The sequence below is a fragment of the Jaculus jaculus genome, chromosome 7 (assembly GCF_020740685.1).
Source record: "Jaculus jaculus isolate mJacJac1 chromosome 7, mJacJac1.mat.Y.cur, whole genome shotgun sequence".
Lineage (NCBI taxonomy): Eukaryota > Metazoa > Chordata > Mammalia > Rodentia > Dipodidae > Jaculus > Jaculus jaculus.
In genome coordinates this window covers 80206693-80495050 of record NC_059108.1, presented here as the reverse complement: position 1 = coordinate 80495050, position 288358 = coordinate 80206693, and the positions used below count along the sequence as shown (strand labels likewise).

Here is a 288358-nt window from a genome sequence, read left to right as displayed (position 1 = left end):
TTCCATGCCACCTGAGTCAAAATGGCTATCATCGTGAAAACACCTGACAACAAATGCTGGAGAGGCTATGGGGAAAAAGAAACCCTATTGTTGTTGGGAGTGTAGGCTGGTATAGCCACTATGGAAATCAGTAGGGAAGTTTTTCAAAAAGCTAAAAGTAGAACTACCATATGACCCAGCTATAATACCACCTGTGGGCATATATCCAAAGGACTGTGTTTCCTCTTTGTTCAGTTCCATATCCCGCTTATTGGTTGGGTTGTTTTATTTCTTGATAGGTTTTTGAGTGTAGTCTAGATATCACTCCATTGTTAAATGTAAAGCTAGCAAAGATTGTACTATATCCCATTTTGTAAGCTCATTTAATTAGCTATTTCCTTTCCTGTTTAGATGGTTTTTAATGTCATGAAGTCCCATTTGTCAATTGTTGGCTTCAGCAAAAAAAGCAGAGATGGGGCTGGTGAGATGGATCAGTGGTTAAAGGCACTTGCTTGCAAAGCATGAAGGCCTGGGTTCAGTTTTTCAGTACCCATATAAATGCAAATGCCCAAAGTGGTACATGAATCTGGAATTCGTGTACAGTGGCAGGAGGCCCTGGCACACACATACTCTTTCTCTCTTTGTCTGTCTCTCAAATAAATACATAAAAATATTTCTTTTAAAAAGAAGAGATAAAAGAGAAGAGAGAGGACAAGAAGAGAGCATAACAGAGATGGACTACTAAATTAACACTGGATATTAGATGTGGAGGAATAAATGTGAAGGGGAGAGCTAGATGGATCTATAGAGTAGGAATGCAGTCTGGCCTGCTTACTGGTTTCACTCTCAAGTCTTTTGGCATTTCTTCTGGTGTTCCCAGATGCCAGTCATACCCCTGGGTAGTCCTTTGAGAGGGTCACAGATGCTGATCGCACCTCTGTGTGGTTGTTAATGCAGTGCCCAGGTATTCTGGCATGGTGTCAGAATAAATCTGGGACACTGCTTTGAGTTTCCTGAGGGCCCTGGGTTGCCAAGGTGCTGACTGGAGGTCTTTGGAAAATGGCACCCCACACCTGCTCCTGAGAAGGTCTTGCCTCTGTCTCCTTTCTTCTTCCAGTGCTGTGGCTGCACATGTTTTGTCTGGCTCCCCGTCTTTAAAATGTCAGTTACTGAAAGCACAGTGCAGGTTTTCTGAGCAGTTCATTTTAAGCCATGGGAGGGGAGAGCTTCCCTAATTGAGTTAATCCTTCTGGGCCGAACTTGATATTCTTGCTTGCTTTGTAATGTGTCCTATTTTACTTTGCTATTAAAACTAGAAATGAGGCCAGACATGATGGCACATACCTTTAATTACAGCTCTTGGGAGGCAAAGGGAGGAAGATCTCCATGTGTTTGAGGCCAGCCTGAGACTACACAGCGAATTCCAGGTCAGCCTAGGCTAGAGCGAGACCCTACTGAAAAAAAACAAAACAAAACAAAACAAAAAACCAAAAAACTAGAAATATCTGGGCATTGCCTACCTCTTCTGAACTTTCCCCAGTTTATTCCCTGGACATTCTAGCAGACCCTGCTTGTATGCCATCCACCATCTTAGACATTAATTACAAGTTTTTTTTTAATTGGCACTCAATATGACCTAATTTCATTCTAGAATGCCATTACTACTTAGAATTGTCACATGTTAAAAAAACAGAAAAAGCAAAACAATAAGAGATCTATTTGAAAGATGGTAACAGAGACCACTGGCTGCAAAATTCATGTCTTCCTTCTTCTATGGTAGTGAGATTACAGTCACCTGATGAACTAGAAACTTTCACAAATAGAAATTATTCCTCCACACTCTATTCTCTGGGCTGAATGCAAGTGAAAACAAGACTGCTGGAAAATCACAATGGAAGGTGCATGGAATCCTGAAGCAGTGTGTGGGGAAAAACACTGTTGTGAACTCTCATGTAAACAAGAAAAAAATTCTGCTGTTGTCAAACCACAGAGTATGTGTGATTATTTAATTCAGTAGTTTATTTAGCTAACCTGTCTTAAGCTTTAATCTCACACACTGTAATAATTTTTATATGCTTAAAGCCCCTATGTCTTTCATCTGTCTTCTAGGTGAAACAGTATAGACATAAAGACATTTATCCATTATTTCTATAAATACTTACTGACCATTAGGAAAATTTGTTGAAAACAATCTATGAAATCATTATTTGGAGAGGGCATTAATTCATTCAATAAATATTTATCTCGTGCTTTAATTTTATTTATTTACTTATTTTGAGGGAGAAAGAGAGAAGCAGATAAAGGATGGGCACACCAGGGCCTCGAGCCATTGCAAACCAACTCCCGATGCGTGCACCACCTTGTGCATCTGGCTAACGTGGGTCCTGGGAAATTGATCCTGGGTCCTTAGGCTTCACAGGCAAGTGCCTGAACAGCTGCGTCCTCTCTCCAGCCCTGTCTTATGCTTTTACTCTAAGAGCTTACAGTTTAGTATATGAAATAGACAATGAAATTTGATGATGTAAATTGCTACTGTGTTTATTACTTTGAGAATATTATTGAATTAGGAAAGCGTGTCATAGGATTTTCCCTAGTCAGTAAGTAGGTGAACACATGTCAGAAGTGATGACTACAGAGTGAGTGCCAGGTCAGCGTGGGCTAGAGTGAGATACTACCTTGAAAATCAACAACAACAAAAACGTAGAATGAAAGGAAAACGAACAGCAAAATAATAGACTTAAGCCAAACTACATCAATAACTGTATTAAAAATAAACCTACTAAGCACTGATGTAAAATACAGAAGCAATAATATTGTGTGTGCATGTGTGTCCATGTTCGTGTGTGTGTGTGTGTGCACGTGTCTAGGCTGGAAATAAACTTTACTCACTGCATAATAGGCACAAAGGTCCTGAGTCAGATGTAGGGGGTCTGAGGAATGTGAGGGTAGAAGGGAGACCATTTTGAATGGAGATGAGAGGCAAAGGCCTAGGATTGAACCTGGGTGCTCTATATTCAAATTCAAAGTCAAGGAAGCTGAGAGAACATATTAGATGGACTTGGTTACTACACAATGCATACATATATCAGAACATAACGTACCCACAGATTCTCATAAATGTGATTTGTCAATTAAATTAAGTTAAATAAACAACAAAAAAGCCAAGGAGGCTGAAGCCACAGAGATGACAGAAGCGGGCAGAGGGGAATCTTAGCTTAGGCTGCTATAACAAAATCCAGAAGGTGAAGTGGCTTAAGCATTTTAGTTCTGGATGCTGGTGCCCACAGACTCAGTTCTTGGTGAGGTCCATGTCCTGGCTCACAGACAGCCTTGTGAAAACAGGAAATGAAGAGGTTTCTTTCTCATAAAGGCAACAATCTTGTCATGGGCCTCCACCCTCAAAACCTCACTTAAATGTCATTACTCTCCCGAAGCAGCACCTAACATGCTCACAGCAGTAAGGGCTCAACATAGAAATTTGGCCTCTGTCAGTGGCATAAATGGTGAAGATTTTCTCCCATTCTGTGGGTAGTCTGTTGGCTCTGTTTACAGTGTGGTTGCCTATACAAAAATTTTTTAGCTTCATGAGATCTGACTAGTTGAGTGATTGTTTAATTTCCTGGGGTCTTATTCAGGAAGTCTTTCCCCACTCTCATATTGTGGAGAGTTCCCCCTATTTTTTCATCCAGTACTTTGAGAGTTTCAGGTCTTACACCGAGGTCTTTAATCCATCTGGAGTTGATTTTTGTGCATGATGAGAGAGTCTAGTCTCATTTGTCTACATGTAGCTGTCCAATTTTTCCAGAACCATTTGTTGAAGATGCTATCTTTTCTCCAGTGTACATTGCTGGCACCTTTTTCAAAAATCAAGACACTGTAGTTATTTGAACTAAGGACTGGGTCTTTAATTCTGTTCCATTGGTCTGTCTGTTTCTTCGTTTAATATTTTGCTTTTATTTATTTCTTTGACAGAGAAAGAGGTAAGAGAGATCGAGATACTGAGAGAATAAGTATGCCAGGGCTTTCAGCCACTGCCAATAAACTTCAGACACTTGCGCCCCCTAGTGCATCTGGCTAACGTGGGTCCTGGGGAATTGAACCTGGGTCCTTTGGCTTTGCAGGCAAATGCCTTAACCACTAAGCCATCCCTCCAGCCCCTGTCTGTTTGTTTTTATACCAGTACCATGATGTTTTTGTTACTATGGCTTTGTCATGTAGCTTTATTGGGTATGGTGATATCTCCAGAGGTGCTTCTTTTGCTGCGGATACTTCTGAATATCCAAGGCTTTCTGCCATTACTTAGGAATTTGACAGAGACATATACATTCATCCCATTAAGTATGAAAAATCCAGGCAAAGGTGAATGAAGAGTGTATCTTAGGGAATAAATAATAGTGAAAGTGCTTGAGATCGAAGGTTAGAATGGCTGGCATCTTAATTTAGTCAGTCTACGTCAACTACTGAATCAAGTAAATGCAAATATTTCATGACTTCAATATAGCAAAGTTAATTCTTCTTCTTCTCTTTCTTTTTTTTTGAGGTATGGTCTCACTCTAGCCCAGACTGACCTGGAATTCACTATGTAGTCTCAGGGTAGCCTCAAAGTCACAGTGATTCTCTTACTTCAGTCTCTCAAGTGCTGGGATTAAAGGCTTGTGCCACCATGTCCTATTTAGGTTTTTTATTTTTTTTTTGAGGCAAGATCTCACTCTAGTCCAGGTTGACTTGGAACTTACTGTAGCTCAGGCTGGCCTCAAATTCACTACAATTCTCCTACCTCAGCTTCCCAAGTGCTGGGAAAGATGTGAGCCACCATACTCAGTTTAATGTGAAGGTTTTAAACAATGAGTCCTTCAATCCACCATCATGGTGTTTTTTTCCCCATCAGTTTAGATATTCTTGTTTTGTTTGTTTTTTTTTTTTTTGAGAGAGAGGGAGAGAGAGAATTGCCATGCCAGGGTCTATTCCACTGCAATTGAACTCCAGATGCTTGTGCCAGTTAGTGAGCATGTGTGATCTTACACTTGCTTCACCTTTGTGCATCTAACTTAAGTGGGATCTGGAGAGTTGAACATGGATCCTTAGGCTTTGCAGGCAAGTGCCTTAACTGCCAAGCCATATCTCCAGCCCAGGATATTCTTTGCTTTTTTAAATATTTATTTGCAAGTAGAGAAAAAGAGAAAAAATGGGTGCACCAGGCCTCCTGCCACTGCAAACAAACTACAGGCACATGTGCCCCTTTGTGCATCTGGCTTATATTGGTACTGGTGATTTGAACCTGGACCTTCAGGCTTTACAAGCAAACACCTTTAACTGCTGAGCCATCTTGCCAGCCCTAGATATTGTATACTATGCCCCTTGTCAATTGCAAATGAGTCAATCTTGCTTTTACAAATCAGTCTTGGGTCTGGGCAGATGGCTCAGTGGGTAAATTGCTTGTCATGTAAGCATGAGCATGAGAGTTCAGACGCCCAGAACCTACATAGAAAGCTGGAAGCTGTAATGCACACTTGTAATTTCTGTGCCTCCTAAGGTATAGGCAGAGGGAGATAGGAGAATGGCCAGACAGCCTGGCAAATGCAGAGGGAAACAAGAGACCCTGCCTTAAAACAAGGTGGAAGATAAGAACCATCATATGCGGTTGTCTTCTGATCTTCACTTAGGAACTGCGGCACATGCATGCCCACACCCACATACATAAATATGCATACAAACACAATCAATATTATTGCCTCTGCTTTTTTCACACCTTTTAAAAAAAATTCTAGGGCTGGAGAGATGGCTTAGCGGTTAAACGCTTGCCTGTGAAGCCTAAGGACCCCGGTTTGAGGCTCGGTTCCCCAGGTCCCACGTTAGCCAGATGCACAAGGGGGTGCACGCGTCTGGAGTTTTTTTGCAGAGGCTGGAAGCCCTGGCGCGCCCATTCTCTCTTTCTCCCTCTATCTGTCTTTCTCTCTGTGCCTGTCACTCTCAAATAAATAAATAAATAATTTTAAAAATTCTTTAAAAAAATTCTAAATTTGTTTGTTGGATTAGTTTGCAGGACATGGACTGGGCAGTTGAATAATAGCTGTGTGCAGACTTAAGATTCTGAGAGCCCAATAACTGCTCAGTCCCTGAGGCTCAGTAGTTTCAACCTGATACTGATGGATTCCTGGGGAACCACTGGTCTTCAGTCCACACTGGAAGACCCAAGAAGCTGGGTTCCAAGGTCTACACAGGGTACTATTCACAGGGTCAATGTTGCATCAGCAAGGAGCATTGGTGGGCAGGCAGCAGCTTGTTCTCCCCACTTTTTATTCTTTTATATACATTATAACAGGTTATACTCTTTTATCCCTTGGACCCTGCTCCCATTACCCTGGGGCCCTCCTCAGTGGGGTCATAGTATTGACTTGGGGTCATGAAGGCCTTAGTCAGTCCCTATTGCATATTGGGGGAACAATGCCTGAGATTTCTACCTACTCTGTGGCCCTTAAAATCATTTTGCCCCCCTTCCTCAATATTATCTGAGCCATGGCAAGCCTGTAAACAGTCTGATTTAGTGTTGAGTTCTCTGTAGCCTCTGGATTTCTGCTTTGATGGGTTTTTAATATACTTTATTTATTTATTTATTTGAGAGAGGAAGGGAAAGAGAAGGGGCATACCAGGGCATCTAGCCACTGTAAACGAGCTCTAGATGCATGCACCCCCTTGTGCATCTGGCTTACGTGGGTCCTGAAGAATTGAACCAGGATCCTTTGGCTTTGCAGGCATACACCTTAACCACTAAGTCATCTCTTCAGCCCTTTAATGGGTTTTAATTGATTGCTGTGTCTATCACCATCACCCTGGGGCTGGTTGTCAGGCTAGTGATAAGAGCAGTATTCACATCACCATTTCCTTTGCAATTTTTACTGGGCCCTGGCAGATGTGGTAGAGGTGGCATATTTCATGGCAGGCAGTCACTGTCTTCCTGTCTTTTTAATAAATCTTGGTTCTTCTCCATTTTTTTCTGCCTTCTGTAAACTAAAGCAGATTCTCCAATTAAGAGTAGGCCTCTGCTTTTTATCTTGAGTGCTTAGTATGTTTATATTTAATTCAGTTATTGATGTAGTTTAGCTTAAGTCTATCATTTTGTCATTTGTTTTCCTTTTGTTCGATCTTTTAATTTGTGTTTTCATTCTCATGTTCTAAGTTAAGTTGTTTAACAATACCATTTGATCCCTTGCTGCTGGTTAATTGGGTTCTTTATGTTTTTCCATGGGTGTGCTGTGCTTTACAAGTGCATCTGATGTATCCCAGTCAGCCTTCAAATCATACTGTACCACTTTATATGTAATTTACCTCACAACTGCGCACTTCTATAAGATGTATGAATATTCAAATGCCTTCTTGTTATTTTGCCATAAAAATTATTTGCAACTTCTGATCATGGTGTTTTTCACCTGTATTCCCAGTACTCAGGAGGCTTAGGCAGGAGGATCACCAGCTTGAAGCCAGCCTGGCTATATCAAGAGACCTTGTATCAACAACAACAAAATCAGAAGTGAACATTCATGTAGGTGAGGTTGAGAAATGAACATCCCAGCATCTGAAATAACTTCTATATCATGCTCCCTTTTCTTTTTTCTTTTCTTTTCTCTCTCTCTCTTTCTTTCCTTCCTTCCTTCCTTCCTTCCTTCCTTCCTTCCTTCCTTCCTTCCTCCCTCCCTCCCTCCCTCCCTCCCTCCCTCCCTCCCTCCCTTCTTCCTTCCTTTCTTTCTTTCTTTCTTTCTTTCTTTCTTTCTTTCTTTCTTTCTTTCTTTCTTTCTTTCTTTCTTTCTTTCTTTCTTTTCAAGATAGGGTCTTACTCTAGCCCAGGCTGACCTGGAATTCATTATGTAGTCTCAGGCTGGCCTTGAACTCACAGTGATTCTCCTACCTCTAACAGAGGCAAAAAGAATGGGTACACCAGGCCTCTAGCTACTGTAAACAATCTCGAGACTAATGTACCACCTTGTGCTTCTGGATTTATGTGTGTGCTGGGGAATCAAACCCAGGCTGTCAGGCTTTGCAAACAAGAACCTTTAACCACTGAGTAATCTCTTTAGCACCCTCTCCCCTGGCAAAGTTTCTTTAAAAAGTTTATTTGTTTATTTATGTTTTTGTTTCTTGAGGTAGGGTCTCACTCTAGCCAGGGCTGACCTGGAATTTACTATGTAGTCTCAGGGTGGCCTTGAACTTATGGTGATCCTCCTACCTCTGCCTCCCAAGTGCTGGGATTAAAAGCGTGTGCCACCACACCCAGACTTAAGTTTATTTTTAATGTTTGAGGTAGTGTCACTATGTAGCACAGGCTGGCTTCCAACCTGCGATCACCTTTGTCAGCCTCCTGATCGCTGGGGTCACAGGCATGTACTGCCATGCTGGCACCTGCCCCGATATTTCTAGTGGATAAGAAAATTCGATCAGCCCTGTGATGGACCAGTGGTTTGCCCTTCATGTCCTCGCTCCCTGTTGTATTCTAATATTAAATCTTTGGCAAGAGTGTATTTTAATAACTGCACCTAACTTCTCTATGTTCTGTTTGAGAGACTTCTATATGAATAAAGTTGTCCTTTGAAATTAAAAAAAAAAAAAGAAAATTCGATCAATGAGCTTTGCTTCAGAATGTGATAGAATTCCATGGCATGGACACGAATATCTTCCTTTGGCGTTGAGTGACTTGATAGCATGCCCTCTATGCTCAGGTTCTGTAATTCCCCTGCTGGTTTCTGCTGTCTAATATAACAGCTGCCAGGATTAAAGCATGAGTCACAGGGTGTAATACTCTTCCCAGCATGCTCTGGCTGCTCAGAGTAAATGTAAGGTCTGTATGCAATGTGTCCCTCATTTTAAAAATTTTTTTTGTTCATTTTTTATTTATTTATTTGAAAGTGACAGAGAGAGAGGGAGAGAAAGAAACAGATAGAGAGGGAATGAGCGTGCCAGGGCTTCCAGCCACTGCAAACGAACTCCAGATGCATGCGCCCTCTTGTGCATGTGGCTAACGTGGGTGCTGGGGAAACGAGCCTCGAACCGGGGTCCTTAGGCTTCACAGGCAAGCGCTTAACTGCTAAGCCATCTCTCCATCCCATGTCCCTCATTTTATTCTTGCTTTCACTCCTCTCTGGCCACCCATCTTACTGATAGCAGTTTCTGAGCCCTTGCAGCCAGTCCTGTCTGCTGCTTCTGTCCCTCTCTCTGGAGCACTGCTCTGTGTCTTGCTCTTTCCTCTACCTCAGGTTGTCATTCTCTTACATTTTGGGTAAAACCTTACCCAACAGCCCCATATAAAATCTGGACCTTGGGCTGGAGAGATGTCTTAGCCAGCTAGAGTGACATTTTCTTGAAGCCTGGCAGTTTGTTTGCAATGGCGAGAGCCCCTGTCTCAAGGACGGTAGAAACCAGATACCCCAAAGTTGTCTGTCATCTAACCTGCATATGCTCACTGTGGAATACACGCTCCCCCATATACACAAATAAATAAGCAAATAAATAAACAATTAAAAGGAAAAGAACAGGGACTGGAAAATGGCTTACTGGTTAAAGGCACTTGCTTGCGAAATCTGCCAGCCTGGGTTCAATTCCCCAATACCCATACAAAGCCAGATGCACAAAGTGGTGCATGCATCTGGAGTTCATTTGCAATGGCAAGAGGCCCTGGTGCTCCTATACTATCTCATTTTTTGTCTCTCTTTCTCTCCCTTTGCAAATAAATAAATAAAACATTTTTTTAAAAAAAGAAAAGGAGGTCTGGGGAGATGGCTCAGTAGTTAAAGGTGATTGTTTACACAGCATGATAGCTCAGGTTTGACTCCCCAGTACCCATGTAAAGCCAGATGCATAAATAGCACATGTGTCTGGAGTTTGAGGCCCTGGTGTGCCCATTCATTCTCTTATATTCTCTTTCTTTCTCTCTCTCTCACACACACACACACAAATAAATAATTTTTTTTAAAAAAATGAACAGAAATATTCTACATGAATATCATGGCCATCTCATTTCTTATAGTTTAAAAATATTAATATATGGGCTGGAAAGATGACTTAGTGGTTAAGGTGCTTGCCTGTGAAGCCTAAGGATACTAGTTTGATTTCCCACTTTGTTGGGCAATGAAAGGCCCAGGCGTGAGGCCTAGTGGAACTTCCTGAGCCTACCTAAAGTTTGGTGACCTGTCTCTGGCCAGCTAGGACTCAGCAAGATGCCTAATGGCTTCTTGCCTACCACCTCCATATGGAAGTTGAAAATTATCATTTCCATAGTTACAGTTTACTATTGGCCATTACCTTCCCCTCCCCCCATCCTAGAATCCCTGCCTTTGTCCCCAATATATAGGCAGCTGCTCAGAGCAATAAAGTGAGTTCCTGCATCGACAAGACTCCCAACTCAGTGTGGTTTTTCTCTGGTGGCCAGGAGAGGTTTCTGAGTCATCGTAGGCTCATCTTCCTTCTCAACCCCTAGGGAGTAACCAGCAGGTCTTGTCCTTCCCTCAGCACTACCTGCCTGGGAAGGAGCCTGGCATCTGGCTCCCAACATGGGGCTCTGGGAACCTGGCAGACTAATGCCCCTGCGAAAGGCAGTCATTGAGGAGGTAATTGATGTACATGTGCAGGTGAGCGTACCCTCATGAGTTATGAGGCAGTCTTCATATTTACTGCACTAGACTTTGCTTCTATAACCTGTACTTACTTGTCGACATCTCATTGTTCTCTTTCTCTTTCCTTTCACTTTCACAGTCAAGCTGCATCTGCAACTTTTGTACATGTTTACCTATCTTTTGGATCCTTGTGGTTGTATTATACTCATGTGTATATGTGTTGCTATTGCCCTAGTTTTATGGACATTTCTCTCTCAATTTTATAATAAGGGACAGTCTACCTCTAAATCCAATCCTGCCCTAGAATCTCTCAGGGCACTCCTAAAGAGTAGAGGGCTTAATTTGACTGATAATAAGGCTCAACAGACCTGGGATTGCCTTCTCAAGTTGGTGCCATGGCTGCCGGAAGGAAATCTCTTTGATTGGGACACGTGGGATAGGGTAGAGGCCTTTGTTTGTCAGGCACATGTGAAGAAGGGTCAAATAACCCCCACCCTCAGGAGTCCTCCCTATGATCTCGGCTCTCAAGGACTGCTTCCCTCCAAGACCTACCAAACATAAACAAAAGACAGAAGGAAAAGATAGTATACAGCCTGATCTGGCTACTCCTCCTGGAGATATAGCTTTAAGAACCCCAAAAGAGGATACATCTTTATACTCCTCACTCGATCCCTTTGAGAGTGCTCCTTGGCCTTCTGAGGGACCTCCTCCACCTCCTCCATTGACTAACCCTTTCTGGACCCCCTCAGCCCCTCTTCATATTTGACCACCAAGCCACTAAAAAATAATGCTACTTTTAAATTTCCCATCAATCTAAATCCTGGGGGAAATTGCCCTGCTGCCTGGTATCTGTGGGAAGCTCAGGACCTTAAGGAGCTTAAAAAGGCGGTCTCAGAGGATGGGCCCAACTCTCCTTGGGCTGAGACCATATTACAGGGACTTGCACATCAACCTTGTACAACCCAAGATTGGAAAAATCTAGTCAGGGCTGTCTTGTTGGGTCCCCTATACCTTAAGTGGTGTGCCTATTTTAGAGATGAGTGCCATGCACAGGCAGAACAAAACCAAAATCAACAGCCCCCTGTGCCAATAACTTTTGGGATGCTCTCTGGTATTTCTGATCAATATGCTACAGGCACTCAACAGGCAGTTATACCTGATCTGTATAGGGACCAGGTCAGGGCACTGGGCTTGGTGGCATGGAAAAAGCTTGATGAGGGACCCTCTGAAACCCCCCTTATGAGTATTACTCTAAAACCATCTGAGGACTTGGCTACATTTATGGATAGGGTGGAAAAAAGTCTCCATAGAAAATTTCCCCCAGGGGCATTACGGGATCAGTTTATTCAAATGTTGGTCTGGGAAGGGATGATGGCCGATCACCGCCTCGCCTGTGTGGGTCTCAAGGACAACTCCATGAGTAGATGGATTGTAGCCACCAAGGACGTTGGCACTATCTTCTCCCATCAGGCTAGGGCCATGGCTGCTGCTCTTCAGGAAAATAAACAGAGATTTGGCTAATATGATTTGCACATTACAGTTAAATCCTAAAAACTCAACATGTTTCAGGTGCAGGGACGTGGGCCATTTTAAAAAGGAGTGCCCCAACAAGACAAAGCCTCCCCCACCCTCTGGGGGGATGACCAATGCCCTTCGCACCCACTACCCTAAACGTAATAAGGGGGTTCATTAGGCTAGGGACTGTCAGTCGAAGTTTAACATACAGGGAAAGCCTTTAAACTTCTTCTGGGGCTCTCCCCAGCCCTGTTAAATAAGGGGAAAGAGTCTATCAAAGCCCATTGTACCGTCCCCCTGGTCTGCAGCTTGAAACCCAAAATTATTTTAAATATTGGCAATAAAAAATTCAAACTTACCCAGGCATGGTGGTGCATGCCTTTAATCCCAGCACTTGGGAGGCAGAGGTAGGAGGATCGCCATGAGTTCAAGGCCACCCTGAGACTACAGAGTTAATTCCAGGTCAGCCTGGACCAGGGTGAGACCCTACCTCAAAAAAAAAAAAAATCAAACTTTTCATTGACACTGGAGCAGACTGAACAGTCCTGAGAAAGGAGGAAGTGCCCCCCTCCTGGCAGCTTGTTCCTGGCCCTCCCATACTGGGAGTTGGAGGGCAGTCCACCTCCTGGGAGATTGCCACGTGGCTCCCTTGGACTGACCCAGGTGGGGACAAGGGAAAAGTCCGCCCTCTCATGGTGACTGGGCTCACTGCTAACTTACTGGGGCAAGACATCCTTGGAGATGCTGAGGCTTTCATCACTACTGACCATAAGGCCTTTTATAATGATTTGTTAAATAAAAAAAAAATATCAACAACAGTTTGAGGAAGGGAGGGAATGTCATCCCAATTACTCCAATGAACACACCCAATTCTAAGAGCCACTGCCCAGCCCCCCCCCCCATTTAAAACCCAGTGGAGACCGGGAGACCCTATATGGGTTGAGCAGTGGCCTCTCCCTTCTTCTATGTTACACCAACTCCACATACTTATTGATCAACAGTTGGAGGCCAGACATATCTGTCCCTGGAACTCTCCTGTCTTTGTCATAAAAAAGCCTAATGGGTCCTGGAGATTTTTACATGATTTAAGAAAGATCAATGAACACATGTTCCCCTTTGGAATCCGCCAGAGGGGACTTCCATGGATCCCACTTATTCCCAATATATGCCATATTACTATCATTGACATTAAAGATTGCTTCTTCTCTATCCCTCTCCATCCAGGAGACATGGAAAAATTTGCATTCTCTGTACCCGCTGTTAATTTTTTGTGGCCCAGATAGGAGATTTACCTCAGGGCATGGCTAATAGCCCACCCATTTGTCAATATTATCTGTCATCCATTTTCTCTTCTCTTATCTCCCCAATACTCTGTTTTATATTTACATGAATGATATTATTCTTGGGTACCTAGATTCCTCCACACTCCAGGACCTTACCCACCAATGTCTAACTATCCTTCATACTCACAGCTTTAAAGTAGCTCCTGAAAAAGTTCAAACTGTGCCTCCCTTTAAGGTCTTGGGCTCAATCCTTACCCTAGATACAGTTTCACCTGTTAAACCACAACTTTATATTCAGGATTCTTACACCTTGCCTCAACTCCAGAAGCTCTTGGGAGACATTAATTGGATGAGGCCTTGGATACCCATAACTACTGAAGAGCTTTCCCTTTTGTTTGACCTCCTAAAAGATCTTAACTTCTCCTCTCAGGTAATTTTGTCCCCTTGTCATCAACAAATTTTTCATAAGGTACAACAGGCTATAAATACTGTGACCTTAAAGAGGTTCAATCCTGATTTGCCCATCTCCTTCTACATTTTCTCTGGGGAAACATGCACTGCACTGTTGGCCCAGGAAGGTGAGCCCATCCAATGGGTCCACCTCTCAATCGGTGGGGTCCCCAGAGTTTATTCTATAACCAACCAGGTTGATGATTGCATTATCAAGGGCAGAGACACCTCTGTCCAGTTGTTTGGCACAGAACCTCACCTTATTGTCACTCCCTTTAAGATAACTGATTTCACCTGGCTTCAGAGAAATAATAACCAGAGTTTCTATGGCTCTCGAGGGGTTTCTAGGTAAAATTGATTGCCATTATGGCCCCCACAAATGGATGAGTTCTTTCTCCAGGTTAGAATGGAAGCCCCCCAGGCTTTTTCTGTCTCAACCTAACCCTGACTTTCTTACTGTGTTTACCAATGGAGGACACCTGAGGGCTTCCCTAGTCGTTTACTCTCCCTTAAAACAGGAAAGGAGCCTATCCCCATAAAGTCAGTCTCCCATGAGGTTGAGGGGTCAGCACAGTTCAAAAATCTATTTGCTGTCATTCTAGCTTTGGACACTATTAAAGAGCTGTTTAACTTATTTTCTGACAGCCTTTATGTTGTAAATTTATTACCCAACCTGATTGAGGCCTATATTAGACTGGTCTCCAACCCTATATCTCCTTTGATGATTCAAGCCTGTTCCCTACTCAAACAAAGAATTAACCCAATTTTTCTTTAACATCTCAGGGGTCATCAAAAATTACCAGGATTTCTCTCTCGAGTAAACAATTTGGCTGATAAAATGGCTTTTATGCCTCAGTGTAATACTATTACAGAAGCTACACGCTTCCACTTATTGACCCATGTCAACTGGAGAGGGCCCAAGCACAGGTTTCCCCAGGTACCAGTCAACAACCTTAAAAAAATTGTCCAGACTTGTAAGTCCTGTCAGCCTTATCTCCAAGTACCCCCTTCAAACTACAGGAAGCAATCCTCAAGGGCTCCACCCTAATCATCTTTGGCAAATTGATGTTACACACTATTCTCCATTTGGAAAGGTTAAATATATTTTTCTTTCAGTCGATACCTTCTCCTGCACCTGCTGGGCATCAGCACATACCAGGGAAAAATCTAAACATGCCATTAGTCATATGCTTCAATGTTTTGCCACTCTTGGGCTGCCTGATCAAATTAAAACAGATGGACTTCCGGTTAAGATGGCTGCGTAGGTACCATGACAAAGCAGCCTGGGGGGGAAAAAGACCAAAAAAACTCAGCAAAATATGCAGTTACTAAAAAGTGAGGTGTGTAGGAAATTGAAGCGGCAGCGGAGAAGTAGAAGAGATCCAGAGCATCCAGAGCCTGCACAGGCTGGCAAAAAGCGGCTCCGTCAGCTCTGCCAACTGCAGCAGTGGCGGCGCACGAGAAAGCCGCCAGCCTCGACTTCAGCCGCAGGAAAAGCCAGGTGCAGGAGCTTCCCCTCACACCGGTGATCTCTGCAACTCAGGAAACATGAAGGGAGAGCGGCAGTGAGCAGCAGAGGAGCAGACCATGAGGTAGAAGAACACGTGGAGCAGCGAGCGAACCAGAACAGCTGCGGCTTCCTTCCCTCCCCCACTGCCTGAGCCTAGCTCCGGCGAACAGAGCAGGGGTCCCGGGACCTGGCCACGCCAACTTGAGCCGACAGTGGGACCCAAGCAGGAGCAGAGTTCAGCAGCAACATCAGTGGCTCCGGCACCAGTAACAGCAGCCCCAGCAGAAGCAGTTCCAGTCGTAGCAGCAGCGGCAGACCCAGCAGCAGCAGACCCAGGAGCAGCAGCAGCGGCAGACCCAGCAGCAGCAGCTTCTGTGGGAGCAGCGGCAGTGGACACAGCAGCAGCAGCTTCAGCAGCAGTGGTGGCTCCAGCAGTGGCAGCTACAGCAGCAGCAGAGGCAGCAGCAGTGGTGGGTCCAGCACCAGCAGCTTCAGCAGCAGCAGCTACAGACCCAGCAGCGGCAGCTTGAGCAGCAGTTCCAGCAGCAGGGGTGCTGATCTGCAGGGCCACACTTGCCAGGCTCGGTTTGCCCCGCAGAAAAGCCCGTGCCCAGCTCCAGAAATCAGAACAGCAGCCCGACGACCCAGGCAGCAACTTTACTGAGACCAAAATCATCCAAGGTAACTGGAATTGCACCAGGGAAGGGTCTCACTTGGTCACAAGTTGACTTGGATCCCTCAACAGACCAGAAATCTTAACCTCTTTGTTGATAGAGGATCTGGTCGTTATAATAACTACTCTTGCATACATACTCGGGGCTGTTTTTGATTGAATGTATACATTGTTTAGTTAAGCTTTAGGATCTACCTGTATTTTATTCCGCTCAGCCTGCTTGAATACTCCTATAGCAGGGAAACTCAACCCCTAAGAACATCTTTGTAGATACTCTGAGAGTCTTAAGAGCCACACCTAACACCTTAAGCTCCTACCCTGAAAATATATTACATCAAATCAATTGATACAGCTAAGAATACCCAGCTAGCTAGAAAATCCAAGCATTAACTTAATCCAAGATACAAAATTATATACATTATAACACAAGAAACACTAAAAAGCAAGACAATATAAATCCACCTAAAAGTATTAATGCATGAGAAATGTCCTCCAGTGAGAACGAGTTAGAGGAAATGCCTGAGAAAGAGCTCAAAAGAATGATTGTAAATATGTTCAAAGAGGTCAAAGAACAAATCAAAAGAAACAAAGAAGAAATCAAAGAGGAAATAAAGGAATCAAGGAAGATGCAGGACACCAATTTCATGAAATAAAGAAGGCAATACAAGACATAAATAAGGAAATAGAAATAATAAAGAAAAACCAGTCAGAATTACTAGCAATGAAGAACACAGTTAACGAAATAAAAAACTCTGTAGAAAATCTCACCAGTAGGATGGATGAGGGAGAGGACAGAATATCTAAGCTAGAATACCAGGTGGCAGATCTAATACAGTCCAACAAAGAGAAAGACAAACTTATAGAAAAGTATGAGTGGGAATTTCAAGATATTCGGGACACTATGAAAAGAACCAATATAAGAATTCAGGGCATAGTAGAAGGAGAAGAAATCCACTCCAAAGGCATAATAGGCATCTTCAACAAAATCATAGAAGAAAATTTCCCCCAAATTGGGAAAGAGGTGCCAATACAGATACAGGAAGCCTTTAGAACCCCAGCCAGACAAAACTCGGAAAGAACCTCTCCTCGCCATATTATAATCAAACTTCCAAACACACACACCAAAGAAAAAATATTGAAAGTAGTTAGAGAGAAAAATCAAGTTACCTACAAAAGCAAGCCCATCAGGATTACAGCAGATTATCCAACACAAACTTTTAAAGCCAGAAGGGCTTGGAGTGATATAGTCCAAGTTCTGAAAGATAACAACTGTCAACCAAAGTTACTTTATCCTGCAAAGTTATCCATTCAAATAGACGGAGAAATAAGGACATTCCATGACAAAAGCAGATTAAAGGAGTATTTGAAGACAAAACCAGCTCTACAGAAAATACTTGATAGAGTCCTCCATGCTGAAGAAAAGGAAAAGCAGACATATAAGGAACCTAGAAAAAACAAGCAATACTCAAATACTAGTTAACTGAAGAGAGCACAGGTAGAACCGGAACCACACACATACATACACACACACACACACACACACACAAAATGGCAAACATAAATACACACCTTTCAATAATATCTCTTAATATCAATGGCCTCAATGCCCCAACGAAAAGACATAGGTTTGCAGACTGGGTTAAAAAGCAGGATCCTACAATTTGTTGTCTCCAAGAAACTCACCTTTCTACAAAGGATAGACATTATCTTAGGGTGAAAGGTTGGAAGACAGTGTTTCAAGCAAATGGGCCTAGAAAACAAGCAGGGGTTGCTATCCTAACATCTGACAAGGTAGACTTTAGTCCAACGTTAGTCAAGAAAGATAAGGAAGGTCACTTTATATTGATTAAGGGCACACTCCAACAGGAGGACATTACAATCCTAAACATATATGCACCTAACATGGGGGCTCCCAAATTCGTCAAACAAACACTATTAGAACTAAGGTCACAGATAACACCAAACACAGTGGTAGTGGGTGACTTTAACACCCCACTCTCATCAATTGACAGGTCATCCCAGGAAAAAATAAACAGAGAAGCAACTGGACTAAATGAGGTCATAGAAGGAATGGACTTAGCAGATATATACAGGACATTTCATCCAAAGGCCGCATAATATACATTCTTTTCAGCAGCACATGGAACATTCTCTAAAATAGACCATATATTAGGACACAAAGCAAATCTTAACACATTTAGGAAAATTGAAACAATTCCTTGCATTCTATCTGACCACAATGGAATTAAACTACAAATCAGTAGCAAGAAAGGCTATAGAGCATGCACAAAATCATGGAAACTAAACAATACACTACTAAATGATGAGTGGGTCAATGAAAAAATCAAAAAGGAAATCAAAAAATTTATAGAGTCAAATGATAATGAGAACACAACATACCAAAATCTCTGGGACACAATGAAGGCAGTTCTAAGAGGTAAATTTATAGCCTTAAGTGCCTATATTAAGAAATTAGAAAGGTCGCAAGTAAATGACCTAATGCTTCACTGTAAAGCCTTGGAAAAAGAAGAACAAGGCAAACCAAAAATCAGTAGACATGAAGAAATAATAAAGATTAGGGCAGAAATTAATGAAATAGAAACAAAAAGAACAATCCAAAGAATTAATGAAACAAAGAGTTGGTTCTTTGAAAGGATAAACAAGATTGATAAACCCTTAGCAATACTGACCAAAAGAAAGAGAGAAGAGACACAAATTAATAAAATCAGAGATGAACAAGGTAACATCACAACAGATTCCAGAGAAATTCAAAAAATCATAAGGACATACTATAAAAGCATATACTCCAAAAAGTATGAAAATCTGAAAGAAATGGATGATTTCCTTGATCTATATGACCTACCTAAATTAAATCAAGATGAGATTAATCACTTAAATAGACCTATAACAAACATGGAGATCCAAACACTTATCAATAATTTCCCAAATTAAAACAGATAATGGCCCCTGCTTCATAAGATTTTATCCTGACCTGGAAAATCTCACATTCCACAGGCATCCCATACAACCCCTGGGGCCAGGCTATTGTTGAAAGATATAATCAGACTCTCAAGTCTCAATTACAAAAACAAAAGGGGGAATCCTTACCCCCACATGACCAACTAAAAAAAGCATTATTTACCCTAAGAATTTTAAACTTTTCTACAATTATCCCCTTTTCAAAAACATTGGTCCTCACCTGTTACCTACAGTTCTATCTGGGTAAGATGGAGGGACCCATTGACTGGGGCCTGGAGAGGGCCTGATCCTCTCTTCACAGCAGGGAGAGGGTTTGGATGTGTCTTCCCTCAAGATGAAAGAAGACCCATTTGGGTACCAGCAAGAGACCTAAAATATTTGTCCCAACAAGGGGACACTGACAATCACTCCTCTAGGGAGTGTCCCACCCCTGAGGACTCTTCCTAAAATGGTCCTTCACCCTGCTAAACTAAATAACTCCCTCCCTTGCAGAGGATTGCTGGCTTTGCCTCCAATCTGGGCCTCTCAGCTGCTTGCAGTACAGTTGCCCATATGACCTTAAAAAACTGCTCAGCCACATTCCCCATCCCCGTCCAGCTTTTCCCAATGTTCCCTCTGGGCATTTGGGCTCCACCTTCCTCTAATAATTCCATTATAGATATGGGATACATTCATCCTTCCTTCTGTAGTTTTAACACAACTGAGCCCAGTGCTCAACACTGCCCACCTTCTGGAATGGTTTATGTTTGTGGCGGCGAGATGGCCTATGACTTTCTGCCCACCAATTGGACGGGCTTTGTGCCCCAGCCACCATAATCCCAGATGTAGATATCATTCCTGGAAGCTAGATTCCCTGGCTGAGGTAGTCCTACAAAACAGAAGAGGACTAGACCTACTAATGGCCGAAAAGGGAGGGTATATGTTTGTTTTTACAGGAAAAATTCTGCTTTTACACCAATAAATCGGGAATCATCCAGGACAAGGTTAAGAGGCTCCAGGGAGACTTGGAGAGGAGGCAGAGAGACCTCCAGGACAACCTGCTGCTGACGGCTTACATGACTTCTTACCCTACCTTCTCCCTCTACCTGGACCCTTCCCCCTTCTTCTCTTTCTCCTTCTCCTCACTGTTGGGCCTTGTGTAATTAATAATTCAGTTACATTCAGAGATTTTGTCTTTGCAAAATAATCATCTTACTTTTAATGCAGTTAAAGCTGCTGATGACTTAATATATGCTCTTAAGTTTGCCTTACCTAGATGAAATTCTCTCACTTCTTGGACACAATTTATTCACCAGTGGCTAGAGGCAATAAAACTTCATCAGGTTGAGATACATTACCACAGGCTGGCAACTCAGGAATTAAGCTCCTCAAACAACCCACTGCCAGCTCCTCTGCCCTCCATGTGACCAATGACGGGTAAGATCCCCAGAGGGGGACAACCTAAGACAGGCCATGGAGTGGGTTTTCAGCAAGCTAAACACCCAGTACCCAATGATGGGTAAGATCCCCAGAGGAGGACAACCTAAGACAGGAGCCATGGTGACACAAAAACAAAAGAGGGAGATGTTGGGCTCTGAAAGGCCCCGCCGTGAGGCCTAGCAGAACTTCCTGAGCCTAGCTAAAGTTTGGTGACCTGTCTCTGGCCAGCTAGGACTCAGCAAGATGCCTAATGGCTTCTTGCCTACCACCTCCATGTGGAAGTTGAAAATTATCATTTCAATAGTTACAGTTTACTATTGGCCATTACCTTCCCCTCCCCCCATCCTAGAATCCCTGCCCTTACCTCTCCCCCCCATTCTAGAATCCCCACCTTTGTCCCCAACATTATATAGGCAGCTGCTCAGAGCAATAAAGTGAGTTCCTGCATCGACAAGACTCCCGACCCAGTGTGGTTTTTCTCCGGTGGCCAGGAGAGGTTTCTGAGTCATCGTAGGCTCATCTTCCTTCTCAACCCCTAGGGAGGAACCAGCAGGTCTGGTCCTTCCCTCAGCACTACCTGCCTGGGAAGGAGCCTGGCACCACTTACCATGTAAGCCAGATTCACAAGATACCACATGCATCTGGAGTTTGTTTGCAGTGGCTGGAGGCCCTGGCGTGCCCATTCCCTTTATCTATCTACCTTTTTCTCTCTCTTTCCCTTCCTCTCCTTCATAAATAAATAAATAAAATATTTTAAAATTATTTATTTGTAAGCAGAGAGAGACAAATAAAAGAGAGAGAGAGAGCAGAGAAGAGAATGAGTATGCTAGGACATGTAGCTGCTGCAAATAAACTTCAGATGCATGCACCACCTTGTGCATCTGGCTTTATGTAGGTACTGGGGAATTGAACCCAGGTCATTACACTTTGCATGCAAATGCCTTAACTGCTGAGCCATCTCTGCAGCCTCTGGGAGTCTTTTTTTTTTTTTTAAAGAAACTTTACCAGCTTTAATACCCTGAAAAGCTTCCCCTAGGTTTTCTTCTTGTAGCGTTAAAATTTCAGGTCTTTAATTAATTTTGAGTTTTTTTTTTTTAATTTAATTTATTAGTTTTCTTTTCAGCAAATACAGGCAGTTTGGTACCATTTTTTAGGCTCATCCATGATCTACCTTCTCCCAATGGCCCCTCCTTGTTGATGTAAATGGGTCATACATTGTGGAGTTAGCCCACAGTTATTGGCATGATAAATATCTCTGCATATCATGACCCAACATATGACTCTGACATTCTTTCCTCCCCCTCTTCCGCAAAATTTCCCTGAGCCATGTTGGGTTCATTTTTGGTCTGCTTCAGTGCTGAGGTGTTGGGGCCTCTGAGGCTCTGGCTCTCTGATTTGGTAGGAGTTGATTTTTCTCTGTGTTGGTCTCCTTCCCCTTTGTGCTGGTATCTGGTTCATCAGGAAAACAGCACGCTTGCTTGTTTTGCCAATTTTCCTTAGTTTCAGTCAGGCGCCTTTTGAGGTATGATGGGGCAGCTATACTTTGCCTCTATCTGAAAAAGAGAAGCAGATTCTCCAACAGAGAGTAAGTTAGCACACGGAAAACTGAGATAATACTTTTTTTTTTTTAATAGAGAATGTAATAGGTATAGGCCCTCTTGTACCCCATGATTGATGGTAGCTTGATATTGGAGAGTGGGCTTATGCTTGGATATAGTTCTGACTTGTTTCCCAGCTCCAGCTATGGTTCTCGTACCATTGAGGGGATCAGTCAGCCAAATCAAGAGCAGTTGGTTCCCCACCAGGGCTGTGTGCCACTGTTGCACTTGTGTGGGCATCACACCAGGTTATTTGTTGCTAATTAGGTTAGACCATGAGTTGCTTGGACAGATATTGGTCATTTCCCCCAGTTGCCCATGTAGCACCTTCTGGTACTAGACACGCTAACTGTCTGGGGACTGACTCTCTCCTGGCTTCCAGCCATGCCATTCCATTTTACGTGTCAGCTGCATATGGAGTCTTCAGCAATAGAGTCTTACCACTGACCTTCGGTGGGTCATCAAGTACTCTGACAGAAGTCTGTCATTGTTTTAGGAAACTTTGTTGATCAAAAGCTCATTGTGGATGATAGCCCCATGCTGGTAGTGGGGGTTACAGGTCAGTGCCTACTAAGAAAATGAGGAAAAACATAACTAATATACAAGAGTTAGAGGCGGGTGAGGGGGAGAGGGAGGGAAGATGTAGAAGATTTATTTTTGTAAGTGGTGAGACATTAAGGATCTAGTTTTATTTCTCTGCATGTAGATGAATTTTTATTTCTGTACTATTTTATATCAGGTGTGTGTGTGTGTTTTCAATTGAAAAATGAAACAAACAGTTTTCCTTCAGCTAGGGATACCCACAAGGAAAAAAAAAAGCAGGAATCATTCCACATGAAGTACCCTATAAAGGGGCAATTTTGGAAAATTTCATATGGAAGATGAGCACAATTATATGATACCACACAGAAGTTGTAGTGTGAGACAGGATTCTACAATAAAATTCTGAATTTTTAGTACAACTATTCAATGATAAAAGGAAATTATCTTTTCTAGAGAGCTCCTTGATTTTAACAATATGAATTAAAACTGAAAGGAAGGGAATGTGTCACAAGTAAAAAATGTTGAAGTCACAGGACTACATAGAGGATGTAGGAAGAGTTGTGCCACCGTGTGCCAGGTGTAAGGACATCTGTGAACGCTTAAGGATAGTAAATAACTATGACTCATCGAGCACATACTCTGTAGTCTAAGTCATGCTTCACATCACTTTTTTTGTTGGATTTTTATGACACCTCAAGAAGTAGGCACCACTGACAAGAGAGAGAAGTCCAGACAGCCTATGTAACTTGTCTGAGGAAGAAGGCTGACCATATTTTTTTTTAAAAAAATATGGGGCTGGAGGAATGGCTTAGCAGTTAAGGAGTTTGCCTGCAAAGTCAAAAGACCCTGGTTTGATTCCCCAGGATCCACATTAGCCAGATGCACAAGGGGGCACACATGTCTGGAGTTTGTTTACAGTGGCTGGAGGCCCTGAAGCCCTGGCATGCCCATTCTCTCCCTCTCCCTCTTTCTCTGTCAAATAAATAAGTAAATAAATAAATAAAAATGTTAAAAATATTTTATGTTATTTATTAGAGAGAGAGAGAAAGAGGACAATAGAGAATGGGTATTCCAGGGCCTCTAACCACTGCAAACAGACTGCAGACACATGCACTACCTTGTGCATCAAGCCTTTACATGGGTACTTTGGCATCAAATCTGTGTCCTTAGGCTTCACAGGAAAGTGCCTTAACCACTCAGCCATCTCTCCAGCCCTATGACTGTACTTTTTAGTTATTGCATTATTTTTCTTGTGGCAGTCAGAATATGAAAGTGGATCAAAGCTGTGGTTCTAAAATAGCAAAAAATAAAAATAAAAAAATAAAAAAACCAAACAATAGCAGTGCTAACAGAAAGGTTTCCTACTAATGTTTTAAACTACACAGAATAAGGGAGCTTTGTTGTTGTCAGGGAGGGGAACATGGAACTGTTGTGGTCTGGGGCTTTATTCATCTGACTATGAAGGATATGGTGGGCTCACTGAATTCAGAAGTTGGTCAGACCATACTAGGCGTACACTCTAAAATTCACTAAACTAAAATACTAAAAAATGACCCATTAGTAGTAGCATTTTAAAAATCAAATATTTCTCTTCCGCTTATTCATTTGACTTAATTACTCCTTTAATTTTAATTTAGTTTATTTAAGAGAAAGGAAAATAGGCAGGTAGAGAGAGAAAGAGGGAAAATGGGCACATCAGGGCCTCTAGCAACTGCAAATGAACTCCAGATGCATGTGCCTCCTTGTGTATATGGTTTACATGGGTCCTGGAGAATTGAACTTGGGTCTTTTGGCTTTGCAGGCAAGCACTTTAATCACTAAGCCATCTCTACACCCCTCATTAATTTTTTTTTTTTTTGAGATAGGGTCTCACTCTAGTCCAGGCTGACCTGGAATTCACTATGTAGTCTCAGGGTGGCCTCGAACTCAAAGCAGTCCTTCTACCTCTGCCTCCCAAGTGCTTGTTTAATTTTTTAAGAAGCAATTTACAAGCATTTGTAGTCTTCTGCAAACATTATATATACACATCATTTTATATTTTCTTTTCCCACATGCAGTACATTATCATCTCTCTTTGCATCTATGAGGTGTGTGTGTGTGTGTGTGTGCATGCATATGTAGGTGCTGATATGGTGCTACTCACCTGTGGTGGTCAGAGGAGAACATTAGGTGTCCCCTTCCATCCCTTACCTTCCTGTGTTTTTCCTTGAGATAGAACTTGCCTGCCAATCTTGAATTCCAGTGATTTTCTGGTCTCTGCTCCCCAAGGATTAGGATAACAGGCATGTGGAGCAATAAATTTTATGTGGGTTCTGGAGATTTGAGTACTTCATCAGGAAGAACACTTAGCCACAGAGCCATCTCTCCAGCCTACATAGTCATCTTAATGATCAGTTTTAGGGTCTGAATAACTTTCTCTTGTGTTGATGCACTGTAATCTATTATACCAACTCGTTGAATACTTAGCCTGTTTGTATTTTCTCCATTATGTGACAATGTCATTTTGATTGGTTGGGACTCTAACATTCTGTGTTTGATATATCATGGTAATCCCAAATTATCTCAAGACTGGTTTTAGAATGTTTTAGGGCCAGTGGAAAGAAAATAAATGATGACCATTTATACATTTCTTCCTCATTAGCCAAGTTTTCAATGACTTGTACCAAGCTTTAGTAAAAGGAATCTGGGATCAATGACAAATATACCAAAAGTGGATTTAACTCATCACACAGCACTGTCCATGGTGGAAGAGGCAAACATAAATTCTTTAGAATTTATTTGAAGAACTGCAGCAGTAATGCAGGGAGCAAGGGATCCAGGAGGAAAGATTGTGATGTCTTGAACTGCTCTAAGTACCTCAGTGTAGTCATATACAGCAAAATCTATATTCCACTTCACCTCTGGAGCAGATGCAGCATGACAACAGTGTTTCTAAAAGCCATGATCTCTCTCATCCATCTGAGGACCTTCATTATTTTCTTCAGGGTCATCTTAGCACTCAGCATCTTTGTGAAGCTTTCCTTCTATCTCAGAACAGAATATCATGCTATACTCTCCTCACTCTTCTCCTAACATTTACAACATTAAGAATGACCTGTCATTAAGAACGAACTAGAGCTTCTGGGTAAGATGTCAGCATAGGAACCATGCCAAACCAGCCTAGGGAGGGATTTAAGCATAACCACAACAAAATACACCCTTCTTCTGAAAAGTGAAGAATAGGTTATTCTTAGACACAGTGCAGAAGCAAGAGAAACCAAGATCCACCAGAAAGGAGGAAAATGGCCAGAATCCCTCTAAGGCACTTGCAGCCCACCAATTGCGGCCCATACACCCGTGTGGCACCACCCCGCCAGGCACACCAATCAGTGGCAGCAGCAGCAGCAGCAGAGACCAAACGAGGATTTTTCAACTTCATCAGCCTTCTTGCAAAGTTAATAAATCTGAAGGAAAGACAGCTGAGATCAACTAAGGAGCTACTGAAAGGGCAGAACTGTGTGAGCAACTCCAGGAGTCTGCACTCTCCCATCCCCCAACCATCAGAACTGCGAACCTTCAGCATTCAGCCCCCAGTGGTAGCACAGCCAGAATGGCTAATCAGAACTCCAGCTCCACAGCACAACACGGAGGGATTGGAAGCCACCCCAAAAGGTAATGAGGCTGACTAACAACAAACAAACAAAAACAAGCATTGGAAGAGCTAATCTCTCTTTCCATACCAGGGCAGGTTATGGGTTATATATTCTTGGTTGGCTTTGCCATTTTCAAATAAGCTGTATTTGGGGTTGAATATTGTTGCCTTTGATCCTTTCATATTTACAGGGCCTTTGTCTTTTTGTCATTATTGGGGGCTGGGTCTGATTCAGATCCAGGCTGACCTAGAACCCAATTCAGAACAAATATCTCTACCTCCCAGATGACAAGATTAAGGGTGTAGAACAACACACATCCTTAGGAATTTGGGCTTTATAAGACTATCTGTTTGTTCTAATCCCCACAATTACATACTCTGTGCTGGTTTTTATTGAATGTGTATATTGGTCAGTTGAAGTTTAGAATTTACCAGTAAATTGTTCCACCCAGTCTACTAGAATACTTGCTTAGCAAGCAAAATCAACACCTAGGATTACTTCTGCAGCTGGGCTGGGGTATAAGAGCTACACCTGGCACCTTAAACTCATATCCTGAAAGTATATGAAGGTGGATTGCCACATCTAAGAACACTGCAGATAAGTAAGAAACCCAAGCATCAAATCAATTCAGGATGCAAAAGTTGCTACATTATAATACAAGAAACACAAAGAATCAAGAAAATACAGTCCCACCAAAAATTATGAATCCGTCAGAAATGATCACCAATGAGCCTGTTTTATTTATTTATTTTTGGTTTTTCAAGACTGTTTTAGATGAAATGCCTGACAAAGATTTTTTTTTAAAGTGATTGTATCTATACTCCAACAAATCAAAGAAGAAATGAAAGGAATCAAAGAAGAAAACAAGGAAACTAAAGAAGAAAACAAACTCCTGAAAGAGAACACAAGAAACCAGCTTAATGAAATAAAGGGGTCATTACAAGACATTAGTAAGAAATAGAAATATTGAAAGAAAAAAACAAAACAGGCTGAAAACCTAGCTCTGAAGAACACAGTCATTCAAAAAAAAAAAACAAAAACAAAAACAAAAAACCCCACAAAAACCTCCATGGAAAGTCTCATCAGTAGAATGAATGAAGGAGAGAACAGACAGAGTATCTAAACTATAAGACCAGGTGGCAGACCTAATACAGTCCAAGAAAGAGAAATATAAACTAATAGGAAAGTACAAATGGGAATTTCAAGATATCTAGGACACTATGAAAACATTAAATGTAAGAATTCAGGGAATAATAGAAGGAGAAGAATTTCAATCCAGAGGCTTAGTAGACATTTTCAAAAAAATTAAAGAAGAAAAATTTTCTCTGAATTGGGAAAGAAATGGCAAAGCAGATACAAGAAACTTTCAGAATACCAAACCAACATAACCTGGAAAGAACCTCTCCTCACCATGTTATAATTAAACTACTAAACACGCAAACCAAAGAAAATATATTGAAAGCAGTTAGAGAAAAAAAGCAAGTCACCTACAAAGGGAAGCCCATCAGGATGACAGCAGATTACTCAACACAAACTTTAAAATGACGTATTTCAAGTTCTGAAAGATAACAACTGTCAACCAAGATTAATTTATCCTGAAAAGCTATCTATCCAAATTGATGAAGAAATAAGAACATTCCACAACAAAAACAGGCTAAGGGAATTTATGACAACTAAACCAGCTCTACAGAAAATACTTGAAGGAATTCTTCATGCTGAAGAGAAAGCGAAACACACACAGGAGGAAATAGGAAAAAATAAACCACACTCAAATAACAGTTAAAATAAGCAAGTAAAGAGAAATCAGGAAACACTACAAAAGAAGAAAAAAGGCTAGAATAAATACATACCTTTCAATAATAACTCTTAATATCAGTGGCCTCAATGCACCAACCAAAAGACACAGGCTTGCAGACTGGATTAAAAGGCAGGATCCTGCCATTTATTGCCTTCAGAAAATTCATCACTCAATAAAAGATAGACACTGTCTTAGGGTGAAGGGATGGAAATTGGTATTTCAAGCAAAGGGGCCTAGGAAACAAACAGGTGTTGCTATCCTAATATCTGACAGGACAGACTTCAAGCCAACATTAGTGAGGAAAGATAAAGAAGGTCATTTTATACTGGTTAAAGGAACACTTCAACAGGAGGACATTACAATCCAAACATATATGCACCTAATATGGGAGCTCCCAGTTTCATCAAACAAACAATATTAGACTTAAGGTCACAGATAATAGCAAACACAATTGTAGTGAGTAACTTCAATACCCCACTCTCATCAAATGACAGGTCATCCCAGCAAAAAATAAATGGAGAGACATCTGGATTAAATGATGTCATGGAACAAATGAACCTAACAGATATCTACAGAACATTCTTTTCAAATGTCACAGAATATACATTTTTCTTGGCAGCACATGGAACACTATCTAGAGTAGACCGTATATTAGGACACAAAGCAAATCGCAACAAATACAGGAAAATTAAAATAATCTCTTGTATTTTATCTGACCACAATGGGAGTAAACTGCAAATCAGCAACAAGAAAAACTACAGAGCATACAGAAATTCATGGAGACTAAATAGAACACTATTAAATGATTAGTGGGTCATTGAAGAAATCAAAAAGGAAATCAATAAATTCATAGAATCAAATGATGATGATAGTACAATATACCAAAACTTTCAGGACACAATGAAGGCAGTCCTCAGAGGAAAATTTATAACTCTAAGTGCCTATATTAAGAAATTAGAGGGCTGGAGAGATGGCTTAGTGGTTAAGCGCTTGCCTGTCAAGCCTAAGGACCCCGGTTCGAGGCTCAGTTCCCCAGGTCCCACGTTAGCCAGATGCACAAGGGGGCGCACGCGTCTGGAGTTCATTTGCAGAGGCTGGAAGCCCTGGCGCGCCCATTCTCTCTCTCTCCCTCTATCTGTCTTTCTCTCTATGTCTGTCGCTCTCAAATAAGTAAAATAAAAAATGAACAAAAAAAAATTTAAAAAAAAGAAATTAGAGTGTTCACAAGTAAACAATTTAATGCTTCACCTTAAGGCCTTAGAAAAAGAAGAACAAGGCAAACCAAAAATCAGTAGACAGGAAGAAATAATAAAGATTAGGGCAGAAATTAATGTAATAGAAACCACAAAAACAATCCAAAGAATCAATGAAATGAAGAGTTGGTTCTTTGAAAGGATAAACAAGATTGATAAACCCTTAGCAAATCTGACCAGAAGAGAAGAGACAAAAATTAATAAAATTTTAGAGATGAAAAAGGAACCATTACAATAGTTACCAAAAAAATCATAAAATTATAAGGACATACTTTAAGAATATATATGCCTCTAAGTTTGAAAATCTGAAAGAAATGGATGATTTCCTTGATTCATATGTCTCAGCAAAATTAAATCAAGATGAGATAAACCATTTAAATATGTGTAAGCAGAAGAACAGATTACAGGGAGGGGAAAGGCCTAAGTGAGGTTAGGGGAAGATATTCTGAACAAGACATATGAAAACCTACTTTCTTGAATAATGGCACATCCAAAAACCATAGTTTGTTACCAGAAAATTTGCAGTGCCAGGGATGGGAACCCTTCCAGTGAGTTGTTGGCCAGGGAGGTCCCTGTTGCCTCCAAAACATTACAGGATATTGCTAAGGCCCTTGGTTTCCCTTGAGAAAGAGATGGTAAGACCCTATGGGTGAAGATTTCACATGCCTGAGTGGCAAAGTCACTGAGAAATCAAGCTGGTGCTGAGCAGCAAATCTTCTCCCTGTAGACCAGCCAACTGAAAGCTGGAAAGAGCTGCACTGTATGCAGCCTTATGGGAAACAGAAGTCATCAACAGTTAAAGTAGTGGACACTGGAAGCCTCAAGTTTGGCCAGATAGGTCAAATGACCAAATTAGTGCAATAGTGGCATGTCTGCTCTGAGGAAAACCAACTGCTCTTTAATTGGACTGAAGGCCCACCCTATGGGAGGGAATACTTGCCTGGTATTGAAAACCTAATCAAAAGCCTAGGGCAGGGGAGGTCATGAGCCTTAGGGGTGTAAAGCCTGCTCTTGTCTGGATAAATGCATATATTATTGTCACCAAATTGCCTTCGAAGCACTACACTTAATGTTCATATTCATATATTAATGCTACTCTCACTTCTGGTTAAAGAAGCTTCTTTGTGGGTTCCTGGGTTCTTGCTCCAGGGCCGGCCACAGTTCCCCCAAAGGTGTCCCAGGAAACCATGGATACCAAGGTTGTGCACGTGTGATGAGAGAAAGAATCACTCACTCCCAGGAGTCAGTTCCAGTGAACAGTTCTCTGTTTATTTTCAGGGAAAGTGGATTTATAAGCCTCTGAGGTAGGAAAAGGACCCTAAGGGGATTGGTGGATTTAAAGATTGCTAGTCTATGGGAACATTCATTGCAGCATATAGGCAATGGTGGGTCAGGTGATCTAGGGTCTCAGAGGGATGGGCTGTGTGAATGTGTGGCTGATAAGCAGTTTCCTAGTCAACTGTCCAAAGGCCACAGAGTTATGGGCAAAGCCCAAGTCTTATCTGAAAGTCCAGGTATCCCATGATTGGAGAGGGAATGACCTTACTTACTGCAGATCTCGGGGTCTGGAAGTTTGTCTGGGAGTCCAGGCTCACTGCGACCCCTAACAATGGGAGGAGGATCCTGGATCACTGCAACCCCCAAGGATGGGGGAGGAGCTCCCCTGCCAGTCTGGTCCCTGAGATATGACTGGCGGTCAAGCTGCTGCTTGAACCCTCCATAGCTTGGGGCCTTCTTGTCAGACAGTTCAGGTTTGCTTTAACCAAGAGCCCTGACAATCTGACAACTTTTCAGATGGCAGGGACCACTGGAATGACCCAAAAAGCAAGATAGTGCTGAGAAGAAGGAAAGGAGGAGTGTCCAGCACTAAAACATCTCTATCACACCCTCCAAGGCTTGGGGTCCATTGTGGAAGAGGAGGAGGAAAAATGTAAGAGCCAAAGGAAGGGTACCACTCCTTACATGCAACTGTCCAGATAGAAATTGGCCTTGATATCCATGATCTCACAGTGCCTAGAAATACCTACACAAGACCCTCATAATAGGAAAAAAGATGATGACTTCAAATTAAAAGAGAGACTAAGCCGGGTGTGGTGGTGCATGCCTGTAATCCCAGCACTTAGGAGGCAGAGGTAGGAGGATTGTTATGAGTTTGAGGCCACCCTGAGACTAAAGAGTGAATTCCAGGTCAGCCTGGGCTAGAGTGAGACCCTACCTTGAAAAACCAAAAATAAATAAATAAATAAATAAAAATAAATAAAATAAAATAAAATAAAAAGACTAATGGTGAAAGGGTGGGAATATGATGGAGAGCAGAGTTATGAAGGGGAAAGTAGGGGAGGGAAATATCATGGTTTGTTGTCTGTAAGTATAGAAGTTGTCAATAGAAACATGTATTTAAAAAAATAAAAGGCTGGGCATGGTGGTGCACGCCTTTAATCCCAGCACTCAGGTGGCAGAGGTAGGAGGATTGTTGAGAGTGAGTCCACCCTGAGACAACATAGTGAATTCCAGGTCAGCCTGGACCAGAGTGAGACCGTACCTTGAAAAACAAAAACAAACAAACAAACAAAAAAAGAATGAACTATGGTTTTCTTGGGGTCTGGAAGAACATTGTCTTGATTATCATCCTAACATCACCTACCATATTATCTGGACCTGGACCTGGTCATTTTCTTTACATCCAATAACTGCTTGTTGAATACCTAACAGAGTGAACAGTAAAAGCAGTTGGTTTTGGTTTTCTTTTTCTTTTCTTTATTTGCAAACAGAAAGAGGGGGAGGGAAGATGAGGGAAAGAGGGAGAGAGAGACAGAGAGACAGAGAGAAAGAGAGAGAATGGGCATGGCAGGATCTCTTGTCACTGCAAACAAACTCCAGATGCTTGTGCCACTTTGGTTATCTGGCTTTACATGGTACTGGGGAACTGAACCCAGACCATCAGGTTTTGCAAGAAAGTACCTTCAACCATAGCCATCTTTCAGCCTGAGAGTTGGTTTTCTCTGTTGTACTTTATTCAACTGCATAAATGTCAAGGGAGGTAGGAAAAGGCCAAATCTTAGTTTATAACACACACACACACACACACACACTTTAAGAGAAAGTTAGAGTGATTTGAACTGTGTGTGTCTTCTATGGAGGAGGTCCTCAAGGAAGGAGGATGCCAGGAGTGGGTATGGGTGAGCCATCCTAAGATATCAGACACCAGTCCTTTTGTACAGGTCCACATCAACACCTAAACAAGCCTGGTCTTCCAGAGGTACAGAGCACTCTTTCATAGCCTATTATTTTCTACACATGAGAGTATCTCCACTTTATGAAGCAGTGGTTCATTTCCCACAGCTTCTATACCTTTGTTAAGCAGAAAACCATGTTTATTCATCATACCCCTCACAGAGCCAAGCTGTTTGAAGTAGTTGATCTTCAGAAAGTAATAAGAGATGTAAGGGAAGGATGTAAGGTCTGTGCATCAATAGGAAGGAAGTCTCAGGCACACAGGGAAGTTCCTAGACTTACTGCCAGCTTTCTTCTTTTATTCACTTTTCATTTAAATTTCTAAATCTGGCATCATGTCCAGACATCTATTCTTATACTAAGAGGCAGGCTTGCCCCATTTCTGCCTCCCCAGATTTATTTCAGAATCAAGTCCCTTTCTCCTTGCTTAGAGGCTTTAGTCAACATCTTTTTTTCCCAAATGCACTTTAAATTTTCTACTCTAATATTATGCAAAAAAAAATTACCCAGAATAAAACAAAACAAAAATAAATAGCCCAGTCATTGTCACTTTAGCATTTTATCTTTAAATCTTAACCAGAAATTACTGATTGACCATCATGATTGCAAGGCCAAACTACAAACTTGTATCTGAGGTGTCGAGATCTCTAATTAGAAATTTCTTAGTAAGGTGCTTCCTAGGGCACGTGTTCTTAGAATGACATCTTATTATTGTGGAATCAAAGGTTAGAATGCTTACCAGTAGTTAATAATTTGGTGACAGCTACACTTCTGAGGCTCAAACTTATGTCACATACCTTCGCAAGTTGTTAATGGTACAATGCACAGGTGTACCAGAGTCATCAAAGAAGTCGGTGAAATTGTCTCCTAAACTTAACTAGATTTTCTTTTTTTCTAAAATATTTTATTTTTATTTATTTGACAGAGAAAGAGGGAGAGAGAGAGAGAAAATGTCCAGCCACTGCACATGAACTCCAGACGCTTGTGCATCTGGCTAACGTTGGGTCCTGGGGCATCAAACCTGGGTCCTTTGGCTTTGCAGGTAAATGCCTTAACTGCTAAGCCATACCCCCAGCCCTGGATTTTCTTAAACACACATTTTGTTAACTGGGCATGATGGCGCATGCCTTTAATCCCAGCACTCAGGAGGCAGAGGTAGGAAGATCTCTGTGAATTCAAGGCTACCCTGAGGCTACATAGTGAATCTCAGGTCAGTCTGAGCTAGAGTGAGAACATACTTCTAAAAACCCAAAAAAGAAATTATTTATGTATTTGGAGAGAGAGAGAGGAGCACAGACAATGTGCGTTCCAGGGCCTCCAACCACTGCATACGAACTCAAGGTGCATATGCCACTTTGTGCATCTGGTGAGTACTGGGGAACCAAACTTGGGTCATTAGGCTTTGCAGGCACGCACCTTAACTGCTGAACCATCTCTGCAACCCTTGACTGGATTTTTATTTTGTATGTGTGTTTGTGCATAGAGAGTGTGTGGCATCGTGTGTGTGGTGTGTGTTCAGAGAGTAGAATAGTGGTGACCAGAAGCTGGAGGATTGAGAAATAGGGTAATGTTGGTCAAAGTACATAGAATTTCAGTGAGACAGGAGTAAGTTTAAGCATGATGACTACAGTTAACAGTATATTGTGTATTGTATTTTTATTTTTAATTTTTTCATTTTTTAAACAATTTATTTCTTTGCAAGTGTGGGGGAGGGGAGGAAAATGGGCCCACCAGGGCCTCCAGCCTTTGCAAATGAGCTCCAGATGCATGCTCCACTTTTTGTATCTGTTTCATGTGGAGAGTGGGGAAATGAATCCAGGTCATTAGGCTCTGGAGGCAAGCACTTTAACTGTTGAGCCATCTCTCCAGTCCTATATTGTGTGTTTCAAAATTTGCTAAGCAGGTAGGTTTCACAATGATAAGATTGTGAAGTAAAACTATGTTAAGCTGCCTGACTCAGCCACACCACAGCGTGTATGTGGTCTGTACCCTGTGGCTCCAAAGGAATTGTCAAGGGCAAGGAGGTTGCCCATTCCACAGGGCTGTAGTGAGATGGCAAACAGCTTTCTCTGGTTGTGTGAGGATGGCATAGAGGAACTCCTCAAGGTGGACCCTGAGGAACTGACTAATGCGGAGCCACTAGCCATGGGGCAGGGCCACACAATTGAACAAAGGAAAGCAAGAAAGTGCAAGAGAAGAAAAAGAATGCCAAGACAGTCACAATGAAAGCTTAGCAGAAGCTTCTTTTGCAGCACCCATCCTCCAACAAGCTCCTTAAAAGGCTTGGGTAACATGGACTCAGATACTCAAGCATTTTTGCTAATAGAATGTTCAAGGTGCATCACAGCTGCTAGTCAGTTTATGGTGAAAGAATGAGTAAACCAGCAACTCATGTGGGCACAGTTCTGGAAAGCAGGTCCTTGAGAATAGCTCCAGGCAAGTCCTTCATGAGGGATCCAGAAGGCCTTGTAATCAGAGGAGATGACAGCTCCATGCATGCTGCCCTTAAAGCCTTCCAGGGGTAAAGATGCCAGGTGGGAGGCAGTGACGTTTCTGTCCTTGGTCCTGCGTAGGCTCAGGCTGATGTCTGTTTGTCTAGATCTGTGTTAGGAAACACTATGGTAGCCACACAACGGCAAAAATCTCCGAGAAACACATTTTGTAGAACATGTTCCTGTCACACATGCATGCAGTATGTATGCATGCATATTTCTTGTCAGTTAAAGAATCCATTCATGTCAAAGAGTAAGTCATGTAGACTTTACTGAAGATTTCAAAATTTCAAGAAGAGGTTTTACACCGTGGACTCCCAAGTTAAAGCTAATCGTCCATCAGACACCTGTGTTTCATTGTCTTTTTGTGGCCATGCCACCACTGGGCATGCTTTTCGGATCTTCTGATAAGTCCTAAGTATCCCTATTGTTGCTTTTATTTCTTCAGTTTCCCCAGGCATTTCAAATTCTGCTTTTTCCCGTTATAAAACAGAGTATTTGACATTAAGGTTACTTTCCACTTGTAGTTCCTACTTCAAGTTTACAGAATGAAGCACTCATTTAGAAACATGGCCTGGTGGTATAGCTCAGTGTTAGAGTGCTTACCTAGCATGCATAAGGCCCTGGGTTTGGCTCACAAACTAAAAACAGTACACATAAGTAAAATTAAAAAAAAAAAAACACTCCTTCATTATATGATATGCCCTCTTTTATAAGAAGACAGGACTATAATTGAAAGAAACAATTGCTATAACATCTGGAATTCTGATGATAAAATTTTAGAACATGTATAGAACAGAATGGCCAGGATGCAAGGGGCTATAAACCACATTGTTCTCCGCATGTGTTTCTATGCAACAGCATCCTAAAGCACCCTGGACTGACTTAACAGTCTATTATTTTCTCTTCACTTTTGAGTTGGTGTGCCCGGCCAGGTGCTCTGACCTGGTGATCTCTCAGGCAGTAGACGTGGATGGCAGCTGGGACAGGAACCACTGAAGGGTTTTACTCGGTTGGACATTCAAGCCCATGGTTGGTATGATCTTCCTGCCTGTATTTCTCCAGAGGAGCAGTCTGCACTTTCCAACTGTGGGTTCACACCAAAGGGAATATGCCTAATGTACATGTTCTTAGGCAGAATCTGCAGGCTTTTCATAACCTAGCCTTGATATCATTTATTTTCATTGTGTCCTGTTGGCCAAGACAAGTGGTTAAAGTAAGCCCAAGTTTCAAGAGAAGATAAGTTTAGACTCTATCTTTTGAGACGAGGCACAATATGCATGTACAAGTAGAAAAGGAATTGATGATATCATCTTTGACTTTTGTCCGAGGTCTAATCTCTTGCTGCCATAATTCACAATACCCTAGGTGCAAAATTACAATTTTCTCCCAAGGTCCCCAGGTGTCCTTTGATTTCAGTATTGAGTTAAAGTCTATAACCTTGCCATTTCATCAGTACAGGTAAGGTCTTGAGTGTGGGTCTTTGCTTGTCTTGGTCTCTCTTTCAGATAAGGTCTCACAATATAGCTCAGACTGCCTTCAGTGCATAGTTCTCCTGCTTCAACCTTCTAAATGCTGGAAACCGGTGCACATCACCATGTTGGATAGAATGTGATTTCTCCTAATATGAATTCCTTGAGATAGACAAGATTAGCTGTTCTTTGCATGCCTGAGATGCAATGGCAATACAGAGATACATGATTTCAAGAAGCCTTCCTGCAAAAAAGGAGCGAGTGACACATAATGTACTCTAAGCAATCCTGAAGCCAGTGGAAGCACTAACAGCTATTGAATTTTTTTAAATTTACTTATTGAGAGAGAGAGAGAGAAAGAGAGAGAGAGAGAAAATGGGCATGCCATGGCCTCTAATCACTGTAAACAAACTCCAGACACACTGTCATGGCTTCCGTAGGTTCTGGAGAATTGAACCTAGGTCTTTAGGCTTTGCAGGCAAGTACCTTAACCACTAAGCAATTTCTCCAACCTGATACCAGCTATTTTTTAAGTGGGCCCAATCTTGCTCTTAGTTCTTGACTCTGCATTCTAAATCATCCATTTTCAGAAGGAATGACTCATGTTTGTAATTGAGCAGTTTTCTCCTCATAGGAGTTTCAGGTCTAAATACTTGTTTGTTTGTTTTTTTTCCATTTCATGTGGCATAAATGGAATCTGGCGGCACCAAGTCTTCATTCATCTTCCATTCTCTACTTACTAATTTCCATCAGCATAAAAACAAGCAGTATTATGCAGCTAGCAAGCCAAGACTCCAAGGATCCCATCTTTCATTTTATATGTCAGGAGAAGCAGTATGGCACTGTGCTATGAGCATAACTTGTGCCAGCCTCTTTATGCTCAGCTTTTCTCCCCACTTCCCAGTGGCTGTCTTTTCGGTCCTGGACAAGTTCTGTTGTCAGGACAGTAGTGCCAGCCACGTGCTAACATTTAAGTAGATATTAAGCGAGACTATAGATTTCATTCTTTTTTTTTTTTTAATTTTTTTATTTGAGAGCGACAGAGACAGAGAGAAAGCTAGATAGAGGGAGAGAGAGAGAATGGGCGCGCCAGGGCTTCCAGCCTCTGCAAACGAACTCCAGACGCGTGCGCCCCCTTGTGCATCTGGCTAACGTGGGACCTGGGGAACCGAGCCTCGAACCGGGCTCTTTAGGCGTCACAGGCAAGTGCTTAACCGCTAAGCCATCTCTCCAGCCCCTAGATTTCATTCTTTTGTTTTGTTTTTTTGAGGTAGGGTCTCACTCTAGCCCAGGCTGACCTGGAATTCACTATGGAGTCTCAGGGTGGCCTTGAACTCATGGCAATCCTCCTACCTCTGCCTCCTGAGTGCTGGGATTAAAGGCATGCGCCACCACACCCGGCTAGGTTTCATTCTTTATTTGGAGAAGTTAATCAGGTATAGCTGGCTATGACCACATAGGGTGGCACAGATGTGAGACTATTCCTTTATGTTGCTGATTGAAAAAAGGCCTACTGGACTCCATGCATCTATAACAGGCAAATTTCTTTTTTTCATTCTAGCCTATCATCATATCCCCGTGTTCACAGCATAGCTCCATGCCGTGGGCTTGGTGTTTGCTGCCAGCTTATTTATTGCTTGTCTCTTCTATCTGCAAGCTTTGTGGGAGCAGCCTCTGCTTCACTGTTGTAACCTAGTCCCTAAAACAGTGCTCAGAGCTTCTGAGTTCAAAGATACTAATTTAGTGGTGGCTGATGGGACATGAAAGAGCTTTGGGCTAGTCGGGAATGGTGGGATACACCTTTAATCCCAGCACTCGGAAGGCAGAGGTAGGAGGATTGCTGTGAGTTTAAGGTCAGCTTGGAATTATAAAGCAAGGTCAACCTGGGCTAGAGTGAGACCCTACCTCAAAACAACAACAACAAAACAAAAACTGCTTTGGGCTGAGAGGAGGGATGGTGACTTAAACACAGTGTGCTCCTTTCTCACTTCTCCATTAGGACATAATGAGGAATATGGTGTTAGGGATATGTTGAGGAAATTAACCATCTTGGGACCAAGGGACGGAGTCTTTGTCTTTTTACTTATTTGGTTGTTTGCTTTTTCTTGTGACAGTATTTTATTATTTAGTCCAGATTATGCTTAAACTCCCAATCCTCGTCAATGGGCATGTGCCACCACATGCCAGCTGTGGAGTATTATAAACAAGCTCAAGGCCTGCTTAGAATATCTGAACATTTGCAACTTAGAGAACACATGTGAGCCTGGTTGAGGAGTTACCGACTACTTGGACTTCACGCTGGGAAGTGGGCTGTTTCACGCCCTTGAGAGTGTCTGTGGCAGCACTGCTTATGACAGCAGACAGCTGGAAACAACTGTGTTCATCAGTGTGGGCATCAGTGCATTATATGGTACAGTTCTACAGTAAGGCGTTGTGGAACGGCAAAATGACGAAGCCATATCTTCATTTTAAAAGATTTTAATTTTATTTATTTCTTACAGTCAGAGGGAGAGAGAGACAGAGTGAGAATGGGCATGCCAGGGCTTCCAGCCACTGCAGACAAACTCCAGACACATGCGCCACTATGTGCATCTGGCTCATGTGTCACCTGGAGAATTGAACCTGGATCCTTAGGCTTCACAGGCATGTGCGTTAACTGCATCTCTCCAGTCCATATCTTCATTTTATTAGTTTGGACTACAGATCAAATGTATAACAATGAATTAGAAAGCTACCATATAAATAAGCCTGATAGAAGCATTTGTTTTAAATTTAAATTTAAAATTTAAAAGCTAAAGTAATGCCTATTTTACATTTATAAATGAAGTTTTAAGAACAATAAGGGTTCAGGACAGTAGACTTCAACATCATTTACAAAGTGTTATTTCCTTAGAAAAATTGGAATTCAACATGACAACATATTAACATTTTATTTATTTTATACCTTACTAACATTTTAAAAGTCTACAGATGTTACCCTTTGTGGTTTGCTATATGTTTGTAGCATTTTATAATAAAAGGGAAGTAAATTGTACCTATATCAAGTGGTGACATGTCACATACATTCAACAGTATTTCTTTGTTTAACTCTTATTTTAAACATTTTTTTTTTCTTTTTGAGATAGTGTCACACTCTAATTCAGGCTGACCTGGAATTCACTGTGTAATCTCAGAATGGCTTCAAATTCATGGTTATCCTCCTACCTCTGCCTCCTGAGTGCTGGGATTAAAGGTGTGCTCCACCATGTCCAGCTTAAATTTTTTATTGACAACTTCCATATATGTAGATAATATATAATGATCATAGTTCCCTTCCACCACCCTGAATACACCACCCTCCATGGATTCCCTTCTTCTTTCCAACAAGTCTCTCTTCTATTTTGATGTCATAATTTTTTCCCTCCTATTTTAGAAGTCTTATGTAGGTAGCATCAGTCACTGTGAGGCCATGAATGCCATGGCAACATTGTGCATGGAAGCACTTCTCCCCTTTCTTTGGCTCTTACATTCTTTCCTTCCTTTCATTTGCTCTTTGTTTCTTCCTTCCTTCCTTCCTTCCTTCCTTCCTTCCTTCCTTCCTTCCTTCCTTCCTTCCTTCCTTCCTTCCTTCCTTCCTTCCTTCCTTCCTTTCTGTCTTTCTTTCTTTCTGAGGCAAGCCCAACAAACTGGTCTTTTTTTCTATGTGAGAGAGCGAAATGGGGGTGAGGTGGAGAAGAGTTTGCCAGGGCTTCCAGCCACTATAATCTAACTCCAGGCATATGCTCCCTCTTGTGCACATGTGCGACATTGTGTGCTTGCATTACTGTGTGTCTGGCTTATGTGGGACCCGGAGAGTCAAACATGAGTCCTTAGGCTTTGCAGGAAAATACCTTAACTGCTAAGCAATTTCTCCAGCCTGCTTGCTTGCCTGCTTGCTTTCTTTCTTTCTTTCTTTCTTTCTTTCTTTCTTTCTTTCTTTCTTTCTTTCTTTTTTTCTTCCTTCCTTCTTTCCTTCCTTTTTTTCTTTCTTTCTTCCTCTCTCTCTCTCTCTCTTTCTTTCTGTTTTGAGTTTTTGAGGTAGAGTCTCACTCTAGGCCAAGCTGACCTGGAATTCACTGTGTAGTCTCTGGGTGGCCTAGAACTCATGGTGATTCTCCTACCTCTGTCTCCTGAGTGCTGGGATTAAAGGCATGCACCACTACACCCAGCTGGCTCTTACATTCTTTATGCCACCTCTTTCACAATGGACCCTGAGCCTTGGAGGGTATGATAGATGTCTTATTTAGTGCTGAACATTCCACTGTTACTTCTTCTTAGCACTTGGGTGATTTTCTACTCACTATCGTGCTTACCACCATCTAAAAAGAGAAGCTTCTCTAACCAAAAGTCAGAGTAGCATTAATATATGGGCATAAACATAAGTATTTAGAGAGCAATTTGATGGGCATTATATATCCATTTAGCTCAACAACAGTAGTAGTTTCTCTCCTAGGGCTTATACCCTCTCACTTCATAGGCATTTGATTTGGTTTTCAGTACCAATTAGGAGTTCCCTCCCATGGAGCAGGCCTCAAGTCCAATCATAGAACAGTTGGTTTTTTCCATAACAGACAGGGCACCATTGTAGCAGCTGTCACATTTTGCCTGGCCAGCCATTAAGCTTGCAGGGTCTACTCCTGATTAAGACTGTAAATGATTTTTCTCCCCTAACAGGCTGATCAGCTCTTTCTAGTATCCTGACTGCTAGTCAACAGTGGGTAGGCTCCCAGCTCAATTCCAGCTTGATTTCTCAGTTACTTGTAGCCTAACCATATGGAATCTTCACCAACAGGGTCTTACAATCTAGTTCCAGTGGACAAGCAAGAGCCCTGGCAATAGCCTATAATGTTTTGGGGACATCAGGGGCCTCCCTGGCCAACAGCTTGTTGGAATGTATTCTATTCCTGGCACTGAAATTACACATTATCCACCTCCACAAAATACTCTATCCAAACTCTCTTTTTAAACTGCTGAGCCATCTCTTCAGCCCCCAATCTCTCTCCTTTTAAAGATACACATCAGTGGCTAGCAAAGGAATAGGCTTGTATATGATTTATTCATAATATCTTAAATTTTGATCAACCCTTCTCCCACCCCTCCTTTTCTCTCTTCTCTCTCCTTACCCCACTTAGACCATTTCACCCATAGTATTCTGCCCCTCTACTTAAATATCTACTATACTCTCCCCTTAAGCCCTAGCCTTTACTTTGTCCCTTATAACCTCTTTCAAGCTTCCTGGTGTCTACTACTGATTTTACTCCAACTGACATACAAATCTTAACAGTATTTGTTGAGAAACTACTGTGTGTGTCATTGTGCTGGGTGCTGAGGATTCCAGTGAGATCACGTAGGCAGTCAACCTTACTCCCAAGGAATTGCTGTGCTCTCTTAGACCGAATAATACAACAATCTTACATTTCACAGTAAAGCCATGGAGTGAGCGCATAATTATATATCAAAATTGGGAGTAGAATTAAGTCCTTCAGAAGCTTAGAAATTGAGGGAGGGGGAGATGGAGATGACCAACTGGTGGAGCAGTAATTTGAAGGGTGAATTTAGCAGACTGAGGGAACTTAAGTATGTTTCAGATTGGGAAAGTAGTCTAAGCAAGGAATCCTGTAGAAATGTTTATTTTTCATTTTTGAGGGGAAAAATTGAATAGATTGGGACTTAAGAATATTACTGTCACATCTACAAATACAGAGAGAAACATGGACAGCTGTGAGGGAACCACATAATATGGTTGTCTTAATCTTTTGAAAATGAGGCTGGCTGCGATGTGCACAGCAGACTGGAACTGAAGAAGACCAGGAATAAGCAAGGCAGCCCAAGTGTGGCCTTTTCAGTCTAGCAACCACGAGTCTTCCAGTGAGCTGGAGGTGGTGGAGCTGGAAAAGAGAGCTAATATTTTCCTTCAGAATGCAGCTATTGCCATATTTCACAAAGGCACAGAGAATGAGAATAATTTGTCTAAAGGTCTCCTAGTTATTAAGTACCAGGGTCTACAATCAAATCAAGGTTTCTTTTTTTCCAGGTTGTGGGTTGAGATTTTGAAACAATGGACAAAAAAGACTCGAGGAGCAATTGGGTTCAGAAGATGAAAGAGAAAAGGCTGAAAGAACAATGAGGTTTTGATCATCACCAAGTGCTTGATGGAAATGGAAATTGCAAGGGTAAGCTGGCTTGGTGGAGAACAGAATGCGTTCAGTGTGGAAGATGGAAACTTTGAGCTGACGGGCCATCCTAGCGCAGATGGTTTGTAGACTGTTGGCGCTCCAGTGGTTTAAGTGCTCCAATCTAACATGTTGAAAGTCATAATCACAGAGGAGCAATTAAATACCAAAGGAAGTTGTTCCCAGAAAGAATAAGTGGAAGTAAAGAAAAGAGTAGTGTCACGAAGAATGCCCACACTTGGGACTTTGCACTTGGTGAAATAAAACTGCCAAGGGAAGTAATAGAGGAGGAGCAATCAGAGTAGAAAATGAGGCCATATGTTTATTTGGTTTGTTTTGTGACACTGAAATGAAACCTGTAGGATGTATTAGTTACTTTAATAGCACTTTGACCAAAATACCCAAGTGAACAACTTAAGGGAGGATTTATTTTGGTTCACTGTTTCAAAGGGCTTAATGGTTGCTTGGTCCCACATTTTGGACAGGATGCCATGGTGGAGGGAGCTGATGGTGGAGAGGCAGCCATTCTCATCATAGCAGAAAGGAAGGGGAGAGAGAGACAGAGAGATATAATCTTCTAAGCCCTGCCACTGGTAACTTTCTTTTGCTAGCTAGGCTCTACCTCACAAACATCCTACAACCTTCCAAAAGAGTACTGCCAACTGGGTGACAAACATCAACACATGGGAGAAGGGGCTGGAGAGATGGCTTAGCAGTTAAGGCGCTTGCCTGCAAAGCCAAAGCACTCAGGTTCTATTCCCTAGTACCCACATAAAGCCAGATGTACAAAGTGACTCATGCATCTGCAGTTCAGTTGCAATGGCTAGAGGCCCTGGTGTGCCCATTTCCCCCTATCTCTGCTTGCAGATAAATAAATGAAATTTTTAAAAATAGGGGAATATTTCATATTCAAATGATAATATACAAAGAAGGCAGTGTGTGGCTGAATATGTCCAATGCAAAGAGAAAGGCAAGTGGCTCTTGTTGGATGCAATGTCCTGTGACTGTAGCCAAAAATAAGTGGGATTAAGAAGAGACCTAGGGTGTTGGCTTCAGCATCATGTCTACTAAAACTGGAATGGTACAGAAGAGATCAATATGGCCCCAGTGCAAGGATGACATGCAAGTTTGTGTAACATTCCATTTAGGTGGGGCCCATGCTCATCGCTACAACACATGTTGGAGCAAACACACCCTTTCTTAAATTGCCCAGCTTCTGGAGGAAACACCAACAGGGAGACTCCTATTCAGCAGCTTGCAGACAAACACAGTGGCTGCTTATTCCTCTTATCATCTTTGTCACTACCTTCCTGATATATATATTACGATGGATTTCTGAATTTTAAAGTTGTGAAAACTCACTCTCCTGGCTACAACCGAAGTGTTTTCTGAGCAAAAATGCTAATGTTTTGCTTTCCAAGACTCTCACAGTTCTATGCGCCACATGTTTCTGTTCACTGGGACTACTCACTCCAGCTGCTGTGACAGTGGCGAAGGTGGGAGCCACTGGAGATGACTCATAGGGTAACATTGGAACCAGAACCCTTGGGACCCCACTAGTGAATCAAGTAAAGGTTCAGGTGGAGAGTGACAGAATTTCATTCACTAAGATGCTGGCTACATGGGAACTGCTGAGAGTAACAGTGAACACCCTATAGGAGCTGGTACCAAGTTTACTGTTGCAGTCAGGTCCACATTGCTGGCAGAAATCACCCGACTAAGAGCAGCTTATGGGGGAAAAGGGTTTATTTTTGCTTACAGACATGAGGGGGAAGCTCCGTGATGGCAGGGAAAACGATGGCATGAGTAAAAGGTGGACATATAACCTCCTGGCCAATATCAGGAGGCCAATAGCAACAGGAGAGTGGGCCAAACACTGCTAAGGAGACACTTGCTGTAATACTCATAAGCCTGCCCCCAACAATACACTGCCTCCAGGAGGCCTTAATTCCCAAATCTCCATCATCTGGGAACCTAGCATTCAGAACACCAAAGTTTATGGGGGACACCTAAATCAAATCACAGCATTCTGCCCCTGACCCCATAAACTGACAACTATACATGATATAAAATACAATGCATTCATCCAACTTTAAAAGTCCCCATAATTTTTCTCAAGCCCAGTGATGTTCAAACATTCCCATAATCCAAGGTCTTTTAACTGAGCCATAATTCCAAAAAATCCTCCAAAAACCAATAATAGCACAGAATAGACATTCACACTGCAAAAGATGACATTGTTCATAGCAAAGCAATAGTCAACCAATACAACATTTAAAACAACTAGGACAAACATCAAACTCTGTAGCTCCAAGTCCAGCAACTCTAATTATGAAAAATCTCCAAGTCTGATCATTCTAACCAGCAACAAGTCTCTGCAGTTCCAATTCCACCCTCCAGCTAGGCTACTCACAGTCCTAGAAAACTTCATCCAGGACCGGCAGCTTTCCTTAGCAACTGTCTGGTGGTTTCAGCATCTCCACTGGGTCTCCACTGCAACCCATAATCCACCCTCACAGCTCCATTGGGTCTCCATGCAGGTATCCAGAAAACTTGCTTCACACTGCCCACTGCTGTTTCCAAAACACAAAACCATGTTGCAAATTCAATGACCATCTCTTTCCTCCATTTCTTTTTCTTTTTAAATATTTTATTTATATTTATTTATTTATTTGAGAAATAAAGAAAGAGGGAGAGAGAGAGAGAGAGAGAGGGAGAGAGAGAGAGAGAGAGAGAGAGAGAGGGAGAAAATGGGGCATGCCAGGGCCTCCAGTCATTGCAAATGAACTCCAGACGCATGCGCCCCCTTGTGCATCTGGCTAATGTGGGCTCTAGAGAATAGAACCTGGGTCCGTTGGCTTTGCAGGAGAACACCTTAACTACTAAACCATCCCTCCAGCCCTCTTTCCTCCATTTCTTATACACCATAATACCAGGTAGGGTGTCAATTTGTTAATCCAGGGGGGAATAAAGCAGACTTTGAAGAATAGGACACTCCTTTAGCATTCAGGTCCCTTCAAAAGACTGCATTCTTCCTGTTGTTCCAATGCAAGTCAGATGACCCAATCTCAGTGGTAGTAATCTATCATACAATTGCAGATGAATGGGCAGAAGTTTTGGCCCAAGTATTTCAGTTTTTCTGTGCCATATCCCTCTGCTCACACTAATCCATTTCTACACAATGCAACCCTGCACAACTTCTCAGGACACAGCCATAATAGCAAGCCTCTCACACAAACTGCTTCTAGCCCAGTCCAGACAAAGCTCTATCTAACCCTCATAAGCCAAACCACACAGTCCATAGTTCTTACTGCATTCAGGTCTTTCAACTCTGACCAGAATAGTCCATCAAGCTGTACTTACAGCATTACAAGGCATCTCTTAGGCCAAAGTTTCAAATTCAGATACATTCCTCCTGAAAATCAGCTCCAAAAGGTCAAAGCTACACAGTCAGGTTTCTAGCAGCAATCCCACTCATCTGGTCCTAATTTTAGTGTTGCAGTCAGGTTTACGTTGCTGGCAGAAATCACCAGACCAAGAGCAGCTTTCAAAAAAAAAAAAAATTTTTTTTTTTGACTTACAGACTTGAGGGGAAGCTCCATGATGGCAGGGGAAAACCATAGTATGAGCAGAGGGTGGGCATCACCCCCTGGCCAACATAAGGTGGACAATAGCAACACGAGAGTGTGCCAAGCACTGGTAAGGCGACACAGGCTATCATACCCATAAGCCCGCCCCACAATACATTGCCTCCAGGAGGCATTAATTCTCTAGTCTCCATCAGCTGGGAATCTAACATTCAGAACACCTAAGTTTATGGGGGGCACCTGAATCAAACCACCACAGCTGGGGAACTGAGCTGTGGGCATGAATTGGAAGCTCTGGTCTACTCACTGTGTGTGCACCCTCCCTAAAAACTATTTAAAAAAATAGGAAGCAAGGTATGGTGGTACACACCTTTAATTCCAGCACTCAGGATGCAGATGTAGGAGGATCACTATGAGTTCAAGGCCAGTTTGAGACTACATAGTGAATTTCAGGTCAGCCTGGGCTAGAGCAAGATCCTTCCTCGATAAAACAAAAAAACAAAACAAAACAAAAAAGGTTTGAGGGGAAAAAAAGAGATAAATTATACAGGCTCAACTAACAACAAATATATTCTGCTTCAAAATCTGTTTTGATTTTCTAAAATAAATAGTTCTAAGGAAGGCACTAAAATTAAGAGATTTCAGTGCCAAAAATTATCAAATACTTTTACCAACTCACCACAAAATATTATTCTTTATCCATAGTATGTTTCTATTAGCTCTGAAATTATATTTATTACTAATTTTTTTCCTATGAACTGTTCTCTTAATTTTGAAAATACTGGCTTTGTGGTCAATTTTCTTTATTTGTGTGATCTTCAGGGGGTAGATATTTTTAAGTTCTGGAGAAAGCCTTATACAGATCAAAATAACACTATGATAATGCTAACGAAACCACTAGGATAAAAAATATTGCCTCAGAAAGTACTCTGTGTCACCAAACAGTCTCTAAGGGGAAAAAACAAGTGCTACCACGTATGAAGAATTTTAAAAGGCTCTAGTTCTTTCTCCTCCTGATGCACAGTTTGAGTACATGAAGAAGTGCACACACAATATGCACATATACCAGTCAGGCACCCACGCAAGAGACTATCACTCAGCTGGGGAGACGGCCAATGTCCAGCACTAAAGGAGCTTCTGCCCCCAGGCCTCATCGCACGCCAGTTGTCCTTGCTAGAAAAACTGATATTTTCATTTTAAAATAATTCCCACTTTCTTTAAAAAGTTGTACCGTCAAATCCCTGAACAATATAGCTTAGTTTTCAGTTTTAAAATTTTTGTTTCCAGCTGTTATTAATGTTTGTTTGTGGGCTGGTTTTCACCAGTTTTGCTAAGGTATATTTTGGAGTTGCTTGCACTATGAATCTTTGGTTGGTTTTTAAACAATATTTGTGTATGTGTGTGAGAGAGAGAGAGAGACAGAGAGAGAGAGAGAAGAGTGAGTGAGAGAGAGAAATTGAGAATGGGCATGCTAGGGCTGCCTGCCACTGCAAAAAAAAAAAAAAATCTCCATATGCACACGCTATTTTGTGCATCTTGTTTTATGTGGGTACTGAGGAACTGAACTTGGGCCATCAGGCTTTGCAAGCAAGTGCCTTTAACCATAGCCATCTCTCCAGCCCTTCAGTAGGTTTTGAAACCTCTGAGCCATCATCTCCTATACTGTATGAGTCTTCTGCTCTTGTTCTAAATACTAATGATGCTATTATAATTCTATCATACCTTGATGCTGTTTCCTACATATGCCTTACACTGTTTTGTGTGTCTACAATTCCTATTTCTCCATTGCTATTCTGGATTTTTTTCCTCACCTATTTTCACTGTACTACTTTTCAGCTTTATCTAATCTGCTGTTAACCCCACCCACTGATTTCTTAATTTCAGATAATGCACTTCTTTTCTTAGCTCTGGACTTCCTAGGATTCTTTCAAAGTCCTTTTCTAATTTACTGAAATCCTCCATCTTCTCATCTTATTTCTTCAACATATTAGTTATAGTGATTTAAAAGCCCATATCTGATAAATTCAGTAACTGGACCACTGAAACGTATGTTTCTACTTGCTCTTTGTTTTTCCTCTAGGATCTTGGTCAGTTTTTTTTTTCATTATATGTATGAGCAAAGATGGCATAATGGGACTTCAAACTGCTCCACATTTTTACTGAAAAGAGAGCTTCATTAGTTTGTGCCAGTGTTGCCAGGCTCCAAGTAAGCTTTTAAATCTTCTGTGTTTCTGACAAGTAGGGAGAGCATTGAGTGTCATCAGATACTAGGAACTTCCTTATTGTGCGATGCCTGATTGTGTCCTTTGGCCATTTTCCATTGCGTGTCTGGTATTTTCTTGTTGTTTTGAAATATCAGATATATGTTTGTATATGTCCTTCCATGAAGTGACTCTTTATTCTCTTTATAGTGTCTTTTTGTGAATAAAAAAGAAACATTTTAGTGTCATTGAATTTATTGGTCTTTGCTTTTACACTTAATTTTGTTATGTCTTAAAAAATATGACATTCTTTTAAAATTTATTTATTTATTTTTATTTATTTTGGAGAGAGAGAAAGGGGCACACACAGAGAGAGAGAGAGAGAGAGAGAGAGATTGAGAGAATAGGCACTCAGGGCCTTCAGCCACTGTAAGTGAACTCCATATGCATGTGCCACCTTGTGCATCTGACTTATGTGGGTACTGGGGAATGGAACCTGGGTCCTTTGGCTTCACAGGTAAATGCCTTAACTGCTGAACAATCTCTCCAGCCCTGTATTCTTTTTTTTTTTTTTTTTTTTGTGAGCTAGGGTTTCACTCTAGCCCAAGTTGACCTGGCATTCATTCTGTAGTCCCAGGCTGGCCTAGAACTCACAGTGATCCTCCTACCTCTGCCTCCCAGTGCTAGGATTAAAGGCGTGTGCCACCACTTCTGGGGGCATTCTTTTGAAGAACTTCCATACTAATTTCCACAGTGGTTGCACAACTGATATTCCCACCAACAGTGTGTAAGAGTTTCCAGCTCCAGTCCTTGTTGGTTGTGGTTATTTCGTTGGCCTGCCCGCCCATGTTCATTGCAGCACTATGTGTCTATCCACAGATGAATGGAGAAAGGAAATGTGATACACATACTCACACACAATCGAGTGTCTTTATTCAGCCATAGAGAATAATTCATGCAATTTGATAAATAAAATAAGTCAGATACAGACAAATATCTCATGATTTCTCTAATGTGGAACCTAAAAAAAAGACAACATGAAAATTGAAGGGGAACTATCAGAGAAGGGGGAGTGTATTAGTATTTGACCGCTTTAGCACAATTTATTAAAAACTCATCTCAGAGTGAGTGTCATCTCTGTCTGTCACAGATCCTTATGTTATATTTATGGATATATCTATATAAGTTACTTGTCTCATTACTGTGACAAAACACCTGGCAAAAGCACCTTAAGGAAGGAAGGGTGTAATCTGGATCAAAGTGGGAGGGTGCAGTCCAGCATGGAGGGAGGGCAGCTGCAAGAGCAGCTTTAGCTGTGGCGGCAGTGAGGACGCAGAGACGAACGCTAGTGCCCAGCTCACTTTCTCCTTAACAAAGTCAGTTATTTATTTATTTGCAAGGAAACAGAGAGAGAGAGAGAGAGAGAGAGAGAGAGAGAGAGAGAGAGAGGGAGAAAACAGGTATGCCAGGGCCTCTAGCCTCTGCAAATCAATTCCAGATACATGACCACTTTGAGCATCTGGCTTTATGTGAGTACTGGGGAATCAAACCCAGTTTGTTAGGCTTTGCAGGCAAGTGTCTTAGCTGCTAAGGCATCTCTCCAGCCCTCACGCTGTCTTTTTATGGGCTGTTGCTGCTCACATTCAGGCCAAGTCTTCACTCGTCATTATGCCTCTCTTCAAATGCTGTCACAGAGGCACAGATGTCACAGAGGTTTGTGTGTCTACATCCAGACAAGTTGACAACGAAAGTCAAACAAGACCCTGTATGTGATGGTTAAGTTTGTGTCAACTTGATTTGTTTAGGAATCCACAGACATTGCTCATAAGTGGGTCTCTGAGGTTGCTCCTAGGAAGAATTAACTAAAGGAGGAATCCTTCCCCGGGTGAGCCTTTCCCCCAGAGTGGGAAGGGGGAGGCTTTATCTAAAGAAACTCTGGGAAGAAAAGTATTCTTCTCCCCTCCCACCTGGCTGCTGCTTACTGTTTGCTGTTTGCTGCTTTCCAGTGTGGACTGAAGAGCAGTGACTCTCCAGGCCGCCTCCAGGTCTTCAGTGCCGGATTGGGACTGCTGAGGCATCCAGCCTCGTGGACTGAGCAGCTACCAGGGTCCTTGACTCTCAGGCCTGTAATCTGCTATTGTTGGACTGTCCTAAACTAATCCAATAAATTCCCTTTTAATACAATTCATTCTATTGGTTCTGTTCCTCTAGAGAACCCTGACTAATATACTGTTCTTAGGACATTATCATAGTATGCATATCACTAAGAATTTAGAAAATAAATCTTAATGTCTGATAGGCCAAGTTCACGTATGTTTTCCTGAGTATATTGGACATTCCTAACTGTTTTTATTTCCTCATAAATTTTAGAGTTATCTTTCCAGGTACCACCAAAATGATAAAAGCAAAGCAATACCCAGACCAAAACTGTCTTGTACTTTACTGGCATCATATTGAATTGTTGCTTTACAATTGAGTTCATAGCTGACTGCTATAGATTTTTCCACTCTATGGGTTTCCTTTACTATCTTACAATAAGTTTTCATAGCTTTCCCCATAGGTGTCTTATATGTATCTGGTTAAACTTATTCAGAAGTATTCTTATTGGTATTTTCATATAGTTTTTACTGTTCCTACTGCTATTTTTCTCCTTTAATCTCAATAATGAATTACATTAGTTGATTTTCTAAAGCCAAACCAATCTTAGATTCCTAAATCAATTTTCTAAAGCTAAGTTAATTTAGAATTCAATATCTCAATAACTTGATTTTCATGAATTCAGTTTGCTAAGGATTTGTCCAGTTTTTCTGTATTTTTTCCCATAAGAAGATGAGGTTGTTATTTTTTAAAATATCTTCTTCAATAGAGTGTGATGTGAAGGTTATATCAGGTTCATAAAATGAGTTGGGGAGCATCCTTTTTGTCTGTACTTTGGGATGATATGTTGATTATTTATTTTCTAAATATTTGGCAAACATCTTGTTATAGCCATCTAGGCCTATAAATATTTTTGTGAAAAGATTTTTTTTTTTTGAGACAGAGTTATTTTTGTAGCCCAGGTTAGCCTCAAGCTTACAACCTGCTGCTTTAGTGTCCTAAGTGATGTGATTATAGGCAAGTACCATGATTCCCAGCTTGTGAAAAAATTTTTGATTCATTCCTTTTAAAAAAATTATTTGGGCTAAGATCCTATTGCTGAAGACACCATATGCTGCTGACACAGAGCATGGAGAGACCTGGCTAGAATTCAGAAGAAAGCCAATCCCCAGACAGTTAGTCTGTCCAGTGCTGGAAAGTGCTACATGAGCTACTGGGGGAAAATAGCCAACAACAGTCTGAGCAACCAAAGGTCCAAGCTAGTCAGAAGCAAACACCCTGACAGGCTGTACACACCAGTGCAATAGTGGTACACAGCTTCAGTGGGTAACCAATAGCTTTCTGACTGGCCAAGAGATCTGCTCAGTGTAAAGGAACACATATCTGGAATTGGGAACCAGATCAGAATCCTATGGAGACAAAGATGTTCTCCAGTGTTAAGTACTCACTAAAGAAGGGGGGTTACATATAGCAAATTCTCCCTAAATTAATAATGCTTATCCCACTTAAACTATGCAGACTTCACTCTCTGTTGGAGAATCTGTTCTTTTTCAGAAGGCAGCGAGACCAGAGCAGATAAACTACCTCTTGCACTTCAGCCGAGCCACAGCTGAATCCACAGAAAAATGGGGAGATGAACAAGAATACTGCTTCCATGCTGTTCCTGATAATCAGTGCCAGAGTGAAGGAGACAGACTCTGAGGATTCTCAACACCAAATCAGAGATTCAGAAGCTCCTAAGAGCTCATCACTAAAGTAGACTTAAAACTTACCCACCAAGGCTCAGGGAATTTTTTGGAAGAGGGTGCAGAAAAATTGTGAGAGCCACAGGTAGAGACAACATGCCTAGAGGAAGTCCCTCCCCCCAAAATAACTGACTCCTCTTCCCACAACACATAAAGTGGGGAATACCTGCAACCCCAATGAGGAGCATCCACAATGGAATGGGGGCAGAGATGAGGGAAAAGAAGGTACCAATACATGATGTATCCATACAAAACATGGTGTTAATGATAACAATGATTTTTTGAAAAGAAAAAAAATTGTGTGTGGTGATTTTAATGCATATGTCCCTGTGGCCTCAAGTGTTTGTGGTTGTTTCCTACTTAGTGGCCAGCTGGCAGGGCCTTTGGGAGGTGGAGCCTTGCTACAGCAGGTGTGTCTTTGGGGGCATGCCTTAGGGTAGATCAGTTTTGTCTACTGGGTGTTTAAAGCCAGCTCACCCTTGCTGCTTTTTATCCTCTGTTGCAGATGTGAAGTAAGTCAGCTTCCCCTGCCATTGGAATCATGCTGTGACCAGTGCAGCCATGGCCTATCAAGGCAACTTGGGGATTAGAAAGAAAGGAAGGAAGAAAAAAAGAGAGAGACAAAGAAAGAAAGACAGACAGACACAGGTAATAGAGTAAAACAACTAGGATTGGGTGGTCTGTAGGCTCTGCTGGAGACACTGAAGCGCTGCTGAATCAGTGTTGGTTTATTTTATACACAACCATAAAAGTTTCAGCAAGTATTTTCTTTTATCAAATATTGAAAACTGTGGGAATGGGGGCCAAGGTCAGGCAATGCTGTGAGGCAGCTGTGGTATGTTTTTCTGCATGCACTCTTTTTGCCCAAGCCGTCACAAACAATCTCAGAGGAGAAAATAAGGAGGGGCTGGGCCTTGCTCCAAGTCAGCTGGCTACTCTGCCAACTTCAGCTGAAGACAGACAGCTGTGCCTGGGTCAAAGGTTCCTCTGATTGTGATTCTGCCCAGTGTGGAGGCCTTTCCCGTAAATGCAGAATAGTACTGTACCACATCGCATGTGGCTCTCTACAAAACCGTAAGCCTGAAATAATAAATTTTTCATTTCTTCAGTTTATTCTTGACTCTTCTCCTGGAAGCCTCCTTTTCTGGCTTTGGAAGTTTGTTCCTTTACAGTGAGGAGACATTGGCAGGGGTGCTAATGTAAGGGTTAATTGGACCCTGAGCTCTGTAAGGGCATGGTGCATCTTGAGTGATTTGGACATGTTCAGTGACCAGAGAATCTGTGTATAAACCCTGAAGTTCAACATTACTCTACATTTTTAAGCATGTGCAACAAATACTTAGTACTCTTCTGGGCCAATCACCCTGTGACCAGTCTTATTGCTTGGCCTAAACACATCTACTGACTCCACATGTACTCCCAGAATGGTGCACACTATTTCTGTTAAGTAGTATCTTTCACATAAGTAGTGTATTTTTGAAACTGCATATCCTTGATGAGCTGAGCAGCATCATGGGCATTCTTAAAGTGAGCACAAGGGTTTGGAGAGATGGCTTAGCGGTTAAGCGCTTGCCTGTGAAGCCTAAGGACCCCGGTTCAAGGCTCGGTTCCCCAGGTCCCACGTTAGCCAGATGCACAATGGGGCGCATGCGTCTGGAGTTCGTTTGCAGTGGCTGGAAGCCCTGGCGCGCCCATTCTATCTCTCTCCCTCTATCTGTCTTTCTCCCTGTGTCTGTCACTGTCAAATAAATAAATAAAAAATCAACAAAAAAAATATTTAAAAAAAAAAGGTTTGGATCTCTTGATGTGCATGAGTTTCTGGAGGGAGTGGAGTTTCTGTGTCAAGAAAGTAATGAATCATTTTCACAAGCCACTTATAGGAAGAGGAAGAAAGTATTAATTTTAATCATTTTGTGCATATGATTATGTGTTTGGTGTGCATACATATATGCACACATGTTCATATGTGTGTGCATGTGTGAGGAGGCCAGAGGGTGATATTGGTTGTTTTCCTTGATTACACTGTACTTTTTCTTACTGAAGCAGTTTCTCACTTGAATCCACTGCTCACTGGTTGTGCTTGTCTAGTTTGCCCCCCGAACACCTTTCCTCTGCCTCCTAAGCATTGGTATTAAAGGCTGATCATGTCCACCCAGCATTTACATGGGTGTTGGAGATTGAAACACTGGCCCTCATTGCTTGTTTGCCTAGCACTTTATCTACTGCGCCATATCTCCAGCTCTAAATTTTAATCTATTTGTGTTTGCAGATCCACATTGATTTTCTCTTCATTATTGATATTTTTGTGTATGTGAATGTGGCATGTGAGTATGCATGTGGTTGTACATGTACTTGCATGTGGAGGCCAGAAGTGTATCGGTTGTCTTCCTCAGTTGCTCTTTTCTGAGCAACATCTTTCACTTGAACCCAGAGCTCACCAATTCAGCTAGTCTTGTTAGCCAGCTTGTCCTGTGGATTCCTTGTCTCTACCTGCTGCTGGGATCATAGGTGGTTGCCATGCCTACCTAGGTGGGCCCATGTGGGTGGGTGGTGGGGGTCTGGACTCCAGTCCTTATGCATGTGTGGAGATTGCTTTACCCGCTGAGCCATCTCCCCAGCTCTATTATTGATATTTGTTAAATGCATCTTTTCTCCCTTTACCCCTAGGTTAATTTTACTAGGTATTTATTACTTTTATAACTTTTTGCAATTTAACAAAGAGAATTATAGGGGCTGAGCTCAGTTGATGGGATGCAAAGGCCTGGGTTCAAACCTCAGCATTGCATAAACTAGGAGTAGTGATGAATGGAGAGTAGAGGCAGAAGGAGCAGAAGTTCAGTCATCCTCAGCTACAAAATGAGTTGGAAGCTGGCCTGGGATGCATGAAAACCTACCTCCAAAAACAAATAAGAAACAAAAAATAGTTTTAGGCATGTATTTTCCATGCTTCTTTTTTTAGTAACTTTACACAACCAGGAATGTAAAACGTGATTTAAATACCAAGGTCTTCCCTTCCTCTTCTGTGCAAACAGTACCCTGACTGGCCCTGAGGCAAAGCTGTCCAAGGCCAGAGGAAACTGGTACAGCTCTCTCAGCACAACCTCCCAGGTGTTTGCAGGATCTGGGATTTTTTTTTTCCAACTTGCTACTGAAGGGGTGACCCCCCAAATGATCCTAACTTGATTTTGGGTTATGGTTCTCATACTCATTCAACCTTTTTGTAACCAAAAAAATCAATAAGAGCCCTGGGCATGGTGGCACATGCCTTTATTTGTTTATTTTTTAAAATATTTTTATTTATTTATCTGACAAAGAAAGGGAGAGACAGATCATGTTAGGGCCTCCAGCCATTGCAAATGAACTCCAGATGCATGCACTCCCTTGTGTATCTGGCTTAAGTGGGTCCTGGGGAATCCAACCTGAACCCTTTAGCTTTGCCTTAACCGCTAAGCCATCCCTCCAGCCTGTGGCGGATGCCTTTAATCCCAGCACTTGGGAGAATCACCAGGAGTTAAAGGCCAGCCTGAGCTAGAATGAGACCTTACCTCAAAAAACAAAGCAAAACAAAAAAATGTACACACACACACATAATAAAAAGTTTAAAAATCAACAAGAAAAATGGGCAATTAACAACCATCAACATTCAGTTAATCATAGGGCAGAGCCCTGTCCTGGAAGAGCAGAGTGTTTAAGAAGGGCACGTGGCATGGTGAGAGTCTCTGGTCATTCATGAATGCATTCTTAGATCCTCTCAAATAGAACCTGAACACTTCTGTAGTTGGGGTTTGCCTGATGGTCACTCATGCTGACATTTTACAAGCTGAACTTGGCCAACTCTGGATGGTTCCATGCAAATCCTGGAGGATACTCCTCTCCAGATCACAGAAGCTAGTCCTATTCATCAAATGTCAGCTGGCTTACTACACCTGCAGCAAAACAAACAAAAAAACAAACAAAAAAAACCTCACTGTCGTATCCTTGCTACAAGGTCGGCTTGTAATTTCATTGTATCTTCTGTCCCATGCTTGGGAGAGAGGGCTCCGATTTCTGTTGTGCTGTTCAAAAGACTAAGTACTTTGCTTGGTATGGACTTTGAAAAAGTGTCTAAGACTTGGATGAAGATTGTCAGTCCTTCATTTTCAACAAGGCAATTTAAGGCAGCTAGACTCATTTGTAAGATTCCAAAGTGTTTCAAAGTAAACAATAGGGCAAAATCTTCTAAGTTCTTAGAAGTTTTGTTTTACTCTTGCTAGACCTTTTCTTGCCATGATGGGTTCTTGAAGCTGTCACATTTGCTCAGAGGAGATCTTTAGGGTGAGAATGGAGGTTAGGGTACCGTTGCTTGCATCTTGGGGTTCTTACTCCTCCAGAGCTATTGCATAACAACCTTGGCAGCATCATACCTGTCAAATGGAACAGCCACAAGAATCCTGGAATCGGATAGGGAGTGCCATAGTGACCTTCTTGCTGGGACAAAACACCTGACCAAAAGCAGCTGATGGAAGGAAAGGGTTTATTTCAGGATTTTAGTTTTGAGGGGAAGCTTCATCATGCATCCATAGTAGAGAGAGAATGCAGCCAGCTGAGCTGGCTCTGAACACACAGTAGGCTAGACTTAAGATCTCCCCCCAGTGATACACCTTCTCCAACAAGGCTCACCATTCCAAAGTCTACCAGCTGGGAATTAAACAAGAAGCTTAATCAAAATACCTGAGCCTATGGGGTAAATTTACATTCAATCTACTACAAGGACAAAAGACAGTTCTTCTGTAGTGTTGGTAATGGGGGAAAGTTTTCAGAGCCTTACAAAGCAGACAGGTACCCCCACTCTGAGCCAGGCCCTGCCCATAAGGTGAAGACACAAGCACTGGCAAATCCAGTGCACGAGTACTCATTCCTACAGCCACCAGCTATGAAATGGCAGCATGGTGGCATGCATTGAAAGAGCCCACAGAGAGCCTCCTGTGACCTGCTCCTGTATCCATTCTTCTGGCTGATTCAAACTGACTTGTCCAGAAAACTTCAAGCCTTTGTAGTAAGGAAGGCAGAAGAACCAGCATCCATAGCCAAGAGTCCCACAAATTGCAATGCAGGCTGCTATGTGTAAACAATTCCATAGCTTCATCAGTGATGCAGTTGTCCCAGAACCATCCAGGGATATGCCACCAGGCAGCATGTCCTTCTGCGGCAGCAAATGAAGAGCTCGGCTGGATTTCAGCTGCTTGTGTGTCATGCTGAAGCCGACCTTTCAGTTCTCTGAAGACTGAAAGAATCTGTGGGTTGGTCATGGTCAGGCCTTTCAAATAGTACATGTGAGAGACCTGAGTTGATCCTTACAGGTAAGGAGTGCCAATATGCCAGGTCCAGAGTGTTAGAGATTTTCAAGTTTTCCAGGTTTGGTAAGGGAGATGCATTAGCCAGGTCTTCACTATAAAAGGAAACACTGAAAATGCTCAACATGCCAAGATCAGTGAGCTCTACAAATGTCCGTGATCATGACTCATGAAGCATGCTGGTTGAGTCTAACAGGAGACACCAGAGGATTTTCTGGATCCAGCCACTGCTGGAGGGTACACTCAGGAGGTCTGAGATTGCAAATTCAGAATGCAACATGGTGGCACCCACTTTCATGAGCTTATGGTGGCAGAGAGTGTCCATGAAGCCCACTACAGAGTTTAGCTTTGTGGGGATTGACCAGCTTTGAGTTCATTGGGTTACCTTGGAAAATGCTTATTGCTCTATCAGTCAGCTTGCCTTGCCAAGCCATCATCCTAAGGAATGGATCAACTACTCTCACAAGGAACTCTAGTGCTCTGGAAGACACAGAAATCCAAAAGGTGCTTCAAAACACCATTTCTGCAGCTTGCAATGAGGACTTTCAGGCAGAAATTGACCAAAGAGTAGGGTAACGTTTTCTCCATGTTATTGGACAAAGATCACCACTTTATAACCACTGTATATCACAAAATATCCCAGGGCAGCCTTTTGGGCATCTGGAGCTGCAAGGTCCCCAGTGCAAGAAATAGACCATAGCAACCAACTTATAGGTATGGAGCAGAGAGTGGGCTGAGAGCGGCAGTGAGGTGCCTGCAAAAGCCCACATCTATCTGTGGGTGACTGTGGGCACCAACTGGGCTGGCTGTGCACTGTGTACATGTGTGTGTAAGTTCATGCATTCACTTGTGCATGAGTGCAGTGCTGGAGTTCAAACCCAGGGCCTTGTGAATGCGAGGCTGAAGCTGTACCTCCGAGCTGAGCCTCAGGACCTCTTCTGGCTGTCTTAATCATCCTCTCTATGTATAGGTTGTTCTTTGTTTCATTAATTCATGCTCTTAATTTTATCATTCTCTTTAGGTTTATTTGGCTGTTCTGTTTGGTTCAATGGATACTCACTTCATTAATTTTTACCTCCTTTGCAATGCTAAAATAACACTATAGACTTTCTTTCTGTTGCAGCAAGGTTCACATTGCTGGCAGAAATCACCTGACCAAGAGAACACATTCTAAGATCTCACTTCTATGTTTAGATTACTATAGCTGATGTCTACAAGACAATCTTTTTTTTTTTTTTTTTTTTTTTTTGGTTTTTCGAGGTAGGGTCTCACTCTGGCTCAGGCTGACCTGGAATTCACTATGGAGTCTCAGGGTGGCCTCGAACTCTCGGAGATCCTCCTACCTCTGCCTCCCGAGTGCTGGGATTAAAGGCGTGCGCCACCACGCCCGGCTAAAGACAATCTTTTTTCCCCTTCCCTATTTTCCTTGTACTGAACCCCTACTTTCCAACTAGCCCCTTACAGAGATACTCGTTAAGAATATTTAAATATATGTTTTATATATGTGTGTATATATTTAACTTTAGTGATAACATCCATCCATACATACAATATGCCATGACCATAATTTCCTTGCACCATTATCATTGGTCCCCTCTCCCTTACCCCCTGTACTGAATCCCTTCTTCTTTCCATCTAGTCTTTGTTCTTTGATATCATTTCCCCCTGTATTATGCAGATCATGTGAGGTAGTGCCAGCCATTGTGAAGTCATGAATGCCATGGCCACTTGTATTTAAAAGACAGTATTGCAAAGCACTTCTTCCATTCCTTTGGCTCTTACATTCTCTCCTTTACTTCTTCTGAAGTGATCCCTGAACCGTGAAGGGTGTGACTATATGTATAGTCTTACTTTGTATTGAACACTCCATGGTCTGTTCTTCTCAGCACTTTGAAGAGTTTTGAATCTCTCCAGTTCCATCTGAAAAGAGAAGCTTCTCTAACTAAAAGTGAGAGTAGCATTAATAGATGGGCATAAACATAAGTAGAGGATAGTTTAGTGGGCATAATGTCTATTTATCCAAAAAACAGTAATAGTTTTGCCCCTAGGGCTTATGATCTCCTCAGTCATAGGCTTTTGATTAGGTTCTCAATACCAGGCAGGAATTCTCTCCCATGGAGTGGGCCTTAAATCTAATCAAAGAGCAGTTGGTTTTCCCAACACACACATGGCATCACATCAGTTTGCCTTGGCTGGCCTGATGTGAAGCTTGCAGAGTCCACATTTCATATATATATATGTGAATATGAAATGTATCTGTATTAGTGAAACAGTCTTGCTATATTACCCAGACTAGTTTGCTGGGTTCAAATAGTCTTCCTGCCACACCCTCCTGAGTAGCTGATACTATGCATGTGCACCACTGATTCAGGCTCTGAGCAGACGGACTGAATCAAAAATTTTTTTTTTTTTGGTTTTTTTCGAGGTAGGGTCTCATTCTGGCTCAGGCTGACCTGGAATTCACTATGTAGTCTCAGGGTGGCCTCGAACTCTCAGAGATCCTCCTACCTCTGCCTCCCGAGTGCTGGGATTAAAGGCATGCGCCACCACGCCCGGGTGAATCAAAATTTAGAGCAAACAGAAACATAAAAAGAAACAACCTTTTGGTTTGGGAAGCCAGGATAAGGAAGGACTGAGGAAATGCTGAACCACATCTATAACCTACCAGAGGACACTTCCCATCTATGTAATTCAATAAACTTTCCTTTGGCTTAAGCTAGTCAGAAAGTGTTTCTGTCACCCAAAAGTTCAAAGAGGCAAGCAAATACAGAGAATTGTGTATTAAAGTTGAGATTTGAGAGGAGATGGCTCAGTACCAGGTGATGGGAGGAGAGGGACAATAGGAAAGAAAGGGCACAAGGCATAGAGCCTGGATGTGTATGAGAGAGAGAGAGAAAAAAGTCATCTCTCCTGGGAATGGCAAAGACTTTTTATTCTTGGAGACTAAAGTAGATAGATACAAAGGTAGAAGAAGCTATTCTCCCAGACCAGGCCACAAAGGACTTTACCAGTCCCTATGATGTTTAGATTCCATCTTGTAGGCTATGAGGAACCATTAAAGAATCACATGAGGAAGTAACAAGCAGATTTGTGGGCTAGAGGACTATTCTACAAGTATCATAGAGGACCTGGATTGGAGTAAAAAATATCAATTATTGGTCAGTTGCAGTTGCTATGGTGAAAAATGTTGAAACCTTGAAGGAAGACATTGACAGAAGGAATGGAGAGATGATAAAAATAATAAGAGATATCAAAGAGGAAGAGTTAACAGGGATATGATCATTGACAGTGGAGAGTAAGAGAACAGGAGAGAATCTAAGATGATCCTCATGTATCTGGCTTGGGGAAAATTGTATGGACAAAGATGCTAATTATTGAGATAGAAAATAAGGCAGGTGTGATGGTAAATCTCAGGTTGTTACCTGACAGAAACAGATCTCTTGTCATGTCTGAAAGGAATCTTCCAGATTACATTAGGTGAGGTGGGAGAACCCACCTTAACTGTTAGTTAAATCATGGAAGCTCAGCTAGCTGAGCATCCAGCATTCATTGTCCTCTACTTCTGCAATACTAATGTAAAGATGTGACAACAGTTTTTCCTCCTGCAATGATTTCTCACCATGATGGACTTTCCCTCAGTTGTATGCCTAAAACAAACCTTTCCTTCCTTAAGCTGCTTCTTCTAGTTGAATAGTTTGCCCTGGAACTAAGAATTTGCCTGATACAGAAAATTGGTACCAGGAGTGGGGTCATTGTTATGATAAACCTGACTGTGAAGTTGTTTGTCTTTTATAACTAATTTGTAGCAGGAATATGGAAGAATTTAGAACTTTGGACTAGAGAAGCCTCACAATGATGTAGGCAGAGTTTAATGGACATTTTTTTTTGTGGAAATTTGGAAGACCAGAAGACTGGGAGAAATGTGGACTGTGGAAGCTTGACTTCTGCATTCAGAGGGTACAAGGACTCTTATCAGGAACTGGGATAGAGGCAGTTCATGTGATATTCTGGCAAAGAAACTGGCTGCATTCTGCTTTTGTCCTGAGGCCTTGAGCAAATTTGAATTTAAAAATAATGAACTAATATTTTTGGCAGAGAAAATTTCAAGACAAAAAGCTTTGATACTGTGGTTTGGCTTCTCTTTGCTGCTCTTATTCAGATCTACAATTAAAGAAAGCAAAATGCAGAGCACAAAGATGAAAAATACAAAGTTTGGCACAGAAAGAAAATTAATCAAATTTCAAGTCCCAGGTCCAGAAAATATAACACTTCAGCTGCAATTGACAAAGAGATTGCCTCAATTAGAGATGAACCTACTGTTCTATAGTAGGATAGTAGGAAGGATGCTCCAAGGGCAAGACCCAACCCACTGAAGGTTCAAGCTACTAAAAATGAAAATTCTTTTGAAAGAAAAAGGCCTAAAGCAAGAAGCTGGAGGAGGTCTCTGCTTCCCCAGGTAAACATACACAGGTAGCTAGGAGATCCACTCCAAGGCCAGGCTTCATACTTAGTTGATAGTATAATGTGGTAGCATTTTGCAAGAAGAAAAGATACAAGATTGAGGAGGTTATAAATTGCACCATAGTACCAGAGAGGATAAGCAATTTGAGGCAGGGTCAAAATCTTTCAAGGAAATGTCTGGGTGAAATTATGAAGATGAACCATAAATTGCAATAGGGACCTCAGAATTTTGGAGAAGCCAGAACTATGGGATGGTCACAAGGAAAGCTGTGAGTCTGAGATGGATCCTACCCAGGAAGGAATGGGCAAGGGCAGCACAGTTGGAGAGACAGAACTACTCAAGCCTTTATTCATATTCATACCCTTAATGATACTCTCACTTTGGGTAGAGAATCTTCTCTTTTCAGATGGCAGTGACCTTGGGATTATTCAGAAGGTATCATAGTGCTGGAAAGATGTGACTGGAGTACTGAGTAACATCTCGATCACATCTTCCAAGGCTTAGGGTCTAATGTGGAAGAGGTGGCAGAAATAATGTAAGAGCCAAAGGAAGGGTAAGACTTCTTACAATGTGCTCCCTCCAGATATAAAATGGCTTGGATATCCATGACCTCATAGTGCCTGACACTACCTACACAAGACCATCATAAGAGGAGGAAAAGACCATGACATCAAAATAAAAGAGAGACTGATTGAGATGGGGAGGGGATATGATGGAGAATGGAATTTCAAAGGGGAAAGTGAGGGGAAAGGGAGGGAGGGTATTACCATGGGATACTTTTTATAATCATGGAAAATGTTAATAAAAATTGAGAAAAAAAAGAGATGCAAAAAAAAAGGAAGAAAGGAAGGAAGGAAGTAAGAGAGAGAGAGAAAGAAGGAAGGAAGGAAGGAAGGAAGGAAGGAAGGAAGAAAAGAAAGAAAGAAAAGAAAGAAAGAAAGGGAAAAGCTCCTTTGGGAAGGATCCTGGGAGGTGTCTACTGATTGTGAGAGAGTCAGGTTTTTTTTGTACTGCCTGTCCCATATCTCTTGCTCATCCTTGGATTAGTATTCAGAGAGTGCAGATTTTGTTCTCGAGCAATTTTTGGACTATGATTGGATCCTTCACCTCGGTCTCTATCACACTTTAGTCTACATGGGGGAGGTCCAGGCCTGATAGCCAGATCCAATGTCATCTTTCCCTCCTAGAGCACCCAGCATTTTGAAACCTGTGATTTATTATTTATACTGTCAATGAGGCAGGACCTAGGATCACCTGTGAAGGATTATCTAGATTAGGTTAGTCTCTATTATCTTGATTAGATTAATTGAAGCAGGAAGGCCCACCTTAACTGTGGTTGGCACCATTTCAAGAGCTGGAGCCTAGACTGTTTTAAAAAAAAAGAACAGAACTGGCTGAGCACCAGAGTCCATCCTCTCTGCTTTGTTACTGTGGGCTGAATGTGACTGACTCTGTGTCAAGCTCCTACCACCATGCCTTCTCTGCTTGATGGACTGAAACCAGAAACTATAAGATGAAATAAACACTTCCTCCCACAAACTGACTTTTGTCAGTTTCCTTGTTCCAGCATCAAGAAGGTGACTGATACAGAGCCCTTAAGAGTCCAGGGCCATTGGTCTCATCCCTTCCCTACCCCAATCCCAAGTGGTCCCTCTAACTGCTGGTAGAGGAGTGTCAATCTTTCTGGCTGATTCCTGCTGGAAAGGGACATTGGAAGGGGCCCATAGTTGGAAGCCCTATCAGAAGAGGGATGATCTAAAGTTCATTGATAAAAAGGATAGCAGAGTGGTTGTTGCAGTCAAGTTTGCATTGCTGGTAGAAATCACTTAACCAAGAGCAGCTTGTGGGGGAAAAAGAGGTTTATTTTTGCTTACAGGCTCTAGGGGGAAGCTCCATGATGGCAGGGAAAATGATGGCATGAGCAGAGGGTGGACATTACCCCCTGGCCAACATAAGGTGGACCATAGCAACAGGAGAGTGTGCCAAAATTGGCTATAACACTCATAAGCCCGCCCCTAACAATACCCTGCCTCCTGGAGGTGTTAATTTCCAGTTGCAATCAGCTGGGGAACCTAGCATCCAGAACATCTAAGTTTATGGGGAACACCTGAATCAAACCATCACAGTGGTCGTGTGTAGAATAACCTGAAGAAACATCTGAGGCTTCATTTTTTTCTGAATGAAAAGAGATAAACTAAGTTAACACATTGATGCATTTAGAAAGGAATTAAGATTAGATTTAGAAAGGAATTAACCTGAGGGCAAAAGTAGGAAGGCAGGTGGGGGGCATGTAAGAGGCACCAAACAGAGTTGTCCATTCAAGGCACCATAAAGTAAAATTAGGTGAACATAAGGGAGCAATCCTGTAACAATTGTTAAGGCACAGCAACAGATGAATATGAGTTCTGCGAGGCTGGGGTTAGGAGACATGAAATTACTTATCTAATGTCTTTTTGAAAAGAAGCTTGAGATCTTTGGTAGAGCAAGGGTTCAGTGGAGTAAGGGTATCTCAAGAGGCCTGGGTAAATGGGTGGAGGGGAAGGGTATATTTTTCTTTCATTCATGGCAGGGGGAGTAGAGTAAGTGGATGGTATTAGGGTTTCCTATCAGGGAATAGACCATTGCTAGAGTTTAGAGGTCAAGTTTACCTCCTTGTCGTAGGTCAGGATGACTTCTAAAATAAAAGAAAAGCTGCACATAGCGAGTGTACTTCCAGTAAGCTAGAAGTCAATGTTTTTTTTTCTCAATTTTTATTAACATTTTCCATGATTATAAAAAATATCCCATGGTAATACCCTCCCCCCACTTTCCCATTTGAAATTCCATTCTTCATCATATCCCCTCCCCATCTCAATCAGTCTCTCTTTTATTTTGATATCATGATCTTTCCTCCTCTTACCATGGTCTTGTGTAGGTAGTGTCAGACACGGTGAAGTCATGGATATACAGGCCATTTTATGTCTAGAGGGAGCATGATGTACAGGCCTCCAGTCCAATTGGAGGGCAGTTGGTTTCCACCATGACAGACGTGCCACTATTGCACCCACTGGCTTATTTGGCCTGGCTGGTCAATTATAAGGCTTGCAGTGTCCACTGTTGAGTATCTAGAAGTCAATATGTTATGTAACCTCCCAAGTGACTATGGCATGATTGTGTTCTGTAACTGACTTTGGCCTGTGACTACCTTTGTTAGGGTGTGTGTGATGGAAGATGATACACATGGCATAAAATGGTAGAGTCTGAAATAGAGATATGACCATTCTCACCGCTACTCTTAGAACCTTTTTGCAATTAATAATCTCTTCTCTTGGGCCCTCCCCTGCTGCCTAGGGGCACAGATTGGACAAAGAATAGGTAAGTAGAGGAGGTAATTGTCTTGTGTTGCATTAACTTTCCTTAGGGAGGTGGGATCAAATGTCTGTTTCCTCCAGATAGGGCAGTAACAACAGATCAAAAGAGTGATTCCTCTAAAGTCCAACTTGGTGAATCAATGAGCTTATTGGGGTTACTTATAGGAGTATGAATAAGTGGGGTCACTTACAGGAGTATGGGTGAGGGGTTACTTACAGGAGTATGGGTGAAGGGTACTTACAGAAGCATGGGTAAGGGGATGTTTACAGTAGCATGGGTGACTCAAAGGCAGCTACATCATGGGAAAGCCCACCCCAGCACAGGTGGTGGCTCATAGAAGCTGCATTTCTGGAGCTCACTGGGGAGTCTCCACAGTTGTTACTGTTTCTACAACCGTGGGGAGGGAACTTGAGGCTCTTTTAAGTTTCAGAAACTTCCCCAAATTTGTTTGATGTTTACTTTCAGAGTCTGAGGAATCTCCCTTCTCCCTCCAGGAGGAGTTTGCCATGCAACACCTTGGTATCTTTTTCTTGTGCTGTGACTGTATATTTATACCATGCATAGTGTGGGCATCCTAGGTAAGCAGAGAATTTGGTACTGACAATTAACTGTGAAGTCCACTTCGGCTAGAAAGACATCCATGGAACAAGTACTGATCAGTGCTTAGTAACTGACAATGTATAACAAAGTCTGAGAGTTTGGACAGAAACAGCAAAAATATGACATTCTTACCCTTGCTTATCTCTTCTTGACATATAACAAACAATAACCATAGTATGTTTTCTGGTTAAGTTTCAACTAGAATTCATCATGGGCTTTAGGCAGTTTCTGACTATCTATGACAGTTGACACTTAATTTAATCATGGCAATCAGTGGTATATGGTAAAAATGACAAGTACCATTAGAACTTGAAGTAAGTTAATTGTTTCTGGGTAAGTTGTGTGTTCTTCAAGGAAAAGGATGGTATGTTCTCTTTCTTTAGCAGAATCCACACTATTCCAGTAAAAGGCTCAATTAGCATTTTTAAATTTAATGATTTTAAAAGATTATATAAGGCTAGAGAGAGATGGCTTAGCAGTTAAGGCACTTGCCTGCAAAGTCAAAGGACCTAGGTTAGATTCCCCAGGACCCACGTAAGCCACATACACAAGGTGGCACAAGCATCTGGAGTTTGTTTGTGGTGGCTGGAGGCCCTGATGGGCCCATTTTCTCTGTCTCTGTCTCTCTCTCTCCCCCTCCCTTTCTCTCTCTCTCTCAAATAAGTAAAAATAAAATATTTTTTAAAAAGATTATACAAGAAATAAATCAATGTATTCTAACACATCACTGATAGCATTTTTGTAAGTGCTAAAGAATAAGGAATAGTCTTTTCTTTAAAAGCATGTCAACTCTTTCTACCCCTGCAATTTAAACTAATTATCTTGTGTTTTCTTTATTCTTATGGAAAACAGCTGGTCAGCATCCTCAGCTAATACTTGTTAAATGCCTTCTTAAAAATAATACTTTCACTTAAAGATGTTATGCTAAGAGAAATAAGCCAGTTGCCAAAGACTAAAGCCCGTAGATTCCACTTATATGTGGTGTCCAGAGCTGTCAACTTCAGAGAGACAGACAGCAGTATGATGGTTGCCAGGGACTGGGGGAAAAGGGGATGACAACTCATTTAATGGATGCAGACTTTTAGTTTTTCAAGATGAAAAGGATTCTGTGGGTGAATGGTAGCCATGGTAGGACAACAACGTGAAGGTACTCAATGCCACTGAACTTGTGCTTATCAATGGTGACTATGGGCTTCAAGAATCTTTTCCAACTGAAGTGAGGCATGTGATCTGTGGGGCCTTCAGAGAAACCCTTACCTAGCAAACACATATTCTCGAGGATTGTTTCCTCAGTTCCATTTGTTTTTCATTTTCTTTGTGGCCCCACTCTTCATTTTTCCAGAAACTTCTGTTGCTCTTTGGACCATCTTCAAGTCTTTCACAGACCAGATGTAGTTTGGGCAGGATAGCCAAGCCAGTGTTGTGGAAAGGCCGGCTCAGAGGTGCTGGGGTTGTAAGCACAGGTGGCTCTATGTGACAACAGTACCACGTTGCTTGTGGTGCGTCCTGAGCTGTTGACATGACTGTTCTTTCTAGCTGTAAAGTTGGAGCAGGTGGGCTAGAGGAACATTAATAAAATTTGCTGCTCACCTTGTCTTTGGTCTTTTCATTATGTATTAACATTGCTATTGTTTTTGGTTTATTTAAGAAAATACCACATATTGGTTTTTCAACATTGTGAACTTAATACAAGCTCAAAACATCAAATTAATGAACTTGTTTATTCTATTTCCCATATCTTTTCTGTATTCAATTTTGTTGGAATCTTTTATAAATAAAATTCTTGCTTTTGAGTAGGGCGGTGGTGCATGCCTTTAGTCTGAGCACTCAAGAGGCTGAGGTAGGAGGATTATTGTGAATTTGAGGCCAGCCTAGGGCTACAGAGTGAGTTACAGGTCAGCCTGGGCTAGCATGAGACCCTACCTCCAAAAACAAAAACAAAAAACAAAACAAAACAACAAGAACAAAAAACTCTTGTTTTTTTGGTTAAGAACTTTGATTCCTTAATAGACCACATGAATGTAATGGGGTACAAGTGTCTTTATGCTTTTCTCTCTTACGAACACTGAGCTGAAAAATCTTCAATTTCCTAGATTATAGCTTATAATTAAATGTCATAGGTTTCAGGCTTTATTGGGAATGCTTGGTCAGTGAAGTACCTTTTTCTGGCTGCTTTAAATCTTTTTCCTTTATAGTTATCTAGGAAAAAAGCCTTTGAACAGAAGTTTGGATAGAAAACCTTATTGTGTTATAGCCAGTGTTTATTGAGTTACCTCAAGAAAAATAACAAATGTATCCTCAGTGGCTCAGTAACCGTTGGGAAAGAGATGGTAGAAAGAATGTAAGAGCCAAAGGAAAGGGAAAAGTGCTTTGCAATACTGTCTTTCAGACACAAAGTGGTTGTGACATTCATGACTTTATGGTGGCTGATGTTTCCTACACAAGACCTGCATAATAGGAGAGGAAAAGAATGACATCAAAATAGGAGAGACACTACTTGGAAAGAAGAAAGGGCTCAAAGGGGAGGGTATAGGAGAGTGGAAGAAGTGAAGATGGTGGGAGGGGATTATGATCATGTTATATTATTATATACATGGAAGTTGTCAATAAAAGTTTAAAAAGAAGCTGAGCATGGTGGTGTACTCCTTTAATCCCAGCACTTGGGAGGCAGAGGTAGGGGGACTGCTGTGAGTTCTAGGCCACCCTGAGACTACAGAGTGAATTCCAGGTCAGCCTGAGCTAGAGTGAGACCCTACCTCCAAAAACCAAAAAATAAAAATAAAAATAACAAATGGCATGGATATGTTTATCAACTCTTGACTCATGATTGATAATACCATCATTGGTTTTATTTTGATATCTGCTTTTCCTCAGCTGTTTGAATGAGGAGCAGAGATGAGGGTGGGGAGGTATTTATAAAGAAGAATAGAATATAAGATTTATCCACCACTTAAAAAATACCAAGCAATTCAACCCAAACATTTGAGTTCTGTTCCTAAGAAAAGAAGTAAACTTGGGCTGTGATGGCTAGCTTTAGCATGTATGTATCTCTCTTCTGTAACCACCTTCCTACAATTTGTGAGTGTGGATGTCTAGCCTGTGAACTTATACTAAATTATGGCTCCTGTCTTGGAAGACCAATCACATCCCAGGACATAAGTTGCTTTGAGTCTGTCTCAGTGTTTAAAGATACGGAATTGCTGAAAGTTTACAGTAGAAGAAGAGAAGAAGAGGTCAGATGTGGCATCTGTAACAGGTCCAAGTTTTGCCCTGCGCTACGCGAGGTTAGATGCTACACCCACTGATTTATCAAAGCTGATGTTGGTCTGGGGCTTGAGGCCAGACTGGCGCCATGCTGTCTGCTGGCCTTTCAAAGGGAATTCTGGCCTTCTTCATTTGGCTTCATATTTCTTGGATGACCCATGTGTTTTGGAAGTATACTGCCTGTGTGGCAGAGTTCAGTGATGCTATTTAGCTCTGCATTACAAGGAAGCAGTATTGAGAGTCCTTACATGAGCTGGGTGCCTTGAGCATCAGTTCTTATTACCAGACTGATGCACCAAATGGACCTAGATCAGTTGTTTATCTGCTAATTCAGGTTACACTCAACTCGTCAGAGTAATTGCAGTAATTAGTCAGTGCCTGACTAATCTCAGTAGTCTAAGGAGAATATAGTCTTGGAAAACTTACAAGCACTGGAAATGACATAGTATTTGTTAAACAAAATCTCTTCCAACACAATATTCTTGACAGCGGCAATCAGAAGGAAGCACTGAGCTTCATATGTACGGACAATGCTGGGGCATATCCCTGTGCTGCTACATGCACCACAGAAGCCCTGTCAGGACTTCTAACACAGTCTCTGACTATGTGTGATGTGTGGGTAGATGTGTGAACAAAATAGAACTGTTTAGTAGTTCTTACATCTAATTCTGAAGATTGTATTGAAAATTTTTACAAAGCCGTGATAGTGTTCATCACAATTTCCCTCTACCAGTTTATAGCAAGGATCCTTCCAGCCCAACTGTTTTGTAGTCCAAAGCTACAGTGTTTCTCAGTTACTGAGACTGAGACACAAGTACAGGAAACTTTTTCCTGGACTTTCAAGACAAAGGAGCATGACTTCTGGTCACAGAGATGGAAAGAAAGCTACACATTTAACCTTTGCAAAGTAGCTGTGAGAATTCCAGAGAGGAGAATTCAGTGGTAGCTCACACATGGAAATCATCAGCTTAGACTGCAGTACTGTATGTGAATCACTGCCGAGTTCAACCCTGTTGACATATCAAGGAACATCCCCTTGTTTGTTTTCAGAGGTCAGTTTTGAAGTTGGAAGGATCAGGCAGTTTTCTCTGGGTGGAGGGCAGAGTCCGGTAAACAGTGCCAGGTAAGCAATGCATTCAGGACTGTTTCGTGGGGTGGGGGCACACAGCACATAAGCTGCACTGTTGGGAGAAAAAAGGACCAAAACAAATGTTACACTCTGACTCTGACCTCTCATGTCTGTTCTGGTTCTTACTTCTATCAATAGCACACATGGAAGGGACACAGGAAGAAAACATTCACCTTGAATATTGGAGAGGGATGGGACAGGTGGATGACTTCAGGGCTATATAAAGTAGTGCTTCAAACTCCATGCAAAGGGTACGTCTGCTGTAGCCTGGGGGACAGTTGATTTTCTTCAGTCAGTGTAAACACTAAAAGTTAACACAAGTTGGATAGAGTGAGGAGAGCTAGTCAGTCTGCTTCCAGTTATTTCCTCCACTAGATAAAGGAAACTCTTCCTTATGTATGTTAAAAAAAAAAAAAAAATCAGAGGAAGTGGCAGGCCATAGGCCATCCAGGTAGAGAGAGACAGTCAGGTTGTCTAAAAAGTCTTACGGCACAGTAGGTCCCTCCTTGGTTCCATGATGTCGAAGTCTTTCCCCTTGGCCTGAGTCCTTGTTTGAAGTATCTGGGCCCATAGCCTCCACCTGGAAACTGATAAGACATCCTCCCTGGGCTCTCATGATTCTCCAAGAAAAACAGCAAAGAATGCAGTTGTGTTGACGTACAGGGTTACTGACTGGCAGGGTCTCTCAAGCATCAACATGCCCACATTTCTGCTTCCTCTCATGTTCCCAGGACGGTTCTCAGCTCAAGACTAATAAAATCAAAGTGTTTTTGTAAATTAACAAGTACAGATCCTCAACTCCTTCTTTTAATCCTGATGTGCCAGTTTAAAAACATTCCCTGTGTGCTCAGAAAACTACTCTGCGGACATTATTTGCAGGATGGGCATGGGTGTGAGTCTGGATGTGTGCTCCTACTGAGGATCGTTTGGTTCACATTTATCCAGTGCCTCTGTGAGCCAGCTCTGTGCTTGGCACTGAGATCAGAGCAGTGAATAAGTCTTTACTCCGGAGAAGCTTCCATATGGAAGGGAAGAAGTTGGGTTATTTTTGAGGTTATTACATAGAAGAATTGAATATTGACAGTGTGGGCTTAAAACATCTGCATCACACACTACATATAATTTCTCAAAACATTTCCTTTTCATCCTTTTGTTAGGGAAAGGACATTTAATATCAAAATTGGCATTCTGAGTGGCTGTAATTAAAGAGAAGAAAACTTAGACTGCACAGGCTTTGTGATTTGGTAGGATTTTTTTTTTCCAGATATCTGCCTCCCAGAGAACATCCGTGGGATGCATTCTTATTTGAAGGAAGTTTTGTTTTGATCATCTCTCTTAAAGTTCCTTGTTTTGTGTTTTTGGGCTGAGGAGCATGCATTTGTAGAAATTTCTATGGTTATATTTCAAGCAGATTTACATCAAAGCATAAGCTTTATACAATGCTCAAGTTCCCTTCCCACCAGGTTGTCTCCTATTATTTTGTAAAATGTAGCCTCACTTCAGAGCAGCATGGATTCTGCAACCATTTCCTGTGGGTTAATCAGAACATCTGAGAGCAGCTCCTTTGAGGGTGAAGATTAGGTAGGAATATATCAAAGAGAACTAATCAGTTCCCTGTGGAGTGTGCATGCTTTAAACTGTCTTCTTGTCCCTTCTTTCTCTGAGTGCTCCCTTCTCTTATTAGAACTAACAGTCTCTAAATAAGAAGCCATCTTGCAGAATTTTGCTGGGCAGTTTACCTGTCTCTTTTCCTTCTTCCTTCCTTCCTTCCTTCCTTCCTTCCTTCCTTCCTTCCTTCCTTCCTTCCTTATCTTATTTATTATTATTATTATTATTTATTTGACAGAGAAAGAGGGAGAGAGAATGGGTGCAACAGGGCTTCTGAAAACAAATTCCAGATTCGTGTGCCCCTTTGTGCTAATGTGTGTCCTGGGGAATCGAACTTGGGTCCTTTGGCTTTGTAGGAAAACGCCTTAATCACTAATCCATCCCTTCAGCAGCCCCTATTATTTTTGTGTGTGTGTGTGTGTGTATGTGAGAGAGAGAGAGAGAGAGAGAAAACTGATGCACCAGGACTTCTAGCCCCTACAATCGAACTCCAGATGTGAGCGTCACCTTGTGCACATGTGTTACCTTGAGCACTTATGTCACCTTGTGTATTTGGCTTATGTGTGACATGGAGAACCAAACATGAATCCTTAGGCTTTGTAGGCAAGCACCTTAACTACAAAGCCATCTCTCCAGGCCTTCTTTCTTGTTTGAAAAAATATATTACTTATTTAGCTGAGAGAGATAAAGAGGGAGAGAGAGAGGGAGAGAATGGGCATGTTAGGGCCTCTAATCACTGCAAATGAACTCTAGATGCATGAGCCACTTTGTGCATCTGGCTTTATGTGGGTGCTTGGAAACTGAACTTGAGTCGTTAGGTTTTGCAGGAAAGCGTCTTAGCCACTGAGGGATCTCGCTAGCCCTCTTTCTCCCTTTTGCCTCCTTGGCCCTCCAAGCTGACTTGTTTTGTGTGCCTTTTCTATGTATCATTTATTTGGCCAACTTGACTGTAAAGATCTTTATATTTTCCTCAAAGGAGAGCTTCAAGTTGGAGAAATAGGAGCTGGTGAGAGAGGAGGTTGATGTTCAGTGTGGGCCAAGCATCACCACCAATGAGCCCACTCAGGTGCAGCCATCTCCCACCCTGGGCTCATTTTTATGTTCCCAGCAGACATGCATAATCATATACAAACAAGCAGTCCTGCCAAAAGGGCATCCAACAGCTCCTCAAGACAGAGCAACAGTTCTTGGCTACTGGATCAGTAAAATTATCTATTTCAAAACAATAAAAAAAAAACAGGGAAAAAAGAAACCCAACAAAGGGAATAGTGTTGTTTATGTAACTTTTTTGTCAGGTTATAAAAAGTTTTTTTTTTTTTTTTTTTTTTTTTTTTGAGGAGGGGGGCTATGGTACATGTTCCCAAGCCCACAGAGCTTGTTTGGGAAAGCAATGATATCTCATGGGATTTTTCTTTGCTAATAACTTCAGCCTTTCTCCCTTGTGGTTTTTTTTTCTTTTTGTCTCTAACAGTTGGCTCTGAAAATTCTTAGGGACTATTGTTGGGAGCTGGGTAAATTAGATCATTTCTCTTGTCCTTTAACTGTCCTCAGGGCCTATGAAGGGAAAAGGCAGGGCAATCCAGCAAGACAGCAATGGAGCCCCTTGTCACAAGTGGGTGGAGGGCCAGGACTTGGGTAGCAATCACCCCAGTTCTGGCCTTGGCTTCTACACACCTACCATAACTCATTTGACCTGAGTTGAACATCCGTTCTTTGATTTCCTTTTGTTTGCCACCAGTTGGCTATCAGTGTCCACTGGTAGCCTGCCAGTTGAAGTTTGCATTTCTTGAGCCCACACAGGAAAAGGGCAACATAGAGTGTGTGCTGGAAGAGTGGAGACATCTTCACAGTCTCTCAAGGAACCTTAAAAATGGAGCCCCAGTGGCTAGAGAGATGGTTCAGTGGTAAAGGCACTTGCTTGTAAAACCTGACAGCCTGGGTTCTATTCCCCAGTATTCATGTAAAGCCAGATTCACAAAGTGGTGTATGTGTCTGAGGTTTGCTTTAAGTGGAAAGAAGCCTTGGTATGTCCATTTTCTCTTTCTTTCTGTTTATAAATAAATTAAAAAAAAAAAATAAAGCCCTATACTGGTAATGGTGGCACATGCCTTTAATCCCAGCCCTCGGGAGGCAGAAGTAGGAGGATCACCATGAGTTCGAGGCCACCCTGAGACTACATAGTGGATACTAGGTCAGTCTGGGCTAGAGTTAAATCCTACCTTGAAAAAAAAAAAATCAAAAGGGGGGGGGCACTGGAGGGATGGCTTAGCAGTTGAGGCACTTGCCTGCAAAGCCAAAGGACCCAGGTTTAATTCCCCATGCCCCATGTAAGCCAGATGCACAAGGTGGAACATGCTTCTGGAGTTCACTTGCAGTGGCTAGAGGCTCTGACATGCCCATTCTCTCTCCCTGTCTCTCTCTCATAAATAAAAGTAAAAAGAAAAAGTAAAAAAAAAAAAAAAAAAAATGAAGCCCTAAATTGAAAGAGCCATAGTAAATTTAAAAACCTTGGGCCAGGTAGCTCAGTTAGTGGAGAGCTTGCCTAGCATGCAGCCCTGGGGTTTGATTTCCAGCACCTATAATCCTAATATACAGGAGGTAGAGGCAGGAGAATTAGGAGTTCAAGGTCATCCTTGACTACATAGTGAGTTTGACACTAGCCTGGGTTACATGCGATCTAGCTTCAAAAGGTGGTGGTAGAGGAGAAGGAGGAAGGAGGAAAAAAAAATTACAAAACCTTATGTGCCCAGAGGCTAATAAAGAAAGAAAAGCAAAGATGAAAGCGAGCAAAGGGCACATGGCCATCGTAAACAAGGGATGCAGAATTAAATTATCATGAAGGCCTCTTTGTAAAAGGAAGAGTCTCCAAATAGTGAGGAGTACATGAGACAAACTGGAAGTCCGGATTAGTTGGAGCCCACCACTGACTTGTCACTGGCACATATAGAGTGACATAGTGTGGCCACATGAATGTTGGATGCAGTGGGGTTCACCTGTCTCACAAGAATTGCTGGAATGTCCCATGGGTTGTGTCTCACATTGTTGTTTGAACTGAGCAACATTGAGTGAGGCTGGAAATAAGATCCAGATCAGCTGGGTCCATCAGCTATATTCTGTTTTGTAGGGAGTAACTTTGGATTCCCAGGCTAATTGTTGACTTTGCTAGTTATCAGTGAGAAATATTTTATAACAAATTTTAGCCACATGCCATGTTCCCATCTCAGCTCAGATTTAGACTGGACTGGACCTTGGACCCTTGTGGGATCTGAGGAGAATCCTAAGGCCATTTCATTTTTCTGTGTTTCTTGATTGAGCGTGAATTTTCAGATAGGTCTTAACTATACATGCACACAACCAATATATATATATATATATATATATATATATATATATATATATATATATATATATATATGGAAAATCTTTAGGACCCAGAGAAGAATAAGGATGTTGGGCCAGAGGTCATCTATTAGTTCAGATAGAAAACATCTACAGTTTTGTCACTTTTTCTTTGCTTGGTGGGGCTTGCTATGTTGTCTAAGCTGGTTTTGAAATTGTGGCTCAAATGATCCTCCTGCTGAGTCTCCCAAGGAGCTGGATCCACATAGGCAGATGCCACCACAGCTGACTTTATGTTGCTTCTTTTGGCTGAAGGAGTGGGGATTTTACTTTTTAAATCTTATTTTTATAACACTCTTTCTCATAAGAAGCTAGTTCTTTGATTTTATGGATGGCTTTTCCCTTACCAGACACTTGTTACTTAATGCCTAATGAACAGTATAGAAGAGCAGAGTGCAGTGGGCACCTGTTTCACGTTGCTCAAGGATTTAGCAAAGCTTTATTGAATGGGGCTTTGACAGGAGAGGGGCATCCCCTCCGCTGCCAAGTGCCAGAGCCCTGGGGATAGTTCTTGAGTGACTAGAACCAGCAAGATGATGGGGTGAAAGGGAGGCACTGAGTCAGGAAGACAAGTTAGCTTTGGGCTCTACAGGCCAAGCAAAAATATCAGATTTTATCCTTTCAGCACTGGACATTCATCTAAAGTTCTTCATTCTTCAGGATATGATGGGGATTTTTTTGCTCTTCCTCATATCCAGTAAAGAATTTTGGGGGATTTACTTCCTGCATTAGAAGAGTACTTACCTAATGAGGCAGAGTTCGCCCCACAGGGGAGGCTGACTGGGTGCAATGCTATCATTCCCAGTCTCATTTGTAGTTGAGCAATGCCATATGACTGAGGTACTGGCAGTCATGTCTCCATTCCAGACTTTGACTAGCAATGTGAAGAAACAGGGATCCCAAACAAACTTGAGGTCTGAGTTGGAGCCCTCAGTGCCAAGACCCAGCAGGTGCCGGAGGTGAGGTCCAGTGGTGTATAAGTTACCTTCTTGTTGCTGGGCAAAATATCTGAGCAAAATCAGTTTAAGGGAAGAAGGCCTTATTTCAGCTTGCAATTTGAAATTGCAACCCATCATGGCAGGGAGGGCAGGGCTGCTGGAGCTTGAAGCACGCTGGTTAACACTCAGTCCACAGTGGAAGAGCAGAGTGATGGACACTGGTGCTCCGCTAGCATCTCCTTTCTATCCAGTCTGCAACCTCAGTCCAACGGGAGGTGCTGCCCACAGTTGAGTCTTCCCGTCTCATTTAACCTGTCAAGATAATTTCTCACAGGCATGACTAGAGGTTCCTTTCCTAGGTAATTCTAGGTCCTATCAGGTCGACAATATCATGTGGTTCTCAGCCTGGGGTCAGGGGGTGAAAGCTGGGGTAACTGCTGCCCAGCAGCGGCAAGGGTGCCTTTACTTCACTGTCATCCTTGCATGATTTGGGAAATTGCTGTTGGCTGTGTGGCTTCTGACTCTATTTCTTTAGCTCTCTAAGAGAGCCTAGGAGCTGTCTAGCATTCTTTTTGCCCTGACATTTATCGTAAAAATTTACACATCTGCATAAAAGTGGAAACAATTTCTTTTTCATTGTTTAAAAATATTCCTTACTGGGGCTGGAGAGATTGCTTAGTGGTTAAGGCATTTGCCTGCAAAGCCAAAGGACCCGGTTCAATTCCCCAGGACCCATGTAAGCCAGATGCACAAGATGGTGCATGCGTCTGAAGTTCATTTGCAGTGGCTGGAGGCCCTGATGTGCCTATTCTCTTTCTTTTTCTCCTTCTCTCTGTCTATCTGCCTCTCTCTCTCTCTCAAATAAATAAATAAATAAATGAGATATTTAAAAAAATTTTTCCTTACCAGTATATATTACAAGTTGAACATATCCCCCACCCTACCCTGCTCCCTCACCTTGCCTTTTCTTACCTTGAACACCTGCCCATTTCTTTTCCTAGGAAATTTAACTTCTACTTTCTTTCTTTTAAAAAGAAATCTTATATATATATTTTTAATTTTTGTTAGCATTTTCCATGATTATAAAAAAGTATCCCATGGTAATTCCCTCCCTCTCCCCCAACACTTTCCCCTTTGAAATTCCATTCTCCATCATACTACCCCCCATCACAATCATTGTACTTACATATATACAATATCAACCTATTAATTACTCTCCTCCCTTCCTTTCTCTTCCTTTTATGTCTCCTTTTTAACTTACTGGCCTCTGCTACTAAGGATTTTCATTCTCACGCAGAAGCCCAATCATCTGTAGCTAGTATCCACATATGAGAGAGAACATGTGGCACTTGGCTTTCTGGGCCTGGGTTACCTCACTTAGTATAATCCTTTCCACATCCATCCATTTTTTCTGCAAATTTCATAACTTCATTTTTCTTTACCGCTGAGTAGAACTCCATTGTATAAATGTGCCACATTTTCATTATCCACTCATCAGTTGAGGGACATCTAGGCTGGTTCCATTTCCCAGCTATTATAAATTGAGCAGCAATAAACATGGTTGAGCACGTACTTCTAAGGAAATGAGATGATTCCTTCGAATATATGCCTAGGAGTGCTATAGCTGGGTCATATGGTAGATCAATCTTTAGTTGTTTTAGGAACCTCCATACTGATTTCCACAATAGCTGGACCAGATTGCATTCCCACCAGCAGTGTAGAAGGGTTCCTCTTTTTCCACATCCCCGCCAACATTTATGATCATTTGTTTTCATGATGGTGGCCAATCTGACAGGAGTGAGATGGAATCTCAATGTAGTTTTAATCTGCATTTTCCTGATGGCTAGTGACGTAGAACATTTTTTAAGATGCTTATATGCCATTTGTATTTCTTACTTTGAGAATGCTCTATTTTGCTCCATAGCCCATTTTTTGATTGGCTTGTTTGATTCCTTATTATTTAACTTTTTGAGTTCTTTGTATATCCTAGATATTAATCCTCTTTCAGATATATAGCTGGCGAAGATTTTTTCCCATTCTGTAGGTTGCCTCTTTGCTAAAAAAAAGTCTTATATTTTTTAATGAGAGAGCAAGAGAGAGAATTGGCACACCAGAGCCTTCAGCTTTATTTATATATATGAGAGAAAGAGAAAGATGGAGAGAGAGAGAAAAAGAGAGAGAGGAGGGGAGAGAAAACTTGTGTGCCAGGGTCTCTAGTCACTGTAAACTAACTCCAGACACATGTGCCACTTCATGCATCTGGTTTTTCGTGGGTACTGGGGAATCAAACCCAGGTCCTTGCAGGCAAGCACCTTAACTGCTGAGCCATACCTCTATCCCTCACTTCTACTTTCTTTTTTATTTTTTTTTTTCTATACAGACAGACTGTTTATTGAGAGAAACAGTGAGGGGCAATTGCCTTCCTCTCTTCTACTTTCATTGAATATATACATACACGATTTTATGTAACTAGATAAAATCTAGGAACAACAAATGAGAGAAAACATATGCTATTTATCTCTCTGAGACTGACTTAATTCACTTAATATGATTTTAAAAATTATTTATTTATGAAAAAACATAGCAGTATGGGCATACTGGGGCCCCTTGACAAGGCAAATACACTCCCGATGCATGTACCACTTTGAGCATCTGCTTTTCATGGGCACTGGGGATTTGAATATGGGCCAAACATGTGCCAGCAGGCTTTTACAAGCAAGTGCCTTTAAATGCTGAGCCATATCCCAACCTCACTTAGTATTCTTGTCCCAATCTGCACCGATTTTTCTACAAATAACATAACTTTATTCATTATGGCTGAAAAAAAATCCCATTGTCTAGCTAGAGCACATTTTCTTTATCCATTCCTCTGGTTGGTTCCATAACTTGGCTGTTGTGGATAGTACTGCAATAAACACTGATGTGCAAGTATCTCTGTCATATGCTGACTTGGAGTCCTTTGGGTAAATACCCAAGAGTAGCACAGCTAAGTTCTTTGATAGACCTAGTTTTTCTTTGTTAGTGAATGCATGTGTGTGCATTTTTGTGTGTATGGGTGCACATGTATGCGTGCACGTGTGTGTGAAGGTATGTGTGCATGTATGTGAATGTGTGAGTGCACAAGCCAGAAAATAACCTCATATGTCATTTGTTGAGGTGCAGTCCACCATTTTAGAGACACCATTTGGAACTAGCCAAGAGGGTATTCAATTTTTCCAACACCATTTGTTAAAAGAGCTATCTTTTCTTCAATGTGTGTTTTTGGAATCTTTGTTAAAAATTAGGTGGCTGCACGACAGCCTGCAGCCATAGGACATCAAGTTACCAGGCTGGAACTGAAAGGGTGTCCAGTTCCCTCAAGTCTGGTCCTCATAGTGCTGGAAAGTGCTATGACAGCAGCTAGAGAATAATGGTTGCCAACAGATTGAATAAAGAAGGAGATCCTACCAGTTAAAAAATCAACCAGCTGAGAAAAAAGTAGAGACTTGTGCAATAGTGGCACACAACCTGTGCAGGTAACCAACCACTCTCGGCTTGGACATGGCAGCAGCTCAATGGGAGAGAACTCATATCTGACTCTGGGGACCAAGCCATGCTCCCTAGGACAAGAAACCAATAGGCCTCAGAGAGAACCTCCACTGTTCTTTAACTAAGATAAGTGGATGTATGCATCAACAAATTTCTGTAATAACTAGGATTATCCCCTATAATTCAAGCTGCACTTACCTTTGGTTGGAGAATCTGTTCTATTTTACAGTTGGTGGAGAATCAGGATATAGCAAAACATCAAGAATAGAGAGCTGACTGCCTACCATGAGATTGGTCACTTTCACCTCATTTGCCTGGGCCCAGAAGTCACTACAGAGGGAGCAGTGACATGAAAACTGCTCTTATGGCTAGCCTGAAAACCAGACTAGATCCAGGGAGACAGCAACAGGCACTGTGCCACTCAAACCTCATTAAACAGGAATCCAGAGGCTATGGAGAAAGCCACACTAAATTAGGTCCCTATCTTGCCCACCAAGGCTGAGGGAACATTTTGGAAGAAGGGTTGGGAAAGATTGTAGGAACCTCAAGGTTGGTGGGAATAACCTGAGGCCCTTTACCCACACCCTGCCCAGAGACTGAAGCCTCTTGTTCCCCACAATGAATTCAAGTAACCCCACTGAAGAAGACCATCATCAGAATTGTGTGGAGGTGAGAGGGTCTAAGAGTATAACCTTTTTAATTAAAAAATCAATAAGAATAAAAATTTAAAAAATCAGGTGGTTGTTGCTGTGTGGGTTCATATGTAAATTTTCTATTATGTTCCATTGATCTACATGTCTGTTTTTGTTACTATGGCTCTGCAATATAACTTGAAGTCAGGTATGGTGATACCTCTGCTATTATTTTGCTTAGAATTGTGTTGTGTATCTGAGATCTTTTGTGCTTTCAAATAAATTTTAGGGTTGTCTTTTCTATTTCTGTGAAGAATGAGATTGAAAATTTTATGGCAATTGCCTTTAATATATAGATTGCTTTTGGTAAGGTAGCCATTTTCATGCTGGGATTTTTGGTTGTGTTCAATATATAGATTAGTTAGAAGGGAAATATAACATTAAATAATCTGGTTTAATAACATGATCATCACAGTATTTATCTCTCCATTCCTTCTCTCTCTCTGTCTCTTTCTCTCTGTCTTCATGATGTATACATGTATATTGTATTTTTTATGAATCCAGTATGTGTGTGCCATGATTCATGCATGGAGGTCAGGAAATAATCTCAGGTGTAAGTCCTTGCCTTTTGCTTTGTTTGAGGTAGGATCTCTTTTGTTCAGCACTGTATACACCAGGTTAATTGGCCTGTGAGCTTTCAGGGAATATCCTGTTTCTGCCTTTCATTTGACCATAGGTGTAATAGGATTATTGATATACACTATGATCTCTAGCTTTACATGGATTCAGGAAATTCAAACTCAGGTCCTCATACTTTCACAGTAGGCACTTTCACCCACTGAGCCATCTACCCAACCCTATCTGTCCATTTTTAACATCATTACTTTCTCTCACTGATGGCTAATAGTCAATATCTTATACATATGTTAGATTTATTCTCAAGTAGTTCATGTCTTATAATATACTTGTAAATGGTATTTTCAATTTCTGCTTGTAGCTAGTATATGCCATTAATTCCAAATAAATAAATCTATTTTACTAATCAAATTTGTTGACCCAAGATTTTTCCTTACCCTCTAGATATTTGCAATAGCTGTAGTTATATTTATTTCTGATATTGAAAATTCATATCCACCTCCCAGTAGCCTTGTATGTCCAAGACCAGTGCCTAAGTACTGAGCTACATTCTCAGCCATTCTTTCTTTTTCTTGGTAAGTTTGGCTAAGTATTCATAAACTTTGTTGAAATCTTCAAAGCTCTAGCTTTTGGTTTCATGAACTTTCTGGATTCTATTTGATCATTTTTGCTTTTTATCATTTCCTTTCTTTTGCTTGCATTGATTTTACCTAGATCTTTATTTCCTAGGTTTTAATGTTGACGATTAGAACATTGGTTAAAGGTTTCCTTCCTTCCTTCCCTCCCTCCCTCCCTCCTTCCTTCCTTCCTTCCTTCCTTTTTCTCTTTCTTCCCTCTTTTCATTCATTTATTCATTCTTTCTCTCTCTCTTTCTTTCTCTTTCTCCCTCCCTATCCCTCTCTCTCTCTCTCTCTCTCTCTCTTTCTTTCTTTCTCTCTTCTTTCTAATACAAGCTGTGGTGCATTGAGGATGAAATGCCCCAATAGCCTTATGTGTTTATGACTATGTCTCATATTCAATCTCCAGCTGGTGGAGCCTTTGAGAAGTGGAGCATTGTTGGAGGAGGTGTGTCACTGGGGTGGCTCTTGAGGTTTCTTAATACAGCCTTACTGGATGTGCATCAGCTCACTCACTCTTACTGTTATCTCCCAGCTGATATGACAAGATGTGATGCGCAGCTGCAGCTCTGCTACACTTTTCCTACCAAGATGAAACTTCCACTGTAGACTGAAAACTGAAATAAATCCATCCCTTCAAAATACTGCTTTTGACAGAGTGTTTTATCCCCCAAACAAGAAGGTAACTCTATAGAAAATTGGTACCAAAAGTAAGGTTGGTGCTGCAATAAACCTGACTATGTGGTTGTTTGGTCTTTTGAAACTAGTTTGTGGGAAGAATGTGGAATTATTTGGAACTTTGGACTAGAGAAGCCTCGTAGTGCTGCATATAGAGCTTCCTGGAACATTCCTCTTAGTTATAAAGACCTAAATGCATGAGAAGTCTGAACTTTAAGGGGCCTGGTTTGGATTTGGTGGGATTTCAGAGGAGAAAGAGGACCTTATTGAGACAAGACTAGAGGCAGCTTGTATGATGTTCTGGCAGAGAGGCTGGCTGCATTCTACCCATGTGCTGAGAACTCAAGCAACGTTGAATTTGAAAGTAATGACCTGACACACTTGGGAAAAAGAAAATACAAAGCAGAAAATATCTGCATATTTGGCACAAACAAAATATGAGCAGGTTCAGATCCCCAGCACAAACTACAGCCTTTAGCTGTGATTGTTTAAGAGATTACCACATTGAGAACAGACAAGCTCTCTGCATTGGACTATGGGAGGAATGCTGAGTCTTGTGAAGGAAAAGAGCCTGAAGGAAGAATGCTGAGGTTTATTACTGGTCCTCAAGGTTTGTAGCCCCTGGATTTACAGATTTGATAGTGTAGCCTGCTACTAGTATTAGAAGCATCCCAATGCCAGAGTCAGGAAGCATACACAGTTTGGAGATGGCCACTGAGTGATGTGGGGTGGGACTGAAGTTCCTGAATGGAGACCCTGTGAGGTCATTATTTGGAACTATGAAGATGAATTGGGGACAATTCATCTATGGGACAGCCACCAAGGAAAGCTGGTTTCTTGGAATGGATTATATCCAGGCTGTAAGCAGCTCAGCTAGAGGGAAAAGTCAATCACCGTTTAGAGCCCAGAGCATTTCATCATACATCCCTGATGCTAAACACAGAACTGTTGGATTTGATGTTTGCCCTGCTTGTTTTCTATGTTACATTGGTCTAATCCATCCTTGACATGCCTTCTTTTTGCAGAGGGAATGTTTACTCTATGGCACTATGTGTTAGAAGTACATAACTTTTTTTTTGATTTCACAATTTCTCGATTAAGAGACTGTCTTGAGTCTCAAATGAAACTTTGGACTTTTGACAATGTTGGGACTTGTTAAGACTAGGGGACTTTTAAAGTTGGACTGAATGTGTTTTGCACCATGAAAGATAGTTGTGAGTTTATGGGATCAGAGGCAGAATGTGCTGTTTTGGATGTGAAACATCCCCCATAGCCTCGTGTGTTTGTGATGAAGACTCAGACCCAACATTTGGTGTCTTTAGCAATAGGGTCTTATCTTTTGCCTCAGGTGGGTTATCAAGTACTTTGAGAGAACTCTGTCTTGATTTGGGGACCCCTTAGGTCTCTCTGATCAACAGCTCAATGTGGGTAGCAACCAATCTCTGGTGCTAGGAGCCAAAGGCCAGAGACAGAAAAAAAAATTATTTTAAGCTTAGCTTCATCCCACTCTCTCCATGACCATACTTTTCAGGTGCTCCCCCTTTACTCCTTTTGAAGGTTATATCTTTTAGGCTATCTACAAGGATAAAGGTGTCTATGGTATTAGCTCACTTTGAAATAAATTTTGTGTTTGTTTTTCCCCCTTCCTTTCACCCAAAACCTTTCCATCCCTGTTGTCTGGGCCTTGAGTTGCCTATCAGTTATGTTAGCAACTGAAACAGGTCAGGTTAGGAACCACAGGTAAGTGACACCATGTGGCTTGTCTTTCTGTGATTGTGTGAATTCACTGAGTATTATCTGTTCGAAGTCTGTCCATTTTTTTTTCTTTTTACAAATTTCATTGTATCATTTTTTCATACTGCTGAGTAGAATTCCACTGTGTAAATGTACCACAACTTCATTATCCATTCATCCAATGATGGGCATCTGGGTTGATTTCAGTTCTTAGCTATAATTAATTGAACAGCTATAAACATGGTTGAGCAAATAACTCTGTATTATGCATGGAGCATTTAGGATAAGTGTCCAATAACAGACTATCTGGTTCTGTTGGTAGCTCTATGTTCATCCTTTTCAGGAATCTCCAAATTGATTGTACAAATTTACAGTCCCACCAACAGTGGATGAGGGCTCCTCTTTCTCCATATCCTCACCAACTTTTGTCATTGTTAGATTTTTTTAATGATTGCCATCCTTACTGGATTAAGGTGAAATCTCATGGTTGTTTTAATTTGAATTTCCCTAATGGTTAGGGATGTGGAACATTTTCTTAAGTGTGTGTTAGCCATTTGTAATTCTTCCTCTGAGAACTCCCTATTCAGTTCTGTGCCCCATTTTTTTTTGGAGTGGGTTGTATATTTCTTATTGTTTAGGTTTTTGAGTTCTTTGTAGATACTAGATATTAGGCTTCTGTCAGTGGTATAGCTGGCAAACATTTTCTCCCATTCAGTGAGTAATCTATTGGCTCTTCTAATCAAGATAATGAACTCTTCTATCTGTTGTCTTCAAGAAACCTACCTCACTACTAAAGACAGACACCCCCTCAGTGTAAAAGGATGGGATATGATATTCCAAGCTAATGGGAATAAACAAGCAGGTGTTGCTATCTCAATAACTGATGAATTAGACTTAAAACCAAAGTAATCAAAAAAGAACAAAGAAGGCCAGTTCTTACCCATCAAGGGAATGATCCAACATGAGAACAACACAATCATAAATCTATGTGTGCCAAACATAGGTGCAACACAGCTTATGAAACAAAACCTAGGGGACTGGGGAAATGGCTTAGTGGTTACGGCATTTGCCTGTCAACCCTAAGGACCCAGGTTTGATTCCCCAGGACCCATGTGAGCCAGATGCACAAGGGGGCATGTGTCTGGAGTTCATATGCAGTGGCTAGAGGCTCTGGCATGCCCATTCTCTCTTTCTCTATGTCTCTTTCTCTCTCATAAACAAATAAATAAAATATTTTTTAAAAAGCAAAAACAAAACCAACTTGACAACCAAACAGAAATAAACACCATCATAGCTGGAAACTTCAATACTCCACTATCATCAACAGACAGATCATCTAGGCAGAAAAGCAACAGAGAAATAATAGAACTCAACAACACCATAGATCAACTAGACCTAACAGATATTTACAGAACTTTCCAGCCCAACTCTACAGAATACACATTCTTCTCAGTAGCCCATGGAACCTTCTCCAAAATAGACCATATATTAGGCCATAAAGCATGCCTCCATAAATTCAGGAATATTGAACTAACTGCCTGCATCTTATCAGATCACAATGCTTTAAAGCTGGAAATTAACAAGAGATACATCAAGAACTCCACCAGTTACTGGAGACTAAACAATACACTTTAAAACAATGAATGGGTTGTGGAAGAAATCAAAAAAGAAATCATAAAATTCATAAAATTGAATGATAATGAAAATACAACTTACCAAAACTTATGGGACACAATGAAGGCTTGATGCTTTCTGGAATTCATTCCTGCAATTGATTAAGTCTTCATTAAGCTTAAGCAATTGGTTATTGAGATCTTCCATTTGTTGACTCACCTTCAATTAATTTATATATCTTCTGAAGGTTCTAGCCTTTTCTTCAATCAAGTTAAGCCTACTGTCAAAAGCCAACACTCTAAGAGATGATTCTGCTCAATTTCATTGATATGATTGTTGGTTTTCTGACAGTTTGCTTCCATTTCAGCAATTCTTTTGATCAGGGTCTCATTGATTGTTGTGTTTTCATTTTGGGACTGAATTTCTATTGATTTCTCTGTGATCACATTGGAGACTTCCATTGTGGGACTAGGTATCCTTGGTGGAGATATCTCAGTTTTCTGACTTTTGTTGACTTGTTTGCCTTGTGGTTTACCCATCTTAGGGAAACATTTTATTCTATTGAGGAGGAAGTGAATTTTTGTCCTCGTAGGAGCTTCAGATGGTGTTCTGTTTTAAATGTGAACCAGATTTGGTATACTGGTATACTATGGGGTTATAACCACAGATGCACAGATTGTGGAGATTGCAGCTATGTCAAAGGTACCTGGGGAGCTCGAGCTCTGGCCTACTCACTCCAATTGCACATTCTTTTCAGGACACAGGGATCAGGGGTTGAGGAACCAGGATCCAGGAAGCTGGAGAGCCAGAGGCAAGAGGCCATCTCCTACAGTGGCCCATGTACCCTATGACTCAGGGAAATAGGGATTTGGATATCCAGGGTCCAATCCGGATACCAGAGCAAAGTTCCTATATCCACAGCCCCCACACCGAGACCAGGCCTCCTCTGCAGCAGCAAAGGTACCTGGAGGAGGGATCTGGGAGGTGGGGAACCAATCAGGAGCTCTGGCCTACTCATGGCCTACTCACTGTGTACCTGCTAACTCTGGAGTAGGGGATCCAAGAATTGGGGATATGGGGACTCTTCAATCAGGAAGGTGCAGCAATGGTCCTGTTTCTACAGCAAGCTTGCAGGGTCCAGCTAGTCTTAACCAGCAGCAGGGGAACCTACCAGCATCTGGGAACTGGGAGAAGGGGGTGGAGAACAGGGAAATCTGGCCTACTCTGCAGGTGCACCCTCTGGAGCAGGAAATCTGGGAATTCCGAATGTCTTTTTAAGTTTTTTTTTACTGACATTGTATTGAACTTCTTTTATAAAATAATCTTTTATTATTTATTTGCAAGGAAAGAAGAAGAGAGAGAAAGAGAGAGAGAGAGAGAGAGAGAGAGAGAGAAATGCATATGCTAGGGCCTCCTTCCACTGCAAATGGAGTCCAGATGTGTCACCTTGTGCATCTGGCTTCATATGGGTACTGGGGAATTGAACCAGGGCCTTCAGGCTGTGCAAACAAGTGCCTTTAATTCCTCAACCATCTTTCTATACTATTGCATTTAACTTCTATCTGTTGATTTGTTTTATGTCATAAATCAACAGAGAGAAGTTTCTCCTTGTGCGTTAGTAAAAAGCTTATTCTTTTTTCTTGTTGAGTAATCCATTAATATCAACAAATTCAAGTTAGCTGATTGTCTCATTCCAGTCACTTAGACCATTGAAGACATTTTGTACTTGTCCTGTGAAACAGTAAGAGAAGAGCATGTTCAGGTCCCCATAGTAGATTTGTTTGTTTTTCCTTTGTTTTCTGTTAATTTTCTTTTATGTATTTTGAAGTATTTATTATGTGCAAAGACATTTAGTAGTCTTCTGTTTTCAATTTTTGTTTCGTTTTGGTTTTTCAAGTTAGGGTCTCACTTTAGTCCAGGCTATCCTGAAACTCTCTCTGTACTCCCAGGCTGACCTCAAATTCACAGTGATCCTCCTACCTCTTCCTCCCAAGTGCTAGGATTATAGACAGGTGACATGATGCCTAGCCTTTTTTATTATTTTTTTAATTTTTTAATTTTTTTTTTTGGTTTTTCAAGATAGGGTCTCACTCTAGCCCAGGCTGACCTGGAATTAACTATGGAGTCTCAGGGTGGCCTCGAACTCACAGCAATCCTCCTACCTCTGCCTCCCAAGTGCTGGGATTAAAGGCGTGTGCCACCACGCCCGGCACCTTTTTTATTTTTTAAGAGAGGGTTTTGCTATGTACCCTAGGCTGGCCTCAAACTCATAAACCCTCCTTCCTCTACATTCTGAGTGCTGGGATTTGCAGTGTGTGTTAGCCTCACAACCAAATAATCTACCTCATAACTGTACATTTTGATTTCTTCTATCTTTTGTGCATTATTTTACTTTTTACTTCTATGTTAACCTCACAATATATAGTTACTATCTTTAGCTCTAAGTGGTCAATAATAATTTAGCAAGCATAGGAACTGGAAAATATTTTTTAATATTTATATCCATTTTTAACTATTGTCAAGACTCTTCAATACTTTAACAAAACTTTCTATGTGATCCTATGGTCTTTCTCATTGAAAGCTATACTTTATTATTCTTGTGCACTTGTGCTGACAATGGAATGTCTGTCTGAGAAAGTTAATTTTATCATTATATTTAAAAGATTGTTGCTGGGCTGGAGAGATTGCTCAGTGGTTAAGGCACTTGCTGGCACAGCCAAAGAACCCAGGCTTGATTCCCTAGTAGTCACATAAGCCAGATACACCAGGTGCTGCATGCGTCTGGAGTTTGTTTGCAGGACTAGAGGCCCTGGTGCACCCATTCTCTCTATATATCTATTTTATCTCTCTCTCTCTCTCTCACTCAAATAAATAAACTATTTTTTAAAAAGATTTTTGCTAGATATATAATTCTGTCTTTCTTTCTTTCTTTCTTTCTTTCTTTCTTTCTTTCTTTCTTTCTTTCTTTCTTTCTTTTTTTGGTTTTTCGAGGTAGGGTCTCACTCTGGCTCAGGCTGACCTGGAATTCACTATGGAGTCTCAGGGTGGCCTCGAACTCACGGCGATCCTCCTACCTCTGCCTCCCAAGTGCTGGGATTAAAGGCGTGCGCCACCACACCCGGCCATTAATTTTCTTTCTTTAAATAGTGTCACTTGTCTTTTGACTTTCGTATTTTTGACAAAAACTTGCTGTATTTCTTTTCTTATATAATGTTTCTGACTTTTCTGCCTATTTCTTAGCATTTTCTTTTAAAAAATATTTAATTGATTTATTTATTTGAGAGATAATGGGTGTGCCAGGGCCTCTAGCCACTACAAACAAACTCCAGACACATGAGCCACCTTGTTCATCTGGCTTACATGGGGACTGAGGAATCAAACCTGGGTCCTTAGGTTTTGCAGGCAAGCACCTTTACCACTAAGCCAACTCTCCAGCCCAGCATTTTCTTTTAATACCAATTTTCAGCATGCTGCTCAGTGCCTAGCAGTAGGGGATATGTGCTTTATGTATTTATTTTAATGAATGTATGTGTATATGAGAGGGAGGAAAGAATGGTCATGTCAGCAACTCCTGCCACTGCGAAGGAACTCTATATGCATGTGCCACTTTGTGCATCTGGCTTTACATGGGTATTGAGGAATCAAACTTGGTCCAGCAGGCTTTGTAAGCAAGTACCTTTAACTGCTGAACAATTGCTCCAACCCCAGGATCTGTATTTTAAATTTACTAATTCTTAATTTATTAATTAAATTTATTAATTCTGCTTAGGGTTCTTTGAACTTCTTCATCCTGTTGTTCATTACTTTTGGAACATTTTGGCCATCATCTCTTTAAATATTTCTTCTACCCCATTTTCTTTTTTTCTCTTTTCCTTTGATATCTTCAATTACTTCTATTTTCTTTTCCTTTCTTTTTTTATTTCAAGGTAGGGTCACACTGTTGCCCAGGCTGACCTAGAACTCACTCTGTAGTCTCAGGGTAGCCTCAAACTCACAGCGATCCTCCTACCTCTGCCTCCCAAGTGCTGGGATTAAGATGCTCTTTTTTCTACTCCTTTTCTTTGTGCTTCAGTTTGCATGGCTTCTACTTAACTACCTTCAAGATTAATGACTGTTTTCTCTGCCATGCTTGATCTGCTGATAGCCTCATTAAAAGATTACTTCTCTCCAAAGCCATGCTTTATTCTCAGAATTCCCACCGAGTTATAAAAATTAATTTTCACTGAGATTTTGAAATTTTCTATCTCCTTGTAGATGTTATTCATTTTTTTCCACCAGTTTTTTCTTTTGTCTTCTACCAGTTTAAAAATTTTTTAATTCATTTAAGAGAGAAAGAGGATGTCAGAGAGAAAGAGAGAGAGAGAGAGAGAGAGAGAGAGGAGACAGACCAAGAGAGAAAGAATGAGAATATGGGCATGCCACGGCCTCTTGCCACTGCAAATGAACTCTAGCTTCATGCAACACTTTGTGAATCTTGCTTTATGTGGGTACTGGGGAATCAAATATAGGCTAGCATGCTTTGCAAGCAAGCACCTTTAACTGCTGAGCTATCTCCCTAGCCTCCCACCAGTTCTCTTAATAATTATTGCTATTTGGGGCTGGAGAGATGACTTAAGCATTTATAGTGCATGCCTGCAAAGCATAAGGACCCAGGTTGGTTTTCCAGGTCCCATGTAAACCAGATGCACATGGTGGCACATACATCTGGAGTTCGTTTCCAGTGGCTAGAGGCCCTGATGTGCCCATTCTCTCTCTCTCTCTCAATCTTCCCTCTCTCTTTCTCTCTATCAAATATATAAATAAAAATAAAATCTTTAAAAAATAATTATAGCTATTTTAGGCTGGGTGTGGTGGCACATGCCTTTAATTCCAGCGCTTGGGAGGCAGAGGTAGATAGGTCATGAATTCGAGGCCATCCTGAGACTACATTGTGAATTCCAGGTCAGCCTGGACTTGAGGGAGACTCTACCTTGAAAAAAAAATTATAATAAGTCTAGCTATTTTAAAATTCCATTCTTATAGATTCACCATCTGAATCATGTGCAGGTCTGATGCCACTATTTTATCTCAAAAATGTACTTGTTTTCTTTCTGTGGTGCTTATAATTTGTCAGTGGTTGTTAGACACCATTGAATGGCAGGGAGAGAATGGTAAATCAGTAGTGAGTTAACTTTTCTTTCCAGACCCCAGGGTAACTTATTCTTTCTGGCCCTTACTGTGAACATCTGATCAATTCAGTCAGCATTTTAGGTGGGCTTTTATTCTTTGATTTCTTTCGATGCACCTCAGACTTCAGCTTCCTCTGGGGTAAATTACAGTCACCTTACCCTACCCAGGTGGTCTAGGAAGCAAGAGTTTTCTTAATGTCTGTCATCTGCCCGTAGCTGTTAGTAGGCCCTTGCAATTTGATAGGCCCAACAAAAGTTAAATTTTTATAAACTAAATTATTAAGTCTTTCCATATTGTCAGGGTGGGAACAGTATTCTCTTGTGGCTTTCTTTTTCTTAAGTGGAAGCAGAACGGCACTGGGTATTTTTTAAATAAGCCTGTTTTTCTTTTTAAATCATTTCTACACAAGTAAGGATTTTGCCCAATAGAGAAAAAGATGCATGGTAATAGTTAACTGCAGACAAAAGAGGGTGCAGACAAGTGGTTTTGAAACCCAGCTCTGCCACTTACGTTATTACTAGCTTTATTAGCTAGGTGACTTTGAGCAAGTTGTCATTCAGTTCCCTCATTTGTAAGGACAGGGTGGAATGAAATAATGCATGTAAACCACTTACCTCATAGAAATCATCCAAAGGGAAGTCACTACCAGTTTTTTTTTTTTTTTTTTTTTTTTGGTTTGTTGAGGTAGGGTCTCAGTCTAGCCCAGGCTGACCTGGAATTCACTCTGTATTCTCAGGGTGGCCTTGAACTCATGACAATCCTCCTACTTCTGCCTCCCCATTGCTGGGATTAAAGGCAGGTATGTGCCACCACACCCGGCCACATTTTAATTTTATGTGAATAAGCCTGAGACAGAAGGAACCCTGTAGAGAAGAGAGACTAGCCTGGAGTGTCAGTTAGCAACACTTTCAGGAATTCATATGAGACTCAGAGGTCTTGAAATATGCTGCCATAAAGGAGACGGAAGACCTGGAATTTAAAAGGCAAAGCAGCGGACGCCCTGTGGTATCCTGAGCCTGTTCTTCCAGCTGCTTGCACTGCTTTACCTTTTCCACGAACTCATGTTCAGTGGAGTTCCTCACAGCCCCGTGGTGGTTTCATGGTTAGCTTTCTTTCCCGAGTAAATGTGAATGCTTTGAGAGCTCGTGTGAACCTCAGCTCTCCATACAGCACCCCCCACACAGCAATCCATCAGCTCACTGAACTAAACTTCTGGGAACATTGTTTTGTTTTCTTTCTCACCACTAGAGTTGAGGGGACACAGGGGCTGCTTCCATTTCAGCTGTTATTTCCAGATGAGAGCTCCTCCTGTGGATTCTTGCCTCCACCTGGACTTGCTGGTGATCTTGTCCTATCTCTTGTTCTGTAGGGAGGGATGGGGCTAGCCATGAAATGTGTAGGGGATCTGAGCCTTAAACAACTTATTCTCATACCTACTTTTGTCAGATTTCAAAATCACTTCAAAAGATGCTTTTCCCCTTACATATAGTCTTAATTTCATTGACTATTTGTAGATGATTAATGAATTACCTGAGGGGCTGAACTGAATTACTAGTGCTATCCTGACTTTTGTTTTCCTCCTCATAGGAAACCTAGTGCTTTTTGATTTCTACACCCTATGCCGCTTCTGTTAAGCTCCTTGCATAGAAAGATGCAAAAGATGAGATTTAGTAGGATTCCTTTCAGCTAGAGGGATTTTTTTGTTGTTGTTGTTGTTTAGAAGAATTTCCTTGATAAAGTTGCTTGTGGAGAGGGTAGAGAGAGGGAAAAAGAAGAGAGAGACAGTGTGAGATCTCAAGGGATCCCTTGGAGAAGAGAACAAAGAGGGGGCAGCTTGATCTGTGGTCTAGAGTCAGGAGCCAGAGAGATGATGGAGGACAGTTTACTGTGTAACACATCCCTTCTTGACTTCCTCATAATCTTCCACCTCATCAGTAATGTTCTACCTTCACATGATGTTGGGAGAGAGAAGCTTAAAAAGCCTATGTAAGAGAGAATTGAAAACAGGTGTCCAAACAAAAATTTGTTCACAAATGTTCGTAGGAGCACTACTTACCAGAGCCAAAAGGTGAAATGAATCAAATGTTAAACATAGACAAATAGATAACTGTATATAAGACTATGCAACACATACAGTTCAGCTTCAAAAGAAAGAGTGCTGCTTCCTGCTACAATATAGAAGAACATGGCAAACCCATTGCTAAGTGAAAGAATCCAGGCATAAAAAGGCACATCTTATATCATCCTATTTATATGGAAGCCTTAGATGACCCACGTCTATAGAGCCTGAAAGCAGCTTAGTGGGTGCTAGTGGCCATGACACAGAGACCACTCAGTGCTGATGGGGCTTCTGTTTGAGATGACTGGATGGTTCAGCCTCTGGACAGTACAGTGGGTAAGACAACATATTGCATATACTAAATCTCACTGAATTGTACACTTTGAAATGATAAAAATGATACATTTTATGTTGTGTATTTGGCTACAACCATGCAGTAATCTTAGGGCCTGGGCTCTGGGAGCATGGGTTGGAGAGGACAGCCAAGACAGATGTGGAGTCCCAGGATCCATGAAAGGAAGTAAATTGGAAGACCATTGTGAGAGAATTGGATGAGTTTTGACTGCCACAACCTGTGCCAATCAGGTTTGGGACAGGGTTAACTAAATCTTTAGCCTGAAGGGAGACCAATGAGAAGGGGGAAAAAAATCACAAACGTTTCTTACTTTTTAAATCATGCAATCACTAGCCATGTCTAAATAATATGTAATACAGTAAAATCCAAAGTATGTAGCCATTCATAGACTTTCAGACTGTTTACAATATTGTTTGTTTCTCTCTCTCTCTCTTTATCTCTCTCTCTTTGAGGCAGGGTCTCACTCTAGCCTAGCCTGACCTGGAACTCACCCTGTAGTCCCAGGTTGGTCTGGAACTCACAGTGATCCTCTGATCTCTGCCTTCTGAGTGCTGGGACTGAAGGTGTGCTACACCATGCTCAGCTCTCTCTGTTTTTGGGACAGGGTCTCCTATAGCTCAGGCTGACTTTAAACACAGGCTGGGATTACAGGTATGTGCCACCACTCCCATCTTAAGTTTACATTATTGTTAAAATGACTTGTACAGTGTTGGACAATTACTTGATTTGCTAATCATTATCATTTGTGTGAATCTGTTCACTCTGTTCATTTAAAAATGCACGTGTGTATGTTCATGTGTATGTGGTATGTTTGCAATGTGGAGGTCAGAAGACAGCCTTGGATGTCATCCTCAGGAATGCTAGCCATCTCCATTGAGACAAGGTTTCTCATTGGCCTAGAGCTCACAATTAGTCTAGATTGGCATGCCAGTGAGTCCCAAGCATTTTACTATCTCTGCCTCTCCAGTTCTGGGATTACACATGTGTATCACCATTCCTGGCATTTCTGTGTGGGTTCTGGGGATTTACCTCAGGTCCTTAGGCTTGCAAAGCACATAGTTTACCAACTGAATTACCTGTCCAGCCCATGAATCTGTTTGATGGTAAAATCTTCACATTAAAGTCAGTTTTGTGAGCATAGACATATGTGCTATGCCAGTTTTTATCTCCATTACTATAATCTCAAGTGTAGATATACAAATACATTTAATAAGGATGGACCTATATACTTGTCCATGGAACATGATGTTGGGGATAAGGAGGGACAGACAAGCCATCCTATAGAATTGTAGGCATGAGAATTTTGTTATTAGAGTGCCTTTTAGTCATCCCAGGTGAGTAACGCTGAAGAGCATGAGTGGGGAACACTGCTGAAATGGATATAGGATGAAGTTCATCATTTCACCCTAAGGAAGGAGGGGAGATGCTGTGTTCCCACTTTCTTTGACCAGAATCCTTATGGCTAGTTCGTTCTGCATGTTGAGGTCATGGTGCCATGACTAAGCATTTATTCTAAGTCTCATCTCCTCCATGTCCTTGTTAAATGATGACCTTTTCAACAGAGTTAACCCTGGGTTATTGGCAACTTAAGACTACTCTTTCTAGCACATTTTCCAACCTTGAACTTGCAGAAGCTTTTTGCCGGTCGAATTCATAATCTTTAATATAACAGATTATGTATCAGTGTCATTCTTCTCTCTCTGTCTTTAGAATGCAAACTTCTTGAAGGTGATCCCCTTGCTGCTAGTGTAAGGAATTAGCATCCTTCTCAGTGTCAATTATATTGGCTTCCTGACAATTAGAAATGAGATTGCCTACCTAGCATCATTAGCTCCAAGGGAGAGCTAAAGTTCTCATTGTTCACTTTACCATTGCCATTCCTACTGGATATCTATCTAGTTCAAAGACATCTGACCTCTGTGGAAATCTTCTCAATAAAAATTAGTGTTTATATTGCAAGTTAATGTTGACTTTGAACTTTGGTGAAATAGTTGAAAGTGCAGGGTATACAATTTTAACCACATTGGAAACACTAGATAATGATATTTGCAAGTCTTAAAATACATCTTGTTTGGTTAGTCAGAACCATTTGAAAAAAGTTTCAGCTATATAACTTAACATTTAAATTTTAGCTTAAAGTACTTCATGTGCCTATTGTAGGCAGAGTAGCTATGTTCTAGAATGACTAGCACCAGGGAGCATGGGAGCAGACACCCATTAAGACCACAGAGCCCAGGGATACCTCCAAACACTTCCTTATGTTTTACGCAGAAAAGAGCTACATTGTCAGGGACAAAAACAGGTTAGAACTAGTCTTTCCTGGCAATGGGGAACTTAGATGATTAACTGTTTATTTTATTTCATTTTTTAAAAATTTTTATTAACATTTTCCATGATTATAAAATATATCCCATGGAATTCCCTCCTTCCCCACCCCCACACTTTCCCATTTGAAATTCCATTCTCCATCATATTACCTCCCCATTACAATCATTCTAATTACATATATACAATATCAACCTATTAAGTATCCTCCTCCCTTCCTTTCTCTTCCCTTTATGTCTCCTTTTTAACTTACTGGCCTCTGCTACTAAGGATTTTCATTCTCATGCAGAAGCCCAATCATCTGTAGCTAGGATCCACATATGAGAGAGAACATGTGGTGCTTGGCTTTCTGGGGCTGGGTTACCTCACTTAGTATAATCCTTTCCAGGTCCATCCATTTTTCTGCAAATTTCATAACTTCATTTTTCTTTACCACTGAGTAGAACTCCATTGTATAAATGTGCCACATCTTCATTATCCACTCATCAGTTGAGGGACATCTAGGCTGGTTCCATTTCCCTGCTATTATAAATTGAGCAGCAATAAACATGGTTGAGCACATACTTCTAAGGAAATGAGGTAAGTCCTTCGGATATATGCCTAGGAGTGCTATAGCTGGGTCATATGGTCGATCAATCTTTAGCTGTTTTAGGAACCTCCACATTGTTTTCCACAATGGCTGGACCAGATTGCATTCCCACCAGCAGTGTAGAAGGGTTCCTCTTTTTCCACATCCCTGCCAACATTTATGATCATTTGTTTTCATGATGGTGGCCAATCTGACAGGAGTGAGATGGAATCTCAATGTAGTTTTAATCTGCATTTCCATGATGACTAGTGACATAGAACGTTTTTTTAGATGCTTATATGCCATTCGTATTTCTTCCTTTGAGAATGCTGTATTTAGCTCCATAGCCCATTTTTTTGATTGGCTTGTTTCATTCCTTATTATTTAACCTTTTGAGTTCTTGGTATATCCTAGATATTAATCCTCTATCAGATATATAGCTGGCGAAGATTTTTTCCCATTCTGTAGGTTGCGTCTTTGCTTTTGTCACTGTGTCCTTTGCAGTGCAAAATCTTTGTAATTTCATGAGGTCCCAGTGATTAATCTGTGGTTTTATTGCCTGAGCAATTGGGGTTGTATTCAGAAAGTCTTTTGCCAAGACCAATATGTTGAAGGGTTTCCCCTACTTTTTCCTGTAGCAGTTTCAGAGTTTCAGGTCTGATGTTAAGGTCTTTAATCCATTTGGACTTAATTCTTGTGCATGGAGAGAGATGAATCTATTTTCATCCTTCTGCAGATATATATCGTTTTCAAAACACCATTTGCTGAAGAGGCTGTCTCTTCTCCAATGAGTATTTTTGGCATTTTTATCGAATATCAGATGGCTATAGCTACCTGGATTTACAGCTGGGTCCTCTATTCTGTTCCACTGATCTACATGTCTGTTTTTGTGCCAGTACCATGATGTTTTTGTTACTAGGGCCCTGTAGTATAGGTTAAAATCAGGTATGATGATACCACCAGCCTCATTTTTGTTGCTCAGTATTATTTTAGATATTCGAGGTTTTTTGTGATTCCAAATGAATTTTTGGATTGTTTTTTTTTCTATTTCCATGAAGAAAGCCTTTGGAATTTTGATAGGGATTGCATTAAATGTGTAGATTGCTTTAGGTAAAATTGCCATTTTCACAATATTGATGCTTCCAATCCAGGAACAAGGGATGTTTCTCCACTTTCTAGTGTCATCTGCAATTTCTCGCATGAGTGTTTTAAAGTTCTCATTGTAGAGATTCTTTACTTCCTTAGTTAGGTTTATTCCAAGGTACTTTATTTTTTTGGATGCAATTGTGAATGGGAGTGATTCTCTGATTTCATCCTCTATGTGTTTGTTGTTAGCATATATGAAGTCTACTGCTTTCTGTGTATTTATTTTGTATCCTGCTACATTGCTGTAGGTTTTGATCAGCTCTAACAGTTTGCTAGTAGAGTCTTTAGGGTCCTTTATGTATAGAATCATGTCATCTGCAAATAATGATAACTTGATCTCTTCCTTTCCAATTTGTATCCCTTTTATGTGTGTCTTTGGCCTTATTGCTATGGCTAAGACTTCCAGAACTATATTAAATAAAAGTGGGGACAGTGGACATCCTTGTCTTGTTCCTGATTTTAGTGGAAAAGCTTCCAGTTTTTCCCCATTTAGTAATATGTTGGCTGTAGGCTTGTCATAAATAGCCTTTATTATATTGAGATATGTTCCTTCTATTCCCAGGCTCTGTAGGACTTTTATCATGAAGGGATGTTAGATTTTGTCAAATGCTTTCTCTGCGTCTAATGAGATGATCATGTGATTTTTGTCCTTCAAGCCGTTTATGTAATGTATTACATTTATAGATTTGCATATGTTGAACCATCCCTGCATCTCTGGGATAAAGCCTACTTGGTCAGGGTGAATGATCTTTTTGATATACTCTTGTATTCTGTTTGCCAGTATTTTGTTGAGAATTTTTGCATCTATGTTCATGAGGGAGATTGGTCTGTAATTTTCTTTTTTTTTTGTTCTATCTTTGCCTGGTTTTGGTATCAGGGTGATGCTGGCCTCATAGAAGGAGTTTGGTAGAGTTCCTTCTTTTTCTATTTCCTAGAAAAGCTTAAGAAGCAATGGTGTTAGCTCTTCCTTAAAAGTCTGGTAAAATTCAGCAGTGAATCCATCCGGGCCTGGGCTTTTATTAGTTGGGAGATTATTGATAACTGTTTGGATCTCCATGTTTGTTATAGGTATATTTAAGTGATTAATCTCATTTTGATTTAATTTAGGTAGGTCATATAGATCAAGGAAATCATCCATTTCTTTCAGATTTTCATACTTTGTGGAGTATATATGCTTTTATAGTATGTCCCTATGATTTTTTTAATTTCTCTGGAATCTGTTGTGATGTTACCTTATTCATCTTTGATTTTATTAATTTGTGTCTCATCTCTCTTTCTTTTGGTCAGATTTGCTAAGGGGTTATCAATCTTGTTTATCCTTTCAAAGAAACAACTCTTTGTTTCATTAATTCTTTGGAATGTTCTTTTTGTTTCTATTTCATTAATTTCTGCCCTAATCTTTATTATTTCTTCCCACCTGCTGATTTTTGGTTTGCCTTGTTCTTCTTTTTCCAAGGCTTTAAGGTGAAGCATTAGGTCATTTACTTGCGACCTTTCTAATTTCTTAATATAGGCACTTAAGGCTATAAATTTACCTCTTAGAACTGCCTTCATTGTGTCCCAGATATTTTGGTATGTTGTGTTCTCATTATCATTTGACTCTATAAATTTTTTGATTTCCTTCTTGATTTCCTCATTGACCCATTCATCATTTAGTAGCGTATTGTTTAGTTTCCATGATTTTGTGTATGCTCTATAGCCTTTCTTGCTACTGATTTGTAGTTTAATTCCATTGTGGTCAGATAGAATGCAAGGAATTATTTCAATTTTCCTGAATTTGTTAAGATTTGCTTTGTGTCCTAATATATGGTCTATTTTAGAGAATGTTCCATGTGCTGCTGAAAAGAATGTATATTCTGCAGCCTTTGGATGAAATGTCCTGTATATATCTGTTAGGTCTATTCCTTCTATGACCTCATTTAGTCCAGATGCCTCTGTTTATTTTTTCCTGGGATGACCTGTCAATTGGTGAGAGTGGGGTGTTAAAGTCACCCACCACCACTGTGTTTGGTGTTATCTGTGACCTTAGTTCTAATAGTGTTTGTTTGACGGATTTGGGAGCCCCCATGTTAGGTGCATATGTGTTTAGGATTGTAATGTCCTCCTGTTGGAGTGTGCCTTTAATCAATATAAAGTGACCTTCCTTATCTTTCTTGACTAACGTTGGACTAAAGTCTACCTTGTCAGATATTAGGATAGCAACCCCTGCTTGTTTTCTAGGCCCATTTGCTTGAAACACTGTCTTCCAACCTTTCACCCTAAGATAATGTCTATTCTTTGTAGAAAGGTGAGTTTCTTGGAGACAACAAATTGTAGGATCCTGCTTTTTAACCCAGTCTGCAAACCTATGAATTTTCGTTGGGGCATTGAGGCCATTGATATTAAGAGATATTATTGAAAGGTGTGTATTTATGTTTGCAATTTTTTTTTTGGGGGGGGGGTGTTCCGGTTCTACCTGTGCTCTCCTCTGTTAACTAATATTTGAGTATTGCTTGTTTTTTCTAGGTTCCTTATATGTGTGCTTTTCCTTTTCTTCAGCATGGAGGATTCTATCAAGTATTTTCTGTAGAGCTGGTTTTGTCTTCAAATACTCCTTTAACCTGCTTTTGTCATGGAATGTCCTCATTTCTCCGTCTATTTGAATGGATAACTTTTCAGGATAAAGTAACCTTGGTTGACAGTTGTTATCTTTCAGAACTTGGAATATATCACTCCAAGCCCTTCTGCCTTTAAATGTTTGTGTTGAATAATCTGCTGTAATCCTGAAGGGCTTGCTTTTGTAGGTAACTTGATTTTTCTCTCTAACTGCTTTCAATATTTTTTCTTTGGTGTGTGTGTTTGGAAGTTTGATTATAATATGGCAAGGAGAGGTTCTTTCCAGGTTTTGTCTGGCTGGGGTTCTAAAGGCTTCCTGTATCTGTATTGGCACCTCTTTCCCAATTTGGGAGAAATTTTCTTCTATGATTTTGTTGAAGACGCCTACTATGCCTTTGGAGTGGATTTCTTCTCCTTCTACTGTGCCCTGAAATCTTATATTGGATCTTTTCATAGCGTCCCGAATATCTTGAAATTCCCACTCATACTTTTCTATAAGTTTGTCTTTCTCTTTGTTGGCCTGTATTAGATCTGCCACCTGGTCTTCTAGCTTAGATATTCTGTCCTCTCCCTCATCCGTCCTACTGGTGAGATTTTCTACAGAGTTTTTTATTTCGTTAACTGTGTTCTTCATTGCTAGTAATTCTGACTGGTTTTTCTTTATTATTTCTATTTCCTTATTTATGTCTTGTATTGCCTTCTTTATTTCATTAAACTGGTGTCCTGTGTCTTCTTTGATTTCCTCTTTGATTTCTTCGTTTCTTTTAATTTGTTCTTTGACCTCTTTGAACATATTTACAATCATTCTTTTGAGCTCTTTCTCAGGCATTTCCTCTAACTCGTTCTCACTGGAGGACATTTCTCATGCATTAATACTTTTAGGTGGATTTATATCGTCTTGCTTTTGTGTTTCTTGTGTTATAATGTATATAATTTTGCATCTTGGATTAAGTTAATGCTTGGATTTTCTAGCTAGCTGGGTATTCTTAGCTGTATCAATTGATTTGATGTAATATATTTTCAGGGTAGGAGCTTGAGGTGTTAGGTGTGGCTCTTAAGACTCTCAGAGTATCTACAAAGATGTTCTTAGGGGTTGAGTTTCCCTGCTATAGGAGTATTCAAGCAGGCTGAGTGGAATAAAATACAGGTAGATTCTAAAGTTTAACTAAACACTCTACACATTCAATCAAAAACAGCCCTGAGGATAGCAAGAGTAGTTATTATAACGACCAGATCCTATATCAACAAAGAGGTTAAGATTTCTGGTCTGTTGAGGGATCCAAGTCAGCTTGCGACCAAGTGAGACCCTTCCCTGGTGCAATCCCAGTTACCTTGGATGATTTTGGTCTCAGTCAAGTTGCTGCCTGGGTCATCAGGCTGCTGTTCTGATTTCTGGAGCTGGGCACGGGCTTTTCTTGCGGGGCAAACCAAGCCTGGCAAGTGTGGCCCTACAGATCAGCACCCCTGCTGCTGGAACTGCTGCTCAAGCTGCTGCTGCTGGGTCTGTAGCTGCTGCTGCTGGACCCACCACTGCTGCTGCCTCTGCTGCTGCTGTAGCTGCCACTGCTGGAGTCACCACTGCTGCTGAAGCTGCTGCTGCTGTGTCCACTGCCACTGCTCCCACAGAAGTTGCTGCTCCTGGGTCTGCTGCTGCTGGGTCTGCCACTGCTGCTGCGACTGGAGCTGCTACTGCTGGGGCCGCTGTTTCTGGTGCCTGAGCCACTGATGTTGCTGCTGAACTCTGTTCCTGCTTGGGTCCCGCTGTCAGCTCAAGTTGGCGTGGCCGTGTACCGGGACCACTGCTCTGTTTGCTGGAGCTGGGCACAGGTGGTGGGGAGGGGAGGGAGCCACAGCTGTTCTAGTTCTCTTGCTATTCCACATGTTCTTCTACCTTGTGATCTGCTCCTCCGTTGCTCACTGCCGCTCTCCCTTCACGTTTCTTGAGTTGCAGAGAGCTCTGGTGTGAATGGAAGCTCCCCTCACCTGGCTTTTCCTGCCTGCTGGCGGCTTTCTGGTGCACTGCCGCTTCCACAGTCGGCAGACCTGCCGGGGCTGCTTTTGCCGGCCTGTGCGGGCTCTGGATCTCTTCTACTTCTCCACTGCCATTTTGATTTCCTATACACCTCACTTTTTAGTAAAAGTATGTATTTTGCTGAGTTTTTTCAGCCTTTTTCCCCCCTAGGCTGGTTTGGCGTGGTACCTAAGCTGCCAACTTAATTGGAAGTCAAAATCTTTTTGAGCACAAGAAGCTGTTTTGAAATGATACAAAAGAAATAGCAAGAATAACAACAATAAACTGAACACTTGCACTTCATTCTTCTCCACACTTTGAATTTGTGGGGTTTTTTTTTTTTTTTTTTTTTGATTTTTCAAGGTAGAGTCTCACTCTAGCCAAGGCTGACCTGGAATTCACTATGTAGTCTCAGGGTGGCTTTGAACTCATGGCAATCCTCCTACCTCTGCCTCCTGAATTTGTTTATACTATTTTAGTTAGTGTACAAATGTTTCATTATGGCATTTTCCTACATGCATATGGGTATATTTGGTCATACTGAATCCTCTTTTACTTTCTCTTGTCTTTTTCCCCTTCCCATTGGTCCCCTTTCTCCCTTCAAATGGTTTCTTCTGCTTTTGTAACATGTACATAAGTCTAGATTATGCATATGTGGGAAATATCATTTGTCTTTCTTTTGCCACTTATTACATTTTTTTTATTCTCCCAAACACCCTCTCTGTGGTTCTCTGAATGTAAAATGTCCCCCAAAGCCTCATGTGTTTATGATTAAGGCTCATATTCAATTCCCAGATGGTAGCAATTGGGGAGGTGGAGACTTGCTGGAAGAGTTGTGTCACACAGCTGCCCCTGGGGTGGTGTAGCCCAAGTCCCTCTGGCCAGAACCAGCTCACTCTCACTGTTACTTCCCAGCTGATTTGACAAGATGTGATGCCCAGCCTCTGCTCTGCTATGCTTTCCTGCCATGATAAAGCTTCCCCCAAAGACTGTAAACTTAAATAAACCCTTTATGGGCTGGAGAGATGGCTTAGTGGTTAAGCGCTTGCCTGTGAAGCCTAAGGACCCCGGTTCAAGGTTCGGTTCCCCAGGTCCCACGTTAGCCAGATGCACAAGGGGGTGCACGTGTCTGGAGTTCGTTTGCAGAGGCTGGAGGTCCTGGCGCGCCCATTCTCTCTCTCTTCCTCTATCTGTCTTTCTCTCTGTGTCTGTCGCTCTCAAATAAATAAATAAATAAAATTAAAAAAAAACAAAAAAACATTTACTTCCATATGCTGCTTTTGGTGGGTGTTTTGTCCCAGCAATGAGAAAGGGTAACTGCTGAACTCCCTGCAGACTCCTTGCTCCCCCCACTAGTCCCCTTTTACTTTCACTTATATGTACATATTACTGTCATATTCAGCTTTATATTGCTGGATGAACTTCCAAACCAAGCACAGTTTATGGGAGGAAGGGATTAAAAAACATTTTTTTTTTTTTTTTACTTATTTGAGGGGGGAAGGGAAGGAGAGAAAGGGCACTCCAGGGCCTCTAGTCACTGCAAACGAACTCCAGATGCATGTGCCACCATATGTACCTGACTTACATGGGACCTGAAGAATTGAACCTGGGTCCTTAAGCTTCACAGGCAAGCCCCTTAACCCCTAAGCCATATCTCCAGCCCATGGAAGGGATTTTTGAAGCTTACAGATCCATGCAAAGTTCCATGATGACAGAAGGAGTTGGCTCCCTTTCATAGGTCCACACAGACAGAAAGACCACCCCCAGCACCATAAGCAAGCACCCCTCTAGAAACCCCAGGTAGAGCTTAAGCACTATGCAACCCTTAGGCTAGAACTGAGATCCATTCCCAAATACACCTTAGGGCAGGACCCTAGATCTGCCCACAGTGACACCTCTTCCAGCCAGGCAACTTGAAATCTACTATGCTACAAGTTTTAATAAACTCCTGAATCTATTGGGGGACATCCCTTTAAACTATCACATTCTGCCCCTGTCCCCCAATAGATTTATAACCATCTTATATTGTAAACTGTATTCTGTTTGCAGTCCAGACTTAAAGGCCCCATAGTCATTACCAACTTAAAATAGTTCCAAAGTCCCAAGTCTCATCTGAGATTTAAGATTGTGTCTTAGGTGTGTGTCCTATACAATCAAAATAAGTAATATACTTTCAACATATAAAGGCACAGAGTAAACGTTTCTATTGCTATAAGGCATAACAAGGAGATACTGGATCAATGCAAACTCAATAACCATCAAGCAAACATCAAACCTCTGCAGTTCAAGTCTAATATCACAACCAGTGACTGATAGTCTCCAGATTTTCCGGTTATGCCCCTTCAGCTGGAATGAGTAGTGAGAGAAAACTTCCATCCCAAGCTAACAGCACTCCATGTACAGTCCTGTTATATCCAAAACATCTTTGGGTCTCCATGCAAACCAGTGTATCTTCCAGTGGCTTCACTGGCATCTTTTATAAGGGTCATCACACCATACCTCACTTCTTGCATCTCAGCAGCAGCTCTTGGAACTGTGTGCACTCCATGACCCATTTCACACATTTTCATGCTTCTAAAACAAATACCAGGTGTGCAGGACACAGCCATGTTGTTAATTCAGGGATGAAATAAATTGTGACCTTGAGCAGGTTCCTTCCTTTTAGTTAACTCCTTTCAAGAGTTTGTATTTCTACCATTCGGTCTTTCCTCAGGCATCCTTTTCAATGTTTCATTGTAAAGTAGTTAGGGCCATCTTCCTTCCAAATGCTAATGAATTTGACAACGGCAGCTTCAGTAACTTAAAACCAGTCTCTGTGCCAGAAAATTTTAATCTTGTTTGAATTTCTCCAATTTTAAATCAAGTATCTCTCAGTGTTTATATCTTTAGCCAAGCACATCAGTCAAATTTAACCTTGATCAAACTCTCTGGGCATAGGCACCAGAATGCAGCCAGCTCTTATGCCAGTGTCTCAGTTCCAACAAAGTTCTCTGCCATCTTTCCTTCTTCTTAGAAAGTTCATAAGCTAAGACCCCAAATAAAATTCCCTTTGCACTCACCATTTTCAAACTGTCACCAGAGTAATCTGTAAAACTTGGCTTACCTCTCTTGAAGGCATCTTCAGTTGTAAGTACCAAGTTCGTGGCCATTCCTCCAAAACAAAATTCCAAAAGACCAAAATCCACATGGTCAGATTCATCATGCAGTAATATCCCACTCCTGGTGCCAATTCTGTCACAGTCAGCTTTACATTGCTGACTTCCAAACCAGGCACGGTTTATGAGAGGAAAGGATTTATTGAAGCTTACAGATCCATGGGAAGTTACAGATCCATAATGGCAGAAGCTGGCCACCTTTCACAGGTCCAGGCAGAGAGAAAAGCCACGACCAGCACCATAAGCAAGCACACTCCAGGAACTCCAGGCAGAGCCCAGACACTTTGCATACTTTAGGCTGGAATTTCAGATATCTCCAAACACACCTTAGGGCTGGATTCTAGAATAAACCCACAGTGACACTTCCTCCAGCCAGATAGCTAGAAATCTAATAAATGACAATCCTTAATAAACTCCTAAATCTATTGGGGGAACATCTTTTTTTTTTTTTTTTTTTTGGTTTTTGGAGGTAGGGTCTCACTCTAGCCTAGGCTGATCTGGAATTCATTCTGTGTTCTCAGGGTGGCCTCGAACTCATGGCGATCCTCCTACCTCTGCCTCCCAAGCGCTGGAATTAAAGGCATGTGCCACTGCACCTGGCTAATTGGGGGACATCTTTAAACTATCACAACTAAATCTAGATTCCCATATGAGAGGCACCATGCAGTATTTGTCATTCTGACTTACTTCTTACCATGATGATGCCAGTTCCATTGATTTCCCTGAAAATGAAATAATTTCTTTATGACTGAATGAAATTCTAGCATGCATATATATAACATTTTCTTTATGTATTCATCTGTTGATGGGCATGTGGGTTGCTTGCATGTCTTGGATACTGTCAGTAGTGCTAGGAATGTGCAAGTATGTATGTGGTGTGCTTAGATTCTTGATGGCAACTACCCATGAGTAGTACAGATGGACCATATATATAGTAATTCTCTTCTTAGATTTTATTTTAAGGCAAGCCCAACAGACTGGTCTTTTTTTTTTTTTTTTTTTTTTTGAGAGAGAGAGAATATTAGAAAATTGGTGTGTCAGTACCTCCAGCCACCATAATCAAACTCCAGACACATGTACTACTTTGTGTGAATGTGCGAACTTGTGTGCTTGTGTCACCTTGTGCATCTGGTTTATGTGGGATCCAAAGAGTCAGACATGGGCCCTTTGCCTTCGTAGGCAAGTGCCTTAGGCACTAAGCCATCTCTCCAGCCCTCTTTTTAGATTTTTGACGAACCATTCTGATTTCCAGTCAGCTTCATTAATTTACATCCAGCAGTGTATAAAGGTTCCTTTCCCCTCACATCATCACCAGCATTTGTTATAGTTTGTTTTCCCAACGATAGTCATTCTAAGTAACATGAGATAGAATTTCAAATTTGGTCTTGAAATGCATTCTCCTGATTGCTAAGAAAGTTGAGCATTTTTTTTCAAATGTTCATTAGTCATTTGTATTTCTTTGAGAATTATCTGTTCACCTGTCCATTTATTAATAGTTGGATGTTCTGTTTATTAATTTTTTTGTAATTTTTCATATATTGTAGCTGGTAATCCCATCTGGTGTCTAGATGGAGACAGTTTTCTTCTGTTCTACTGTCCTGTCTCTTTACTCTGCTGATTGTGTCCTTTGCCATGCAACAGTGCTTCTGCTTTATTTTTATGCATTCCCATTCATCACATTCAGTTCTTGGAATTATTTCTGAGCTACTGGAATCATTTTCAGAAAGTGCTTACTTAGATCTTGAAATATTTTGCTTAAGTTTTTAAGTGCTTTAATAGTTTCAGGTTTTACATTAAGATCTTTGATCCATTTTGGATAGATTTTTGTACATATCCATTTTTCCCAGCACCATTTGTCAAAGAGGCTGTCTTTTATCCAATGTATGTTTTATACCATTGTCAAGGATCAGGTGGCTATAGTAGTGTAGGTTTATTTGTGGACTTTGTGTTCTGTTCTATTGGTTTATGTCTGCACCATACTGTTTTGTTTGTTTGTCACAATTTGAAATCAATTATTATGTCAACTTCAGCACTGCTCTTTCTGCTTAGGATTGCTTTGGCTACTTTGGGTCTTCTGTGCTTCCATTTTTTTTTTTTAAATAGTTCTCTTAGTAATATCATTGGGATTTTGATGGGGATTATAATGAACTTGTAGATTTCTTTTAGTAATATAGTTGTCATAATATCAGTGGGATATGCACCCAAGAGGCCTTTCTGTCCTTAGTTTTCTTCAATTTTCTTAAATGTCTTGGTTTCCATTGTAGAGGTCTTTCATCTCACTTATTAGGTTTATTCATAGATATTCATATTCTTATTCTGGAAGCTATTGAGAATGGGTTTTTTTTCCTGATCATTTTCTTAGCATGCTTATTATTGGTGTATAGAAAAGTACTCCTTTTGTGTATTGATTTTGTGTCCTGCTACTTAGAGCTTTTTGGTGGTATTATTAAAGCCTTTTTTGTTGTCGTTGTTGTTTTTCCAGGTAGGGTCTCAATCTAGCCCAGGCTGGCCTGGAATTCACTATGTAGTCTCAGGTGGCCTCGAACTCATGGCAATCCTCCTACTTCTCCCTCCCAAGTGCTGGGATTAAAGGCGTGAGCCATCATGCCTTGCTAAAGCCTTCTAAGTGCAGTATATTATCTTAAAACATGGGTAATTTGACTTTGTCTCCATGTTGCAACTTGCACAGCTGCTGATGTGGCTATCTCTTTCAGTTTTTTTGGTTTATCTTCGTAGTGAGGCGCTTTCTCTTGAGGACTCAACCTCTAGTACCCTTCACTGAAAACGTTCATACTAGCAATAGCAAACAAAACTTATTTAAAGCTAGCTATTATACCATCAATAATCATAGAACAGAAAATGGCATAACTAGAACATATTAGAGGTTAAAAAATAACCTCAAATTAATACCAAAAGCATAGGAGAAAGAAAAAAGGGGCAAAAAAAAAAAAAAAAAAACTGAGGAAGGAGAGAAGGCAGGAGACAATGAGAGTAAAAGCCACCCCCTCCAATATCCAAAATGAATTAGAAAGACAGTGTATAAAGTGGCTTCTCTTTGTAGCCTCTGCTACTACATCATTGAAGTTGGAATGTCTTTCCTGAGCTTGGATAGTAAATTGTCAGATATCTACCAGATACCCTCATTTAAAAAGCTTCTCCTTTGAGCCAGGTGTGGTGGCACATGCCTTTAATTCCAGCACTTGGGAGGTAGTATCAATTCAAGGCCACCCTGAGACTACAATAGTGAATGCCAGGTCAGTGTGGGCTAGAGGGAGACCATACCTCAACATCTTCCCCACTCAAAAAAAAAAAAAAAAAAAAAAAAAAAAAGCTTCCCTTTTGCTCTTGGTTGCCCACCAGAACTAGATGGTAAGACCCTATTGCTGAAGACTCCATGTGCTTATGAAGAAAACCAATGGCTCTCCAATTGGAAAGGAGGCCTGGTCCATGGGAGGGAATACATGCCTGGTACTAAAAACCTAGTTAAAAGTCTACAGCTGGGAAGGGTATAACCCTTAGGGGAATAATGATTACTGCGGTGTAACTAAATGGACGTTATGCTCACCAAACTGCCTTCTAAATACTTATATTTTTGTTACTGTCACTTTTTTAGGGAAGCTTCTTTTCAGATGGCAGTGACCACTGGGGTGACTCAAAAGTCACCATAGTGCAGGGAAGTGACAGTTTGTTCAGCACTAAGTGAGATCACTCTATTACTCTTCAAGGCTCAGGGTCCACTGTAGAAAGGTAGCAGAAAGAATGTAAGAGCCAAAGGAAGGGAAGAACTGCTTATAATGCAATATTCCAGACACAAAATGGCCTTGATCTTCATGAGCTCACAGAGCCTGATACTATCTACACAAGATTCTCATAATAGGAGAAAAAAAAATGGTGTCATCAAAATAGGAGAGACTTGTTAGAAAGATTCAATGGAGGGTGGATTTGGGAAGGAGAAAATGTGGGTGGTGGGAGGGAATTATGATTTGCTTATGGAACGTGCCAATAAAGTGTTTAAATAAAAAAGGTTACCTTTTGTGTACTGAAGCTTCTGCTGACCACATTTAGCTTTGCAGCGCGTAGGCTGGGCAGTTTCTGCTATGATCTAGAGACACACTCAGTTCATATGCCTTGGGGTATCTAATGTTCTATCCAAGGGGTATCTTTTTGAATGTGTTGGGGAATGCAGATATAGAGGAGGGCTGGTCTCAGTGCTTCCACAGCTGTTCAGCATTAAACACCCCGAAGGAGGGATGAAGTGGTGGGAGTCACTCTTTTCACTGGAGCTTCACAGTTTTCACTCCATTGGTAGTGAACCACATGACAGACAGTTGGCTCAGTGGGGCCACCAGCTGACTTCATGTTCAGGGCTACCAAGTCACCAGTTATCCTCAGGGAATATGGTCTGCTCTTTGCCACACAAGGTGACCAACATATTCTTTATTGCCTAAGCCAACCCTCCTGCTGCCTGAGCTTTTCAATGTGTCTGCAGAGCCCTCCTCTCCACACTGTTTCTTGTATCTGTCTCGTACCCAGGGACTGTGGCAGATTTTCCTGACTCCGACTTGTGATTGTTGCATACTTAAGTTTGTTGTGAGTACACAGTTGATGTTTCAGCAATAGAGCACATTTGTCTTAAATACACAGTTGATGGGTTAGTAGACATGAGGGAGTACCTAAACAGTACCTAAATCTATTCCTAGAAGCTTCTTCCAAGGTCTAGGGTAGACCTAGATACCTCTTCCACATGTGTTGATCTGTGGTCAGACTATGGGATTCTTCCAGGCTCTGGGAAGAATAATTATGTAGACTCCAGCCCAAAGTTCCCTTGTCTTGACATGAAGCACATCTCCCTTTACTTCTCCCAAGGAGATCCTCTACCAATTTTGTGCTGCCTTGGTTTGGGAGAATGGGGTGGACAGTCCTATCTTCATGAATGCCACATGAATAAAGAGTTATACTCAAAACCAGCACAGCACTGAGGTAGGAGCAAATCCCTGTGTTGTTGGTTGCCTACTCAGAGGTGGACTAGCCTAAGATCACTGTAACCAAGCAGAGGAAGTTTTGGCCAGAATAAAGGTAATGGGCTAGCACCATGTATTTCCTCCTGACACTAGCAATGCTATAGGGGCCACTTCTATAGGCAGGCCTGGGGATGGAGGCCAGTATAATCTGTCAGTGTTAGGTTTTGCCATTCTGACAGTGAGTGTTAAGGAACATTCCCATGCTCAGTGCCCTATTCCACCCTCCAGCAAATAGTCTTGCTCCATGACACCATGACCCGCTTCCTGAGGTTGGGGAAGTGTTGATAAAAACAGCCTGGCCATCAAGGCTGACACCAAGTGTCAAATGTATAAGGTTTCCTGGTACATCAGGCCCACACCGCAGCTGGTGGTGATGTAGGCTCAAGTACAAGCCTGTCCCAGTGGGGAGCCAGTCTGTGGTTGGCATTAAGATAAGTATAGAGGCTCTTTGTCTGAAAATTGGCCTAGGTGTAGCTATGCTGTCCAAGGTTGTGGGAGATATGGCAGAACTAGCCTCTTGTCCACCTGAGATTACAGTAAATTGGGTTGTACCTGAGTGTCAGGTCCAAGGACTTGTATATCTGAGTGATGGTGTTCCTCAGGCCTGATCGGCTATCCCCATCAGAGTGCAGTTATTCACTTGATGTTCATGTAGGTCTACAGGCTCCATACAAGCTCTGGTCTATGTCTGGGGATCTTTGATTTCTAGCTGGTGCTCGGTCTCACAGTGGCAGGCCTAATACTGAGCATCACGACCAAGTCATCAGGGGTCTAACAGGCTGTCGGTGTCATTTGGTTGTGTGCTTTTCCCTTAACCAATTACTGTTCTTGTTAGGAACGGCATTAGCTCCTCTTGAGACATACTGGTCAAAGTTAAGAAGACAAGATTCGGGTGACACAAACTGGCAGGCAACTTAAGCTGTTATTTTTGTTAGCCACAATCTCTGGAGACACTCAAAGAGTTTATGCAGTGGCTTCCGAATTTTTTAAAAAATATTTTTTATTACTTATTTGTAAGCAGAGAGAAAGGTGGAGGGAGAGAGCAAGAGAGATAGATAGACACAGAGAATAGATGTACCAGAACCTCCAGCTGCTGCCAATGAACTCCAGATGCACGTGTCACTTTTGCTTCTGGCTTTACATGGGTACTGAGTAATTGAACTTGGGTCATTAGGCTTTACAGGGAAATTCCTTAGCCACTGAGCCATTTCCCCAGCCCCCCCCGCCCTTTTTTTTCCCCAATCTTTATTTATTGAGAAAAGAGTAGGGTACAACACTCAGGGTCCCTTGCTGCTACAAACTAACCACATAAATACAGCGCGCTCTGGTCATATCTGGCTTTACATGAGTAGTAAGGAATCAAACCAAGGCCAGCAAGCTGTGCAAGTAAATGCCTTTAACTGCTGTGCCATCTCCTTAGCTTTTTTTTTTTTTTTGAGGCAGCTCTAGCTCTAGCCCTAGCTGATCTGAAACTTATTCTGTAGCCCCAGGCTAGCCTTCAATTTCTGGCAATCCTACCTCAGCCTCAAGAGGGCTGGGATTACAGGCGTGCACCACCATATCTAGCTTTCAAAGGCTTTTAGTGAGTAGTCACTGTTCACATGGTGGTCGTATTTAGGTAGCTTATTAACAATGCTTTGGGGCTTATTCAGTGTGTATTTTTGCAAGATGTTTTTCCATGAGACTGATGTTTCATTACAATTAATATAAAAGCTGTGCCATATTATAATTATTAGTACTATCAAACTTCAGGGGCTTGGGGAGATGGCTCAGTGGTTTAAAGGCATTTGCTTCCAAAGCCTGATGGCCGGGGTCAATTCCCCAGTACCCATGTAAAGCCAGATGCACAAAGGATCGCATTCGTTTGTAATCTGTTTGCAGTGGCTACAGGCTCTGACACACTCATATTCTCTCTCTCTCTCTGCTTGCAAATAAATAAATAAAAATTAAAATAATTTCTTACCTTGATTACTAGTGTCTGATTTAAAATGAGTGAATACTGAATACATGCTGAAAATTCTTTCCTGGTGCTGCACATAGAAGCTGGAACCAAGTTTGACACTTACTTTACTTATTATTCAGAACTTTATAGGGATGAGTTTATTTGGCCATCACAAATCATGTTAGTGTTGCCCTATGAAAATTATATAAAAGATAGACTTTGTTGATAAAATGTACATAAGTATTCTAGAGAAAAGAGATGTGAATGCGGTTTAAAAATCACCATCTAGAATTTAGGACAATGTGGGAGACCAACGAATTGAGGAAATACTTTTATACTTGAGATGTATATAAGCAGAGATTTATCTAGTAACAACTGTATTAATCTTCAAGTTTTACCAGCTTCACCTGTTACCTGGTGTTTTAGTATTATGTTTGGCTAGAACTTTCCTTACTTCCAGAGTATTTTTAAAAAATATTTTATTTATATTTATTTACTTGAGAATGAGAGAGAAAGAAAGAGAAAATATGGGCACAACAGGGCCTCTAGCCACTGTAAATGAATTCCAGACGCATGTGCCATCATGTGCATCTGGCTTATGTGGGTACTGGGGAGTGGAACCTAGGCCCGTGGGCTTTGCAGACAAGTGCCTTAACTGCTGAGCCATCTCTTCAGCCCTTGCAGAGTAATTTTCAACTTGTCAAATGACAGAAGTATAAACATTGTTAAAAGTATTTGAGATGGATAATTTAAATCAGCATACAGTATATGAAGTGTAGAATGTCTTTAAAAATTCACAATTCTGATAGGCTGCACTGTTAAGGTACTGTTATGGAGAAGGAAATATCTTCTCCATACTTCCAAGTAGATTATCCAAGTAAGGTCCTTCAGTATTACTTTTGTCCAAGTTGTGACAGCTAAAAGAAAACAATAAAAATATACATAACTTTCAATTTTAAGTAACAAAAGCAGCTTATGAATCCAAACATTATTTGTAAACACTTTAAAAAATCCATTTCAACACACTCAAATTTAGGCTTCCTATTTTATTTACTATATTCCTAGAACAAAATGTTATAGTTAATGTATGCTTTTAAATGTTTACAAATAGTTGATATCTCAAATGTTTGCATTAAACACTGTCCAACATAGAAATATAAACAGTAAGTACAAAGTTATGGAACATAAAAACCATGGAAATAAATTAACATTAAACTCAGTAAGAAAGGTGAAGAGAAATATCATATCAGGAGCAATTTTACTACTGATAACTCTCCACGTACTTTTTTTTTGTTCATTTTTATTTATTTGAGAGTGACAGAGAGGGAAAGAGGCAGACAGAGAGAGAGAGAATGGGCGCGCCAGGGCCTCTAGCCACTGCAAATGTACTCCAGATGCATACACTCCCTTGTGCATCTGGCTAACGTGGGTCCTGGGGAATCAAGCCTTGAACCGGGGTCCTTAGGTTTCACAGGCAAGCACCTTAACTGCTAAGCCATCTCTCCAGCCCCATACTTTTATTTTTAAACAATGATTAAACATAGAAGAAAATGTTTTCAACTCTTGAAGTCTAAGTCAACTTCTACTAGACGAACCTTCCCTGAGGTAAGTTATAATTTTAAAACAAAAATACAGAAGTCACAAAGCAAAAGCAGTGGAGACAACTGAAGGGCAAGAATCTAGAGGAAACTCAAGACCTGGAGGGAAAGCACTGGTTTTGTGGCTGTTAGGCCAGAGTTAGGCCACAACTGGTATCATGTTGGGCAGGCAGAATTGTGATAAAATATCTTTCAGTTTTTGACTGAAGAATCAGAATTAAGTATTTAATATTAGGTGACTAAGTACTAGACCGTGTGTGGGAGCAATGGGGTTGAGAAATTCAAAAGGAATTTGAATACATTTAAAACAACAGATGTTAAAACAGAGGCAGAGGTAGGAGGGTCGTGCTGTGAGTTCCAGGTCAGCCTGGGCTAGATAGAGTGAGGGCCCCCACCTCAAAAACAAACAAACAAATGAACAAACAAACAAACCAATCCCCAAATTAAAACAAGACAGTGGAATATGTTCTATGACTACAACAAATGAAGAGTTAGTATTTAGAAAACCTTTAGAATAGTTAAACAACAGTAAATAATATTTAGGCTATGGAATAAGTAACAAGGTAAATTGCAAAATACTTCAAACTTAATGAAAATAAAACAAAAAAATAAAAAATAAATTCTGTTTATTTGCAAGCAGGGAAGAGATAAAGAGAGACAGAGAATGGGTACATCAAGGCTTCAAAATCTGTGGAATGCAGCTCAAGTAGTATCTATTAGGAATTTAAATTTTGTAGCTTTTCTCATTTTAGAGAATAATTAAAATTAATAAGTTGTTTCTAACTTAAGAAGGTAGGAAAAGAACAAAGCTAATTCAAAGTAATTAGAACCAAGACAAAATAGAGTAGAAATAAATGAGAGAAGAAAAAAAATCTACAAATTGAGATTTCCCTAGTTAGTCCAAGCAAAATAAATTCACTTATATGATTAATTTCTGCCTTGATTAGGAAAAAGTATAGTATGGAAAATGTCAAGAAAGCACTTGCAGGGATCCACTGGGAAGAAGTAAGGAAGCTTCCGTCAGCCTGAGCTAGAGTGAGACCCTACTTGGGGGGGGGGGGGGCGGGGCGGGGGATAGAAGTAAGGGAGCTTCCTAGCATGGTAAAAACTCATTGGATCTTAACAGGATTGTGGAATGCTTGGGCAAACATGGGGCAAAACTCAAGAATGTTCAGCTAAGAACTGTGTATTTCATTGTCAATTTTACCTCTGTGACAAGGGCCTAAGCTGGACAAGGACATGAGTGACTCCATATTGTGAACTTGTATAAGGAGGTTCAGCTCAGCTGGAACCTTAGGATATGGTCTCACCTGCCCTTGAACTTTATGCTTGGCTTGCTTTAACACAATGGGTCACCACAAGACAGTATGTTTTCCTTGCGGTTGCTAAATGTAATTTTTAGCTTCTGTATTAACTGCTGCTTGCTTGTAGTTTCAGGAGACAAAAATGCAGGGAGGGGAGTATAAGGTTCAGGAGTGACAAGACCACAGAGACCACTCTGAGGCAAAGATGGAAGCTTTTATTCGGGAAAAACACTGCCAGGACTGACACTCAAGAGTGGAGCAGTCAACTTTGAGATTACAGATAGTGCACTATATAGAGCTCTTCAGTTGGGGGAAGGTGAGGCAGAGAAGGAACTCCTTTGTTCTTTACATTAGCCATAGGGTGTGAGACCAGAAGTGACCAGGTGGGAGATAAGGGGACAGGAATTCTAGACCGGGGGCATTGTTAGGCAAGGAAGGGATAATGGCTGAGTGGTTCTTGAGGAATGTGGATGACCCACTTCCTTGCATCTCTGTTGCCCTCCTGCTGTCCTCGGTGACTCCATTTTGTCCTGACCTAACAGAGAGATTCTGGAAAAGTTTCTGTTTCTTCTAAAATTAACTGAAATTAACTTTTGGTTTTGTAAGATGATTATTAAACTTCTGAAATGGAAAACTAAGATGTGAAATCTTATGATTTTTCTCCTATAAAAGGATCCCTGAAGTACAGCCTGGTACGATATTCAGGCTCCTGAGTCTTGGATGTAGTCGCCAGCTGGCTAATAAAGACTCCTTTCCTGCTACTTGGTGTCCATGGGGTCTCCCCTGAGGGTCCTCACCATAACACCTCCATAAGGAGAGAATAAAAAAATAATGAACTTTAGGTAATGATATTGACACTGGTATCTACATGCTTTGAAATTAATAAAATAATGTTCACTGCAAAACTCTTCAACGTTTCTGTATGTTGAATTCCCACTAAACCAATGTTAAAAATGTAAGAACTACATAAGGGTAAGGATGTTGTGCTGAAAAACAAATGCTAGGAGGAGATTTTAAAAGCGATTAGACGTTACTGGTCAGACTACTGAGTATTCCAATGATAACTAAGGAAGTTAAGATCCATTGATCACTGAGAACATAGTGGGAATGGCACTAAAGGGATTGTATACAGTATGAGCACACTCAGCCACTGCTTCCAGTACATTTCTGAGTAAGCAATACTTGATCAATTGAGCATACACTATGTACCAGCTAAAAATTTCTAAGGCCTGACCAATGATGCACTTGACAAAGTCAGATATGGACAGGATATAGTCAAGTGCTGAATTAAATTCTGCCTTTTTAAGCTCACCAATTTTAAACTTTGTCAGCTTACCTTTCCATAGAATCAGGATAATGAAAATAGGGTTACTTATCAGAAATTTAAGTTGTCTATGGTGAAACTCCTACCACTATACGACATGTTTCGGCTGAATAAGGTGAATGGCTAGTTCTCAGAAATTTCTCTTTTGCAAATATCAACAGCAGCTCCACTTAAGAGAAGCAGACTACAAACTCAAAAGCTCCTTTACCTGTTTGATGAACTGTGTAGCATTAAAAAGCTCACTGCAGCCGTATAAGATGTGCTTGCCTTGCTTTGCCTGTTAAAATTAAAGAGAGAATTCAGATGCAAATGAAGAACAAGAAATTGTTTTAATAGTCCCATGGAAATATTCTAGCCTGCTGGGCTTTTAAAAATTAAAATATAGAGGGAAGTATTATTGTTATTATTTTTATTATTTTTTGGTTTTTGGAGGAAGGGTCTCACTCTAGCTCAGGCTGACCTAGAATTCACTATGTAATCTAAGCGTGGCCTCGAACTCATGCAATCCTCCTTTCTCTGCCTCCTCAGTGCTAGAATTGAAGGTGTGCGCCACCACGCCTGGCTGTAGAAGGAAGTATTATTCTTAAAGTATGTCGTGTACCCTAAAATTGGACGAGATAAAGAGGAATAAAGTGGTTAAATGGGTACAAGAATCTTTTCAAAAGGTGGTATATTATGTCATGGAGATGTTGCTAATTCCTGTTGCACCCAAACAGAAAGAATCTGATGATTACCACTAGCAATTATCTATAAAATAGTAGACCAATGTTATTCCAATATACAATCTGTACTACTTGAATAAAATAATCTTTGAGATTATAATTTTTTTTTTTCTTTGAGACTGGGTCTCATGTAACCCAGGCTAGCCTCAAATGTGTGTATGTATATGAAGGTGGCTTCAAACTCCTGGTCCTCTTGCCTCTACCTGTCAAATGCTAGGAATATGGTTGTGTTTCACCATGCCTATTAAAGTTTCTTTCCTTCTTTCTTTTTTCTTTTTCATTTTTATTTATTTATTTGAGAGCAAAAGAGAGAGAAAGAGGCAGAGAGAGAGAGAATGGGTGCGCCAGGGTCTCTAGCCACTACAAACGAACTCCAGACGCATGTGCCCCTTCGTGCATCTGGCTAATGTGGGTCCTGGGGAACCATGACTAGAACCGGGTCCTTAGGCTTCACAGGCAAGTGCTCAACCGCTAAGCCATCTCTCCAGCCCTCTTCTTTCTTTCTTTTTTTTTAATGGTTTTTCGAGGTAGGGTCTCACTCTAGCTCAGGCTGACCTGGAATTCACTATGTAGTCTCAGGGTGGCCTCGAACTCACGGCGATCCTCCTACCTCTGCCTCCCGAGTGCTGGGATTAAAGGCGTGTGCTGGCTCTTTCTTTTTTTAATGCAGCATGAACTATCATTTCAATCTCATTTGTGTAACACACAGTATTTGTAAGTTAAAAAATATCTCATTCTACTTCTTGTGACCTTGAATTTCTTTTCAAATTGACAGAATGCTGGAATGTAAACACAATGCTTAAAGCTAATCAAAGGTAAATCCTTTGTTACTTACTTTTTGCTTTTTAAAGACAGGACCTCACTACATAGCCCAAGTTGGTCATGAATTCTTGACCCTCCTGCTTCCCCAGAGTGCTGGGGTTACAGATATACATCATTACTTCTAGTTACACAAGTTGTTCATATGTACCTTCTTTAAGTGTACAGTAAACTTCCAAGTAGTTAAGATTCCTTTTGGTAATGTCAAGAGTTTATATTATAAAGTAATTTGATAACCCATCAAGAAACGAAAGAATGATGGCATTGCCACAGGTCATTTCTCTGTGATTTTTAAACTGAATAGACATTGGCTTAATACATTTTCTAAAAGCTGGGCATGGTGGCTCATGCCTCTGACCTCAATACTTGGGAGGCTCAGGCAGGAGGATTACCATGAGCTTGAGGCAGCTGGGTTACTGGTGAGTTTCAGCCCAACCTAAGCCAAAGTGTGAAACTGTTGAAGGCAGCATGTAGTCAGAAAAGCCATCAATAAAAGATAAAAGACACAATAGAGCAGGAAAAAAGAAAACATAGGAAAATGTTAGAAGGGTCTAACCTTTAGGACTGCTCCAAGACACTATCTCAGCCATCCAGAATACACTTCATTTCCAATAGTGAACCAAGGCACATTTAAAAAAATTTTGTTTTGTTTATTTTTATTTATTTATTTGAGAGCAACAGAGAAAGAGGCAGAGAGAGAGAGAGAAAGAGGCAGAGAGAGAGAGAATAGGCGTGCCAGGGCTTCAGCCACTGCAAACTAACTACAGACGCGTGCACCCCTTGTGCACCTGGCTAACGTGGGTCCTGGGGATCGAGCCTTGAACCGGGGTCCTTAGGCTTCACAGGCAAGCGCTCAACCGCTAAGCCATCTCTCCGGCCCCCAAGGCACATTTTAAATAGGCCAGTCTAAGGAGATCCCTAGTCTTACTTATGGAAAAATCATACAACAAAAACCATGAGAATATGACCAAAATCAATTGCAAACCATCATCTTCAAAATTCTACTAAACACAACTAGCAAACTAGTGCCGGCTGCTCCCTGATAGATTTGGATCCTCAGCACCAGATGAGATTTCCTTCATTTGTTTGGACAAAATGCCAGCACGATGGTTCCTGATATTCCTACAGAGAAGCACAGAGCAGCAGAGAGCAATCCTCCCTCTGCTCACAGTTGGTAACCATCTCCTGCTTCACTTCTGTTACTTTGAAAGTGTTTTAGAGTATACTGCTGACTTGTAGTGAGTATTATTATTCTGATAAATGAGTTCTATGTATCATCGTAAGGGGAATTTTTTATTTTTGGTTTTTGATTTTTGTTTTAAGGTAGGGTTTCACTCTAGCTCAGGATGACCTGGAATTTGCTATGTAGTCTCAGGGTGGCCTCTAACTCACAGTGATTCTCTTACCTCTGCCTACTGAGTGATGGGATTAAAGGTGTGTGCCACCGTGCCCGGCTTAAGGAGGATTATAATTATTATTATTGTTATTTTTTGTTTTTGAAGAGGCACTTGAGGACTCTAAATATGTACAGTCATAAGAAGCTGCCAAGATAGATCACTTTCCAGATCAAGTACATTTTAGTAGAAAAAATAAGCATGATAGGAAAATGAACATATGGCATTTTTATTTTGAGATGAAGTCTTGCTATGTTACCCAGATTTGTGCCAAGCTCTTATTTCAGCCTCCTGAGCAGCTGGAACTGAAGGCATATATATGTCTTCATGTCTAGCTTGTATGCAGGATTTTAAAAAGCTACCACTTAGATGGCACATGTTCCTGAAGTTCACTTACAGGGGCTAGAGGCCCTGGTGTGTCCATTCTCTCTCTCTCTAATAAATAAAAATAAAATATTAAAAAAATACCACTTAGAAAAGTAGATATGCAAGGGTCAGGGCAGCTACTAGGTAATGCCTAACCATACCTTTATGTAGTCAACAAGATTCTGATACTCAATGTAGTTGCCCCCTCCAACCACAAACACAATTGCCTAAAAATGAAAACAGAAATCAAAAAGTTGAAAGAAACAGTTAAGATGATCTTCACTTTTAAGAAATGTGTGTGTGTGTGTGTGTGTGCGCGCACGTGCATATGTGTGTCTATGTCTGGGACCTATCTTATAATAGAGGTAAAAATACCAGTTAACCAAAGACTACATTCCAAGCATCTGATGCTACTTAATTAAGTTTATTCCTAAAAACATTTATAAATGTTATTGTCTGTTTATTAGTACAGTATGGAAAATAACTGCACTATTCAATTAAGTAATAGCAATAGGAAAATCAATGTAAAGGACTTCTCCAAAGGATATTTTAAATATTTTAGTTACTTACTTTAAGCATTAGAAAACCTTGTATATAATTTCAACATGTTATTTATTTACACTAAGAAGTCTCTATTCAAATGAGTATGCAGCCATGATATTGTCATAGTTTTTAGAACCAGTTTGAAAAAACACATACAAAATGCTCACTGCAATCTGAAAGACTTTTTTTTTTTCCAAGGTAGTGTCTCGAACTAGCGCAGGCTGATATAGAATTCACTATGTAGTCTCAGAGTGGCCTTGAACTCAGGTGATCCTCCTACCTCTGCCTGGAGTACTGGAATTAAAGGTGTGCACCACCACGCCCAGCCTGAAAGACTTCTTTTTCTGGTACTTTAACTTAAAATATTTATGTATAGTCTTATAAATCTGGAAAATAAGAGTTGTTCAGGTTAAAAAAAAAGATGCTGGGGCGATGACTCAGCCTGACACAGGAGCCTTCTCTGACCTTCACATGCATGTCGTGGCATACATGCACCCACACTCAAATGTACTCTCTCTCACACATATAAGGATTAAACAAAACAAAACAAAACAAAACAAAACTTGGGCTGGGAGTGGTGGTGTATGCTTTGCCTTTAATCCCAGCACTCGGGTAGCAGAGGTAGGAGGTTCACTTCAAGGCCACCGTGAGACTACATAGTGAAATCTAGGTCAGCCTGGGCTAGAATGAAACCCTACCAAGAAAAATCAAAAACAAACAAACAATCCCAAGAAACAAAAACAAAAACAACGAAACAAAACTTGGGTATCCAGTATTGGGTTTATCAAGATTGCCATACACTCATAATAAAGCCAGGTTTATGACAAATATATTCCCTCAATAGGCCTGGTCAGTCACCTTGTCATCTTCCTAGAAGTGGAGAATTTTTATATGAACTTACCTCTTGGAATGGGTTTTTGTTCCTAGGAACTGAGCTGTAATAAAGAAAAACTGTACTGAAAATCTCACCCTTAGCTTTTTTTATAGGTGCAATGAGAATGGGGACTCTACTTTCACATATGGTTATGAACACTATGAGACCACCTAAGAAGGGCAGTGGAATCTTACGTTTTGTAGACGACAAAGCCAGAAGAGGCAGATATCTCAGTGTTGGAAAGGGACAAAACCACCCTGATTCTGAAATAAAATTTTTGAGATTGCACAACAGCTCCCATGTGGAGGAGTGGAGGTATGGGCACAGGTAAAGCAACATGGCAGGTCTTTTTTTTTAAAAAAGAACATTTTATATATATCACATCAGATTATACACTTTTATCCCCTTGCTCCAACTCCTGATACCCTGGGGTCCTCCTCCATGGGGTTATGGTAATCACTATAGGGTCATAAATGTCTTAGTCCCTATGGGGTAGCAGGGGACCATGTGCTAAACTCTCACCATACTCAAAAAATAATGAGGTAGTTAGTGGGCATCTATGTTTGCATAAAAACTGAACATGTGGATATTTATCAGGACCAAAAGGGAAAATGGGAGATCAATATTTTGCTATAGCTTGTTTTTATGACATATATCTAAAAATATTCTTTTGGTGTTCAAGAGATCTTTAATAAAAGACATTTTTAAAAGTTTTTTGCACACTACATTTCTATCTGAGTCCTAAACAAAACAGACTATGCAGTGTGATTTACAAGGATGGCTTAGATTTTCCTCAAAAGTAAATTATCCAGTGGAAGAACACAACTCTATTATCATTCCTTACTTATATTGCCTGTCTAGATAGTCCACAGAAAGGTCTAGATGGTTACTGGGCCAAAATATCTCCTAAATGTTTAATTTTCCTCCAGAATTTTTAAGTTTCTCTGAGGGGAGAGAGGAGATGAAAAGAGCTGAGGTTGAAATATCACAGTATCATTAGTTATCAATCACAAAATTTGTGATGGGAAGGCTCTTTAAAAATAAAACTTTGGGCTTATTTGTCTTACTAATACTAATATTTCTTCTTATTATCATGCATATGCTACATGCAAGATTAAAACGTTCTTAGTTTTGCCAGGCGTGGTGGTGTATGCCTTTAATCCCAGCACTCAGGAGGCAGGTAAGAGGATTGCCATGAGTTTGAATCCACCCTGAGATTATATAGTGAATTCCAGATCAGCCTAGGCTAGAGTGAGACCCTACCTTGAAAACAGAACAAAACAAAAAAAAGTTTTCAGCTTTTATGAAGCAAACTATATGCACTAGCTAGCTAAACAAGCAAGAATTATCAACATAGGGAGAGTACTGCAGACCCACTCTTTTCAAGTATGCAATCAGATTTTTTTTAAATGTATCTATAGATTTGTATGATACTCTTAACTTCAGTTCTCCCTCCTTCCCCCCTTTCCTTCTTCTTTTCCTCTCCTCTCCTCTCCTCCCCTCCCCTCCCACCTTTCCCTTCAGTAGGGTCTCACTGATGCCCAGACTGCCTAGAACTCATTGCAGTTTCAGGGTGGTATTGAACTCACAGTGATCCTCCTACCTCGGCCTCCCAAGTGCTGGGATTCACAGTGCGCATTACCACCCCCAGCTAACTCCAGCACTTCTATCACTCATACCAGAAGCCCAGTTTCTACTGGTGGTCAGTCCTCATTTTTCCATTCTACTATTTGCTCTTTGTCAAATTCGTATTGGCAACTTTTCTGTGATAGCATTTCTGGTAAATTTAGAGAAAAGTAATACTGTGAACTACCAAACACTTTAATAATCTAGTCATTCTCTATCTTATAAGCTACTTTTCATATCACCATGAATCAATTCCTGAAAAGTAAAATGTATCTTACCACACCATGCCTATCATAAAAGCAGAAATTATAAACAGAATGTTTCATTGCCATAAAGTGTTTTTGTAGCAAAGTTTCTCAGGTTTTACTATATAAAAAACATTAACACAACTGTTTCCAATATAAAGCTTCCTTCTTACATTTGGTCCAATAACTACATTCATTTAAAAATGTTATCCAAATTTTCTTCCCTGACACCTAGTTGAAATACCATTTCACAAACAGTGAACAGCTAAATGTATTTCTGTGTGTATGTACTCATTATACAAAACTACTAATGATCATCTCTGAATGATGAGATTAGAGTACATATACTATTTCCTTAGTTTTCTACAGTTGAATTTTTGCTGCTTTATAATATAAAATTAATTATTTTTTTTCACAGAGAGAAACACCACAACAAATCATGTAAGACAAAAACTGCTTACCTGTCATTGCCTCGCAGCATTTTGGGATCAAAATACCTGTAGTCATCAGTTTCCTATTTAACAGAAAAACAAACTTTACCACAACTATAGCATTTCTGTTCAGAAGGTCATAGTTTGGCATAGTGTACCTTATTTAATGAATTACTAATTCTGTTGAATGTGTAACCATCATCTAATAGTTAATGAGATGTTACTATGTGATAAGCTGTGCCGGGACCCGATCCACAGTCCTAAGGTCACACATTTAGTTATAAGTATAGGAACTCTAGGATTTAAGTCCAGGTATGTAGCTTCTTAAATTTATTTTTAATATTTTTATTTATTTATGAGTGGGGAGAGGGATGAATGAATGTGAGCAACAGGGCCTCTTACCATTGAAAATGAATTTCAGATACATGTACTACTTTATACATCTGGTGTTACATGGGTACTGGTAAACCCAACCAGGCCCATCAGACATTGCAAGCAAGCAAGCAAGCACCTGTAATGGTTGAACCACCTCTTCAGCCCTCAGCACTTAGTTTAAATGCTCATAGTCTTTTTCTTTCTTTCTTTCTTTCTTTCTTTCTTTCTTTCTTTCTTTCTTTCTTTCTTTCTTTCTTTCTTTCTTTCTTTCCTCCTTTTCCTTTTCCCCTTCCTTCCTTCCTTCCTTCCTTCCTTCCTTCCTTCCTTCCTTCCTTCCTTCCTTCCTTCCTTCCTTCCTTCCTTCCTTCCTTCCTTCCTTCCTTCCTTCCTTCCTTCCTTCCTTCTTTCTTTCTTTCTTTCTTTCTTTCTTTCTTTCTTTTTTGAGGTAGGGTTTCACTCTAGCCCAGACTGACCTGGAATTCACTATGTAGTCTCCGGGTGGCCTCGAACTCATGGAGATCCTCCTACCTCTGCCTCCTGGGTGCTGGGATTAAAGGCACGGCCACCACGCCCGGATCCCCAAATTCTTAAATCATATTAAAAAAATTGTCTTTATATGCCTATAACTTTATTGACTGCACAGAATATACAATACAGCTTCAGTTTTTTAGAATTTAAAATAAAAAAAGCCAGACAATACTGGGCATCTCCTGCATACAAAATAGACAGCAACTCCCCATGTAATATGTGAGTGTTTCCATAGCTAAGTATATTCCGACTAGCCTAAAATATGGTAAATAAAACTTGACAAAGTAAATCTCTCAGTTTTTAAAGCTATTTTTTAAAGAAGCTGTGGATAAAGTTATGGAACTTTATACTAAAATGGAAATTCCTTGATATTAAAGGGATTGGGAAGTGCTGCTCTACTATTTGATGATATAGTTGCTTTTCTGTCTTCCTTCTACTTCAATAGCAGAATCAGCCAGACAACAACCATGAAAACTCTAAAAAACTCACCTATGAAGCTGGAGAGATGTCTTTGTGGTTAAGGCACTTGCTTACAAAGCCAAAGGACCCAGTTTGATTCCCTAGGACTCATGTAAGCCAGATGCACAAGGTGGCTCATGTGTCTGGATTTGTTTGCAGTGGGTACCCTGGCATGCCCATTCTTTCTCTATCTGTCTCTTTCTCTTATTCTCTCTCAAATAAATAATAAATATATTTTTAAAAATATACTTTCCTAAAACCTGATAAATGACAAATATACTACATGTATTGCTAATATCCAGTTCTGTGGATGAATGGTGGATACTCTGATCAATCACAGAACCAAATGAACTGTTGAAATCCACTCACTATGGCCAGAATCCCAAGACAACATGAAACTAATCTGATCTCCTGTTTTAATTTTAACATACTCAGTTAACACAAAGGAGGAAACTTTAATGAGTGTGATAAGAATGCATCTAAAATTAGATAAGATATATACAAGATTATCCCCCAGGACTAACTCAGTGTACTTTGCTTATCTCATCAGTATTTTGCTAATTTTCTCAGTCCTACAAATAAAGAAATACTTTCAAAACAGGGAAATAAAAAACATTTTCTAATTAATTAAAAATCTATGCAGAGCAATATGCCTTCAGTTATAAAATCAAATGAATGAAAATCAAATTTTTATTTGGAGAAACATCTGACTAAGACCCACTCAAATTTATCCATCCATGAGAACATGACAGGAATAGCTAAAAAGAACAGCAGGCACTGTCATGGTTATTTTTATCAATGACTGACTCTAGAATGATCCAGTTTCTAGACTGAGTTAATTAAGATGGAAACTCACCCTGTGGGCAGCACCATATCATGCAGTGAACAAAAAGGAGACAGTGATCCATAGTGTTGGATTGAGCTATACAGGAGGCTGGGTGAGGAAGTCATGAAGTCTTACCTAGTAGTAGACACTGTGAGTCACCCAAATGACCAGCCAAGCAAGATGTGCCCACTGGTGCAACAGTGGAGTTACTGTTCTAGGGGTAACCAACTGTTTTCTGATTGGATGTGAGTCCTGCTCTATGGAGGAATTCATGCCCAGCACTGAAAACCTGGTCAAAAGCATATAGCTGAGGAGGTACCAGGTGCTAGAAGGGAAGTTACTACAGATATTTGGCTAGATATTTATGTTTATGCCCTTAGATAAGCATTGCTCTTACTTTTAATCAGAGAAGTTTCATTTTGCAGTGGGTTGTAATTACTGATGTGACTCAAAACTTGTCAAAGGACAGAGAACAAGTTACTGTTGAGTGCTCAGTGCTAAGTAGACATCTCTATCAGCCCTTCAAAGGTTCACTGCAGAAGAGAGGGTGGAAAGATGTAAGAGCTAGAAGATGAAGAGGAGTGTTATGAAATGCTTTCTCTGGACGTGATGTGGCCATGGTATTCACCTCAGTGGTTGTCATTACCTGCACAATATTAGGATGATACACAAGCAAGAAAAAAAATCAAAGTAGAAGGGGACTAGTAGGGAAGAAAGGGTCCCATGAAATTGGGTGGGGGTGGGGAAGGATGAACAAGAGAAGGTAATGAGAGGGAATAATGACCAAAATGCATAAACATTCATACTTGTATATAATTATTAATAAAAAGGCAAATGTGAGCTGAGCACCAGCATTCAGTTCTCTCTGCTTCCTGACTACTGATTCAAGACTACCTGCTTCCAGCTTCTGCCCCGATTTCCCTCACATGATGGATAGATAGTGAACTGAAAGAAATATTTCCTCCCTTGGGCTGTTTTGTACCAGCAACAAGGACAGTAATAAAGGAAGGGATACAGAAGGAATAGTATTTTGGTTTTAATTCTGCTACTTAACGTAGGGGGATTTGGGAAGTCACTTGTCTCTTGGTTACCTTTCCTCCATTCTTTCAACTAGTTCTGTGATTTCATAAAGGCATGGTTCCTATCCTAATCAGTACATCATAATGGTAACAAATGTGGCCTCCAGTGAAAATATCTAAATTTCTATTTAATAGCTCTATAACCTTGAACAAGTTAATTTAGGCCACCAAGTCTTAATTTCTTTACCTATAAAATGAGGCTAACAGTACTTTTTAATTTTTATATATTTATTTGACAGACAGAGGGAGGGGGGGAAAGAAAGGGAAAGAGACACACAGAGAGAATGGGTGCAACCAGGGCCTCCAGCCATTGCAAATGAACTCCAGACATATGTGCCACCTTGTGCATTTGGCTAACATGCGTCCTGGGGAATTGAACCTGAGTCCTTTGGCTTTGCAGGCAAATGCCTTAACTGATAAGCCATCCCTCCAGCCCTAACAATGGTACTTTTATTAGCAGGTTCTATTGAGGATTAAATGATACAACAGGTACAAATGCTTTGGATGTTTTTGGTACATAAATATATACAATTGTTACTATTATATTATTTATCTCATTGTCCAGACTTAGGGCAGTAACAAAATACCCTACAGTTCCTCAATCCTTTACTTATGCCCTTTAAAAAGTTATTGTTTGGGACATCTTTCCCAAGTTTACTGCTCTGAAGCAGTATTTTAAAAGACAATCATAAATATAGACCTCTTTTCAGGACCCTATTTTCCATATATTCTAGGATTCTATGACAAAGTCTACTCCCCCTGCATCATATGCCACTACATCTATACTGACTCCCTTTCCCCTCTTCCTCCTCCCTCTTCCTTCCCCCCTCCTTTCTTTTCTTTTCTTTTCTTTTCTTTTCTTTTCTTTTCTTTTCTTTTCTTTTCTTTTCTTTTCTTTTCTTTTCTTTTCTTTTCTTTTCTTTCTTCCCCTCTCTCTCTTTCTTTCTTTCTTTCTTTTTTTTTAAACTTTTATTGTATTTTTTATTTGAGAGCGACAGACACAGAGAGAAAGACAGATAGAGGGAGAGAGAGAGAATGGGCGCGCCAGGGCTTCCAGCCTCTGCAAACGAACTCCAGACACGTGCGCCCCCTTGTGCATCTGGCTAACGTGGGACCTGGGGAACCGAGCCTCGAACCGGGGTCCTTAGGCTTCATAGGCAAGCGCTTAACCGCTAAGCCATCTCTCCAGCCCTCTCTTTCTTTCTTTCTTAATGAGAGAGATAGAGCAAGGGAGGAAGGAGCAAGGGAGGAAGGGAGGAGAGAATGAGAATGAATGAATGAGAACGGGCATGCTAGGGCCTTAGCCAGTGCAAATGAACTCCAGATTCATGCGCCACCTGTGTGCATATCTGGCTTATGTGGGTTTTGGGGAGTTGAACATGGGTCCTTAGGCTTTGCAGGCAAATGCCTTAACCGCTAAGTCATCTCTCCAGCTCCCTATACTGATTTCTAAATAAAAGCATCGAATACTTTTTTATCATGCAGATGATTTTCTCATTATTTTCATAAGAGCAATTACACATTTTTTGGGTGTTGTTTTAGTATGTTACAACTCTGTTTTCACATGAGTGGATTTAATTTTTTTTCTTAATTTCCATAGCCATGTTTTAACAATTACTAAAAAAGTCACATTAGTCTCTGTTTTTATCCTTTTGACTATGGAGTCCTGAGCCTGATTCACATCAAGGTTTTGATGAGGGTAGAGCTGTTCCTGCTTTTGGTCCCTGGCTCTTGTGAAAACTGCCTTCCCATTGCCACAGCAGCAGGACAGTCCTTTCACAAACCTGATTTGGATAATATTTCATGTCACTTTCTTGCACTGTTAATAGACAGTTTGGAAAACTATTTGTTAAATAAATGCTAACAATATTTACCTATTTGTCTATTCAGTCAGCAATTTATTTTTCTCAATTTGCTTTTCTGGCCCAGGTGAAATGAGGTTAGTACCACCTGAACATATGAACTTAAAATTTTTACTATGCAGTCTTCACCTCACTTAATTACCTTAAAATTAAATTAAATTGGTCTGCTTCTCTTTATATGATACCAAACAGAACTCACAAGTCCTTTATTTGTAGAAATGTGCTCTTTAGGGGGCTGGATGGTTAGGGTTAGTTGGTACAGTAAGTCCAAATGCTCAGAACTCACATAAAAGCTGGGCATTATGGAACACAGCTATAATTTTAGTCCTGGGATGCAGAGATGGAAGAATTCCTTGTGCTTGCTTGCTAGCTATTCTAGCTGAATTGGTGAGTTCCAACTTCAGTGAGAGACACTGTTTCAAAAAAAATTAAGGTGAAAACTTCTGTTCATGATGGTGTTCACCTAACCATGCTTCACTCCCTGGGGTAATATCAGGCAAGATCTGCGGGGCTCCAGGAAGGAATGGGACTAGAGGAGATAAATTACCCCTTGCACTTCAGCCAGGCCCCAGCTGAAACCACACAAGAATTGGGGAGATGAGGAAGAGTGTTGCTTTCATGGTGAACCTGATAATCAGTGTCAGGGTGAAGGAGATACAAACTAAGGGTACTCAACACCTTCTAAAGCAGAGATCCAGAGGCTCCTAAGAGCCCTTCATTGAAGTAGACTTAAAACACACCCACCACAGCTCAGGGAATTTTGTAGAAGAGGAGGCAGAAAGATTATTACAGTAACAAGTTGTGACATAATGCCCAGAGGCACTGCCTCTCCCCAATAACTGACCGCTGTTCCCACAATGCATAATCCACAGTTCCCAAGGGGTTGACCCCAATGAGTAAATCCCCTTGGGAAAAGGGGCAGGAATGAGAGAAAGGATGGTACCAACATGTGTTGTTTCCATACTAAGTATGTGCATAACTAATAAAAAATAAAAACAAAAAACCTAATATTCTAATAATCAAGAATAGTATAAAATGATTATTAAAGGAAATAACTGATTATTTTAAAAAAATAAGGTGGAGTGCAATTGAGGAAGATACCTGATGTTGACCTTTGGCTTCTACATAGCATGTGATTATAGCAACACCCATGTATGTGCAACACACACATATGAAATTTAAATTTAACATGTAATTACACATGTAATCTGTAATTTATTTATTTGAGAAAGAGAAAGAAGCAGATAGAGATAGAGAGGGAATGGGTGTGCCAGGACCTGCAGCCACTGCAAACAAATTCCAGACACATTTGGCACCTTGTGCATCTGGCTTATGTGGGTCCTGGGGACTTGAACCTGGGTCCTTAGGCTCCACAGGCCTTAACTGCCAAGCCATCTCTCCAGTCCTATATAATCTATATCTAATTTAGATGACAACTGTCCAGAATGGTTATGGTTACTGAGAAAAACCCAATTCCCCATATTTTAAATAATGTCTAAAAAATTCTCTTTGAGGGGCTGGAGAGATAGCTAAGTGGTTAAGGCACTTGCCTTTGAAGCCTAACAACCCAGGTTCAATTCCCCAATACCCACATAAAGCCAGATGCACAAAGTGGTGCATGCATATGAGTTCATATGCAACAACTAGCAGCCATGGTGCGCCCATTCTCTCTGTCTTTCTTCTTTCTAACTCTCTCCACTTGCAAATAAAAATAATTTAAAAAAATTAGAAAAAAAAAAAATCCAGGCATGGTGGCACACGCCTTTAATTCTAGCACTCAGGAGGGGTAGGAGGATTGCCTTGAGTTCAAGGCCACCCTAAGACTACGTAGTGAATTCCCAGGTCAGCCTGGGCTAGAGTGAAACCCTACCCTTGAAAAGCCAAAACAAAACAAAACAAAACAAAAATTGCTTTAAGAACATGCTCTGCAATGATTAAGGACATAGTAAAAGCTGGGTGTGGTGGTGCATGCCTTCAATCCCAGCACTCAGGAGGCTGGGGTATGAGATCATGAGTTTGAGACCAGCTTGGGGCTACAGAGTGAGTTCCAGGTCAGCTTGCATAGAGTGAGACACTGCCTCAAGAAAAAAAAACAAAACAAACAAACAAACAAACAAAAAACAGGACACAATGAAATTAATCTGACTTAACCATCTTTTATATTAGATTAATTAGATTCAAGAATTTGTAAATTCAGGCTGGAGAAATGGCTTGGCGGTTAAGCGCTTGCCTGTCAAGCCTAAGGACCCTGGTTTGAGGCTCGATTCCCCAGGACCCACGTTAGCCAGATGCACAAGGTTCACATGCGTCTGGAGTTCCTTTGCAGTGGCTAGAGTCCCTGATGTGCCTAATCTCTTTCTATCTATCTGCCTCTTTCTCTCTCTGTCTGTTGCTCTCAAATAAATAAATTTAAAAAAAGAACTTGTAAATTCAAAATGCTACTTACAGGGTTGGACTTCATCTCCATGAGGTTGTCTAAAATACGAGTAACAGGTAGATTCTGTGGAAGAGATTAGTATTTTCTTAAATATTAGAATAACCATAGTTCCTACTAACAAAACAATCTAATTATTCTACCTTTAAATATGCTTACCTTTCAATTAAATACATTCAGGTTTAAGCACTATGAGCATAGTAAAGTTTATGAAAACCTTAGCACTCAGTTTCCATAGAAAAGAACAATTCTTTTTTTGTGTGTGAGGGGAGCTGAGGTAGGTCTCACTCTAACTTTACCTCACCTGGAACTACTATGGAGTTTCAGGCTGGCCCCAAGCTCACGGTGATCCACCTACCTCTGCGTCCTGAGTGCTGGGATTAAAGGTGTGTGCCACCACGCCTGGCTTGAAAACTATAATTCTTGCTGGGCGTGGTGGTGCATGTCTTTAATACCAGCACTCAGGAAGCAAGGGTAGGAGAAGCAATGCGAGTTCGAGGCCACCCTGAGACTACATAGAGAATTCCAGGTCAGCCTGAGTTAAAGTGAGACCCTACCTCGAAAACCAAAACAAACAAACAAACAAAAAAAACCCCAATATATATATATATATATAAATATATATATTATATATATATATTATATTATAATATTATAAATTATAATATTATAAATATTCTTGATAAAAGTTCACTTCAATGTAGGTATATTAAGATATTAATAGACATATGTACTTGTGCTTTTAATTTTTCTCATGCTTTCTTTTAATATTTGTATCTATAAACTTTTTTGAGTATGTGTATGCATGTGTATGTGAGGGTACATGTGCAGGCCAGAGGACAATCTCAGGTGTGTCAACCTCAGACACTGAAACCACCTACCTTTTTTGACACTTGTCTGGAACTCACCAAGTAGGCTAAACTGGCTGGCCAGGGTGCCCCAGGTATTTGCTGGGATTAAAGACGTGTACTACTAAGACTCGTTTCCATCTCCCAAGTGGTGGGGTCACAAGAACACCACTACAACTTGCTTGTATGTGGGTTCTAGGGATGGAACTCAGGTCTTCATGCTTGCAAGACAAGAACTTTATCCACTGAGCTATCTTCCTAGCCCCAAATTTTGTTTAGATCAGGTGAAACCAATGTATTTTTTCATTTCCTTTCTTCTGATTTTAGTAGTGTTCTTTAGATAATCAGTAATTTTTTTAAGTTTATAAAAAAAGTATAAGATTAAATGAGGGCTGGAGTGATGGCTTAGCAGTTAGGGTACTTGCCTGCAAGGCCAAAGGACCCAGCTTCAATTCCCCAGTACCCACGTAAAGCCAAATGCACAAGGTGGTACATGTGTCTGGAGTTTGTTTGCACTGACTAGAGGTCCTAGTGCACACACACATTTTATCTCTCTCTCGCTAATAAATAAAAACAAACTATTTTAAAAAGAATATTTAAGGGGAAGAGGCTGAGTAAAGGAAAGGTGGAAGGAGGGGTAATCATAATCTAAGAGGATGCAAATAAATCATACGGAATCCTCTGGTTCAAAGAATGGAACACTCAGGAGCCATAGATCATTGTTAGAAAATTTTCGGTGCCCGGGATGGGATACCTCCAGTGAGTTGTTGGCCAGGGAGGTCTCTGATGGCTCCAAAACATTATAGGCCATTGCCAAGGCCCCTGGTTTCCCACCAGGAATACATGGTAAGACCCTATTGCTGAAGACTCCACATACTTGGACTACAAGGCCACTGAGAAATCCTGCGGGAACTGAGCTGATAACCTCCTCCATCTAGACCAGCTGACAGAAAGCTGGAAGAAGCCATTCTACATGTAGTTCAATGGGAGAAAGAGATACCACCAGTGAAGAAACTCAACAGTGGATACTGCAAGCCTTATAATTGGCCATCCAGGCCAAATGAGCCAATGGGTGCAATAGTGGCATGTCTGTCATGGTGGAAACCAACTGCCCTCCAATTGGACTGGAGGTCTGCTTCATGGGGGGGGGGAACACATCCCTGATACTGAAAACTTAAAACAGGGGTAGTCGTGAGCCCTGGGGGTATAACATCTGCTGATGTCTGGAAAAATGTATATACTATGCTTATCAAACTGCCCCAGTAAGCACTTCTCTTAATATTCATACCCTTATATTAATGCTACTCTCACTTTGGGTAGAGAATCTTCTCTTTTCAGATGGCAGTGACCTTGGGATGACTCAGAGTGCTGGAAAGAAGTGACTGGAGTACTGAGTAACATCTCGATCACACCTTCCAAGGCTCAGGGTCTAATGTGGAAGAGGTGGCGGAAAGAAGGTAAGAGCCAAAGGAAGGGTAGGAATCCTCACAACCTGCTCCCTACAGACATAAAATGGCCTGGATATCCATGACCTCATAGTGCCTGGCACTACCTACACAAGACCATCATAAGAGGGGGAAAAAATCATGACATCAAAATAAAGCAGAGACTGATTGAGATGGGGAGGGGATATGATGAAGAATGGAATTTCAAAGGGAAAAGTGGGGGGGTGGAGGGAGGGTATTACCATGGTATATTTTTTATAATTATGGAAAATGTTAATAAAAACTGAGAAAAAAATTAAAAAAAGAATATCCATGAAAAACCTTTATAAACATTAAATGAGGTAATGTTTCTATCATTTTAATAAATAGACATTTGCGGGTTTTGAAAACTGGGGGTCGGGATACATGCACAACTTCACTGACCACTACATTTTGCTGGGAGAGAGAGAGAGAGAGAGGGAGGGAGGGAGAGAATGGGTGCACCAGGGCCTCTAGCTACAGCAGATGAACTCCAGATGCATGTGCTACTTTATATTTCTGGCTTTAGATGGGTAGTGGGGACTCAAACCTGGGTCCTTGGGTTTAGCAGGCAAGAGCTTTAACTGCTGAGCCATCTCTCCTACCTTATAACTATTTTGTTTTTTTGTTTTTCGAGGTAGTGTCTCGCTCTAGCCCATGCTGACCCGGAATTCACTATGAAGTCTCAGTGTGGCCTCAAACTCATGTGCATTGACTTCTTATGCAACAAATTCCACTTTGAACCTGAAATGTTAACACTGGTGTTGGCAGAAGGTTGCCTCCTGACATATTTGTAGGCCTTGGGGTAAGAAATACTACTGTTACATTTCAGTCTGACAACCTTTCTAAAAAAGATATTTTGAACATAATAATACATGAAGTACAGAAAATTTAATAAGTGGCTATCAAGCCTATTGCAAGTTGAAACTGTATGCTGTCCATTGTGAACTGACATTTCTTTCGTGAATTATTCAGGATGTTCTGGGAAGAACAGTTTTATATCCTGGACTCCTTATATATAACAAAAGCAACCATTAGGTCTGAACATTCAGAAGACTTTAGCTAACAGATTAAAATTTCACAAGGATTTTTATTTTCTTAGGTCATAAGGCATTTTACTGTTACTATAATGGACTAGGACACTATGAAAAACTTGGCTTTCCCCACACAGACATACTCAGTTCACCTTTCACTATGGAAGACACTGCTCTTCTCACACTGAGATATATAGTTCCCCTTGTACAAAAATAGTAAGTAAAAACTATGGTCACAAACAAATAAAATTAAGCAAAAGCTACTTCTTTATTCTCTAGTATTTGAGTTGGCCACATGTTTTCAACATAAACACCAGCATCAAGTACTAAAGTTGACCAAACATGTTTCCTGAATACTACTGAGAATTTTTTAAAAGGCTGGTTTGAAAATTTACCTTTAAGTTTTGTTTCAAACAACAGTAAATTTGTTTATTTAGGAAACCTAGGCCATAAGTGAGACTACCTCAGGAAAAAAAAAGGTGGGGGGGAGGAGATGGCTCAGTGGTTAAAGAGGCTGGTTTGCAAACCCTGCTGATCCTGGTTTGATTCCCCAGTACCCAGGTAAAGCCAGATGCACAAAGTAGCACATGCATCTGGAGACTATTTGCAGCAGCTGAGGCCCTAGCATACCCATTCTCTATCTTTTTGTCTCTACAAATAAGTATTTAAAATATAAGAACAAAACAAAACAAACACACTTTTAATCACTAGGCTATTGCTTTTTAAAAACTAATATTAGGGCTGGAGAGATGGCTTAGTGGTTAAGGTGTTTGCCTGCAAAGCCTGGGGACTCATATTTGACTCTCTAGGTCCCATGTAAGCCAGATGCACAGTGACACATACACACAATGCTTCACATGTGCACAAGGGGGCACACATGTCTGGAGTACAATTGCGGTGGCTGGAGGCCCTGGTGCTCCAATTCTCTCTCTCTCTTTCTATGTTTCTCTCGCATAAAAAGGAAGGCCAGTCTGTTGGGCTTGCCTCAAAAAATATATAAATAAATAAATATTAACTTTAGGGCTGGACAGATGGCTTAGCAGTTAAGGCAACTGCCTGTGAAGGACTCATGTTCAACTTCTAGATCCCACATAAGCCAGACACATAAAGTGATGCATGGGTGCAAGGTTGCACATGCACATAAGGTGGTGCATACATCTGGAGCTCAATTGCAGTGGCTAGAGGCCCAAGGGTACCAATTCTCTCTCTCTCACTAAATAAAAAGATTAACTTTAGTCTACAGTTATGTTAGTAGATCATAAATTCGCTCCATTTTCCATTGCCCATTTGGTAGGGTATTGGTGTTAGAGCTACTAAACTCATGACTGTAAGTTATTAATAAGTAAAATCAAAGTGTTAATTGTGAAAAAAAAAAAAGAAACCTAGACCATAGATTTCTCTAAAGAACTAGTACTGAATAAATCTACAAAAAACGTTTTATCTAAAGGGAAATACTACAGGCATATAATCGCTCTAAGTAATAACAATAAAAGATGAAGGGCTGGAGAGATGGCTTAGCGGTTAAGTGCTTGCCTGTGAAGCCTAAGGACCCCGGTTCAAGGCTCGGTTCCCCAGGTCCCACATTAGCCAGATGCACAAGGGGGCGCACGCGTCTGGAGTTCGTTTGCAGAGGCTGGAAGCCCTGGTGCGCCCATTCTCTCTTTCTCCCTCTATCTGTCTTTCTCTCTGTGTCTGTTGCTCTCAAATAAATAAAATTAAAAAAAAATAAATAAAAGATGAAGTATGCTGTAATCTAATAGGAAGAAATAATAATTATAATATATATATAATAATAAAAATAAATAATAAAACACCTCTGGAGCTAGGGAACAACTATACATTATTTTATAGACTTCTAAAGTTGAAGATTTTACAGTCATTCTCTATTTATATTATACATTATTTTGTAACACTTTTCTCAAGGTGAAGTTTTAATAGTCATATTTCTATTTATAGTATACATTTTATTATACATTATACATTATTTTGTAAGACTTTTCTAAAGCTGAAGATTTTACAGTTGTTCATTTATATATAATTTTTGCTTAGCTCTTTGACCTGCACTACTACAGCTATACAACAGAGTAAAATGCAAAAAGCAGTTACACAATAAATTATGAATCTTATTTTTACTACACTTGTGAAAATAAATGGATCTTGGGCACTTGAACAATATTTCATTTAGCATCAAATGGGATTTTCCTGAAGGGTGCAATTAAATTCTACCTTGTGTTTTATTGCTGGGCTATATCTGAACATGATTTTGCTAATGAATATGTCATAAATTACAATTTTTTTTTTCTAGCAATACTGTTAAAAAAATTCACAAGCTGGGTGTGGTGGCACACACCTTTAATCCCAGCACTTGGGAGGCAGAGGTAGGAGGATCACTATGAGTTCAAGGCCACCTTGAGACTACATAGTGAATTCCAGATCACCCTGGACCAGAAGAGTGAAGCCCTAACTCGGGGAAAAAAAAAAAAAAAATTCAAGAAGTCAGAGACAATTGTTTCTTATAGTTTTGCCTGGCCTTTATAATCAAATAAAAAGAATCAATTACCACTGCTGCTCCATTCAATGTTTATAGACTGTCACAGATTAAAAGGAAACTTCAGGTGTAGTGAGTGACAAATATGTTCTCAAAGACTAAAATATTTAAGAAAACAACTGAAGAGGCAGGGAAGATTGCTCAGTGATTAAAGGTGGTTGCTTCAAAGTTTGCCAGCCTAGGTTCAATTCCCCAGCACCCATGTAAAGCTGGATGCAAAGTGGCAGAGGCATCTGTGATCCCAATGTGCCTATGGTTATGGAAGGAGGAGCCCAAGAATCTGAAGCTACGAGGCTACCTAGCGTGTGGTTCTTCTGCAGTCTGCCAGTTTGCTGGTAGCAGCAAGAGACCCTGACTCAAAGAGGATGGAGCATAGACACCTCAAAGTTGTTCTCTGACAGCACCATGAACGCCATGGCATATAACACACATACCAAAATCAATTTTTTAAAAAAGTAAACTGACATTTGCCACCAACTGACATTATACTTAGTGGCTCTTATTCTGAATGAAGGCTTGAGTTATTTAAAAATCAGCCAGGTGTGTTGACTCACACTAATATAACAATATGATTATATAATATAATAACAATTCAAGCAAATCTCAGGGCTGAGGCAGGAGGGCTACCATGAATTTGAGGTCAGCTTGGATTCAAAAGTGAGTTCCAGGCCAGTCTGGGCTATACTGTAAAGACTCTCAAAAATCCCAACAAAAAACCCAAATAAATTTCATATTGAGACTGATTTACATACAAGGTTAACCAACTTTTACTGACTGAAAACTGGAATGTAGCACCCTCAGACCACAGCAAACAGAAAACATCAGAACAAAGCCATCAGTTCTCTTTGCTCAGAAAATAAACTGTTAGTTCACTTGTCTTAAGATACACATTGAATTTCTGTATCTCAGTGTAAGAAGTGTAAATGAAATTTAGTCAAATGAAAATCCCATTGACTTATTTTAAAAGACCCAAGCATATTTTATTTCTTCTTAGATATTGTTTAGAAATAAAATAGGAAAAAATTTTATTGGTTGGCAATTAAATTTTTGCTAGCAGAAAGCCATCACAGATACAGACTTGAGAGGTAGGGTCCCAAACACAATGAAACCCTGACTTAAGGATCATTATTTCTTTTTAAAAAACTTATTTTATTTTACTTATATATGGGGGGAATGAATGAATGAATGAGTAAATATAGGTGTGCCAGGGCCTTCAGCCACTGCAAACAAACTCCAGACACATGTGCCACCTTCTGCATCTGACTTTTACATGAGTACTGGGGAGTAGAAACTGTTTTTGCAGGCAGGCACCTTAACCATTGAGCCATCTCTCCCTCACAGGATCATTATATCTAAACATCTTTATATTTTAAGTAAATGACATAGAAACTTACCCAGAGGAAAAAAAATATAATAGGAGATCTATTTTCTAACACCTTAACTTGTTTATGATGTTAGTTGTGTTTTATGACTTTAGTCATTGGAAAAGTTTAGTAACAATGTTAACTCTTCTGATGGTATAATTGTTTGAAAAGAAAGATGGAATAAAATATGCATAAAACTAAAACCAGACACTAACATATGTAACACAGTTGCATTACTAAGGCATGAAAAATTTCCCTTTGAGTTCTGTTAAGAGTTAGCCACTTGTTTGACCTGAACTATCAACTGCTCTGTGGTGACCATTTCAAATTCCTCTTTCACATCCTTGGGCTTAGGTCATACTCTGCTGCTGATGCTGGGAGCAGGGTTGGGACTAGGATTGCTGCTGTCCTGAGTATAACACTGGAGAGTGAAAGGTCCTATGTTGGACCTCCTTGAGGTTCAGATACTTATCCAGAAGGCTGTTTGATTTAGAAAAGAATAAAGATGGAATATGTGTAGACACTGGAAACAAAGAATAAGTACCAATGTTAGGGGAAGGTTGGTAAGATAAGTAGAGGGAGTAAGACAGACCATCTGTTTCCAAACTTTAAAAATTATAAACGCAATAGGTCTACAGACTGAATCTAACACTCATATTACAGATGAGGAAACCAAGAACATTTATATATTTTCCTCTCTGAATTATAGCATATTATTAGCAATAAAAATCAAGAAAACAGGATTACATGGACCCCCCAAAACAAATCTATCTATGCCTCTACTACTTAGTTTCACCAATTAACAAATGAAGGTAAATCTTACTTTATCTTAGTCCTCATCTATTTCCCAATGCTCTAAGGTGTTTAAAAGAAGTGTCTGATATGGAATCGTAATTACATCCAGTATATGTCTTCTTCAAGAAAAAAACCCATAACACTATCTGCCCTGGCTTTACTGAAGTATAATTGACAGAGTTTATATATTTTTATAGTGTATAATGTGATATTTTGATGTTTATATAAAACATGAAATAATTACTATATAACTCAATATTCAGTTTTAAAATTTCCTGTCACATAAAATTGGTTTTGATAGTTTTCTTTCTTTAAAAAAAAATATTTTTTCATGAGAGACACACAGTGAGAAACAGGCGGGGATGGGGGGAGAATGGACAGGTCAGGGCCTTTTAGCCACTCTGAATGAACTCCAGATGATGCATGTACCCCATTGTGGTGCATGTGTGACATTACATGCTTGAGTCACTGTGTGTCTGCATACGTGGGACCTGGAGATTTGAACAAGTGTTCTTAGGCTTTGCAGGCAAGCACCTTAACTGCTAAGCCATCTCTCCAGCCCAATTTCTTTTTTTTTTAAATTTAAATCATAATCTTTTTCCTGTTGTGGCTATTTTCAAGGTAGTGTTTCACTCTATCCCAGGTTGACCTGGAACTCATTCTATAGTTCCAGGCTGGCCTCAAACTCACAGCAATTCTCCTATCTCTGCTTCCTGAGTGCTGGGATTAAAGACATATGCCACCATGCCTAACTAAATCACAATCTTAAATAAAGATTATACATTGAAATTAGATACATCTTTCAAGTCTCTCCCCCCTCAATTTATGGATTTCCACAGTTTGCTATTTATTTGTTGCTAATTCATTTTTAAAAGATGAATTACTTTGGGTTGGGCATGACAGTGCACACCTTTAATCCCAGCATTTGGAAGGCAGAGACAGGAGGACTACTTTGAGTTCAAGGCTACCCTGAGGCTTCATAGTGAATTCCAGGTCAGCCTACACTAGAGTGAAACCCTACCTCAAAAGCAAGCAAGCAAACAAACAAGAAACGATGAACTACTTTGGTAAATGAGTCAAAGAAAATAAAACAGAAGATTTCTAAGTTATGTAACTGTATATGTCTTCTTCCATATTCTACAATATTCATCACCACATTCTTTTTCTTTTCAAATTTTTTTAGCATATTTATTTTATTTATGAAAGAGAGAGAGAGAGAGAGAGAGAGAGAGAGAGAGGGAGGGAGGGAGGGAGGGAGGGAGGGAGGGAGGGAGGGAGGGAGAATGGGCACACCAGGCCTCCAGTCACTGTAAAAAACAAACTCTAGACACGTGTCACCTTGTGCATCTGGCACAAGTAGGTCCTGGAGAATTGAACTTGGATCCTTTGGCTTTGCAGGCAAACGCCTTAACTGCTAAGCCATCTCTCTAGCCAAATCACTATATTCTTATACAATTATCCTCCCACAAATATATTTCAAATCTGTAAATATCATTCAACTGGTCTACATGACAAATGATACTTATGATGCTGAAAATGCATGCTACCTAGAAAACAAAGTATAAAAATACTATTAAGTGACTCAGAAACTATCCCATAATTTTTGTATAGTTTGCTTATAATTTACAAAAAAAAAATCCAAAACCATCTCAACAGATCCAAGTGGCATATACTTGCAATATTCCAAGTAGGAAAGCTTTTATTTTCTAAACTACCCCAGTTTCCCCACTGTAGGACCTCTGAGTTTTTATTTGAACCTTTAAAATGAGATCCTATGAGCTGAGATATATATTTCTAAAATAAGGGACTCTCTCTTGAAGAGAGATTTGATAATGCTATCAAGAACAATTTAGAAATGGCTACACTCTGCTTCTATTTAATTCTAGGAATCTATAATGTGGGTGAAAGTAACTAGAGATGAATACTCACCTACAAAAAAAAAACTATCATTTAAAGCTGCATTTTCTCTTTCTTTTAATACCATGGCTCTTCTGGCAGTGATGGCAGAAGTGTTATAGAGGGAGGAGCAGCACAGAGCAATTAAAAATTTACTTTTTAAAAATATTTTATTTTTATTTATTTGAAATAGAGAAATAGAGAGAGAGAAAGAGGCAGGTAGAGAGAAAATGGGTGCGTCAGGACTTCCAGTTGCTGCAAACTAACTCCATGTACATGTGGTGCTACCTCATGCATCTGGCTTACATGGGTTCTGGGGAGTTGAGCCTTGGTCCTTTGGCTTTGCAGGCAAGTGCCCTAGCTGCTAAGCCATCTCTCCAGCCCAAAACTTTACCTCTAAAGTGAGAAACTTATCAAGGCCAGGCACGGAATACCTTCAAATAAATTGGTGGTCAGGAAAGCCTCCGTGACCCCCAAAATAGTATAGGCCATTGCCATGGGTTGTAGCTACCCACCAGGACTGAAAGGTAAGACCTTATTGCTGAAGACTGTGCACCCACTGGGTGCAGGACACAGAGACATCAAGCTGGAACTGAGGTGGAAGCTTACTTCCTGCCACCAATTTTTCATAGTGCTAGAAGGTGCTCTGCAGGTTGCTGACAGAAAAAAAAAAAAAAACCATGAACAATACTACCCAATGAAGAACCTTACAATCTACAACACTAACCCATCAGGCAAGATATGCTTTCTGGTGCTATAGTAGCATGAAAGCAATAGGGATAACCAGCATCTCTATAATTGGATTTGAGGTCTATTACACAGGAGGAACTACATATATGCCTGGTACTGAAAACTAACTACTCGTGACTAGGGAGAATGTAGGCTTTAGGGAAGAAACTACTAGTACTGTATTCAATAGTATTGCTGTAATCAGGTGTGTTGCCAAACTGCCTCCTGTCTATCTTTATATTCATTGATCAGTTCTACCCTCAGCCCTGATCAGAAAACCTATTTATTTTTGTTTCTCTTTTAATTTAGCAGTTGGAGGTGGTCAATATAGAGAGTCATAACTATTCAAAGGCTGAAAACGACTGATGAGTATTTGGCTCTAAGCAGTGCTCAGGAAACATGAAAGACTAGACAGAGAAATGCAAGAGCTGGAGGATGGGAGGAGCACTGTGGAACCTGGTATCCACCTGTACATGACAAGGCCACTGCACTCCTGAACTCAGGGCAGATGTGGTCATCTGCACATGAAGGGGCCAGTCAGCACTCTGCTATAGCCATGGAAAACCATGGGAAGCTACTTCTTTCTCTAACAAGTTAATGGGAGTTAAAAGATTGCCAGGGAGAGGAAAAGTTTTTCTCTTCTATGGCATAGCCACTGGTAAGTGATGAAAGAAGACAGAGGACAATCAGACTGAGGGGGATGAAGGAGGATAATGTGGGGTTATATAAAAATGTCAGAAAAGGGCTGGAGAGATGGCTTAGTGGTTAAGCGCTTGCCTGTGAAGCCTAAGGACCCCGGTTCAAGGCTCGGTTCCCCAGGTCCCACGTTAGCCAGATGCACAAGGGGGCGCACGCGTCTGGAGTTCGTTTGCAGAGGCTGGAAGCCCTGGCGTGCCCATTCTCTCTCTCTCCCTCTATCTGTCTTTCTTCCTGTGTCTGTTGCTCTCAAATAAATAAATAAAAAACGAACAAAAAATATTAAAAAAAAAGTCAGAAAACAAGCCGGGCATGGTGGTGCACACCTTTAATTCCAGCACTTGGGAGGTAGAGGTAGGAGGATCATCATGAGTTTGAGGCCACCCTGAGACTACAGTGATTCCAGATCAGCCTGAGCTAGAGTAAAACCCTATCTTGAAAAAGAGAAAGAAAAAAAAGTCAGAAAACGAATAAAAAAAGTGAGAAACTACCTATGTCAAAGCAGTTATTGTATGAAATGTTAAGAAAAGCAATGTGATTTGAGATCACAAAGGATAATTCAGTTTTATATTTCATGAACTCAAATGTAAATTTTTATATTACTACAATAAAAGATTTACAGTAAAACAATTTAGCCTGAGACTACACAGTAAGTTCTAGGTCAGTCTGGGCCAGAGTGAGACCCTATCTCACCCCTCAAATAAAACAAATATAAACAATTTAGGTATGTCTTACAAATATCTTTAGAGGACTCAGGGTACTACTGTGTACTAGTGAAAAAAGTGACTTGAGTGTTAGGAAGTAGCTCCTTAGTAGCAAAGAGGCATGATGGGAGGGGCTGACAATTCCCTAAAGAAAACAATGAGGATAAAAAAAAAATATTCCCAAGTACTCAGGAAAGAAAGTCTAGAATTATCTGAAGGGAAAGTGTGGAAAGTCATCATCCTTTTAATTAAATAGAACAAATAAAGCCTTTCCATTATTTTTATTAACATTACATGGTATCAGGTGTGTTGCCAAACTGCCTCCTGTCTATCTTTATATTCACTGATCAGTTCTACACTGTGCTAACTGTGTAGTGGTATTAAAAAATACTATTTAACTACTGAAATAATGAATTTGAAGTTTCTTTGAAACTAGATATCTATTTAATGCAATCTGCCATGGAAAGTCCAAAGATGGAGAAAAGGCTTTCCACCCAAAGAATTTGCTAAATTGAAATAACTATATAAAGTAACTCAAGAAAACATATGGAAAATTTTTAAAAAAGCAGAGGAAAGTCAGAGAAGAAAACGATAATACTCTTTCAGAAAACAGTTAAGTACACAACATTCAGATCTGAATAACATCTCTACAACCCTTCCTTAAGTTGAATATTTATGTGCAAGAAAGTCAGATTTACCTTCAGATGCTCAAGTAATAATAAAATTAAAAATAAATACTAGAGCTGGGTATGGTGGCACATGCCTTTAATCCCAGCACTCAGGAGGCAGAGGTGGGAGAGAATATGAGAATATGAGAATATGAGGCCACCCTGAGACTACATCGTGAATTCCAGGTCAGCCTGAGAGCTGCAGTGAGAACCTGCCTCCAAAAACAACAAAACAAAACAAAAGGGTTTGGACAGTTTGATATATACTGCATGTTTGTAAAATGCCACAATGAAAGATAAAAAGCAACTGCTTTTTGGGAAGAAACCAAACTAACAATGAATCTAAAGCAGAATATCTATATATACATCAGAACAGGAAAAACCGTAGAAACACAAAAATTACATCCCCAGTGTTATATATGTAAAGCTAAAGTCTAAAAGTCTAATTTACACAGGACTCTAGACTATGTATCAGTCTAGAGTGTCAGTTATTATCTTCAGTAATGTTAAAATAAATGACAGTGTACAGTGCTTCAATATCCTGAAGAGGTTAAGCTCACTTTTTTCAACTAATACTTTCACAAACCTGACAGTAAAGAAAAATCAAAACATCAGTAAAAATCCAAATGAACAAGTTGTTAAAAAAAAGTACACAGTTACAGACTTCTGAACTACATACACACATAAATACTCTCATATTCTTACATGTACCAATAAAGAAGTATGCTTGTTACTCTACCTATCATCACTTATGTTGACAAGTTAGCAGTATGTTTTCTAACAAGTGCCACTTACTTGCTGTTTCAATACCAGGTTCTTCACTCCTTCCATCACAAACTGTGATCCTGTGTTCATGACTCGTGACAAGAGACTGGGCAGGGGAAAAGTACAGGAAAACTACAGTAAGTGAAAATTGCTTCTCTTGTCTGTTACAGATTAAGTATTTGCCTGATTCCATACCACACACAGACATTCACTATTCCTACCACCTTTGCTTTCACTGAACAGAAGGGCCATGAGAATTTCTGCTTCCTTAGATATCACTGCTATCTAACAATAGAATAGTGATAAGACACTTATTAAAATTATGAAAAGAAAAAAATTATGAAAAGAGCTGGGCATGGTGGAACAGGCCTTTAATCTCAGCACTTGGGAGGCTGAGGTAGAAGGATCTTTGTGAGTTTGAGGCCACCTTGAGAAAAAAGAGCCAGGTGTGGTGGCGCACGCCTTTAATCTCAGCATTTGTGAGGCACAGGTAGGAGGATCGCCATGAGTTCGAGGCCCACCTGACACTACAGTGAATTCCAGGTCAGTCTGGACTAGAGCAAGACCCTACCTCGAAAAACCAAAAAAAAAAAAAAAAAAAAAAAAAAAGTACCTTCAATAGGACATCTTTTTTTCATGTATATGTGTGTGTATGTGTATATAAGTGTTCATGTGTGTTTTGTGCATTCGTTCATATGTGTGGAGACTAGAAGACAATGTCAGGTATTTTCATCATTTGCTCTCCACCTTAATTCTTTGAGACAGGGTCTCTTATTGTACCTAGAGCTCACAGATTGGGCTAGATTAGCTAGTCAGTAAATCCTAGGGATCGCCTGGCCTCTGTCTCTCCAGTGCTGTGATTATAGGAGCAAGCTACCAAGCCTGGCATTTTACATAGATGTGGGGAATTGGAACTCAGGTGTTCATAATTGCATGGTGAGAACTTAATCCACTCAGCCATTTCCTCAGACCCTAAATATAAACACCTTAATTGCTTAGTGTTAGGTGTAGTTTTTGACCAATTCTAATTTAAGAATCCTTTACCTTTCTGGTTGCTTTAATGCACAAATAATAAAATTAGACAGTGATTCAGAGACTGCTTTAGGAGTCCAATCCTGAAAATACACCTGCCTGTAAATATTCTAAGTAGGTTAAATGTGACTGTGTTCTTTGTATCATAGCAGCTGGCTCCACTTTGGCATTGTGTCCCTCTGTATACAGAACATCTATCACATAAAAACATGAACTATAGGCAGGAGAGATGTCTCAGTGGTTAACACTTCCTATGCAAGCATCAGGGCTAGAGAAACCATTCAAATTCAATCCCTAGGATCTACATGAACAGCTAGTCATGGCCACACATGTCTGTAAGCTTAGTTCCGTGGGGAGCAGAGACCAAAGAATTGGCAGAGAAGACTGTCTCAAGTAAGAATGGGTGAAAGAGTAGTAAAGGGGGATGCTGAAGGTTCCCCTCTGGCCACCACAGGTGAGTGCATAGGACACAGGGTGCTACATGGGCAAATATACACACAGACATGCAAAAGCAATGTGAACCATAATAAACAGGGAATTTTGTCAAAACTCTGAAGATGCTTATTTTTTGAACTTTTAGCAAACACAATAAGAACAATGACTGGCCACACTGGGTCTATATATATGGTTCAATCAGTCTCATACATAGGATCATGTGGCAGAGAATCATAATTCTATGTTATCAATATTAGAAGATGAGAGCAGCCTTCAAATCATGCAGATTTTCTGCAGTAAATCCTCTACTCCTAAGTTCTACCCTAGTCAAGATTTCTTTTTGAATGTATTTTCTAGTTATCCTTAACTTAAAATCTGCAAGAAATCTAAAAGGTTTTAAGCACTCAACAAACCAAGATTTAAAGACAGGAAACTGGGCTATCTTATTTTATCAAACACGTGGGAACACTTTTCTAAGAGCATTTTTTGTACTTCATACTTACTTCCCTTAAACTGAAGATAAGAACAGAATGGAAATCCATTAACAACAACAGAAAGTAACTTCGGTGGCATGCATGGTTCTCAAGCTATTCCTTGCATTAGACAACTCTGAAAGGTGTAGGGCTGGGGTATAAGTAAGGCCAGTGGGATCACTGTGCCCAGCACCTGTAAGGTCCTGCTTTAGACCAAGTGCTTTTGTTTTTGAAAATTGTTTCAGTGAAGCCTGTAGCTCACTGTGGGGCTAGGGTAAACTTTTCTTCTGGGCTTCATACTTTTATTCTAGCTCTGAAAAGTAAACCAGGAATTTGAAATTCGTAGTATATAGAAAACAGAATTGCCTTGTTCAGGAAATCTGAAAAATCATACAAATTCTCATTTTAATAAAAAGTCACCCCAGCCTTGGGGACTTTCTGGTTCTCATTGGGTCTTGTGCCTGCATATGCAGTATAGCTAGGTACTGTACTTGAGTGCCTCGTCCCAGAAATCTATATTATAGCTATCGCCACTAATACAAAGATAGTATTAACAATGTTTTTTTTTTCTTTTCCTGAAAATGGAAAAATATTATGTTTTTTTTTTGTTTGTTTGTTTTTTTCGAGGTAGGGTCTCACTCTGGTCCAGGCTGACCTGGAATTAACTCTGTCATCTCAGGGTGGCCTTGAACTCATGGCAATCCTCCTACCTCTGCCTCCGGAGTGCTGTGACCTGGAATTAACTCTGTCATCTCAGGGTGGCCTTGAACTCATGGCAATCCTCCTACCTCTGCCTCCGGAGTGCTGGGATTAAAGGCGTGCGCCACCACGCCCGGCTTGAAAATATTATGTTTTAAGAGTAAGCATGAAACCAGTGGCTTGTAGCATCCAAGGAGGCCAGGAGCATGCTGACTTTTATCCTGTATCACTTACCCCATTGGCTTAGTGGTGGTGCTGCCATAACTGGCAGGAGCAGAGGCCATCTTGGCAAAAGCCCTATAAAATAAGAAGTTATTTTTGGAAAAGATTCAACTAATATAATTATACTATAGTTAATAACAAAATATTGAGATTCATTGAGTCTTTAAAACACACAAATACAGGCTTTGGAATACACCTCAGTGGTAGAACACTTGCCTAGCATGTGGAAGGCCAGAGTTCCATCTCTAGCACTGCTAAGACACCCCCCCACTCCAAATTACACCCAAACTCCAGGATTTTTCTTTTCGTCCTCTATTTGGTCAACAACAAGAACTAGGTAGAGATCCACTGACTTAGGAGGACTATCATGTAATACCTAACTTAGCTTTCTGACACAGGTTGAGACATTATGCCCAGAGACATTCCCTCCCCCTGCAAAAAAATAACTGACTGCTGCTCCCACAATGCATAAAACACAACCTGGAAGTATGGGTTCTAACATTAACTTGTAGTCTTGGGACAGCCTAAACAGTAAGATAGATTTATAAGGGGTTATTATATAGCCCAGGTTGGCCATGAGCTTGAGATCTTCCTGCCTCAGCTTCCTCAGTGTTGGGACTGCAGGTATATAATACAATGCCCAGGACAAGTATGTTTTTAGCTTCTTTATACCTTTCTGAGTTCTTAAAATTATCTTTATTAAGTTGGTATAGTTCTTATCATTGGAAAGAAAAATGTTAAAAATTAGATTTTATGTTATAATATATACTAAGTGCATGAAAATGCATAATACTGTTTTTGCTATAACTCCAAAACTGATTAATAAATTCTACAATAGGACATAAGAACAATGATATATTGCCACACAGCCAAATGTGCAAATACTATAAACACTGGAAAATATTTTTCAATTTTTCTTTTAAAATAAAGTTTGTTGGGTGATTTTTCATATTTATAAAAACACAGTTAAATAGGAGGATATTTAAAAAAACAAAAACAAAAGTATAAAAAATAAAAAGTGCTCTAAGCTGGGTATGGTGGCTCACACCTAAAATCCCAGCCCTTGAAAGACTGTTAGGTGGATTGTGCTATGAGTTTAAAGCTAGCCTGGGCTACAGAGTCGATTACAGGTCAGCTTCAAACAAAACAAAAGAAAGTACTCTAGAAGGGCTGGGGAGATGGCTCAGTGGGAGAAGTGTTTTCTAGGCAAGCACAAGAACCTGGTTTCAGAGGATTTGTAGGGCTTACTAGCTAGTCCAGTTGGTGATCTTTGGGTTTAGTGGGGAAAAAAAAAAAAAAAAGACCCTGTCTCAAAAACACCTGATGTTGACTTCTGGCCTTCACATGCATTGCACACACATGCATGCACTTATGCACCCATTCTATACTCCACATTCAAACCATATAGCATGCATACACAAAGAGCACTGCAATTTACCACTCAGATAATCACTGCTATTTGTTTTATTTCCCTTGCTCTACATACCTTTTGACACAATAGGGAACAAAGTGCACAATTAATCCTTCAAATTGACTAAAAATATTTCAAAGGAAATGTAGAAAATTTGGAAAAGAAAAGCAGTTAAAAGGAAAAAAAATCTGTTGTGAGATTTCATTCAGGTGTATGTCTTTTAGCTATGCAATTAAATGCATATATGTGTATATCCACAGACACAGAGATGGCTCATACTGTAAAAACTGCCACTGGAATTTTGTCATAAATGTTACCCACCCAGAGGTTTTCCCTGGTCTCCTAAGAAAATTTCATTATCAGTTAAGATTCTGTCATTCACTGTGGTATAACATCATTCATTAATCTGTTGAATAATTATTCCCTTTATATAAATGTAAACTGTACAACAATGGGGTTCCTGCCCATCAAGCTCCCTACTAGAAACAGAATCACACTCTGGCATTCGTGGGGGCTTGGTTCCAGGATGCTAAAGGATACAAAATATCTATGAATACTGTCTCATATAAAATGTATAGCACTTGTGTATAACCTCTGCACATTCTCATATTCACTTTAAATTACCTCTGGAGTAATACAATATAAAGGAAATGCACATAATTATTACATTTTTTAGGTTATAACATCAAGCAAATTATAAAAGTTTATAAAATGCACCAACTAATCTCCTACTTCCTTGGTGCAAGTGTTTTCTAAATCCTGTACTGCTCTAGTTACTAGTGAAACTAAAATTTTTTTCTAATGCTTTTGAAATATTTGCTACAAAAGATTTCAGTTGCTGACTTTTCAACTTATCAGTAGAGAAAATACAAAGCTTTTCTAGGGGAAAAAAGGCATTGATATTGGATGTAGCTTGAAGTTGTGCAAAGGGTAGGGTAGATAAGGAAATATTTATGTCACTGGATATAAAAACATACTATGATATATTGTTTAATCTTATTATTAATACTTTCATTTCTTGTAAACAAGACTTCAGTTTTGACCTTATCTTAAGTAACAGACCTTACTTTAAGTAACTGGAATTACAGAAGAAATTAACACTTACTTCCATTGTTTGATATAGTGTAAAGGATTAAGGTTACACCCTGCATCTGATAAAGCTTTTTTATATTGCTCCAAATCAGCCTGAAATAAGAAAAGACGTATATAATAATGATACTTTAAGGAACTTGTGCATGACATCATTTAGGAATAGCACAGGCATAAGTCTAATTCTAGCTACCCAAATAGAATGACTTGCATCTTAATGACTTATTTGAGTATTTGAAACAAAAAGTCACAAATAGTGAAAAGTACTTACAGGTACCCCACATACCTATAAAACATAGTATTTTGTCATCCTTCAGTAAGACCAACAGTTGGTTTTCCCTCTGTAGTCTTTATTTGGGACAAGCCCCAAGCAGATGAGCCAGGTATCCCAAATATTTCCCAACTAGAAATCTCTGGGCAGTGCCATGGGCTGAGAAGCACAGTGGATTCATGTTTCTCTTTTCATTTTCACACTAGGAGTCCAGATTCATTTATCCAACAACAGCTGTTCTGCATTCTTAGCTTGTTATTTTCTCTCTTCCTTACTCCTGAAGAATGAGTTGAATTTGACTTAAGGGAGCCTAGCTCTATAGAGACTCCACTATGAAAATGTTACAAGGGGCTTGCGAGATGGCTCGCAGTAAAAGATGCTTGTTTGCAAGACTGCTCAACTCCTCTCCAGCACTTGTGTAAACCTGGATACAGAGTGACATATGCATCTGTGATCTCAACACACCTAAGGCAGTGGGAGGTGGAACCAGAAGAATATAGATGTTTCTAGACCAGCTGGGAACCAGAGAGACCCTGTCTCAAAAGAACGTGGAAGGAAGGAGAAGACAGACCCTTCAGGGTTGTCCTCTGACCTCCACTTGTTCTTGGTGGCGCTCTCACACCTGTGTACACACACACACACTTACAAAGGAAAACTTCTGAGTTCACCACCAACCAGAAATTTTTACCACTTGGTAGTTTAGGACTATTAATTTGATCTTAATAGTCATAATATGCTTCAAGACTCTGTTTTGTTTTGTATTTTTTTTATTTTTAAAATTTTTATTAACATTTTCCATGATTATAAAAAAATATCCCATGGTAATTCCCTCCCTCCCTCCCTCCCGACACTTTCCCCTTTGAAACTCCATTCTCCATCATATTACCTCCCCATGTCAATCATTTGCTTCAAGACTCTTAATGAACACTAAAGTTAAGGAAAAAATCCTTACCTAAAATAATATGGTCCAATTAAGAAATATTAAGTTTTTAAACATAAGTAGGTCATTACACAGTAAACTTTCACAGATGAGAAAGCTATTTGTAGAAAGAAAAAAAAAACAGACTTTCTTCTGAATTAAAAGCCAAGAGACATAGGTATTCATACATTAAAGTAAAATGGCTTAATATTGGGTTTAGTTTGCTGTTTTAACAGGCTGCAGATTTCTGTTCACAGAAGCCTTGCAATTCACCAAACAACAAACTGGTACAGCAATGACTTCCGATGTCTGCCAGAGGCTCCCCTGCTGCTGCTCCTCTAGTGACACCGCACTGGGTTGCTGTAAGAGTCAATTTTCTCTATCCTAAGAAGTCTGACCCAAAACCACCACTTCCCTCTACAGAATAGCCATTACAGCATATTTTTACTTCTATTTTTGAAAACTGGTAACTCTGCAAATAAGCATTCCCCTTTTTTTCATTAACACTACAAAAGACATACCTCAGAAGGTGCTTGCTGTGTGCTTATATAATAGATAAGAAACAGCCTCATTTTGTCTTCTGGAGTTCCTGCTGCATAGGGGAAAATTAAAAACAAAACAAAACAAAACACCTTTCATAATTGTTATTATGTATTATAATCAAATTCAAAGCATAAGCCTGACAAAACAAAATACTGTTCCTGGTTCAAATGAGTTGAGGTAATCAGTGCTAAAATTATGACCATGTAAAATACAGATAGGAAAAAAGATTAAATATAGGACTGGAGGGCTATAAACTAGCTTCCAAACTTCTATAAGGTTGAGATTTACCTTTAAATTGACCTTTAAACTAAGGATATAGGCAGGTGAGCATATAATTCTTTGAGAAGACAAGTTGTTGGTAACAATTAGGTAAAAACAATACTTTTATATTAAAACACTTACATTATGGAATAGAGCATATTTACCTCAAGTCCTAACACAAAACTAAGATTGCTTATTGCAGTAGGTATCTTTTAAGCCAGTACTCAATGTCTCAGAGACACACTCATCCTCATTCCACAGCACACATTTGGTGGAAGACACAAAGCACTAGTCTGAACATGAGCATGTCCCAACCTTGCTCCACAGTGGGTCCTGAAATGTAAAGACTCAGAATATGTTTCACCACAGAAGAAGAGCTAGGAGATAGGCGTGGTGGCCCATGTCTGTAATCCCAATACTTGGAAGACAGAGACAGGAGGGCTGCAAAATCAAGGCCAGCCTGAGCTACATAGTTGGTCGTAGACCAGAATGGGTTATACAGTGAAATTTTGTCTCAAAACCCAAAATCCAAACCAAAAACCCACTACCACAACAAAACAATAAGAAAAATGACTATTTTTTCAAAACATAGTAACTAATGAACCATTAATTTTCATATGATTTGTAATCTACACATTCCTTCTCAAATTTCATATTCCTTGAATATGAAAGATAAAAACAAAAGGTCAGTGGCATGTTTTCCTAAGTTCTCATGTTTACAACTAAGTATTCTACCCAGGACATTGTGAATATCAGGTCCAAATCCTAGAATCCTGCTGCTGTTTTAGCAGGTAGTTGGTTTGGCCGGGGAGAGGCTAATGTGTTCCCATCACTAGTGGTGAAAAGTTGGAAAATGGTGTTTCAAGCAAATGGATCTAGAAAGCAAGTAGGGGTTGCTATCCTAATATCGGAGAAGGTAGACTTCAGTCCAATATTAGTTAGGAAAGATAAGGAAGGTCACTTTATATTGATTAAAGACACACTCCAACAGGAGGACATTACAATCCTAAACATATATGCACCTAACATGGGGGTTCCCAATTTCATCAAACAAACACTATTAGAACTAAGGTCAGAGATAACACCAAACACAGTTGCAGTGGATGGTTTGAACACCCCACTCTCATCAATTGACAGGTCATCCCAGCAAAAAATAAACAGAAAGGCAGCTGGATTAAATGAGGTCATAGAAGAAATGGACCTAACAGATACATACAGGACATTTTACCCAAATGCTGCAGAATATACATTCTTTTCAGCAGCACATGTAATATTCTCTAAAATAGACCATATATTAGGACACAAAGCAAATCTTAACAAATAGAGGAAAACTGAAATCTGACCACAATGGAATCAAACTACAAATCAATTGCAAGAAAAACTATAGAGCACACACAAAATTGTGGAAACTAAACAATACACTACTTAATGATGAATGGGTTAATGAAGAAATCAAGAAGGAAATCAAGTTCATAGAGTCAAAAGACAATGAGAACACAACATACCAAAACCTTAGGGACATAAAGAAGGCAGTCCAAAGAGGGAAATTTATAGCTTTAAGTGCCTATGTGAAAGGTTGTAAGTAAATGACCTAATGCTTCACGGCAAAGCCTTGGAAAAAGAAGGCAGGAAACTGAAAATCAGTAGATGGGAAGAAATAATAAAGATTAGGGCAGATATTAATGAAATAGAACCCCCCTCCACAAAAAAATCCAAAGAATCAATGAAACAAAGAGTTAGTTCTTTGAAAGGATAAACAAGATTGATAAACCCTTAGCAAAACTGACCAAAAGAGAGAAAAGACACAAATTAATAATATTAGAGATGAAAAAGGCAACATCACAACAGATACCAGAGAAATTCAAAACAACATAGGGAAATACTATAAAAGCATATACTTCACAAAGTATGAACATCTGAAAGAAATGGATGATTCCCTTGATTTATATGACCTACCTACATTAAATCAAGATGAGATTAGTCACTTAAATAGACCTATAACAAGTATAGAGATCCAAGCAGTTATCAAAAATCTCCCAACTTAAAAAAGCCCAGGTCCAGATGGATTCACTGGTGAATTTTACCAGTCTGCAGAGGAGAACTAATGCCATTGCTTCTCAAGCTTTTCCAGGAAATAGAAAAAGAAGGAATCCTACCAAACTCATTCTACCAAGCCAGCATCACCATGATACAAAAAACAGGCAAAGATAGACCAAAAAAAGAAAATTACAGACCAATCTCCCTCATGAACATAGATGCAAACATTCTCAACAAAATATTGGCAAACAGAATACAAGAATATATGAGAAAGATCATTTACCCTGACCAAGTAGGCTTTATCCCAGAGATGCAGGGATGGTTCAATATACACACATTGATAAATGTAATACATTATATAAATGGACTGAAGGACAAAAATCACATGATCATCTATCTCATTAGATAAATAGAAAGCGTATGACAAAATCCAACATCCCTTCATGATGAAAGTCCTACAGAGACTGGAAATAGAAGGAACATATCTCAATATAATAAAGGCTATTTATGACAAGCCTGCAGCCAATATATTACTAAATGGGGAAAAACTGGAAGCTTTTCCACTAAAATCAGGAACAAGACAAGGGTGTCCACTGTCCGCACTTTTATTTAATATGGTACTGGAAATCTTAGCCATAGCAATCAGGCAAGAGAAGGACATAAAAGGAATACAAATTGGAAAGGAAGAGATCAAGTTATCATTATTTGCAGATGACATGATTCTATACATAAAGGACCCTAAAGATTCTACCAGCAAACTGTTAGAGCTGATAAATACCTATAGCCATATAGCAGGATGCAAAATAAACACACAGAAATGAGTAGCCTTCCTATATGCTAACAACAAAGACACAGAGGATGAAATCAGAGAATCACTCCCATTCACAATTGTGGGCGCGCGCGTACACACACACACACACACACACACACACACACACACACACGTATATATAAAGTACCTTGGAATAAACCTAACCAAGGAAGTGAAGGATCTCTACAATGAAAACTTTAAAACACTCAAGAGAGAAACTGCAGAAGACACTAGGAAATGGAAAAACATCCCTTGCTCTTGGATTGGAAGAATCAATATTGTGAAAATGGCAATCCTACCAAAAGCATTTCATTGAACCCCCATCAAAATTCCAATGGCATTCTTCATGGAAATAGAAAAAACAATCCAAAAATTCATTTGGAATCACAAAACATCTTGAGTATCTAAAACAATACTGAGCAACAAAAATCAGGCTGGTGGTATCACCATACCTGAATTTAACCTATACTACAGAGCCATAGTAACAAAAACAGCATGGTACTGGCACAAAAGCAGACATGTAGATCAATGGAACAGAATAGAGGACCTAGATGTAAGGCCAAGTAGCTATAGCCACCTGATATTTGATAAAAATGCCAAAAATAATCATTGGAGAAAAGACAGCCTCTTCAGTGAATGGTGCTGGGAAACCTGGATATGTATCTGTAGAAGGATGAACATGGATTCTTCTCTGTCACCATGCACAAGAATTAAGTCCAAATGGATTAAAGACCTTAACATCACACCCCAAACTTTGAAACTGCTAGAGGAAAAAGCAGGGGAAACCTTCCAACATATTGGTATTGGCAAAGACTTTCTGAATATAACCCCAATTGCTCAGGCAATAAAACCACAGATTAACCACTGGGACCTCATGGAATTATAAAGATTTTGTACGGCAAAGGACACTGTGAATAAAGCAGAGGCAACCTACAGAATGGGAAAAAATCTTTGCCAGTTATACATCTGATAGAGGAGTAGTATCTAGGATATACAAAGAACTCAAAAAATTAAATAATAAGAGATCAAGCAAGCAATTAAACAATTAAAAAATGGGCTATGGAACTAAATAGAGAGTTCTCAAAAGAAGAAATATGGATGACATATAAGCATCTACAAAATGTTCTACCTCTCTCATCATCAGGGAAATGCAGATTAAAACTACTTTGAGATTCCATCTCACTCCTGTCAGATTGGCTACCATCATGAAAACAAATGACCATAAATGCTGGTGAGGATGTGGGAAAAGAGGAACCCTTCTACACTGTTGGTGGGAATGCAGTCTGGTCCAGCGATTGTGGAAATCATTGTGGAGGTCCTTAAGAGAGCTAAAAATAGATCTACCATATGACCCAGCTATAGCACTCCTAGGCACATATCCTAAGGGCTCATCTCATTACCTTAGAGATACTTGCTCAACCATGTTTACTGACGCTCAATTCACAATAGCTGGTACATGAAACCAGCCTAGATGTCCCTCAACTGATAAGTGGATAATGAAGATATGGCACATTTATACAATGGAGCTCTACTCAGAGGTAAAGAAAAATGAAGTTATTAAATTTTCAGGTAAATGGATGGATCTGGAAAGTATTATGAGGTAATCCAGGCCCAGAAAGCCAGGCATTGCATGTTTTCTCTCATATGTGGATCCTAGCTACAGATGATTGGACTTCTGTGTGAGTAGGCAGAAAACTCAGTAGTAAAGGCCAGTAAACTAGGAAGGAGATATACAGGGAAGAGAAAGAAAGGGAGGGGGGTACTTAGTAGGATAGTATTATATACATGTATGTAGAAAAATAGATTACTGGGGGTCAAAAGGCCCAAAGTGAGGTTAGGAGAAGAGATTGAATAAAGGAAAGGTAGAGGGAGGGTTAATAAAATCCAAGAGGATATAAGTAAATCATATGGAAACCTACTTTTTTGGACAATGGAACACTTAGGAGCCATAGATTATTGCTGGAAAATTTTCAGTGCCAGGGATGGGATACCTTCCAGGGAGGTCCCTGATGCCCCCAAAACATTATAGGCCATTGCCAAGGCACTTGGTTGCTGACCAGGAATAGATGGTAAGACCCTATTGCTGAAGACTCCACATTCTTGGGCTGCAAGGCCACTGAGATAACCTGCTGGAACTGAGCTGATAACCTCCTCCATCTAGACCAGCTGATAGAAAGCTGGAAGAAGCCATTCTGCATGCAGTTCAATGGGAGAAAGAGAAATCATCAGTGAAGAAACTCAACAGTGGTTACTGCAAGCCTTGTATTTGGTCAGCCAGGCTAAATGAGCCAACAGGTGCAATAGTGGCACATCTGTCATGGTGGAAACCAACTGCCCTCTAATTGGACTGGAGGCCCACTCCATGGGAGGGAATATATCTCTGATACTGAAAGCTTAAAACAGGGGTAGTCATGAGCCCTAGGGGTGTAACGTCTGCTGCTGTCTGGCTAAATGCATATACTATGCTTATCAAACTGCCCAGTAAGCATTTTTCTTAATGTTCATACCCTTATATTAATGCTACTCTCACTTTTGGTAGAGAATCTCTCTTTTCAGATGTCAGTGACCTTCGGATAATTCAGAAGGCATCATGGTGCTGGAAAGAAGTGACAGGAGTGCTCAGTACTGCAATATCTCTATCACACCTTCCAAGGCTCAGGGTCTATTCCAGAAGAGGTGATGGAAAGAATGTAAGAGCCAAAGGATGGGTAGGACTCCTTATAACGTGCTCCCCCCAGACACAAAATGGCCTGGATATCCATGACCTCACAGTGCCTGATACTACCTACACAAGACCATCATAATAGGAGGAAAAGATCATGATATCAAAATAAAAGAGAGACTGATTGGGATGGGGAGGGGATATAATGGAGAATGGAGTTTCAAATGGGAATGGGGGGGAGGAAGGATATTACCATGGAATATTTTTTATAATCATGGAAGTTGTTAGTAAAAAAAAATCTGAAAAGAAAAAAAAAAAGAAAGGAAGGGGAAAGTAAAAAGAAAGACTTATTTTATTGTTTGAGTGTTAAATGTCCCCCACAGTCTGATGCGTTTGTAATTGTGCTTCATATTCAATCCAAAGTTAGTAAAGCTTTTGGGAGGTAAAGTCCTGCTAGAGGAGGTGTGCTGCTGCTGGTGACCTACCAGCCCCACTGTTTGCTTGCACCAAGCTTACTCTTTTTTTTTTTTTTTTGGTTTTTCGAGGTAGGGTCTCACTCTGGTCCAGGCTGACCTGGAATTAACTGTCATCTCAGGGTGGCCTTGAACTCATGGCAATCCTCCTACCTCTGCCTCCCGAGTGCTGGGATTAAAGGCGTGCGCCACCACACCCGGCTTCAAGCTTACTCTTGCTGCTACCTTCCAGCTGATATGACAGGATGTGATGCCCTGCTGTCTGTTTTTGCCATGATAAAACTTCCCTTTGAAACTATAAACTGGAATAAATCCATTATTTCCATAAACTGCTTCTAGCTGGGTATTTTGTCCCAGCAACAAGAAGGTAAATGCTAGAGAAAAACTTGTACTGAGAAGTGGGCTGCTGTTGTAATGAACCTGATTTTTAGTCTTTTGGAACTAATTTGAGGGAGAAATATGGAAGAATTTAGAACTCTGGATTAGAGAAGCAAAGCTTAATGGGCTATTCTAGTGAGAGTTTGAAAGACCACAATGTAAAGAAAACTGGAGTGTGAAGGCTCAGCTTATTAGGTTTCTGAGGGAAAAAAAAAGACTTTGTCAGGACTGGACTAGAAGCTGATTTTATGATATTCTGGCTTCCTTCTGCCTGTGTCTCACAAATTTGAGCAAGCTGAATTCAAAAATAAGAGCACTGTATTTGACAGAGGAAAAAACAAAGCAGAAGGATCTGTGGACTAGTTTTAGGCTGCTTTAGGTGCAATTGTTTTGAGAGATTGCCACCATAAGGATGGGCCAGCTGCTCTGTATGGGTCAGTCAGAGGAATGCTAATTCTTTTGAGAGGAGGGGCATGAAGGCAGAATGCTAAAGGAATTTCTTGCTCTTCAAAGTAGGTCTTTATCCTCCCCATATTATCAAATTTGGCAGACCATCTGTTACTGGTTTTGGAAGAATTAAGAAACTGGAAAGAAGGTCATGAAATGCACACAGTTCTGGAAAGGGTGTTACGGAACTGTGGATGAAGAACCATGGGTTTCAGTGGAGATCCCAGGATTCTGGAGATACCAGGACTATGGGTCAGTTGTCAAGGAAAGCAGCTGGCTCAGGAAGCAAGCAGCACACCTTGAGGTGTTAAGATACCCAAGCCTTTTGGAGCCCAGAGGATTTCACTGTAAGTCCCAGGTGCCAGACATATAGCTAGCTATAGGATTTGATGTTTTCCCTGCTTGTTTTAGATCTTGCATTGGTCCAGTTTTTCTTTGGTATGTCTGCTTTTTTTTTCATGTTGGAGTAGGAGTGTTTATTTTGTGCCATTATGTATTAGAAGTATGTAAGTTGTGTTTTGACTTTGTGGGGCTCATAGTTAACAAACTTGTGTCTCAGATAAGATTTTGGACTTCTGAATAATGGTGGGACTATGGGGAATCTTAAAGTTGGACTGAATGCATTTTGACTTTGTATGAGATTGCCATGAGTTTAGAGGGCCAGGGGCAGAATGTGGTGGTTTGAATGTAAAATGTCCCACACAGACTCACAGCTGTTGGAGCCTTTCTGTGTTGCTAGAGACAGGACTTGAAATTTACTAGTTCAGCCTTACTGGGTGCTCATACTGAGGTTGCTCTTGCTGTTTCTTCCCAGCTGATGTGACACCCTGCTTTCTGTTTTGTGTCTTTCTTTCTCTGCCATTGTGAAACTTCCCCTTGAAATGTAAGCCAAAACAAACCCTTTCTTTCCATAAGCTTCTTCTGGTTGGGTGTTTTATCCTTGCAATGAGAAGGTAACTGCTACATCATATAGCAATCGTTTTATCAACATGTTTGTTTCAACCTTACTCAAAGCATTATAAACAATAAGGAATAGCTTGACAGTGATAGACTTATGTACATATGATCTTTTGCATTTCTTTTATTGCAACATACACATATTACCTTCAAATATTATGTGCTCATCACAATTGTGCCTGTTAAAAGTGCAAGCAATACTTATGAACTTCTCAGAGGTTCTAGTGAACAGGATCTTTAATTAAAAACAACTAAGACTTTTTTATTCTTTACACTTTGGAATAAAGTCTAAAAATTCATGCTAAAACTAGATTATAACTACAACCTATCACCATTTTGCTTAAATATTTTTTATGCAAAACATGTCCTGGTATTTTCATATATTCTGAAAACCACAGATTTAAATCCAAACTGTTTTGAAATACCTGAAAAGTCTCTAAAGTTTTGAGAATTTTAGAGGCCAAAACCCTATGTAGATCCCACGGTCATTAAAATTGGTATAATCCAATTACATAAAAAATTTTTTTTTGAGGTACAGTATCACTGTAGCTCAGGCTAACCTGGAATTCACTATATAGTCTCAGGGTGGCCTTGAACCCACAGTGATCCTCCTGCCTCTGCCTCCTGAGTGCTGGGATTAAAGGCATGTGCCACTATGCCTGGCTTATATTACATATTATAATAACAAATAATTATGTATTGTTTTAAGATATTTTAGTATATGTACACTTAAAAAATGTAAATATAAAGGGACTAACCACAGTGCTTCTTTTAATGTGGATTTCGTAATCATGTCAAATAGAATTTGGTTTTTGAATAATCTTTTCATAATACTGTTTGGAATAAACTAATTAGAAAACATCTCTTAGAGTTGGGCGTCGTGGTGCATGCCTTTAATCCAGCACTCTGGAGGCAGAGGCGGGAGGATCATTGTGAGCCTAAGGCTACCCTGAGAATATATAGTGAATTCCAGGTCAGCCTGAGCTAGAATGAAACCCTACTACCCCCCAAAAAGTATATCTCTTAGATATACTTATTTCAATATTATTCATTCAAATCTTTATGGAAAAAGTTTCATATATCACTTTAAATAAAGCAATATAGAAAGTGTTTTAAAATACTACCTGAGTTAGAGAAATAAAATGTAAATCCATTTTCTACTTTAAAAACTGCTATGTTGAGAAAATCTTTCAACAGAAATTACCTCATTTAATTGCTATTAAGACTAGTTGACAGAAAAACAATAATTAAATCTTGTTCAAATTGCAAACTTGTATTAATCTCAAGCTTATGGTACGTACCATCAGGGTCTGATATTATATCTAGAAGGGATTTATCCAGAGTAGTTTTGCTCATTATTTTTTCTTCATATTCAAAATATACATCCAGCTTTCTTGCCTGTTTCAAAATAAACATTAGATGAAAATACAGTAAGACTCTCTTGTATACACATTTCTATTTTCTATGATCAAGTTTAAAAATTCATTTAATTGTATGACTTTAAGTTTCTTACTTTTGGTCATAAAGTTAATGTAAATAACATTGAGAGATTAACATTTAGTTTGTCTTATTTAGACAGACCAGAATATGTAGGTCTACATATATTAGTAAAAATAAAACCCACACAATTCTGTTATTACATTAACTGGTAATTAGAATACAAATCACATTGTACTCCATGCAAATTAATAGTAGGTCATGCTAAGTTTATGTTTTTAGTGCACAGATACGTACATTTCATCTTAACTTGACAGATAATTATGTTATTTTAAATGCTTTTTTAGTTTAAATAAAAACGCTTTCCCCATTAATTCTCCTGTTTAATAAAATGACATTTTAGATAATGAAAAAGTAATAATTTTTTTTCCAAATGATGTTTCTTCACTTAAAAATCTCTTGATTAGGGCTGGAGAGATGGCTTAGTGGTTAAGCCCTTGCCTGTGAAGCCTAAGGTTTGAGGCTTGATTCACTAGGACCCACGTAAGCACAAGGTGGGGCAAGCATCTGGAGTTCGTTTGCAATGGCTGGAGGCCCTGGCATGTCCATTCTCTCTCTCTCTCTCTGCCTCTTTCTTTCTCTGTCTGTCTGTCGCTCTCAAATAAATAAATAAAAATAAACAAAAAAAATTTAGAAACTCTGTTGATAAAACTTATCCTAATAAAATTAATACATATGTATCTTAAAAAGGGCTGGAGAAAAAAGTCAGTAAAATGCTTGCCTCCCAAGCCTAAGGACCTGAGTTTTGATCCCCATAACCCACATAGAAAAGCTAGACATGGTGGCATACACTTACTTCCAGCACTGGCAGGTGGAGAAAAGTGGATCCTTGAGGCTTGCTGGCTAGCCAGTGAACAGTGCCCAAAGAACCACACCTAAACTTGATTTCTGTGCGTGCACACATACGATCTTAGAGAGTAATAAATGTTATCATTGTTAAATATCTAATAATCTATGTTTTAAATATAAAAGTGAAAGAGTTCCCCTTTCCTTTCCTTGCTTTTCTTTGCATTCCCACAAACCTTTGTGTTTTTATCATCTTCCTGGCTCTACCTCCGAAATGCTCAGATTACAGGCATGGGTTACCATAATGGGCTTTAAAACAGAATTCTTTTTTTCCATATATTTTATTTTTTATTTACTTATTTGAGAGAGAAAGAGACAGAGGCAGATTGAGAGAGAATGGGCATGCCAGGGCCTCTAGCTGCTGCAAACGAACTCCAGATGCATGCACCAACCTTGTGCATTTGGCTTCCATGGGTCCTGGGGAACTGAACCTGAGGCCTTTGGCTCTGCAGGCAAGTGCCTTAACTGCTAAACCATCTCTCCAGCCCCAGATAGAATTCTTTCTAACATAAAGATGTTAACAACTAGAATGCGAGTACAAATTATTCATGAAATTGACTTGAATACTTAGCAATAACAAAGATATGCGAAATAAATATGCTATGGTAATATTATATAATGTAGTTAACAATTGAGATATGATGAATTTTACTTATTTACTTATTTATTTTATTGGGGATTGACAGAGAAAGAGGCAGAGAGCTAGAGAGAATGGGTGCACCAGGGCCGCCAGCTACTGCAAATAAACTCCAGATGCATGAGCCACCTGGTGCATCTGGCTTACGTAGGTAACCTTGAACTGGGGTCCTTAGGCTTCACAGGTAAGGGCTTAACCGCTAAACCATCTTTCCAGCCTGGAGAGGTGATGAATTTTGAGTTGAGTTTTGCAAGCGAGTTTGGGGAGGGAGCAGGTTTTGTGGTTAAAGACACTTGCTTGAAAGTGATTTGGGGCCACATATTCAGTTCTTTACAGTTAGATCATACCACAGTACAGCAGAATAAAGGCTTCTGCACAGTAGACTAAGGAATGGATTTAATTTCTTAAGAGGAAATAAGTAAGGGTCCTCTCAACCTACTGCCCTGCAGTGGCATACAAAGCCAAAGTTTTAAATAGATGATGTATTTCCACAGTTCAAAAATGAAAACAAGACTGAAAAGTACATATTGGAAAGTTTTATTTCTCATCCAACTCCTACTTCTCCTATAGGTATTCATATTATTTTTTTCTATAGTTTTTCAGTTTTTATGCAAATATAAACAAATAGAGCCTATTCTAAAATACCTCTCTCTCTTTGTTAAAAATATTTTTATTTTGAAGTAGAGAGGGAGAGAGAGAGAAAGAATATGAATATTAAAGGGCATGCCAAGGCTTCTAGCCACTGCAAATGAACTTTGTGCATCTGGCTTTACATGGGTATTGGACCAGCAGACTCTGCAAGCAAGTGCCTGTAACTGCTGAGCCATCTCTCCAGCCCTAAAATCTCTTCACTTTTTGACACAAAAGGTAATATACTATACTCCTCTGTTTCTTCCTTTTAGCCAAATTTCCTTATCAGGGAGTTCTTGAGAAGAATATAGAAAAAAACCTTTTCTTTATAAAATTCCTGGTCTTTCCTATCTTCAAACTAATTCATTTAAGAACTATTTTAGCAACTGTATAAAGCTACTTGCATACAAAAATAGATAAGAGGTGAAGTTCTAGGAAAAATAAAATCCTAGAAATGTTAAAAATTGTTGACAGTAAAGTAAAAGATCCAGTGGAAATCTTACGATAGTGGCTATGGAAGTGAAAAGGAAAAGATGGATGTTTAATAATTAACAGGAAGGATGTGGGAAGCAAAATAGTGAAAGGAGTCAAAGAAAATTTCCAGATCCTAGCAGGAATTAGTTGATGTGAATATTAGAACAGGAAAAGCTATGATTTGGTGAGTGAAGCCAAAGATGCAGGGGGAAGGCAATAAAATCATGTTCAATTGACTCTTAGGCCTTTGCCATCTGAGCCTCCGCCCCCAGTGCATTCTGACTCACTTGATTCAGTTCTCTCTATTCCCATCAAATGACTCTCCAGTTTTTCACTAGGTACTGGGTATGCTTTTAGTCTTCTAGGCTTGGACTGAGGTTTTCCTCTCAGCTTTTATACAGTATACTCCTCTTCTAATTTATGCCCAGTGAATTCTTCTCATTCTTCAAGGTCCAGCTTCCTAGACGCTTCTACGCCCTCTCCCTGTTCTGCCTTGCTCCCATCTCCCTCGTAGCTGGAACTTGCTGCTTGCTCTCTCATCTGTATAACAAAAAGCACTTTATGTAACTCCCCATATTACAACGATCACATCATATTCCTATCTTGCATTCATGCTATCTTTCAAAAATTATGAATGCCTTGAGTGTGTCCAATTAATTGTTTAACCCTAGAGGTCTATCATAGCATCTGGTTCATAATAAACATTTGATTTTATTGAGTTTCAAAGCAAGAACAAGACATACACAACCAAGTAGCTATTTTATAAGATAACAATGTAAAGAATCTAGTCTTCAGTGATTTTTTTTTTTTTTTTTTTTTTTTTGAGACAGGGTATTGCATGCAGACCAGACTGGCCTTGAACTGTCTATATAGTTCAGGCTGCCCTCAAACTCAAACTGTGTGCCTCAGCTTGCTGTGACAGCAGATATGAACCACCAGGCCAAGCCTTCAAATTATTTAATTATGAAATTAAGATTCTGGATGACAAATAGAATCTAATGTCTGCAATATTTAAATCAGTGAAAAGACCTGGCTCATTGACTTGTGCAGGTACCCATACCACCACACATTTATTTTTCCTTTCTATATAGCAACTTATTTACATTTCCACTTCTACTATTCTTTTTTTTTTTTTTTTTTTTTTTTTTTTTGCAGTGTTTCAGACAAAACCCAGGGCCTTGTGAGTGCTAGGCAAGTGCTGTACCACTGAGCTACATTGTCGGCCCTTCATAACTTCTAAGGAACAATAGAATTAAGAATCTCAAGGCAATTTAGTTTGATTGGTTATGGGTAGCATTTGTTTTGTTGAAGTGACAATATTCTAAAATTTGGCTGAATGTGGTTGCAACAACTGTGAGTATACTAAACCCATATATTCTTGAATATATACTTAATGTAGATGAATAGTATGCATGTGAAGGATGTAAGTGGGTCAAGTGGTTGAGCACTTTTAGTATACTGGTTATGAGGGACCACCATTCCAGAAGAAAGGACTGAATGAACTACTATCTATTTGGCACCTATCATGTGCAAGGTACTGTATTTAATCGCTACGACTTCCAAATACTTTTTAACAGAGAATCTCAGGGCCTTCTCTCTCAAACCAAATCTTTTCTAGAACCTTAAATCACAGATACAAATGACCCATGAAGTGTTCCTAAACAGTTGTAGGGTAAAAGAGAAGTGTTTAAAGACTCCTGTTTTATTTCACTGAATTATTTAAATAACATGATGGGCTAGAGAAAATTAGTCCCATTTTAAAGATGAAGAAACAGACACAAAGAAACACAAATTTGTTCAAGGTTACTAGAGCAGAAGTAGAAGAAAGCTGAGATTCACATCCAGGTCACACTCCAATGTACACCACAGATAAAAAGTACAGAATATTATATTTTCCTCAAACCATTTATTGCTTCCTTTGCATATGCTTTATGAAAGAAAGTATATGTCAATTAGTGCATATCTGTGGTTTTTGGTAACATATAATTTTGGTGTATATATGATAAAAGGCCATTTTGGCCAGTGACTTAATATCTATAAATGTTTTCTCACTCATATTGTTGAAATAAGGGCAAACAATTGGAGGAGCAACTTTTTCTAATTCCAAAGACTGGTTATTCTCACATAACATGGGCTCAAAAGAGAATAAAATGAATGAGTGAAACAGAAAAGAGCCGAAGCAAAATAACAAGTCAAGAGAATGAATAGATTTTTGCTTGTTTCAATAAATATGAATAAACGAGTAAGAGGAGACTATTACAGAAAGCCACAAGGACTATGTGTGGAGTACAGATTACATATAGTGAATAAAAACTTCCAAGAGCCATGCATTTCCCAGGAACGTCTTTAAAAGGACTGTCAAAAGGAACAGCTGATAAAATGAATTCTAGTGTTTACCTCTAAGTTTCAGGTTATCAGTAGACAATGAAGTTGATATTTCTTTTGCTTTTAATTACAATGCTCAAAATTTATATGAAATTAATATTATATATACCAAGATCATGGCAGAAAGTTGACTGGCTAGATCTCACTGGCTTTGAAAGAAATGACTATATTTTTTTTGGCTTCTGAGACAGAGTCTCATTATGTAGTCCAGGCTGTCCTTGGACTCAAGATCCTGAATTCTGAGATTATAGGGTATACACTGCCATTCCAAGCTTAGAAGGAGAACTTTCCAAAAGTAGTTTATCTTTTCCTTCACTGTAATAGGTATTTCTCAAGGCTTATGTGGGAATTTCTTTTTGGTCTGTTGCAAATTTACTACCTGGGATCATTTGTCAGATGACCCACAGGGAACACAAAAGGATTTTCTTTTCCCTTTCTATATCTTCTTATCATTCCTTTCCCTATTCTAGCTATAGACATCATCATTGAAGAACTCACTTCACTAATACCTACAATCTATTTCTCATCTCAGTTCCCAGTTTGACCTAGAGGTTCAAAAGGGTCCAAATAAAAGTCCCAGTAATACCTTGGATACTGACAAATAATTCTTAGAATTATAGGGAGAGGTTATAAAGCTAGGATAGCCAGCATTGTAATGAAGGAGCATAAACAGGGAGTCCGGCACTACCAGACTTCAAGATTTATCAAGAAGCTACAGGAATCCAGTCAGTGTGGTTCTGTGAAAGGCTATACAAACAGCTCACTGAAACTAAGGGGAAAAAAATCCCAGAAGCACACTCACTCAAAATAGTTAAATTTGATAAAGGACAAAAATCAATACAATGGAGAAAGGATAACCTTTATAACAAATGAAGTTAGAACAAATCCACACACACACAAAACTCTAGACATAGACCTTTCATAAAAGTTACCCAAAATAGACCACAGATATAGTGTAAAATATAACACAAGTAGAAGATGGGAGAAAATTCTTTCCACAAGAAGAAAATCTAGATAGTCTTGGGTATGGTGATGACTTTTATTTTATTTTTTAAATTTTATTTATTTATTTATTTTTGAGGTAGGGCCTTGCTCTGACCTGGAATTCACTATGTAGTCTCAGGGTGGCCTCGAACTCACAGCAGTCCTCCTACCTCTGCCTCCAGAATGCTGGGATCAAAGGCCTGTACCACCACACCTAGTTCTGATGATGACTTTTAAAGGCATGGTCCATGAAAGACACGTCATCAGAGAAGTCACACAATTAGCAAACAAACAAACTCATATGTTCTGAGAGAAATGAGAACTAAAGGAATAATAAGATATCACTACACACCTCTTGGGATGTCCAAATCTAGAACCTTGACCAGACTAAATGGTGGCAAGGATAAGGAACAGCAACTTTCATATACTGCTGGAGGACATGTAAAATGTTACAGCTGACATGATGCACCAGAGCAGTTTCGGCAGTAAAAGGGAGTAGGGCAAAAATCATGAATAGATGAGAAGAATTTTTAATGTTTATTATTATTATTTTTTTCAGTGCTGAGGACCAAACTCAGGTCCTTACTGAGCTAAGTCCCCAACCCCCATTTTTTTTGGTGATTTTTCCCTCCATTAATGTTTATTATTAAGTAAAAGAAGCCAATCTGAAAAGGCTACAAACTGTCTAATTTTCACTATATAACATTTTATAAACTATGCTTCCATGTAGACAATATAAAGATCAGTGGTTGCCAGAATTTTGGGGTGGGATGGGATAGGAAGGATGAACAAGTGGAATGCCGGTGTATTTAGTCCCGTGAAACTATTCTGTATGGTATTTTAATAGTAGATACATGTCATCATATACATAAACTCACATCATAAACTCACAGAATATAAAACAGAAAAAAACTGAATCCCAAGGTAATCTAAGGACTCTAGCTAGGATTATGTACTAATATTAGTATTGGCTCACCAACTGTAACATCTGCTACATTGATGAAAAATGTTATTAGTAGGAGAAATTAAGAGTTATGTGGATAAAAGAGTATATGGGAACAATCTATACATCCTCTCCCCTATGTTAGTGAAGACTGAACCTAGGGCCTCCCACATGCCAGGCAAATGTCTCTCCCCAACCCAGTAAACCCAAAACTCTAACATAAATGAAGACTTAATTAAGAAAAAAATAAGATATATCAAAAGAACAATAACTATATAGTGAATTCCAGGTCAGCCTGGATTAGAGTGAGATACTACCTCATCAAACAAAAACAAACAAACAAAAAACAATAAAAGAGCCACATTTCATAGAGTAGTTGCAAAATCTTTTAAAAATACATTCTTTGGATACTTTTCCATCTTATTTCTTCATGCTTACTATATTAAACAATGCAAAGAAAAGGACATATAGAGATGATTTTGCATGTACTTAAAAATGTACTTAGCTTTAGGAGTACACAGACTTACACTTACCATGAATAAAAAAGGTATAATACAAACATATTTAATGAGGCTGGAGAACATTATCCTAAGTCAAATAAACCAGATACATATAGACAAATACACCATGTTCTCACTTATAAGTGGGATCTAAAAAAGTTGAGCTTATGGAAACAGAGTAGAAGAGTAGTAACCAGGTGTTGAAGGATGCAAAGATGGGTAATAGAGGTCAAAGAGCAGATCTTAACACACACACAAAACTATAAGCTAAGCATAGTAGTGTGCACCTGCTCTTGAGAGGTAGAGGTAGGAGGATCAGGAGTCCAAAGTCAGTCTTGGCTACATAGTAAGTTTGAGACTAGTCTGTATTGTAAGAACCTATCTCACAAAACAAAAACAAAAGCAAGCCAGGCATGGTGGTTCATGCCTTTAATCCCAGCACTTGGGAGGAGAGAGGTAGGAGGATTGCTGTGAGTTCAAGGCTACTCTGAGACCATGTAGTGAATTCAGTTCAGCCTGAGCTACAGTGAGACTCTACCTTGGAAAACCAAAAAAAAAAAAAAAAAAAACCAAAGAAAAAAACCAAAACAACAACAAAAGCAAAACAAAACAAAACAAATCTATGAGATGTGACATGTAGATTTATGTACATTATTTCATTATGTATATATTGATCAAAACATAATGCTGTATATCTTAACTGTATTTGGTTTATCTACAAATTATACCTCAATAAAGATGGAAAACTATGTTTTTAAAAAATATTTTTATTAACTTATTTGCGAGAGAGAGAAAGAGGCAGATACAGAGAGAGAATGGGCACACCAGGGCTTCTGACCACTGCAAATAACTTCCAGATTACATGTGCCACCTCATGCATCTGGCTTTATGTGGGTACTGGGGAACTGAACCTGGGTCCTTAAGCTTTGCAGGAAAGCACCTTAATATTTCTGCAGCCCCAAAAATGTTTTAAATAGTTAACTTATTTTATGAAACTTAATTTATAAGGTAACTAGTACCTTTCTTTGTAAATTTAAACATTCATTGATATAAAAAGACATAAAGAATGACTGGACATTCATAAATAATTGGGACACACACCTAGAATCCTAGCACTTAAGAATCAAGGGCAGGAAGAAAATGAGGTAGACGCCAACCTAAGCTATAAGAGACTCTATCAAAACACATGGCAAAACGAGAATGATTAAACTAAGGTTCTCTACTGCTGTCTATTTTCTTATTTTATATTTTAATTTAAATGACCTCTAATACAGAGGATATCAGTGGATAAGGAATTAGCAATGACAAAGCATTTCCATTGGATTTTTGGTGGATCTGTTTTAGGAAATGATAGAATGAAAGAGTATGGGACCTAAAACTCAGGCTCACATTCAGACTAGCGGCTCCCTACTACAGAATATATTTTCCTTGATCTTGAAGACACCAGGGACATCTGATCATTCACCATGCAGAAGATCAATTTAAAACAGAACAGGCCGGGCATTGTGGCGCACGCCTTTAATCCCAGCACTTGGGAGGCAGAGGTAGGAGGATCACTGTGAGTTCAAGGCCACCCTGAGACTACATAGTGAATTCCAGGTCAGCCTGGGCTAGAGTGAGACCCTACCTCAAACAAACAAACAAACAAACAAACAAACAAACAAACAAACAAACAAAAAAAACCAGAACAGTACAAAACAAAATCCAGCCAGAGAAATGCTATATTTCTAGTGTAGTAAAACACTTCCCTGAGGACTTTTGGGTTAGATGGTGGCATACTAGCCACACCGAAGCAGCCTAGGAAGGGGGAAAAAAAAAAAACCCAAAACAAAAACATGGTAAAATACACTCTTCTAAGGAAAAGTGAAGGTGTATAAGTTATTATCAACCCCAGCAGAGAAAAAGGAGAGAACAAGATCTTCTAGAAAGAAGGAAACAGGCCAGAATCATGCCCAGTTGCCAGCAGCCCCAATTCCTGAGCATTCCAGGCCAATAGCAGAGCTACAGGAGCAGAAAAAAGGCAAGAGGATTTTCCATTCACATCAGCTTCCTCACAAAGGCAAGAAACCTGAAAGGGAGAACAGCAGAGACCAACTGCTGAATACAAATGGGAGCAGCTGAGCACCCCTGGTATGACTCCAAGCACCCTGCAAAGTCTCCCATCCCCCAACCATCAGGGCCCTGAACATCCTGAGAACTCATTCACCCCCCGCCACCCCAGCACCCAGAGGGATCAAGGTGGGCACTCAGCATTGGTGAGACTGGAAGCCATTCCAGAAGGTAACAGGGCCTATTTATTCAAAGCCAGATACATAAGCCTGCAGTGGAAGTGCTTATCTCTCTTTCCATGTCAGGAAAGGTTATGTACTACATTTGAATGATATATTCTTGGTTGGCTTCACCCTTCTCAAATAAGCTATATTCTGGTGTTGACTACTGTTGCCTTGATATTTCCTGAGTTTCAGGGCCTTTGTCTTTTACTTCTATCATTGTTGGGGTTGGGGGCAGGGAATGACTGGCCCCATCCTGATTGGAACTCCTTTCAGACTAGAAATCTCAACCTCCCAGTTGACAGGATTAAGGGTGTGGGGCAACACACATCCTTAGGGACTTTGACTTTACTAGATTATCTGTTTAGTTTAATTCCCAAGTTTGTATAAATACTCTGTGCTGGTTTTGATTGAATGTCTATATTGCTCAGTTTAATTTTAGAATTTGCCAGTAATTTTCTTTACCAGCATCACCCTGATACCAAAGCCATAAAAAGATAGAAGAAAGAAAGATAATTACAGATCAATCTCCCTCATGAACATAGATGCAAAAATTCTCAACAATATATTGGCAAACAGAATACAAGAATATATTAGAAAGATAAATATTCACCCTGACCAAATAGGCTTTATCCCAGAGATGCAGGGATGGTTCAACATATGCAAATCAATAAATGTAACACATTATATAAATGGACTGAAGGACAAAACATCACATAATCATCTCAATAGATGTAGAAAGGCACTTGACAAAATGTAACATCCCTTCATGATGAAAGTCTTACAGAGACTGCAAATAGAAGGAACATATCTCAACATAATAAAGGCTATTTATGACAAACCTATAGCCAACATAATACTAAATGGAGAAAAACTTGAAGCTTCTCCACTAAAATCAGAAACAAGACAAGGGCATCCACTGTCCCCACTTAGTACTGGAAGTCTTAGCCATAGCAATAAGGAAAGAGACACACATAAAAGGGATACTAATTGGAAAGGAAGAGATCAAGTTATCATTATTTGCAGATGATAAGATTCTATAAATAAAGGACTCTAAAGAATTTACCAGCAAACTGTTAGAGCTGACAAACACTTATAGCAATGTAGCAGGATACAAAATAAACACACAGAAATCAGTAGCCTTCCTATATGTTAAAAACAAACACACAGAGGATTAAACCAGAGAATCACTCCAATTCACAGCTGCATCTAAAAAAAAAAAAAAAAAAGTACCTTGTAATCAACCTAACCAAGGAAGTTAGGATCACTTCAGTGAAAACTTTGAAACACTCCAGATAGAAATTGCAGAAGATACTATGAAATAGAAAGACATACCTTGTTTTGGATGGGAAGTATCAATATTGTGAAAATGGCAACCTTACCAAAAGCTAAACATTTAATGCAATCCCCATCAAAATTCCAATGGCATTCTTCATGGCAATAGGAAAAATAATCCTGAAATTCATTTGGAAGCCTAAGAAACCTCAAATGTCTACAACAATTTTAAGCAACAAAAAGGAGGCTAGTGGTATAACCACACATGATTTTAACCTGTATTATAGAGCCACAGTAACAAAATCAACATGGTACTGGCACATAAACAGACATGTAGATCAATGGAACAGAACAGAGGACCTAGATCTAAGGCCGGGTAGCTACAGCCACCTAATCTTCAACAAAAATACCAAAAGTACTCACTGGAAAAAAGATAGCTTCTTCAGCAAACAGTGCTGGGAAAACTGGATATGTATCTGTAGAAGGATGAAAATAGATCCATCTCTCTCTCCATGCACAAGAATCAAGTCCATATGGATGAGCGACCTTAATATCAGACATGAAACTCTGAAACTACTAGAGTAAAAACTAGGAGAAACCCTTCATCATATTGGTCTTGGCAAGGTCTTAAGTGGATAATGAAGATGTGGTACATTTATACAATGGAGTCTACTCAGCAATAAAGAAAAATGAAATAATCAAATTTGCAGGATGGATCTGGAAAGGATTATACTTAGTAAGGTAACCCAGACCCAGAAAGGCAAACATCACATGTTCTCTCTCATATGTGGATCCTAGCTACAAATGTTTGTACTTCTATGTGAGTAGGAATAAAACTCAGCAGCAGAGGCCAGTAAGCTAGAAAGGGGATAAAAAGAGAATAGAAAGGGAGGGAGGGAAGACTTAACAGAATGGTATTGTATATATGTAAGTAGAAGAACAGATTAATGGGGTTGAAAGGCCTAAGTGAGGTCAGGGGAAGAGATTGAGTAAAGGAAAGGTGGAGGGAGGGCTAATCAAAATCTAAGAGGGTATGAAAAAGTCATATGGAAACCTATTTTTTTGGAATGGAACACTCAGGAGCCATAGATTGCTACTAGAAAATGTTCAGTGCCAGGACTGGGATACCTTCCAGTGAGTTGTTGGCCAGGGAAGTCCTCGATGCCCCCAAAACATCACAGGCCATTGCTGAGGTCCATGGTTTTCCATCAGGAATAGATGGTAAGACCCTATTGCTGAAGACTTCACATACTCGGGCTACAAGGTCACTGAGAACTCCTGCTGGAGCTGAGCTGAAAACCTCCTCCATGTAGACCAGCTGACAGAAAGCTGGACAAAGCTCTGCTGCATGCAGCTCAATGGGAGAGAGAGAAATCACCAGTGGAGACACTCAACAATGGACACTGCAAGCCTAAATTTGGCCAGTCAGGCTAAATGAGCCAACAGGTGTAGTGGCAGGTCTGTTATGGGGGAAGCTAGGTGCTCTCTAATTGAACTGGAGGCCCACTCCATGGGAGGGAACACATTCCTGATATTGTAAACCTACAACAGGGGTCGTAATGAGCTTTAGGGGTGTAATGTCTGCTGGTGCCTGGCTAAATATATACATTATGCTCACCAAACTGCCAGGTAAGCACTTCTCTTAATGTTCATACCTACATATTAATGTTACTCTCACTTTTGGTTAGAGAACCTTCTCTTTTCAGATGGCAGTGACCTTGGGATGACTCAGAAGGCACCATGGTGCTGAGAAGAAGTGATAGAGAGGAGTGGTCAGCACTGAAATATCTCTATCACACCTTCGAAGGCTTAGTGTGCATTGCAGAAGAGGTGGTGGAAAGAATGCAAGAAACAAAGAAAGTGTAGGACTCCTTACAACGTGGTCCTCCAGACACAAAATGGCCTGGATATCCATGTCCTCACAGTGCCTGACACTTCCTACACAAGGCCATCATAAGAGGAAGAAAAAATGATGATATAAAAATAACAGAGAGACTGATTGAGAGGGGGAAGGCGTATGATGGAGAGTGGAGTTTCAAAGGGGAACATTGGGGGAGGGAGGGAATTGCCATGGGTTATTGTCTACAATTATGGAAGTTGCCGATAAAAAATAAATTAAAAAAAAAGAGCTTCATGTGATTAGGAGGAGTGATTGGTTAAAGGCAACTAATGTAAAGAATAATAAAAATTAAGATTTGTATGATATATATAAATTTTAAGCAATGCTATTTATTTATTTGATATAGGGAGAGAGTATGGGTATACCAGGGCCTCTTGCCACTTTAAATTAAGTCCAGATACATGTGGCACTTTGTGCATCTAGCTTTATTTGGGTAGTGGGGAATATAACGCAGGCCTATGCAAGCAAGTACCTTTAAAACTGAGCCATCTCCCCATCCTGACCTAAGCACTGCTTTTTCAGACCTAAAATATGTAACTGTCAATCAGTATATGTTGAAGACTTTTTCTTCACATACTCAGGTTCACTGAAACTGTTTGAGTACTTTCCAGTTGTTTATAGTTAAAATTTTCCACACATGGTTAAGACAATATTTAAGTCCTCTTTTAATCTAAGATGTGCAATTTAGTGTTTTAGACAACCTGTTTTCATATTCCTATGGGAGGCATAAACAATTGGAATAAAATCTAAGTCAGTCCTTGGTGAACAAGGAAGTTGTGAGAAAAGAACCTGACAAGGAAACAAATTTGTTGTGAGCAAGTCAACAGAGTCACCAGCAGCTACTGTGTCTTTACACAGGAAATAAAGAGTTTTCAGTTCATTAAATATGGTGACCAAGTAAAGATTAACTAAGAGGGTTTTTCCTTTAGTTTGAAAACAGCTTTCCCTGAGGAGGATAAAAACTTTAAACCAAAGAAAAAAGAATCAATTCTCATGAGCAACAGGTTCCATTAAAAGATAGCATTGCCAGTGAGGGTAAAGACATGTTAAGAGTACAGACCTTGGCAGCCTCTTTGGAAATGAGGTGTTTTTTTATAATGTGTGCCCCAGGGCTTCCAGTCGCTTTAAACGAACTCTAGATGCATGCGCCACCTTGTGCATTTGGTCAATGTGGGTCCTCGGTAATCAAACCTGAGTCCTTTGGCTTTGCAGGTATGCACCTTAACCATGAAGCCATCTCTCCAGCCCGTTTTTTTTTTTTTTTTTTTTTTGAGACAAGGTCTGGCTACGTAGCCCAGGCTTGTGATCTTTCCTCTTGAGTGCTGAGTGCTAGAATTGCAAGTGTGCACAACCACACTTAGCCAGATGATGTCCTGGTTTTATATAATCTCTCTTCTGGAGACAGTGACCTCAAGGCAAACACTCTGGAAGAGCTTAAGCTATTTAACAGCAGTATGAAAGAAGGAGATACAGAATCACTTATAAATTGCACAAGTATGTTTTTTTATTTTTACACATACATGAAAAATATCATTTGTCCTTATCAAGATGCAGGATGTGGTGGCTCACGCCTTTAATCCCAGTGCTCAAGAGGCAGAGGTAGGAGAAGCGCCATAAGTTCAAGGCCATCCTGAGACTACATAGTGAGTTCCAGGTCAGTCTGGACTAGAGGGAGACCCTACCTTAAAAGCTAAAAACAAAAAACAAAACAAAACAAATGAACAAAAAAAGCAGGACAAAGACAAAAATTAGGTTGTTGTGCTAGAGAGATGGCTTAGCAGTTAAGGTGCTTGCCTGCAAAGCCAAAGCACCCAGGTTCAACTCTCTAGGACCCATGTAAACCAGATGCACAAAGGGGCGCATGCATCTGGAGTGCATTTGCAGTGGCTGGAGGCCCTGCAAGAGAATGCGCCCATTCTCTCTCTCTACCTGCTTATTTCTGTATCTCTCTCAAATTAATAAATAAAAATACAATATTAAAAAATAAGGTTGTTAGCTTAATAGAAATTATGCAGGCTTAAATTCCATATTATACAATGTCCATTTCCATCAGCTATATGTTTACTCTTTTTATGGTTTTGACTTTTTAAAAACAATTTATTTATTTATCTGGATGGGGGAAAGAGAGAGTACATGGGTATGCCAGGGCCTCATTCTACTTCAAACAAACTCTAGATGTATATGTCACTTTGTGCATTTGACTTTACGTGGGTACTGGGGAATTGAACCTAGGCCAGCAGGCTTTGAAAGTAACCATTTAACCACTTAGGCAGTCCCCTTTATAGCTTTTTAAATCACTAAAAAAAACCCAAACAAACAAACAAAAAAACAACAACAAGGTATTTTCCATATCTTTTGATAAGCAGTAACTGTATAGTTATTCTCATCCTTTAAAGCACTTTCAGATGTATCATATCAAATGGAAAGTAGAGTTAGTAATAAACTCATCTTAGAGTATAGTCAATCTGCCACTGGAACTCAACTAACAGGTTTTGATAATAAAATACTGAAGGAATTAGTAGGGTGATATGTGTAAACCTGAATAAGATAATAAAGAATTATGAGTAACAATATTGAGAAGCCCCCATATATTTGCTTTTAAATTATGTCTAATGAGAGACATTAAGGAACCTTAATGCTAACAGACTCACGTAGAACCAAAAAGTTGAGAACGAAGTCACCTAAACTAAGTGGTGTTATTCAGGAATATATATATATTTTTACTTATTTATGTGTGTGTGTGTGTGTGTGTGTGTGTGTGTGTATGTGAGACAGAGAGAGAGAGAGAGAGAGAGAGAGAGAGAGAGAGAGAAAGAATGGGCCATTAGCCTCCACAAACAAACTCCAGACCACCATGTGCATCTGGCTTATGTAGGTTCTGGGGAGTTGATCCTGGGTCCTAAGACTTAGCAGGCAAATGCCATTACTGCTGAGCCATCTCTCCAGTCCTTTATTTTTAGAAAAATATACTTTATTTGTGTGTGAGAGAAAATGACTGTGGGCATTCCAGGGCCTCTTAGGACTACAAAATGAACTTTACATACATGTGCCACTTTGTTCATCTGGCTTTACATGGACACTGAGGAATTAAACCTGTGTCGAAAGGCTTTGCAAGCAGGCACCTTTATCCATTGAGCCACCTTCCTAACCGATTTAATGCATATTTTACTAGTACCATATTAAAAAGGATTTCCGAGCATGCTGGTATACAGCTGTAATCCCAGAACTGGGAAAGAGAGGCAGGAGGATTAGAAGTGTGAGGCTTAGTCCTATTGATAGAGAAGAGCACCTGAAAGTCTCCTCTGGCTGCTGCACGCATGTGCATGCATATGCACGTACATGCACACACTCCAAAACTTAAAAAGGAGGCTTAATGCTGGGTTGTGATGTGAGATGACTATAAAACATATATTGAACTTGTTAGACTTTATATATAAAAAAGTAAATTATTCAATGTTTTAAACAAACTACATGTTGAAATACTAAATTATATTATAATACTAAATATAATACTAAATTATATTATAATATATATTAAAATAAAGTTCACCTATTTTTTTTTTTAATATGCTGCTAGAAGTCTAAAACTACATTGAACTTTGGTGGAAGAAGACAAGAAGGTCGAGTAAAGTGACATGAGATGACAGAAAAGGGTACACATCCAGCTGAGGAGGAAGATCATGAACTTGAGGTCAACCTGAGCTGTGCAATTTCAAACCATGAAAGTAAACAAATAAAACAACTAAGAAGACTTCTAAATGTACATTATGTTCAATGTAAGCCTGTTTATTAACAAAGTAAACTGTATAGTGACTATATACTGAGATATTACAATATAGCAGAAATGTCACACATCCCAACTTCATTGGTTTTCTTGGGCAAATCACCTGTCTTCCTGGATTCTTAAATTCCCTCATTTGCAGAAAATAAACATCGTCTTGATGTTTTCTACAGTCATACTTCATAATGCTACAGAGAAAACTCAATGAGATAATGAAAATGAGAGCAGCATACAAGCAGAAACCCTGTACAAATGTAAGTCACAAGGTGAGAAGGAAACTGAAATTTACCTTTATGTGTTCTAAAACAGCAGTGGCAACATTTGTATGGAGATCAATAAGTCTCTTCTTTTCAAGGAGTTCTGGCAAAGAACTGTAAGAATCAAAAAAAAAAATGAATGTAAACCATAGGATTTTCCAAGACAGTGAAGCAGATGTTAACGTCTGTGTTTCCTCTGAAGAAACATCCAACAGTGAAACTTTGACAAAGAAACAAGTTAATCTGTACACTAACTAAATTGTACCTTCAGGCTTGAATGCATGCAGTTTACATTATTTTAATATAGTAGGGATGCTTCCTATTTAAAACTAATTTGGTTCCTACCTATTATTTCTATTGTGTCAATTTCTGCTTGAAAATTTTAGGGGTTAAGAATAAAATCAGATTAACAGAAACATGATTTTACCAACATTTCTAAAACATGAAACTCCCTCTCTCTCGATGACAATCACAGTATTGAAAAGCCTATCAACCTTCAATTGAGAAAACTGCAGCACTATCAAAATTAATAATAACTTACCCTACTTTATCATTAATATTATTTTCCAAGTAAAAATATTCACATCAGAAATGTCTAACTAAGCTGGGTGTGGTGGTGCATACCTTTAAACCCAGCACTTGGTGGGCAGAGGTAGGAAGATTGCCATGAGTTTGAGGCCACCCTGAGACTACATAAGTGAATTCCAGGTCAGCCTGGGCTAGAGTGAGACCCTACATCGAAAAAAACAAAACAAGAAACAGAAATATCTAACTATTGACAGAAGCATATGATTTGCTGTATCTAAGGGGAATTAAGTGAGCTTGTGCATGTCAAAAGCACAATTCAGTTTAAGCTCCAAGGTATATTTGCTATTACCTATTATTTCCCATTATTACAAACAGTAATCACTTTTTAACCTTCAACATAAATCTCATCATCAGGAGACATCACAGAGGACACACTGAATTCTTACCTAACAGCAGATGTTAGTTTGGCAGTGTTGTCAGAAAGCATACTGATGGCTCCTTCATCCTCTCCTTCCAGTCCCTGGGAAGGAGGGAGAAATGGCACTAAGAACTTTATAAGTCAACACATTACAAAGATTATTGATAAACAAGAAGTTTGGTCACCTCACATAACCATTCATCTCCTTTGAGGTGCAAGCATGTGCATGTGAATGTATGTGGACAGGTGCACATATGTGTATAGGTGTGGCTGCATATAGGTGCATATGGAGGATGGAAAACAACCTGTGGTGTTACTCTGAAGTAAGCTGCATCTCTTTTTGTCCCTCATTGGCCTGCCTCCATCTTCCCAGTGCTAGAATTACAACTATGTGCCACTTACAGCGGCTTTTTCTTTATGTGAGCTCTGGGGATCAAACAGGTTCTCATGCTTTACTGGCTGAGCTATATCCCGGTCCAAGGATATGCCTCTTTGATAGTTATAGAAAAGTTTTTCATAAATAGCACAGTACATAAATAAAAGATTGGCTGGAATTTCAAATTAAAAGATCAGATATTACAGGTGTGGTGGAGCACACCTTTATTCCCAGCACTTGGGAGGCAGAGGTAGGAGGAATGTTGCGAGTTTGAGGCCAGCCTGGGACTTCAGAGTGAATATAAGGTCAGCCTGGGCTAGAGTGAGACTCTACTTTGGGAAAAAAAAAAGTCCAGATATTTGCCATAGGTGACACAGTTAATAAATGGTATAGCTGAAAATTGAAATTGAACCAAAATATGGGAGAACAAGCAGAACTGGAATATATGTCTCTAAAATAAAGTCATATTACATATATTTTTTTTGAATCACAACTTACTCAATATGATTGATGACTATTAAAACTAAAGTGTATTCCAGACAGTTTCCATGTGCATTTTATATATTTTTCTTCTGAATAAAGTAATTCATGATAGTTGGAAAATAACATTCAATGAAAAAAATTTTTTCTTCTCAACATAGGTTTTTTCTTTCTTTAATTGTGTTTATTTGAGAGAGAGAGAGAGAAAGAAAGAGATAAAGAGCCAGGGGATGGTGGTAAATGAATGGGTACACAAGGGTCTTCAGCCACTGCAAACGAACTCCAGACACCTGTACCATCACGTGGCAGATAAGTGGCTTTGTGGGTAAATCATCTCTCCAGCCCTAGGTTTCTTTTTTTTAAAAGAACACCTAAGGTAGATGTGGTGTACATATTTGTAATCCCAGCACTCAACTGACACGAGTTCGAGGCCAGACTGAGCTACAGAATGAGACTCTGTTTCAAACAACAAACCAAAACTTAAATAACCTGAAAACAATTTTGTTGTTATTAAAGCAGGAAGCAACCTTGTTGAACTTTTATGAGGAAAACAAAGTAAACTTCTTTCTTTATCCCCCTAGATGTATTCTCTATGATTCCTAGAGCATAAACAGAATCTTACCATGATGCTTTTAAGTCGTTTCACCTCATCTTCTTGGGCTCTGTAAGATTCTAGTTCTTGTTGAACTGATTCTGCAACTTCTGGGAATGGACTGAAACAGTATTGCATAAGAGGAATTAGGAATATGCTATTAAAATATTGTCTTTTGTGTAAATTCTGAAATATATACAAGACTTATTATTTTAAATGCATTTATTTAGTTTTGAATATATTTCATGTATGCCATGGGCAGCAAATACTTAATAAAAGGCAGACAGTTTTAAAATGAGTATACTAGATATAAATCTGAATAAATTTAAAGTTTACTTCTATTTTTTTTCATTAATGAGGTCCCATTTTCCCTTCAATTATATAAGATTGAAAATCAAAAGAAAAGTCTTCATATATCAAAACATTAAATATTACTTCCAAAGAAACATGTATCAAAGTGCCCATTCAACTATAGTAACAGCATTCAAAAACATCATGTGTGAGTAATTATAAAAAATATGTTGTAACTTAATACTCCTAATATCCTTTGTGCTAAGAACCACTGTGGGACCACAGGTATGGCAGACTTCATCTATACTCTCTCTTAATAATGATTTTCTAATGATTACAGAGGAAATGTAGACTATGGAATTCCAAACTAAAGAATAGTATTAAAAATAAATTATAGAGCTGGAGAGGTGGCTTAGTGATTAAGGTGTTGCCTACGAAGTCTAAGGATTCAGGTTTGATTCCCTAATACCTATGTAAGGCAGATACACAAGGTGACACATGCATCTGGCATTTTTTTCCAATGGCTAGAGGACCTGGCACACCCATTCTGTCTCTCTATCTCTCTTTCTCTCTCAAAATCAATAAATAAAGTAAAATAAAAATTATAACTTTTTTCTTTGCAAAGAAAGTAAAATCTGTGTTATAGCAACATGGTTTCCAATTTTAAAAAGCTGTAAGCATTAAAAGAAAGATTAAAACATACAAAAATTTCCAGCATTTTGAAATGTCTATACTTCTTAAAAATAAATGTAAAACAAGCACAAAACAACAAGTATATCAGGGATACAGATAGATCTATAGTTTTAGAGATATGAATTTGAAATACTGATAACAATTTGTTGCCCTAATTGCTGATGAAAAGCATTGTTATTTCTTGGGGGGAAAAAAATCTTTTCTTTCTTGTACTTGTTTATGGTGTACACTTGTGGAGACCAGAGGTCAATGTCAGATGTTTCTTTCTTTCTTTTTTTTTTTTTGGTTATTCGAGGTAGGGTCTCACTCTATCCCAGGCTGACCTGGAATTCATTATGGAGTCTCAGGGTGGTCTTGAACTCACAGCGATCCTCTTACCTCTGCCTCCTGAGTGATGGGATTAAAGGCATGGGCCACCACGCCCAGCACATATCAGATTCTATAGATAACTCTAAATTTTTAGCTGGCTCCACTGACTTCTATAAAGAACTGTCTGTCCTTCATTTAAAGTGTTTCTATGACAGCAAAACTAAAAAAAAAAACAAAACACAAAACTAAAAAAAGCCGGGCGTGGTAGTGCTTTCTTAGTTGCTCTTCATCTTTCTTTTTGGAGATAGGGTTTCTTACTGAACCTAGAACTCACTGACACTGTTAGACTGGCTGGTCAGCAAGCTGGAGGGATCCCTCTGTCTTTGTCTCCCCAGCTGGGATTACAGGTACATGATACCATGGTTGGCTTTTTATGTGGATGCTGGAGATTTGAATTTGGGTCCTCATGCTTATCCAGCAAGCACTCTAATTAATGACTGAGACATCTCTCCAGCCCTAAGAAATTATTATTATTTTAATTTTTTGTTACTTTTTATTTATTTATTTGAGAGTGATAGAGAAAGAAAGAGGCAGATAGAGAGAGAGAGAATGGGCGTGCCAGGGCCTCCAGCCACTGCAAATAACTCCAGACGCGTGCGCCCCCTTGTGCATCTGGCTAATGTGGGTCCTGGGGAATCAAGCCTCAAACCGGGGTCCTTAGGCTTCACAGGCAAGTGCTTAACTGCTTCTCTCCAGCCCTAAGAAATTATTTTTATCTCTGTTTATTTGGAATGATTTCTTTAGCTATGATGATTACAAAGTAAGTTGTTTGGAGTCCATCAAGTACCATAAACCAGCATATGGGATGGTGGCCTACAACACATAATGTGACAATTTACTCTTAAGTCTTTTTTCTATTATTTCTTTTCTTTTCTTTTTTTCTTTTTTGAGGTAGGGCCTTATTCTAGCCCAGGCTGACCTGGAAATCACTCTGCAGTCTCAGGGTGGCCTCGAACTCATGGCAATCCTCCTATCTCTGCTTCCCGAGTGCTGGGATTAAAAGCGTGCACTACCACGCCCGGCTTTTCCCATTATTTCTTATGCACTTTGAATAAACTCTGGCCTTTGAGACATAGCATGGGATCTGTATGAGGGTAAACATGGAACAGAAAGGAAAAGACCTAGTTTTGCTATCATAGAAACACTTTAAATGAAGGACAGACAGTTCATTATAGAGGTCAGTAGAGCCAGCTAAAAATTTAGAATTATCTATAGAATCTGTAAAATCATATGGTGTAAGCTGATGAAGACAAGGGCACTACAGCATAAGTGACATAAACCATAGGAATCACAGGAATCAGGAAGAAACTGAGCCGTGAAGACACCTATCTACGGACTGGCTAACCACAGCTACCATAATCGTTTGCATTTGCTAGCTGAAGACAATTCCTCTTCAACTGATGTATCTTTTTTGTTGTTGTTGTTTTGTTTTTGGTTTTTGAGGTAGGTTCTCACTGTGGTCCAGGCTGACCTGCAATGTAGTAGTCTCAGGCTGGCCTCGAACTCACTGTGATCCTCCTACCTCTGCCTCCTCAGTGCTGGGATTAAAGGCGTGTGCCACCACACCTGGCAGATGAATCTTTAATACTGATATTTCTCTTACATACCTGCCTTTATGTTTCTGCCAAAATTTATCAACTGGAGTTAAATCGTAAGACTTCTTGTTTTTTCTCTTTGGTCTAGCACCAGCTGGAGAGTTTTCTCCTCCTGCAGATTCTTCCAGATTTACTCTGTTTAAGTGGAAATCCTAGGAAAAAGTAAACCTATTATACAACTGATTTCTGACATTAAGAGCCATAACAACTCTGACAATAAGAAACATAATTAACTCAGATTATTTACTATACTTTCTAATACTTTCACAGACAAAATACAGATGTAAAATTTAAAAGGTGGGTTGTAAAGGTTGCTGGCCTAAGTTCAATTCCTCCATACCCAAGTAAAATCCAACACACAAAGTGGCACATACATGTGGAGTTCATCTGCAGTGGCAATAAGCCTTCTCATGCATATTCTCTCTCAAATGAATAAATAAATATTAAATTTAAAATATACCCTTATAACCTTGTTATATATAAAACACTTATCATTGTTTATGAATTTTAATGGAAGTAGATATATAGATATATATGATTAATACTCAAATATAGGGGAAAAAAATCAAGGTTCTTGTGTATCCTTCCAAAAGTATTAATACATTTCCTTCCTTCCTCCCTCCCTTCCTCCTTTCTTTCTTTTTTGATTTTCTGAGGTAGGGTCTTGCCCAGGCTGATCTGGAATTCACTATGTGGACTCTGGCCTTCAACCCAGAGCAATCCTCCTACTACCTCTGCCTCCCAAGTACTGGGTTTAAAGACATACGCCACCATGCTCAGCTCTATTAATGAAGTTTCTTATACTTGCATATACAAATTCTTTTGGGAGGCAGAGAGAATATGGGTAAGCCAGGGTCTTCACTGTATGCAAACTCCAGACACATATACCACCTTGTGCATCTGGCTTTACGTGGGTACCGGGGAATCGAACCTGGGTCCTGTGGCTTTGCAGACAAGTGCCTTAACCTCTACGATATCTATCCAGCCCAAGGGATTTATTTTATTACTTATTTATCTATTAGAGACGGGGGTGGTGGAGAGAATAGGCATGCCAGGGTCTCTAGCCACCGCAAACGAACTCCACACACATGTAGGACTTGGAAAACTGAACCTGGGACCTTAGGCTTTGCAGGCAAAGGCCTTAACCACTAAGCCATCTATTCAGTCCCTATTTTATATACACATTTTGTACCTTCTTTTGTTATTTAACAATGCACTTCAGTACTTGCTTCCATCTACCTCACCTGTGTCACAGCCACAAAATAGTCAGTATTTGATTGTATCTATCTGTTTAACTAGGCTTTTTAAACATTTTTTATTTATTTATTTGAGAGTGACAGGCAGAGAAAGAGGCAGATAGAGAGAGAGAATGGGTGCGCCAGGGCCTCCAGTCAGTGCAAACAAACTCCAGATATGTACATCTGGCTAACGTGGGTCCTGGGGAATTGAGCCTGAAACTGGGGTCCTTAGGCTTCACAGGCAAGCACTTAACCCCTGAGCCATCTCCCCAGCTCTTGACTAGGCTTTTTTATACTTGGTTGTTTCCATTAACTTCTAAACTCCTATTGAAGAGCCTTCACATTCTGATGTGGGACTTGAGTGGTGGATTATATTTAAAACATGAAAATAGCATTCACTTTCACATAAATTGTAAGAAAAAATCAGATCAGAGTCATTACCTTTTGCTCAGGACCACTTTTACTCATCTGAGGCTTTTTCTTTCATCCTTACTCAAAAACAATCACAGATCTTTTCTATCCTTTTGGAGTATACTATTCTTAGCACTTATATTAAGTTATTTAATCCCTAAAACAACCCTTATAAGTTATAATAAAATTTCTATTTCAGCGGGGTGTGGTGGCGCATGCCTTTAATCCCAGCACTTGGGAGACAGAGGTAGGAGGATCGTTGTGAGATCAAGGCCACCCTGAGACTTTGTAGTGAATTCCAGGTCAGCCTAGGCTAGAGTGAGACCCTACCTTGAAAAACAAAAACAAAAACAAACAAAAAAAACCCCACCACCAACAACAAAATACCTTCTATTTCAGTGATGAAAAACTGAAGCATAGAGAGATAATGTATAACCCAAGATTCTATGGAAATACACTGCAGAAACAAGACTGAATCACAAGCAGTCTGACTTTAGAGGCACTGCTTATAAGCATTCTGATAATTCTATCATGAGACCCACATTAGCCAGATGCACAAGGGGGCGCATGTTTCTGGAAGCCTTGGTGCACCCATCCTGCCTCTCTCTCTCTCTCTCTCCCTCTTTCTTTGTTAAATAAATAAACAAACAAACAAGTAAATAAATAAAAATGAAATATTATAAAAAAGAACATGGGAATGTTAGGTAGCTAGACAGGTATTATGCATGCTCAGAGGCCCTTCCCTCATAATCAGCTGGACTTTACCTCCCATTTTCTGGCTACACCAATTTTAAGAAGGTAAGCATCACATCTGCCTTCTTAAGAGGAAAATATCATGTAAGGAGAAGTAGGGTGAAGGCAGCAGGGCTTTGTTGAGGCCTAAAAGAATCTGAGTTCTACCTCTGACCCTTGGTGGAAACATAACATTCTAAGCTGCCAAAATATAAGATTTACAAAGATACACCAATGTCCTCTCCCTAAAGAGTTAACCCAACTGGGCCTGTCACTCACTTGGCCAGACCACCCCTCAGGAAAGCTGATTCACTTGAAGATATGCTAAGGAGATGAGAGGAATAATGATCCCATGAATGAGGTAATGCACTCCCCAAAAAGCTCCCCTAAAGCAGAAGCTTGCAGCTCACTGCTAAGGCTTGCCCGCTTTCCTAAGTTCTGACTCAAAGAATGCAAAACTTTTGCCCCCCCACCTTTTTTTTTTTTTTTTAGGTAAGTTCTCACTCTCTAGCCCAGGCTGACCTGGAATTCACTATGTAGTTTCAGGTTGGCTTTGGATCCAGGTCACAATCTTAACATGTTTTTCCTGATACTCTGGTCATTCTCACTATTTCTCTGAAGACCCCCCCCCCCCCCAGTACAGCAACTTGCAGACCTTCACTGCTGACCCTAACTCAAGAGGCATGATTTTCTTTTTCTCTTCTCCATCTCACCTCCCAGCAGCTTCCAAAATTTACAGCTTGTCTATACTCTTGTTTTTCTCTCAAGGTCAAATAAAATCATCTTCACACTTTCTTCTGAGTTCGTTTTAAAATTCTTTTATCAAGTGATAAAGAACTCATGAGAGAACCCTGATTCTTGGTAACAGGAAGCAGTAGGAGGTATAAACAGACAGTAATAACTAATATAAAACATGCTACATTTTAATCTTTACTACTGTCTTATAGACTCCTCATAGTATCATAACTAAAGAATATCAGGATGTTTGAAAATTCCTCTCCGTTTCCCCAAATCTGATCTTCACTTTGCACAAAAATCATATGATGACATAGCTCATCCAAATCAAAGTAACTTGTTAGCAAAATTGCTGCTTTAAAAATAGGAGAGCTTATTATCTCTGAAGTATTGATGAAATACTTAAAACACAAGGTAAAAAGATGCCAACGGTTCTGAGAAATAGCATAATAGCAGGCACATTTCCATTGTTTATGCAGTAGCAGGGCCAACTAAGAAAAAGTAGTTTTCAATCCTGAAAATTGGGAAATTGGAACATTCTATGCTGTACTCAATTACATAAAAGCAACTGAAAGTTTCTGCACAAATAGAAGAAAACATAGTCGGTTTTAACATAGTAGAGTTTAATCTGTTTCCACCTATAGACTTGAAAGACTGGACAATCGTGCCTCAAATTACCAGATGTAAATAAGTCCCATCAGAAAATGCTAAAAACACTGAGAAGTCTTCAGTAATCTTGTTTTCTGTTCAGAAGTTAAATGGGTAGAACCAATGACAGCTAATGTCAACATTACTTTTGGATAAAAGAGATGACATCTATTCATGTAGTGCTAAGATCTACATTCATATATGACAAAGGTAAAAGCAAATAAAAATAATTTTTAGGGCTAGAGAGATGGTTTAGCGGTTAAGTTGCACGCATGCCTGTGAAGCCTAAGGATTCAGGTTTGATTCTCCAGGTCCCATGTAAACCAGATGCACATGGTGGTGCATGTGTCTGGAGTTCGTTTGCAGTGGCTAGAGGCCCTGGCATACCCACTGCCACTCTCTTTCTCTCTCTCTCTGTCTCTTAAAGACATCCATATCTTTAAGCTGGGTGAAGAGGTGCATGCCTTTAATCCCAGCACTCTGGGAGGCAGAGGTAGAGGATCACAATGAGACTACATGGTAAATTCCAGGTCAGCCTGGACTAGAGTGAAATTCTACCTCGAAAAAAACAAAACCAAAAGTTTTATTTTGGCAAGAATTTATTTATAACTTTTTAGACTGCAAATACCATCACAGTATCCTCTGAATGACAGCTTACTCAACAGATGCACTCAAGAGTCATTAATATATTGTCAATAATAAAGTTTCACATTATAGTGACCTTGTACTATCATATTAACAACAATAAGGAGACACAGTATAGTATCACCCTAAGAGATCCTTCACTTTGTACTATCATATTAACGAGAGAGACATAGCATAGTATCACACTAAGAGATCCTTTACCTTGTACTATTACACCAGCAACAAGAAGGAGGTACAGTACAACATATCATATACTCTAGAAATACATTTGAAGTCTCTATTTTTCTCTCCTTGATATAAACTCAAGAATTTGAATCTCCAAAAAGGAGAGTGACTTTGTAGAGAAGACCTTCACTTGACAGTTAAATAGTTTGGAGATTGAAAATAATATCAAATGAGAAGAGAAATGATAAAAAAGTGTGATGAAAAGGTGCATTTTCTCTAGAGTAGGGCAAGTATCTCTCCAGAACATCACAACTATTCCCTTCAGACTTGAGATTTATGAGGTAAGTAAAAACTGAGTGGAAATGAAGGTATGGTGGGGAGGGCAAGAAGGAGAGAGGGGGAAAGAAGGAAAACAAATAACAAAATTAGATTAAAATACAACCTAATTATGGTGGTTTGAATATAAAATGTCCCCACAGACTCAAGTATTTGAATACTAACTCCTTATTTGGTGGTGCTGCAGGGAATGTTGTAGAGCCTTTGGGAGGGGGAGTCTTGCTAGAGGAAGTATATCACTGGGGGGGTGGGGAGACGATGGGGTGTTGTAGCTCACCCATGCCTGCCTGCCACACTCATCTCCCTTTTTCTACTTCCTCCCTACTGATATGAAGATATGACATAGGCTTCCTGATTAGGCCTGCCATGCTTTTCTTGCCATGAAGAAATGTCCCCTCAAAAGTATAAGCTAAAACAAAACCTTTCCTTTCATAAACTACAAGAAAGTGATTGATACAATAATGAAACCAAATACTTTATATGGTAATAAATTTTCAAAAAGGAATTTATCATTTTTTTCCCAAGGTAATTGCAAGAGATGCTCTTTTAGGATAACACATTTGGGTTTCAATGTACTGATAATACCTGTAATATTTTCAATCTGATTTTTGTAAAATTAAAGCATTATCTGAAGAACTTTAAATGGTTCTTTGATTGATTTCCATATGGGGAAACTCTGAACTCTTAAGTTCCTAAAAAAAAAGCTAGTCTAAATTTATTGCTAATGCCCCTTACTTTAGAACCAATTTTAGGGCAACAATCTCACTAGCAGAGATTATGCTTCTAACTAGACAATTTAGATTATTTCTTAGAAACTCAAATCTTTGTTTTTTTGTAAGTATTATTTATTCATTTATTTACAAGAGGAGGGAGGAGGGAAAGAGTAAATGAGAGATGTAAGGAGATGAAAGGAAAGAGAGAGAGCAAAAAAGAGGGAGGGACAGAGACAAGACAGACATTATGGGTGTGCCAAGGCCTCTTGCCAGTGCAAGCAAATGCCAGATGCATGTGCCACTTTGTGCACCTGGCTTTATGAATATTAGGGAATTGAACCTGGGTTGTAGGCTTTGCAAGCGAGCACCTTGAGCCACTGAGTTATTTCCCCAGCCTCTCAATTCTCTCTCTCTCTCTCTCTCTTTTTTTTTTTTTGGTTTTTCGAGGTAGGGTCTCACTCTGGTCCAGGCTGACTTGGAATTCACTATGTAGTCTCAGGGTGGCCTCAAACTCACGGCAATCCTCCTACCCCTGTCTCCAAAGTGCTGGGATTAAAAGCATGTCAATTCTCTTTTTTAATGAGAAATCAATTATACTCAACAATTAATCTCCTGCTTTAAGATTCATAGTACTTATAGCATCCATCCATCCTTCAGAATACATACATATATACTGAATAAGATAGGATCCTGGCTAAAACTATATATCTTTATAACACTGCTGTGGTGAGTGGTTAAAGAAACAACATTCAGAATGAGGGTATGTGGATTTTAATTCATCTTAAAATTTAAATCCAAATGATTTGTTTCACATGAATCATGTAAGATTTCTTTTGACAGATCACATAAATAGCTTGTCAAATACAATGCAAGGAAAACAAAGATGAAAACAGAGAGGTCCTGTGAGCTCACCCACTGCCCTGTTCCACTCTGTCATATCATGTGGACTCCTCACATGAGGTCAGACACATTGTGACCTCTGCGCCTGCACCCCCACACAGGCTCCACCTGTGAGGGCAACGGATGTGTAACTCCAAGCCCTCCCTGTTTCTCACCACTGTACCATGTGGACTTTCCTCATGAGGTAAGAGACCGTGGACCTCTGTGTCTTCCTATATCACACACAACAAAGATGCAACACATGAGGTCTCACACCAAAGTACCCCTGCACCTACTACCTGGGATACTTGCTACATGTTGCAGACTCTGCCATGATGAGGTCAACACTGTGAGATCTCTGTCCTTCCCCTGGCATCTCTAGAGAGGCAATGTAACCCCCACACTTGTACTGAGTGGACTCTGCTATGATGTTAGTGGCCTTAGGACAACTCTCCCTCACTGTGCAGACAGTGCTCATGAAATCAGAGGCCATGAAACTTTCATTAAGGCAAACTCCTTAATAGCGAAGCCATTTCTCCAGCCCTATTTTATCTTTTATTAGTAATAAATCTCATTTTCAAAGAGTAGGAAATAAAAAAATTTCTATAGCAGGTGGTATAAAAAAAGTTACGGTCCTTACTTTAATCTAGAATAGCAGAATCCTATGAAAAACCAGTATTAGCTTTGTGGGCTTGGGGGGATCTCTGCCATAGTTATATATCTCTGCCACATCCGGCTGTCAGGAGGTGTCCCAGTCTCCTGACAGCAGTACTTCTTGGTGCTGAAAGTACTTGAACCTGTTTTATCTCTCACACTCACAACATTATTTTAATTTCCTGTATCCAAGAGTGTACAAAGATCCCAGGAATGAATCACATTCAGGAATTAGAAAGGACCCCAAGATACCTTAGATATGGTACAGGCTCCATACTATTATGACAGGGATGAACAGGTGGCCCTTGAACTGCATGCTTTTACTAAGACCTGACTCCTGGGCTCTCACCCCAAAATCAGGACCCCACTAATAAAATATACTTCAAGTCTAAACAGGGCTTTCACATTGTGCCAACTGTATATGGCTCTTTCTCTTAGATCTCACTTCTGGTTCTTATCTAGAACTTGACATCTTGAGTTACAACCTCTGCCATCTAGGAGCCAAAAAAGTCTCTCATTTTGAACATCCCTCTAAGTGTCTGTGGTTTTTTGCTCTAGTTGAACTACAAATGGCTGCCCCTTTGAATTTAAGATAATTTTCTTTTTACTTCTCACACAACTCATACTGCTGAAGGTGGAAGTGCCTTCTTTGCTATCTCCTGACATCTTACATTACATATTTCCCTTTTTCTTAAAACAACTCCAGCCTTGAAAAGTCACCAGTCTGAAAAATTGTGAAAATAAAACAAAATAAAATGAATTTGAAAAAAAAAGAAAAGTCACCAGTCTGTAGTCTATATGTGGTTCTCAGTCAGAGGCAATATTATCCCTTCCTGCCACTTCTCCCCAAGCCATATTTGGCAATGTGTGAAGACATTTAGGCTGTCCAAGACTGAGGGAGTGATGACACAGGTATATAGAGAGTTGAGGCCAGGGATGATGGTAAACATCTCAAAATGTGAGAGAAAGCCCCTCCCACAAATGATCAGGTCCAAAGTGTTAACACAATAATGCCAAGGTTGAGAAACCCTGTTCTATATTACTCATTATTGCCATCTGCAGGACACTTTTATTTACTGCATCATTAACCATTCTCTAGACCCCATAATTTTTCTCATTAAAAAAAAAATCTTATTTGGGGCTTGAGAGATGGCTTAGTGGTTAAGGCATTTGCCTGCAAAGCCAAAGGATCCTGGATACGTGAAGCCAGATTGGGAGTGGGTGGGCGTGCATGAGTCTGGAGTTCGATTGCAGTGGCTGGAGGCCCTGACGTGTCCATTCTCTTCTTCTTTACCTCTTGCTCTCTCTCTCAAATAAATAAATAAATAAAATATTAAAAAACAATCTTAGTTGGGCATGGTGGCACACGCCTTTAATCCCAGCCCTCGGGAGGCAGAGGTAGGAGGATTGCCATGAGTTTGAGGCCACCCTGAGACTCTATAGTGAATTCCAGGTCAGCCCGGGCCAGAGTGAAACCCTACCATGAAAAACAAAAACAAACAAACAAACAAAAAAATCTTACTTGGTTCTCACATTCTCCTTCTGCCAACTACTCCCTTTTCCAGCTCTCCTATACAGAAAAAAATTAAGGTAATAAAATGCTTTTCTTTGCAATCTTTCTTAATTCCACTTCAGTCTGTTTCATCCATGAACTTAACTTTTGGTGTTTTGAAACAGGATTTCATGTGTTTCATACTGGCTTTGAATTGCCTCAGTAGCTGAGGGATGACCTTGAACTCCTGATTCTCCTGCCTCTACCTCCAAAGTGCTGGGATTACAGGTGTGTCATGCCCAGTTTGTCCCTCTGCTTTTACCCACATCAATAATGATCTTGACATTAACATGTGCAATGGTGATTTTAGTCACCAGTTTATCCTTGTCTCCTCACTCCTGGCTTTCACAAACAACACAGATCTAGCTCTTCATTTCTCGCTGGCTGTTCTTACACGAAAGCTGGTTCTTATTCAACCTGACTTCTGAGGGTAGACATGCCTCAAGAGTTCATGTCTGGAATCTCTACTCTTTTCTACCTATACTTGTTTACATAGTTACTTTAGCTTTTTTCACTAGGGAAATAGATTTATTTATTTAGCTGGGCATGGTGGCGCATGACTTTAATCCCAGCACTTGGGAGGCAGAGGTAGGAGGATTACTATGAGTTTAAGGCCATCCTGAGAATTCATAGTGCTTTCCAGGCCAGCCTGGGTTAGAATGAGACCCTATCTTGAAAAAACAAAAACGAAAAAAAAAATTACTTACTTACTATGAAAAAGGCATAACTGCTTATTTTTCTTTATTCCTCCCCTGGCAATCCTGCCAATAATAACCACTAGTTTACTCTATATTTAAAGATCATGAAGTGTTAGAGGACTTGCACAAGTCCTTGGGTTCTGGCCCTAACACTGTAAAGTTACAAGTTTAGAAATTTAAATTTCAATGTAGCACTAGTCTTCATTCACATCGCTACTTTTATTTATATTTGTCACCTTCATGCTTATTAACTTTGTGCCTGCAGCCATGATATCAGTTTTACATTCAGGAAGTTGCTGACTGCCACCACATTTGAATAATAAGTGCTGTACTTAGCTTCTTACCAGTACATCATGCACCAATGCTTGATATGTCCAAGTATGATGTAAAGGAGTTGCCAAATCTACGTTTCTGTCAACAAGGACTAGTAAGGGCCTTTGGAAGCTGCAAATACAGTTTAAAAATTATATAAACTTGATAGCAATGTACACATTTAAAGTTTTCTAGTATTTCACATTATATGCCATTTTGATATGAACAGTTATAATTTTAAAACTATAATATTTAAAAAATTTTTTTGAGGTAGTGTCTCATTCTAGCTCAGGCTGACCTGGTTTTCACTAAGTAGTCTCAGGGTGGCCTTGAACTCATGGCAATCCTCCTGACTCTTCTTCCTGAGTGGTAGGATTAAAGGCGTGCACCACCATGCCTGGCTAGTACTTCAAAATTTTTAATAGTCACTTATTATAATGATTTGGGTTACTTAGAACCAATGTTTAATACTAGGTTTTAAGTCTTAGGGAACTTTCTTTAAGGAAGCAAGTTATACAAATATTTTTATACAATAATTTTTATAGTTAAAATAAGTTTCTTCTCACATATAAATTCAATATTTAAAAAAAGGCAAAACATAAGTATAATTGTCAGAGCCAGGGAAAATGAACAATATCTTATATATTTATGTAAATGTTGGACATTTTAATCAATTGCAAATTACAGCTTTTTTCCTATAAACACAATTCAAGAAAAAAAGACTCTAGAAGAGCCCCACAAGCCCTATCCCATTATAATATACAACATGAAAATACTATGTCAAAGCTAGGTATGGTGGCGCACACCTTTAATCCCAGCACTCGGGGAGGCAGAGGCAGGAGGATTGCCATGAGTTCCAAGGCCACCCTAAGACAACACAGTGAATGCCAGGTCAGCCTGGGCTAGAGTGAGACCCTACTTCGAAAAACCAAAAAATCAAAAAAAAAAGAAAAAGAAAATATTATGTTAAGTGGTAATCACTCAGCAGATAAGGCATGATACATCATGTGTGGTTTAATTCCATTATTATAATTCAAATGTGAAAGTAAATTGAGACACAAAGTCATTTGGTTACCATGTGTTTACATAAGTTATTTTCTTAAGAGGTATTATCAAGAGTACATACAAATTTCAAAACTCATTACTACATAATTATATTAGCTATACTTATCTCCTCCTGCAAGACAACCATTTTACTAACTCTTTAGACATTACAGATACAGTTGGGTAGACTTTTCTGTGTTCTGCCTCTAGGCTAAAAATCAGAGTGACATCCTTGGCATTAACTTTATTATTCCAGAGTATGAGGAAGGTGGGAAGATAGCCTAAAGCAGGGTTTATGAACCTTGGCATTACTGACAATTGGGGCTAAACAACTATTCATGAGGGTTTGTCTTGAGCACAGTGATGTTACTAAACACCTTAAAATGCACACCAAATTCCAGCAGCATCTACCCAGTTACCACTGCCAATGTCTACAGACATGACCAAATGTCTCTGGGGCAGAAAAACTGATGTGATTGGTAATCACTACCTTATAGCTGGATTTAACAATTTGCTGGCTAGGATAACTTAAAAATGCATCCAACAATAAGATATTATGAATAATATTGTGATGAGAACAAAACTTTAAAACATCTAAATGAAATAGTGCTCTTATAGTGGCTTCCACAGCCTCTACTACAGCACTAAAAACAGCACTATTAAGAAAGGTATGGAACTGTAATTACCTCTATTAAAGAAATACTCATGAGAGTATTTAGTGTTTCTGCTCTGCTTAATGAGAAACACTGTGAAGAATATTTAAGACCAGCAAGAAAATTAGGACAGTTTAAAGTAACACAAGTATTGAGACTGCCAACAATTAGAAATTGTCATTTCTAATAACAATCGAGCAGTCAATAACTTTGGCATTATTTACTCATGCTATAATTGACAGCAATGACAGAAATACTTTGCAACTTATTAGTATTTCAATATGGAGACAGAAATTTACGAAGAAATATGTAAACAAATATAAATATAACAAGCTTTTCGGTATTTTGTTACCCAGTTTACTTATAATCGAAAGCCATGTAAACAGAGAAATTTATTCTACAAATGACAAAATGTAACAGATATTTCTACCAGAAGACAAATTCAATAAGGTATCTATTTGCATGTCAAGAATAACCTGAGTCAAAATCCAGTTGCTGTGAGTTTGAGGCCAGCCTGAGACTACATAGTGAATTCCAGGTCAGCCTGGGCCAGAGTGAGACCCTACCTCGAAACCACCCCAACCAGAAAAACCTGGGGCACCTGATTAATAATAATAAATTCCCCTTAAAAGAGTGGGTTTTTATCATATAGAAAAAACAACAAAAAACACTAATTTTTTTCAAATAGAAGTATATTCACTAAATAATACCTGAATTGTCCAGCTCCAAGTGAATCCCCTGTAAAAAGGCTGTTTCTTGCATCCCTTAGATTTTCTCGAAGCTTCTTATCTAGTTTCTGCAAAATCAAATTTTAGATAAACTTTCAGTAACAGTTTCTTATGACTTCTTGTAGGTAGGTCACCGTGTTCTTAGTTATATAAGGAAGAAACTTGAATTCCTTTAGAAAATGGTGATTCTTGAACCTAAATATCTTAGCATTTTAACTGTTTTAATGCTAATATAACCCATACTTAAGAAAGACCTTTTCAGCCGGGTGTGGTGGCGCATGCCTTTAATCTCAGCACTAGGGAGACAGAGGTAGGAGGATTGCCATGAGTTCAAGGCCACCCTGAAATTCCATAGTAAATTCCAGGTTAGCCTGGGCTAGAGTGAGACCCTACTTCGAAAAACTAAAAAGACCTTTCTATCCTTCTTCAGCTCTGATTTTACTAACAAGCACTTTTAAACTGGTTAATTTTTCTGTAGTTGCAGAAGACATTTTGTAGCAATGACCAATCTCCTCTTAAGTATAACTGTTAATCTAAAGACCCTGTCCACAGGGAAGAAAGATTGATAGGGGCTGGGGTAAACAGAGTAGTGCAAGGTACAAAAGGCCCAGATTAAAAATGGAGGATGTGATGGGAGTTTAGCCTCCACAAACAAATGATTCATGTGAGCTACTAAGGCCAAGATGAATGTGCTTAACTCTGGCCTTCCATACCACTTACCAGCTTTCGTTTTAAGTAATTCTTTAATTTCTCTAAGACTTTAAAAAAAAATCTTTAAAGAAAAATTTTATTGTTTAATTTTCATATAGTGAGATAGGCTTTAAAAATATTATTTATTTATTTGTTTATTTATTTGAGAACAACAGACAGAGAGAAAGAGGCAGAGAGAGAGAGAGAGAGAGAGAGAGAGAGAGAGAGAGAGCAAACAGACACGCCAGGGCCTCTAGCCACTGCAAACGAACTCCAGATGCATGCATCCCCTTGTGCATCTGGCTAACATGGGTCCTGGGGAATCGAGCCTTGAACCAGGGTCCTTAGGCTTCACAGGCAACTGCTTAACTGCTAGGCCATCTCTCCAGCCCAGGGTTTTTTTTTTTTTAATATGTATGTGGGTGCAAGTGTGTGTTCATGTTCATGTGTGGGTCAGTGTATATGCACATGTGTGTGTATATGCGTGTATGGAGGCCACCGGGCAACATTTGGTGTTGTTCCTCAAGGATGCCATTTTCTTTTTGAGATGGCCTTTCATTGGTCTGGAGCTTATCAATTAGGTTAGACTGGCTGCCCTGTGAGCCCCAGGGATCTATCTCCCTAGCACTGGGATTACAAGTGCTTGCTACACCTGACAGTTTTACATGAGTTCTGGGGATCAATTCGCCTAGCACTGTAGTTGCAAAATGTACTTTAACATTTAAAAGTGGTTATGTTGATAATAAGTACTTGCTAAAAGAAGTTGAATATTAAATAATTTGGGAGCAAAGTAAGCATAGAAAATACTTGAAAGATAAAAAGTTGAATGAAGAATACACATTTTTGTAATAAAAGAATGAGGACTAGAATAGCACAGTGGAAAATAATTTAATTCTATTTTGTGTAAGTATACAATGATTACTTTTTGTTTTTACTAGGTCCCAATGTAATAAATATTTATATTGGCACTTAATACTTCACTATAGTAATTAGATATTGAACAAAAGCACTTGTATTTGTTAGAAAACAATTCACAGAGCACTGTTTATACTCAAATGAGATGTAGACACTTACTACTGCCACCATTTCTGCTGCCGTTCCTCTTGAGCACCGGATGATAGGAACAGCACCTGTTTTAATAATAAATTTCAGGAATGACCTTGGGTCTTCATTAAAATATATACGTTATCCAGGAATGGTGGCGCACGCCTTTAGTCACAGCACTCGGGAGGCAGAGGTAGGAGGATCGCTGTGAGTTCAAAATAGACCATATATTAGGACACAAAGCAAATCTTAACAAATACAGGAAAACTGAAATCTGACCACAATGGATTCAAACTACAAAGTCAACTGCAAGAAAAGCTATAGAGCACACACAAAATTGTGGAAACTAAACAATACACTATTAGATGATGAATGGGTCAATGAAGAAATCAAGAAGGAAATCAGTAAGTTCATAGAGTCAAAAGACAATGAGAACACAACATATCAAAACCTTTGGGACACAATGAAGGCAGTCCAAAGAGGGAAATTTATAGCTTTAAGTGCCTATATTAAAAAATTAGAAAGGTCGCAAGTAAACAACCTAATGCTTCACCTTAAAGCCTTGGAAAAAGAAGAACAAGGCAAACCAAAAATCAGTAGATGGGAAGAAATAATAAAGATTAGGGCAGAAATTAATGAAACAGAAACAAAAAAAAAATCCAAAGAATCAATAAAACAAAGAGTTGGTTCTTTGGAAGGATAAACAAAATTGATAAACCCTTAGCAAATATGACCAAAAGGAAGAGAGAAGAGACACAAATTAATAAAATCAGAGATGAACAAGGTAACATCACAACAGATGCCAGAGAAATTAAAAAAATCATAGGGACATACTATAAAAGCATATACTGCACAAAGTATAAACATCTGAAAGAAATGGATGATTTCCTTGATTTATATGATCTATCTAAATTAAATCAAGATGAGATTGATCATCTAAATAGACCTATAACAAGCATGGCGATCCGAACATTTACCAAAAATCTCCCAACTAAAAAAAGCCCAGGCCCAGATGGATTCACTACTGAATTTTATCAGACCTTCACGGAAGAACTAACACCATTGCTTCTTAAGCTTTTCCATAAAATAGAAAAAGAAGGAATCCTACCAAATTCCTCCTACAAAGCCAGTATCATTCTGATTCCAAAACCAGACCAAGATAGAACAAAAACAGAAAATTACAGACCAATCTCCCTCATGAACATAGATGTAAACATTCTCAACAATATATTGGCAAACAGAATACAAGAATGTATCAGAAAGATAATTCAGCCTAACCAAGTAGGCTTTATCCTAGAGATGCAGGGATGGTTCAACATATGAAAACTGACAAATGTAATACATTATGTGAATGTACTGAAGGACAAAAATCACATGATCATCTCATTAGATGCAGAAAAAGTATTTCAGGACTATTGGTTAAGATGGCGGTGTAGGAACCATGCCAAAGCATCCTAGGGGAGAAAAAGCCAAAAAACAGAACAAAACAAAACAACAACAACAAAAAAAAGGCAACAAAATACACTCACTCTTTTACATTTTAAGAAATTATCAATTGCAGCAGAGTAGGAGAGATCCAGATCATGTAGATCCCACAGAAGCAGGCAGAAGCAGCTCCAGCAGTGGTGGAACCAGGTCTGTGTGGCTTAGCCACAGGAAGAACCAGGTGAGGAGATTCTCCACTAACACCTGCCTCCTCCTCACAAACTCAAGAAATGTGAAGGGAAGACTGCAGGTACCAATGGAGCAGCTAGTGAGGAAGAGGATCGTGAGGACCAGAGGGAGAACGTCAGTCACCATACACAGCCTCCCCCACCCAACTGTCAGCACAAGTGCCACCAAGTGCCAGAGACCTGGGGAAGGGAGCTCACCTACACAGCATCTGGCACAGGTGATCAAAGCAGCAACCCAGCCAGACTACCTGAGCCCACAAGGCAGCAAAGAGGGACCCAAGTGTGAATGCAGCATAATTGAGACCAAATCCATCCCAAAAGGTAACTGGAATTACACCATGTCAGAACCTGCCAAATAAGCCTAGTATATAGGCTTAAATTGGAGATGCTAATTGCACCTTCCATGTCAGGGTAAGTTATATGTTAAATCTGATGGATGATTGAATTTGCCATTCTTTTTCCTTTTTCTTTTGGTTTTTTGAGGTAGGGTCTCACTCTAGCCCGGGGTGGCCCTTCTGGAATTCACTCTGTATTCTCAGGGTGGCCTTGAACTCATGGTGATCCTCCTACCTCTGCCTCCTGAGTGCAGGGATTAAAGGCATGCACCACCATGGCTGGCTTTGCCATTCTTAAATAAGCTATATTTTGGGCTTGTCATTTGTTGCTTCCTGATTTATAATGCCTTTGTTTCTTTTCTGTCGTTCATTAGGGGAGGGTCTCACATGGTCACAAGCTGACTTGGAACCTTCTACAGACCAGAAATCTTAGAATCCCAGTTGAAAGGATTAAGGGTGTGGTGCAACCCACATCCATAGACTGTGACTTTGTTAGAGGATCTGGTGTCATAATACCTACACTTGCATAAATACTCTGTGCTGTTTTTCAATGACTGTGTACATTGTTTAGTTAAATTTTAGAATTTGCCTGTATTTTGTTCTGCTCAGCCTACTTGATTACTCTCATAGGAGGCAAACCCAACACCTACAGTCACTTTTATGGTTACTCTGAGATTCTTAAAGAGTCCACACCTAGCACCTTAAGCTCCTACACTGAAGATATATAGCATCAGATTGAATGATACATCTAGTAATACTGCAGATAATTAGAAAATCCAAGCATTAAATTAATCCAAGAGGCAAAAACTGCTACATTATAATAGAAGAAACATAAAAAAGACAATATAAATCCATCAGAAAGTATTAATGCATCAGAAATGACCTCCAGTGAGACTGATTTAGAGGAAATGCCTGAGAAAGATTTCAGAAGAATGATTACAAATATGTTCAAAGAAATCAAAGAGATAATCAATGGAATAAAAGAGGAAATCAAAGGAATCAAAGAAAACACAGCAAACCAATTTAATGAAATAAGTAAGTCAATATAAGACATAAATAAGAAAACAGAAAGAATAAAGAAAACTAATCAGAAATACTAGCAATAAAAAACATAGCCAATGAAATAAAAAACACTGTGGAATGGATGATGGAGAGATAGAATATCTAAACTAGAAGACCAGGTGACAGATCTAATACAGTCCAACAAAGAGAAGGACAAATTAGTAGGAAAGTATGAATGGGAATTTTAAGATATTCAGGACACTATGAAAAGATCAAACATAAGAATTCAGGGTATAATAGGAGAAGATTTTCACTCCAAAGGCATTGTAGGCATTTGTAACAAAATCATAGAAGAAAACTTCCCCCAAATTGGGAAGGAGATGCCAATGCAGATACAGGAAGCCTTTAGAACCCCAAACAGAAAAAACCTGGAAAGAACCTCTCCTCACCATATTAAAATTAGACTATCAATGATACAAACCAAAGAAAATATATTGAAAGTAGTTAGACAGAAAAATCAAGTCACATACAAATGCAAGGCCATCAGAATCACAGCAGATTACTCAACACAAACTTGCAAAGGCAGAAGTTCTGAAAGATAACAACATTCAACCAAGGACACTTTATATTGCAAAGCTATCAATTCAGATAGAAGGAGAAACAAGGACATCCCACAACAAAAGCAGGCTAAAAGAATATTTGAAGACAAAACCAGCTCTACAGAAAATACTTCACAGGATCATCCACACTGAGGAGAAAGAAAAGCACACATGTGAGGAACCTGAAGAAAACAAACCATACTCACATATTAGTTAATACAAGAGAGCAATGGCAAAACAGGAAGAACTACAAAACAAGAAAAATGGTAAAAATAAATACACATCTTTCAATAACAACGCTTAATATCAATGGCCTCAATGCCCCAACCAAAAGACATAGGTTTGTAGACTGGGTTACAAAGAAAGATCCTTCAATTTGTTGCCTTCAAGCAACTCACTTTTCTATGAAGAATGGAAACTATTTTAGGGTAAAAGGCTGGAAAATGGTGGTTCAAGAAAATGGGCCTAGAAAATAAGCAGAGGTCGCTCTCCTAATATTTGACAAGTCCAACATTAGTTAGGAAAGATAAGGAAGGTCACTCTATATTGATTAAAGGCACACTCCAACAGGAGGACATTATAATCCTAAACATATATGCACCTAACATGGGGGCTCCCAACTTCACCAAACAAACACTATTAGAACTAAGGTCACTGATAACACCAAACACAGTGGTGGTGGGTGACTTCAACATTCCACTCTCCTCAAATTGACAGGGGTCATCCTGGCAAAAAATGAACAGAGATGCATCTGGATTAAATGTGGTCATAGAATAAATAGATATAACAGATATCTACAGGACATTTCATCCAAATGCTGCAGAATACACATTCTTTTCAGCAGCACATGGAACATTCTCTAAAATAGACCATATACTAGGGCACAAATCAAATCTTAAATACAAGAAAATTGAAATAATTCTGGCACTCTATCTGATCACAAAGGAATTAAAGTACAAATCAATAGCAAGAAAAGCTATAAAGCATACACAAAATCATGGAAACTAAACCATACACTATTAATGATGAATGAATAATAATGATCAATGAAGAAATCAATGTATTAATAGAGTCAAATGATAATGAGACCACAACGTATAAAAACCTTTGGAACACAATAAAGGCAGTCCTAAGAGGGAAATTTATAGCTTTAAGTGCCTATATTAAGAAATTAGAAAGGGGGGCTGGAGAGATGGCTTAGCAGGCAAGGCACTTGCCTACAAAGCCAAAGGCCCTTGGTTTGATTCCCCAGGACCCAGGTAGGCCAGATGCACAAGTTGGCGCATGCATCTGGAGTTTGTTTGCAGTGGCTGGAAGCCCTGGCATGCCCATTTTCTCTCTCTTTCTCACTCTCACTGGCAAATACATAAATAAAAATAAAATATTAAAAAAGGAAATTAGAAAGGTTGCAAGTAAACAACTTAATGCTTCACCTTAAAGGCTTGGAAAAAGAAAAACAACGCAAACTGAAAACGAGTAGATGGGAAGAAGTAATAGATTAGGTCAGAAATTAATGAAATAGAAACCAAAAAAATATCCAAAGAATCAACAAAACAAAAAGCTCATTCTTTGAAAGGATAAATAAGATTGATGAACTGTTAGCAAATCTGACCAAAACAAGTAGAGTAGAGACACAAATTAATAAAATTAGAGATGAAAAAGGCACCATCACAACAGATACCAGAGAAATTCAAAAAAATCATAGGAACATACTGTAAGAACATATACTCCACTAAGTTTGAAAATCGGAAAGAAATGGATGATTTCCTTGCTTGTATGACCTACCTAAATTAAATTTAGATGAGATTAACCACTTAAATAGACCTATAACAAGTATGGAGATCCAAGCAGTTATAAAAAAAAATCTCCCAACTAAAAAAATGTCCAGGCCCAGATCGATTTGATGGTGAATTTTACCAGACCTTCAGGGAAGATCTAACACCATTGCTTCTTAAGATTTTCCATAAAATAGGAAAAGAAGGCATCACCCTGATACCAAAACCAGACAAAGATAGAAAACAAAAACAAAAACAAAAAAGAAAACTACAGACCAATCTCCCTCATGAATATAGATTCAAAATTCTCAACAAAATACTGGCAAACAGAATACAAGAATGTATCAGAAAGATCATTTACCCCAACCAAGTAGATGCAGGGATGGTTCAACATATGCCAATTGATAAATGTAATATATTATATAAATGGATTGAAGGACAAAATCACATGATCATCTCATTAGATGCAGAAAAAGCATTTGACAAAATTTAACATCCATTCATGATAAAAGTCCTACAGAGACTGGGAATAGAAGGAACATACCTCAACATAATAAAGGCTACTTATGACAAGCCTACAGCCAACATATTACTAAATGGGGAAAAACTTGAAGTTTTTCCACTAAAATCAGGAACAAGACAAGGGTGCCTACTGTCCCACTTTTATTTAATATAGTACTGGAAGTCTTAGCCATAGCAATAAGGCAAGAGACGTGTATAAAAGGGATACAAATTGGAAAGGAAGAGATCAAGTTATCATTATTTGCAGATAACATGATTCTATACATAAAGGACCCTAAAGACTACCAGCAAACTGTTAGAGCTAATAAACACCTATAGCCATATAGCAGGATGCAAAATAAATACACAGAAATCAGTAGCCTTCATATATGCTAACAACAAACACACAGAGGATGAAAGCAGAGAATCATTCCCATTCACAATTGCATAAAAAAAAGAAAGCACATTGGAATAAACCTAACTAAGGAAGTGAAGGATCTCTAAAATGAAAACTTTAAAACACTCAAGTGAGAATTTGCAGAAGACACTAGGAAATGGAAAGACATCCCTTGTTCTTAGACTGGAGGAGTGAATATTGTGAAAATGGCAATCTTACCAAAAGCAATCTATACATTTAATGCAATCCTCATGAAAATTCCAATGACATTCTTCATGGAAATAGAAAAAACAATCCAAATATTCATTTGGAAGTGCAAGAAAACCTCAAATATCTAAAACAATTTTGAGCAACAAAAATGAGGCTGGTGGTATCACCATAACTGATTTTAACCTATATTTCAGAGCCACAGTAACAAAAACAGCATGGTACAGGAACAACAACAGACATGTAGATCAATGCAACAGAATAGAGGACACAGATGTAAGTCTAGGTAACTGATCTTTGACAAAAATGCCAAAAAATACTCATTGGAGAAAAGACAGCCTCTTCAGCAAATGGTTCTGGAAAACCTGGAGATGTATCTGTAGAAGGATGAAAATAGATCCTTATCTCCATGTATAAGAATTAAGTCCAAATGATCAAAGACCTTAATTTCAGACCTGAAACTATGAAACTGCAGGAGGAAAAAGTAGGGAAACCCTTCAACACATTAGGATTGGCAAAGACTTTGTAAATATAACCCCAATTGCTCAGGAAATAAAATCACAGATCAACCGTTGGGACCTCATGAAATTATAAAGTTTTTCTATGGCAAAAGACACTGTGAATATAGCAAAGATGAAACCTACAAAATGGGAGAAAATCTTTGCCAGCTATATATCTGGTAGAGGATTAATATCTAGGATATACAAAGAACTCAAAAAAAATAAAATAATAAGAAATCAAACAACTCAATTAAAAAAAGGGCTACCAAACTAAATAGTTTTCAAAAGAAGAAATGGCATATAAACATTTAAAAGAAATGTTTTATATTTCTAGCCATCAGGGAAATACAGATTAAGACTACTTTGAGATTCTATCTCACTCCTGTCAAGTTGGCTACCATCATGAAAACAAATGACAATAAATACTGGAGAGGATGTGGAAAAAGAGGAACCCTTCTGTACTGTTGGTAAGAATTCAATGTGGTCCAGCCATTTTGGAAATCAGTGTGGAGGTTCCTGAGACAGCTTAAAATAGATTTACCATATTACCCAGCTTTACCATTCCTAGTCATATATCCTCTGGACTCACCTCACTACCTTAGAGATACTTGCTCAACCATGTTTACTGCTGTTCTAGTCACAATAGCTAGGAAACAGAACCAGCCTAGATGTCCCTCAGTGATGAATGGATAATAAAGATGTGGTACATTTATACAATGGAGTTCTACTGGCTGGTAAGGAAAAATGAAATTATGAAATTTGCAGGAAAATGGATGGATCTGGATAGGATTATACTTACTGAGGTAGCCTAGGCCCAGAAAGACAAACATCACATGTTCTCTCTCATATGTGGATCCTAGCTACAAATGTTTGGTCTTCTATGTGAGTTGGAATAAAACTCAGTAAGCTAGAAAGGTTAAAATTGTATATAAGGTCAGGATTTTCTGAAAGATTTTATATTCATCTTACTCGTTAAATCTTTATACCATTTTATACTTAGAGACATGTTAAATTTCTTTATAAGCCAGGCATGGTGACATATGCCTTTAGTCCCAGCACTTGGGAGGTTGAGACAGGATTGTCATGAGTTCAAGACCAGACTAGGGATACAGAGTGAGTTCTACGTCTGCTTGGGCTCAAGTGAGGCCCTGCTTTGAAGAAAAAAAAAATTATGAAGCTGGGCTTGGTGGTGCACGCCTTTAATCCCAGTACTCAGGAGGCAGAGGTAGGAGGATCACCTTGAGTTTGAGGCCACCCTGAGACTCCATAGTGAATTCCAGGTCAGCCTGGGCTACAGTGAGACCCTACCTCAAAAAACCAAAAAAAAAAAAAAAAAAAGATAAAATGTTAGAAAGGAATTAGCTGACTGGTAAGTTGTGGTTAATAACAACAAAAACAATACACTAAAAATGCATTAGTGAAAATTACCAGTTAACTCAGAAACTTAGCTGAGCTGTACACTGTGCTGCATGCTTGGGAGTACTTGGGAGGCATTGTTCAAGCCAGCCTGGGCTACCTACACAAGACTTAATTCACTTTTAAAAAAATCTGGTGAATGGCTAACTCGTGGGTAATATCCACACTATTATTAGAAGAATGATGTTTTCATGTAGCAGAGAATGCGTACTTTATTCCAACTCTGGAAAGCATCTAGGGATTCCAATAGGTGGAAAGAATCTTATTAGCGTACAATACATGAAAACGAGTCGTTAAATAATTTACTCTGAAGAAATAACCAGGAAGTTGTAAAAACTTACCCAGTGTAACAAAAAAGCAGAACAGGCTGTCAACAATAGTGTCCATAACAGTTTCCATTTCGGTGTCTGTGATGTCTGGCCTATTAATGGCTAAAAAGACAAAGGTAAAGAAAGATATCAGAATTTACACATTTAGCAAATATGTACAGTATTAAACTAATTTTTATTCAATTTACTTGATAACTCAAGTAAAAAGTTTAGCTATAGTATTTAAAAAGTGAACAAATACTCATTCAAAATTATACTACCTAAATCCCCCACCCCTACAAAAAACAAACCAGCCATGTATGCACATACAAAAATATCTAGTGGGTTTCCATAGCCTCACATACGAAAATATATTAGCTTCAGGAGAATATTAGTAAGAAAAATTTCCTATCAAATATACAATATTTCTTTCAAAGCTGGGTGTGGTAGTGCATACCTTTAATCACAGCACTCCGGAGTCAGAGGTAGGAGGATCTCTGTGAGTTTGAGACCAACCTGGTACCACAAAGTACCAGGTCAGTCTGGACTACAGTGAGACCCTACCTTACAAAAAAAGAACCAAAAAAACCCATTTTTTTTCTTCCAGAGTAAATAGGAAAATATTGCATTCTATAATTTTTCTGTTTGTTTGTTTTGAGGTAGGGTGTCACTCTAGCCCAGGCTGACCTGGAATTCACTACTAAGTAGTCTCAGGCTGGCCTAAAACTCACAGTGATCCTCTTATCTCTGCTTATTGAGTGCTGAGATTAAAGGTGTGCACCACCATGACTGGTTGTGTTCTATAATTTTATTTATGAACACCAGTTGGCCTCAAGAAACTATATTGCTAATCACCTAACATTTTCTTTGTATTATAATAAGTCATATGAATTTCTTTCCTGGTCTACAGATTATATATTAAACTTTAGTATATATAAGAACTACCCTCATAGTATAAGGGATAAAAAAAGTGCTTTGTCTGGAAGCTTTTAAAAGGTAGTGATTATAGCCTTTTCCTACAGGGATTCAATTCAATAGATTTGAGATAATTTTTAAGAAATCTGTAGTTTTGACATGTAGCTCATGGGCTTTTAACATGAATAGGCATGGGGCGGGGTCACACTTAAAGAAACACTGCCATGAAAAATATTACTGATAACAAAAGACCTTGATTTATTTATCCTCTCTCTCATAATAAACTGATCTAGTACTTGACAAGGTAAAGGCTCACTCGGTATACACTGAAAGATAGAGCAGTATCTACTTAGTAATAATCCCCCTGCCTCAAGGTAAAACAAATACACAATTTAACACAACTTGTGATCAGCATAAAAAAGAAAGTACAAACCAACTGGACATATCAAAGCATCTGAAGAAAGTGTGTCCAACCAGAGAAAATAAAAATAATGAACAGGGCTGGGAGTATAGCTCAACTGATACCAGTGCTTGACTAGCACCCATGAAGCTCTGGGTTGATCCCTAGTACTACATAAACTAGGCATGGTGGCACATACCTGTAATCCTAGTACTAGGGATAGAGGCAGGAGGATCAGAAGTTCAGGGACATTATTGGCTAATAGTCAATTTGAGGCCAACATGATTTACATGAGACCCTATCTCTAATAATAATTATATATATATATATATATATATATATATATATATATATATATATATGAAAAACATAATTTAGGCTTCAGACTTGCTTTGTCTGTGTCCACCTTTACTGCTGTGAACAAATTGGGAGTTAAGTACACCATCCATATCCACCACTTTCTTACAGTATATCATTCATTTTATTAACAATGAATTACAGTATTCATAGTCTTACATACCACGATATGAAATAAGCTCCTTATTTTGATTACACAACACAAACATGTCATCTTCCAAAGTGATAAAATTGAGATACTGGTCAAAAACCTAGAAACAAAAGGAAAGTTTCATAAATCAGTTTTATAATACAACCATATTAAAATTTTGACTTGACTAAATCTACTAATGGCAAATATAGGAAAATTTATAATCATATTCAATAACTAAAAATGGCTGTCTAAATGTGTAATCATAAAGAATCAAGGACATTCATAAAAAAGCTAGGCATGTTCATTCTCTCCCTCTCTTTCTCTCTCTCTGCTTGCAAATAAAAAATAATAATAAATGAATGGAAAATTAAAAAAAAAAAGAACTAGGCATGGTAGCATATGCCTTTATAATCTCAGCCTGAGTAGGAGGGTCCACCAAGAGCCCATAGTCCAGCCTGGGCTACAGTGTGAGACCCTGCCTCAAAACACTACACCAAAACTGAAACCAACCAACCAACCAAAAGCAAAACAAAAATTAAATACTAGAAGACAATAAACACAAGCTTTGTGGGCCATAACTACAAAGGAGAGTAACATTTTCAGAAAACAAAATTTAAGGAGATTTCAAAATTCATTGTGGCTGTGATAGGAGTAGACATTAATTTTGAATATAAGTACAATTTTCTTTTCTGTTTTTTCTTTTTTTTCAAGGTAGGGCCTCTAGCCCAGGCTGACCTAGTATCCACTCTGTAGTCTCAAGCTGGCCTTGAACTCACAATGATCCTCCTACCTCTGCCTCCTGAGTTTTGAGATTAAAGGCATGAGCCACCATACCTGGCCTACAATTTTCACTTTTATTACTCACTGTAATCATGTATTTTTAAGAAAGTTACAGTAGCTTAACACCATAAATTTTTATAAATATTATTGAGAAAGTTGTAAGAGTTCTTTTGATTTTATAAGAGCATATAGAGATTAAAAACTTAAAAAACTATCTGTAAGCAGTGCTTTTAACTTCTCCCCAGTCCCTGAAAAAATTATTAGAAAGACATTTAAGTCAGCTAAACAAATTAAAAAACATCTCTATTATTTTATGTGAAATTAATGAGAAGTTTTGAGCAAGAACATTGAGGAAGGAGCCTCAAAACATACTAAGAGCCGGGTTTGGTGGCGCACGCTTTTAATCCCAGCACTCGGGAGGCAGAGGCAGGAGGATCACCATGAGTTCAAAGCCACCCAGAGACTACATAGTTAATTCCAGGTCAGCCTGGACCAGAGTGAGACACTGCCTCGGGGAAAAAAAACCCCAAAAACCAACCAACCAACAACAACAAAACCCTACTAAGAACCTGGACTTTATCTAAATCTAAGAATACAAAATCTACCAGTATATATATATATATATGTGTGTGTGTGTGTGTGTGTGTGTGTGTGTGTGTGTGTGTGTGTGTGTGTGTGTAGGGGGGGTGTTAAAAGCATATTACATCTTTCCTATGTCATATAGTACCCTAAAAATTTAATCTGTTTTCTCTAAATTCAGGAAGTACAGGGAACAAGAGCAAAAGCCAAGAATATAATTTACAAGTTTATCTGCAGCTGAAGGTCGGTCTGACTAAAAAGACAGTAGTATAGAACTGCTGGCCCACTTTAAATTCTTTTCTGTAACACATAATGTATCCTCTTTCCTAAGCAAGAGAGGATCTGGTGGTGGTACTGACTGCCTGTTGTGATTGCAGATAAAACAATGTCATGTCCTGAGTATAACTTCTGAACATAAATATTTCTAAATTGAGCTAGGAGGATTACACAAATCTCAACCACAAACAGAACTAATTTTTAAAAATTTTTGTCTGTCAAGTTCATTGAATAGTAGGCTCCTCTCGTTTGGCTTATTTTTCCTCCTTTAAGTTGATGACAATTTACAAGGCCAGAACTCATTTTTGAAGAAGAAAGTCTCAGTATTTCCTTTGGTTGTCTGCAAACCAGACACCACAGTGTCCATTAGCAGCTTTGAGAGCACAATTACATTTGACATCAACATGCCTTCAATGACCAGATCTTACCTTGGCTACTTGTGGTACTGCACTAGCTGCTAATGCTGCATTTGCAATATCTTCCAGTTTACTTCTTGAAATAGCAGAAATAAAATTTAAATAATAGGATTCATACAGCTGATTTCGAAGATCCTATAAACACAATGAACATATCATTCATACAGGATGCTCATGACAACCAGCTGTCTACTGAAATGTATCAAAATATTTAGTTATGAAATAATATTGGCAATACAATCACATTAATAACAACACAGCACAACATTGACTAAAATAGCCTATCTGTTTTTTTCTTTAAAGTATACAGAAATTCTGGGCTGGAGAGATGGCTTAGTGGTTAAATGCTTGCCTGTGAAGCCTGAGGACCCTGGGTCGAGGCTTGAATCCCCAGGACCCACGTTAGCCAGATGCACAAAGGGGTGCATGTATCTGGAGTTTGTTGGCAGTGGCTGGAGGCTCTGGCATGCCCATTCTCTCTACCTCTTTCTCTCTCTCCCTGTCACTTTCAAATAAATATAAACAAGCTAAACAAAATATATATAGAAGTCCTGAGTATGGCTTAGAATGGCAGCATTCAGGAGCTCAGGTGGACTCATGAGTTTGTAGCCAACCTGGGCAATACAGTAAAACGCTATATCAAGTTTCAAAAAAAAAAAAAAAAAAGTCACAAGTAGCTAATATACTTTCTAAAATAATTATCTGCTTATTATATTTAGCAGACATTAACTTCTACTTCTCTGTTCATGTGATGACACAACAAATATTTCCTTCAATGTAGGAGTGTTATAATCCCAATCACTAATTCTGGAAGTACTTCTTCTCAAAAAAAAAAAAAAGCTGTGGAATTTATTTAATTTTTATTTATTTATTTACTTTTTGATTTCTCAAGGTAGGGTCTCATCTCTCTCTATCCCAGGCTGACCTGAAATTCACTATGTAGTCTCAGGGTGGCCATGAACTGACAATGATCCTCCTACCTCTGCTATGGAATTTTTTTTTTTCAAAAATTTTTATGTATTTTATGTATTATGTATGAGAGCAACAGACACAGAGAGAAAGAGGCAGATAGAGGGAGAGAGAGAATGGGCGCGCCAGGGCTTCCAGCCTCTGCAAACGAACTCCAGACGCGTGCGCCCCCTTGTGCATCTGGCTAACGTGGGACCTGGGGAACCGAGCCTCGAACCGGGGTCCTTACGCTTCACAGGCAAGCGCTTAACCGCTAAGCCATCTCTCCATCCCTGCTATGGAATTTAAATTGTGGAAATTCCTAAGTCAAATTTTCTTTCTTTTTGTTGGTATGTGTGTACTGGTGCACATGCTATGTGTACGTGTAAGTGTGTAGGCCAGAGGTTGATATTAGGTGTCTTTCTTTCTCCATCACTCGCCCTTTAATTTACTGAGGCAGAGTATCATACTTGAACCTACAGATAGCTGATGTGACTAGTCTACCTAGCTGGTTTGCCCCAGTATCTTGTCTCTGCCTGAGTGCTGGGATTGCAGGGAGGCTACCAAATATTCCCACCTGGCAGGTACCTGGGTGCTGGGGTCTGAACTCTGGATCTCATACTTGCATGGCAAGCACTTTAGTGATTCAGCAATCTCCAAGATTTCTCATTCTTTTAAGCAATAGGTATAGATATCCAAATTTTTCCTCCAATGTAAGAGTCATCAAATGCAATAGACACCAGTTCTGTTCTATGAACTAAGATCTATTGCTCTCAAATTTTATGACATGACCAATTTTAAGATGCATCTAATTTCAGAAATTATTAACGTAAGACAATGAGAAACTGGAATGTGTGTTAGAAGGTAGCTTACCAGTGCAGAGGTTCAACAAAGATAAGGAGATTACTTATGGACAAGAACAGAGCAAACCAATCTGTTCAGGATACTGGGAACCATGCCTGTCACTGCCAGAGAACATAACATAAGCTTATAAAGAAAAAAAAAAAAAGAGAGAGAGAGAGCAAAGACTAGAATGAATCTCAAGAACTGAAACACCTTTGGAGGTAATTTATCTATCTAGATAAGCAAGGAAGTGAAATGGAGAATTTTAGAAGTAAATGCAGGGCTGGAGAGATGGCTCAGTGGCTAAGGTGTTTGCCTGCAAAGCCAAAGGACTCAGGTTCGATTCCCCAGTACCCATGCAAAGCCAGATGCACAAGGTGGCATATGCATCTAGAGTTCATGTGCAGTGGATGGAGGCCCTAGGGTGCCCATTCTCCTTCTACCTCTTCCTCTCTTTCTCTTAAATAAATAAATAAGTAAAATATAGAAATAAATGCAAGTATAAAAGTATATGTGGGTGTGAAAAAGCTTGAAAAAAATACATATATCTTATATTTATATATATTTCCAAGCTTTGTCGATTGAACCTACGAAGACTGAAACCCTGGTTACAATAAGTATAGCAAATGTTCAGATCATGATTTCTAAATGTTATTCTGTATAAAAAATAAAGTTTTAAACAAATAGTTAAATCTGGGACTAAGACAGAGAAGTTACAAGTTAAGACTAGAGGACCTCCTTGTTCCAGAAAGTAAGGAAGAAGCTAAATTATTCTGAACATTTCAACTGCGAGGAACAATACTAAAAATAGCTTAAAGCAAACAAGCCAGGCTTGGTGGTGCACACCTGGAAGAGGATCATTGAGTTCCAGGTCAGCCTGGGCTAGAGTGAGAGGGAAGTAGATATAAACTAAGATAAAAACAAAACAAACAACAACAACAAAAAACACAAGGAAGCATAATTCCAGGGTGGGCGAGGTGGCTCAATGGGTATAGTGCTTGTTGCATAAGCATAAGGACCTGAGATCAGATTCCAGCACCCACCTAAAATGCAAGGTGTGGTGGTTCAAACCTGTAATTCCAGTGTTGGAGAGGGTGAGACAGAAGGATCTCTGGTTAGCTTGCCTAACCCAATCGGTAATCTCCAGATTCACTGAGAGTTTAACCCTATTTCAAAAAGTAAGGTGTATACTGATCAAGTAAGATATCCAACACTGATTTCCGGTCTTTACGAATACATTCAGATTCAGACATGCATGTATATTCTCACACACATAAACAAGCACATACAAAAATTGAATTCACTTAAAAATAAATTTAATGAAAATAAAATAAGACCTATATTCTAAATATTAAAAAACATTACTAAAAGATGGACTGCAATACCCCTAAATTAATCTAGATTCACCATAGTACCTACTAAAACTGAGAGGGGTACAGTTAGGATAACTGGACCCATGGAAGTAAGAAAAAGGCAGGAAAGTCCACACCTGCTAGAAATCAAACATAATCTGCTTTCTTATCTCTTGCCTACTTCCCTAGACCTGTTTTTCTTTTCCACAAATATCCAGGACCCATCCCAGGAGGAAGGTCTTTCATAGGATTTAAACATTGTGGTTGGTCAAGTTCAGCCCTGGAACTTGGTGTCAGGGCTAGCCTCTTCCTTAAACAGCCCCTAGCTCTAACCAACCAGCTGTCCCTCTGGTTCACCTGAGCTGGAAGATAGCCCACCACAATAAGGTTATAAATACCTTTGCAAGAGACAGGCAGGTTCTCTGATCACTTGGGAACTTCCAGCTGTGGGTGAGTTTTCTCCTCAGCTAGACTGGCCCAGGCTTAGCCAAGCTGAGCCTAGAGGAGGATCCCCTAGCCCTAACTCTTTATCTTTATCCCCTTGAGCTCCCTACATGGCAGAGGTTCTTTGAACTGTCTTTCCTCTCTTTTCTTTCCATGGTTTTTCCAGGCCCTCCACACGGGATCTCTAGCCACTTGGGTGTCTTCCCTTGGCTCTGTACCTCCTTCAATAAATATAATAATTTAATCATTATCCTTCTCAATAATTTTTATTCAATTCTTTCATTAAAATTATAAACAAGGGGCTGGAAAGATGACTTAGTGGTTAAGGCATTTGCCTGCAAAGCCAAAGGATCCCAGTTTGATTCTCCAGGACCCATGTAAGCCAGATGCACAAAGGGGCACATGCATCTAGAGTTCATTTGCAGTGGCTGGATACCCTGGTGTGCCCATTCTCTCTCTCTCCCTTTACTCTCTCAAATATATATATTTATAAATATTAATATTAATAATAAATAATTATTAATAATCTATATTATATAATATATATATATATATGTATATATATATAAATATTTAAAAATTAGAAACAAAGCTAGGGTTTGGAGTTCAAAGACCTCCCTGGGGCCCCTAACACCTGCTTACAAAACACTCATTTTTTTTGAAGAAAATGTAACTCAAACATTTGAAAATTCAAGGGACTCAGAATGTTGAAATAATCTTCAAAAAGAGGTACAAAACTAGAAGCTTCAATTTCCCAATTTCTTTCTTTTCTTCCTCCCTTCCTGGCGAGTGTGTAGTGTATGTGGTATTTGTGTGTGCTGTATATACATGTATGTAATGATGCACAGTCTCACATGTATGGTGTCTACCTTAGGACATAGGGTAACCCCCTCCATCATTCACTTGCCTGTTTTCCCTAGAAAGGAGTCTCTTACTGATTCTGGAGCTTGTCAATTGTGAGCCTCAGTGATCCTCTGGTCTCTGCTCCTCACAACACTGGGGTTACAGACATGAGTGGTCATACCTAACAGTTTACATGGGTTCTGCAGATGCAAACAGGTGTAGTCTCAGACCCCTCAGGTCTTCATGTCACAGGAAGTGCATTTAACCGCTAAGCCATCTCTCCAGCCTCCTATTTCCCAATTTCAGAACATGACACCAAGAAAGAGAAATCAAGACAATGTAGTATTGGATTATCCCAATACTAGACAGAGACAAATGAATACAACTCAGAGTCCAGAAATACACCAATGTATCCATGATCAAGTGATAGTTAATAAGGCTATAAAGTCTTCACTGAGGAATTAGTAGTCTCTTCAGCAAATAACACTGGGACAATTGGATGGGTCACACACAAAAGAATCAAATTGACCATGTACCTAACACCATGGCCAAAAATTAACTCTAACTGAATCTAAGATCCAGAATTAGAAAACTCTCGGAAGAAAATGCACTTGCTGAGTGGTTTCTTTTTTTGAGGTAGGGTCTTACTCTAGCCCAGGCTGACCTGGAACTCACTCTGTATTCCCAGGCTAGCCTTGAACTCACAGCAGTACTCCAACCTCTGTCTCCTGAGTGCTGGGATTAAAGGTGTGCATCACCATATCCATCTGAATGGTTAAGTAAGGCAAAAACAGCACAAGCAACTAAAGAAAAAAATTAACTAGACAGGATCAAAATTAACAATTTTGTATTCCAAAGGGCACTAACAAGACACTGAAAAGACAATGTACAGAATGGGAGAAATAATTGTAAACCATATATATGTGATAAGGGTCTAGTACACAAAGTATATAAAGAACTGTAATAAGTTGGTTTGGGTGATATATGCCTTTCTTTAATCCTTGTACTCTGGGAGCTAAGGGAGGAGGAATGGAAGTTGGAGGCCAGCCAGGAACACATAGGGCACCCTGTTTCTAAAAAAAAAAAAAAAAAAAAAAGTAAAATCATAAAAAGAACTAAATTATTTAAAAAAAATGGAAAAGCTAGCAAAGGATATCAAGAGATATTTCTCCACAAATATATATGTACACATAATCTCAGTAGGTAAATGGATAAATAAAACTTGATATATCCATATAACAGAACGTTATTCAGTCATAAGAAGGGAAGAAAGTACTGATATAAGCTAAAATATGTATAAACCTTGAACATATTAAACTAAGAAGAAAAACTGGTACAAGAGATTTCATATTATAATGAACCAATCAGATATAATGGCTAGAACATGTCAATCTCATAAAAACAGAACTTAGGGATAAAGTTATGGGTTAGAAATGTAAAGTTTCTTTCTGAGGTGATGAAAATGTTCTAAAATTACTGAGGTGATAGTCACAGAATTCTGTGAATAAACTGTTCGAAATATAAATTACATAAGAACAAAGCTGTTATTTAAAAGAAAAGAAACTGGTGAGTAATGCCTCTTTTAAAAAATAGCAACTGGGTTTCTGCAAGGCAAAAGGGTATGCTGAATATTAGACTTCACACAAAATCTGTGATCTTCTCTAACAATTTAAATAGCTATTACTGCAATAGCTAGTAACAAGATGTGACTTATGGCAGTGATTGCTAGCTATACATCCAATGTCTATTTTCCCCCTTTCCTTGCTAAAAGAAACTACCTTTAATACTGAGGTGACAATCACCTAAATAACATTCATTGCCTTTGTTGTACCTCATTCTACCCACTGAATAAAGGAAACCCATAATAAGAGTCTTCTGGGAGTTTCTGGAAAGGCTTAACTTTACAGATTAAAATGAACAGTTATTACTGGCACCATTTCCTCATTTCTGCTTGCCAAGAGCATAGATGTGATGCCTATAATTACACCTATCACCTTACACCCATAAAGCCACAAACAAGACAATGAAAACCAAGATGATAGATCAAATAGCCAGAGAAGCTTATTTCAGTTGCTTTATATAGGGCTTGCACGTAACAGACCTGCTACTTTCAGCAATCCTAGTATTTGAGAAAACTGAAATTCTAGATTTGAAGTTAATACAGTTATGTTTTATTATATATAAAAATCTTGGAACTGGGGAGAAGGCTCAGTGGGTAAAGTACCTGCCATGCAAACATGAAGACCTATGTTAGGATCCCCCTGCAGTCACATCAAATTCCAGGACTTGTGGTATTTGCCTGCAATCCCAGTGCAGGGGAGGCAAAGACAGAGACACCCAAGGGCTCCACTGGCTAGTTAGTCTAAGGAAATCAGTGAGCTCTTGTTTCAGATATACCCTGTCTAAAGGATAAGGTAGAGAGTGATTGAGGAAGACACCTAAAATTAACCTCTGGCTTACATATGCATGTGTATGCATGTGTACACATGCCTGCACACATGTGCACCCACACACATACGAACACACATCACAAATATACTTATTTGTGGATAAATCTTCTGCCCTATTCAAAATTCAAAGATAGTCTCAGTCTCAAAAATAAAGGTGGAAGCTTGTCAAGCAATTTCTGATTGTCTACAGTTAGCACTGAAGGTACTTTCTAAAAAAGAGTGTGCCTTGACATTCAAATAGCCTGGAAATTTCAAGTGTCAGGTAAAATAAGAGTCTATACTACCTGGCACATCCTGTCAATATTTTCTTCAGTTGGCATTACAAAATACACTGCAGGAACATCTGGGATAGGATCTCGATCAGAGTGCAAAAGCCTAAAAAACATGAAGAACATATACCTTACTTTCTTTTTTAGTCACTTATTAAAAAAGATAGTTGCCCTTAGTCATTAGCTAATGTATCTTTTTCCTTAGAAAAACAAATACCTTTGCAGTCAGTATTAGTACTATTTGTTAGCAAGATCTTAATTTTTCTTAGTTTTCATTTGCTCTATTGCTTGTATTTTTATTATCTTTTATAATTATTCTCTTCCATAACTAAAAATAAAGCACATTCAAAGCCAGTTTTATAAAACTACTTTGAGATTCCATCTCACTCCAGTCAGAATGGCTATCATCAAAAAAATGAAATGACAACAAATGCTGGTGAGAAATTTCACACTCCCTTGTAAGAACCCTTATTCACTATTATTGTGAATGTAAATGAAGTATGGTGATTTCTCAAAAACCTTAAAAATATATCTATCATATAATCCAAATGTAATCCAATTTAATCCAACTATACCACACCTAGGTACATATCATGAACAGTCTACACTTTACTAACTTTACTTTACAAGTCAAGTTACTTTACACTTTACTAACACTTTACAAGTATTCAACCATGTTTGCTGCTGCTCTATTCCTATTAGCTAGGAAATAGAATCAACCCAAATACATGAACACTGCATGTTCTTTATCATATGTGGATCCTAGCATGAATTCTTAGATTTGCTTGTGAATTAGAGTAAGAGTCAGTAGCAGAGGCCAGAAAGTTAGAATGAGGCTTGGAGGAAGAAGTGGGGAGTAGATAGGCAAGTGAAGGGACAGAACACATGGAGTGGAAAGGCCCAAGTGGGGGCAGGGGACAGGGAGGGAGGAGATGGGGGAAGTGATATATGAAAGTTAAAAGATACTGTCAATAAGTTGAAGCCCACTGTTTCCTTAGCTAATTCAAAGATACACACACACACACATTTTTGTGTGGTAGGGTCTCACTCTAGCTCAGGCTGACCTGGAATTCACTATGGAGTCTCAGGGTGGCCTCGAACTCACAGCAATCCTCCTACCTCTGCCTCCCAAGTGCTGGGATTAAAGGCATGAGCCACCACACCCGGCCAAAGATATAATTTTGGATAAAAATACCCTGCTAGGGTGGAGAAAGCTTTACCCTGAAGCCATAGGTTGTTGCGGGTAAATCCCAGTGCCAGGGATAGATGAGCCCTCTCCCCACAACTGGCCTCCCAGTGAGCTGTTGGTCAGGGAGACCTGGGATGCCTTGAAACAGTGCAGGTAACCAACAAAGTGTTTGGTTACCCACCAGAAATTAATGTTAAGACCCTACTACTGAGGGTACCACATGCTGTGATCACAGGACACTGAGAAATCAAACTGCAATTGAGATGGAAGCCATCTCTCTTTGCTGGCTAGCTGTCATAGTGCTGGAAAGTGTTATGCTAGCTGCTAGGAAAGTCATCAAGAGCCTGCCCAGCCAGTGTGAAGCCTGGACACAATCCCCAGCACTACCACAACAAAAAGTAGACTGAATGTAAAATATGGTCTACTAACTTTAGTCAAATATTCATTACACTGGAAGAATTTAAGCTCATCACACCAAATTCTGATAGGGTACTCACTGAAAAACTAAAATCATTCTCAGAAAAAGAGATTCAATATAACACAAATTCAATATAACACTATGGAGTGAAAATTGGCTGTCATCATAAACAGAAAAAATGAAAAAAAGGTTAACAACACCTTCTACTGGACTCCTAGAGTATAACATACTATTAGCATCTATTCAGAATACAGCTCTTCTCTAAATGTTCTAGGAAGTCTGTAAAATAATGGAATCTGTTTTATCATCAACCACATCAGAAATATCAAGATCAAATAAATAGTAGTTAAGACAATATAGATAGCCATGATTTAACAATCATTACTTCACGTAGTCACTTGAAATTTTCATGTTAATGAGAAAATGAATTTAGAGGCTGACCTTAATATACTTAAGGAACAAAGTATTTTTCGAGTAAGAGGCCTCATAAGCATATCTGTTCTTTTCCTGCACACTGAGAGGCCACCAAATTTATAGAAAAAAGAACAAGAGAAAATTTAAATTCTGAAATTATATAGCCTAAGACTGAGGACAATATTTGAACTCAGAAATGAAGGTTGAGTAAAAGTGAATACAGGGGAAAATATTCTATAGTACATAGTATTGTAACCTAACCTTAGTTTTCTCTATACATGATCCTTGATCTTTTCCAGGATAACCAAAGAAATCTAACACATTTTAAAACAAATGGCACTGTTAGAAATGCATTGGAACTCACAGGTGCAGAGTGATCCCCATGTCTCTCAATTCCTTCACAGATAGCAGAGGGGAAATTATATCTTGTCCAAATCTGTCGTAAATGAGCACCTTAAAAATGTGTTTTAAACATCATTATCAATGAACCAATAGATAATCCATACTAAGACAATGCTGAAGGAGATATTTTAATATATCATGTATACCAAATTCTTATTTTTGCCTCAATTTAATATCTTCCTTTACTATTTACCCATATCTACTCATGCAAAACTATATTCTTAAAAGCATAACTAATGTTAGGCTAAAAATAAAGCAACAGTCATAAGACTTTGAACACAAAACAATCTGTAATTCTCCTACTTGTTTTTTTTAATGTTTTATTTATTCATTTATTTGAGAGAGAGGGACAGAAAGAGGAAGAGGCAGACAGAAATAGAAAGAAAGAAAGAGATAGAGAATGGGCACACCAGGGTCTCCAGCCACGATGCATGTGTAACCTTGTGCATCTGGCTTATATACATACTAGGGAATCAAACCTGGGTCTCCAGGCAAGTACCTTAACCATTAAGCAATCTCTCCAGCGCTCCTACTTGTCTTTTGTTTTTATCCTAGTTCACATATATATTTCTAAAAATATGCAAAAATGAGACGTATAATTTAGTCACTTTGAAAACTAAAATGGAACAAGTTCCAATGCAATAAAGACAATGCAGGAATTTAAGTATCTTAAGAAAGTCAGTTATTTATTTTAAAACATTAAGTCCCCACAGAAAAATCAAGCAGGTACTAAACTGAAAGCTCCCTTCCTGGTGTTGGCCAGCTTTCACAGTGCCGGAAGGTGCTATGCAAGCTGCTAGAAGAAAAATGTCATCTATAATCTAACCTAGCAGAGAACCTTTTATGCTATCAGCTGACCAGCCAGCTGCTGCAATTGTGGCATGACTGTTATAGGGGCAACTAGCTGCTCTTTTATTAGACTGGAGGTCAATTCCACAGGAAGCAATTCATTCATAACTGATATTGAAAAAGCCCATGACTAGGGAGATCATAGGCCCTATGGAGAAGCCTCTACTGGCAAAATAAATAAAGTTTCTAAATCAGGCATGGTAGCTTGCACCTATAGATAATTTCAGCGCTTGGGAGGCTGAGGCAGGAGGATTACAGTGAGCACAAGGCCAGCATGATCTACAGTGTGAGACCCAGTCTCTAAACAAAAACAAACAAAAGCTCCTAAAAAGTAATGAACAGACTTAGTTTACCAAATGCATTTCTCACATTCTAAAAATATTAAAATTGACAACTCTGAGGAGTATTAAACACTCCAGCTGGGCCTTCGATTTCAAAATTAATTTTAGATGCAGAGGTGACACTATACTGCCATCTACAAATGTGTCAGGCTGCATTTATAGCTGTTCTGGGACAAATGTTGCCTGTTAAGGCTAATAAAAGATCTTCAATTGGTATGTTTTACAACTACCACAACTAATTTTTTATACAGAAATAAATTGCTATGAGGCTCAAATGAAATGTGTTGTTATCAAAATGTTATTCTTAAATGCCAGGAATTCCTTTATAGAAGCTAAGTCTTTCTGCTATGGTTATAGTAGTTATTAAAGGTTAGATGTATCACTCAAAATTCATCTCTCTTTTTCTTTCTTTCTTTTTTTTTTTTTCCCTCAAGGTAGGATCTCATTCCAGCCCAGGCTGACCTGGCACTCACTCTGCAGTCCCAGGCTGGCCTCAAACTCCCAGCAATCCTCCTACCCCTGCCTCCCAAATGCTGGAATTAAAGGCATGTAGCACAACACATAGCTTCATGTCTTCTTAAATCCAACTATTAGTTTCTACCTTGGCCCTTTACCTGTACATTTTCTTTGTACAGGTTTAATTATCTACGGACAACCATGGTCAAAAAAATAATACATGGAAAATTACAGAAATAAACTCATGATTTAAATTGTGAACGATTCTGAGTAGCACAATGAGTTCTCTCATGTCCTGTTTGATACTGCCAAAATCTCTTGCAGTCCTGTTCCATACTGCCTATGACATGAGTGATCCTTCTGTCAGATATCCATGCTATAAATGCTATACTCCCTCGTTAATCATCTACTACCTGTCTTGGTTATCTGGTTTACTGCCATTGCATCATGGTGTTTGCTTCCAGTAACCATTGTTTTACTTAACACTGCCTGTAAAGCACATGCTGGTAGTTAGTTACTATTGCTAATCTCTTTCTGTACTTAATTTGCAAAGTAAACTTTAATCATCTGTATCAGCGTGTACACTGGGGGAAAGCACATGCAATACTCCCTGACATTTGGGGGGGGCTTGGTTCCAGGAACATGTACAGGTATCAAAATCCTTGGATGCTCAAGTCCCTTGTTTAAAATGGCAAAGTACTCTATGCATATAACCTCCATAATTGATCTGTGTACTTGAAATGCTATTTCAACAGTTGCACTGTTTTTTTTTTAAATTTATTTGAGAGCGACAGACACAGAGAGAAAGACAGATAGAGGGGAGAGAGAGAATGGGCGTGCCAGGGCTTCCAGCCTCTGCAAACGAACTCCAGACGTGTGCGCCCCCTTGTGCATCTGGCTAACGTGGGACCTGGGGAACCGAGCCTCAAACCGGGGTCCTTAGGCTTCACAGGCAAGCGCTTAACCGCTAAGCCATATCTCCAGCCCAACAGTTGCACTGTTTAATGAATGAAAAAGTCTTCACATGTTAAAAACATTTTTTTTATTTGTGGTTGATTTAATACATGCGTGTGGAACCCATAAAGGGATGACTCTATAGTATTTGGTACTATTTGCACGTTCATGTTTGCATTAGAGATCTCAGAACATATCCCCTGCAGAAAAGGAAGGACTATTCTATCTGTATCATTCATTTTGTGACTTAAAGTTATGGGCAGGAGATTGGCCTAGTGACATAAGCCTGCAATCCTAACTATTTGGGAGACAGGCAGGAGCACTGTTAAGTTCAAGGCCTGCTTGGGTGACAGAGCAAGCTTAAGGCCAACCTGGTGGGACCTTCCATCAAAATAAAAATTGAAAACGGGGCTAGAGGGATGGCTCAGCAGTTAAAGGTACTTGCATGCAAAGGCTGGCAGCCCAGATCTGATTCCCCAGTACTCAAAAGGATCCAGGTTCATAAAGTGGCACATGAATTTGAAATTCATTTGCAGTGGTAAGGGGCCCGGGTATACCCATTCTCTCTCTCTCTGCTTGCAAATTAGTAATTTTTATTAATTTATTTATTTGAGAGCAACAGACAAGAGAGAGAAAGAGGCAGACAGAGAGGGAGGGAAAAAAAGGGCATGCCAGGGCCTCCAGCCACTGCAAACAAACTCCAGATGCATGTGCCACTTTGTGCATCTGTTTGTGTGGGTCCTGGGGTATTAAGCCTTGAACCAGGGTCCTTAGGCTTCACAGGCAAGCGCTTAACCACTAAGAAATCTCTTCAGCCCAATAATTTTTTTTTAAATTTTTTAAAATTATTTATTTATTTATTTGAGAGCGACAGACACAGAGAGAAAGACAGATAGAGGGAGAGAGAATGGGCGCGCCAGGGCTTCCAGCCTCTGCAAACGAACTCCAGACGCGTGCGCCCCCTTGTGCATTGGCTAACATGGGACCTGGGGAACCGAGCCTCGAACCGGGGTCCTTAGGCTTCACAGGCAAGCACTTAACCGCTAAGCCATCTCTCCAGCCCTAATTTTTTTTTTAAGTAAGTGAAGGGTGGGTCTGTGGCTCAGCAGCAGAGCAGTTAGCATGCTTGAAGCCCTAGGCTCAATCTCTAGGAGAAAGGAAGGAAGGGAGGAAGGAAGGGAGGAAGGGAGGGAGGGAGGGAGGGAGGGAGGGAGGAAGGGAGGGAGGGAGGGAGGGAGGGAGGGAGGGAGGGAGGGAGGAAGGAAGAGAGGAAGGAAGGGAGGAAGGAAGGAGGCAAGTAAGCAAGCAAGCAAGCAATGTGTAGTAAAAAGTATTTGATCTAAATGGGATTTTTTGCAAGAAATTTTCATGTTATTTAGCTCAGAAGTTCAACACAGGACTTAGAAGTGAACAAGGAGAATATGTGTAGAAGCAAAGGAAGGTAAAAAGAATAGGGAAAATGATAGGACACAGAAGCTTAAACAATAGCTCATTACAGACTGTTTCAACTACCTTGAGAGTTAACCCAAGCAGCTCACAAGGACACATGGCTTTAGAAACATCAAGTTGTCTTTTTTTTTTTTTTCTTCACTGTGAATTTAAACTTCACCAACAGTATTAATGTCTCCTTGATGAAAAGACACGTTAGTATGAAGTTTAAGACAAGGGGCCCAAAGACTGGGAATTTAAAGGCTACTCAGCATATCTCAAAGGAGAAAGACTACTTCCTGGCCCAAATGGGCAGCTTTACTGACCTTTAAATCTTATAAACTAGTAAACTGGAACAACACATTCTCTAGCTCCCTTGACTTCATGTAATACTGAGAAAGCTTGTAAGATCCAAAGTCTGGGCTTGCAAAGCTAAGGAAACAGACCAAGGCCTGCCAGCAAGAATGTGCTATTAATTCAGTATTAAGCAATTTCCACCATTAAGAACAAAGAAACAGGCAATAGCTCCCACTAAGTGAAGTTCTTACCTTCCATACTGGTTCTCCTGTGCTGTTTTTAACATGTGGGACATTGAAATTCAACATACGTTTCAAAGCCACTAAAAATAAAAAGTAAAAACAAAAAACAAAAACATAATAAATTTATATTTTAGGATTTTGTTTTTCTATCCACATTATCTCTTATTACCCACAAACAAAAGTGTACAAATGAATCCTAACAAACCTGATTAATGAAATGATTGGGGGCGGTCATGTCAAACTAAGTAGGGGTCAGACCTTGTAATACCATCAACATTCCATTCTATCAACAGCTAGCTGGCATCTGTTTGGAAGATTTTTTTTAAAAATTTTTATTTATTTATTTGAGAGTGACAGACACACAGAGAAAGACAGATAGAGGGAGAGAGAGAGAGAATGGGCGCGCCAGGGCTTCCAGCCTCTGCAAACGAACTCCAGACGCGTGCGCCCCCTTGTGCATCTGGCTAACGTGGGACCTGGGGAACCGAGCCTCGAACCGGGGTCCTTAGGCTTCACAGGCGAGCGGTTAACTGCGAAGCCATCTCTCCAGCCCAGATTTTTTTTTTTTTTTAAACAGTTATCTGACCAAAAGAAGCTGTGAGAAATGTTGGGGGGAAGGGAGAGGGTTTTTCATGCCAGTGATGAAGGTCAGTATTAGAGCACTTGCCTAATATTCACAATGCCCTGGGTTTGATCTCTAGCACTGAGAAAAAGAAACAAACAAAATAAAAAGTTTAAATACACACACACACATAACTGAAGAAGCATTGTTTTTTTTTTAACTTCTCCTGGCAATCTCACATTCTATTTTACATACATGTATAAAATAATTTCTTTGATCATGTCTTTTGATGGTGTTAGTGAATAACTGGTGGTGCTATTTGCTTACCATCTGGCTGGAAGCACAGGCTAAGATCAATTTTTCTAAAACAAAGATTATCTATGATATTTTGAACGGTTTCAAATAAAAAAACCTTCACATAAGGAATTTATTTTTTAGTTATCTAAGAGCATATTATTTTATCATCAATTTATCCTATCAGGTTCACTAAAAAGTTACACAGCTTAAAAATTTACATTTCTGGCTGGGCGTGGTGGTGCACGCCTTTAATCCCAGCACTCAGGAGGCAGAAGTAGGAGGATTGCCATGAGTTCCAGGATACCCTGAGACTCCACAGTGCGTTTCAGGTCAGCCTGGGCTAGAGTGAAATCTTACCTTTAAACCCCATGCCCCAAAAATGTACATTTCTGGGGGAAAGTGAGATTTTTCAATAATGTAGCAGATAACAAGACAATTCCAGCTCTCCAGCTAAGAAAATATACAATTTCAAATCCCACAGCAGTTAAGATCTAAGTATTACAGCATTTTGTGGTTTTTATTAATCATGTACTCATGCTACACAACACAATCAAACATTCTTGAAGGAAAATGAAAACCTCTTATACAGCTATTTGGACTCGACACATACAAGTTAGGTGATTTAATTTTTAAGACTGGCTACTGAAATCTACAGAGTTGGTTTTTCAAAGCACTGTATCTTATTATATGATACAGAATGATTTATACTCCAGATGCCCACAACAAAACAATTTGAAATCACCTGTGTCTCAACTTACAAGCATATTCACTCACCAGAAAAACTTCTATTAATTGCTTATTGAGGTAGAGAAGTTTATTATATATTAATATAATAGAATTATCCTCACTGAAGAAAGTATACTTCAGTACTATTCAAGTCATCTCTCAGTATTTTCAGATTAACTTCAGAACCCCTTTTAGATATCAAAATTCCTTCCATGTTCAAATACTTCATATAAAATGGTGTTGTGCCAATCTAATAAAACCCTTTTAATAATACCCAAAAATAAAATGTAGAGTATTTGCATATAATTTATAACCCTTTAAATCATAGCTAGATTCTTGTAAATATTTTTGTTCATTTATTTGCAAGCAAAGAGATATAGGAGACACAGAGAGACAGGAAGAGGAGAGGAGAGGAAGAGAGAGAGAGAATGAATGAGGATTGGCACAGCATGGCCTCCAGTCATTGTAAACGAACTCCAAATGCATGTGCAACTTTGTGCATCTGGCTTTACATAGGTACTGGGGAATTGAACCAAGGTTGTTAGGATTTGCAGGCAAGCACCATAACCACTGAGCCACCTCTCAGCTTCTAGATTACTTGTTAACACCTATGATAATATAAATAACATGTATATAGTTGCTATATACTGTATTGTTTAGGGACTAATGACAAGAAAAAAGTCTGTATGTGTTTAGTACAGACACATTTTATAGGAAATAGTTTTGATTTTCAGTTGTTTGGATCCATAGATGTAAAACCCATAGATATGGAGACCAACTGTATTTGCTTATTTACAAGTGTAAACAAAACTTTTTGAAAATTTTGGTATCTAAGTCCACCAATAATATACATTATCAATAACTTACATATACTTCAGAAAGCCACAGATGTTAAACTAAGGTATATATAAACAAGGCAAACAATACAAACTGAAGGATTCTGGTCTGTGGTTTGTTAACACAGCTCTTCTTTTCAGCTCCAGGCACTAGCATTATCACTGATAACACTTGTCTGCACACACACACACACACACACACACACACACACACACACAATCTTATTTCTAGGAAGACATAGTTACATTTTTCATGACAGCTACGAGAACTACAGCTTGGACTTCTAAGTGAGTTGGGATTTAGTATTTTCCAGATTTAGGCTGTAGTTAAATGAAAGAGGCCAGAACCAGCGGATAATCTCACATTTGTCTCAGCCCAATCTAGAAGAGTTTCTCCAACTGAGTCTTGACCAACTTGGGAGATTTATTAGTGAAGGATTTAGCTTATACTTATAGATGAATAAAGTTATGCAGTTCAATTTTCATCGTAGTTTAACTCCCCAAGGCTTATAGATTGCTGTTTTTAATGGAAATGATACACTAGTTTTATTTATTAGTTCTAAATATACTATCCATATATTTACATTTGGTTGATGCGGGTTCTGCCCCTCCGTTTTTCTCAAGTAGGGTCTCACTGTAGCCCAGGCTAACCTGGAATTCATTATGTAGTCTCAGGTTGGCCTTGAACTCAGTGATCCTCCTACCTCAGCCTCTTGAGTGTTGGGATTAAAGGCATGTGCCAGCATACCCATCCAGGTTCACTTTTACTCAAAATATTTTCTTCATTCATTTATTAAGTAAATACTGTCATCTATATTTACCATTAAATTCAACAAATGGGCCGGGCCTGGTGGCACAAACCTTTAATCCCAGCAGTTGTTAGGCAGAGGTAGGAGGATTACTGTAAATTCAAGTCCACCTTGAGACTAGATAGTGAATTCCAGGTCAGCTGAGCTAGAGTGAGACCCTACCTCAAAAAACAAAAACAAAACAAAACAAAAAAGTGCTATGCTTACTATGTGCTGGATACTGTCCTAATTTCTGGGATCTAGCACTCAATAAAACCTGTCCTGAAGCAGTTTTCATTCTAGTTGAGGGACAAAAGTAAAACACAGGATGTATGATATCTGAACTGCTATGGACAAAAATGGGAACGGGGAAAACACAGGTGAAGCAAAATTTTAATCAGTAATTAAAATGGCCTGAGAAACATTTGAGTAAAGGAGAAAAAAGGGAGTGATTTATCTTTGGAAGAAGATGCCAAAAGTGGAAATACAAAGACTAGAGAAGGGAGCTTTCTAGGTAGTGTTCAAGGAGAGGGAGAGCAAGGTGAGAAAGGTAAGCAGAGTAGATCACACAGGGCCTTGCAGATCACTTTTCTTTCACCATGATTGAAATGAAAGCTATGCAGGTTTTGAGCAAATGTCTGACATAAGGTTGGGTGCTGTCTGTAGAAGAATAAAAAGGGACAGGGCTGTAACAGCCAACAGTCCAAATAGAGGACTGCAGAAATTCATGGTGCATTGGGTCTGAGTGATATCAATTCCAATGATTAGGGACTGCAGGAGAGAAAGCAGTTGATCTGAGGCTTCGCAGCACTGGGATACAAGAGAAGTGAGCTAGGAACTCCAGCACTAACAGAGGAAGCAACTCACTCTGACTGTGGAACTGAAGTTGAGGAAGATGAGAGAAGTGGTCCATGGAGCTTTAACAAAGCTGGCATTTTAGATAACAAAGATTTTTCAGGAAGGCAAAGCAAAACGAACATGCTAGCTAAACTCTTCATACTTGTTTATTTGCAAAACTACAGCATAATTTCAGGAGAGAAAAATTCAAATGTAAACATTCTTGATGGTTTATTTATATCCTTGTCACAATGTGGAACACAATAAGCTACATCTATAAACCTTCAGTTTGTAGTTAACGTGTAAGTCAAGTTGTCACTGCACTAGTTGTTTATAATACTGCAAAACTAAGAGTATCACAAACAAAAAAAAGTCTTTATACTACGTTTCAGTGCATAAATGGAAGCTGTATAAGTTACGTTCCACTGACAAAATCCTTTGAACTACTGTAATCTATTTTAAAATGCTAATCTGTAGAGCAACTGAAATGGGAAAGGTGTTCATTGATTTTGCCATTCTCCAATCCCAGCAAGCTGAAGCAAATCTGACATTTTTCTTCAGGTTCCCCAAAAAGACTGAACCAGAGGAGATGGCATAAAGTAAGCTGCCCTGAAAAGAATTCCTAAATTTTGAAATTTCAGTGCAAATGCCAGAAAGGCAAGTTTTGAAAACCCAAGCACTGAAAGAAGTGACATCTCGCAGACTTGGAATCCAGTCACGGAGCGGAGCCCTCGCAAGCGGCAACACGGGCGGCCGGGGGCCTCGGGCCCAGCCCGCCCCGCACCCGGCGCTCGCGCTACCGGCGACCCGGGGGCCAGCGCTCCAGCGGGAAGCACCCTCGGCGCCCCAGGACCCCAGGCCGAGCCGCCGAGGCTGAGCGGCACGCGGCACGCGGCACGGCGGAGGGCGGCCACGCGGGACGCCGCTCGGGCAGGGCCGCGGAGGGGTTAGCGGGTACCTGTCTGCCGCTCCCGAATGCTGGCCGCGGCCGCCATCTCCTCCTCGCCGAGCACGGACGGGCTGGCAGCGGCAGCCCGAAGATGACGTGGCCACCCCGCGCCCCGGAAGCGGAACCCGCGGGCCGAGCCTCGGAGCGGAGGGGCGGGTCACTGCCAGCCTCTTCAAAGCCACCCTCCTCAGGTGGAGGACGCTTCCCTAGACAGCCGCGTGAGAACGGCGAGTCTGTGGCGCTAGGAACCCCGCCATTGAACTCCGGGGTTTAAGGATCAAGGATCAAGGCGCAGCGCCTGAAGCTAATCGGCGCCCACCCGCTGGCCTTGTTTCCACTGCTCCCTTTCCCAGACTCACACGTTGTAGAGCATCACGCCAAGATGACAGGTTTCTCACACTTCTTTCTTGGGCATTATGGTTTTGCCTGCAGGAAAACAGAACCTAGAACGTGCAAAGTTTCTCCCTTTCAAGTTACAAACTGAAGTAACATTACTTTGGCCAGATTTTTACATTTGAAACAGTGTGATCACAAAATAAATCTCATATTGACGACTTATAGAACCCATAATTTTATTGGATGTCAAAAATACAGAATTCATTTCCCCTAGGTCCAATAAAGTTCACAGGAAGCACTGCATTCGCTGTTGAATATTCTGTAGCTACAACAGATTCTGAAGTGAAATTATACTGTGCCTCAAACATTTCAAATTATATAAACAAAATTAGACAGTGCTTTATTTTTTAAAAAATCAAGATTCATAGTAATCAATAGCAATTCATAGTAAAAAAGTTCACAAAGAAGCTGATTATGAAATTTAACACAATAGCTAACACCTTAGCATACAACCTACCTTTCTTAAGAATTACATCATCTTGCCGGACGTGGTGGCACACGCCTTTAATCTCAGCACTTGGGAGGCAGAGGTAGGAGTATTGTTGTGAATTCGAGGCCATCCTGTACCAGAGTGAGACCCTACATCGAAAAACCAAAAAGAATTACATCATCTCATTGGCATATCAGTAAACATTGTGCTTTCTGCAAAGTGATTACTATTTCTGAACAAGTGATTCAGGTGTGTTGGATTTTTATACAGAAATAGCAGTCCCTGCCTTATTGGAAAGGTCTACTGCATTCTAGTCCCCATGGAATATAAAAATAAAACATACCACTTTCCAATATAAGAACTCAGTCTTATTCACTTGAGTACTTCCACTTTTAATAGCAATCTGTCATCTAACAATTTCAGTTCTATCACAGACACTTGCAAGACCATGAGTAATATTGATATAAAAATACCAAGATAGTGCTAACATTTATATACAGTATCTGTACATACATACTTTTGTTCTGACCAAGAATGTGCAGAGCGTTCAATATAGATAGGAAAACACACTACAGAACAGTTACTGTAGACAAATAGTCCTTATGGGGCTGAGACTAACCTACTTGCTTTGTATTACTAGAACCAAAAATAAAAATGTCTCAGTCCCCCCACAATTACTGCAGTTCATTCTATTCAGATTCTTACCTTAAATAATTTTTTAACTCCATTAATTTTATCAGAGAGTACCTTAGAAAAGCTTATTTCTCAGGGGGTTCCTGGGCGTCTGGAATAATAGCTTGTAGGTCAATCAATGTGGGAAGAGTAAAGAATCTTGGGTCTGAGCTAGTTTAGTCAAAATCTTAACCTAGTCAATGGACAATGTAGGAAGGAGACCAATAGGAGTGGGTATGAGATACTAGGAGATGAATCTGATCAAAGGAGATTATATACATGAATGACAATGTCATAATGAAACCCACTGTTTTGTACAATATATGCTAATAAAAAATGAGAAATATTTGCATTAAGAAAATGAACCACAACCTTGCTAAATCCCAACAAGTTAGTTCATATAAAAGCAATTCACATCCAGTGGTAAAAAAAAAAAAAAAAAAAAAAAAAAGAAGCAAAAACCATTACTTTATTGGGATGGAGAGATGGCTTAGGTGTTAAGGCACTTGCCTGGAAGCCTAAGCACCCAGACTCGATTCCCCAGAACCCATGTAAGCCAGATGCACATGGTGGTGCATGCATCTGGAATTTGTTTGCAGTGGCTAGAGGCCCCGGTGTGCCCCTTCTGTCTCACTCTTACTCTCTGTAGATCACTGTCTCTGAAATAAATAAAATCATTCACTTTATTATAAGCTTTCATGCTCTGTGACTGTATAAGATTATACTGAAGACCCTAAGACCTTGCACACAGTAGGCAGGTGCTCTACCACTGAACTACATCCCCAGCCCTATTCTTTTTTATTACCTCTCAAATAGGCGGACATAAACTATCACCTAGCACAACACCTGGTATTTAGTAGGTATTAAGAGTATACCTGAACACTGAAAAGGGCTGCTATCAGAATTTGAAAACTGGGACTCTTCAAGACAAATTTTCCTAAACTAAAAATAACATACACACATTCAAGCAATTCATCATTAAATGTTTTTTGCTTTGTATTACATTAAAGCACAAAACTAGCTTTAAGGCTTATTATAAAGTAACACTGTGATAATCACTATATAAAACTATGTTTATCAATAGAATCTAGTTCTTATCATTTTTAAATGACAGCTAAAGAAAAAGCCACTGAGAAAATGTATTTGCTACATGTCCCTTTATTGAGCATCTGGCTGTTAAGTGTATTAGGTTCCAATGGCTTCCATAAAACTAAGAGAAAGACTTACACATGCCCAACATATGTGTCTAAATAAAATCTCATGCTAGTAATCAAATACAACTTCTTACCTAACCCAAAACAAAGATGTCTCTTTATAATTTTTAAACTAAATATTATAAAGTATAAATTATTTTCTGACATTTAAAAAATTTACCTTAAATATTACAGTAATAAAATAAATGAGTAAGTATAAGAATAGTATTATATAAGATACCTTCAGAGAAATCTATATTTAGTAGTTTAAAAGATCTCTTAAAATAATGAATAAAAACTAACCAAAACTATTAATAATGGACAATTAATCATTTTATGGTTTCCATCAACATTGACAGTAAGAGAATAAGCTCAAAATATATGGCATTTAAACAACTGATTTAAGAAATTCATATACAAATTTACAAGGACTTATAAACAATATCCTTTAAAAATTCTATGTGAGAACTGTGCTTACAATATGAAAAGAAAAAAAGAACAATTTTACACCACCCATAGCATTGCTGCAGTAAACCAAGAACAGGTTTCTCTGAGATGCCCTAGCTGTAAAAACTATACTAACATAACAAACTTTAAACTAGAAGACAATCTAAAATCTGCTTGAAGCGAATATTCAAATTGTGTATAATGTCATCACTAAGCCCTGTATAAGTATAAATTAAATACAGGAAGGGACTAAAATACTGTTTCTAGAAAAAATTAATTGAAACTACAAATAATAAAATAGCTTTTTGGGTTGCACTGATTACATGGCCTTTAAAACATTTTAAGAACTAAGTAAAACAGAAAACATCCAATTTATCAACAGATTTGGAATAAAAGCTTTAGGTTGAGTTTAAGGCTTATGTCATTAAACTTTAATTTGATGATCTAACAATGTAACCCAAGACAAATATATGCCTTAAAATACTTAAAGTAACATTTTAACTGATCGGTCTCCAAGTAAATACAACTTGAAAAAAAAAAAAAAAAAAAGAAAGGTAATAAGGAAAATGACACCAACATGACATTTTAGTTTTCCTTTGGCATTAAGAAATAATATATCAACCCCATTATTTTTCTTTAAAGGTTTTAATAACTTAAGGATGGTTTCTTGGGGAAGATGAGAACATGTCCAATACCTAACACCTACTTTGCATATCAATAAAAATATACGTAAATCTTGTTACCTACCCTAAGGATTTACTTTAGTAGAAATGTGGGTCTCTGCTTCATTTATACTTAGTAACAGATTAGGAAATTAGACTTTTCTAATTTTTTCTTTTGTCAGACTATAAATATGGGGCTATTACTATGGAATTACACACATATGTACATATTTATATACATACATGAGATAAAACTCATGTAGCCAAGGCTAGCCTTGAACCCCTTGATCTTGTCTCAGCCTCCCAAGTCCTGGGATTATAAGTATATGCTATCATGCTCAGTGTAGGACTATCTTTGGTGTGTTCATGTTCTTCTGATGCCATCTACCTTTATTTTTTGAGACAACCCCCTCACTGGCCTAGAACTCAAGGAAACAAGACTGGCTGGCCAGTGAGCCCCAGGGATACATCTGTCTCCACTTCCCCAACACTGTAATTAGAAATTGGCTATTTTTGTGTGTGTTTTGGGGACTGAACTCAGGTCTTCATGCTTGCAAGAAAAGAACTTCACTAAATGAGCTGTAGCCCCAGTCCTGGGACTACTTATCTTGAAATTACATGATTTTCTGATACTTTAAGTAGCACTAAATAGTTTAAAAATAACATACTGTAGGACATATGTCTATACTCCCAACACTTAGGGCTGCTATATTCCCGGCCATTGGCAGGCTGAGGCAGGAGTGCTGTGAATTCAGGACAGCCAGGAATGCATAGTGAGAACTTATCTTAAATCAATAAAAATTAAAGAAAAAAAAACCCTGCAAACAAAGAATTTATAAGGAAACCACAAAAACTAAACAAACAAAGAGATGCTTCTCTGTGTGGTGAACTGATGTTTTTGTCCACTCTATTTGTATTTATTTTGACTTTATTATTTCTTCATTGCTTATATAAAACAGGTACATTTTGAAAGCAAATAAGATAATTATAAAACACTATGGTGTTAGCTTACTTGTCATACAACAATCTTAATAATAAATAACCATCAAATAGCCAAATCTGCCACATGACAAGAGAGATCTTTTAGATACCTCAAACGATTATCAACCAGATATACTGATATCACACAAAGGGTATCAGAAAAACAAACACATATCAAAACTGATTGAAACCATGGCTTAAAGGAGATATGCTATTTTAGATATTTTCAACTATATTTGAAATACTGTAGCACTTTTTTTTTTTTTTTGGTTTTTTGAGGTAGGGTCTCACTCTAGCTCAGGCTGACCTGGAATTCACTATGGAGTCTCAGGGTGGCCTTGAGCTCACAGTGATCCTCTTGCCTCCTGAGTGCTGGGATTAATGGCGTGCACCACCACGGCCAGCCTATGTAGCACTATTTTTAAGCCTTTTCAATGTCTGTAGATACCGGAGTTATCTGTACAATTCTGCTTTTTATATATTATTTTCCCATCTGCTCTAACGTAAATGCAGTATTGCTTATTTTCTTATAAATCCCATTATAAGAACATTTACAAACTTTAATTTAGTGTCATCCTAGAAAAGTAAAACTAGCACATGCTTCTGACTCATGATAAGATTAAACTAGGTTTGTACTTTTTTTTTTTTTTTTCGAGGCAGGGTTTCACTCTATCTCAGGCTGATCTGGAATTCACTATGTAGTGTCAGGATGGCCTTGAACTCACAGCAATCCTCTCTTTGCTGGGATTAAAGGCATGATCCACCACATCCAGCTCCAATCAGCTTTTTTCTTTAATGCTTTAAAATAACTTGAAAAGTAAAAAGAAAAAAAAAAAAACCTATAAAAATTATGGCATCCTAAAGGCAATTCTAATTTACAAAAATAGTAAGTGAACAGTTTTTTCTTATATATGTCATGCTACTATACCTGAATTAAAATCTGTACAACTGTTTTAAAAATACTTATATTGATGTTTCGATAATAGTCAAAAATATCACAAATTTTGACCGGAGTACCTTAATCATATTTTTTTTGTGGTTAAAATGGTCAAAAAATTCCTTTGTATTAATATCATATATTTTATTAGTCCAAGAAGCTGACACATTTGTTCAAACGTGATTAATAGAAACAAAACATTATCCAAAGCAGCTTCTAAAGAATGTCTTTGCTCAAAGAACATTTTGATGTCCAGTGTAGTGAGGGCTCTCTTCCTGCCCTAGTCTGGGCCTGTTCCTTATGGCAGAGTCCATGTTTTCTTGAAATTCTTTGTACGTGTGTGTGGTTGGAAGAGCTAAGCAGTTACTACACTTGTTCCCAACAGGAAAGGCCATAGGTTGACACTCAATCGAAGGAGTGGGTTTAAATCCAGCAGGTGGAATGGAACTGCAACCGGTTGCAAACACAAGAATGTCTTCCATTGTTGTTGAAGATTTACCATCTGAGAAAGAAAAAATGAAATTACATACTGCTATCATCATAGACTCTTTCCCCAACTAGACTGGAAATTGAAACAACAGATTTCCACATTCATCTCCAGCAAACTAAAACACTAAGTCAAGTGTGGTAACAGGTAAACAGTATAGTCAGTAAGTGAATATTGCTGGGTATAGTGGTGCACAACTTTAATCCCAGCACTTGGGGGTTGGGTTGTTGTGAGTTTGATGATAGCCTGGACTACAAAGTGAGTTCCAAGTCAGAAATGGCTACAGAAAGACCCTGACTCAAAAAAAAAAGTGAATCTCAAAGCTGGACTCAAAATCAGAGACAAACTACTAGCATTTGACCTCTTCTAGCTAATTGGTTTTTTTGTTTTGTTTTGTTTTACAAGGTAGGGTTCTCACTCTAACTCAGGCTGACCTGAAATTGACTATGTAGTCTCAGGGAGGCATCGAACTCATGGTGATCTTCCTACCTTTGCCTCCCCAGGCTGGCATTAAAGGTGTGCACCACACCCTGCCCTTCTTCTAGCTAGCTGTTAATTAATATGATATTTAAGCAATGCAAAGAGGCTGGGTATGAAGGTGCATGCCTTTAATCCCAGTAGTTGGGAAACAGAGGTAGGAGGATCACTGTGAGTTCAAGGCCAGCCTGAGCTAAAACAAGATCTTACCTCAAAAAAAAAAAAAAAAAAAAGAAATGATAAACTAAAAATCTAGATAAAAGTTTAAATTCATTAAAATAGATTTTACATTGCTAATTTTCAGTAATAAGTATCTCTGGAATTGGGCTGGAGAGATGGCTTAGCGGTTAAGTGCTTGCCTGTGAAGCCTAAGGACCCCTGTTCGAGGCTCGATTCCCCAGGACCCACTTTAGCCAGATGCACAAGGGGGTGCACGCATCTGGAATTTGTTTGCAGTGGCTGGAGGCCCTGGTGCACCCATTCTCTCTCTCTCTGCCTCTTTCTCTGTCTGACACTCTCAAATAAATAAGAATAAACAAAAAAAACATTTAAAAAAAATCACTGGAATAGCCGTAACCAGTGATTAAAGGCTAGTTCTGTGTAACTTTAAATTCAAAACAAAAACCAGCTAATTAGTTTTAAGACTGTTAAATGCTGTCACAATTACCTATATATTTAACATTTTCTAGACAAACTTTTATCTCAAATTATGTAGAACATTGCAGCATACAAGTTTACTTAATAACCTTTTCTGAAAATGTTTCCTTTGTTAATAGAAAGTTAGCAGACTTAACTCTTATAAGTGGCAGGAGGCAAAAATCTAAGAATTAAATATGCTTTAAACAATCACTCTGAGACAGTTAAAACAAATTCACATACCCTCAACAGTTTGTAAGTAACTGTTCCAAAATCCCAAAGTTTGTACGTCAGGTAATGTATGTACTCTGAAAAGATCACTAAGGATTTCTGCAGAAAGAGTCTCAGGTTTATGACAGAGGATTTTATAAAATGCTTCTGGGTAAGTCTGAATTTTCTCCAAAACTCCAAGAGTTTTCAGACCCTGTTTAAAACTTGAGAAGAAAAATGATAATTCAACATGTACACATATATTACATTATTAGTAAATGAAGATTTGCTACCAGCTTACCTGGTGATTAAGATAAAAACAAATGAAAAGTAGTTGCCCACAAAGCTACTGCATGCATTTACACATGAGGGATGCTATATATAATATACTTTCAAATCCACAAGCAGTAATAAGTATTTTGTATGACTATATTATTTGGCTTTCTGGTTTTAAAACTTTTCTTATGTTATTAAAATATCTTGAAGTTTCTTAGAAATTACAAAGGGGAAAATAAAAAACCCCTAGCTAAATGAAAACCTTAAATTTATGCACTATTAAAAAGAAATTAACAGAGACAACAAATTTGGAACATATTTTAATCTATAATGATAAAATCAATTGCCTATTATACAAAAATACATAAAAGATCAAATATTCATTAAAACATAACATTATAAGAAGAAATAAATATTTTACAATACAAATAATATGTAAAGAACACAGGCTATTATTTCTATCTATAATAATGGCTCTCCCTCTACCCTTCAGATAATCTGCTGTATTACTTATCTCCTCTTTTTATTAATTTTTTCCCAAGAGGACCTAAACAGTATGTTTGGAAGTTATACATTCTACTTGTATTATTTTAGAATGTTTCCTTAAAAAGATTTACACTTGATTTAATATAACTTAAAGCCAACTAATGCTTCCCCACTATAAGTTTCTTAAAACAGTACTATTTGACTGATTCCATTTTATACTGCACCCATCCTTTCTTTCCAGTCACTGCAATAACACCTTGTCTCAATTTGTTCTCTTTTCTAAATCCTTAGTGTGCCATTCCTAATTCTTGTTTCCCAGGATAATGGAATGATTTGTCTTTACTTTATTCTTTATCTTAACATTTCACTTTTGTGCAGTTTGTTTTGCTTTTAGCATTCTGATTAGGCTTCACAGAGTTCTGTATTTAGCTGCTATGCACTTGCTTATGTCTAGCATAAATAAGTATTAGAATCTCAAGACCAATTACTTTGTTGATTTTGTGGTTCATACATAAACTTTAAAAATAAGTTGGGTACGGGGGTGCTGGAGAGATGGCTTAGCAGTTAAGTGCTTGCCTGTGAAACCTAAGGACCTCAGTTCGAGGCTCAATTCCCCAGGACCCATGTAAACCAGATGCCCAAGTGGTGCACACGTCTGGAGTTGCAGTGGCTGGAGGCCCTGGTGCGCCCATTCTCTTCCTATCTATCTACCTACCTCTTTCTCTCTCTGTTGCTCTCAAACAAACAAATTAATTAATTAAAAATAAGCTAAGGGCAAGTAGAAGGTTTTGATATTTCCAAAATATGAAAATAGAGGAAATGGCAATCCAACATAGGTGCTCAAAGAGAGTAAAGTATTGGGACCATAGAGAGAAGCTATTCCTTAAGTTTCTATCTTTGGGAGTCTTAGCAATATAAGTCAGCTTACAGGAAGTTACAGAGCATATGAATTAAAAGCTCTAATAAAATTTGCCATGTATGGAATCAGAGACTACAGAGGAACAATCTCACTCTTCCTTTGGCTGTAGTAGAGGCTTTCTTTTCTTGGTTTTCTTTCTATTGAAAAATATCAAGAAAACAGCACCAAGTTCATTTATACCTCTGAACACTACAAAAAGAAAGTGTATATGAGGCCAGGTTGCTTCCTTATTCTTATTTAGTTTCATAATATAAAGATGTTTGAAAAGTAAGCACCCTTATTGTTGGAGAGATATCTAGGATACTAGGTTACTTTACTATTTCTAACATCTGCTGAGCTATTTTCTTATAAGCTCACTATATATTTTGCTACAGAATTTTCCATCTATTACACCAAAGGAGGGATTACTCAGTAATTTCTTTTTTTAATCATCCCAACTCCTATTTAATTTAAACACCACTTAATAGGGAAACTTTTTGTGACCTTCTGACTTCTCAGACCTATAAAACCAAAAAGTAGAAAGGAATGACAGTGATTTTAATTGCTCTGCAATGATAAATAAACTATTTGTAGCTAGATGAAGTACTGGGAAAAATTGCTAAGTGCAAACCAAAACAAAACCAGCCCAAGAAATATGCCTACTTACTACCATGGAGCTATAAAACAAACTGTTTTGAATTATTAGTAGAAAAGGTGTGGCTGGTTTGTTACTATTTATCTAATAAAAGAGATTAAATACACACACACACACACACACACACACACACACACACACACACACATTTTTCTGCTATCATTACAAATAAAAAGAAATGCCAACTGGTTACTTTATAAGGAGATAGAAGGTAGAGGTAACAGAGATGAAAGCTATGCTTCCTTGAATTCAGTCAGTATCAGAGAGCTAAATATTTTACCATATACTTACCTTTGCAGCTATACAAATATGTTTTTTAAAATAAATTTTAGCCTGATGTGGTGGCACACGCCTTTAATCCCAGCATTTGGGAGGCAGAGGTAGGTGGATCGCTGTGAGTTAAAGGCCACCCTGAGACTACATAGTGAATCCCAGGTCAGCCTGGGCTACAGAGAGGCCCTACCTTAAAAAACCAAAAAATAATAAATAAATAAATTTTAATAAAAATTAGTTACTAAGAATAAGAAATGAATGGTGTGGGAATGGCTCAGTGGTAGAAGTTGCTTGTTTGCAAAACCTGCTGGTCTGGGTTCAATTCCCTGGCAGCTACATAAAGCCAAATGCACAAAGTGGCATAAACACCTGGAATTTGTTTGCATGACAAGAAGTTCTGGCATGCCCAGACTCTTTCTCTCAAATATAAGTAAATATTTAAAAAGAATATATGATGAGAAAGAAATACCCAGTTAATATTATAATCACCTGAGAATCACCAAATGACTTATAAGCTTAGTAATCTGACTGTACAGTCCTTTACAAGAAATGCAATTTTATTTTCAGCAATATTTTATTGGTAAAAATGTCAGTATTACTATCATGAGACTATTGCTTATAAATGTTGAAAAATAAAATCAAGCTGGTAAATCTTTTAATTCTCCAGTGTACTTAAGAATTGGGATTCTTGGGCTGGAGAGATGGCTTAGCGGTTAAGTGCTTGCCTGTGAAGCCTGAAGACCCCAGTTTGAGGCTTGATTCCCCAGGACCCATGTTAGCCAGATGCACACATCTGGAGTTCGTTTGCAGTGGCTGGAGGCCCTGGCATGCCCATTCATATTTCTCTCTCTCTATCTGCCTCTTTCTCTCTCTGTTACTTTCAAATAAGTAAATAAAATTAAAAAAAAAAAAGAATTGGGATTCTTAAACTACATTGGATGAAACACACTTGTAATCCCAACAGTTGGGAGGGAGAAGTAGTAGGAACAAGAGATCAAGGCCATTCTCAGCTGCATAGTGTAGTTTAAGGCCAGCCTGGGTTACAAGAGAGACTGAGGGAAGTGGCTATTTTCCACATGGGACAAGTAAAACGTTAAATAAAAATCAAGTAACAGTGAATGAGAATTAGCATTACAAATGGTGTATTTTATCTTAAATAAAGAGCAAAGCAAGACATCTGTTATTTCTTATATTTTCCAGTTCTGGTCCACTGAAAAGGACTGGTAAAACAAACATCTATAGCATTTGGACTATGGTTCTGAAGTGAAGTACCATTCCCATTAACAGAAAAAAAGGTTCCTTACAACCAGAATGTACAATACGACTCTGAAGCCCTGTTGCACCATGAATCTCAAAAGCTACAAGACTATTAAAAGTTCCATCAAAAGAAAGAGCCTGAAAATGAATAACTGAGCTGGGCTTGGTTTAATATAGCTGTAACCCCAGCAATTGGGAGATAAATCAGAAGGACAAGTACTTTACTTCCAGAGCTGTTTCCCAGCCCATATAAATTGAATTAATGACTTCTGAGATGACACTTTAATCATTTCAGTCTAATAATTGGAGTAAATAACAAGGGAGGGTACAGATAAACATGATTAGCTATACCTTGGCAACTGTTAGAACTGGCTTGGTGGTATTTGAGGAGACGCACAAGTTTCAAACTTCTTTTAAGTATTTATGGGACAAAGAGCTTGCAGAAATGTTCTAAAGAAGCGTGAAAACCAGATTTTGTTAATCATAAAATAGCCAGAACCTTTCTCAACCAGCAGCTGGCAGGTGCCTACTGGCTAGTGTATGAACAGGTAGACAAGAAAGTTAATTTTATGTGGGAAGAAGATTAATGATTTTTATTTTAAAAAATTATAAACTGAAATGATTGCTTCTACCTATGTTGCTTTTGTTAATTCTATACAGAATGATGAGAACAGTAATTATCCTTACAATTAACTTTAAGCTGGGTGTGGTGGTAAATGCCTTTAAAGCATTATTTTAAAATAGCACTTAAATTTTTTCCTGGAAATTAAACATTTACATTACCAAATATATCCCACATTCTAAATAAGAAACCACATTAAACCAGCACTCAGGAGGCTGAGGTAGGAGGACCGCAATGAACTTGAGGCCACCCTGAGTCTACATTGTGAATTCCAGGTCAGCCTGGGCTAGAGCAAGACTCTACCTCAAAAAACCAAAAGGAAAAAAACCAAAACAAAGCATGTAATTTGAGAGAATCTTTAAAATATAAGCAAACAACTTACCTTTCAAAGGGTGCTTTGACTCTTGTAATTACATGGTTAAAAAGTATGTCTTTTACCAACCTATATTTATCACTTAATGTTGTTATAAGTCTTAGACATCCAATAAGTTCTAGGTAGTTATAGTATTCATTTATTACTGAGTTTAAGTCAGCTGTACTTGTTGCAGTATTTATCTGTAACACATAAGAAAATATACCCACTCTACTCATTTACTCTGAGTGATATTTACATTTCAAATGACATGCGTTATATTCAATTTTGAGTACTACTATCAGGGTAGAGTGAAAGTATACCACGAAATATTTTCCTAGTCTAAATCCTACCTCAGCTTCCTAAGTGCTAGGTTTATAGTCATGAACCACTATGCTCAGCTTTCAGCATATTTTTAAGACAAAATTCCTTTTCATACCAACTTTTCTTTGCCTTTTTATTCCCCCTATCAGACTTTTTTGTTTAGAAGCCATCTTAGCTAAGGGTTTATTTTATAAGGGTTTTCCAAGTGTATATGCCAAATCATCTATCTGTAAAAGTGGCACATCTTCAAAAAAAAAAAAAGAACCAAATAAAACAGGTTTCTAGCCCTTTCCTTATTGCTAGTGTGTTTACTACCAAACTCAATTTTCCCCCCTAGGCTTAGATAAATAAGACAATACTTTGTTTTGGAAGATTCAGTTTTGACCATTTTGCTTTCTTCCTTAGGCTTCTCACTGCATTTAAAACCTCCAGCTTTTTTTCTTTTTTTTCACGATTTCTGCTACTCAACTAGTTCCGATCCATTGCTTGTTCATTCAGTGAAATACCAGGTACAATGTTCTATTTATCATTGAAGACAGGATACGGAATTAGTTCTTATAACTCTCAGAATTTACATTTTAGAAGGAACACAGAAAATAAATGTGCTGCCATTTTTAAGATATCTTGTATGACCAACACAAAAACAAAAGGACAGAGTGATATAATGGTTAGGATATATGCAAGTTGGGGCTTAGTCTTAGCTTCTTCAGTGAATGGATCCAAAAACCAGTGGCTCTAGAAGAAATGACAGCCAGGAAGAAGGGTCAGTGGATAAAGCATTTGCTGTGCAAGTGTGAAGACCAAATCCACTTCAGCATCCATGTAAATGCCAAGTGAATATGATGGCCTGCCTGGGGTCCCAGACTTGTTAGGTGAAGACAGGATCCCCAGAGCAACCTGACTAGCTAAATTGGCAACTCTGAGTTCAACTGAGAGACTGTCTTCAGTGATGGGGAAGACATCTGATTAACCTCTGCTCTCCCAAATGTGCACCCACATGTATTTAAGTATGCATACACATGCAGCACAATATATATACACACACAGAAAGAAAGAAAGAAAGAAAGAAAGAAAGAAAGAAAGAAAGAAAGAAAGAAAGAAAGAAAGAAAGAAAGAAAGAAAGAAAGAAAGAAAAGAAAAGAAAAGAAAAGAAAAGAAAAGAAAAGAAAAGAAAAGAAAAGAAAAGAAAAGAAAAGAAAAGAAAAGAAAAGAAAAGAAAAGAAAAGAGAAGAGGAAAGTGCTGTTTACTAAAATCTGTTGTCTGGATTTGAGAGTAGAGATTGGCAAATTGTGTTGGCCAGATCTGGCCTACCTCTTTGTGTAAGTTCTTTTGGAATACAACCAAACTTACTTACTCAGCATCCACCTGATTCACACTTTAGTGATAAATGGAATAGCTGTGACAGACAAAGCATGAAATACTATTTGGCCCTCTACAGAAATGACCTCTGCTTTAAAGGCATAGATGTGATGCCCAGAATCATGGAGTTGTGTTTCTTCTCATGGTGCAATCACTTGGAATACTTCATTTGTGTAGACTGCTCTTACAGGAGAAAGAAGTGTAGAGCAGGGAGGGTGACCCATTGTTTTGACTCATCTCCTGAACAGATCTCAGTCATATAGCCACACTTAGCTACATGACAAATTTGGCTATGAGTCTGAGGCCAGCCTGACTACATAGTGAGTTCCAGGTTAGTCTGAGCTAGAATGAGACCCTGTCTTAAAAACAAAAACAAAGCAAACAGAAGCAGCAGCAATAACAAAAAGACCCAGGTTGGGCTCAATGTATTAGCAAGACCCTGATCTTATTTGCATATAAGATTCTGGATGCTCAACAAACAGATCTGTGAGTCATTCAGAAATAAGACAGAATTGCTAAAAAGAATGTAAAACGAGGACTTCAGACAACAATGGAGAACCAATCCCCAAGTTTCAGGGTCAAGAGGAAGAAGCATTAAGAAAAGTAGTTGTGGGCTGGAGAGATGGCTTAGCGGTTAAGCGCTTGCCTGTGAAGCCTAAGGACCCCGGTTCGAGGCTCGGTTCCCCAGGTCCCACGTTAGCCAGATGCACAAGGGGGCGCACGCGTCTGGAGTTCGTTTGCAGAGGCTGGAAGCCCTGGCGCGCCCATTCTCTCTCTCTCCCTCTATCTGTCTTTCTCTCTCTGTCTGTCGCTCTCAAATAAATAAATAAATAATTTTTTTTTAAAAAAAAAAAGAAAAGTAGTTGTGATCAAAGGTAGGGGGACTGGCTGTGGTGATGCACACCTTTAGTCCCAGCACTTGGGAGGCAGATAGGAGGATGGAGGCCAGCCTGGAACTACAGAGTGAATTCCAAGTCAGCCTGGACAAGAGTGAGACCATCCTTTGGGGAAAAAAAAAAAAAAGCAATTATAAGAAAATGTGATTGTAGAATCTATAGAAGATGAAGAGTTAGACAAGAAGGCTTCCAGACAGAGATATTTAGATTCTTGGGTATAAGCTATGATATAATTAACAGATGGCTGATCATAGGAAGGAATGGAAGACAAAGGCAACTTAAAGAATTTTAATTCTTTTTTAAATTTTTATTTGAGAGAGAGAAACAGGTATGCCAGGACCTCTAGCTACTGCAAACAAACTCCAGACACACATGCCACCTTATGCATCTGGCTTACATGGGTGCTGGGGAATTGAATCTGGGTCCTCAGGCTTTGCAGTCAAGTGCCTTAACCACTAAGGCATCTCTTCAGCCCAAGATTTTTTTATCTTTTGGTAAAAACACAAAAGAAAAAAATGAAGGGCTGGAGAGATGGCTTAGCAGTTAAGGCATTTGCTGCAAAGCCAAAGGACCTTGGTTCAATTCCCAAGACCCATGTAAGCCAGATGCATGAGGGGGCACATGCATCTGGGGTTAATTTGCAGTGGTTGGAGGCCCTGACCCACCCATTCTCTCTCTCTCCCTCTCTCAAATAAGTTAAAAATTTTTAAAAAAGAAGAAAAATGAAGTTAAAAGGCAATTTAATATATGATTTTAACAAGTCCTGGTGGCACACACATGTAATCCCCATCAGTTGGGAAGCTGAACAAGGACGATCAAAAGTTCCAGGATCCTGTACATAAGTGAACTGAAAGACTGTACCACCAAACTTCAAGAGATCAGGCTAGAATCTGGCAGGAAGTCAGTTTCTAGATGGTTTGCCCATACAGTACTAGAAAACATTATATAAGTTGCTGGAGGAAACTGGCCAACATTGTGAACAAGGAGAGGACACTGCTATATGAAAGCAAACCAGCCTGACAATACATACACACCTGTACAATGATAGCATCCAGACTACGTGGGTATCCAATGGCTCTCTGATTGACTAAGAGATCTACTCAGTGGAAAGTAACCTACAGCTGGAACTGGGAACCAAGTCAGAATCATACAGAGACCAAGATTATGGACTCCAACAAGATGCACCCACTAGTTTTTGGCCAAAAGAGACTAGACCCATCAAAATCTCTCTAAATTAACAAGTTTATCCCCCTTAACCTACGCTAATTTCACTCTCTATTGGAGAATTTGTGTTTCTTTTACAGAAGGCAGCAAGAACCTAGGGCAACCAAAATCTATCAACAAAATGAGAAAAGATGGGTGACTCCATTGAAGGAGATAAGCCACCCCTTGCACATAAAGTAGGGCCTAGGTAAAAGCGAGGAGAGATTGATGAGATGAGCAAGAGTGCTGCTTTTATGGAGAGCCTGACACCTGTACCAGGGTGATGAGACAGATACTGACACTCCAAACATGCCAAAGCAGAAATCTAGAAGCTGCTGAGAGCTCAACACTAAAGTAGACTTAAAACATACCCACCGTAGTTCAGGGAATTTTGCGAAAGGGGGGGGGGGGGAGATTGTAAGAGTCACAGAGTGGAAGGGAATAGAGAGGTATTGCCCCACCCCACAATGACTGACGCTGCTCTCACAACTCATAATTCACAACCCCATGGTAAATACCAACAATTTCAGTGAGAAGAGCCCTCAGTGGAATGGGGGCAGCGAGGAAGGAAATGATGGTACCAGCACATGATGTGTCCACACAAATTTCTTTAACAGGGCTGGAGAGATGGCTTAGTGCTTAAGTGCTTGTCTGTGAAGCCTGAGGACTCGGGTTTAAGGCTTGATTCCCCAGGACCCACGTTAGCCAGATGCACAAGGGGGCACATGTGTCTGGAGTTCCTTTGCAGTGGCTGGAGGCCCTGGCACGCCCATTCTCTCTCTCTCTGCCTCTTTTACTCTCTGTCTGTCACTCTCAAATAAATAAACAAAACTAAACAAAAATAATTTTTTAAAAAGTTTCTAAACAATAACAACAATAAACAGCTGGGTGTGATGACACATACCTTTAATCTCAGCACTTGGGAAGCAGAGGTAGAAGAATCGTCGTGAGTTTGACAATTCTTCCAGGTCAGTCTGGGCTAGAATGAAAGGCTACCTCGGGGGGAAAAAAAGTTCCAGGAAAAGGCTGGAGAGATGGCTCAGTGGTTAAAGGTGCTTGCTTGCAAAAATCCTAATGGCCTGGGTTCAATTCCCCAGTATCCACATAAAGGCAGATGCACAACATGGCACATGTGTCTGGAGTCTGCAGTAGCAGGAGGTTCTGGGATGCCCATACTCATTCTCTTTCAAGTATAATTTTTTTTTTCCCTGAGGGTCTCCGGCCCAGGCTGACCTGGAATTCACTATGTAGTCTCAGGGTAGCCTCAAACTCACAGTGATCCCCCTGCCTCTGCCTCCTGATTGTTAGGATTAAAGGCATGTGCCACCATGCCTGGGTTTTTTTTTTTTTTTTTTTTTTTTTGAGGTAGGGTCTCTTAGAACTTACTCTATAGTCCCAGGCTGGCCTTGAACTCAAAGTGATGCTTCTACCTCTGCCTCCTGAGTGCTGGGATTAAAGCTATGCACCACCACACTTGGCTCAATAAAACTACCTTTAAAAAAGAAAAACAAGAGTTCCAGGAGAGCCTGAGATAACTGAAACCCTATCTCAGAAGAAACAAACAAGTAAGCACAACAAACATGATTTTAAGAGCAACTGTTTTGAGCCAAATATTAGTACTGTTATAACATACTCATACTTGCATAATTTTGTGAATTTTAGAATCTGAGGCTTAAGATGATCTAAGTCACACAACTGTTTCAACTAAAATCTCACTTCTGAGCCCAGGTATGCTGCTTCAGTTTCCAAATCAGAAATAATATAAAAACATGTAAGCACTAACAGCTATCTACTTGGGGTTATGACATATGAGTTTATACATGAGACATATATAGTACAAGGTCCAGTTTTTTTTTTTTTTTTTTTTTGAGGTAGGGTCTCACTCTAGCCCAGGCTGACTTGGAATTCACCATGTGGTCTCAGGGTGGCCTCGAACTCACGGCAATCCTCCTACCTCTGCCTCCCAAGTGCTGGGATTAAAGCCGCGTGCCACATGCCCAGCTAAGGTCCAGTTTTAAAAAAATTTATTTAATATATAACAGGTTTACTCTTTTATCCTTGCTCCCATTATCCTGAGGGCCCTTCTTAGTCAGGTTATGGTGTTCACGGTGGGGTCACGAAGGCCTTACTCAGCACAAGGTCTATTTGAAGTGGTCTATAAACGGTAACTTTATTTTTGCTTATGTGTGAGTGTGTGTTTGTATGGTGCATTGGTGCATCTGTTTATGGAGGCCAGAGGACAACCCAAGGTATTCCAGAGGAACGGGGTCTCTCATTAGCCTGGAGATCACCAAGCTAGAATGGCTGGCCAGCAATGTACAGGAATTCTCCTCTCTCTGTAGGCACACCCCACCATGCCTGGCATTTCTTGGCAACTATTTTTAGGTGGAAGCAGGAAGACCTTATTTCCATATGGAAGAAATTCTGACTGGTAACTCACTTCCTTCCTGTCTTTAGGATTTACCTCTCTGCAGGAAGGTACACATCATCTGCTCTTTATGATGTTCTAAGGCACTTACCTCATATTGTCTCAGCAAGGTGGATAAATCCAGCTAGTCCTGGCTACTTTGACACAACCCCAAGTACTATTTCATAGACACACACACTTGCTCAATCGACATTAATACTACCACAATTATCTCCAGCTATCTTTTGTTTTTTGCACTAAGGTTTCACTATGTAGCCCAAACTATCCTCAGCCTCTTTGGAAGTGGGATTACCAATGAATCTATGCCCAGCTATATCAGTTTCTGAAATGAAATTGGTTCTGAACTCCAATGGTAAGCATAAATATTCTAACCAATCAATAGTTTTACTGTTCTACTGAAGATCAGATATTGATATGAAAATACATACATAGCAGATTTTAATAAATAGGTATGTTTCTTACCCTGATTATAATTTGTGCCACATCAAAGTCAGAAACATCATCCAAAATTGGTTGGGTATTTTCTGGTCCATAAGCAAGGCAGTTAAACAAAGTTTTAGAAAAGAAACCAGGTGAAGGACCACCATGAACTAAAGAAATAGCAAGCATTTTGCCAGCTTCATAATAAAGATTTTCTTTCAGAGCTGTAAACATAAATCAAAATAAATTAAATATATTTCTTTTAAAAATAGTTTATTTATTTATTTGCAAGCAGAGAGAGACAAAGAGAGAGCAAGAAAGGATGTACTAGGGCCTTTTGCCACTGTAAACAACCTCAAGACACAAGCACCATTTTGTATATCTGGCTTTATGTGGGCACTGGGGAATCGAACCCGAGTCGTTAGGCTTTGTAGGCGAGTGCCTTAACCAATGAGCTATCTCTCCAGCCCTAAATATATTTCTTTTAAGATAACCATCAGTTTAAATGAATATGTTTATAATTTAAACATTGGACAAACTTAAGAATAATAATCATGGAGCTGGAGAGATGGCTTAGTGGTTAAGGCACTTGCCTATGAAGCCTAAGGACCCAGGTTCAATTCCCTAGTACCCACAAAAGTCAGATGTGCAGGATGGTGCATGTGTCTGGAGTTCGTTTACAGCACCTAGAGGTCCTGGCACACCCATTCTCTCTACCTGCCTCTTTCTCCCACCCCCCTCAAATAAAATAAACAATAAATCAAGTTTTTTACACAGTAGTAATCAATTAGAAACTACTACCTTTATGTAGACATCATCTAAAAATCTACTTAAAATATATTTTTGGATATAAATAACCTATTGTAGAAGAAATCTAAATACAGAAAAATCACTGAAAAATACCTACCACTGGAAAATATACTCCTACCCCAATATGTAACTGTAAATTCTTTGGTACATTTCTGTCGGTAAATGAATATTTGACATCTACCTTTTTTCTACATACTTAAATTTTTTCTTATACTATTCAAAATTAGTAAAATCTACAGGTAACAGAAAGAATACACTATAATGGAAAACACTGCCTTATTGCTGGCTATCCCAGATGAGTGACATTTCTAACTATACGAGACATAATGTGACAGTCAACATCAACTTCATGTTTTTTTAATACATGATTTGATAAGGATAGAGTCCTATACATGTTGTATTAGTGGGTCAAAGGGTATGGACATTCTTTTTTTTTTTTTTTAAAGGGTTTTCCAGCATAAGCCAGAAAATCTGCTAGATAAATTCTAAAAAGGCTGTAACACTTCAGGTATGAATATTCTTTTAAGGCTGTTGAAGCAAATCATTCAATTATCTTTCAAAGAGACTGAAATAAATTCCAACAGTGGAAGCTACCTTACAATACACTCACAGCTGTTTTAAAAATGTTCTAACAACTGTGATGGTCCAGAAAGATTTTTCCTTTATATTTCTATTAAACAAAACATTTATTATTAAGCAATATGTATGGTCCTCCACTTATGATAACATCTCTTTAACAATAACATTATTAATAGCTACAGATAATAGATGAAGAAACTTACTTCCAGGTAGTATAATCAATCAAAGAACATAAAAGCTACTAAGTAGATGTGCACAAACTTGAATTCAGATTTTGGGATTTAAGCTCCTGTATACTCTTATGGCAAAGCGACCTTGCATTATTATTACCAAGAGGTTTTTTGTTTTAATTTAAGAACTATACAGAGCTAATACTAAACTTCGCCAATCAAGAAGTTCTAGCAAAAAAGAAAACAAAAGGAAATTCAAATGGATGAAGCCGTTGCACACTTTCAATTTTCCTGCGATTGAAAAAGTGCAACAAGTTTCTCAGAACAGAAATATCCACTTTTTTAATCAAATTAAGCCTTTACTTAAAGACCAAAAACAAACAAACAAACAAACAAACAAACAAACAAACAAACACAAAAAACCCACATATAAAAACTATTACAAGGGGCTGGAGACATGGCTCAACAGTTACGGCACCTGCCTGCAAAGCCCAAGGACCCATGTTCGATTCCCCAGTACCCATATAAGACCAGATGCACAAACTGACATGTATATGTGGAATTTGTTTACAGTGGCTAGAGACCCTGGCATGCCCTTCTCCATCTCTTCTATCTGCTTGCAAATAATTAAAAAAAATGTGTAGGCTAAGTACATTTAAAAATTTACTTAGATTTGGGCAGGAGAGATGACTCAGTTGATCAAAAGCTTGCCACACAATCATGAAGACCACTTATGTGGGTGCTGGGGTTTGATCCTCAGCACCTCTTAATAACATAAAAATATTATTCACAAACTAGAAAACTAAGCTAATACAAATTCAACATTGTAAAGAAATGTGCAAAATATACATTTAAAAAATATTAAAAATGAGACTGGAGAGATGGCTTAGCAGTAAAGGTGCTTGCCTGCAAAGCTTAAGTAATCCTATGTTCAACTCCCCAGAACCTGTGTAAACCAGATGTACAAGGTGGCACATGCATGTGTCTGGAGTGTATTTGTAGTGGCTAGAGGCCCTGGTGAGCCAATTCTCTATCTCTCTTTCATAAATTAAAAAAAAAAAGAAGAAGAGTCCAAATACTCATCTATCACACAGCTGGATTTTTTGTTTGTTTGTTTGTTTGAGGTAGGGACTCACTCTAGCTCAGGCTGACCTGGAATTCACTATGTAGTCTCAGGGTGGCCTTGAACTCATGGCAATCCTCCTATCTCTGCCTCCCAAGTTTTAGGATTAAAGGCATGTGCCACCACACTTGGCTACAGCTGGAAATTTTAATCAAATGAAATTCACAGAAATATAAATTTCAAGTACGTTTATAGTTCAGTGTAAAATCACTTAAGGTTATCGCTATAAAGTATGTTTTTAATGTTTCACCATAGGATTCACTTTTAAAAATATCACTTTTCGCGCTATTATTAAATCATTTCTCTCAGCTATAGATAATGAGTATTAATCCTACCAGCTATGTATTTTTTGTCTGCACATGCTATCTTCAGTATACAGTAAATAAAAGTAAATAAACAATTACCTTGTGAGTTTAAAGACAAGTTCTTTGAGATGGATCCTTCAAACAATGATGAGTTCTCAAGATGCTGTATTAAGAGACTGAAAAATTCTTGCTTTGAACCAGGATGCTCTCTTCTAAAATTATCATTTTCATTGACATACCAAACTTCAATTGTATATGAAGGATTAAAGTTTTGATTTCTGAATCCATCTAAGGCACTCTTCCACAGATTGCCCTTGTTGACAAATAATTTTTTAGTTTTTCTTTTAATTTGGAATCCTAACTCTATCAATATTGTTGAAATGTCTCTCCTAAGTTTGCTGTCTTGCCTATAAAACACAAATTTAAACAGAGTGTATCACTTTAAAGTACTATATGTGAAACAGCAATTATACAAATATAAGAAAAGGTTAAAAAAACAAAAAACAAGCTTCTTTTCCAACTTTCATCACAAAGGATACTTGCTGATACTGGAATCAAAACATTTATCTGATTACCTACTTTAAACTTCTGGATTCCTCATTTCATACTTCTGTGATCTCAGAATTATTTACAAGTACATTGCCAAATGGTTATCTCAAATGTGACTAATTCAGTGAATTAAGGTTTTAAGAGTCAGAAGTTCAAACTCTCCCCAGCACCTGTGTAAAAAGCTAGGCATGGCCCTGCATTCCTATACTGCCAGTTTGTATGTGGGGGGGGGGGGTTGGGATGGAGACAGGATGATTGGTAGGGCACCCTTTTAAGCTAGTCTAACCAAACTCCAGAGGAACTCCAGGTTCAGTGAGAGACTATCTCAGGGAAATAGGGCAGAGAGTGATAGGAAAGGACACTTGATACCCTCTGCACCTATACCCATGAGATACATATATTGGCACACATGCACATGCAAGCACACACACACACGTGCATACATCACACGCACCATATATACAACATATACATAAATATATCAAAAAGAAAAAATTCTTTAAAAAGAATTTATTTTAAAATCTTATGGAATCAGTACAATATTTACTGGTCAATCTTAAACTTTTCAAGGAGAAAAACTGATAAGACTCCTGACACTGGCAGTGATTATAATAAGCAACAATTATAATACCCTATAATAAACAACCTTCATGTCAAACAGGACTCTACTTTTGTGTTGTAGTTTTCAAGGTAGTGTCTCACTCGAGCCCAGGCTGACTTGGAACTCATTTTGTAGTCCCAAACTGGCCTTGAACTCACAATGATCCTACTACCTTTACCTACTGAGAGTTGGAATTAAAGTTATGTGGTAGCATGCCCACCTGGACTCTACTTTTTAAAAAGGGAAATGGTATGCTTGATATCTGAATTTCCTCTTACTCTGTAATCAAAATTTTAAGACATTTTCCAGAACGGTCTTAAGTTAGTACATAATTAAAGAAAAATAAAGTGATATCATTCTTCAAGCTTAATGTAATTTGATTTTTTGTTTCCTGTAGCAGTTACCTTCTAGTTATTGAGACAAAACACTTAACCTTGGGAGGAAGGATTTATCTCTGCTTAGTTTTTTTTTTCTTTTGGTTTAGGTCTCACTCTGGTCCAGGCTGATCTGGAATTCACTATATAGTCTCAGGGTAGCCTTGAACTCACAACAATCCTCCTAGATCCTCCTACCTCTGCCTCGCAGGTACTGGGATTAAAGGCATGTGTCACCAAACCCGGCTGCTTACAGTTTGAAGGGAAGTTTCATCATGGTAAGGAAAGCATAACACAAGCAGGAAGTATGTTTACACTGTCACGCAGCAGCAGCAGCAGCAAAGAAGTATCTGAATAGTTGGCTCTAAACACTCAATGGGCTAGACTAATAAACTTCAAGGTCTGTTCTTAATGGTACACCTCTCAAAGGCTGTATTAACTTCCCCAAATTGCCACCAGTGGAGGACCAAGTATTCAAAACACATGAGCCTATGGGGGACATTGTAAATTCAAACCACCACATTATCTATGTTCTCCTTCTTATCTTTGTCCTCTCCCTACTCCTCCCTTCTTTCTTCTCTCTCTCCCTCCCTCTATAACAGGGTCATCTCGTGTAGTCCAGGCTGGCCCCAAACGCATTATGTAATCAAGGAAAGCCTTGAACTCATTGGGTATGTAATACCATGCCCAAGGCACCTCATTTTCTTCTCCTATTCAATGATTTCAGGTCACAAGTTGGGTCTCACTATTTGCAAACACTCCTCTAAACTACTGGATAATAACTAATATGCTATGTGTGAGCGATATGTCATAATTTTCTATATTTCTAAAATTCAAAATACACACCTTAGTAGTTCTTTACGCTGAGCTCCAGGTGACTGTCTGGGTAACTTAGGTGATGACTCTTCCAATAAACAATCAGTAATTGCCATATTAATGGAGCTTGTTAATGCATGTTTTGGGGCCTTTTGGAAATCTACAAATTTAAATGGCAGTGTTAGCTTAATAGAAATACAGGCAAAACCTTTTTAATAATATGCACTTAAGTAAAAACAATTTTATTCAAAATTGCAAACTATTACCTGAATTGTAGATAATACCTCTACATTCCAAACACTCCCAATTTTGTTCCCATGTTCGTAGTGAGGAACAGGCTAAATGTGTTCCACTAGAACCACAACACTGACAGCGCTTTATTTCCCATTTGCTGAGGACATAAAGAAAAGTATATGCTTATGTTCTGTTATTGACTTAATCTAGTTCCATTTACCAGCCATGCCACAGACCCTGCCCTCTGCCATACACACACAGCCAACTCTTTTACCAAAGGGAAGGAAGCTTATTATGTATTCAGTACTACACAGTTTACAAAAGTGTTGATTGACTGACTGTTTTAGACAGGGTCTGTTATAGAACTATGTACCTCAGACTAGCTGTGAGCTCATGTTTCTCCTACCACATCCTCTCAAGTGCTGAGATTATAGATTTTTGCCACCCATATCTATAGTCTTAAAGCTTTTTCTTTTTTCTCTTTCACTGAATATACTTGTAACCAATTTTCCTAACTTGGAAACCTAAACTAATGCAGACGCACACACACATTCAAAGAATATAAAAATCATAAAGGTTTATGATTAAGGAAAAACTCAATTTTCCTTTACATTTGGAGAACTGTTTACAAGAAAACTGCATCAGTGTGTTTAATATGGAAGAAACTTTCAGTCAATTTCAAGGTATGCAATATCTAAAAAATAAGCTTGTTCTGACACTCAACCATGTCTAAGGTATTCATCTTCACATTCTTTCTAATCTTTGGTGCTCTGACCATGTTTCCCCATTATGACCTTTGATATGTGACAGTACATAGGCACCTTCCACTGAATGGGTATGAGCATACCATCCTCTTTGTAAAGAAACAAGATATAGTTCTCTTGGGTGCCAAGTCAGGTTGCCCAATTAAAAGGAGAAAGATGACAGTTAAAGAGTGCTTATTTCACACGAGGGCATCTTCTCATACTTTACATGAAAAGTTAATCCTTACAATTTTACAAGTTACAAAGATTCTCTGTTTCACTCACTATTTCAGAAGAGGAACTATAAGTACAGGTTAATTTCTCTAATTAAGCTTAGACTGGTTATACTTTGGGGCTATTTCCAAATCTGTTTGCCTGGCTTTAGAATCATGCTCCTAGCCACTATACCAAACTGCTTTCCACCAATACTACATTTTACCTGGATGAGAGAGAATACAACCACAAAGCAAGACATCCGCGTCCCAACAGAAAGGTAAAAAAAAGTTAACAATCTCAAAAAAAGAAAAAAAGTTGCAGAAAAAGGGGATTTTATAACTACTAATGGAGATCTGATATACAGGAAGAGCATAAAATGAATTTAGAAAATATCATCATCTGTAAATGTATTGCTTCTGAGAAATCTATATGCATTATCTTAATCCTTGAGGGAAACGTAAGACATGAATAATAATCAGATACTAGACCAAGTAACAAAGGCAAGAGTACATATAACTGGACACCTATGCATTCAGTGTGAGTGGTTGCTTAGCATGTGTGAAGGACTAGTTCAATCCTCAGTACCAAAGAAACAACAATAACTCTTAATATCTTAAACAAGATTACTGCCCTTGAAGGATTTTTTAAAATCACATTAAATCTTATTCATGCAAACTTTAGAGTAACCAGCATAGTAAAGGAATGGGGAGTCAAGAATACAAAGAGCTGCTTAGGGAATCTTTCAAAGTTCTCCAAACTGCAGTTAATGTTTCACAAACTAGGAGTTAATATAGCTAAGTCATTTTCTTAAAAAAATCAAGGCTTCTCAGAAAAGATGATATTCTGGCCTGCTCTCTAAGCCTAAGTATACTAAAGAAGATTTTATAAAAGGAATAGTAATTTATTTATTTATTTATTTTGAGAGAGTCAGAGAGAGAGACAGAATGGGTGTGCCAGGGCCTCCAGCCACTGCAAGGGAACTCCAGATGCATGTGCCACTTTGTGCATCTGGCTTACGTGGGTCCTGGGGAATCGAACCTCAGTCCTTTGGCTTTGCAGGCAAACACCTTCATGGTTAAGCCATCCCTCCAGCCCATAATTTAGTTTTATAAAGTGATTAAGACGTAGACAACACAACACAGGGGGGATACCATGAAAAGATCCATGTAGGAAGCAGCAGTCCAGGTGAAGGAGCAAGGCTTCTGAAGAACCCATACTCACTACACTGCATTCTTGAAGGAGACTAACAAAATGAACTTCTGTTATGTAAAACCACCTAGTCTTTAATATTTTATTATAAGAGCTCTGGGAAATTAAGCATTTTGTGTGTAATTTACATTTATAGCACCTCTTCAAACTAGAATAGCTATATTTTAAAGACTCAATAGCCATATGTGCCTAGTGGTAGTTCTAGAATATAAGCCCTAACGAAAACTGACCAGAGAAATATGTTACAAGTACACTGGACTTCAAAAATTTCTCTACAAATAGTACCTACACACTTAAATATACTAAATCTCAACTTAAAAAACTTTAAACATCCTAACTAGACAACATACTTTCTCACATAAAGCGTAAATATGGAAATTAGCACAATTCAACTTTGAGAAATACCTATTGGGCTCATTATAGTCTCGCCCTTTTTTGCAATGACATCTTCGAACATCACAATGTTCGTGGCTCTGCAAAAGCTCTTGATAAGCATTTTCTTCTAACTCCCATGATGCATCTCTACAAATAAAGCAAGATATAAAACATATGTTGACTAAAATATTAAACAAAAGGATTAGCAACAGGAACACGGATAATAAGTTGTCCTTGTTAAGGTATTATTTTTGATGCACAAATCCATTTTGTTACGTGATAGTGAATTTTCAAAAACTAAGTGAAAAATTAATCTTTAATCTGTATTTTCCTAATATTTCATTTGCGTTGTGTTTGCTAGACAATCTACCACTAAGCTACATCCCCAACCCACTGGGATACAATTTTTAAATTTTTTTACCATTACTTTGAATTTCTCATCTTAAAGCATTAATAAAATTATTCTTCTCATTTTAAACCTATTTTGATTCTTCTTTTTATAAATGCCTGACATTGAAGATATTGCCTAAATCAATCAAAATTGAACTCATCTAAGGAACTAAGAGATGAACAAAGTAATGAGTTCCTGCTGTCTGAGAGCTAACAATCTGGGAGAGACAGACACTAGAAGCATCTACCTATCCATAATCACTCATCAGACATAAATGATTGTTTCTAGTATTATTAAATCCTGCATTTAAAGAAGCTTATTTTGGTTGTTGGTCAAAAGGCTAAATGTTACTCACTTTTCAGGAATATGAATTCCCATTCTCAACATCTCTTTCTGAAAGATGTCACTATTATTGCATATTGTACACCTAAAGAAAAACACTCCTGCATTTATCGCTTGAACCTACAGTAGAAAATGGAAAAATCTATTAACAATGTTAACTTATAACAGGTTATGAATTATAGAACAAATAGAACATGTGCCATTTTCACTTAATATTATCATGAAGATACTTTCTATACCACTAGTTCTCAAAACTTTTAAAATCTGGAAAGCTGCTTCATGGTTAAAAAAAAAAAAAAATCTCATGGACAGAAAATTCTTGGCATTACTGTTATCACCCACATGCAATTCTCAGCCTCTGACACCTAACACAGTTTGTTCTTTATTATTAAGTTTTTGAAATTTTTTTCCAAATTATTTATTTATTTATTTAGAGGGAGGGAGGGAGGGAGGGAGGGAGGGAGGGAGGGAGGGAGGGAGGGAGGGAGAGATAAAGCCAACAGAAATACAACGGGCACACCAGGGCCTAGACCCACTGCAAATGAACTCCAGACACATGCGCCACCTTGTGTATCTGGCTTGCGTGGGTATTGAGGAATCGAACCTGGGTCCTTAGGCTTTGCAGGCAAGCACCTTAACTACTAAACCATTTCTGCAGCCACCCTGGCCCCTCTTTTTTGGTTATTTGAGGTAGGGTTTCGCTCTGTAGCTCAGGCGGATCTGGAATTCACTATGTAGTCTCAGGGTGGCCTCGAACTCACAGCAATCTTCCTAGCTCTACCTCCGAAGTACTGTGATAAAAGGCTTGTGCCAACACACCCAGCCAATTTCTGTTCTTAAGTAATGTGTTGTCCTCTACACTATGATGAAAAATGTTGAAACTCTTGAGTTATTTCATCTAGAAAAGAATGTCAGTGGTTTATTTTTAATGTAATAACTCACTTTTCTTTCCCAAAAAGGAAGATACAATGTGTTTATTCTCAGTACTATGGAACAAATATAAAAAGGATGCCACAGACAGAGGATACTCAGAAAGATATAGGAAACTATAAACCTATTAGCAGTCCCTAATCTAAAAAAAACCTAGTAACATGAATCTTTTGAATTAAATGAGTACTACTTTATACATGCCAAGCATTATGTTATGTACCAAAAGTAGAAATATAAAATGATGTAGATTCAACTTCCAGGAATTCTACAGTGGGGTGTACATGTTGCTGTGATTTTAAGTGAATTTAAATTTTTTTAGTAGTAATGTTGTTAGTTTTGTTTTTGCATTACTGAGGATTGAAGAAAATAGGACTTTTGTGCCTATTACACAAGCACTCTTCCACTAACTGAATAGTCCCAATAAGCTTATACAAAACACTGAAATCAACCAACCTTTACTCCTTTGACTACAGTTAGCATTTTTTTTTGTTGTTGTTGCTTTTTCTTTTGGTTTTTCAAGGTAGGGTTTTATGCACTAGCTCAAAATGACTTGGAATTCATTATGTAGTCTCAGAGTGGCCTCAAACTCATGGGAATCCTCCTATTTCTGCCTCCCAAGTGCTGGTATTAAAGGTGTGTGGCCTTTTAAGTCTTTATTGAAATACAAGAAAATTCACAACCAGTAATTTTAAACTTACGTAAATCTTTGTTATTAGGTGTTCTGTTATAACCAATAGAACATTCACACACACATATAAGATATATTTGACATCATCAAGAGTTGGGATCATTTCAAAATATTCAAGAATCTTCCAAATATTTGTATTTGTTTGCAGTGTAGGTTCTGAACCCAGGGCCTCATGCACACGAGACAAGCACTCTACACCGAGAATTAAAATCCCTGTCTGTGGGTTGGAGAGATGGCTTAGTGGTTAAGGTGTTTGCCTGCAAAGCCAAAAGATCCTGGTTTGACTCTCTTTTGGGTAAGCCAGATGCATAAGAGGGCACATGCATCTGGAGTTTGCTTCCAGTGGCTGGAGGCCCTGGTGTGCCCATTCTCTCCCTCTCTGTCTGCCTCTTGCCTCTTTCTCTCTCTCAAAATATATTTTACAAAAATGACACATAACCCAATGGGAATATGACCAATTTGCAGTATGTTCACATCTCAAAGTTTCCAATAAAATTATTCAAATAAAATTCCTGGCTTCAAGGATACATTTTATAATAATCAAGTTATTGAAGAATCAGATATGAGTTTTATATAAACAATTATTCTGAAAAAGGAAATATGATAAAGAGTAGATCACAGTAAAATTGAGACAAGGTTTTGATATACATATAACTTAATGCTGATAATGGACTTGTGATTCTTCTGCCTTGGCCTCTGGAGTGTTAGGATAATAGGTACTTGCTAGTACACTTAGCTCATTTTTTTAAAAAAGGATTTTTATTACCCTTTTAATGTTTAAACAGCTTATTACCAAAGTTACCATTTCCTGACTTTCTAACTTAAATATATAACTGGAATTAAGGAATTAAAATCTGTTTTTACCCATTCTGAATACAAATAAAAATTTCAGGTACAAAATAAAATGTTACACATAAATTAGAATATTATAAACATACAGTAAAAGCTGAACCTCCATTTACTAAAAATGTTAACTGTATACCAGGATTAGACTTAGATTAAATCTTATATGAAAGTATGTGCAAAGTCAACTTAAAGTTACTGTAAAGTTACAAGTAGTTGTAAGTACTAATTTACATGTAAATTTTCTCTAAATTCAAATCAGCAAGCAATAAATTTTCTATCATTGAGAGAAAGCTTACAAAGCATGTCTTACCTGTACACAATCTCTGTGAAACCAAGCATTCTTACAACAAGGACTTCTTATTATGCTATAAGTAGGAATAGGATCAATACATTCCAAACAAATGGTACATGGTAAAGAGTCTCTAAACTTCTTAGCTGCAATTACTTGAACAGGTCGATGTTTCCCACAAAATGACCTAAAAATGTAAATTGTTTACATAAAATACCTAATGAAGTGAAAAACACAACTAGGCTAATATTTTAATTCAAATATTTAAGAGAAAAATTCAAATAGTTCTATCTCATTAATTAACTAAATTCGACACTGGCACTATGGTTCCACAATCTATTGTCAAGGAAAGTTATGAGCTTCAAGATATAAACATTATGGTGATAAGACTTACCTCACACAGAATATCAATAACTGATACTGGTAATACTGTTAGCAAAGGAGCAGATATACTCTTGTGCTCAACAGTATGAGATGCTGAATGTTATTGTACATGCTATTATACTCAGCATTAAATAAAATTTAAGGAGGCAAGAACTTACACCTAAATTTTTGAAAATGTTCTATTTATTAGTGAGAGGAGAGAAAGAGGCAGAAAAAGGAGAGAATGGGCACACCAGGGCCACCAGAAACTGCAAGCAAACTACAGACGCATGTGCCACCTTGTGCATCTGGCTTTATGTGGGGAATGGAACCTGAGTCCTTAGGCATCACAGGCAAGTGCCTTAACCACTAAGCCATCTCTTTGGCCCTTAATGCCTAAAAGTTTTAATCAAATATCATAAACTACAGATAATAATATGCTCCTAACCTATTATACTTTTGTTTATATTTTCTAGAGTAGTTTTTTTAAACTCTAGCCCAGGCTAACCTGGAATCCACTGTTATATCAGGGTTGCCCCCAAATCACTGAGATCCTCCCATCTCTGCCTCCTGAGTGCTGGGATTAAAGGTGTGCACCACCACGTCCAGCTTGCAACTTTCAAGTTTCATCAGACTGATTAATTCTATAGAAAGACACATGTGAATTTCTTATATATGTCTTTTCTTATGTGTATGTAAACTCAGTTCAGCTTTAAAAAATAATTTACCTAAGAATTACAATTTTGGGGTGTCTACTTTTCACTGTTATTTAACATTCACATTTCTTTTTTTGGGGGGGGGTTCGAGGTAGGGAACTCAGGCTGACCTGGAATTCACTATGTAGTCTCAGGGTGGCCTCGAATTCATGATGATCCTCCCACCTCTGCCTCCTGAGTGCTGGGATTAAAGGCATGCACCACCACTAAAAAAGTCATGTCCAGCTGACATTCACATTTCATATATAACAGTTAAGTAACTCACGCAAAATTGCCAGTAAACTGGAAAATACATTCTTTCTGAAGTCCACACGGGAAATGGTAACTTCGTTTACACTGAGGTACAACACATCCAATTGAAGCGCCATTTTTTTTGCAAACAAAACATTTCTAAAAGAAATAGGGAAACAGAGGCACAATATAAAAAAATGTAATACTATATAAACCAAGTATTAATGAATATTCCTTATGGAGAGACTTAAATAATTTTCATTATAACAACTTCACTGACAATAAAGAAATATCCTTTAAAAACTGTTCAACCCAGAAACAAACTAAAGAGACAAAATGTACCACTATAAAGAAGACCCTTTCTTTTCCATATGCTACAATACTTTAAACTGAGTGGTTTGTATACATAATAGCTAAATATGAGAATTGAAATCTCATCAGAAAGCACAAAAATTAGGAAATAACAAGAACAGGAAAATACTAAAGGTTACTTTATAAAAAATGGCTCAGATTACTCTAGCTTAACCAAAATGAAAAGGTGTTATGAGATAGCAGTGGTTGGTAAGATAGTGGTCTCCAAGAGGATCCATTCAGCCCCAATTCCCAGTATCTATAAAGTGAATTTATATGGAAATAGTCTTTGCAGATATAAAGTTAAAGATCTCAAGGTAAGATCATCCTGGACATAGGCTGTTCTAAATCCTATGACTGGTATCTTCATAAGTGAAAAGGGCAGATTTAAAACAGACACTCAAAGCTGGAGAGATGGCTTAGCAGTTAAGGCGCTTGCCTGTGAAGCACAAGGACCCAGGTTTAAAAAATGCAAGAGGTAGCACATGCATCTGGAGTTCATTTGCAGTTGCTAGATAGAGGCCTTGGTATACCCATCCATATATATGTTCTATCTCTCTCTCAAATAAATAAATAAAGCGCTAAAACAGACACTCAGAAATATGAGACCATATAAAGAAAAGCTGAGATTGGGGTTGTTCTGCCACTAACCAAGGATCATTACCAGCAGCTACCACAATATATTCTCCTTCAAAGCCTCTATCATGGCCAACTTTTCTGATAACACATTTTAGAACTTTTGGTCTATACAATTGGGAGAAAATACATTTCTCTAATTTGTCATGGAAGACCTACAGAATATGACTAAATATCATGCCACGAACTTAAACATAGCAGTAGTATATAAATAGAAATACAATAATTATAATACAGAGGTGTACCTAAAACACCTCAGAACCCTTAAGAGGACCATTAAAATGGTCACTGATTCAAGAATTAAGTCTTCCTGCCAACTCCTCAATGATCATCCAGGTCCTAGAAATTACTGGCTAACCTGACTCTCCCAGTGAACTAACATAGAAATTCTAGTTTAAGGTTTTAAAACAAGAGAGAAAGATGAGACTTCTCTGTTAGGATCAAGATAGTCTCAAAGGTTGAGAATGTACTCAGTGAGGATTTGGATAGTTTAACAAAACAAGAAGCTCCAAGCCTGGCTAAGGATGGAGGCCACCTTTTATTATAAGCTTATTATTATTGTTAGGAGGTAAAGGAATTTTAATATAAACATCTTCACGTGATTCTTAGATTTATGCTAACCTTTCACCCAACATTTTCCTTGTACCCTAGGTTCTCTACTTTACCATCAACTCTCCTGCCTCTGTGACATCTTAAAAAAATAACTGTTTCTACTTCTTTGCCTCAGCTGAAATAAATGATTCTTTAAACTTCCCTTATAGACCTTCTTGAATGAATCTGATTTCTCACCCTCCTTAGTTTTCCAACTTGGCACAGGATGAAGTTAAGGAAGCTGTGGCTGCCAAGAGACAACAGGACATTATTTTAGTTCTCTGGTGGAGATTTCAGACCACTGTTTTACCTTCACACAGCCTCCTAATATCTGCTACTAAATCAATCCACCATCTCAAGACTTTGGCACCTGAATCACAGGACTTTTCCGTATTTTAACTAGCTATCAAGTCAGAAGATTCTCGGCATTTAAGGCAAACTTTCTTTGCTTCTTGAAGCTTAATGAGGTAATGCTCTTCTTCGCTTCAGTATAATTTCTCTCACCCTCCAAACTGCTTGTTCTACTATGGAAATCAACACTTCCAGAATCATATTCCCTAAACAGAACTCACCCACTTTCAAGTTTTCATATGCAAAGTATTATTCAGACCATATGGAGACCTATATAGTTCTTTCATGGCATATATCATAGTATCATGTGATCATATAAAAGATTAAAAAATAAAAAAAATAACAGAATAGCAAGGAGTTAGAGCTTGGGATATATACAGAAGATACACATAGAAGGGTTACATGAGTTATGGAGACAAAAACTTAGCAGTCCATTTTGACCTACATTCCCATCTCAGCAAGTAGGTTCAAGAATTAAAAAGCACATAGCTGAGCTAACTCAAGGATTAAAGGTTTATAGATTAGCAGACTGAACTATGGTCACTATGGTGGTTTGACTCGGGTGTCCCCTATAAACTTAGGTGGATCCTAGGTTCCCAGATGATGGAGATTTGGGAATTAATGCCTCCTGGAGGCAGTGTATTGTTGAGGGTGGGCTTATGGGTATTATAGCCAGTTTCCCCTTGCCACTGTTTGGCACATTTTCCTGTTCCTGTTGTCCACCTGATGTTGGTCAGGGGATATCTACTCTCTGCTCATGCCATTGTTTTCCCTTGCCATCATGGAGCTTCCCCTCAAGTGTATAAGCCAAAACAAACCCCTTTTCCCACAAGCTGCTCTTGGTTGGGTGATTTCTGCCAGCAATGTGAACCTCACTGCAACAGTCGCAATTCTAATGTAAAAGTGATACCATATATGTTTATTGCCACTATTCACAACAGCTAAGAGATGTAACCAGTTTAGATGTCCATAGTAGATGAATAAAGAAAATGTGGTATGTAGATATTTGGTGCAATTTTATTCCGTTATCAAGAAAAATAAACATGACATTTGCAGAAAGAGGAATACAACTGGAAAAATCATGTTAGATGAAATAAGTTAGACTCAGAAAGATATACTACAGCATATTTTCTCTTACATATGGACCCAAAATTTTAATGTGTGTGTGTATGTACACACACACGTCATGAAAATGGGAGGAAGGCTATGGAAAAGGAAAAGGGATCAACAAGAGGGATCAGGGAATCAAGGAGAAGGAAATAAATAATGATGCATGAAAATGCCATAATGGGGCTGGAGAGATGGCTCAGCAGTTAAAAGGTGCTTACTTGAAAAACCCGATGGCTTGGGTTCGATTCCCCAGTAATGCCATAAAGCCAGATACATAAAGTGGCACATGTGTCTGGAGTTCACATGCAAGGGCATGAGGCCCTGGCGTTTCCATTCTTTTCTCTACCTCTTTCCCTCTCCCTCCCTCCCTCCCTGCAAATAAACAAATGAGAAAAAAAGAAATGAAAATTCCACAAGGAAGCTAGTTAAGTTCAAAAATAAATAAAAGTGATTCAAATGATACATACTTTTTGTAATGAGTATTTTATTTTATTTTTTATTTTGTATTTTTTTGGTTTTTCGAGGTAGGGTCTCACTCTAGCCCAGGCTGACCTGGAATTCACTATGGAGTCTCAGGGTGGCCTTGAACTTATGGCAATCCTCCTACTTCTGTCTCCCGAGTGATGGGATTAAAGGCATGCGCCACCACGCCCGGCTCATACTTTTTTTTTTACATATGGAATGCTTCATAAATTTGCATGCCATCCTTGTACAGAGGCCACGCTAATCTTTTTGTATTGTTCCAATTTTTTAGTGTATGTGCTGCCAAAATGAGCACTCAAACAAGAAGGAAGTGAAATCAGTATTATCACAAGTTACTTATAATTCAGGTCAGCTAAACTCGTTTGCAAACATATAAAATGCTGTATTAAAATTTACTATTGCTGGGTATGATGGTACACATCTTTAATCCCTGCACTCAGAAGGCAGAATTAGGATCACCTTGAGTTCAAGGCCACCCTGAAACTATATAGTGAATTCTAGGACAGCCTGGGCTAGAGTGAGACCCTATCTTGAAGGTTAAAAAAAAAAAAAAAAGCAAAACAACTCAACTACATTTGACAAAAAAATGTATTGGAACAAAACAAGCCACAGAGCCCGGGAGGCACCATGACTGGCTTGGCTGCCTGGGTGTGGGATATGATGGCCAGCTTGGTTGCCCTGGTATGGGGACAATGTCGGCCCCAAATGACTGCTGTTGTCTCCTCTGTCTCCTGGTGCCCGTGGCGCTGCTGCTGCTGCACCTGGGGCCAGGGCTGTGCTGTCGCAACTGCCACTAGGCTCCAAGACCGTCCAGCCACCTGGACCACTCATTCTCAGGCTAAAGCTGCAGGGCCTCCTTGCTGAGAATGGCAATGGCAGCAGCCCTGGGCCTGGCCCGAGGGCAATGGCTTCATGGGGAAGGTCAGGGAAGTTTTCAAGGGTGGCAACAAACCCATGACCAGAGGGTGCTGGTTGATAGCGGTGAGCAGCACAGTGCTGGTGTACTTTGTGGGCAGGACCATCAGGATGAGAAGAAACCAAAAGACTAGAAGATATGGAGTCTTGCACACTAACACAGAAAACATGGAATTGAAACCTTTAGAACAAGATGACAAGGATGATGACAACACTTTGATGCCAATCAACTGAGAAAGTTTGTGCCTTCTGATGAGAAGATTTCATCTTTCCTCCATGAAGAGCAGAGTTTTGTTTAAGGAATAAGAAGCTACTATGTCAATGAGGGAAGGGGTATTTAAGTTACATTATTACAACCTTTAATTTGCTGTTACTGCAGTAACTACTGCATGATGTTGTTATATCTTTGTAAGTATAGAAATACTATATAATACTGGGCTCCAGTTCTTAGGGATATATTTTACCTTAGTGGTTTTTCAGTTTGAAAATTACTTTAAAATGGTGTTTACTGAAGTTTTTGTTACTTCCTTATCATACCATTGTAAATCATTTTCATTTATGTACTAATCAATTGGTGTTAATTACTTTTGCTAGTGGCATATTTTACAGAACTATAAACTACAACAACCAACTGATGTATAATAATAATTAAAAATTTTCCTTTACTAAAATATATTTCCTTTTTTGTGGGGAAAAGAAGCCAAGTTTACTATGCTGTTTTTGAGTTTTTAAAATATTAATAATTGTCTCTACTACTGGATACAATAAATAAGATTTAAAATAAAAAAAAACTAGAGCCATAAATTTGTAGCACAGAAACTGATCAGAGACTTTAAGCCAATGTTAACAATACTTGTGAATTTTGTGCCATGAAAAAATTTACCAGTTTAGATGCTCTATTTACTTCCTTCCTGATGTCTTCTTCCAGGAAGCCATACATTCCTTCCTCTTCTTTACCTCTTTGCCAAATTCCACTTGACATTAGCTGTGAAAATATTCTCAATTAGAAAACAAACTAAAAACTAGGTTAAAATATATCTTGAGTACACATCCTAATAACACATAAAATAACTTAAACTTTAGGCCCCTATCTAAAATAATTTTTGGTTTTGCTGTGTATGTTCATATATGTAGAATGTCAGTGTGCATAAACCACAGCACATGTGGGAGGCCTGGACAACTCTGGGTGTCAGTCCTTCCTCACCTTCCACCTTGAAGAAGGGTCTTTGGTCACCATTACATTTGCCAGAACACCTGGCCTGCCAGCTTCTAAGAGATTCTCCTTTCTCTCTAAATTCACTGGAAGTATAGGTGCTAGTGCTATGACATGAGCTTTACTGAGTTCTGATGATCTGAACTCAAGTACTAATGACTGTATGGCAAGTACTTTATCCACTTGGCCACCTTCCAAGCCCTAATTATTATTGTGTATAGTGAAATAAGAGGCAACTCATAAAAATTTGACTTTGAAGACACTGGAAACTCAATTCTAAAAGTATTATAGAAAGGAAAGAAGTGAGGAAAGTGAGGAGGGAGAGAGGGAATAAGGAAGGAAGAAATGAAGAGAAGTAGGTGGGTGGGAAAGGCCAAGAAAAACAAACATGAAGAGAAAAAAGCAATGTAAAGAAGTAACTACGAAGACAATATTATCAGTACTATTTCATGCTATCTTTAAATCTTTCTAATTGAGGATTCTAAAAGGCATATCTAGACTGAAATTTAGGTCAGCAAGTGTGTGATTATTTAGAAAAATCTCTTTCTAACATCATAGCTGAACTGTCTTAAGTAAGTCTGAATTCTGAAAACAATGTGGACTACAAGTAACAAATCTTAGCTTGCAAATTAGGATCCATACCTGACCTTTTAGAAATCTAGGCAAGTAATATAATGTTGTTATCTTTAAAGTGAAATTATGAACATTTTATGATTATTAAATTATGAACATCGCCTCTTCTCATACCATATGGAGACCCACAGTCCTTTCCTTGCACAGAGCATAGTGCATAGATTCACAAATAACAATTAAATGAGCAAGGGATTGAAAAAGCAGCCAAACATTTATACTTTTAGTCCAAACAAATAAAATGATTCAAAAGTTAAATAATTTACCTAATTCTTAGTAGTTAGAATCAACTAATTTCTCTTCCCTAAAACACTTTAATTTTAGAATCATAAATTACACTCACCAAACAATAGTAATGTACTGTGAGATTCCATGTCTCATTGGTTTTTTTTTCTCCGTATTTGTTGGGACAGTCATCATCTTTTCGACAGAAAACACAAACTAAAGGTGAAGAGTAAATAGGTTAAAAAATACATTCTAAAACTTCAAAATAGGGCTGGAGAGATGGCTTAGCGGTTAAGCGCTTGCCTGTGAAGCCTAAGGACCCCTGTTCGAGGCTCGGTTCCCCAGGTCCCACGTTAGCCAGATGCACAAGAGGGCACACGCATCTGGAGTTCGTTTGCAGAGGCTGGAAGCCCTGGCGCGCCCATTCTCTCTCTCTCCCTCTACCTGTCTTTCTCTCTATGTGTGTCGCTCTCAAATAAAAATTTAAAAAAAAAAACTTCAAAATAATCTATAACTATGGTGCTCTTCTGATGTGCTAAATTCTTTGGGAGTAAATAATATCACATAGCTTCACTAACATAAAATTACCAATACCTACTTCTAAAACATTAATGTGACTTTATAGTTTTCATCAACCCACAGTGATGAACTCCATTATAAAATTGAAATGGCAATTTGAGTGGTAACATCAATGAAAAAGATAGGCTAGGGGACCCCCAAACTCCCATTTTCCTACCATACCAATGATTAAGTTGCCAAAAATCTTAAGAACATTCTTTAAGAAATTATCAAAGGATTAGGACAAATATACTATCTGAAACAGAAGATAACAGCTGCAAGCAGCTAACACACTAAAAACTAAAAAAGAAGAGGTTGGCAAAGTGGATATGCGAATAAGGATTTTGAAAGGTCCCACATCTGGAGAACTTAAAAGGGTCATGTGCCCATAGACATATGCAAAACAGGAGAACACTTAAACTTTGACTGCTAGCTGATTTTTAGGCACATGAAACCTATATATTAAATAAATCAATACAGGGACCTGCATGTAGAATACACTAGGATTTAAACATTTACTTTTATAAGCAAATTACTTTTGTATTATTTGTATCATCTAAAATTCAGTACAACTGTTCTGACTTCATTATATTTATTAAGAATACTTCTACTCCAGAAAATGCTAGTGGTTTCTATTATAGCATGAAAGTTTCTTCCTAAAGCACATTCATATAAATAAAAATGGAAGCATTAAGCTTCTGAAAATTTAAGTCAAGTCAAGTCAGGTGTATTTGGGAAACATGTAACAATACTAAATAAATTACAAACATTTCAGAACTATTAGCATGACTGACGGATACTACTCAGGAGGTAGAAACAAGAAACGGGTTTAGAAGCAAAGGTCCACATCTAAAGTAAGGTGGATTTAACAGATAACTCAAAAAATGATAATTAAGATATAGAATATTATGTACAATATTTTAAAGGGAATTTTCAAATAACTTTATTGGTGGTAGAAGTAACAATTCAGATTCCTTATTTTTTAGGGCAGCAAGGCAATACAGATGGTTTATAAAAATGAGAAAACAACAACTAGGCGTCCATTTGGGAAAACTGCTGTCAATTTAGAAATTGTCCTGTTCATGTTCAACTTTTACACATTGATTATGCTGTTCTCTCACCTGCATTTTCATGTTTGTAAGTGAAAAATTAAAAATAAATAATACTGTTTTATGTGGATTCAAACTGATCAAATTATATACAGTATACAAATACACTTGGTAAATTCTCCTCTGATAGCAAATTTAGTTTTTGAAACTGAATATAATCAATATTATACATCAGGACATGAACATATGACCTAAGCATCAGAAAATTCACTGCTATTGGTTGAGCAGCATTCTAAAAAGATTTATCAAAATAAAAATAGTTTAAATACAATTACTTACAAAGGTTCTGCGAGCCATCAGATTTATTTTCATTCATTTTACTAGAAAAAATAAGAACATATCAAAACAACTATTTTAACTTCAAAAGTCTGAAATAAGCCATTTTCATTAAATTTAACCAATGCATGATTACAAAAGTTACAGAATTATTCCACACTCTAGTACATTTAAGACAGCACTTCTCAACGAAGGTGGCAGAATTTGAGGATTGCTTTTAAAATTGGAAGGAATGTTTAATTATTTTAACATATTTAAATGACCATTGATATTCAGCAGAAAAGGGCTAGCACTGTAAGATAATTTACAATGAACCAAAAAAATATTACCCAACAAAGAATTGTCTAGACTTTCATTTCTTTCAGATGGATGTTATAATATGATGAGTAAAAGAAAAACACACAAACAAACAAAAAACCCTCTTTATTAAGTCATGAGCTAAATCCATGCCACAGGCTAATAATCAAATCTATTTCTTGCTATGCTGAAACAAAATGAGTTATTTTCAGATCTATAACTCCTATGCAAATTAGATAACCTTGTGTTTACTTTCTGTTCAAAATTCACACAACTTATCCACTAGTTAGAAAAAAAAGAAATCAGACCATGGACAACAATGTTTCTCATATTTGAATAGCCTATATAAACATTCTTTAGTAGTATTAGTTTATATGTTAGCTAGTACACTGTTCTGATTGCTTCAATACACTTTTTAGTGCAGTAATGCTCAACCACTTCCTGTATATGTTGGAGATATATACACTCAGAAGGCAGAGGTAGGAGGACTGCTCTGAGCTTGAGGCAACCCTGAGACTACATAGTGAATTCCAGGTCAGCCTTGGCTAGAGCAAGACCCTACCTCGAAAAAAAAGTCCCCATAGTCTTTTAACAGTTTCAATTCTGTTCAAAAGTCCAAAATCTCATAAAATCTCATCTGAGACTCAAGGAACTCTCATAACTGTGAGCCCTGTAAAAACAAAACATAAGTCGCATATTTCCAACATATACAGAAAATCACCCTTATTTTCCTCACTCTCCATTAGTTAAGTAAATAAAACTATCAGTTCCTTTCTGTGTTGGAACAAAATACCCAAGCGTGCAGCTTATGGAAGGAAAAAAGTTTCACTTGGCTTAATGTTTTGAGAGGATGTTTCCCTGAATTGCTTTTGTCAGGTATTTTGTCCCAGAAAAAAGAAAGGTGGCAAATATACTATACAAGCCTGATGACCATCACCCATGTTGCTGGGACAAAACATCTGATTAGAAGCAGCTTATGGAAAGAAAAAGTTTGTTTTGGCTTCTAGCTGTGAGAAGGTTCATCATAGCAGGGAAGCATGCAGTAAGTTACAAAGCTGGCTCACACAGTCACTTGTCAGCTGTAGGAAGAAAGCAGCAAGAGTGAGCTCCTCGGTATATGACTATAAGCCTCAAAGTCCAGCCCCCATCCCCATTACATACTTCCTCCAGAAAGCATCCTCTTCCCAGAAGTCCTACAATCTTCCCAAATTACCACCAGCTGGGGAACCAAGAATTCAAACCCAGAAGCCTATGGGGGCATTGTACATTCAATCTACCATATTCTGTCCCCATAGGCTCATAACTGTGAGCCTTGTAAAAATAAAACACAAGTCACTATTTCCAACAAATACAGAACAGAGAAAGGAAGACTGGACCACCAAATCCTATAGTTGTACTATGGTATCTGGGATTTGTGATGAAAAGTGCCTGGGCTCCAAAGTACATAGTTCTGCCTTGAACCTGCAGCTTTCCTTGGTGGACATCCTATGGTCCTGGCATGTCCAACATTCTGGGATCTTTACTGCTACTTAAGGGTTCATTTGCACAGCTTCAAGCAGTACCTCTCAGGTGCCTTTGCAAGGATTCTGATCCTGTCATACACTGTCTGGCCTTAGCAACTTCATGCAACTGTGGTTCAATATTCTAGAACTCCCTCCATCCTACACTTTTCATACCTCCAAACTAGTACCATGTGGGGGCTGCTGCCAAGTTCTGCTACCAGATCAGGATGAATCCTGGCTATAAACTAATTCTAACAGCCTCTCCATGTTGGCCTTGGGGAACAGGGAACTCATGCATTCTCCCTTTAGGTCTTTTCTTTCAAAAGAATTCCTCCTCTTACTCCGTGAGCCTTCACTGGGTTTGGTCTTGTCCTCAGGGGATCTTTCTATTGCGGTACAGAGTAGTAGGCTTCTCTGTAATGGAGTTAATTTCTTTACCAATTACAGCCCAAGTGGTTGTAGTCTACATACCCTGGACTTTAAACTTGCTCACATTTCTTTCAGTGCTGAACTTCACATTTTTTTCATAACTTCCTGCAGTGTATTTTGCCCTTTTCATTGACGATCTGAGTAAAATCAACTAAGAGAAGTCATAACACAGACTCGATGCAACTCTGCCTCGGAATTTCTTCTAGTCTATTACTTTTCACTCAGTTTTCCTCAAGTTTCAGAGTACAGGCAGAATGCAGCCATATTCTTTGCCAGAAGAGCACACAAACTGCTTCTAGCCCAGTTACTGATAGCTGAAATCTCATGAGTCAAGCCTCCATAGTCTACATTTCTCTCAGCCTTCTGGACTTTCACACTCCCATCAGAATGGTCCAGTAAGCTCTGCTTACATCACGGTAAGTCTTCCCTAGCCCAAAGTTCCAAATTCTTCCACAAACCAGTTCCAAAAGCCTATGATCCATATGATCAGGATTATTGTAGCAATGGCTCCAGCTCTCAGTACCAATTTGCTCTATCAATTACTTTCTCATTATTCGGACAAAATACCTGATCAAAAGCAGCTTATATAGGGAAAAATATTTAACTCAGCTTAAAGTTTTGAAGGGTAGATTCACCATGGTCAGGAAGAGATGGCAGTCCTGAGCAGGGCCAAGAAGCAGTGAGAAGTGCACGTGGAGCCAGCTATAACATCTTAAAACTTGTCTTCCAGTGGATGCTTCTTCTAGCAAAGCTCTCCCTTTAAAGGCTCTTAAATCTTAGCATTCAAACACATGGGCCTATGGTGAACATGTTACATTCAAACTATCAGTCAGAAAGTTGGTATGTAGGAACAGGCTTACTATAACTGATTAAGTACATGGTACACTATACTATGTCAAATAATAAAAAAGCAGCTTAAAAAAAAGGATAGTGTGGTGGTTTGATTCGGGTGCCTCCCATAAACTTAGGTATTCTGAGCGCTAGTCTCTCCAGCTGATGGCAATTGGAAATTAAAGCCTCCTGGAGGCAGTGTATTGTTGGGGGCAGGCTCATGTATGTTATAGCCAGTTTCTCCATGCCAGTGTTTGGCACACTCTCCTGTTGCTACTGTCCACCCTCTGCTCATGCCATTGTTTTCCCTTGCTATCTTGGAGCTTCCCCTCGAGCCTGTAAGCTAAAATAAACCCATTTTTTCCCAAAAGCTGCTCTTGGTCAGGTGATTTTGGCCAGCAATGTGAACCTGACTGCAACAGATATAGAATACAGTTTTAAGTATATCCAGAGAATTATAAAATCCACAAATGAAAGAATACCAATAAATTTTATCCAACCTAAGATCCTGTAAAAAGGTAGGGCACACATTATTTTACTAATACTGACTAACCCAGTTAAAACTGATAAAAATAAAATATTTTCTTACAATTTAGAATTTTCATATATTTACTACAAGAACTGTTTTTAATTGAAACATGTATTTTCTCATATAATGCTTTCATAAAAACTCACAGGTAACTCCTGAATTATTCTAATATTATTATCATTATTATCTGGTCCTTCATTAAAAACGTATCTTTTATGCCATCAAGATTGCTATTTCTCGCCCACCCCTCCCTCTGGAGTGTCAGCCTAATAATCATTCAGATGTTCACAGGTCAGAGCACTGACGTAGAAATAGCCTCTCCCCTCTCTGCTACAATGTGACACAGCAGCCACACTTGAAACTCCTATAGGGGCAGCAAGAATGCTATTTCTTACAAGAATACATGAAACAGCTAAAGAACCAATTTCAAATAGGTTTTGTAATTAAGCAGGTTTAGCCTTCCTCAGCTCTTCTCCACAACTATTAATGTAGGGTTTAGAGTCTCTTAGATTTTCCATCCTCCATTCTTGGTTCCTGCTCTCTTTTCTCCTCCCCTTTAAATAGTCACTGCTACTAATTTAATAGTACTTTTGATACTTACATATGCTCATATGATGACTGCTGAGGGCCATGACTGGTCAAATTGAGGGATGTAACTGTACAATCTGAAAAGGAGTTCATGAATGTGTGATGGAGGTGGGAAGAGTCCATCATAAAATTGATTAAATGCCTTTTAGTAGGACTTTTTTGTAATTCTACCTCTGGTGATTCAGTTATTATAAATCCATATACATAAGAATTTCTTACATTAAAATTACATAATATGACAAATATTTCACCTAAATATTTTGTAAATATTTTATTTATTTTTTTGAGAGAGAGGCAGATGGAGAGAGAGACAGAACAGGCACACCAGAGCCTCTAGCCCCTGTAAATAAACTCCAGATGCATGTGCCACCTGTGTATCTGGCTTCTGTGGGTACTGGGGAATCGAAGCTGGCTCCTTCAGCTTCATAGGCATATGCTTTAACCATTAAGCCATTTCGCCAGCCCCTACCTCAACATTTTAATTGATACATGTTTTCAGTCAGGACTTCCCAATACTAATTGACACTTGAGATCTCATGCCTCCTTGCTTATAATTCCTTATCCTTATTTTGGTGAATTGTAGCTAGGTATTGATTACTATTACTTATTGTAATATAACAAAATGATTGGACTCTGACAAGTTTCCTGAGGGCTAAATCACTGTATCATTCAATACAGTTCAAATTAACATTTGTAAAATTTGAGATGCATTCTAGACATATGACTAGATAATGATTCTAGTAAACTTTATCTCTGTGGTTACATATTTCCCTCCTTTCTTTTCCTCTGCAAAGACATAGGCTCTCTCTTGGTAAATAGTGTGATAAAGGTCTGACTAGAATAGATAACTATGTTACCTTTAAGTTTCCTATTCATTTTTAGCTTCGGTTTACACAATATGTATGTCAATATCTAATAAGCACTTTGTTTTCCAAGGTATATTAATTCCCATTATCCCATATATGGCAACGGAACCTAGTAAAAGATGAAGAGTTTACCAGTCATTTGATTTTTTTTGTGAGCAGCTCCGTGATTCCTCTGCTCTAGTAATCTCACTGCAGAGTCAATAGTCCTAATTATATCAAGCTACAGATTTGTCTCTAGTAGTTTTAAGCTGACAGGACTACAGCAAGACAAAGAATAAAGCACTGCAGAAAACAGCAACTAAATCTAGATTAAGAAGTATACAGGAAGTCTGGAGAGATGGCTTAGCAGTTAAAGTGCTTGCCTGAAAAGCCAAAGGACCCAGGTTCAGTTCCCCAGGACCCACATAAAGCCAGACGCACAAGGTGAAACATGCTTCTGAAGTTCGTTTGCAGTAGCTGGAAACCCTAGCACAACCAGTTACCTTTTTTTATTTTTATTTGTTTATTTGAGAGAGAGAGAGAGAGAGAGAGAGGCAGAGAGGAGAGAGAGAATGGGTGTGCCAGGGCTTCCAGCCACTGCAAATGAACTCCAGATGCCTGTGCCCCTTGTGCATTTTGGCTTAAGTAGATCCTGGGTAATCGAACCAGGGTCTTTGGCTTTGCAGGCAAATGCCTTAACCGCTAAACCATCTCTCCAGCCCGAACACCCATTTTTTCTCTCTGTCTACCTTCTCCTCTCTCAAGTAAATAAGTAAAATACGTTTTTAAAAAGTATGCAGGAGACTCATACTATTTTCTTATGATATTTTTCTAAGATTGAAAAAGTAACAAAACTCAGTTACCTAACAGTTGGATGTTCTACACATTTGGTGTCAATCTTCATCTCCAATCAACTGGCCACTTACTGTAGGTCACTGCTGTGGTCCACAAGTTTCTGTCTCCCTTCTTACTGTAGGTGCCACACTGGGATCACAGATATCCACCACAGTGTTTCTGGGCTTTTACATGAGTCCTGAGGATGTGAACTCACCTGCTCATACTTGCATACCAAGCTGTAGCCCCTGAGCCAACTCTCTAGCCCTAATTCATACTTTTGACCAGTTAATAGTAGACTTTTCAATTCCTCACTTCTGAAAGAAACTTTTTTCAAAGTTCAGATTGAGGAGATTCATTCTTATTCATTCTCATTCTCTCTCCCTCCCTACAGCATCATACACACTAAGCAAATGATCTACCACTGGCCTGTTTTCCTTTTGAGACAAGAACTTGCTAAGTTGCTCAGACTATCCTTGAATTCATTCTGCGGATCAGGCTAGCCTTGAAGTTAGGATTCTCTTCTTCAGCCTTTGGAGTAGCTAGAATTAAAGGCTTGTGCCATGAGGCCAAATCATTTGAGGATAAATTTATCTCAAACAATTATTGTAATTATAGCTTAGTCTTAGAAATAATACCAAGCTATTCCCTTCCTTGGGAAATCACAGGAAGTCACTGTCAAGAGGTATTTTAAGTCTTTTCCACTGCTTACTTCCAATTGATCAGTGATACAATGTGACTCTTTTCAATAGGCAGGACCTATGCCCTCAACCATGAATGTGCTTTTAGCACATGGTTCTACCAAAACTTCTATGGCAGACATTACAATGTGTGCCTGTGTCACAAAAGGTATTGTGACTTTCTCCTTAGCCTTTCTGTCATGTCTGGAGGAAGCTAGTTAAAACAAGAATGTTCAAGATGCTTCACGCAGAGGCTCTCTTGGAAAGGAACGAAGGCTTATTCTTACCCAAGTGAGACACCTTAGAAGCAGATCCTACAGCCATAATCAACTCTTCATATGACTGTAACCTGACAAAGCCTGAGAATATCATCATCATCAGACACCCTAAGTTGATACCCAATTCTTGACTCACAGAGGCTATGAATGTTTTAGTATTTTATTTTTATTTGAGAGATTTGAAAGAAAAGCACATAGAGAAAGAGAGAATGGCTGTGCCAAGACCTCTAGCCACTGCAAATGAACTCCAAACACATGCACCACCTTGTGCATCTGGCTTACATGGATCTTGAACTTCAGTCCTTTGGCTTTGTAGGCAAGTGCCTCAACCACTAAGCCATCTCTCCAGGCCTGTGGTAAGCATTTTTTTTTAAGTTACCAAGTTTTAAGATTTATTTGTTACACAATAACAGATGACTAATACAAGAAAATAAGTCAAATTCCACCTAATAGCTACCATTTGAAAATATAAACATTAGGTCTTGTCCATTAAGTACTCTCTAAAGCTCAAATCCTATTGCTAGTAGCAAAGCTGAAATAAAAGGTAGTAAGGAATATATAAAAAACATACTGGACTCAGGTACTTGAAAGAGCAGTAAACTATTTAAATCTAGCATTTAAATACTTACTGAAGAAATGATCAGACTTAGATCATTAGTGTGGTGGTTTGATTCAGATGTCCCCCATAAACTTAGGTGCACTGAATGCTAGGTCCTCAGCTGATGGCAATTTGAAAATTAAAGCTTCCTGTAGGCAGTATATTGTTGGGGGGCCAGCTTCCTCTTGCCAGTGTTTGGCACACTGTGCTGTAGCTGTTGTCTACCTGATGTTGACAAGGAGGTGATGTTCACCCTCTACTCATGCCATCATTTTCCCCTGCCACCATGGAGCTTCCCCTTGAGCCTATAAGCCAAAATAAACCCTTTTTCTCACAAGCCGCTCTTGGTCACATGTTTTCTGCCAGCAATGCAAACCTGACTGCAACAATTATTTAGAAAAGTTCAACTTTATTCAATGCAATGCACAATATTAGATGTTTTAAATTCTCTTTACGATTCATTTTATTTAAACATTCTAGACATTTTGAATGTTTGATACATACTAAAGCACTGATTTATTTTTCTGATTTGATACTATATAGTCAGACATGATAAATTAACTTTTTATTCACTAAAAGTACAGGAAGCATTCTGGATAGTACCCTGTGCTAGGGAATAAAACTGCTCAAAAGGACAATGAGTGACACAATTGAATATGTAGTAAATGAAAGCACTGTAATCTAGGCTAAGTTTCTGAATATGTAATTCACACTTCAGTTATTTAAGAGATTAGCCCTGTTCTTAGGAAATACATAGAGAAGCATTAAAAGGACAACCTATCTTAAATTGGATTAGAAAAGGGAATATTATACACAGGAGTATAATATCACAAAATAAAAGAGTAAACGCGGGGTGAGAGAGATGGCTTAGTGTTTAAGACTTTGCCTGCAAAGCAAAAGGACTCAGGTTTGATTCTCCAGGTCCCACATAAGCCAGATGCACAAGGTGGTACATTCATTTGGAGTTCATTTGCAGCAGCTGAAGGCCCTGGCACACACTCTGTTTCTATCTCTCTCAAATAAGTAAATAAAGTACATAAAAAATTATAAAGGGTAAATGTGGCAAAATACTTTTTTTTAAAAAAATCTGGGAAGGGGCACATAGTTCTTTTTACATCTTCCTGCAAATTTAGGCTTGTTTCAAAATTTTAAAGTTTAAAAATAACTGAATGAAAAATAAAGTACAACAGGATTGAGGACATACCTCAATGGGTGCACAGGCTCCGTGCACAAGATTAGCATATAAACTGAGAATTGAGTGAAGCAGGTGGTCTTCTCCAATGTGGTAGGAACCTAGTCTGCAGAAGGCCTGAACAGACCCAACCAGTAGAAGGCTGAATTCATTCTCTGCCTCATCTGAGGTGGGACACTGATCTACTTCTTGCTTTGTTCTGGGTCAAACCTTCAGGCTGGCATTAGAATTTACATCAAATGTTTCTCTAAACATAGGTTTCCACACCACACAATTAACTTTCCTAGATCATTTAGCATGTGGACAACAGATCATGGGACTTTGTAGATCATGCGAAACAGTACCCTAAAGTAAATTAGTTTCTGCCTTTGCTTTTCTGTATATACACACTCATTCTAGCTCCCACACATTTCCCTAGAAAACCCTAACAGATCTCAAGCTAGACAGTTAATACTTTCTGGGGGCCCTATAAATTTAGAGATTAGGTAAGTCTTGTAGATTTATTGGTACTTTGGTTCACCAAAACAATAGAGACAAGTAAGAAGAGAGATGTTTAACAGTAGAGACTGAAACCTAGTAGAAAAAAACAGTTAAATTTTGTGCATGTGTGTATATGCACAGAGAGAGAACAAGAGTACAGGAAAGAAAATGTTGCTACAGGATACTGATTCACATGATTATGACAACATGGTAGGAAGTAACATACAATCTTTGAAAAAGAACATAAACTATCATTATGATCTTGATACTTAACTGTACTGCAAAAAGGTAGGGCAGCATAACAAATGAGAACCAGTGTCTTTTAAGATATGGAATTCAGACTTTCCTACATTTTCTATAAGTTCTCTTTTGAGATCTAACTTAATGTCAATTTTATCATCTCTCAAATAGAAAAATAGCCAATTATAAGAATGTGGAATAAACAAAATGCCCAGTGAACCACTGGTTCCATTTCTTTTTAATTACAATAAAAAGGTAATATAGCTTAAAAACAGTGTGTCTCAGGAATACATGGTTAGTTAACAGCTGAAGAATTAAGGTAATAGGGCTGAAGAGATTGCTTAGTGGTTAAGGCGCTTGTCTGCAAAGCCAAAGGACATTGGTTCAATTCCCCCAGACCCATGTAAGCCAGATGCACAAGGTGGTACCTGCATCTGGAGTTCGTTTTGCAATGGCTAGAGGCCCTGGTGCGCCCATTCTCCCCCCTCCCCCATGCCTCTTTCTCTCTCTCAAATAAATAAATAATAGGTATGAAATAAAACTTGCATGTTCTAAAAAATGTTTTAAAAAAGAATTAAGGTAATATATTAACAGAATAAAGGGGTGAATTATTAAGCTTATCTCAAAGGATGCTAAAGAATTTGACAATTAGCAATAAGTCATGATAAAACTATAAAGTATGTTAGAATAGAAGGAACAATTTTAAACCTAAAAAAGGGTATCTAACATTTAAAACCACTTCATTTCAACATTGTACTGGAAGACAACCTGAAGATGCAAAAATATTTGTCAGGTATGACAAATATTAGTATGATAAATCATGATAACTCTGTAAAGTAAAATATGGGCACAGTTCTTAACTGTACAAAGAAAATCTAGATACTCATTTTAATCATGTCAGCATTGTCATAGTTGGTGAGGAAATGGATTATTGGGAAAGCTGAAGTCTCAGGATGGCCTTTAACTCATATTGATCCTTATACTTCTGCTTAAGTGCTAGGATTAAAGACCTGCACTACCATGTCCAGCTAAAACTGATTTTTTCAAAAAATCTAGTCATCTAGAGAGCAAATACTACAAAAAATAGAAATAAACAACAACAACAACAAAAAAGGAGATGGGCGTGGTGGACTAACACCTTTAACCTCAGCACTTGGGAGGCAGAGGTAAGAGGATTGCCGTGAGTTTGAGGTCACCCTAAGACTACATAGTTTCAGATATATAGGACATTCATTCTAACAACAGTGGCATACAAAACATTATTCTCAAGTACAAATGGAACATTTTTTTTTTGGCCAAACCATGAAAAAGTTTCAATAAACTCTGAAAGACTAAAATCACATATTCAACCACAATCTAATGAAACTGTAATACAATGAAAACTAGTTATTAAAACATGGAGAAACTAAACAAGATGCTCTTAAATGATCTTACAGGAAATGTCAACATTTCAATTATCTTGTACATGTGCCATTTCAATCTTTTCTTCCTGTCAAACACAGAACAGAAATTTATTAGGGATGGCAGCGGAAGGGCAGCAAGAACTGGATGAAGGATTGGTTTCATTTGTACTACTGTAAGTGCTACTTAAAAAAAAAAAAAAAGATAGTTACACACTTATATGGTACAAATCCCTGGGACTACATCCTTAGAGAATATATGTATCTTTTTCCTATAAAGAATACAACATTAGCCGGGTGTGGTGGTGCACGCCTTTAATCCCAGCACTAAGGAAGCAAAGGTAGGAGGATCGCCATGAGTTCGAGGACAGCCCAAGACTACATAGTGAATTCCAGGTTAGCCTTGGCTACAGTGAGACCTTACCTTCAAATAACAAAAACACATTCGCTTGACAGTTTTCAATAAGACAAATAAAAACTGAAAAACATTTAAAGTACTCCAAATTTACATTTGCTGTTCACACTATAACTATTTCAAAGGGTATGTGTTTTTATGAGGTTTGCTAGAGTTTAGCTCATCATAAAAAAAAAAAAAATGAGCCAAAAAGGAAGCATGCCTGGAGGAAAATGTTTGAAGAAAACCCGACTCCTGAAGTATTTAGTTCTTCCAAAATGACCATAATGACCCAGAGGGCCAATGAACGCAGCGGGTGAAAAGTCAGCGGTGAAATAAAACCCTTACCCCATTGTTAGCAAACTAAGAGCCTGGCAAGAGGCTCGAATTCTTGCGGTACCCGAGAAACGTCAACCGTGAAACAAATATTCCGGTGTTCACTAAGATCAGGATACTCAGATTTCAGTTTAAATCCCCACCCAGGCATTAAAGACTGTCATTTCCCTGCGGTCCTGGGCAGCAGAGCCGGCCGGGTGCGGGGACCCCTCCGGGGAGAAGTGGAGCCCCGCAGAGTACCTCGGCGGAGAGCCCGCGCACCTTGCAGCATCTCTAACGGGGCACTCTTACCTGTGGCGGGCTTTCGCAGTGGGTCCGACCGCAGTGAGCTGCAGCCCTCCAGCCGCTAGCTGCGCGACCGCGGAGAAGTCAGCGTCGTCGTGTAAACAGCGGGGCGAGAGGACCAGCCGCGCCGAGAGCCGGGCGCGCGGGGCCGGCGGGGCGTGCGCAAGCGCGGTGCGGGACGGCCCTCACCTGTCCGGCCGCGGGCACCTAGCTCTGAGTCCCGACCCGCGGGGCCGCCTCCGCGTGCTGGCCCCTAGCTCCTCAGCCGCACGCGCGACACGGGCTGCAGCGCCGCCGACTCACTTCCAGGGTCTCGCGCTGCCGCGCCGCACGCCCACCCACCCCCCGAGCGTCTCCATCCAACGGCTCTCAGGATTCAAATTCGTCCGCTTCCGCTCGCAATCCGGAAGTCGCGGCCGGCCCCGCCCACCCGGTTCGCCGCCGCTCAGGGAACCGGAACGCACCTTTCGCCCAGTTCGGTCCCGAGGATTCCGGGGCGGATGCTTTTTTACGTTTCGCGGCTCCGGAAATGGGCGCGCACTCTACTCGGACTTGGCCGAGGTGCCCTCGCCTTGTGGAAGGGGAAACGTGGTGGGGACGCCGGGCGGCCCCTGCCGTGCTGGGCTTAAACCTCCCGGCTGTCGGACCAGCGCTTCCCGTGCCTCCCTCCGCCCCTGCCCCCGGGTGCGCACCCCGCACGCCTAGCCAGCCGCCCCTTGAAGAGTAGGGGTCAGACAGTTACCCCATCCCAAATAAAACACTCGGGCATGTCAGCTACAGGGAGACGCCGAGCATGACAGTTGCCTATAGTGCTGCGTGACTACCGGGCAGCGAGGTCGTGTTTCTTCAGCGAGGACCGCCGTTTCGATGCCACATGTCTGAAAGGCCAGCAGGGATGCTAGCGGGGAGCTTTACGCACGCTGGGATCGGACCTGATTTTAAGCAGCGGGCGGAAAGAGCACCCCCAACTGTTAGAGCCTTTGCCCTGATTTACGGTGGCAGCAGCTCCCTAGCTTCTGTCAAAAACACAATTTGAGCCAGGCATGGTTGGGGGAGGGGAGGGGAGGGAAGGGGGGATAGGTTGCAGGATCACTTTGAGTTCGAGGCCAGCCTGGGTACTACACACTGAGTTCCAGATCAGCCCGAGCTAGAATATAAAGTAAAACCCTTCCTCAACAAAACAAAAAGCACATGCGCCACACACACAATTTGAAAGATTTTGCTAGGTTTCTAGGAATTGCAAGGGAGCCAAAAACTTAACTGATGTACTGCTTTTAACAGTGGAAGTAGGAAATGATCTGTGTCCACCAATAAGGAAATGGTTAAATCATAGTATTCTAGGATTTGATATATTGACATTTTAGGCGTTAAAAGCTATGAAGATCAGCGATAAAATAAAATATTATGAAAGCAATTTTTAAAAGATTCGAATAGCCTTCTTTTAAGTGCAAAAATGGCATACAGGCATTTCAGGATAGAACTTGTAAGCATTTGGTCATTCATCCATTCATTCATCAATGCATTCCACAAACGATCCGACCACACATTTTGCTATTTGTGTTCTGATGTATTATTGAATGTTCCATATCTCTCATATGTCCCCATTAAGTATATCTTTCCTCCATGGCAGAAACTAAATCACATATATTCCTGTCTTTTACAGTTCTTGGCATCTTCTCTCTAATGGTTGAGATTTTAGCCTTCACAGGAATTAAATTCTCAAGTTGCACCTCAAGCAAAAGTTAAATATTTTTGGCTGACTGTGTAATTCAGTGGCAGAGCACTTAGTGCTCAATCTCCAGCACCTCATACACACAAACACACACACACACACACACACACACACACACACGACACAAAGTTAAATATTTCTGAGTTGCTATAGAAAAGACCTCCCTACAGATCATAAAATACTATATATAGTTCAAAATTATGCATATGATATGGTTTAAAGCCATGTATGTATGTATATGTGTGTGTGTGTGTATATATACATACATATATATATATATATGTATATATATGAGATATACAACTCCTTAGTTCTTCTCTAGTGTGTTTGATGAATTCTTCAGTTTCTTACACTAACATATTGACAGCCATCATCATCCAGCTACCTGGCCAACAGACCAATGGCATTTCCCATAAGCAGTGGAGAGGTCTGTAAAGTCATTCATACATTTTCTTCATAAGATTAGCCAGGTTTAATTATATAAATTGCCCAGGGCTGGTGTTCATCAAGTAGACTACTCAGTTATTTGAGTTACTTAAATTGTTCTTTTTTACTCCAAATTAAACATAGGTAATTTGGGATATAATCTATTCATGCCAAAGCAATTTATTAATTTACAAAGGTCATCGTCAATAAAGATAAAATCAAGCAGCCTGAGCAAAGACAGACTTACACTTTTTCTAAAGAAAATATTCATCACTTGGGCATATTTAAACCTAACTAATGTAAGCATCACATTGGCTTTCAGTAGCTAAACATATCTTAGTTAAATGAAATACTGAATTTTATTTAATAAAAACTACAAAAAAATTGATGATGGAAAAAGAGAAATTTATTTAGTTTCTGATACTCTTTCAGTATCTTAATCAGCTGAGCCCATATTGTTAACATAACTTCTCTCTCCCCTGCTTTCCTCTTCCAGTTCTGTCTATGTGCAATAGAAAACCATAAAAATCTCTCTTGGGAACCAAGAATCATCAGTTTACATGCAAAAGTCAATGCCCTGCTTCAGCAAAAAAATAAAAATAAAAAATAAAATCTATTTTGAAAGGGTGCTTACCACAAATAATATAACTGACAGAAATATTAAAGCACAAAGAAATAGTTTTAAAGAGGGATGATAAGGCCTTATTTTTTGGAAACATGTATTTAGAGAATAAAGGGGGTTCACAAAAAATAACATGCAAGAATTATTAGTGTATTTTCAGGCAAAAAGGATTAACAAAGAATTTGTGTCTGACTAGATAGTAAAATTTACCACAAAATTACTTCACTGGCTCTTTATATGCAAAATACAGTTAAGTTTCTACCTTGTACCATGTACCAGAATAAAAGTTTGTGTTAGCAATTTGATTATGTGTATGCATATAAAACATATATAGAAAAAATAAAACAAGTGAGAGGAATTAGAGTAACAATGATTTAGATTAGAAGAGATTTTTAAAGTAATTCAGGAATCTTAGAAGCCATAAGATAAAAGTTGAATACATACAACTAAAATAGTTAAAATTCTGAGTGGTAAAAGTTATCATAAAACATCAAAGGATAAATGAGATGCTGGAAGAATCAAGACTTGGAGCACTAGACGAAAAACTAATAAAAATTTTCATTTTTTCAAAAGGCAAAAAGAAGAAATAAGTGATTGAAAAAGAAACAAAAGAGGACAATAAAAATACTCGGGCCCAGGTGTAGTGGTACACGCTTTTAATACCAGCACTTGGGATTCCAGTGAGTTCCAGGTCAGCCTGGGTTACAGTGAGACCCTGCCTCACAACAAACAAAAATAAAAATAAAGATACTCAGCTTTTACTACCTCATTTTTGAATACAATTCAAACAACCAAATATCAATTTTACTTCACTGGACTGGTAAACAGAATTTAAAACAATTCATGCCATCCAGTGCTGGGAGTTTGTAGTAGTGAAATGTGTTTTCCTTTCCATGGAAGCATACATTTCTACAATTCTTCTGGAAAGTAGCCCCGATCAAATTTTCTCAGCTTTGGGCTTTTTGAAGCACTGCTCATAGATGATTGACTACATTAGAATTCACCCATACTGTCAGAACATCTTCCTTTGTTCCCTAAACTGGTGCCAAGGTAAGGGCTATTGCGCTCCCAGTGACTTAATAATATGTGGTATTCATTTAAAAAGGAACAAATTCTACTATACAGTCATGGACATAAACCTGGCACTCATTCTTGTATCAGCCCTTACCTAGAACCAGAACACTTTATTGAATGACATTTCATTCTGGCAGCAACTCATTCCTCCTCAGGGCTAACCAAATTGAATTTCTGATAACCCAGCCTTTCAAAAGAGATTTTCTCAGCCCTCATTTCCTATTCACATATGAAGCAAATACTAAATACTTGACCTGTATTTATGGCTGCTCCTGGTAAACTTCTTTTTTTAAAAATTTTTATTAACATATTCCATGATTATAAAATATATCCCATGGTAATTCCCTCCCTCCCTACCCCCACATTTTCCCATTTGAAATTCCATTCTCCATCATATTACCTCCCCATTACAATCATTGTAATTACATATATACAATATCAACCTATTAAGTATCCTCCTCCCTTCCTTTCTCTACCCTTTATGTCTCCTTTTTACCTTACTGGCCTCTGCTACTAAGGATTTTCATTCTCATACAGAAGCCCAATCATCTGTAGCTAGGATCCACATATGAGAGAGAACATGTGGCGCTTGGCTTTCTGGGCCTGGGTTACCTGACTTAGTATAATAGTTTCCAGGTCCATCCATTTTTCTGCAAATTTCATAACTTCATTTTTCTTTACCTCTGAGTAGAACTCCATGGTATAAATGTGCCACATCTTCATTATCTTCTTTACCCTTCTTTACCCTTCATTAACTTCTTTTTTTTTTTAAATTTAATTTATTAGTTTTCATTTCAGTGAATACAGGCAGTTTGGTACCATTATTTAGGTTCATCTGTGATCTACCCCCTCCCATTAGACCCTCCTTGTTAATGAAAATGGGTCGTGCATTGTGCAGTTAGTCCCCAGTTATTAGTGTGATAAATGTCTCTGCAAATCATGACCCAACATGTAACTCTGACATTCTTTCCACCCCCTCTTCCACAAGATTTCCCTGAGCCATGTTGGGTTCATTTTTGGTCTGCTTCAGTGCTGAGGTGTTGGGGGCCTCTGAGGCTTTGGCTCTTGGATTTGGTAGTTGATTTTTCTCTGCATTGATCTCCTTCCCCTTTGTGCTGGTATCCGGTTCACAGGAAAACATCACCCTTGCTTATTTCGCCAGTTGTCTTAGTTTCAGTTGGGCCCCTTTTGAGGTATGTTGGGGCAGCTCTCTCCATAGGATCTGCATCTATCTGGAAAAGAGAAGCAGATTCTCCAACGGAGAGTAAGTTAGCACCCGGAAAATTGAGATAACACTTTTTTGATAGACAGTTTGATAGGTGTAGGCCCTCTTATACCCCGTGATTGATGGTAGCTTGATATTGTAGAGTGGGCTTGTGTTTGGGTATGGTTCTGACTTGTTTCCCAGCTCCAGCTAAGGGTCTAGTACCACTGAGTGGATCAGTTAGCCAAATCAAGAGCAATTGATTCCTCACCATGGCTCTGTACCACTATTGCACTTGTGTGGGCATCACAACAGGTTATTTGTTGCTAATTAGGTTAAACAATGTGTTGCTTGGACAGATCTTGGTCATTTCCCCTAGTCGCCTATGTAGCGCCTTCTGGTACTAGACACGCTGACTGTCTGGGGACTGACTCTCTCCTGGCTTCCAGCCATGTCATTCCATTTTACGCGTCAGCTGTGTATGGAGTCTTCAGCAATAGGGTCTTATCACTGGCCTTTGGTGGGTCATCAATTACTCTGACAGAAGTCTGTCATTGTTTTGGGAAACCTTGTAGGTTTCTCTGATCAAAAGCTCATTGTGGATGGTAGGCCCAAGCTGGAAGTAGGGGTTACAGGTCAGTGTCCACTAAGAAATTGAGGAAAAAGATAACTAATATACAAGAGTTAGAGAGGAGATAGAGGGGAGAGGGGGAGAGGGAGGGAGGGAAGATGTAGGAGATTTAGGTCAGTCTTGATCCTACCCTCTCCAGTGTCTTGTGGTTCAGGTGTTTCCTGTAAGGGTCTAGTGAATGTTCAGCCATTTGGTCTGTCTTTTAGGAAGTAGAATTTTATGGTACCATTGCCGTTTGTGTCCGGATTACTGTTTTCCACCCTTTGACCCCTCCCCGCCCTCCCATCCACCTTATTGTCTAGTCCATGAGGTGCTTGGTGGGTATGTAAGGCATCTTGGGCAGATTCAGGTTAGGCGTTGCAGATGAGTGAGACTATGTGTCGATTTTTTTTCTGTGATTGGGTAAGTTCGCTGAGAATGATCACTTCCAGGTTCAACCATTTTTCCTCAAATTTCTTTATGTTGTTTTTTCTTACTGCTGTACAGAATTCCATTGTGTAGATATACCACATCTTTGTTATCCATTCTTCTAATGATGGACATCTGGGTTGATTCCAGGTTTTAGCTATTACGAATTGAGCTGCTACAAACATGGTTGAGCAAATCTCTCTGGCTTTTGGTTTGAAGGTTTTAGGGTACATGCCCAGTAAGGGTATAACTGGGTCTGTTGGTATTTCTATAGTCAGCTTTTTCAGGAGTCTCCATATTGCTTTCCAAAGTGGTTGTACCATCCTGCATTCCCACCAACAGTGAATGAGTGTCCCTGCTTCTCCACATCCTCGCCAGCATTTATTTTCATTTGACCTTTTGATGTTGGCCATCCTTATTGGGGTAAGGTGGAATCTCATAGTTGTTTTAATTTGCATTTCTCTGATGATTAGGGATGATGAACATATTCTTAGGTGTGTGTTTGCCATTTGTATCTCTTCCTCTGTGAATTGCCTGTTTAACTCTGTGCCCCATTTGTGAGTGGGTATTTGTCTTCTTATTGTTTAGACTTTTGAGTTCTTTGTAAATTCTAGAGATAAGGCCTCTATCAGTTGGATAACCTGCAAATATTTTCTCCCATTCTGTGGGTATTCTATTGGCTTTGCTTATTATATGCTTGTCTGTAAAGAAACTCTTCAGCTTCATATGATCCCAATGGTTGAGTGACTGTTTAAGAACTTGAGCCACTGGGGTTTTATTCAGGAAGTCTTTTTCCATTCCTATATCATGGAAGGTACTTCCTAAATTTTCTTCCAGTAGTTTTCGAGTTTCTGGTCTTATGTTGAGGTCTTTGATCCATTTGGATTTGAGTGTTGTGCATGGTGAAATGTGTGGATCAAGTTTTAGTTTCCTGCATGTGGTTATCCAGTTTGTCCAGCACAATTTGTTGAAGATGCTATCTTTTTTCCAGTCTATATTGTTTGGGCCTTTGTCGAGTATCAAGTAGCTATAGTTGCTTGGCCCAAAATCTGGGTCCTCAAGTCTATTCCATTGGTCTATACTCCTGTTTTTATGCCAGTATCATGCTGTTTTTATTACTATGGCTTTGTAGTATAACTTTATATTGGGTATGGTGATGCCACCAGAGGTATTTCTTTTGCTGAGGATATATTTGGATATGCGAGGCCTTCTGCCTTTCCATATGAAATTTGAGATCATTTTTTCTATGTCTGTGAAGAACACTGTAGGGATTTTAATTGGAATTGCGTTAAATCTATATATTGCCTTTGGTAGGATTGTCATCTTCACAATGTTA

The 288358-nt window shown here is 39.2% G+C and overlaps 2 protein-coding genes and 4 non-coding genes across 8 annotated transcripts; 1 reads left to right on the top strand and 5 right to left on the bottom strand.

Annotated features, from left to right (window-relative positions):
- The first annotated feature begins 43665 nt into the window (after window positions 1–43665).
- Window positions 43666–43772, top strand: LOC123462557. Its single transcript, XR_006638360.1, has one exon. It is a non-coding gene; the product is annotated as a U6 spliceosomal RNA (small nuclear RNA).
- Window positions 43773–112229: 68457 nt separating this feature from the next.
- On the bottom strand, window positions 112230–228959 carry Scfd1 (sec1 family domain containing 1). 3 transcript variants are annotated; one of them, XM_004661853.3, is made up of 25 exons: window positions 228871–228959; window positions 223876–223946; window positions 219262–219350; window positions 216892–216982; window positions 209740–209862; window positions 207707–207794; window positions 205905–205994; window positions 197189–197244; window positions 195407–195492; window positions 193032–193131; window positions 183294–183433; window positions 180364–180454; window positions 178914–178987; window positions 177972–178053; window positions 160862–160958; window positions 151513–151583; window positions 149818–149897; window positions 147314–147376; window positions 144471–144546; window positions 130943–130996; window positions 123398–123450; window positions 121093–121126; window positions 119810–119875; window positions 116556–116624; window positions 112230–113038 (listed from the first exon to the last, which is right to left on the bottom strand). In XM_004661853.3, exons 1-25 carry the CDS (start codon window positions 228905–228907, stop codon window positions 113015–113017), a joined length of 1905 nt encoding a protein of 634 aa, XP_004661910.2. In that variant the 5' UTR covers window positions 228908–228959; the 3' UTR covers window positions 112230–113014. The 3 variants fall into 3 exon arrangements, with proteins under 3 accessions (XP_004661910.2, XP_045010547.1, XP_045010548.1); XM_045154612.1 differs by lacking the exon at window positions 119810–119875; XM_045154613.1 differs by lacking the exon at window positions 216892–216982 and having other exon boundaries at window positions 228871–228940.
- A 5539-nt stretch (window positions 228960–234498) lies between these two features.
- Window positions 234499–281059, bottom strand: G2e3 (G2/M-phase specific E3 ubiquitin protein ligase). Its single transcript, XM_045154504.1, has 15 exons — window positions 280932–281059; window positions 269191–269231; window positions 267363–267460; window positions 266060–266161; window positions 260774–260898; window positions 259451–259616; window positions 256690–256796; window positions 255974–256090; window positions 253433–253557; window positions 253197–253326; window positions 250926–251233; window positions 247882–248063; window positions 241239–241411; window positions 236423–236613; window positions 234499–235081 (listed from the first exon to the last, which is right to left on the bottom strand). The coding sequence occupies exons 2-15, from the start codon at window positions 269225–269227 to the stop codon at window positions 234813–234815; spliced, it is 2130 nt and encodes a 709-aa protein (XP_045010439.1). The 5' UTR covers window positions 269228–269231; window positions 280932–281059; the 3' UTR covers window positions 234499–234812.
- LOC123462576 lies at window positions 249093–249154 on the bottom strand. Its single transcript, XR_006638374.1, has one exon. It is a non-coding gene; the product is annotated as a U7 small nuclear RNA (small nuclear RNA).
- On the bottom strand, window positions 264449–264556 carry LOC123462529. The gene has a single exon (XR_006638342.1). It is a non-coding gene; the product is annotated as a U6 spliceosomal RNA (small nuclear RNA).
- LOC123462651 lies at window positions 273033–273152 on the bottom strand. The gene has a single exon (XR_006638435.1). It is a non-coding gene; the product is annotated as a small nucleolar RNA SNORA17 (small nucleolar RNA).
- Window positions 281060–288358: the final 7299 nt, after the last annotated feature.

Excerpts from the sequence above, each read along its gene's own strand:
- Scfd1 (XM_004661853.3), bottom strand. The coding sequence starts at position 228,907 with ATGGCGGCCGCGGCCAGCATTCGGGAGCGGCAGACAG. Across the intron at positions 219,351-223,875 it reads CAGGAGAACCAGTATGGAAG|GTGCTCATTTACGACAGATT; the intron begins GTAAGAACTTCA and ends CACATTTTTAAG. Across the intron at positions 144,547-147,313 it reads ACCACCACTAAGCCAATGGG|TCTCTTGTCACGAGTCATGA; the intron begins GTAAGTGATACA and ends TCCCCTGCCCAG.
- G2e3 (XM_045154504.1), bottom strand. The coding sequence starts at position 269,227 with ATGAATGAAAATAAATCTGATGGCTCGCAGAACCTTT. Across the intron at positions 266,162-267,362 it reads CAGTACATTACTATTGTTTG|CTAATGTCAAGTGGAATTTG; the intron begins GTGAGTGTAATT and ends ATATTTTCACAG. Across the intron at positions 259,617-260,773 it reads CAGTTTACTGGCAATTTTGC|GTCATTTTGTGGGAAACATC; the intron begins GTGAGTTACTTA and ends TTACATTTTTAG.